The sequence below is a fragment of the Pelmatolapia mariae genome, linkage group LG15 (genome assembly GCF_036321145.2).
Source record: "Pelmatolapia mariae isolate MD_Pm_ZW linkage group LG15, Pm_UMD_F_2, whole genome shotgun sequence".
Lineage (NCBI taxonomy): Eukaryota > Metazoa > Chordata > Actinopteri > Cichliformes > Cichlidae > Pelmatolapia > Pelmatolapia mariae.
The window spans coordinates 41,140,834-41,393,721 of record NC_086240.1 but is presented as its reverse complement, the minus strand read 5'-3'; the positions used below and the strand labels follow the sequence as shown (position 1 = coordinate 41,393,721).

Sequence of the window (252,888 nt, the reverse complement as noted above, 5' to 3'; positions counted from 1 at the left end):
TATTGAGTTATGTTAAACTTACCTAATTAACTTATGGTTGGTGTCAATGTGGAGCAGTGACAGAGGACCAGGAACACTGTATGTCCTTCTAACAACACATCCAAGATTTGCCATCCTTTCAAGGATTCCAGCACTGTCAACACGACGCATGGAATCCCATACTCTGTTCCACTGCACCCTGTGGCCCAGTGCCCTGAGGCGTCCTTTAACCATTCTGTAGCCTAAAACGACATTCCATAGTGAAAGAATTACAACAGCACATTGGAAGGCACTTATAGTACAGTAAATCAAACTACTAACTAATCATGACATTCAGCTAGTGTTATTCATGTAAATATGAAATGTTGCTAGCAAGAAAAATAAAATAGAATCTTATTACAAGCATTATTTTTCACATGAATAACTAACCAAGATTTTTCGATTCCTGTTTTATGGCTGCAATTAAGTTGTCAAGTTCATCATCTGATAGTGAGCTGTAGGTTGCCGTTATTGAGAGGCCCCACTCTTCCATTCTTCGTCGGACTGTTTTCTGCGATATGCCCAAAAGCTTGGAGATACAAGGAACGGAGAGGTCCATCTTTATTAGATCTTTGAGGTGGTCTTTGGAAACATAGAGCTTTGCCCTCCCCCGTTCACCAGCTGAGCTGTCAACAACAATGGCAGACCTTCTTGTATCCATATCGGAATGGATGAGGCAGATGAGGTGGTGAAGAGCTTCAACTACCTAAAAGATGGTTGCATTAAAATATTTAGTTGGATGAAGTCCTAGAATTCAGTTTTACCATCTTAGTAACATTATTCTTATCCCCAATCTTTATATTGAAACACAGAACAAAATTTCATCTTGGATTTAACAAAGCAATGGATGACAGGTGTATTTGTATAGCATAATTACTACACTTTAAAATTAACATTATAAGATACATAAGAATGGCATATATTGAAACGATTTTTAAAGGTAACCAAAACTAAATCAAATAAACCTACCAGTGATGGAACATTAATATGAGCAGAAAGAGAACAGACTAGAGTTGATGCGTTCACGCAGAGGAACTCAATATGATCAAGATCCAAGGGCTGCTGTTGGTAGGACTGCACCAGCCTATTTTGAAGGTTTTGGAAAACATGTCTTCCTAAAGCCACCTGAAAGAAGAAAAAAATGGAATTACTGATATCATATGAAGTGCATTGAAGGAACAATGAAATGTTTTATTGCGTAAAACTCAATAAAACAAAATAATATTCTCATGAAAATCTTTTTATTTTTATTAACTTTGTAATACAGTAAAGAAACTGAATTGCATTAAAAATTATTTTTAAATATGTTCTATCCTGTGCCACCTTGCTGTATTCAAAAAATTCAAACAACATTACTTTAATAATGAAAAAAAAATGAACCCACCAAAGAGTCACAGGGACATCCCAGGTTCTCTGTTCTGGAGGGAGATAGACCAAGGTCCACTTGATTTACAGTCACCTGTTAAGTAAAACAATCAGACAATTTTCAAAGATTTACACGTTTCTCTATGGATGTATCATACACTCTCCTATTTAAGAAGGGTTCTCTCTGAAGTACCCCGTGGACGTTCCCATGATGACACAGATGACCCACAAATTTAGTATAGCACACTTCAAAACACAACCCGATGCAGAAAGACTTTAAAAGTCCCTAAACACATTTGACATCTGTTAGGGTTGAAAATTTATTTACAAGTTTACAAAATTATTAAGTAAGGCTGTTTCATTATTTTTTTAAGATTTACACAATGCAAATGTGCTCATAAGCATGTTGGCACTCCATGTTTGAAGGTTGAGAGCGTCATTCAGCGCTGTATTTGAAATGTTGCAGGTACACATAGAATGCAGAGGGGGTTTTTGCAGCATGCTTACAAACACACGATAATGGTTAGATTAGTCTCTGGGTTATGGAGTCTGAACAAGATGCCGTGAACTGGGCCTTAGAATCAGCATCTGTTTTTATTGTCACAGTATATAAGCTGTAAAGCGTTTCAGCATTATCCTTTTTGGGAAGCTGGTTCACACAAAAGGCTGGCACTATAAACTTGTAATTTCAACTGCTGAAGCAAATTCAATCTTTTTAAATCTTTTTCTCCTGAATTCCTTCTTAAATTTTTGAACACGACACATTCAGCAAAGCAAATATCAATAGACATAGCTTACTGACACCAGACAGACACTGCACTACAGTTACCACAGAAGCATTCTTGGTCAATCTGGTACTGTATGACAGAGTACTTCTTAATGTCACTGCCTATAAGCTGTCATAAATGAAACGCTCACTGAAGCTAGGTCCCCTAACTTTCAGTAGCTGTTGAAAGTTGTTGTATACTGTAATTACTGTAGTATTACTCTAACACAAACTCGGGGGTGACCTGGGACCAGTGCTAAGGTCAAGTCAGAGCATTTCAGTTCCAAATATTACCAAAACGACATCTCACCGGGATTAAACTTAAATCCAAACACATAATTCTCCACGATGCTGCTGATGTTTAAGCAGACAGACCGTGCCACACAGGAGACTATTTGAACACATGCAACACTAGGGCTAATGTTGAGAGCCCTTTTTAAGCTAGCTTTTGGCACCGTGAAAAATTACAGTGTAGTAACCGAACATGATATTCAAAAATATATGTCTGGACAATTAGCTTGTTCCAGTAAACCATAAATTAAAGCTTACCTGCGCTGCAGAAGCGCCACCGCTGTCCTCCATCTTCAAACTGTGTTACCCTTCCAGGACCTGAAGGTCCGTAAAGCATCCCCCCCGACAGCCAAGCCCATCTGTTCTCTGATTGGATTGTTTAATTTGTGATTGACATGACATTGACCAATCAGCTTAAAGGAAGAAAAATAGGGTCAAAATTCGTACTTGTAACTTGCAGGGGTTTTTTGGCTAAGTCCACACACAAATCTTTTTTACACACGCACAAATCTGTTTTACACACGCACAAATCTTTTTTACAGATACAAATCTTTTTTACGCACACACAAATCTTTTTTACGCACACACAAATCTTTTTTACAGATACAAATCTTTTTTACGCACACACAAATTTTTTTTACGCATACAAATCTTTTTTACAAGTACAAAACCGATTTACAAGTACAAAATATTTATGACCACATTTTGAGCCCATACCGGCTCGCGTCATTCACTTCAAAGAGTCGGCTCTAAGAGCCGTTTCGTTCGCCACCGACACATCACTAAAGCTCAATAGCTTGAGATAAATAGTGATATGATAATGAGCCCAACACTAATATGTTCTGTAATCACTGCACATCTTGCTTTATTTCACTCATGTCCGTCTGTGTGATGCCAAATCCTCCACCAAGACCCTCAGAGAAAACACATTAGCAGTGGAGCATCCTGGAGGTCAGGCCTGGATCAACAGATTCCAGAGGGTGCTGCTGTAAACCATGTAGTCAACAATCTGCTGCTGTGAACACTGGTTTTAACACAGTATATCATCCACATTATATGCACATTTTCCCACTGTAGTGTTTAACATTTTCCAACAATACAGTGTGATTCCATAACCAACAAGCAGCCAGTGAAACAACAGTTTCCTTCACACAAAAACCAGTAACACAGAAAAGTGGCAGCTAAAGGGTTAAATCTGCAGGGCCCACACACACTCATGTGAACCAAAAGTCTCCCCCCTTCTCTGGTCTCTCAACATCCTGCTCCTGCAAATGCACACACAGCCACTGTTTTTTTTTACTGCTACACAGGAAAATGGAGAGAGTAATTTTTTCCAGAGTTAACATTATTTTTATCTAAAAGGGTAAATTTTAGTCATTTTGGATTATAATCATCTTGATTGGCCGCTAGAGTTGGAGCAAAAAAACAGAGGAAATTCTATTGGAGTAATATGGCAAAATCAAAATCAAGCAATAGCATTGGCAAAGGAGAACGGGACCGGAGATCGCAGGCCACTGCGCACTGGAGAGAGTGAACAGGGATGAGCAGAGCGGTCTGTGTTGGTGCATCTCCCCGGGACGGCGAGACCATAGCTACGCGTGTGAAGCACAGCAAAGTGGCGGGCAGAGTTAGGAGCTCTGCCCATCCGGGGTAAGTCCCGATCAATCCCATGTAAGATGAATCTCCGGTGAAATCAAAGAATGGTGACTGCCGCTGCCCCTCTCTCCATTTAGTTGGCACTAGAACAAAGAGGCAGACAGGACGGCGATGATGCTGCCGGTTTCTGCGCCGTTTGGACTTTTATTGGACTTTATCTTCATGGCTGAGGGCATTGGATTTTAGTTGTATTGTTTTAATGTTTTTAACTGTATGTTCTGCCTAGGCAGAGTATTTTAGTGTTTTCTTTGTGAATAAATTATAGTTTTAACAATATGAGTTTATATTTTCTACTTCCTTGGCCCCTCCACTGCTCTTCCCGTTTCAACCTACCACCTAGTGTCCCCATACATCCAGCTTCAACAACTCAGGCAAGGACAAAAAAATCTTTCTAATATGACAGTCTTAAGTAAAATCGGAGCAGACAAATTGTACACAGGGAGCGAGATGTTTCTCCTTATATTGCTAACCTTTTCAACAAAAAAAGAAAGAAAGTTTTCACAGTCTTCATTCGAAGAGATTGGGACGGCAGCAGAAACCGGAGCAACAATATCCCTAATAATATCAAATAAAACCTTAGGGTTACCTCTGCTCTTAGAGACTAAGCAGTCCTTGGATCACAAATTGAAGCGTTAAAAGAAACTAAAAGGTCTTTTAAATGAAGAAGATGAACCTGTAAATGAGTCTTTCTCCAAAGACACGCTTTAAACAGCGAATGCTGTCGTTTATCCAGGGAGAGGGTTTTGAAACAGGGGCTAGTCTAGTTTTAATAGGGCAAATATTATCTAAAATAGAAAGACCATAATTATTAAAATGATTTGTTAATAAATCAACATCATTAGAAGCAGGCAGAACCAAATTAACACTAGAATTACTGAGCCTTTTTTCCCCTGGTGCAAGTCCCTACTACTAGATTTACTAGCCTGCGCAAATTTGCGTAAATTCCCCCCGACCTTAACACCTCTTGGCACCCCGCTGAGATTTTCACAGGTCTTCAGCTCCATTGTTCTCCTGCTTTTGTTGTGCAAACACACCCTCCCCTAACCCCTAACCATGAGAGATTCAGGTCTTTCCTTCCCTGCAAGGCTACTTTCCTTCCTTACCTCCAGCGTACTATACACCATGGTAGTTTCTATGTGCAATATTTCTCATATGCAATATTAGTTCTTGTCAATCCTTGTCACTACATTGGATGCCTGGCCATAAACATATATACACAGAGTTGTACATACATTTATATATTTATATAGCCACACCTTATATAATATGCATAAAGTCTAGTTATACACACAGACACATCTATATCATATATATATATATATATATATATATATATATATATATATATATATACACACACACAGATAGATAGATAGATAGATAGATAGATATGTATATGTGTGTGTGTGTGTATACATACACCAAAATTTTTGAATACTCGTGTCCATATATATCTTTCCAGATTGTTTGTATAGTGCACTTTCTATACCGTGCTCTGTCCACTTTTTTGCAATGACAATGCAGATTTTCCACTTGTGGGACAAATAAATGCAGATTTGCTGTGTGTGTGCGTGCGTGCGTGCATGTGTGTGTGTGTGTGTGTTTGTGCAACATTGGCATTTGTTTACTCAGATCCAAGGCAGGCCAAACCTCTGTGTTACAACCTACATACAAAAGACACACATTCACAATATATGGGTACACAAGTCTGTTTTATTTCAAAGTGTTTCAAACTTTACAGCGTTTGCAGACCCAGTGTCCATCATCCCTCTATTTGGCACAGGTAAATTTCTGACATGTTGCACAGGTAAACCTGCTGCGATTCCTGTTGCAGCTCTCTTGCACCTGGCACTGCGTTGTCTTTACAGTCCCTGGCACAGCAGCTGCAGCAGCCTGCCTCTGTGCTAATATTTCCTTGTGCTGCATGAATCGGCAACGAAGTTGCTGAGCTAGAAGACTCAGAAACAATCTTCTTTTGCCTGTCCACCCTGTACATGCCTTGTACAAAATGTAGGCATTCACTGCCGCCAGGTCCAGCATATTGTAGAAAACCGCTACTGGCCACCTGCGTGTTGCTGATCTTACGGAATACATCCATGTCATTTGGTCCAACACGTCTACACCACACTGTAAAAGCAGAGAGAGAGAGTGATGAGTATATGTTTTTTTCTATAGGCCTGTATAGCACACATCAGAAAACATTGTAGCACTGGTGTAAAATTGTACACACATTCACATACCTCCATGTGGTTATAGTCTGTTATCGTGTTGGGTTTCCTCTTTCTGCCGTCACTGATCGTCACATCTTGGTGCATGGAACTTAGAACACACACAGTCTTGTTTTTTTTAGGTGCATAAATTGTCAAGGAGACACTGCCACTTCTAAGCACTGAAGTGGAGAATACTTCTCGCTTTGCAGTATCTTTTGCAAGTTGAGGAAGTTCACGCCGGACTTTATTCACCGTGCCCAGTAATGTTGTTTTGCGCTGCAGCAGTCTGTGCGACAGTGACAGTGAAGTAAAGAAATTGTCTGTTGTGACGTTTCTCCCATCATCCAAAAACGGCTCCATCAGTTTCATGACCATGTTCTCTGCCAGCCTCTCTCCCTTCTGACGACTGGGGTCCTTTCTCAAGTAAGGAGATGCACTGCAGACATATTTGGTGTCCAAATCCGTGGCCATCCAGAACTTGATCCCAAATTTGTCTGGCTTGGTTGGAATATACTGTGTGAATGGACAACGAACCTTGGTAGGGAACAGCTGTTCATCTATGGTCATGTGTTCTCCTGGAGTGAAACTCTTAGCACAGTTCTCGTTGAAGCGTGTCCAGATGTCGGAGATCGCCGCAAATTTGTCTGTTTTCACCCGTTCTGCCTGCGTGTCCCTGTCATCAAATCGAAGGTGTTGCATAATTGAAATGAATCTATCTCGGGGCATTGTCTCTTTGATTACTGGCACCAGAAATCCTTCTGACCAGCAATCCACAATGGCACCAACAGGACACATGATTGCTCTTACAAACAGGATTGAAATGGATGCCATCAGTTCATGAACTGACAAATTCCAGTCCGGCTCTGTTCTGCGGGCTTGATGTACCGTGCACTCTCTGATGGTCTGTAGCATTCCCACGTCTAACAGGCAAAGGAAGCTTTGGAGCACACTTGTAATCTTACGCTGTCGGAAGATAAACAAATAGAGAATGGTAAATTCACATGAACCTCACTCTAAATGGGTTTATAGAAATATCATATCTACTATGGCAGTGACAAACCTTAGCAGACTCTGTGGGTCCAGCTTGCGCAGTGAAGCACGAACGATTTGCTACTGCACTGGGCATTCCAATGTCCTCCTCAACCCACACAATGCTGTCTTTTGCCGTGTGGCTCTGGCTGGGCTTCCCAGTACCACGGGGCCTCTTCTGTGGAGGCATGTTGGGTTCTTGTTCTGTCTCCTTTTCAGATTCTTCTGAGGAGGTATCAGTGGCCTGCTGGACAAATGAAACCTCTCCTCCATCAGAATCTGCTTCATCCATTTTCTGAAAGTTGTAACACAGAGGTTTGGCCTGACTTGGATCTGAGCAACTCTGAGTGAGCAAATGCAAATGTGCCAGGCCTCTAGGATAATGGGTGGTTTGCACAACAAAAGCTGGAGGAGAAACGAGCTGACGACCTGTGAAAATCTCAGCAGGGGTGATTAACACCTCGGGACTTGCACCAGAAAATAAAAAAGCCAGTAATTCTAGGGGGTGTTGGGTTTAGGGAGGTTACGCAAATTTGCGCAGGTTTAGTAAATCTAGTGTTAAAAACGTCAGAAAATTTTGCAGCAGTAGAGGAATTTAAGGCACGTGAACTAAAAACACGATGAACAGGAGGAGGCAGCAAATAAAAAGACAGGTTAAATATAATACAATGACAGTCTGAAATAAAAATATCCTCTGAACTAATACAGTCAGGGGTTAAGCCAATAGTAAAGACGAGGGCCAGAGTGTGTCTTTTGTTGTGAGCGGGGCCAGAAACATGCTGTGTGAAATGAAAATAGTCCATGATGCTAAGAAAACCTCTGGCAAAGAGGTCAGAGTCATCATCAATGTGTAAATTAAAAACCCCAATATTAACAATCTGGACAACTTCAAGATGGAAGATAAAAAGTCACTGAACTCCTTTAAAAATTGACTGTTAGGTCCAGGTGGACGATACACTACAGCACAGTAACACGGATCTTTAATTCCAATTTTAACCAGCTGTAGTTCAAACAATGAAAATTTTTCAACCATTAATGAGCAACAGTGAAATCAATTTCGATATACCACAGCCAGACGTCCTCCACGACCAAAAGTCCACGGCCGACTGATGGAGGAGTACCCACCCGGGCAAAGTTCGATAAGGGAAGAATAGTCACCATCATGCTGCCAGGTTTCAGTTAAAAATAAAAAATCCAGCTTTTTGGGAAGAATAAGATCGTTCAACAAGTATGTTTTATTTGTCATAGATTGGGCATTGAGAAGCGCCATGCTCAACGAGGAATAAGTCAAACCATTACTGACACTGACCCGTTTTAGGGGATGTAAAAACTGCGGGTTCGATACGTGACGGCCATAGATACCACTCGCTGCTGGGGCAGCGGGCCAAATAATCAGAGAGTCTGGATGAACACTCCTAAGGTAACGCGATCTCATAAGTCCAGGACTTTCAAAATCCAGCAGGGAGAGGGAAGAAAAATTCTCCTCCGAACAAGCAGCCTGAGCACAGGTGACCAGAAATGCTCGACGTCGCTTACCCGCTAATCCTCGTCCGAAGACCAGTCTAAATTTCACCTGGACACCTGCTCTTTTACCTCTCCTCCTCCCCGATTTGCGTGGACCCAAAAGGGTGCTGTTGGTGACATCTGTCAAAAATCCAGACACCGGCAGAGGAGGAAGGAAGAAGCCATTGTAGGAAGAAGAGATATCCAGGCCCACCATAGAGGACCAAATAGATGGTAGTGTAAGGGGATCATAGACTACGGCAACCAATACATCAGAGATGAAAAAGGAGAGCAGGACAGTCAGAAACAGGAGTATAGCAGAGCGAGGGAAACTGCAGCCAACAGTGGCAAGGCTGAACACAGGCGCCATCATACCAGAAGCAGCACAGAACAGAAAGAGATGTAAATTATAATAATTATTAAAGAAAACCGAGTAAATTATCATCATGTCGATTAAAATATTTGCACTAACTAGAGTAAATTTAACTCTGAAAGTTTAACTCTGCCGTAAGAGTAACTCCATTTAGACTGGGACCAAATACTGTCATTTTTAGAGTAAAATTTTATTCAATTTGAGTAAAATTTACTCAATGAATTTTACTGTGTAGAGACTAAAGTAGAAGATATAGTGGTGGTTGTAATGGTGGTTGTAATGGCGGTTGTAGTGGTTCTCCTGAGCCTTGAGAACACGAGGGAAATGGATGGATGTGCTTACCCGAGCTTCCAGCGGAGACAGGGACGGGTGCAGGCACCTGCCGGACACCAGCCGCTCCCACCCGACGAGTAGGTAGGTAGGGGTGAAGAGGTCAGCTGTGTTCTGGCGGGCCTCACCTCAGGGACCGGCATGTTTCCCGGGGCAGACCAGACACCAGCCATTCACACCCGAGGAGTAGGTAGGTAGGTAGGGTACGGGTGCAGGAGTGAACTAGTTCATGGCTGCCCTCACCCTGGGAACTGAGACAGGCACCAGCAACGGCTGGGCAGCTGCTGTCCCCACCCAAGGAGCTGGTACAGGTGCCACAACTAGCAGAACCTCAGCCGGCCTGGACCAACTGGGTCCCAGCCCCCCTCACCTGGGAAACTGATATGGGTGCAGGAGATAGCTGGACCGCAGCTGCCCTGGGAGTAGGAACACGGCGAGGCAGAGGAGCAAAAATAGGTTTTACATTTTTACCATTGCGACGAGCACTTTTTGAAAAACCAGTCTTAGCTGACTCTGAGTTTACCACTTCAGGCTCAGAAGGAATAGTGCAAAAACATCTTGATGCATGCTCAATCATCCAGGTAAGTAAATCTCCAAAAGTTGATTCAGTTCATCTGGACGTAGCATTTTGTGGGAGAAAAGTTTCGTCACTCATCCAAGTGACTTCTTCAGTCTCATCTGACTGTAGGTTTCCCCAATCTTATAAACAGTACATTTGCATAATGACTGAAACCATCCCACTGAAGGAACAATGGGCTGGGAGGTCAGTTCCTTATTCTTAATTATGCAAATTCTCATGACCATTGATCAGCAACCACTGACCAAAACCCACTGATCAAAGCCCACTGATCATTGGCCATGAGTACCATTCACAGAGAGTTGGGGAATGGCTGCAATCACAGCATTGTAAGATGGCTAAAGATGTACCCTTAAGCCCCCTCCTTGATTCAGAGATGGTCTTTACCTTTTCATGTAAATGGGCTCCTTGACTCCGCCCTCAAACCAGCGTTCCTCCCTGTCCAGGATGTGTACATCCTCACTCTTGAAAGAGTGTCCACTGGCCTGTAGGTGTAAATAATCAGTGGCCATTGATCAGTGGACTAGTGCAAAAACAGTCATCATGAAGATAAGCAGTCTCAAAAGTTTCTGACGTGGGATTATTGTTCAAAAATTGTATAGTCTTGGGGGGAGCATAGGAACAACAGTCATTCTGATGCACTGCTGCGAGTTGCTCAGCAGGGGAAGAATGATGGTGGCGTGAGGGCCACTTTCTCGAGGAGGAGTAAGGCTGCGCCTCCAGTGCGCAGCACCAAGGCTGAGGAGTTAGTGTCCGGAGTAAAACTGAGATATCCCACTTGCAGCTTAGGTAGTACAATTGCAGGTGGGGCAGTAGGTCGAGCAGCATGGCATCTCCAGGGACCTCCTAGAGCTAAATGAGTCCCCTGAAAAATGCACTCGTAGTCAGGGGTGAGCCATGGCTTCCACCGGAGCTCTTCCTCCAGTTGGAAGATCGCTGGGGTTGGCTCTGATATCTATTCTGTATGACTTAAAGTAGTTATGACATGGTATGATTTTTTTCACCCAATAAAGGAGTATTTAATATATCAGTCTACTCTTCATTTTATCAAAAAGAGTTATCACAGCCTTTAAATTTTCTTTTTACACATATATGTAAGCATTGAGCCAAATTTAGTAATACCAACATATTAAACGAACAATATTTGTCTCTTATATATAAAACATCTATATATACACTGTAAAAGATACTTGTCTTTGAGTGAAGATTTAAGGTGATAGGAAATATAAATAAATGCAGCTTGAGTCTTTACTGAAGCTCAGTATTTGACTACTGTAATAACTAATAATAATTAATATAATAATAACTTTGATATTAGCCATTTTATATTTACATTACCAAAGTGAGATGACTTTAGTCTCATGAACAACATTAGCTAATTGTTATTTACTAGCTGATTTTTCATTGACTGTTCAGTAGAGAAATGAAGCCCAACAATCATGTTTTTACAGTCCTGTGGTCTATACTTATCAAATCAAACAAAGCTCATATAAAAACAAACAAATGAACAAATAAATTTTCTCCTTCATGTCTGTCAAACAATGCTGTGTGAAACGTTTCCAGCGGTTAGTATCGTGGTTGTTAGGCAACCTGAGCAGCGCGACAGAGGCTAGCCCATCCCATTTCACAAGCCTCGCACTTCCAGCTTTCTCGGTCTTCAGAGGACGCGGCCCACGTAGACCACGCAAACTTCACAGTGGTTTTGTGAAGCCATATTAAGTCGCTTTGTATGCACTTATATCGCCAGTGGCGAGACCCGCGTTGTAGGTGGCGGTCCTGGCATTCACTGCAGCACGGATCAATCTGTGCACCCACGGTTTCTGATTTGGGAACATTATGACTCTCGCAGTGGGGATGATGTCCTCTGCTAGCATGCTAAAGAATCTTACTGCTACTTCTGTAAACTCGTTGATGTTGGCTGCACATGCTCTGAACATGTCCCAGTCTACGTCATTGAGCTCATCCTGTAGCATAGCTTCTGATTGGGCAGACCAGCGTTTCACCTTCCTCGTGGTTACTTCATCCCTCCCTATGTTTTTTTTATACTGAGGAATGAGGACAATGGCATTGTGGTCAGACTCCCCAAAAGCTGGGTGTGAAACAGCTTTGTAACCCTGCTTGCATGGTGTGTAGCAGTGGTCCAAGATTTGATCCCCCCTTTTCAGACACGTGACATGTTGGTAAAAGTTTGGCATGTCCGAGGTTTGCTTTGTTGAAGTCTCCTGCTACAATGAGGGCTGCACCCGGGTCCTTGTTTTGAAACAAACTTCATGTAATTCAGACAGAGTCATACCTGTGTCGGCTTGGGGTGGGATGTAGACCACTGAGGCTATGGTCTGCCGATGTGAACTCACGGGGCAGGTAAAAAGGGCGACACTTAATGCTTAGGTATTCCAGATGGGATGAGCAGCCACTGGAGAGAGTATAAATTCTCCTGGATTCACACCACTTTCTGTTTACCATGAGACACATTCCTCCAACTTTGGTTTTCTTCGACTCTGCCGTTCTGTCTGCGCACAGAGAATGAATCCGACGGAGTTACGGCCTGGTCCGGCATGGTGGGGGTCAGCCATGTCTCAGTGAAGCACAGAATGTTGCAGTCCCTCATGTCATCTTGGAAGGTGGCTCTTGCCCTCAGATTGTGTAGTTTGTTCTCCAATGATTGTACATTAGCTAGCATGATACTGAGCAGTGGTCCGCGGTGCACCTGTCTCAGTCTTTCCCTTCTGCTTCTTTGCTCTTCACCTCAGGTGAGCGTCCTGTCCATTGTTTTGGTCTGCAGGGCACAGTATCTCAGTTGGTCAGGACGGGTCGGTTTAAAAGTGTCCAATAATACATGTGCAGCCTTGTCATCTTTGTTGAGAAGTGATCTGCTGTCCAATATTCCCTCTAAGCTGCGCGCGTGAGCAATTGCGCACTGCTGGCACGGTCTCTGTGCACAGAAAATCTGCATTGCACACAAAAAAAAAAAAATCAAACCTGAATTGAAATTAAAATTAATACTTTAACAATTCTGTTTTGCAGTGTTAGTCAGTAAGTGACTGGCTGCTCCCGTATGGGATTAGAACGATGCCACCTTATCCCATAGTCCAGCCAATAATGCGATTCACAGTAGTATATATATGAAAATATTCGAAATTTTAGGAGATATTGTCTCAAATTAGAACGTTTATGGAAGGCTTCCAAGCTTGAGGTCCATAGGATACATCTCAAGGAATCAATTTTCTTACTTAATGACATGATAAAAAATGCCAGAACTGAATATTTTGCTAATCTAATAGCTTCAAAAAAGAAAAATCCCAGAGTATTGTTTGATACAATTAAGAACATTGTCTCTCCTGATGTTCCTCATGTACCAGTCTATACTAAATCTGATTGTAATGACTTTTTAAACTATTTTGTTAATAAGGTCGCTGCCATCAGGTCTAATATTTCTCCATCATCCTCTCAGTATCACACTGACACGTTGCTTACCTCTGACACCTGGTCCTCTTTTACTCCTGTCACCTTGCAGGACATCAGTGCTCTACTCGGTCGAATGAAACTGACTTCAAGCCACCTTGATGTACTTCCTCCATCATTTTTCATTAGTGTGTTTGACTCTATTGGCCCCTGTATTCTGGAAATAATTAATATTTCTCTTGATACTGGCTCAGTTCCCAGCTATTTTAAACAAGCTATTGTTGAACCAATATTAAAGAAACCAAATTTGGACCCATCTCTTCCAAGCAGTTACAGGCCAATATCAAAATTACCATTGGTGTCAAAGATCTTGGAAAAAATAGTTGCAGAACAACTTAACAACTTTTTGGAGAAGAACAATGTTCTGGACATTTTCCAGTCTGGTTTCCGCAAATTGCACTCCACTGAAACCGCTTTGCTTAAAGTATCTAGTGACATTTTGATGGCAGCAGACTCTGGAGAGTACACCGTTCTGGTTCTGTTGGATCTCAGCTCTGCTTTTGATACTGTTGATCACAGCATCATGATAAATAGGCTGAAGGACTTGTTTGGGATCACTGGTGTTGTTTTAAAATGGTTTATGTCGTATCTGTCTGAGAGATCCTTTACTGTCTGTATCAATCATGTGTTGTCTGAAACGTCAGTTCTGCCTTCTGGGGTACCTCAAGGATCTGTTTTAGGTCCGATTCTCTTTTTGCTGTATATACTCCCTCTAGGCCAAATTATCAAACGTTACAGTAATATTTCTTATCATCTCTATGCTGATGACATTCAGTTATACTGTTCTTTCAAAGCTTCTGAGTTTTACAAATTGTCTTGTTTAAATAATTGTCTGTCAGAAATCAAACAATGGTTAAATGACAATTTCCTTCAGTTAAATGCAGATAAAACAGAAACCTTGATTATTGCACCTGATCACATGCTCTCAGAAATTCAGCAGCATATCAGTTTTTTAGACCCTTCATTTCAGTCGAGTCTCAGAAACTTAGGTGTTATATTTGACAGTTCAATGTCTCTTGAGAAACACTCAAAACAACTTGTCCGGAACTGTTTTTATCATCTAAGAAACATTTCTAAACTCAGACTACTAGTGTCAAAGACAGAACTTGAGATGATTATTCATGCTTTTATTTCTTCTCGTTTGGATTATTATAACGGTCTTTTTACGTGTCTCAACAAATCTGCTCTGGATCGCCTTCATTCTGTACAGAATGCAGCGGCAAGACTTTTAACTGGTACAAACAAGAGGTCTCACATTACTCCAGTTTTGGCTTATCTTCATTGGTTGCCAGTAAATTTTAGGGTTCATTTTAAAATTTTAGTTGTAACTTTTAGAGCTCTGCACAGTGAAGCTCCCCAGTATATCTCTGACCTGTTGAAACCTCATGCTTCATCCCGAGCACTTAGGTCTTCAGGTCAGAGGCTACTGGTGGTCCCACGTACTAGGTTTAAAACACGTGGGGATCGGGCTTTTCAGGCACTGGCACCTAGGCTGTGGAACTCCCTGCCGTTGTCTTTACGCTGTCTAGACTCTACTGACTCCTTTAAAAAGCAGCTGAAGACATTTTTATACAAACGGGCTTTTAATTAATTTTAACTTGTGTGTCTGATCTTATTGTGAAGCACTTTGTGATTTTTATCTGTGAAATGTGCTATATAAATAAATTTTACTTACTTACTTACTTACTTACTTACTTATATACGCAGCTAATCAACGTCGTTGACAGGCTAAGACAGCATTCTTATGTACCAACACCGGTGTTTTAGCTAGCAAAGCGGCGTGGCTGATGTGGAGTGAAGCCACGTTAATGACAACATGTACAACCATTGGAGATGTGAGCAGGACAGACGGAACAACTGACGGGAAAAGTGTGGATTTTATACCAGTTTTTAAATTGTGTTAATAGGCCACATAAAACCAGAGTTATGATAAAAATATCTGCAATGTTTGGTTTTCTTCCTGAATATTATCGTTGTTTATATTTACTGCGGGAAGAAACAGTAAAAACGGCGTTTTATAAGAAAAACGCTCGAAAGCGCTCTCCACCTGTGAGCAAAAACGACACCAAAAAAACCCCAGCCTTTCCTATTGGTGGAAAAATGTACCATGTCGACCAATCAAAAAATGATATGGCAACATGGCATTTAGTTGTTTAGAAAGGGGGAAGTTTTAGGAGTGATGGCGGTGTTTTGAGATGTGAGAGATTTGCGACGTTTAGCGCAAATCTTGTGTAGTTAGTGTATAGTGTAGTCAATAGTTTTGCTGTGTGTGTCAGAACAATGAGGCGACTGCTGAATGTTACAGGTGTTACAGGAGTGATACATCTCCTGTTGTCAGGCCTGCAGGTTTCAGGCTGTTGTTCTCCTTTATCTCATAGTGGACAGAAATTATTTTTTTGAGTGGCACTGTAGTGGAGATATCAAAGATAGGCACGGCTGTGGCACTGATTCAGTCTTTGAGCACTACGGTCACCCCGGTGCGTCGGCCAGAACACCACTTAAGGCCAAATTGTCCCAGAGTATGACAGACGAAGGGAGCTTGAGGTTCCGTTTGAGGCACTTTATTGTCACCACTCAATTTCTGGGCTGTAACACAGCGGGTGTACATAGGTGTGTGTGTGTGTGGTTTCCTGCAAAGGAAATAAACAAGGGAAATAATGATGAATAAAGAGAATAGACAAGTCAAATACTCAAATATAAACATGATACAACATAGTTGACATAATCACATATATAGAAATGAGACAATACAGTACACTTCAAACTGCTCACACTATGCAACTAAACAGCATTAGTGCGAGGTTAAGTTACCATGGGGACATAGGAACTACTTCCGGTAGTTGTACAAAATAAAAGCTTCCCCATTATAATCAGCCGTAATGCTCTTATTGTGAAGGGCAAGCGGGAACGCGATCCTTCCGGTCAGTGCAACCCCTCCAGACCAACACTGCTCATCCGACATTAGACTGCCCACCTTACTAACCGGATGATGTCACTAGAAAGTGGGCTGGCCCAAACTGACAGGAGAGTGAATATTAAATTAACTTATATAAACTTATAAACACCAATAAAACTATTCTATGAACTTTGGGGCCTTTTATACAGCCGCCCCCAAATGTATGTAAGACATTTGCTCATCAATAAGGCAACAAAGTTCTAGGGTTGTGGTGAGTTTGACGCAGAGCTGTCCTCATCTTCTCCAGAGGGCAGCGCAGGGAGGGCAACCAGTCTGGCAACTGGCCGAGTGTAGACTCTCTCCTTCACCTTCACGTCACCTGACCTGATGCGTCCATCATGGCTAGGATGAGTTTTAATCACCCTCCCCACAGGCCAGAGAGCCCTGGGAAGCTGTGGATCAGCGATCATCACCACAGAGTCCTCAGCTAAATCAGCTGCCGTTGTTTGCCACTTCTGGCACGTCTGCAGACTGGGAATGTACTGACGGATGAAACGTGACCAGAAATGGTCAGCCAACACCTGGGAATGTTTCCAGTGACGGCGACTGAGGAGCTCATTCTCTGGGTATACTATCTGAGGTAGCGATCCATCCGGCCGCCCCATCAGAAGAACATTGGGAGTCACTGGATCTGCATCTCTGACATCGGAAGACACATACCCCAGGGGTTTACTATTGAGTATCCCTTCCACTTCGATGAGTACAGTGCGAAGCACTTCTTCTGGAACTGGCTGAGCACCAACTGTGGCATAGATGGCATACTTAACCGCCCAGATCTCCCTTTCCCATGCTCCCCCAAAGTGTGGGGCACCTGGAGGATTAAAGCGGAAGCTGATCTTCTGGGGTGCTAGAAGCTGTTGTAGTTCCGGGGCCATCTTCAGAAAGGTCTCGCGCAGTTCCCTCTCACCTCCCCTGAAGTTGGTCCCCTGGTCTGAAAACAGCTCGGCAGGTGTACCTCTACGGGCGACAAATCTCCTAAGAGCCATCAGGAATGCATCTGCATCAATGGCGTTAAGAACATCCAAGTGGACTGCCCTGGTGGTAAGGCACTTGAATATGATTCCCCATCTCTTCTCAATACGCCATCCAACCTTGACCTCAAACGGCCCAAAGCAGTCCATTCCCGTAGAGTAGAAAGCCGGTTTATATTAGGGCTGCTCAATTAATCGAATTTTAATCGTGATTACGATCTGGGCTTTCAACGATCATTAAAAATGACTTAGCCGATTATTAGCTCCTCCTCTCGCGCTGCTCCGTGTGGCAAATCGAGCGCACCTCTCTGCGTTTCGAACACGCGTCACAACAATTAAGAGGACCCGAGGGAAGCTCGGAAAGCTAGGAAAGCTAAGCAGAAGTTATTTGGTGAGGAGAGGTTAATGGCTGCTGAAGAAAGAATGCCGTTGGTTGAAAAAAAAGGTAAAACGACTTAAGTGGTGTGGAAACATTATGGGTTCGCGGAGTCAGACGTGGATCAAGTAGACATAGTGTGGAAACTTTGCTACGGTGTCGTAGCTGCACCACAGAGCAACACTACAAATTTATTCAATCATTTGAAGACCGCTCACAAAGTAACATACGATCAAACAATGAAGGAACATAGAGAAAAAACTCTTGACAACAGCTGCTTCATCCTCACAGACTTCCATTCACGCTACCCTGTACAACACGACTATATATCCCACCAGCTCCCAGAGACACAAGGAGATAACAAACGCGGTAACGTGAACAACCAGTATTATGCAGTATTTTGGAGTTCACTAAACATAGATGTTTACATTTTTCATTTATTTTTTATATTGCAAACATTTGCACTGTTATCGGTATTTGCACACTATTTTATATTATTTTTTGACATCTTTAAAGCCATTATTCAATACATTGTTATTGTTAAATAAATATCGTCAAATAATCAAGATCTCAATTTCAGTGAAAATAATCGTGATTATCATTTTTGCCATAATCGAGCAGCCCTAGTTTATATAGACGTAGCCGGGCTGCTGGCAGGTCTGCCATCTTCGGCACTGTAGGTCTAGCTCTCCACCTTTGACAGTCAGCACAGAGGTGTTGGTAGCGCCGGACAGCTTCACGCCCCCGCAGAATCCAGTAGGAGCGCCGAAGTTCTGCGAACACCCGCTCCGGGCCAGGATGATGGAGGCAGCTGTCAAAGTCTTGGATCAGGAGTTTGGTCACTGGGTGGCTTGGGTCTAGGATAATCGGATGGAGTGTCTCCAGTGCCAAATCTTCAGATCGACGAAGTCGTCCTCCAACACAAATGAGCTGTCTGGTCTCATCCACCTCGGGTGACAGAGAGAGAAGACGGCTGCTCCTGGGAACCGGCTTACCGACTTTCAACAGATTGTACTCCTCCGGAAAACTATCCATCTGGGCCCTCTGTAGGATCAGCCTCTCCGCCCTGCGATAGTCCTCAGCAGCGGGATGAACATCTGGTTGGGCCGCCCCATGTAGCTCCCGCCCTGCAACCTCTAACATCTCACTCCAGGTTCTGTAGCGGCTCAAATCTGAAGTTGGCTGACCTGACGGAGTAGCTGCAGTGGTCCCACAGAACAAAGCTTTGCGCAGCTCCGAGGCATCATCTGCTTGGTCAACCATGAAATCCTCTGGCCAGGAGTCTGGACTGTGCAGGAGAAAGGATGGTCCTTGGCTCCATCTATTTGGTACAGCGAGCTCCTTCAGCTTCTTCCCACGTGTCACATCGTCGGCTGGATTCCTTCCAGAGTCGACGTACCTCCAGGAGTGCCTGTCTGTCAGCTCTTGTATCTCGGCTACACGAGTGCCAACAAAGACCTTAAATCGGCAGGATTCAGACCTCAGCCAGGTCAGCACTGTTGTAGAATCAGACCACAGGACCGTCTGGTCGATTCTAAGGGTGAGCTCCCTTTCCAGCACTTGTGAGAGCTGTGCCCCAGTGAGTGCAGCACAGAGCTCCAATCGGGGCATGGAGTGAAACCGCTTGGGGGCAACCCTGGAACGGGCCACCAAGAATGACAGATGTACTTCACCGTTTCCGCCAGTGGTCCGGAGGTAAGCTACTGAGCCATAAGCTTCTTCAGAGGCATCACAAAATATGTGTACCTCTCTCTGACAGCCGAAGGTGTCCACTTTCTTAGGCACATATGGTCGGGGAAGAGTAACTTCAGGCAGAAATTGCAGCTCTTCCTCCCAGGCTGTCCACTGCTGCATAAGCTCCTGAGGTAGATGTGGGTCATCCCAACCCCTTTGCTTGTCCCAAAGATGGCGGATGATTACCTTCGCTCTGGTTGTGTAAGGTAAGATGAACCCTAGGGGGTCGTACTGGCTGGCCAGGACCTTGTAGATATTGCGCATCGTAGGGACTGCATATGGAACTTGACGATACTTGTAGCCTAGGACATCTGTGTGGAATAGCCAGCTCAATCCAAGGGTAGATTCTGGGGTATCTACCTTGTTCTGGGCCAGCCATAGCTCCACTATTTATTTATTTATTTAGGACAGTGCATGTTAATGAACATAAATGTAAAAAAAAAAATTACATGAATGTAAACATGCCAGATTATAGCCAAAGGCTAATTTCCATCTGTTGTCCTTAAACATAAAAAAATAGACATAATAATTCATAAAAATTCATCATTCATTCATAATAAAAACTCTATCACCAAACTTACACATACACACCATTCTGTTCCCAAATAAAACATTAAAACTATACAACTCATACATGATCACACACTTGATTTGTCCATAACAAGTTTTTAACCTTTGCCTTAAACAAATTGAATGTCGAGCATTCTCTGATGGATTGAGGAACACTGTTCCACAGATGGCCACCCTTAACAGAGAGGACGTTCTGCCCAAATGCTGTCCGTCTGTGGGGTATAAACAAGTCTCCTCGGGTTGTAGCTCGAGTGGTCCTGTCTTAGCTTTCTTTATGCCTAATGAACTGCTTTAGTGGTGGCGGAGCAAGGGAGTGTAAGACTTTATATATTAAACAGACTCTTTTAAGTTTCACTAAGTTATTGAAGTTCAGCAATTTATGTTTTTTTAACACATGACAGTGGTGGTGGGAAGTCGGTTTTTTGTCAAGTAGTTTTAAACTTCTTTTATAAATGTTTTCAATAGTTTTAAGTGTTGTTGGACAAGCAAGTGACCAGGACGTCAAACAATAGTCCATATGAGAGATGATCATTGAGTAAAAATAAGTTTTTGCAACATTCATATTTAAATTATTACGTACATGATTAAAATTTCGATTATTAAATTTAAGCACCTGGGACACTTTATTTATGTGACTCTTGAAGGATAATGTTGGGTCTAGAATGACCCCAAGATATTTAAATTCTGGAGCTAATTCAAGCTCTACTCCATCCAGGAATATGTTTGACTGCTTCAAGTTTAAGGGGCGTTTTGAAAAATACATACAGACAGTCTTTGAGGTGTTCAACATTAGGCATGAGTCCTCCAGCCAGCTATGCATTAATGCTAAAGCAGCTGTAAGATCTTTTGCCACCTGCTGGACACTATTTGCTTGCGTATATATAACTGCATCATCCGCATACATTTGAGCAAATATATTTGGACAGACTTCAGGTAAGTTATTGATAAAAAGAGAGAACAATAAGGGCCCAAGAACAGATCCTTGAGGAACCCCTGTATCACAATCTAAATAGGGAGATTTAACCCCGTCCAACACCACACACTGTTTCCTGTGTGAGAGATATGAGGCAAACCACTGAAGAGCCTGACTGGAGATATTAAACTGAGTCAATCTGGACAACAATATCTGATGGTTTACTGAGTCGAAAGCCTTCTTCAGATCTAAAAATACAGCTCCAACACAGGGACTCTTGTCCAGCAAGCTCTTCAAGTTCTCCACTAACATACACAGGGCAGTATCTGTGGAGTGATGTGCCCGAAAGCCAAACTGCAATGGATGTAATGAGGGTTGGGTGTTTTCTAGGTGAGCAGTGAGGAGTTTAACCACCCACTTCTCAGCTATTTCAAATCAAATCAAATCACTTTTATTGTCACGTCACATGTGCAGGTACACTGGTACAGTACATGAGAGTGAAATTCTTGTGTGCAAGCTTCACAAGCAACAGAGTTGTGCAAAAATACAATAACGTAAAAGAGAAGCAAAATATAAGAATGGCTAAATCTGAAAGTAATAAATATATGTGCAATATATAAGAGTATATGCATTACTGGATGTGTATACTAAATATGTTTCTCTACGTGTGTGTGTGTGTATGTGTGTGTGTGTATGTGAGTGTGTATATACATATTTTACAAATGAAATAGAGTAAACAATAAAATAAGATATATAAAATATACAGAGGTCGGTAGTTGACATGTGCAAAACAGTGGCATTAATGTACAGTATGGAGTGCATAATGTTGAAGTTCCAGTAGTGAGGGTGAGGTGTCTATGACGTGTTCAGCAGTCTGATGGCCTGATGGAAAAAGCTGTCTCTCAGTCTGCTGGTACGGGACCGGATGCTGCAGAACCTCCTTCCTGATGGAAGTAGTCTGAACAGTTTATGGCTAGGGTGACTGGAGTCCTTGATGATCCTCCCCGCTTTCCTCAGGCACCGCTTCCTGTAGATGTCTTGGAGGGAGGGAAGCTCACCTCCAATTATCCGTTCAGCACACCGCACTACTCTCTGGAGAGCTTTGCGGTTGTAAGCGGTGCTGTTGCCGTACCAGGTGGTGATGCATCCAGTGAGGATGCTCTCAATGGCACAGCGATAGAAGGTCCTGAGGATGCGGGGGCTCATGCCAAATCTTTTCAGTCTCCTGAGAAAGAAGAGGCGCTGCTGCGCCTTCTTCACTGTTTTTTTTATGTGTACTGACCACGTAAGATCCTCAGCCAGATGTACACCAAGGAAGCGGAAGCTGCTCACTCTCTCCACAGCAGCGCCGTTGATGGTGATGGGGGTGTGTACTTCTCTGCACCTCCGGAAGTCCACTATCAACTCCTTTGTCTTTGCGACGTTGAGGGTGAGATGGTTGTCTTGACACCAGTGGGTCAGGGCGCTGACCTCCTCCCTGTAGGCCGTCTCATCACCGTTGGTGATAAGACCCACCACTGTAGTGTCGTCCGCAAACTTCACAATGATGTTGGAGTTTCTAGTGGCCATGCAGTCGTAGGTGTAGAGTGAGTACAGGAGAGGGCTCAGTACACACCCCTGTGGAGCACCAGTGTTCAGTGTGATGGGGGATGAGGTGGTGCTGCCCAGCCTGACCACTTGGCGTCTGTCAGACAGGAAGTTAAGGATCCAGCTGCAGAGGGAGCTGCTCAGTCCTAGATCCTGCAGTTTCCTGTCCAGCTTCGAGGGAACGATGGTGTTGAATGCTGAGCTGTAATCTACAAACAGCATTCTCACATACGTGTCTCTCTTCTCCAGGTGTGACAGGGCAGCATGGAGTGTCAGGGCTATGGCATCATCAGTGGACCTGTTGTGGCGGTATGCGAACTGTAGAGGGTCCAGTGAGTCAGGTAGTGCAGAGCAGATGAAGTCCCTGACCAGCTTCTCGAAGCATTTGCTCACGATGGGGGTCAGGGCTACAGGTCGCCAGTCGTTCAATGAGGAGATGGTGGAGGATTTGGGTACAGGGACGATGGTGGCCATTTTGAAGCAGGCTGGGACTACAGACAGAGAGAGGGAAAGGTTGAAGATGTGTGTAAACACTCCAGCCAGCTGAGCCGCGCATGACTTGAGGACGCGGCCGGGAATCCCGTCCGGACCAGTAGCTTTGTGTGCGTTCACCCTCCTGAAGCACTTCCGCACATCCTCCTCAGACACAGTGTGTGCACTGACGTCATCCGCGGTGCGCGCACTGTCCGGTCTCATGGTGTTCGCTGTGTCGAATCTAGCGTAGAATACGTTCAGATCCTCACACAGAGAGGCCGTGGTCTGCGGTGTGCTGGTTTTCCCTCTAAAGTCTGTGATTGTGTTTAGTCCCTGCCACATACTCCGAGGGTTGTCAAACTGTTGCTCCACCCTGTCCCTGTACTCACGTTTGGCTGCTTTGATCGTCTTCCGGAGTTGGTAATGTGCGTGTTTGTAGTCCGATGTGTTCGCGGAGGCAAAAGCGGTGCTCCGTGCCACCAGCGCCGTGCGAACATCTCCGTTAATCCAGGGTTTTTGATTTGGGAAGGATTTAACTGTTCTGGATGGGACGACATCTTCCACGCATTTTCTGATAAATCCGCAGACTGAGTCTGTGTACTCATCAATGTCATTAGCAGCCACGTGAAACATTTCCCAGTCCGCGTGATCAAAACAGTCCCGCAGCATAGACTCCGATTGGTCCGACCAACGATGCACCGCCCTCAGAGTTGGAGCTTCCTGTTTCAGCTTCTGCCTGTAGGCGGGCAGGAGCAGGATGGAGCGGTGATCTGATTGGCCAAATGGTGCGCGGGGGAGGGCTTTGTACGCATCCCGGAAAGAGGTGTAGCAGTGGTCAAGAAGCCGGTCTCCACGAGTGTTGAAATGGATGTGTTGGTGGAGTTTTGGTGAAACTTTCTTCAGGTTACCCTTATTAAAGTCCCCGGTCGTGATAAACGCCGCCTCTGGGTGTGCGGTTTCCTCACTGCTGATCGCGCTGTACAGTTCCCTGAGTGCTCGGTCAGTGTCGGCTTGTGGGGGAATGTAAACAGCCGTAATAATCACTGCTGTGAATTCCCTCGGTAGCCAGAATGGCCGGCACTTAACCATCAGGTACTCCAGGTCCGGTGACCTTTAGATACGACCGGGAGTATGCTTATGGGGCGATAATTAGCCATGTCAGTCTTCACACCTGCTTTGAAAATTGGTGTAACTGCAGTAATTTTCCAATCTGTTGGAACAATGGAGTGTTCAAAAGACATATTCAAAACATGAGTGGTTGGACGTACAAGCAAATCCATATGTTCCTTTAGGAAATTTGTGTTAATACCATATACATCAAGTGCTTTTGATTGTTTTAAACCTGTAATTAGTTTAGCAACTTCAGTGTCTGAAATATGAGTGATGGTGAACAAATTTTGACCAACATCATTCACATTATCAGAGCATACGACTGAGTCAAAGCTCTGACTGATCTCCTTAACAGATGAAATAAAGAAAGTGTTTAAGTTACTGGCAGAGCAGCTCTCTTCTGGTAAATGACTGTTGACGTCACGTTCATTGCAGGCCCACTGTAGTAGGTCAAACCCTGCTGAAGCTAGGATGGCGCGTAACTTGTCAACAAGGTTCCTTGCCTCTTCCACGGTGGGGAAACTCTGAAGGCAGTTGTCCACATAAAAACACCTTTCGACTGAGAGTCTCACGTCATCATCTGGCTGGCTGTTATCCATGACGTGACACTGCAGGGTGAATGTGGCACAGCAGGGGCTACACGTGGTTCCAAACGGGAGCACCTGCCACTCGTAGACTGCCGCCGGGCTCTCGTCGCCGATGTCTCGCCAGACAAATCTGAGCAGGGCACGATCTTCTGGTAAGAGACGAATCTGGTGGAACATGCCTTTAATGTCCCCACTCACTGCAACTGCATGCTCTCGGAAGCGTAATAGAACTCCCAGGAGCGACGCACCTAAGGTGGGCCCAGGCAGCAGGTAGTCGTTCAAGTTCCATCCTCTGTACTGAAATGAGCAGTTGAAAACCAATCGGTTCTTGCCATTATGGCTCACCATGTGATGAGGGATGTACCACGCCTCCTGACCTTCTGTTACAGGTGTCTCAGAGCCACACTTAATGATGGAGCCAGCCTTGATAAGCTTCTCCATCTCCACCTTGTAGGCTTCAGCTCGGTCTGGGTCTTTGGCCAGCCTTCTCTCCATACCCCGTAGACTTGGCATGACGGCCTCTTTAGTAGCCTGCAGTAGGGGCATCCCCTTCCAGCGGAGCAGTGGGGTGGCATAGCGAAGTATGCCTTCAACCTCTATTCGGACAGTTCTGGTCTCCAGAATGCGTATGGCCTCTTGGTCTTGCCTTGAACGAGTAACAAGCTTCTCGTTTCGGAATGGAACGATGTCGACCTGCCATAGTTTCTCTACATGTTTCATTAACACACTGACCTGAGGTGCCATAGTTGTCAGTAAGCACTGCTGTGGTTGGGCAAGCTGGCTGACTATACTTGCTGGCCCTTGTAGCGCCCAACCTAGCCTGGTGCGAATAGCAGCAGGCCCCATCTCATCTACCAGTACTATTATTCAAAAATCTGACAAACTCAGTTTATTTGAGTTGTCTTAAATTGGAAAAACTAAGTAAGCTGGAAATTTTGCCTCTCATTGTGGAAGGATAAAACGGTGTGGTTTGAAAATGCTACGTCACTACCTTCTTCCTCCTTCGCACATATAAGTCTGCATGTTATTGGTGCCTGCAATTTTTTTCTGGAATATGTTGAGCAAACCTGGAGACGCTTCAGCTCAAGAGGTTATTGTTGCCATTGCTGTGATTCTTTACGTGATACAGTGATTTGGCGAATAAATGTTTACTCTTATTCAGACTGTTTTGGTGCCTTCTCTCAGTTTAGCACCAGGTTTATGAACTTGCTAGCTAGCTAGTGTTAACCTAGCACTGTTGCTGCCTTTCGGCTCATGTTACTTAAAAATTAACCCCACACCTTTAAACACGAAATTTTCTGTTCATTGTTTGAAACAGAAAAGTGAGCAGTTACTAGATAAGATCTCAGACCAAACATTTTCAGAAGGTGCAGCTGTTAGGGGCCGGGGCTTGTTTTCAATCCATATGAACTTTTATAATATATCAACTGTATATTCTTAACCCCTGTATTTATTTTAATGTTTTGTGGCAGCTTTGGAACATCTGTTCCATCTGTTAATGTCAAATCTAGTCTTACTTTAGCACAGTGGTTCCCAAACTTTTTTTGCAAGGCCCCCTTTGTTTTACGAGAAAAATGCTCCCGACACAGGGAAAACCAATTCTGTCAGGGACACCTACCTTGGCACTTGTGCAGGTGAAGCCAAAGGGAAGATATGCTTCACCATATTTTCTAGGCTTTGGCTTGGAAGGACGTTGGTTTGGAAAGATATCTGGAGATGCTTCATCTCAGGCTTTGCGTTTGTGTGGGAGTCCCGTCAAATACGTGTCCATTATGCTAGCAGTGTCCAAGCATTCTTTTTTTGGTCATACCGCGCCCCCCCTAGGGGGTGTGGAGATTCAGAAATTCTTTTATTGCTGCCATATAATCTGCATTATTATAATTGCATTAATAACATATTTTTACAGCATCATTTTATTAGTAATATTTCTTACAGGGTTTGTATTGCATTGAAGATGTTTGTCATCATATTGACCTTTTCTATTTACAGGTGTGGTTAGGATCAATTTATACACATTGCATATCTGTGCTTGTTTGGAGTTGATGTTCCATCCAAAAGGGTTGTAAGCTTCACTGGTGAGAGTGTCCAGGTGATACATGTTGAGTGAAGATGGGAACATAGAAGGTTGATTGCATGCATGCTTACAATACACATAAATCTAGTAACAGGCCTGAGCGAAGGCCCAAATGTATTTTGCTTCTTTCTGTGATCTGTTGCACTTTGGTCTACTTGGCAACTGATGACTAGAATTAATAACCAGCCCCAGAGACCCTGAGGGCTTGAAGTTTATTGCCTTATTTGGAAGGTGTTACAGAAAAGAGAAGTTTTATGTCTGTTTATAGCCATTAAAGATGTACAAGATGTACCATTAACTGTAAACAATGTATTTTTAACCTGTAATTGACGCACGTGGGGGCGTGACCCCTGATGCTATATAATCATCATCTAATGTATTTTTGTCAGAAGACATTTGCTGATATTTCTTCTCCTGTGCTAATAAACTCATCGTTTGATTGCACTTTTCTGGGGTCTCCGTGGTTTGTTTCTCTGGTCTGCATTTGATCGATCTCGTGTCAGGGGTGGGCCACACACTTTGGGAACCTCTGCTTTAGCAACATAGGCAAGCAACTTTTATATTTAACAAACATTTCAGTTTAATTACATTTTAAATAATAAAGACAACAATAGTACTTGTTTTGTTAAAAAATGTGTTTAGACACAATTTTTGTTGTGAAAGTCCAAAGCCATAAACCGGATTAGTGGCCTGTTAAATGGTTAAAGTATCGGTTGGCTTTAAGGTTGAAAATAACGTAATTTAGCTTATCCTTCTAAAGAATTAAGTTAAATCCCACAGTTGAATCATAAGAAACATGTATATATACATATAAAGACTGCTATATGTTTTATCTGGTCATTGTGCTTATTAGAAACTTTATATATTGGAACTTAGCTTTTAAAAAGCATCTAATGATTATATTTATACTAGCGGTTCCTTTTAAAAAAAAAAAAAAAAAACAACCCACATATCTCTTTAGGCCTAAACTGACAGTGCCAATACTACACATTCAGACACAGTAGTAGATTATGTTTTTAGTACTATGTGTGCTATTCTAATTTGGTTGTATGAGGTCTACATTGACCTTCTGTGTTGTAAGTTATAACAGCTGCACAGCCAATAAGGATCAAATCAGCTTCTAAATAATTGTCTGTTTTTTCTCCCTCTGCTTGCTTCTTACTGTCTTTGAAGCTCAGGACCAGGACTCCCCACATTACAAACTCTTACAAGTCTAGAAAAGGAGCTGTTGGACATAAAGACATTACCTGAGTGGTAAGTATTTTGGTATTCCAATATATTAGTAATTGTCAGTGACAATTACTAATATATTGGGACATCTCTAGGGACATCTCAGGCCCTTCAAGGTATGGAGGCCTATCTTCCCCCACCACTTCCCCTGCCAGTGGCAGACGCTCTCAGACATCGGTGCATTGGTGGTTCTTTGTGTCCGGGGATGGGCGTCCAGGTACCCATCGGCTCACTCCTTGGTGGCTGCTTGTCGGGGCCTGGAGCCTGGGGCTCGCTCGGGCCACTTCGGGGGTGGGGTGCCCTCGGCCTCTCGGCCTGGGGCTCAGTCACTCTGGCACAGCTGGCTGCCGGCGGAGCTCACGGGCACGTCACTGCAACCCCCCCTGGCTTCTGCTCTACAGCTGCTGAGTGACCCCTCATCTGGGGCTCTCCTCAGCTCTTTCTGGGACAGTGGCGCGGCTGCCCCTCTGTTGGTCTTCCTTGGTCTCTTGTGTTCTGGGGGCCTCTGGATGTCTGGAGTTTTGATCTCCTCCATACCTGCTTCATGCCCTGGAGGACTGGGCTGTGACCCCCCACACCCTCTAGCAGATCATTACATGAAGGAACCTTTTAAATACAAGTGCGCTCATGCTCACAGGTGTACGCACGGGTGCTCACTCACACAAACTACACCGTTTTTGGCTCCTACCTCAAAGCACACTGTGCGCTGTCGATCTTACGTGCTGCACAATAATGTTTAATATTTAGTATTTACTGTTATATTCTCATAGATCATCGTGATGTTGTTTATTATGTTGCTCTTTTTTTTTCTTCTGCTTGTTTTCTCTTCTTTCTTTCTCAACTGGTGATCCAGGTGATTGATATATGTATTTTTTGTCTGCTTATTTTGTTGGTTTTTGTTTTTTGCCCTTTATCCCCGTCCCTCTTCCCCGCTGTTTTTCTTTCCCTCTTTCTTTCTCCCCTTTCTTTTCCCCAGTCAAGTCTGTCCCGTATTTAACAAGTGAAAATAAAATAAAATAAACAATAAAAGGTGAATCAAATAGACCATTAGAGCAAGGCTGGGATGGTCCATCTGGTAAAGTAAATCCGTTGGGCATCTTTCTTCGCCTTTAGACAATAATTCTGATGGCAAAAGAGCCAAACGGGACAGGCAAAAAAAAAAAAAAAAAAAATTTCTAGTGACATTTATATTGATCAGGTTGAACCTTAATCATACTTTAGATCAGCCTGTTTTACTTGTTTCATTTGTGCTTTGGTTTGGGGAAGTTGTTTCTTCACTGATCTTTTCCTGTCTTCTAGTGATGTGTCGGTCGCGAACGAAATGGCTCTTAGTGCTGAGTCTTTGAAGTGAACGTCGCATGTTTTTTTTCTCCCACCCTCTCTCTTTTTTCTTTTATTCACGCTTCACTCCGCACCTGAGCCTTGTGCTTGCGCTGAGCAGAGGGGGGAGGGGCAGTAGTTACACTCGCAGTAGCACAGGAACAGAGCAGGAGGGAGAGAAAGAGAGCCAGGGACAACAACTAGAGACAACATTGCGACATTAGAAAGGTATAGTTATTATTATTATAGTAATCATCCACAACTATTTTTAGTTGTGGATGATAAAGTATTCAGAAAGTTTATGATGGGTCTGTTTAGCACAGACCCACCACTGGAACGAGACAATTCTACTACAACAGCAAAAAGCATTGGACACCAAGCAGAGCTCTTTGATCTCGTGCACAAGGGAGAGAACTGTGACAAGCGTGTTCCTGTCGCTCACCCCATTCGCTCTTGTCTGCTCCCTCGTAACATTGCTCTTTATTGTGGTTACATGAATATGCATAAGTTCATTAACATATGACGTCTTACATAGGCATACATGTAAACAAAGAGTACCTTGCCTGTGTGTATGTATAGGCATGCGTGTGTGTGTGTGTGAGAGAGAGGGGGGTCAACATGTGACCCTGTGAAGACTCCCCAAAGCTGGTGCCAGGAGTCCAGCGGTCCACCTAAACAACAGGCACTTATACTTAAACAGATACAGAGTAGGTGTCCTCCTATACCATAAATCAGTAGGAGAAGGTATGACCTCTCTCATGACCTTAAGATGTGTGTGTATGCCAGAGTGCTCTGGGAGGCACACAGAGTCTTTGCAGACTGCTAAGGATCAGACATCCTATCATTATGCAATCGATTATAAAACTAAGCATATATGAGTAAATATTTCTAAGCATAAATGACAATCCACAATATAAACCTGACAGTTTATTCATGCAGTGAATCCTATGTATGCAATTCCAAGCAGGAAAACACTCTCCCAAAAAATCATCCCAGGCCTATATGACAGAGAATGTGCATCTTCTTTTTGGTTTGCATATTTTAATTAATATTTTATTGTGTTGTGGTTTGCAGTGTTTTGTGTTGTTTCACTTTAAATTTGTTTAAAAGAAAAAAGCTGAAAATTTAAATAGTTAAAAGTTGAAATGTAAATAGATGGTTTTTGTATTTTATAATTTATTTATTACATTTTATGTGGAGTGAATAAATAAAAGTATATTTACGGCGGCCCCTAGAGACAAAGCACGTACAAACTCCAAAACACGTATGATAGGTCTATCTAAGCACAAACCTATTGCTGGAACAGCCGAGACGATTTTACTGCAACTAGCAAAGCATAAGACACCAGGCAGAACTCTGTGTGATCTCGTGCATCAGGGAGATGACAGAGACGAGCGCTGTTCCTGCACTCGGTCAGCCCCTCTGTAGCACTGCTTTTAATTGTGGTTACATGAATATGCATAGGTTCATTAACATGTGACATCTCAAACAGGCATGTATGTGAACAAAGAGTACCAGTCTGTGTGTACGTTTAGGTATGCGTGTGTGGGTGTATGTGGGTGTTTGTATGTATGTGTGTGTGTGTGTGTGTGTGTTTGTGTGTGTGTGGTGGTGGTGGTGGTGGGGGGGGGTGCCAAGGAGTCCAGCAGTTCACCTAAACAAAAGGCTCCTATACTCAAACAGATACAGAGTAGGTGTCCTCCCATACTATATATCAGAAAGAGAAGGTACGACCTCTCTCATGACCTTCGGATGTGTGTGGTATGCCCGAACACTCTGGAACACACACAGAGTCTTTGCAAACTGCTAAGGATCAGACCTCTATCAATATGCAATCGATTATATACCTCTAAGCATTATTGATTATATGTTTCTAAGTATAAATGACAATCATAAAATATCACTCAAACAACCTACAAGCTCCAAAAAACGTACAAACTCCAAAACACGTACAAACTCCAAATCACGTACAAACTCCAAAGCACGTGCAACCTCCAAAAAAACTCCAAAACACAACGGAAGTGCTCCAGGATGCTAGGGGCAGTGTTGAGCTTTTGTTACCTAGTGGTTACAAAAACCAGGAAGTACCAATAACTGGATTTGGTGTGTGGTAGTAACAGGTAAATGAACATTTTTTTTGACTATTTGAATATATATGAGTGTTTGTGTATACATACACAAACAACACACATATGCTTTCAATTGTGTAATTTAAGTGATCTGGGTAGCTCTGTTTTGGAAGTTCAGTTAACGCTAGCAATGTGTTTTGGAGTTTGTATGTGCTTCGGAGTCTGTACGTGTTTTGGAGTTTGTATGTGCTTTTTGGGGTTTGTACGTGCTTTGTGTCTAGGGGCCACCGTATATATTTATATATAAAGATATAAAAAATAAAACCACATATTTATTTACATTAGTAATTCCTTTGGTGCAAAATTTTGCATTGTTGTTGATAATAAATTAATTAAAGCAACAAAACAACCTGAAGAGCTGGTTGGGAGCCGAAAGAGCCGACTCTTTTAGTGAGATTGTCGAAATTGGGGTCTGTTCTATAGCAAATGCAGAAAAAAACTGTTTTAAGAAAGCAAATAAGTTGGTGTTCTAAAAAATATGATTGTTTGCTTGCAGGACACCAGGAGAGGTGAGTCCTCCGTCACAGATAGTGTGGTCAGTGAAGATGGTCACCTGCAAGTTCAAGCTCATTGCATGTCCAGCCCACATCCACTGCCACTGTACTTAAGGGAAGTTAAAGACTTTCTTCTGCACTTACATTTGGATCACTTAAATCCATGGCAGTCATTCAGGCAGTAATGCCTGGACTGGAAACAAGCCCTCCTTAAAATATTACAACATACCAGCTTCTGTGTTTGAATGCAAAACAAATGTGTTTCTTAAACTACACACTGCACTTGTGACTGAACAGTAAATACATTTTGATTATATCAGTAATGTAACTACAACACAAAGTTGTGGAAAGCCTAAACTTAGTTTCACATTAATTAAATCTGAGACTTTGTTTCATTGTAAGATTATAGCAATGATGGTAATATAATTGTTTGTTTTTTAGCAGAATAGTGTCCAGTATGTTGGCTCATATACTTTTTTACATTTCCAAATAAAAGTTGGGCTGATTTAAAACCATTACAAGAAGCGTTGTTAATTATTCTTTTTGAATCATTTCCACACAGTGTTATATTATTATAAGTGTTGAACTAGAAATGTCAAGGTTGAAAAAACATAATGTGATTTTTTTAAAAGAAAGTTACTGTTACTACAAATAGTTTTTTTTTTAACTTAGTAGACCTTGAAATGTTTGTCAGTGCGTAAAAAAATTAGTATTGCACTGTCAGAAACATCAATTTATTGTTAGCACTGTATACTTGCAATTAATAAGTTGTCCTAGCATAGTTTTCTTAAGTAAGCTACAGCCAGGTGTAACAAAGATATGAGGCTATGAGTTATGAGATTTTGACATATGGTTTAAGCTCTGCTAAGAATAAAGGGCATTGTGCAGCCATCATGTAGTGTGTGAGTAATAATTACAGTTCTACAAATCAATGTTACCAAAAGCCAAGGACCCTTTATTGTCTGAAGGAAGAGAACTTAACAGAAATCTAATGTTATAGTCTGTGTTACTTAACTTTCATTGAGTGTGAAGCAGTTTGAAGGAGCACCAATGAACACACATCATTTTATTTCTCACACTGTCTGAAAAATTAGGCTTTGTAGAATTGCAACTCAGTATGATGGTAGGCGAGATGGAGACCTTAACAATGTACCTTGGCTCATGTGATAAGGCACATGATCAATAATGGGTCTACAACCGTCTTAAGGGACAACTCCCAACGTGGGTTTAAATGCCTGGGACACTCCACCATTTGAAGAAGAAGCATCTTGGATGAGAGTTGAAATGTCTTGATGAAATTTGAAGAAGTCTAGCTGCTTTCTTTCCAAGCTCCTAGACTACAATAATCTAGTTGACGGACAACCTATACAGGCAACAAATACATGAGATAACAATGGGAGAGGAAACGAGTGGGACAAAAAGAAAGCGACAAGGAGTCAAACTAAACATAAACAACAATAAATTCTCTTTACCTTAAAAAATAAAGCTCTTTGAGGCAACTGTTGTTGTAATTTGGGGATACATAAATAAAACTGAATTGAACTGAATTGAACTGCATAAAGGGAAGTCATGACAAGGACACTCGTTAGATTCATTTTAGCACACAAACATCGAAGAACCAGGACTAACTATAAACCCAGGATAAAGCGTTTCAGTGAATGTGGTGTTGAAGGTGTGGAGGTGGATCAGATTGTCAGAGGAGACTCTGTAGAAGGATAGAGTGCCAGCAGGACAGTCCACATATACTGCTACTTTGTTAGAGACAGAGGAGGAGGAGATAATTGTTTCTCTGTTATAATGCCAGGCAGAACAAGGACCATCATCAGTGCAGCTCAGTCGCCAGGACAGATCATTACATCCAAACACACAGTTATCACTGCCTCCTTTTCTTTGGATTCTTCTGTAAGTCACTGATATGTCAACCTTTCCTCTCCACTCAGCCTCCCAGTAACAGCGACCAGTCAGACCCTTTCTACACAGAAGCTGAGGATGATAATCAAATCTGTCTGGATGATCAGGATATGGCTGAACCTCCTTCACATGTGTCACCTTCCTGTTGTTGTCAGACAGTTTGAGGTTTTTGTGTACTGTGTTTGTGTCGATTGTGAGTTGACAGGAATCTGATGGAGAAAACAAACACAATCCAGCTGCAGTTATTGATCCATCATCTGTTCATTGATTGACACTTTGACAATCAGAGATGTAAATGAGTGATGTGACAGTTTGAAGATGGTTGAATGTGTGCTGCTTTGTTTTCATGAATCACATTAAAAACACACTTACACTTCTTCAGACCTGGTCTCAACCATCGGACTCCAGCAGGCTCGACCCTGAAAGGAGGACAGGGGTCAGACAAGCACAATCTCTTTCGGCATGCACACATGGGCATTACATCGCTCTCATACACACACCAGTAGACTGTTCCTTAATCAGTATCTAACATTTTCAGTGCAGTGAAATGTCCATCCAGATGGTTCTAAAGTCAGTGAAAAATATGAACTGTTCCTCTGTTTTTAATGGTAGTTTTAAGTCAATTAAGTTTCTTGAATAATACAATAGCATACCCTTCTCTGGTACACTGCCAGGACCTCACTGTTAACCTATGGTTCAGAAGTAGCAGCAAAGCTTCCTTTTAACAGGACAAATCCTCTGGCAGAACCAAACTTAGGTTGGTTTAGCCAGAGCGGCATATACAGCCATCTGCTGCTACTGGCTGGGGTGATGTTACAATATTTGTCTGCGTCACATATATTTATTCATATATTGACCTGATAATTTCCAGTTTACAGTCTGGACTCTCCAAGGCAGCAAACAGAAGCTTCACTCCTGTGTCCAGCAGGTTGTTGTTACTCAGGTCCAGTTCTCTCAGACTAGAGGACTGGGCCCTGAGAACTGAGGACAGACCTTTACAGTTTTTGTTAGAGAGGTTACAGCCACACAGTCTGAAAAAAATAATGAACAACACAAATAATGCTGGTGTGGTATGGTGTTCATGGTGCAGTAACAAGTTACCAGATTTGACAATATGTAATCTTGTTTCAGGACTTGCTTATAACTCTATAGCCTTAAGTTGAGCACTTCAGAAATGTAAGCTCACTTTACTTTAACTGGGAATGAAATCCTAGAAATACCAAGACATCACATAGATAAAATAACCTAATTAGCTTCAGTTATTTAGTTACATGTGTAATTATGAAAAACAGATACCTAAGAATTTCCAGTTTACATTTTGGACTCCCCAATCCAGCAGATAGATGGTCGACTCCTGAGTCCTTCAGGTTGTTATTACTCAGGTCTAGTTCTCTCAGACTAGAGGACTGGGAGCTGAGAACTGAGGACAGAGTTTCACAGCTTTTCTCTGACAGATTGCAGTCACTCAGTCTGAATAAACAATGATAATTATGATTATATGAGTCGCCTTTGAAGATGGCAAGACAAAATAACTGATGTTTAAATAAATATCGTACAGGTTAACTCTGGAAAAAAATGAAACATTTGAATTTCCTCTGAGAAAAATATATCTCTATATGTAAATGGAAAATATAAGAAACTGATAAAGACATCTCTTAATTGGTATCTAATTTGTATTGTGAAACACCATCAATGACAGCCAAGTACAGACCAAGTTTAAGGTACCATCATGTTACGCATGCTCAAAATATACAGATGTGTGCTCACTCTGGTTACTCTGTTAGGGACACAGATACCGTCAGGGGTTGTGGTGTGGAGCGAAAGAAAAGAGGACCCAAACACAGGACTCGTTGATGAGTGACAAACTGAAGGCCGTGTTTATTATTAAGAATGGGTGAACAAAACATGAAATGGATGACTGGCTGACTGAATGAAACAGACAGACTTTTAATTTATTTGAAAGCCTGATGCTTAACCTTGTCCACCCCAGCTGTAAAACTCAGAAACCAGTCTTACTTGTTATCATATATCGTCCACCTGGGCCTTACACAGAGTTTCTCTCTGATTTCTCAGACTTTTTATCTGATTTAGTTCTCAGCTCAGATAAAATAATTATTGTGGGTGATTTTAACATCCATGTAGATGCTAAAAATGACAGCCTCAATATGGCATTTAATCTGTTATTAGACTCAATTGGCTTCTGTCAAAATGTAAAAGAACCCACCCACCACTTTAATCACACTCTAGATCTTGTGTTAACATATGGCATAGAAACTGAACATTTAACAGTGTTTCCTGAAAACCCTCTCCTGTCTCATAACATTTACATTTACAATAATTGATTACACAGCAGTGGAGAGTAGACTTTATCACAGTAGATGTCTTTCTGAAAGCGCTGTAACTAAGTTTAAGAATATAATCCACCCACTGTTCATCATCTTTGATGCTCATAGAGCAGAGCAGCTATCTGAACACTACCCCATCAGAGGTCGATTATCTTGTTAATAATTTTACCTCCTCACTACGTACGACTCTGGATACTGTAGCTCCTGTGAAAACTAAGGCCTCAAATCAGAAGTACCTGACTCCGTGGTATAATTCTCAAACACGTAGCCTAAAGCAGATAACTCGTAAGCTGGAGAGGAAATGGCTTGTCACAAATTTAGAGGATCATCATTTAGCCTGGAGAAATAGTTTGGTGCTTTATAAGAAAGCCCTCCGCAAAGTCAGAACATCTTACTGTTCATCACTGATTGAAGAAAAAACAGAACAACCCTAGGTTTCTCTTCAGCACTGTAGCCAGGCTGACAAAATCTCAGAGCTCTGTCGAGCCAACCATCCCTTTAACGTTAACTAGTAATGATTTCATGAACTTCTTCCCAAAAAATTTTTAATAATTTGAGAAAAAATTACCAATAATCATCCCACAGATGTAATATTATCTAAAGCTATCTTTAGTACTATTGAAGTTAAGTTAGACTCTTTTTCTCCAATTAATCTTTCTGAGTTAACTTCAATAATTACTTCCTCCAGACCATCTCCAACGTGTCTTTTAGACCCCATTCCTACAAAACTGCTCAAAGAAGTCCTGCGTTTAATTAATTCTTCAATCTTAAATCTGATCAACCTATCTCTAATAATCGGCTATGTACCACAGGCCTTCAAGCTGGCTGTAGTTAAACCTTTACTCAAAAAGGATCTCTAGACCAAGCAGTCTTAGCTAATTATAGGCCAATCTCCAACCTTCCTTTCATATCAAACATCCTTTAAAGAGTAGTTGTCAAACAGCTAACAGATCATCTGCAGAGGAATGGCTTATTTGAAAAGCTTCAGTCAGGTTTCAGAGCTCATCACAGCACAGAAACAGCTTTAGTGAAGGTTACAAATGATCTTCTTATGGCCTCTGACAGTGGACTCATCTCTGTGCTTGTCCTGCTAGACCTCAGTGCAGCGTTCGATACTGTTGACCATAATATCCTATTAGAGCGATTAGAACATGCTGTAGGTATTACAGGTACTGCACTGCAATGGTTTGTATCATATCTATCTAATAGACTCCAATTTGTACATGTAAATGGAGAGCCCTCTTCACCCACTAAGGTCAATTATGGTGTTCCACAGGGTTCAGTGCTAGGACCAATTCTGTTTACATTATACATGCTTCCCCTAGGCAGTATCATTAGAAGACATAGCATACATTTTCACTGCTATGCTGATGACACCCAGCTCTATCTATCCATGAAGCCAGATAACACACACCAATTAGTTAAACTGCAGGAATGTCTTAAAGACATAAAGATGTGGATGGCCGCTAACTTTCTGCTTCTTAATTCAGATAAAACTGAGGTTATTGTACTTGGCCCTGAAAATCTTAGAAATATGGTGTCTAACCAGATTCTTACTCTGGATGGCATTACCTTGGCCTCCAGTAACGCTGTGAGGAACCTTGGAGTCATTTTTGACCAGGATAGGTCCTTCAATGCATATATTAAACAAATATGTAAGACTGCTTTCTTCTATTTGCGCAACATCTCTAAAGTTAGAAATATCCTGTCTCAGAGTGACGCTGAAAAACTAGTTCATGCATTTATTACTTCCAGGCTGGACTACTGCAATTCTTTATTATCAGGATGTCCAAAAAAACACGCTGAAAGGCCTTCAGTTAATCCAAAATGCTGCAGCAAGAGTCCTGACAGGGACTAGAAAGAGAGAGCATATTTCTCCTGTATTGGCTTCCCTTCATTGGCTTCCTGTTAAATCCAGAATTGAATTCAAAATCCTGCTTAAATAATCAGGCCCCATCTTATCTTAATGACCTTGTAGTACCATAATCACCCTATTAGAGCACTTCGCTCTCGCACTGCAGGCCTACTTGTTGTTCCTAGGGTATTTAAAAGTAGAGGGAGAGCCTTCAGTTTTCAGGCCCCTCTTCTTTGGAACCAGCTTCCAGTTTGGATTCAGGAGACAGACACTATCTCTACTTTCAGGATTAGGCTTAAAACTTTCCTTTAGCATATAGTTAGGGCTGGACCAGGTGACCCTGAATCCTCCCTTAGTTATGCTGCAATAGGCATAGGCTACTGGGGGACTCCCATGATGCATTGATTTTTTCCTTTTCAGTCACCTTTCGCACTCAGTATGTGTTAATAGACCTCTCTGCATCGAATCATATCTGTTATTAATCTCTGTCTCTCTTCCACAGCATGTCTTTATCCTGTCTTCCTCCTCTCTGCCCAACTGGTCGCAGCAGATGGCCGCCCCTCCCTGCGACTGGTTCTGTCGGAGGTTTCTTCCTGTTAAAAGGGAATTTTTCCTTCCCACTGTCGCCAAAGTGCTTGCTCACAGGGGGTTATATGATTGTTGGGCTTTTCTCTGTATCTACTGTACAATATAAAGCGCCTTGAGACGACTTTTGTTGTGATTTGGCGCTATATAAATAAAATTGAATTGAATTGAATTGAATTGAATTGAATTGAATTGAATGACTAGCTGGCTGGCTGGCTGAACTGAAAACACTCACAGGAATGACGGCAAGACAACAACAATGACAAGACCATGAACTGATGAAACTGAGGGACACAGGCTCAATGATGAGTGATTAGTGGCAGGTGAGTAAACATCTGGACTTAATCTGTAAATGATCAATGGGAAGAGAACTAGAACACAATGCACACAGACTAAGGCTAACACAATAAAACAGGAAGTGGAACATACGGAAGATAAACAGTGAACATGAACTGAAAATACTGGGTCAACAACCCAGGAACCCTGACACATACATACTATTGTCTCCTTTATATGATTTACTTAAACTCTTCTGTTTTAGATTTGGTTAATATAATTATTGTTATAGGTAGGAAATACTGCTAGATTTTATTGTCATATTGTCTGATACTGTTTCTGTGCCACTAAGTAAGCATGAAGTTGTTTTGAAGTTGGAATGAATTGATGTAAACTTGATGTAAAAGTGCTCTGATTCCGCTGTCACCAAAGTGCTTGCTCATAGGGGTTATATGATTTGGAGGTTGGAGTTTTACCTGCTTTCTTTGTCTTGTTATAGTGTGTTTACCTTTCATTATAAAGCACCTGGAGTCAACTGCTATTGTAATTTGGCACTATACAAATAAAACTGAATTAAATTAAGAGATTAATGAAGTAGACAATCTCAGGGCTAAAAAAAAAATTATGACAAAAAAGAACAGGTTGTAAGGATTAATTGTAGAACTGTGATGAAAACTATTGCTGACGGAACTGTAATACAACTATAATAAAGAGATGAGCACATGTTTACTTACAGAGCTTTGTTGGAGGCTTTGACAACTGGCAGCAGCCTCATAAGAGCCTCCTCTGAAGCAGAGTATTTTTTCAGGTCAAACACATCCAGATCTTTTTCTGATGACAGTAAGATGAAGACCAGAGCTGACCACTGAGCAGGAGACAGTTTATCTGTGGAGAGGCTTCCTGATCTCAGGGACAGTTGGATCTCCTCCACTAGAGAATGATCATTCAGTTCATTCAGACAGTGGAATAGATTGATGCTTTTTTCTGCAGAAAGATTCTTATTGAGCTTCTTCTTGATATACTGGACTGTTTGTTGATTGGTCTGCAAGCTACTTCCTGTCTGTGTCAACAGACCTTGTAGGAGATTCTGATTGGTCTCCAGTAAAAGACCCAGGAGGAAGCGGAGGAACAAGTCAAGGTGTCCATTTGGGATGTGTAAGGCCTTGTCCACAGCACTCTGGTAGAGGTTAGAGGATATAGATTGTTTTCTTAATATCGTGGGATTTTTTAAGTTTGATTGCTGTTCTTCCAGCAGATTGACTCCAGAGTTGATGAAGGTCAGATGGACATGAAGAGCAGCCAGAAACTCCTGAACACTCAGATGGATGAACCAGAACACCTTGTCCTGGTACAGTCCTCTCTCCTCTTTAAAGATCTGTGTGAACACTTCTGAGTACACTGAGGCTGCTCTGATATCAATGCCACACTCTGTCAGGTCAGATTCATAGAAGATCAGGTTTGATTTCTGCAGCTGCTCAAAAGCCAGTTTTCCCAGAGACTCAATCATCTTCCTGCTCTCTGGACTCCAGTGTGGATCTGTCTCAGCTCCTCCATCATACTTGACCTTCTTCACTTTGGCCTGAACCACCAGGAAGTGGGTGTACATCTCAGTCAAGGTCTTGGGCATCTGTCCTCCCTCTCTGGTTTTCAGCACATCCTCCAGAACTGTAGCAGTGATCCAGCAGAAGACTGGGATGTGGCACATGATGTGGAGGCTTCGTGATGTCTTGATGTAGGAGATGATCCGGCTAGCCTGCTCCTCATCTTTGAATCTCTTCATGAAGTACTCCTCCTTCTGTGGGTCAGTGAACCCTCTGACCTCTGTCACCATGTCAACATAGTCAGGAGGGATCTGATTGGCTGCTGCAGGTCGTGTGGTTATCCAGAGGCGAGCAGAGGGAAGCAGTTTTCTTCTGATGAGGTTTGTCAGCAGCACATCCACTGAGGTGGACTTCCTAGGGTCAGTTAGGATTTTTGTTTTGTAGAAGTCCAGAGGAAGTCGACACTCATCCAGACCATCAAAGATGAACACAACCTGGAAGTCTTCAAAGCTGCAGATTCCTGCTTCTTTGGTTTCAGTAAAGAAGTGATGAACAAGTTCCACCAAGCTGAACTTTTCCTCTTTCAGCACATTCAGCTCTCTGAAAGTGAATGGAAATATGAACTGGATGTCCTGGTTGGCCTTGTCTTCAGCCCAGTTGAGGGTGTATTTCTGTGTTAAGACTGTTTTCCCAATGCCAGCCACTCCCTTTGTCAGCACTGTTCTGATTGGTTCATCTCTTCCAGGTGAGGCTTTAAAGATGTCTTCTTGTCTGATTGTTGTTTCTGGTCTGTATGGTTTCCTGAATGCTGTTTCAATCTGTCTGACCTCATGTTCATCATTGACCTCTGCAGTCCCCCCCTCTGTGACGTAGAGCTCTGTGTAGATCTGATTCAGAAGGGTTGGGTTTCCTGCTTTAGCGATCCCCTCAAACACACACTGGAACTTCTTCTTCAGATTAGATTTAAGTTCACACTGACAAACTGCAGCTGGAAGGTCTAAATAAAAAGAAAAACCACCCAAAATATACGGAACTGTTTTATAAGATGTACATGATAATATTTTTCTCATAAAACATAAATCTTTTAACCCCTTTTGGTCCATCTCTTGATACATTTATAAATCTTCTAGTTATCTAGTAGTGTATATCCTTAGAGTAATCCTCTTACTGCTCTGCAGCCGATCAGCCAGCTCTTCCTGCTTCATTCTCCTCAGGAAGTGCACTGCAATCTTTGCAAATGCCTCTCTGATGCTCCTCCTTTGTTCTTCTTCCTCATCCTCCCTCTGCCTTTCTGAACATTTTGTGTAATCTGGACTCAAAACCTTCTGAATCTTCCTCAGCTCATCCATTACAAAAGTGATGATTTTGTCCTCGAGCATCTGGAAGAGAATACTTCATGAATGTCTCATTTAGGCTTAAACAATGGAGCCAAACATCAGATCCATGTTAAATGGTTAAATGCATTTATTCTTATCATTCCCTTTTCTACTCCACACACAAGCATATGTATTCTATGTTTTATGTAAACAGGTGCTTTTCATTTAACATATAGCCTTCAATTTAATAGATGACTTGTTGTACGTCCTGGGCTACAGCCACCCCAAACCACTGCTGGACAGACTGACAACCCACTAGTCTACAAAGAGCAGCATGGAGATGACTGTGATCAGAAAAGATGTATAAGTAGTTGTTGTACATGTACAGACCATAAACATAAAGTCCAGGTATGTTTGATACTGCTGGGCAGAATGACCACTGGGAACCTCTGAGCTCATCTGGTCCACTCTGTGGAGGAATCATGGAGAATTAATTTAAGAACAGAGTAAAGATTTAGTAAGAGAAATTCTGACAAAGACAGTGACTTAGATGATTCCCTGTAGTTCTAAAAGTTCACTAGTCCAGTTAATTCCATTGAGAATCACCATCTTAGCACAGTGTTTTACTTTGAGTGAGTTTTTTCAATTTTCTGTTGAGTTTCAGGGCTCAGAGAACTTAATCTGAGTCAGTAGTTATGAAAGCTCTAAATTGTAACTTAGATTTTAAAAATGCCAGGCAAATCTCTTTAGTCTTTATTTATCTTTACTGATGTCCAACAAGTTCAGTGGTTTCTCTGGACTTAAGGTATGTTTCACTGTCTGCTCACCGTTTGTGGACACAAAGATGAGTTTAGTTTATCCAGCTCAGCCCTGCCCTAAACTGGGAGTGGGTGAATGATCTGAACCAGTTCTTCAACAAGGTTGACTAGACACTTACCCCTCCTCCAGCCCTATCACCTCTGCTACAAACCCCCTTATCTTCGAGCCATCAGCCATCTTCTGTCGTCTGGCTTTTCTGTTGGAAGAGTAGCTTATCTATAGCTGAGAGGAAGCGGTTGGAAAAGCTCATCAGGAAGGCCAGCTCTGTCGTAGGATGCCCCCTCGACAAATCTGACTTGATTAAATTTGTAAAACACACTCACTAGTGAATTAAGTACTTGACTCCCTGGATTAACTCTCAAACACTCACCATAAAGCAGATGAAATTATGTCTCAATAATTTCAATAACAGAAGATCATCATTTGTCCTGGAAAATTAGTTTGTTGCTTTATATTAAAAAAAAAAAGCCGTCCGGAAAAAGAACAAGCTAGGTTTCTCTTCAGCACTGTAGCCAGAGCTGTGTTTAGACAAACATTCCTTAAACATTAACTGGTAATGACTTCATGAACCTCTTTCATAAATACAATTTTATCCTTTAGAAAAAAAAAACCTACTCATAATCATCTCACAGATGTAACATTATCTTCAGCTAATTTCATTACCATTGATATTGATTGAGAGTCTTTACTTAGACTCCCTGCCCCCAAACAGTATGCTTTTTTTTAACTATGCAATCTATGAGATTATCAACAGCTAATAATGATTTTATACAATTTCTATTTCATTTCTTGGGACTATTTGCAATCAAATAATGATAATCGTCATATGACCCTTCCACCTCAATGTAGGAAATAATCCACATAAATTTATGGGAAAGTGCAGGACCCGGCAGGAACCTTCTCAATCCTGAGAATGAATAAATAATTAAAGACTTTAAAAATAGCATTTGTTAAGTATATTACATAGATGTCTTAATGGTACTTTTACTAATAATGTATGGATTTCATAATTTTAAAATGCAGTAAATTACCAGCTGTGAACCACCTGTATTTCTTTTTCTCCTTGCTCTGCAAATCTGTGATAAACCACTGCAGTAATTTTAAGGCCATAAATCACTTTTACAGACAGCTAAGACAGTGACAGTGACTATTATTAGCATCACAGGAATTCTTTTCATCTGATGTAAAATGTATAGAAATCCATTATTGTGTATAGCAGCTATTAAGTTTAATATATGCCCTAGTAAGCTATAGTACTTTTTCCTTTGGGAAGGTACCATCTGTGCAGTCTACAGTTCTGTTGAAGAAAGATGTTGAATCAATTTAATTATTGTAGAAAAACAATTGATTTCAGTGCATTTGTTTTACACATGCATTAAATTAAAGTTGATTACGTCGATTAAGCATCATGAGGTGGAGGGTGGTGCGTGGTTCCCTATTTTTTTTGCTGGGAGTTGGCATCCCTATTAGTTAGGTTGTTTAATATTTCCGCTAAGTACTCTTTAAAAAAACACAATAGGGAGGATGGTGTAGGTTTAAGTTTATTAGATTGGTCAGTATTGCTGATATATGAAATATTTTGGGTACAGTGTATTTTTTGCATACCTGTATAACAGAATACAGTGTTTTGCTTTTTTTAAAACTTGAGTATGAACAAAATGAAGCAAGATATTTAAAAGAAACAGTTTTATTGATTATAAATTACACTATATCGGTATCGGCAGGTATCCAAATTTATGATATCGGTATCGGACATAAAAAAGAGGTATCGTGCCATCTCTAGTCTCTATCTTACAATATAAGCCAACTGTTGTGATTTGGAGCTATATAAATAAAACTAAACTGAACCATTAGACCGGTCACTTTTTAAGGACTCACAGCTGGGTTCAGGTCAATATTGGCTCTGTGACATGGAGAAGAGTCATGGACAGTTAGAGATGGTCATCTCATCTCTGAGCTTTGGTCTGGCTCTCATGTTCCCCACACAGAGTGGTTTTAGAGGGAGGGACTCCCTCCTCTCCAGTGTTGGGAAGGTTACTTTTAAAATGTATTCCACTACAGATTACAGAATACACGCCCCAAAATGTATTTTGTAATGTATTCCATTACGTTACTCAATGAGAGTAACATATTCTGAATACTTTGGATTACTTAATATATTATCATGCTTTTTACAACTACATGAATGTACTATTACTGTGTGATGTATTACTTTTACTGAAGGTTATTCACCATACCAATACCAACTAGATTTTTAAATCTTAATATAAAATGCACAACAGTGGGGTGGACATAAGGTAAGGCTGCACTTTTTGCAGTGATCTTGTATAGAAAACTATTCCATGCGTATATAAAACAGGTCCGCGGCTCCGAACCATAAAGGCATAAAATCGTAAAGGGACCTCTAGCTAATATGTCGGGTTCCGTGTCGGGCTCGTAGCCGAAAACTAGCTTTACTTTGTTGTCTTGGTTAACTTTGCTAGTGAGAGACAGAAAGATGTGTTGAAAGGCTGCTCCAACAGAACTTATTGTTTCGCTAGAAAACACGAAAAAAGTGTACAGTTGAGTCTTAATAGCTTACTTACAACTGGGCTCGTCAGGCACCCTTTTTGGCTGCAGTGGTTATTATTATATTTACATGCTTCCAGCTCCCGTTTCTGGTTGGTGACAACCACCAGAAACAAAAATCAGATCTATAATAAATAGGTCATTTATTTTACTTGAATCTCACCCTTCCTAATTATGTCCCTCCATCTAATTTCTTACCACATTTATTACGCCTCGCTCTCTCCCTTCCTGTTGCCAGAACTGCTGTGCCCGCTCCTTCTGTTCATGGTTAGTACTGGCAACGCAAAGGACTTGTTACGAGTGTTTGCAGCACTCCTGACAACTTACACTGCTTAATTTGACCAATCATGGTGCGTTGTGTTTATTTTTTTCGCTCTTAGCTTTTCAGCTCAGACTTTTCGTTTTTGTTTGTCCCTCTTTGTTAACCAATTCTTCCATGTTAAAGTCTGTGCTACAAGGTGCATAAGTGCATACGGAAGGTATGGGAGTGCTTGCATTAACTTCTCTTCTTCTCACTTCTTCTCAGTGTGTGAATGTGTGTGTGAATGGGTGAATGACTGAATGTAGTGTAAAGCGCTTTGGGGTCCTTAGGGACTGAGTAAAGCGCTATACAAATGCAGGCCATTTACCATTTCCCATTCTCAGCAGTACACAGGTATCACCTTTTTTAAAATTTTCTATGAAAATTAAAACATTTTTTATTCACTGACTAAACTACTTAACATTCTTTGTAATCTATTTTTTACAGAAAACAGCAGCACACTGCTGTGTATGACTTTAATGGAGAGGCAATGGTTTTCTTCCACAAAATAAAAATGCAACAGCTTTGTGTTTTTTTCTGAAAATTCAAACAAACACAAGAATGATCCAAAGTTTGTCCTGAAAAAAGAGCTGAACATCTGGTCTAAACATTACAGAGCAGAAACAAACAATAAAACTGTTGAAGGAGAAAACCAAAGCAAACTTACAGTTTCTTCAAACGGACACACGAACAACAAGCTCCACTCCACACCTAGGCACTAAACAGAGACACACAGGTGAGCTGCTTCCTGGAAGGAGGTGGGACTCCACCATAAGGAGAACAGGTGGGAGGTGCTCAGCAGCAGCAGTCAAGTTCATTTAACAACATGTGAACAATGAATGTGATGAACAGAGATCATCTTTACTCCAGCTCATTATTCAGAAACAAAAATCATCCTTCAAACACTTTCAGAATAAAAGTGTCTGAAGCAGAAAAAATGTCCCTTTAATGACAAATCACATGAATGAAGATCTCTGCCACAGCATCTAAATGCAGCTTTTTACTGACTCAAACTGGAATGAAATGCATGTGTGCACTTCTGTGTGTGTTTGTGTGCATGTGTGTGTGTGTGTGTGTGTGTGTGTGTGTGTGTGTGTGCGTGCGTGTGTGTGTGTGTGTGTGTGTGTGTGTGCGTGCGTGTGTGTGCAGGCCATACCTTCAGGTGTTCACACCAAAAATATCCCAGATTGAGTCTAACTCTGAGTAAATTTCTCAGCTTTTTAGAGCTCCATCCAAAAAAATACACAACAAAGAGGCTCAAAAACATCTCCAGGATCTCCAATTCAGTTATGACAGCACTGTTTTTAGGTTTTTTATTTTTAATTTTTAAAGGGCAGCGCAATGGTTAGGACTGTTGCCTCACAGCACAAAGGTCTTGAGTTTGACTCCACCACCAGGCCACCAGGGGTCTTTCTATGTGGAGTTTGCATGTTCTCCTCATGTTCATGTGGGTTTTCTCTGGTTAATTCAGAGGTTCCCAAAGTGGGGGGCGCAGAGCCATTGCAGGGGGGCGGCGCGATATGAATAAAAATAAAACATTAAAAAAGAACGCTTGGACACTGCTAGTGTAATGGACAGGTTTTTGATGGGGCTCCCACACAAACACAAACCAGAGGTTGAAGCATCGCCAAATATGCGTCCAAACCAACGTCCTTCCAAACCAAAGACTAGAAAATATGGTGAAGCGTATCTTGCCTTTGGCCAAGGTAGGTATCCCTGACAGAATTTGTTTTTAGCCTTTGAAATAACTGCTTCAGGGACTCAGACCAGAATTGTGACCACTTGCAGTCAAAGTGACTTTTGTGAACCGAGATAGGAATCATTTAGTGACTGAATGAGAGCTGGCAGTTACATGCAATCTGTTTTTGGGAATACATCTTGCATTTGAAGTTGGTTGTCCATATAAAAAAAATGCATTACCGTATTTTCCGCACTATAAAGAGCACTTAAAATCCTTTAATTTTCTCAAAAATCCACAGTGCACCTTATAATCTGGTGCGCCTTATGTATGAATTCTGGTTGTGCTTACTGACCTCGAACCGATTTTATGTGGTACACGGCACTCAAAAATCTGTCAAAAAATGTTTTAGTACAACTTTGGTAAGCTACGATCCACACCGCCTGATGGATTGTCGGAGCATTACGGCTACCGTAGTCAGGAGCCTCGCGGAGTAATCTGGGTCCAAAACTGCATCCCATTCAGGTCCCAAAGTCAAACGAACACTGAGAGTTAAAAACTGTCTAAATTCTTTCATCTTTAATAAAATGATCAGCGTTGCTGCTTTACCAGGTGTAACAATTACGTTTAACATCCAGGCATCCATGAAAACAGAATTTATTAAATTTAACGGAATTAGAAGTTAGCAGGACGTTAGCTCACTAGTTTCCACCTAAACATGATATAGCATGTTCTGACTGAGTTTTCTGAAAGAATTAAAACGTACAGCTCTGCTATCACTTCCAACATAAATGAAGACAGAAAACTAAACAGCAGTGACGTTTGTAGGGTTACTGAAGTTGGACTAGCTGCTATATAATGATGTGCTACGTGATCGCAGAGACACAGCAGTGGTTAGCATAATATAAACACAGTGAATCTGGAGGATGAGTGCTAACTTTTTTCCACTCGATTAAAGTTAACGTGAGGGTTCCTGATGGTTAGGAATAAATGGAATCGCATGGCAGGATGCTGTAAACGGACCAAAATTCAGTCAGGAGAACAACTGAGATAATCCATCCACAATACCAAGTTAGTCATTAATATACTGCAACAACATGGGAATAGAGCAGCTGTAAGAGAATTCAATATGTCAGAGCTAATGTCAGAGCGAATCTGAGTAATTAATACTCAGATTCATCCCTTTACTGTTTCACAAAGAGTTAAAAAGGGAATGTCCACAATTTAGATTTTTTGAATTCAGGATATTTTACTGAAGCAATTTAGCGAGGGTAAAGCAAAAGCGGAATCAAACGTATCCCCATTTTACGTGCTGACTGGAAACCCAAAATGTCTCTGTCGCACAATGTAAATTGTAGAGACAGCAAAAAAGAGCAGATAACAAGCAAAACAATGTATTCAATTAGATTTTATTAATACAGTCTAACAAAAACATTAACTTTAACCTCCTAAGACCCGAACTCTTCCAGAGCATGCATTTTTAATTTCTCTTTGATATTTGGGCATATTGAGGCCCGATGAATGTAAAAACAAAGAATTACCAGATTTTTTTTTTTTTTTACCTTATTTTTGTTTTTAAGAAAAATAAGAGCCACATAGGAGGATAATTGTTTAACATTTTGATAGAACAGAGGCAGTATAATGTCCTTGTAAGTGGATATCTAGCCCTTGTAGAGCAAAATTGAGTATTTTGGCCTAAATAACCCAAAATGTGATGTCCACATATGTGGACGCCAGGTCCTAGGAGGTTAAATCTTTTTAAAACAGTTATCCGGAAATACTTTCATTTAGTTTTTCTCTTTTAATCTGTTTGTCAATGTCTGTCTTTTTAATAAATCATATATTTCAAAAGTCAGACTGTCTTCACACATCAGCATGTGAACTTTGCTCTCTTCTCTTTACTCTGAGTTTGACTGTCAGTTTCTGAATTTGGTTCTTAGCTTGAGTCTGAACACTGCGTCACAGTTTTCTCAATTATCCAACCTTTGCAGTGACCACGTAGGCCAAGCTGACTCCTTTCAGCTCAGATGATTCATGCTACCAGGCTGACAGCACACAGATCCACCACACAGTGAGTGTTACACATGATTATTACTATTATCTCTTGCTATTAATCTCTGCCAACCAGTCGTGGCAGATGCCGCCCCCGAGCCTGGTTCTGCTGGATGTTTCTTCCAGTTAAATGGGAGGTTTTCCTTCCCAGTGCTTGCTCATAGGGGGTCATATGATTGTTGGGTTTTTCTCTGTATCTATTATTGTAGGGTCTAGTGTACAATATAAAGCACCTTGAGGCGACTGTTGTTGTGATTTGACGCTGTATAAATAAGATTGAATTGAACATGATTGACTCGTTTGGGTTCAGACTCTGTGCTGATGTATGTACTACAAGACATTCCCATGACCCCTGAAAGCCTCCAGGCTTTTCTCTCTGTGTGTTTAACTGTTAAAACAGTTCACAGTGCAAGTCTCAGCCTGCACTAAATCTGTGCTTACATTCCTTTTACTGGGAAAAAACAGATAAAACCAGTTTTTCAAAGAAGTCAACATTCAGGTTTAGCCCACTTAGACCACAGCACATTCTGGTGTTTAGGTGAATTGTGACTCAGAACGGAGGAGGGGTGATGTTTCAGAGACTACAGGAGAGGGAGGAACTAAGCCTGATACTGTGGATTATTCCAGGGTTTCACTAACATCCAATCCTTTAACATCAACATGTTGGCCTGCTGTTACATGTTTAACTACAGATTTTAATAATACACCTTGAATATTATAAACATACTTTTAAGCCTACATGTGCTAATAATATGTGAATATGAGGGCTTTGACTTCAAGCATAATGTCTATAAATATATCATCTATAAATAAGCACAGAATCCACCAAAGCTCATATCTTGTCGAATAGTCGAAACTGAGTTCATTTTGGAGCATTAATGTCTGAAGTCTGTTTTTCAAATCAAAATAATCCAAAGACAGAAATCATAAAGTAAGAAAATGAAATCCTACTGATGATAAACAGAATGAGCAGTCTCAGTTTGTTTGGACCTGCCGTAGTTCAGCTGCTTAATGAACGTATTTGTTGACTCAGTGATGAGCTTTAAAAAGTCCTTTCTCTGCCTCAGACTGCTGTCTGACTGCATTCAGCTGACACTGAGATGAAGCAGGAAAGAAGCAGCTGATATTTGGACAGCTCACATGATTCAATTCAATTTTCAATTCAATGTTATTTATATAGTGCCAAATCACAACAACAGTCGCCTCAAGGCAATTTATATTGTACAGTCGATCCTGAAATAATAGATACAGAGAAAAAAAAACCAACAATCGTATGACCCCCTATGAGCAAGCACTTTGGTGACAGTAAGAAGGATACACTCCCTTTTAACAGGAAGAAACCTCCAGCAGAATCAGGCGGGTGGGCCATCTGCTGCGATCGGTTGGGGTGAGAGAAGGAAGACAGGATAAAGACATGCTGTGGATAAGAGCCAGAGATTAATAACAAGTATGATTCCGTGCAGAGAGGTCTAATAACACATGTTGAGTGAGAAAGGTGACTGAAAAGGAAAAACTCAATGCATCATGAGAATTCCCCGGCAGCCTACGCCTATTGCAGCATAACTAAGGGAGGATTCAGGGTCACCTGGTCCAGCCCTAACTATATGCTTTAGCAAAAAGGAAAGTTTGAAACCTAATCTTAAAAGTAGAGATAGTGTCTGTCTCCTGATTCCAAACTGGAAGCTGGTCCCATAGAAGAGGGGCCTGAAAACTGAAGGCTCTCCCTCCCATTCTACTTTTAAATACTCTAGGAACAACAAGTAAGCCTGCAGTGTGAGAGCGAAGTGCTCTAATAGGGTGATATGGTACTACAAGGTCATTAAGATAAGATGGGGCCTGTTTATTCAAGACTTTGTTGAGAGCAGTATTTTAAATTTGAGAATCAATGAAGGGAAGCCAATATAAGAGAAATCTGCTCTCTCTTTCTAGTCCCTGTTAGTCCTCTTGCTGCAGCATTTTGGATTAACTGAAAGCTTTTCAGGGAGTTTTTAGGACATCCTGATAATAATGAATTGCAGTAGTCCAACCTAGAAGTCATAAATGCATGAACTAGTTTTTCAGCATCACTCTGAGATATGATGTTTCTAATTTTAGAGAGATTGCACAAATAGAAGAAAGCAGTCTTAAATATTTGTTTAATATGTGCATTGAAGGAGATATCTTGGTCAAAAACTACTCCAAGCTTCCTCACAGTATTACTGAGGCCAAGGTAATGCCCTGGCATTTCTTTCCTGTTGTGATAACCCTATCACACAGTTCCAGCGAGCAGATTTTGCTGCATTGCAACAGCAGTTTGCAGATGTGCCTTCCTCCCTGCCCAACATGGTACTGATAGAGTACCATTTTGAAACACACCCTGGCATGACAGTTCATTCACGGCCCTCTGGGTGACCTGGTCATGAAGGACAAATTATTCAGAAGAAATTTACTGGTATGCTACAGATAGGAGTAATAGATGAGTCATGCAGCGCTTGGTGTAGCCCCATATTTCTGGTGGTGAAAAAAGATGCGTATATACGGCTCTGATGAATGAGGCATCAGAAATGGACAGAAGGACAGAAGAGGAGAAAGAAGGAGACGGTGAGGCCAAATGCTAACACAGAAGATGAATGAACTCGCTAACAGCGCTAGCACGGAAGCAGAAGGAATATCAGCAGTGTAGCTTGATGTGTTTCAGGGAATAATGGATGTGTAACCCAGAGTAAAATCTGTTTTTATTAGATTTTAGTAATTTCCTACACTTTTCCTTCCATTGAACACATCACAAATACATGCCTTAACTACATGACTATAATCACATGGCTATGCTCAGCCAATCAGATGACATGTGGATGTTAGCTAAGCCTGTCCTGGCTTTCTCCCATCAGATACGTGAAGGTAAGCCAGGTGACATAGCTGTTGCAGGTTTGTATTTTCAAACAATTGCTTTAAAAACAGGTCTTGATACATGCTTAATCATCCAGGTAAGTAAATCCCCAAAGGTTGATTCTGTTCATCTGGATGTAGCGTTTTCAGTGGGAGAAATGTTTTTTGTCACTCATCCAAGTGACTTCTTCCATCTCAGCTGACTGCAGATTTCCCCAATCTTATTAGTACATTTGCATAATGACATGGTCAGGTCCTTCATCATAATTATTCAAATTCTCATGATACTGATCAACAACCACTGATCAAGGCTCACTGATCAAAAACAATGGGTCAATGGCCATGAGTTACCATTCACAGAGAGTCGGGGAATGGCTGCAATTACAGCATTGTAAGATGGTGAAACTCCAAAAGTTGATTCTGTTCATCTGGACATAGCGTTTTCAGTGACTTCTTCAGTCTCAGCTGACTGCAGGTTTCCCCAATCTGATAAACAGCCCACATAGCAAAATTGGTATGACCCAGATCTGGCCCACACATGGCCCACATACCGCAAAGAATGATGGCCCTTTGGTGGCCCAGATCTGGTTTGCCAGAGGTGGCCCACACATGGACCAGCACAAGACCAGTTGCAGACACACTGGTGGTCCTGTGCTAGAACACAACAGTTTCAGCTCTGGCCCCAGATGTCAGCCTAATGTGTACCCTAATCAAGCCATGTAAAAACAACATGTGCTGGAACATAATAGCACAAAAATAACATGACAAAACTCTGTTCAGACAGTGAATGGACTGATTCTTAACTAGCGCTTTTCTACTCTCCCGGATTACTCAAAGTGCTCTATACGACATGCCACATTCACACACACTTTCTCTAAACTGAGTGCTTCCTAACTACATTCATTGTCATGGCCTGGGTCTGATGACCCAGAGCTCATGTATTTCTTGTATATGTTTTTCCGTATGTTATGTTTTTGGTGGTTTTCTCTCCCTTTTTTGTCCTCTTTCTCCCTGTGTGCTCCCGGATGTTTTGGAGTCGCTGAGGGGACTGCGACCCGGAAGTGTTCCCGCACTGGGACTGCCGCACCTGCCGCTCATTAGCCTTCACCAACTGCAGCTGATAGCCTCATGAAGACCGTCTTATTTAAGAAGGTGGCGGAGCTCCAGTCGGTGCGGGATTATACTAAGTCGAACCTGTAAAGTACCTTCGTTGATTAGTGTGTTTGTGAACGGCTTCGCTACTGAAGGCTGCTGAGCTATGTGTGTTTTTGTGTCACCAGGAGTCGGGAGTCAGGGACGTCGTCACGAGGGAAAATCACGGAGTGGAATCGGGTTTTTGGAGTTGTCACCTTTTCACTGTTATGGACACGTGCACTGTGTGGGATTCATAGAGGAATCGCCACAGGAGTCGCAGTGCTGGAATTGTATATAGTTGTTGTTTCTGTCCACTCACCATAAATAAATCCACTGTCCTTCACTGAGAGTCTCGCGTTTGGGCCCTACTTTCACTGCAACTCCACAGTCTGCCGTCGCAGCCCGTGACAGAATAATCCCGCCATTATAGGCCCAGCGGACTCAAGGATCGTCTCACAGGAGGAGTTGCTCGCCCAGCTCTGGAGTTACTGCCGGAGCATTATCCAGGCGGCAAATTCACATCAGAGACACATACAGGTTGTATTTTTTGATACTTTCCTATCATCAACCACCTTTTCTGTGAGCTTTTTGGACATTAAAAAAATTATTTCAATTATAACCATGCTGAGGGCAAGTTCCAGCTTTGAGCTTTTTGGTTTGGGCTGTCCGGGCGAGGAGGATGTGACGACCTCCCTGGGAGCCCTTGCTGCCTGGGTTTTTTTCATAGGCAGATAGTTTCCCCACCGTCACTTGCGGCTCACTTGTTGGACCCTCCATTGCAGGGGAGACAGATCCCACACCATCTGCATCTCCCCACATCTCCACTCACCCCCGAGGCGTCTGCTGAGTCAGCAGACAAAGGACCGGCAGCTCAGAACCACACAGCTGCTCTCCAGCCCGACCAGCTGGTGGATCCTCAGCCTGGCACGCTGGACTCGGCATCGTTAAAGAAGTGGCGCTCGCGCCGCCGACACTCCTCACCGCAGCCAGATTCCCTGACTTTTCATCAGCCGACTGTGGTGAGTCATATGGACAATTCATCTTCACTCACCTCATCTGTTTATTCACTGGACTGTGTGAACGCTAACCTCGTAGCACAGCTTTTAGCCGTAGCCCAGCACGCAGTCACTCAGCCTGCTGCCCAGCTAGTCACTCAGCTGTCATCTGTTCCACCATCCGCGTTCACTATTCTGCCATCGCATCCGCCACCTGCTGCCGTGTCGCTGTCATCACCGCCAGGTGAGGAGCTCGGCGAACGGGGGGAGCCCGCGCCGCCGCCGGAGGAGCTCAACAAGCCGGAGCTGGAGCTCAGCAAGCGACAGCAGGAGCCCTCACCACCGCTGGAGCCGGAGCTGGAGCTCAGCGAGCCGGAGCAGGAGCCCGTGTCGCCAACGGAGCCGGAGCTCAGCGAACTAGAGCAGCCAGCGCCGCCGCCGGAGGAGCTCAGCGAGCCAGAGCAGGAGCTCAGCGAACAGAAGCTCGGCGAGCGGGAGGAGCCCGCGCCGCCAGCTGAGGAGCTCAGCAAGCTTGAGCTCGGCGAGCGGGAGGAGCCCGCGCCGCCAGCTGAGGAGCTCAGCGAGCTTGAGCTCGGTGAGCGGGTGGAGCCTGCGCCGGAGCTCGACGAGCCGGAGGAGCCCAGCGAGCCTGTGGAGCCCGTGCAGCCACCGGAGGAGCTTAGAAAGCAGGAGCAGCCCGTGCTGCTCTTTAATTGTGCATACAACAATTAAAGTTTTTTCTGATGGCTTAAGCACATTTTTTGTAACTATTGGCTATTTTTGCAAAACTCTACACACAAATAAGAAAACCCTTCACCAAATCAACAAAACATTGTAGTTTTCTTGCAAAAGCTAATAAACCTTGCTTAACTCTCCAAACCTTTGTAAAAATTGTATTTTCGTATCAAACAGTTAACACAAGTCATCACATTAATAAGCACACAATGCACCAACTACACACTGATGGTATGAATAAAAACACATCTGGCTTTTGCTTTCTCTGTGCACAAGGTAGGCTATGTCAGTTTGAGGTCATACTTTTGTCATAGGTCCGTAAACATAGAGGGATCCAAACTTCAAGTACTGGTGTTTATTCACACACATCAAAACAAACACAAGTGTTTATTTCCAAGTCAAAACAAAATAGTAATTTCATTGAGGAAAAAAAAGAAATCAGTCTACATCATGTCATCTCTCTGGGTCACAAAATTTCGTCTACATCACATGCAATGTCCTCTAGTCCAAGGCACCGGGGAAAATATCTTCTGGAATGGCGTATCCAGGCCTGACATGATGCCTGGTCAATATCCCCACATGCCTCCTCCATTGCCTGTAAAAGGGCTATGCGTTGATGGAGATGACGGTCATAGACCTTCCAGCGCCAGACAGAGAAGAACTCTTCAATTGGATTCAAGAATGGAGAATATGGGGAGAGATTGAGTACAGTGAAGAGTGGGTGATCTGTAAACCAGTTGTGGACCAAAGCAACTCTATGGAAACTAACATTGTCCCATATGATGACGTATCTGGTCTGCTCTGGTCTCTGAACATTAGTGAGCATGTCATGTAAGGTGTCCAGGAATGTAATAATGTGTGCAGTGTTATATGGGCCCAGGGTTGCATGATGGTGAACAACGCCATTTTGACTTATAGCTGCACACGTAGTTATGTTACCACCACGTTGTCCTGGGACATTGATTATGGCACGGTGTCCAATAATGTTCCTGCCACGTCTCCTCATCTTAGTGAGGTGAAAACCAGCCTCATCCACAAAAAACTGCTCATGACCCATGGCATCTGCCTCTAGCTCCATCACTCTCTAGACAAGACAAAACAAATGCAGCACAGCAGGCACATGCACAGCACTACAGTATGCACTTCCAGATTCAGTACCAATGATACTACAGCTTACCTGCACATAGTCATATCACAGCTGTTTTACACATTCACTGTTTCTTTCAAAAGGTACTCTCTAGATTTGTTTCATTCGGATTCTGTTGCGGGCAAGTACGCGACCTAATACAGAAATGCTCACATTTTGTATGCTTTGGAAGGTGGTGTCATCCTCAATTATGGGTTGCTGAATTTCGCGTAGCCTTATGGAATTATTTGCAATCACCATATTGACTATATGGGTTTCTTGGTCTGCAGTGAACATTCTTCCTCTGCCCCCAGCATCTGGTCGTCTAGCAATTCTGTAAAGTAACAATTTCAGTATTTTTACAACTATGGTATTGTTCTGTTTCTCATTAGTATATGGCAGTGCTGCAAATCTTAGTGCAAAGTGACTGTACTAACCAATTCTCATTTCGAAATGTCCTTATGATGCTTACTACAGTGTAGCGGCTCAAGTTAGGCTGAACCCGTTGGCCAGCTTCCCTCAGGGTCATTCCATGGTTGATTACATGGTCCACTATTGTAGCTCTGATGTCATCAGTAATTCTATTTCTTACTCTTCTTACCCTTCGTCTTCCCCCTCCTCATCCTCCTCTTGCTCCTCCTTGTCCTCTTCCTCTAACTTCACCTCCTTGTCCTTGTCGTCCTCTTCGTCCTACTTCTTCACCTCCACGTCCTCTTCCTCGGCCTCCTCTAATTCTCACTCTTCTCACTCTTCCTGCTCCCTCCATTGTACTCCACACGGACAACCTACCTGTAGCTTATTTATAGTGCTTAGGCTGATTGCCAAGTGAACTAATTATCTAACACAGTTTTCACATGTGACAGTGTGCCAGACATTTGGCAAAATACTGTAAATAATAGCCATAAATGTGTATAGTTTTGCTAGGTGTGTTGATCATTTGGAAATTGTGTGTAAAGCAGTGAGTTCTGTTTACAATTCCGCAAAAAGAGGCAGGATAAATTATCTGAATATGTTGTAAATATACATAATCTTTAAATGTATATATAACTTTTTTTTTTTTACTGCAGTTCTTTTTTGTTAAAATGTGAGTACAAGAATAAATGAATGAATAGATAAATATTCTTTTCCAGCTATCTCACAGTATTTTGTATTTATTTTATTTTTTAGTGTTCGCTCTCTCTATGGTAGAGTATCACTTCCTGTTCCTGCTCAAACACAGTGGTGTTTCTGAGTAGCTTATCTGCTTAGCAATTTAATTAAAAACTTTTAGATACTTGTTTTTTCATAGTATACTCTTCATGTGCTTCGTCCGAAGCACACTTTCTGTGTACTCACTACCTAATTTATAGCCAAAGTATTCACTCACTGTGTCTTTACTGTTTCGCTAGCTTAGCTTAGCTCGTAGCCTAGCTCGTAGCCGACTCGCTAGCACCATGGCTACTTCACCTGTCCCTCCTGCACTTTCCTGCTCATTGTGTCAGATGTTTAGTTACTCCTCGGCCTCCTTTAGCAGTAATGATACTTGTAACAAATGTAGCATATTTGCAGCTCTGGAGGCCAGGATTACTGAATTGGAGACTCGGCTTCGCACCCTTCGTTCACCCGTAGCTAGCCGGGCCCCTGTAGCTGGTGCAGCCGAAGATAGCGTAGGCCCCGCTAGCTGTTCCCCGGCAGACCCCAAGCAGCTGGGGAAAGAGGTCGGCTGGGTGACGGTGAGGAGGAAGCATAGTCTTAAACAGAAGCCCCAGGTACACCACCAACCTGTTCGTGTATCTAACTGTTTTTCCCCACTCGGCGACACGCCCGCCAGGAGTCAGACTCTGGTAATTGGTGATTCTGTTCTGAGACATGTTAAGCTAGAGACACCGGCAACCATAGTCAATTGTCTTCCAGGGGCCAGAGCAGGCGACATTGAAGGAAATTTAAAACTGCTGGCTAAGGGTAAACGTAAATTCAGTAAAATCATAATTCATGTAGGCAGTAATGACACCTGGTTACGGCAATCGGAGGTCACTAAAATCAATATTGAATCGGTGTGTAACTTTGCCAAAACAATGTCGGACCCTGGAGTTTTCTCTGGTCCCCTCCCCAATCAGACCAGGAGTGACATGTTTAGCCGCATGTTGTCCTTAAATTGCTGGCTGTCTGAGTGGTGTCCAAAAAATGATGTGGGCTTCATAGATAATTGACAAACCTTCTGGAGGAAACCTGGTCTTGTTAGGAGAGACGGCATCCATCCCACTTTGGATGGAGCAGCTCTCATTTCTAGAAATATGGACAAATTTATTTAACCCCCCAAAATATGACTATCCAGAGTTGGGACCAGGAAGCAGAGTTGGATTAAATTCCGTTCTTTTGAATTCTTTTGGCGGCAGAGAAAGACTGAACTCAGAGTGGTCAAGTTCAAAAAATGATCTTTATTTTACATTTCCGGAAATGGAGACCCGCCACACGAACACACAAGCTCAGGTGTGAATTCTTTGCCAGCTAAATTTGTATATATATTTCTGCACTACGTCACACCGACACACAGTTTACTTAGTTCCGCTTTTCTGCCTGGTTTCCTGTGTTTTATTAATATGCCTATGCAGCTCTGCACTATACTTCCTGTGTTCTGCACAAGACGTGCAGTCTACTCTGTGACTTTTGGCATACATTCTAACTCACAAGGGCGTTTTCCTACACTGGGCTCTATAAAACAATATAAACAGAAAATAAGCATTAATAATATATATTTATCTCGTAACAGTTGCTGTCTTACAGACCTCTCTGCAGGTTCTCTCCTCCTGTTACCCCTCCAAAAACCCATCTCCATTGAGACGGTGTCAGCTCCCAAACAGACAAAAAACAAACTAAAAACCAGCAATAAATAACTTAAACATTAAAAATCACTAAGAAAGAACAATACAGTATCCACATCTGAACCAAAGAGTAAAACAGTGAAATGTGGATTATTAAATATTAGGTCTCTCTCCTCCAAGTCTCTGTTAGTACATGACTTAATAATTGATCAACAAATCGATTTACTCTGCCTTACAGAAACCTGGTTGCAGCATGATGATTATGTTAGTTTAAATGAATCAACACCCCCGAGTCATTCTAACTACCAGAAACCTCGAAGCACAGGCCGAGGGGGCGGTGTGGCAGCAATTTTTCACACCAGCCTATTAATCAACCAAAGACCCAGACAGACTTTTAATTCATTTGAAAGCCTGATGCTTAACCTTGTCCACCCCAGCTGTAAAACTCAGAAACCAGTCTTAGTTGTTATCATCTATCATCCACCTGGGCCTTACACAGAGTTTCTCTCTGATTTCTCAGACTTTTTATCTGATTTAGTGCTCAGCTCAGATAAAATAATTATTGTGGGTGATTTTAACATCCATGTAGATGCTAAAAATGACAGCCTCAACATGGCATTTAATCTGTTATTAGACTCAATTGACTTCTCTCAAAATGTAAAAGAACCCACCCACCACTTTAATCACACTCTAGATCTTGTTTTAACATATGGCATAGAAACTGAACATTTAACAGTGTTTCCTGAAAACCCTCTCCTGTCTGATCATTTCCTGATAACATTTACATTTACAATAATTGATTACACAGCAGTGGAGAGTAGACTTTATCAAAGTAGATGTCTTTCTGAAAGCGCTGTAACTAAGTTTAAGAATATAATCCACCCACTGTTATCATCTTCAATGCCCTGTACCAACACAGAGCAGAGCAGCTACTTGAACGCTACTCCAACAGAAGTCAATCATCTTGTTAATAATTTTACCTCCTCAATACGTACGACTTTGGATACTGCAGTTCCTGAGAAAAATAAGGCCTCAAATCAGAAGTACCTGACTCCGTGGTATAATTCTCAAACACGTAGCCTAAAGCAGATAACTCGTAAGCTGGAGAGGAAATGGCGTGTCACAAATTTTGAAAATCATTATTTAGCCTGGAGAAATAGTTTATTGCTTTATAAGAAAGCCCTCCACAAAGCTAGAACATCTTACTATTCGTCACTGATTGAAGAAAATAAGAACAACCCTAGGTTTCTCTTCAGCACTGTAGCCAGGCTGACAAAAAGTCAGAGCTCTATTGAGCCAACCATCCCTTTAACGTTAACTAGTAATGACTTCATGAACTTCTTCACAAATAAAATTTTTATCATTAGAGAAAAAATTACCAATAATCATCACACAGATGTAATATTATCTACAGCTACTTTTAGTACCATTGATATTCATTTAGACTCTTTTTCTCCAATTGATCTTTCTGAGTTAACTTCAATAATTACTACCTCCAAACCATCAACGTGTCTTTTAGACCCCATTCCTGCAAAACTGCTCATTAATTAATGCTTCAATCTTAAATCTGATCAACCTATCTCTAATAATCGGCTATGTACCACAGGCCTTCAAGCTGGCAGTAGTTAAACCTTTACTTAAAAAGCCATCCAACTGAAAAAAAAACAAACAAAAAAAACAACTGTCTTAGCTAATTATAGGCCAATCTCCAACCTTCCTTTCATATCAAACATCCTTGAAAGAGTAGTTGTCAAACAGCTAACAGATCATCTGCAGAGGAATGGCTTATTTGAAGAGTTTCAGTCAGGTTTCAGAGCTCATCACAGCACAGAAACAGCTTTAGTGAAGGTTATAAATGATCTTCTTATGGCCTCTGACAGTGGACTCATCTCTGTGCTTGTCCTGCTAGACCTTAGTGCAGCGTTCGATACTGTTGATCATAATATCCTATTAGAGCGATTAGAGCATGCTGTAGGTATTACAGGTACTGCACTGCAGTGGTTTGTATCATATCTATCTAATAGACTCCAATTTGTGCATGTAAATGGAGAGTCCTCTTTACACACTAAGGTCAATTATGGTGTTCCACAGGGTTCAGTGCTAGGACCAATTCTTTTTACATTATACATGTTTCCCCTTCTCAGTATCATTAGAAGACATGGCATACATTTTCACTGCTATGCAGATGACACCCAACTCTATCTGTCCATGAAGCCAGATAACACACACCAGTTAGTTAAACTGCAGGAATGTCTTAAAGACATAAAGACCTGGATGGCCGCTAACTTTCTGCTTCTTAATTCAGATAAAACTGAGGTTATTTTACTCGGCCCTGAAAATCTTAGAAATATGGTATCTAACCAGATTCTTACTCTGGATGGCATTACCTTGGCATCCAGTAACACTGTGAGGAACCTTGGAGTCAATTTTGACCAAGACATGTCCTTCAGAGCACATATTAAACAAATATGTAAGAGTGCTTTCTTCTATTTGCGCAACATCCCTAAAATTGGAAATATCCTGTCTCAGAGTGACACTGAAAAACTAGTTCATGCATTTATTACTTCTCGGCTGGACTACTGTAATTCAGTATTATCAGGATGTCCTAAAAATTCCCTGAAAAGCCTTCAGTTAATCCAAAATGCTGTAGCAGGAGCATTTGTAATGACAGGGACTAGAAAGAGAGAGCATATTTCTCCTGTTTTGGCTTCCCTTCATTGGCTAGCTGTTAAATCCAGAATTTAAAATCCTGCAGGCTGACTTGTTGTTTCTAGAGTATTTAAAAGTAGAATGGGAGGCAGAGCCTTCAGTTTTCAAGCCCCTCTTCTGTGGAACCAGCTTCCAGTTTGGATTCAGGAGACAGACACCATCTCTGCTTTTAAGATTAGGATTCAAACTTTCCTTTTTGCTTAAGCATATAGTAAGGGCTGGATCAGGTGACCCTGAATCCTCCCTTAGTTATACTGCAATAGGTGTAGGCTGCTGAGGGATTCCCATGATGCATTGAATATTTCCTTTTCAGTCACCTTTCTCAGTCAACAAGTGTTAATAGACCTCTCTGCATTCAATCATACTTGTCATTAATCTCTGGCTCTCTTCCACAGCATGTCTTTATCCTGTCTTCATTCTCTCACCCCAACCGGTCGCAGCAGATGGCCCCGCCCCTCCCTGAGCCTGGTTCTGCCGGAGGTTTCTTCCTGTTAAAAGGGAGTTTTTCCTTCCCACTGTCACCAAAGTGCTTGTTCATAGGGGGTCATATGATGTGCTATATAAATAAAATTGAACTGAAAAAAATTGAATAGATCGTACAATAATAGGTACAGAGAAAAACCCAACAATCATACAATCCCTGGCAGATATTGATCTGGCCCTGAGTGTGAATGTCCCTGTTCATTCAAATCTGAATCCAAATAATCCAAATAATCGAAAATGTACCGGTGAGTAGCGGCAGCCAGACGCGCCAGCTTTCACTCAAGCCGGAAGTGTGAAGCCATGTTGTCCATGTTTTCCACTTCTTCCATGTACAAATTGGCCACGATGGGTGAAACTGGGGAACCCATGGCACACCCATGTTTCTGCCTGTAATACTGACTCTTGTATGTGAAATAGGTGGAATGACGACACAGTTCCAAAAACACACTCCTTGGTCATTCTGAGAGTGGCCATCTTGCTGAGGTTGGGGTAATCTCAACAAAATCCAAGGTGTTCTGGATGTGGTGTTCAGAGATGCCTACCAATGGGTTGAAGATCGAAGCCAGAAACTTAGAGGTGACCGAGTTGATCATACAGACAATCAGCCTTAAAGGTGCCCCCTGTTTATGTATCTTCGGTAAACCATAAGGACTTGGTGTAGATTCCCCTGGGTATGGCCTGTGGTATGAGGTCCAGTCAGTAGCACTGTCTTGCTTAGACAGGCTAAAACTTTCGTCCGTAGTTGCTGGACTTCCACTTCTGCAATATTGTTGTTCCAAATGGCTGTTTCTGTGGCTGTGATCAGTTCCACTAGCGGGATTTGTCTTGGCGTGACAGCAAAATTCAACCCTTTAGCAAGGATGTTTTTCTCTGCTTGGGCGAGCTGTCTGTCAGACAAATTCCTTACCTACTTGTCCACATCCTTGGTGTGGCATCCTTCTCTCTTCTAGCCACTGAGGACACTCTCTGTATTTTGCTGTGGTTTCCAATGAACAACAGACAAGTCAAACTTAGACTTAGACCTCTTGTGCTGCACTAGACGAGCTGTCTCGGTTAATTCAAACACATTTTAATGAGTATTTTTCATCTAGAAGCATTGTAAGTCTGTGTTAGATCCGCTCCTCTTCAGATTTTAGCACATTGATGGTAAAATTTGTTTATCTCATTGTTCATTGAGCAGCTGGTGCTGTGCCTTCTGGAGGATTTTTGTTGCCCGGAAGCCCTTAACTGAAGAGCTCATTTGCAGACTTTTAGGAGTCATCCTGTTTTGATGGCATCTGTGGCCAAATCTCAGGTGGTTCCTGTTATCAGCCATCTAACATGCTGTTTGCTCATACTGACGTACAAGCTTTAGGCAGTCCTTGCCATGGTTCTCATGGCCATTGATCGGTGATCTTTGATCAGTGGGCCTTAATCAGGAGTTGCTGATCAATGGCCATGAGAATTCGCATAATTATGATGAAATAACTGACCTCCCAGCCCATTGTTCCTTCAGTGGTGCTAGTTCCAGTCTTTATGCAAATGTACTGTTTATAAGATTGGGGAAACCTGCAGTCAGCTGAGACTTATGAAGTCACTTGGATGAGTGATGAAACGTTTCTCCCACTGAAAACGCTACGTCCAGATGAACAGAATCAACTTTTGGGGATTTACTTACCTGGATGATTGAGCATGCATTAAGACCTTTTTTAATGCATTTTTTAACACCCTCTGTAACATTTTATGACTTAGACGCAGATTACTATGAGCCAGAGCCGTGTAGTGTTGTCGTACAGCAAAATGGAATTTGTGAGTTTGAATTATTAATTGATTGTTTGTGATGCTAGTGGCTGATGCTAATTGGCTGCTGCCGGGCCAACCAATTTGAAGGATTGTTTATACCACTGTATATAGCAGTTGAACTGTTTAGATAAATCTTTATTGATTAAGTATACTGTTTATTTATTTATGAATTATTGTGTACACAAGAAGAAGAATAACTAAAACTAAACTAAACTGGCTGACATTTTCATATTATTCTTGGGATTTCTTATTGGCCCTGTTTATTTAATGCAGGCCAGGTGACCCTTTTTGGGCTTAAAAAGGATTGCGAGCAAACGAACGGATGGGAGAAGGAATCTTTTTGCATTGAAGCTTCCACTTCCACTGGTCTGTTAGGAAGTTGTCAAAGACAACGGTCTGCCCCCCTCTCTGAACTCATTATTCAATTTCACTGGATTCCACAACTATACACATCATTTCTCCCGGTTATGGACAATAGCGCTTGGAAATTTCTCATGGACAGTGTAAATATCAACACTTCACCGAGTTCTTTTGATTCCTCAGAGGCATCCGATGGAAGACAAAACACTGCTCAGTAGACCATTTAACACTTTATTACTTCTAGAAGGGAGATGCGTCCTGCATGACACGCTGCCGCGGACCTCAAAACGGTGGTGTGCCCCTAACAGTTTTATTACAGAAGCTGTCTCATTCTAGTCTAAACAACAGTGTCTCAGTAACTTTCCACTACAGATGGTCCCCTCTTATCTACATTTTCCCAGGCAAGCGTAAGCAAGAGTCTGCAGCTTTCTACTCCCCAAGGACACATGGTCTCATGCCTTTATTTTCAGGACTGTGTCCACTTAATACTACACTATATAACTTTATAACACTTATTAATAAAAAAGCATAGCATTATTGAGGCACTGCAAATTACTTAATCCCAACAACAGTCAAAAAAAAATCATGGACTCTTCTCTTCTGTCCCCTCTTCTGTGTGGACCAGTGTTTTTGACATTGTATATTTTATTCCTAATGGGGAAAATTATTGGAACTTGAGAATCTGTATTGCCTGATATAAGCAACAGTACTATATAGTGGTCTTTTTGCACTTTAACTGGGTTTTTGATTGAACCGCTGCAGCAGGAATGACCATTTCAGTTTTTCCATTTCTTTTCTTGTTTTTTTTTCCTTGTTTTTGGTTAAATACATGGTACCTGCATACGCGTTTTGTGTTGTGTATATTATTGATTATTGACAATCAGCTCCAGTAGCCGTTCCTAAATCTTCTGATTGATAATAGCCAAATATCCAGCTTAATAATGTGTTACAGATGCAGTGTTACAGATGCACCAGGATTTTCCAGATAACAATGCATCAGTGGAAGGCTTCCACCTTGTTCGGGCCGACAGGGCCAGTTCTGCGAGCAGTAAGCAGAAAGGTGGCCATTCTTGTTAACCACTGGTGTTGTAACCCTGCTCACATAACAACCAGAGAGCAGATTTGTTGCCCAGACATTGGACTGTGTGCTGTTGGACTCATCCCATATTATTTGCCCAGGGAATTTACCTATATGACTTTCTTGGCTATTTCTTTGATCTGCTAACTGCATAGTAGCATAGACATTATCCTCTCTCTCATAGCCTGGTTACAGACTCAGTACCAGAGTGCCTTCATTGCTGTCTCAGGTGACTTCAACCACTTCACCTTGGACACCACACTGCCAACTTTCACACAGTATGTGGTCTTTCCTACTGGGAGTGGGGGGGATTTTAGATCTACTGTATGCTTCTTGTGTAGTCGAGAAATTTCTATCCATGTTTGGATGCAGAATTCCTTGTAAAACTACTGTGATGACCGCGACGCCACACTGCCCCTTTGTCTATAGCTAACAAGGACAGAGAAAGTTTTCCGAGAATGCAGTGTTATGTGTTTCACGGAGACATGGCTGCATCAAAACATCCCGTGCTGAGAGCAGACAGGGACCCAAGCAGCAGCGAGAAGAAGGGGGGGGGGGGACTCGCTTTTTATGTTAACAACCGCTGGTGGTCCCCCAGTCATGTTAAGGTGAGGATGGCTGTGTGTAATAAACACATTGAACTCTTAGCAGTCGTTCTTCGACCGTATTATTTACAGCGAAAGTTTTCCCACGCCATGATCATCATTGTTTACATCGCCCCTGATGCTAACGTGGCACAGGCTTATGACATCATCCGCTCTGCGACAGCAGACCTCCTGAAATGAAGCCCTCTGCATTTGTGGCTTTGTGGCTGTAACGGGCGATTTTAACCACACAAACCTCTCCACTATTCTACTTACATTCAAGCAGTATGTGGAATGCAAAACCAGAGACAATAAAACACTGGACCTGTTCTATGCCAATGCTACTGAGGCATACACCTCCATCCTTCTCCCTCCTCTGGGCAGAGCTGATCACAATCTTGTCTATCTCAAGCCCCTTTACAAACCTGCCGTTCAGAGACAACCTGCAGCCACAAAAACTGTTACAATAAGGAAAAGGGAGTAGGAAGGGACTCTGCAGGGATGCTTTGAATCAATAGACTGGGATGTTCTTTGTGATTCTCATCAGGACAATATAGATAATCTCACAGGCTGTGTTACAGATTACATCAATTTCTGTGTGGACACTGTGGTTCCCAAAAAAACAATCCTTTGCTTCCCCAACAATAAACCCTGGGTTACCAAAGAAATCAAAGCGACTCTTAACAAGAAAAAACGAGCTTTCAGAAACAGAGACAGAGATGAGTTGAAACTGGTGCAGAAGGTGCTGAAATCCAAGATTGCAGAGGGAAAAGAGTCCTACAGAAGGAGCCTGGAAAACAAACTGCAGGAACACAACACCAGGAAGGAATGGAATGCAGGCCTGAGACAAAAGAGAGGTGTTGGGATGGATGGGAAAGTGCAAACAAAACTAAATCTGCACTCCACTAGGTTTGACTGCCCTGCGTCTCCTGCCTCTACACCCAGCTCTTCCGATCTTCTCCATTCTCCTCTCCCCTCTCCTGCCCCCTCAGCCTGTCTCACTCTGTCCCTCTCAGAAGATGACATCAAAAGGGAATTGGGCAGACTCCATTCCAGTAAAGCTGCTGGCCTGGATGGTGTCAGTCCCAGGACCCTCAGGTGCTTTGCTTCCCAGCTGTCTGGAGTTCTACATCGGTTCATCAACATTAGTCTGCAACTGCAGAGGGTCCGATCATTCTGGAAGACATCCTGCCTGGTTCCTGTCCCCACAAAGATCAACACGTCGACCCCAATTGACTACAGGCCAGTGGGTCTGACTACATGAAGACGCTAGAGAGACTCATCCTGAGACACTTGGGTCTGCTGGTGGAGCTATGGCTGGACTCCCTATGAACCAGTGTGGGTGCAGGAGCTAGCTGGGCCTCTGCTGCTCCAACTAAGGAACTGAAATGGGTGCAGGAGTCGGCATGGTCACAGCTGCCCTCACTCGGGAAACCAGGACAGGCACAGACAATGGCTGGGCATTCACCGCCCCCATCCGAGGAGCAAGTATGGGAGGAGGAGAGAAAAGCTCCGGAGGAGTCACAGAAGCTGAAATGTTAACACTGGCTGTCAGGTTTATATGGTTGATTGTCATTTATGCTTAGAAATATTTACTCATATATGCTTAGAGTTTATAATCGAATAGGGGTCTGATCCTTAGTAGTCTGCAAAGACTTTGTGTGCATTCCAGAGTGTTCTGGCATACACACTCACATCCTAGGGTCATGACATGAGAGAGGTCGTATCTTTTCTTGCTGATATATGGTATGGCAACCACATCTATATCTGTTTTAGTCTAAGTGCCTTTTGTTTAGATGAACTGCTGGACTTCCAGACCAGCAGGTTTAGGGAAGTCGTTTATGGGGTCACATCTTGACCCCACACACACACACACGCACACACGCACACACATGCACACAAACACACACACACATATACCTACACACACACACACACACACACACACACACACACACATACTTACACACGCACACAGATGGTACTCTTTGTTCACATGTGTACCTATGTTAATGAGCCTATGCATATTCATGTAATCTCAATAAAAGAGCAGTGTTACGAGGGAGCGGACGAGAGCAACTCGTCCAGTCCTCTCCCTCATGCATGAGTTACACAAAGAACTTTGCCTACTCGTGTCTTGCTTTTGCTGTGTAGTAGAATTGTCTTGAACGTTCCAGCGAATAGGTTTATGCTATGAACCTATCATTAATTGGTCCTCCGAGCTGGATCTCTGGATCGACGTTCATCGAGGGGAAAAAAGAGACACGCTGAACGACAGACGTCAGTCAGGACTTATAGAAGTTCCTGCAGTAAAGTCCCGAGACGTGAGAATTCGTCATCGGGCCGGTGGATAAGCCGTCTGTTTTTTTCTCCTCCTCGATGAATGACGATCGACGGGATTCGAGGCTATACTACACGTTAAGCAACACCGAGTAATTTTGAAGAGTCCAACTCTATAACTGTATGTCTTCCTCGCTCAGTGGGGAGTTGTCCGTGGCCGCTCAGTGGGGCAAAAATTCACCGTCTTAGTGGGGCGATGTACAAAGCCGCTCAGTGGGGTTTTAGTACAGAAGCAGAGTTGCGCAGAGTTGCGCAGTTCGAACTTTTTTTGGTTCGCCGTCTTAGTGGGGCGAAATGCAGACCGCTTTGTGGGGTACTGTAGTAAATTCTCTTTTTTTTTTTTTTTTTTTTTTTTCTTCTTCTTTTTAAACCTGTCCCGTTTGGTTCTTTTGCCATCAGAATTATTGTCTAAAGGTGAAGAAAGATGCCCAATGGATTTACTTTACCAAATGGACCATCCCAGCCTTGCCGTAATGGTCCATTTGATTTACCTTTTATTGTTTATTTTATTTATTTTTTTTTTTTTTACTTGCTAGATACGGGACAGGGGAAAAGAAAAGGGAGAAAGAAAGAGGGGGGAAAAAACAAAACAAAACAAAAAAAAACAGCGGAGAAGAGGGACGGGGATAAAGGGCAAAAAACAAAAACCAACAAAATAAGCAGACAAAAAATACATATATCGATCACCTGGATCGCCTGTTCACCTGGATTCCCATATATCATCACAATGATATATGGGAATATAACACTAAATACTTAATATTAAACATTATTGTGCAGCACGTAAGATCGACAGCGCACAGTGTGCTTTGAGGTAGGAGCCAAAAAGGGTGTAGTTTGTGTGTGTGATCACCTGTGTGTACACCTGTGAGCATGAGCGCGCTTGTATTTAAAAGGTTCCTTAATGTAATGATCTGCTAGAGGGTGTGGGGGGCCACAGTCCCATCCTCCAGGGCATGAAGCAGGTATGGAGGAGATCAAAACTCCAGACATCCAGAGGCCCCCAGAACACAAGAGACCAAGGAAGACCAACAGAGGGGCAGCCGCGCCACTGTCCCAGAAAGAGCTGAGGAGAGTCCCAGATGAGGGATCACTCAGCAGCCGCGGAGCAGAAGCCAGGGGGGGTTGCAGTGACGTGCCCGTGAGCTCCGCCGGCAGCCAGCTGTGCCTGAGTGACTGAGCCCCAGGCCGAGAGGCCGAGGGCACCCCACCCCCGAAGTGGCCCGAGCGAGCCCCAGGTTCCAGGCCCGGATAAGCAGCCACCAAGGAGTGAGCCGGTGTGTACCCGGACGCCCACCCCCGGACACAAAGAACCACCAACGCATCGATGTCTGAGGGCGTCTGCCACCGGCAGGGGAAGTGGTGGGGGGAGATAGGCCTCCAAACCTTGGAGGCCCTGAGATGTCCCCAGAGAGGTGGCGTCTGATACCCAACCTGACATATAGACACAGACATACAGGCACACTCAAATACAAACATCCATTCCCACCCTCATGCTCTCATAGGCAATTACTCCACACTCAACCAACGTGGAGACAGACATAAAGAGACGCTGTACACACAATCACACTCCCCAAGCGTACTCTAAGAACCGGGTCTAGGTACCCTTGCCCCTGGAGGGGGAAACTGCACCCAGACCCAGGTGGTGTTACCCTTTTCCCTGCAGTGGGGAGAAGCAGACTGCCCCGACTCCGCAGCAGCAGGGAGGCCCCACACACCAGACCCCAGTCGGACGGCCAACTCCTCCTCCTAGCCCCCCCGCTCCAGCAGGCCGCAGAGACCGGGGGTGTGAGAAGACTCCAAACCTCCCTCTACCCGCTCATATGTAGTGTTGATGTATATGTGTTCTAAGGTGCAATTAAAACCCAGGAGGGCATGGAGCTACCTGCCAGGGAGCAGCAGGTAAGCGCATAGCCCCTCCTGATAGCCCTCAATGTCTACGTGTATTTAAAATTGAGAGGTGGGCAACGACGCCAGGGGTGCGGTGTACACCCTGATGGTAATTTGGAGTCCGTGTTGTGAGCCCACCCCCAAGATCCTATATGTATGTGTTATGAGAGTGTGAGTAATGTGAATGTCTAAGTTGTGAGATAAAATTGAGGCAGAGGCAGCCAGAAGGGGACAGACGGGGGGGATGCCTCCTCTGCACCCTGGTGACACACCCCTACCCCAAGGCCCTGCATGTGTGGGTGATTGTGGTGGAGCGGGAAGAGGGAGGCAGCTGGAGATGGGGAGGGAAGAAAGGGAGGGGCAAGTGACCCCTCCCTGGGGCCAGCTCCCCCGCTGACCCCAGTAGGAACCCCCATGCTCTGCAACCCGCCAGGGAAAGGGGGCCCAGGCCCATCCGGACCAGGGCCCAGTGCAGCAGCGCCGCCCGGCCCCACAGAGCCCGGGACAGCCCACCCGACCCCACTACAGAGAAAACTGCACCCACCCCATCATCCACTCATCTTCCAGACTACACAAGACAATAGACGCCCAGGCTGAGATCTTCCTCCACCTCTCCTATATCTCCCCCTCCTGCAGAGAGAATTCCTGAGGAGAGGAAAGCTCCTGCAAGATGTGACAACCTCCCCCACCAGTTGAAGAGTCCCCCAGGTGGCTCGATGCACCGGCGGCGCCCTGCGCCAGGACTGGGCCCCCATATACCCACCCGCCCACACCCCCAGCAACACACCAACCAGGACCCGAGCCCCCGAGGCCCGGCCAGGGCCCCAGCCCAGAGACGGAGCGCCCCCAGAACCTCACGCCTGTCCCGGACCCACCCAGGGGCAGCCAGGCTACCAGGTCAGTAACCCACGTCCGTCAGCACAGACCCTCCCCTAGCCCCGCTGCACGCAGCCACGAGGAAACCGTCACCTAAGAGCCAACAGAGCCCTTAATTGGCCATGACCGCTACCCCGGGTTGAGCCCCCCAAGGAAGATGCTCCTGGGGAACCCCCCGACGCCCTAAGCCTGTCCCTACCCCCACACCAATCACAACAGTGAAGGTGGGACCAAACTATGACCCCCCACCCCCGCTAGGTGATGGAGCTGATCAAAGGAGCCCAGAGCAATTGATCTGATGTGGTGGCAGAGGCTGTATCAAGACTAATGTAATCTAATAGATAATTTCTATACTGGTTAGAATTAAGATTATTTTTATTTTTCCAGTTCATGAGGACTGTTTTCTTGGCTATGCATAGGGCAGTGAAAACCATGTGGGCTATATTCTTTTCTGAAGTGACATTATCTAAGCTGCCCAACAAACACACTAAAGGGGAAATTGGAATGTTACATTTCAGACACTTCGATAAGTCTTCACATATCTCACGCCAAAACTTCTGAACTGGTGGACAGAACCAAAGAGCGTGGATATAATTGTCCAGTGAATTGGTTTGGCAGTGTGAGCAGTTGTTGGTAGACGTGAAGCCCATCTTGAACATCCGATGACCTGTATAGTGCACTCTATGTAGTATTTTGTATTGAATTAATTGAAGACTGGGATTTCTAATTAGATGAAAGGTTTTTAAGCAAATCTGAGACCAAAAGTTTTGGTCTAAGTTAACTGATAAATCCGCTTCCCATTTTGCAATAGGAAGTGATATTGATTCATCTATTTTAGAAAGCATTCTGTATATTTTGGATAGTAATTTGGGGGTTTTAAGAGTAAGAAATTGAACCACACTTGGTGGTGTTTGTAGTTCAACTTGACCCGGTTTAAATTTCTTTTTTACTATGGATTTAATTTGTTGATATTCTAAAAATCTTTTCTTGTTGATCCCATATTGTGTAACTAGTCTGTCAAATGAAATAAATTCTGTTCCTTCTAGTATATGTTCTAAATATTTGATTCCTTTACCACTCCAATCTGAAAAGTTTATCATATTATTGTTTGGTAATATGTCAGGGTTGTTCCAGATAGGTGTACGTTTGCATGGGATTAATGAAGACTCTGTCAACTTCAGAAACTCCCACCATGCTGTCAGAGAGGAGCTAATGTTGACGCTTTTGAAGCATTCATGTCGTTGAATGTTTGAGCTGATAAATGGTAGATCTGAAATCTCTAGATTATTGCAAAGTGCTTGTTCTACATCTAGCCAAGGTTCATCTAAGAGGGTATGTTTTAGCCATCCTGAGATAAATTGGAGCCTGTTGGCTAAGAAGTAGTGCTGAAAGTTAGGTAGTTCTAATCCTCCTTTATCCTTGGTCTTTTGTAGTGTTTTTAAGCTTATACGTGGGGGCTTATTTTTCCAAAGGAATTTGGACATATATGAATCTAGAGATCTGAACCAATCTTGTGGCGGTTTAGTTGGGATCATTGAGAATAAATAATTTATTTTTGGTAAGACCATCATTTTTATAGCGGCAACCCTTTCCATGAGTGATATGGGTAGACATTTCCACCTAGCCAGATCACCTTCTACTTTCTTTAAAAGTGGGATATAGTTTAATTTAGTTAGATCTGCAAGCTTGGGAGAAACATTAATACCTAAATATTTTATATTTCCCGATTGCAGTGGAGTAGAAGAGGAATTATGGAAGGAGCAATTAATCGGAAGGACTGTAGATTTTGACCAGTTAATTGAGTAATCTGATATTCTTGCAAAAGAGTTTATCAATTCAATCACCCCAGAGATATTGGTTTGTGAATTTTGGAGAAAGAGTAGCACATCATCCGCATAAAGGCTGATTTTATGTTCCACGTTCTTGCATTTTATGCCCTTAATTACTGAATTCTGTCTAATTGCTGCTGCTAGTGGTTCAATAAAAATTGCAAACAGTGAAGGGGAGAGTGGGCATCCCTGCCTGGTGCCCCTCAGGAGATAGAAGCTGGAGGATGTCTGGTCATTTGTTCTGACACAAGCTGTTGGGGAATTATATAATATTTTTAACCAGCTGATGAAAGAAGATCCAAAACCAAATTTGTGTAAAGTTGCAAATAGAAATTTCCAGTTAACTCTGTCAAACGCTTTCTCTGCATCTAAAGAAAATATTGTAGTTTCAAGGTTTTTACTGTATGAGTAGTCTATCAAATTAAGTAATCTACGTGTATTTGTTGATGAGTGCCTACCTTTTATGAAACCAGTTTGGTCAGGATGAATTAAGAGGGGGGTTATTTTCTATAGTCTCTTCGAGAGAGCTTTGCAGATTATTTTAAGGTCTACATTTATAAGGGATATTGGACGATAGCTTGAGGGATATACAGGGTCTTTGCCTGGTTTTAGCAGGAGATTAATGTTTGCAGAATTCATATTTGATGGGAGTCTGCCATTTTCTTTGATTTCCAACAGCGTTCTGTAAAAAATTGGGGAAAAAATCGTCCAGAATTCTTTGTAGAATTCTGCAGGAAAGCCGTCTGGACCTGGAGCCTTATTATTGGGCATACTTATCAGGGCTTCCTGGAGTTCACCTGGTGTCAGTGGCGAATCCAATGCCATTGCTTGAGAGTCTAATAATTTTGGGAGAGTTATGTTGTCTAAAAACTGATCAATTTCCTTTTTAGATGGGTTTATTTGTGGTGAATACAACGTTTTATAGAAATCCCTGAAGATGTTGTTTATTTGTTTCGGGTCATATACTGTATTCCCAGATGAGTCTTGAACAGCACATAGAGTTGTTTTTTCTTTATTTATTTTTAGCTGGTTTGCTAGAAATTGACCGGATTTATTACCATGTTCATAATTTTGTAAGCGTAGTCTTTGTACTAAGAATTTTGTTTTTTTATCAATTATCTCATTTAATTCTAGTTTTGTTTTGCGTATTTTGTTCAATGTTTCCTGATCTTGGTCGGACGCATAGGCTTCTTCTAGTGATTTGATGGTTTTTTCTAATTCCTGGATATTTTTGTTTTCTTTTTTCTTTTTATGTGATGAGAAAGAAATTATTTTACCTCTCATCACAGCTTTCCCTGCTTCCCATAGAACAGAAGCTGATGTTCCGGGAGTGTCATTAAAGTCTAAATATGAAGTCCACTCTTTTTTAAAATATTTAATAAAGTCTTCATCTTCAAGCAGTGATGTATTAAATCTCCAGTTTTTACTAGGCGTAGTATTATTCTTGTGCATTAGTGTTAAAGATACAGGAGCATGATCGCTGACAGCTATAGGGTGAATCTCAGTGTCTGAAATGTCACTCAGCAGTGAGCTGCTGACCAAAAAATAATCCAGACGAGAGTAGGAGTGATGGACATGTGAGAAAAAAGTATATTCCTTACTGGTGGGGTGAAGGGAGCGCCATGCATCGCAAAGACCAAAGTCGCTCATATACTGTTTGATTATATTTATGGACTGCCAATTACGCTGAGTTCCTGCTGTATTGAGCCTATCCATTTCTTCATTTAGTCCAAGGTTGAGGTCGCCTCCAAGAACAAGTGTGCCATCTAAGTGTTCAGAGAGTGCACTGAAAAAACCGTGAAAGAATGAGGGATCATCAACATTTGGACCATATACACTTACAATACATAGCTTTTTATCAAGTATAGATAGTTTAATGATTAAGAATCTGCCCTCTGGATCTATAACTGTATCGAGTACTGTGAAATTAATTTTTTTATGGATTAAAATTGCTACTCCCCTTTGTCTAGAATTATAACAAGCTGAGAACACATTAGGAAACTCAGGTGTTTTAAGTTCATTCGAACCTCTAAGAGGTCTGTGGGTCTCTTGTAAAAGGACAACATCTGCCTGTAGTTTTTTGAGTTGGTTAAATATTTTTAACCTCTTTTCTCTGGAGCCAGCTCCATTTACATTCCATGTAACGAATCTTAGTGCACCCCTAGATGTCTGTGTATAACTAGGGGTGTGCGCTGCGTGTGTCGCTTAGACAGGTGGAGAGAATACATCACTTGTTCGTAAATAAAAAGAGGGGGAGAGAGAAAAAATGTGTGGTGAGATGCTCCCTGAGTCTGACTATGTGTGTGCATATTTACTAATATGAGTACGCTTGGTTTAAGTGTGTGTATCCTATACGACTGTGTGCGCTGTCTGATGTAAATGTGCTGCCGTTGAGCACATGGCTGTGCATGATCGTGCTGTGCGTATGTGTCCAAATAAAGGATGTTGTTTGTGGATGAGTGTGGAAGCAGGTGATCGAAGCAGTGAAAGAAAGAAAAAAGAAAGAAAGAAACCAAGGACAAGGGTGAGCAGCATAAAAACAAGAGGGGGAAAAAAGAGAACAAAAAACGAGAAGAAAAAAAAAAAAATCCGGAAACATTCCGATCAAACCATTGACGGAGAGTGACGGTGTTAATTCTGCTATGAAATCACACCTAAGATGTGATTTGATACTAGTAAGTTAAACAGATGTTAATGCAAGTTAGTGTGAGTGGGTGGGGAAAGGGTGTAGCGGATTCTTATCTGGTGTGAAGTTAATACAGCCACGGAGTGATGTCGGGGTCGCGGTGGAGCTGTCCGTCCACGTACAGCCGGTCCACAGCGATGACAGCGCGGGAGCCCTTCTGGATAAAGCTGCGTCGGATTGGGAAGAGGACCCTGCGTCGTTCCAGGATCTCTTTGGGGAACTGGTCGTTCACGCTGAAGTCCGTTCCTTTCAATTCCCTGCCGCGGCTTTTCACCTGTTCCTTTTGTTTGTAGTGGCCGAATTTGGCCACGATAGGATGTGGTCTCCCGGCCGCAGCCCGAATGGGGCCGAGGCGATGCACCCTATCAAAGACGATGTTCTTCACCGTGTCCTCGGGCAGCTTCAGGTGGGTTTTGATGAAGCTTTTTACCGTGGTCTCCGCGTCCTCTCCAGCGGCTTCTGGAATACCAGAAAATACCAGATTATCACGCATGCTACGAGCTTGTAGATCTATAACTGTTTCTTTTATTTTTTTATTTTCTCTATTTAGCTGAGTAACATTGTCTGTGAGACATTTCACCGACTCCTTTAGCGTGGCATTTTCAGCAGCGAGCGTTTCCACCTGCTGCTGGCTGAACTCCAGGGACTCTCGCAAGGATTTAAATTCCCGGTGAAGAATCTCCACCAAGGACAGCCTTGCATCGAAACTGGACAGTCGTTGGTCGATTGACTCCAGTATGTCCACAATATCTTTGCCGGCTGGCTATGTTGTGCCGGGGGAATCTGCCGGGCGAAGTCTTTTTGACGACGGCGTCTCAGGTTTGGCCAGGGAAGCTGCACTCTGAGCCTTCTTCATCACGAGATCCTGGAAGTACTGATCAATGTAATCTTGGAGAGCCTCTAAACTCTCCCCGTTGTTCTCCAGGGTGTTGGAGATGATTTAGACAAATGTTGTTAGTTATAAGACAATTGATAAGTGTATTTGGTTATGCTGAAGCTTAAAGGAATTTATTCAAATCTAAACTACCATTCGCTTTAATTTTCCGCCAAAATCTCCGGCGTCTGACGTCAGTTACAACATGAGTCGTTTACCTTGTCCGTCACTTCCGTCACTTACCTCTCCCTCCCTCTTAGTAAATTCTCCGCCACTCAGTGGGGTGTTGAGAAGTTCCGCGGAGCCCAGTTATGGTGGACAATAGGCCTATTATTTTTTGTTGTTGTTGTTGTTGTTGTGTTTGTGTGAGTGGGTGCAGAGCGGAACACGTGGTCTGTGACGCCAGCTGTTGTTGTTATCATGGGTTCCCAAGCAACCAAGAATGCGTCAGAGGGTGACGAGAAGTTTATGATGAAATTCGCTCCCGGCAGCGCAAAGTATTTAGAACATTGGCGCAAAAAATATGATTTTGAGGGTAAACTGGTTGCTGGAAAATGTCGAATGTTAGAAGTTTTCAGAAAACACAGCAGCCTTGGAGAGCGTGCATAGAAGGCCAGCCCACATCAGTAGTAGTTAAGACATGCTCTGGTGAATGTCTTTCACCCACCCATTGCTGCTTTCATTATGAAACAACATGCATAGATTATTCTTTAGGTTGCCCTGATCAACAGCAGCCTGTGCTCCAGACCATAAATTTAACCAATTGTTAAAAGTAATCTGCATTAAGCTTAGGGTTGCTCAAATTCAGTGCAATGACATATGGGATGAAGAATACAGGGAAAATATTTAAACTAATGAAGTGCATAGAGGCACTTGATCTGTTTGAAAAACTGTCATCCTAATATGAGCCATTGTTATATATAGAGCACACCTATAAAAACAACTAATATGCTGAACCCTGTATAAAACAGCTAAAACTACATGATGGAGAAGTTGAATTGAATATGAAAGTCTTGATCATTGTGCAAATCTTTGCCACTGTGTGCGGCAAAGCAGGCAACCACTGTGTGAGGTTGCGTTGCGGTCTCTTCTGAGCTGATGAGCAAGCTACACATTATCAGAGCAGGAGCTGGCTGAGAACTCATCAGAGAAGAGGGAAACAGAACTATGATAAGTCGAGTATGCAGCGTATCCGTGAGTTCAGCTTCTTCCTCACAACTCAGATGTGCAGCAGTTTTCCTGCATCTTGACTCATGTGTGTAGAGTGTTCATAGCATCAGCATCATGTTTTTGCTTATTTGTTTTGTTGGGTTGAAAAATAACTATATAAACTTGTGATCATACTTATGGATCACCGTGGCACATACCATTTGCCATATAATTTATTTATGCAGATGAAAAAAGTGAGTGTGAATGTGCCTGATGTCGCAGAGTGTGTGTGCGCTGTGTAAAAGTAATTGTCTCCAACTGTGAGAGCGGTGATTCTGCAGGTCACCAGCTATCGCAGTGGAAAAAAGAACAAAAAAGAAACAAAACTTACATTGTAGATGAAAAATAATAATAGGAAAAAGGTTTTGTGTTTCTCAGCCAAGAACAACTACAATCTCATTTTCTGCTTTTAAGAAAGGAGAGTTCAAAAACCAGAGAGAGAGATGTGTGTTGTTTAAGCAGTAATGAGAATGATGAAAATGTCTTAGTTGTCACTTTTAGGTGAAAAGCAGACCTGGATCAATTTTCCACATGCAGCGGTCGGAAGAAAGTTATAGGTTAACATCATTGGAAACGTTCAGGCCAAGTTTCTGGCTGAATTATTTACAGCACCATGTGTCCCTCAACCTCACAAGTGAGCTCTCACTCCTCTCTGAAGACAAGGAATGCAGTTCCAAAGAGCAATAACATGGCAGTTAAAGAGACAGCAGCAGAGTCCTGAGCAGAGATACCCAGCAATCAGCAGCAGTGTGACAACCAGCATCAGAGAAGGAGAGAAAACCAAAAATCATCCTGACTGATTGGATGAATGGCATTGTGTTTCCAACAAGCTGCAACTTCACTGTGCCTGTGAAGAGGACTTTTGAGGAGACTGTTGGAGTTTGACATTTGCCATTTTTGGAGTAAAATGGCAAGAAAAGGCAGTGGAAAACACAGGACAAAGCTGAAAGAGAACTTCCTGCTATTGGACTGTTGAAGTGGGAGAGGACAACGGAGTGAGAGGAGCAGGTGAGAACACAGAGGAATGCTGTTATTTAACGTGGGAAATCAAATTTTGGGTTAGCAAACCTGGGAAACAGAAAACTGACCGCTTAAGTGGGAAAATTGTGAAGGAGTCTGAAACACTGCAAAAAGAAACATATACAAAATCACACACACAAACAGAAAATGTATTAACCATACTAACTTACAAATACAAGAGAGCTCATGAAGATTACACAGCATCTTAAGCATGTGAGTCTGTTTATCATCTTGTCCAAGTCACTCAGTGTGATGAAAAGTGATGCAAAGACTAGTGGACTAATAGCAAATTAGTTAAAAAATGATCAAATTATTTCAGAGAAATGTGTAGGAAAGGCAGCTTTAAGGACATGCCCTGCTGGAGATGCAGCTCCACAGACATCGATTAAACCTGCCTAATAACACAAACACACATGCAATGAAGATCAGCTTGTTATCTCTCATCAGTGTTAAAATAGTGTGAATTTAACAGACACTTGTTATCAAATGCTGAATTTTTCCAATGCTGACAATTAACTTTCTACGTTGCAGGACAACAGTTTAACTTTTGTGGGAAAAAAAGATTCTGGTTTGAACAACCAGTGATCAGACAATGAATTTAGTTGTTAATATAGTAAATTGGGAGATGCTTTCTGCTTGATTGATGCAGCACAAGTAATTTACTGTATGAAGGAAATTCTCTTTTGTGATAATATTTTGAAAATACATTTCTGTTGTCCTGTCAACTTGGTGGGTTAATAGCTGATATGCAAATTAGTGGATCATTATTAGATTAAGGAAAGGTGATTGAATGCTAACACAAGTGAATAGGATGTGTTGGAGTTTGTTAGAGTGGAGACTCTAAAAAAAACCCCTCTGTTTCCTGGTTTTGATGTACGGGTGAATCCTGCACCCAGATACACACCTCTGAATACGTCAGAACAAACTTGTTTTGTGAAATACATGACGAGACGTCACATGTTTTATGATGAAAAAAAAAAGGGAAAACTGAATAAAACGGGTCTGTGACTCAAATGAGTGAAGAGCACAGACCTGGGGATTAAACTCATATCTAATAAGACATTAGGGTTATGTTGTGTGTTGTGTGGCTGATGGATGGATGTTTTGAAATTAATTCAGCTGGTGGTTTTTTCTTTTGTTGCAAAGTTGAACCTGCCAATTAGGTTTGGTATGATTTACCCTCCTGAGATGAGGAGCATGTGTCATAACTTAACAAGGCCGTTTTATTTCGATACTTTCACAGTGCACTGAAAGTTTTGTTTGATAATCTCTGTCGCTGAGCAGATCTGCACAATTAGAACAAAAGCGCTACACGACACGACAGTGAGTTTCTCCAAAATTACAATGGGCTCTGGAGAAAGTCACTTATTTGGGACAATTTGAAAGCGAGTTCCTGTCCAAAAGGATTCAGCGAGAAATCCAGTCTAAATTATTCTTTTTCTTTTTGAAATGACGTCATTTTGCTGAGGGTGGAAGCGAAATGCGACGATAGGTTCCACTATCAGCAAAGAAAGAATGAATGGATGAATGAATGAAAAATGAGTGAAAATAAAAATGGGGAACTGACTGGACTGGTAAAAGCTGACACGACTTGACTGAGTTGACACCAGATTGCACCTCCACCTAGACATGACAAAGGGTGGATAAATCTACGTGTGTTTCTTTTTACAGGAGCAGAAAGATGACAGCAACATCCTAGGTTGCATGAGCTTTGGGCCGTGCCGATTTAACCTTTTAAATGCCACTTTCTGTGTCTGTGAATTTACCAGCGGTGTGTTATTCATGGGCTTGTGTTACTCACAGAGATCACTGTGAGAAAGTGTGTATACACCTGCACAGCGCTAACATTTGCATTCTCTTTTCTACAGCATTACGGTTCATCATGTGATTTGATCATGTGATTTATAGCAGGACACAACTGGTTAATGTTTTTTCTACCACAGGATTACTGGGTTTATGTGTGAAGGAAACTGTGCTTACAGGCTATATGTTGGTTATGCAATTACACTGTGTTGTTGGGAAAATGTTGAAGATTACTTTGACAATGAGAATAACACGTGAGACACATACTGTGTTGAAACCAGTGTCACTTCTTTTCACAGCTATGGATGGTTAACTTTATGGTCTTTTTATAGCACCTCTGGACCCTGTCAACTTGCGCCTGACCACCAGGATGGTCCACGTGTTTTTCTAATGTTTGTTTTTTCTATGAGTGCATGTGGAGGATTCAGCAGAGACAGACGAGTGACATGAGAAAACAAATGAGAAGTGCGGTATTTATGGAATAGTTTAATATGGGGCTCATTAGCTGGCCACTATTGAGCTCATAGTGATAAATGAGTGGAGTAACATTGCTTGAGGAAAGTCACCGACTACTGTAATGTTGACTAACCACATGGGATGATCCATGTATGGGGCGAATTATGGCTATAATTATGGTTTAATGATTTGAGAAAACCTGCACATGATACTTGTCTTTGATGCTGAATACTCTATTACTCTTATGATCTACAATTGTTTACAAGTGTGAAGTTTGATTTAACTTCCAGATCTTGTTTTCCAGGCACTGATGGTGTGTATGCAGGCTCCTGGTGGAGCCAGGTGTTAAGCAAACTTAATATGCGAAACACGCTGACATCTTTTATTGCAGGGTTACAGTGCCTGGGAAATGATCTAACTAACCCTTTTCTTTAAGAAAGGAATCTGGTTTTGATGAGTTGACTCATGGGAGTGTCCATGCGTCAAGAGGAGGGGTCCAGAATTAACATGAGACTATGTTTTCTATGTCTTATATGATTTTTGCAGTGATTTGTGGGATTAACAGTTCATTTACAGGTATTAAATCTATACAAGTGGTGCATCCATGTTCAGATGAGGCTTTGATGGCCTATAAGTGAAGTTCACTGAACTAAAGGGTGGTTTGATGATGATTGACATGCTTTCCAAATAGAAGTTTTTCCTCCTAGCAAGGAAATACAGGTGCAGCAGTCAGAGTATTGCTGAAAGGAATCTCCTGAGAAATCTTCAGAGGCCCAGTGAGAAATAAGAACCATTCCAGGCATAGCTGACAGCCCAGGCAGTGGTTGAGGTCAAAGGTCATTTGGGGCTCTACTGGTCATTGTGAGAAGATTCCGGAGCCACCGCAATAACCATGAAGCTGCGTGGGAATGAGAGCTGTGCCAACGGGGCTTTCCAGAAGCTATGGTGGTGACGGCAGCAAATTCCTATGAACATCACCTAGTGCTGTGTCACTGTACTATGCATACAATGACACTCTGAACAGGGTCTTCCTTTGTGTCATTGTTGTTGTCATTTGCACCATGACCACTTCTACAAGACTGCTGAGGTGACTCAATAGGTGGGATCATAACAGCAGTAACACAACTGGATCCAACACCCTTTCCACAAAGGGGTTTTTCTGCAGAGAGGAATGGACAATAGAGGAGTCATAAAATCCCCCTCGCAGGACGAAGGCCTGAAGTGAGGTGAGGGGGGGTTGATAGAGGCCATAAAACAGGAGTGCTGACGAGGCCTGCAGCTTTGAAGATAGCTGAGAGCCATGTTTACAAACAACAAAACCAACTGGTATGTTTGAATCCCTATTCTACATACATTTGGACTCTTGTCCTATGGACAGTGATGGAAACAACTGGAAGAGACATTTATGACGCCCTACCGAACTCAAACCACTCTGCAGAGAAGATGTGTGATCACCGCAAAGCTGGAACGATTTTGAAAATGTTAATTTCTTATTTTGACTATTAACAATTCATTTGTTTGCTCGTAGGATGCAGTTTACCATTGAATGAGATCAATGAGGAATACGATAACTGCTAATACACTTGTCAACTGTGTACTTCTACAGTAATTTAGGGTGATTAACAGATGTTGAGTATAAAAATCTTTGCAGTGAACCTGTCAGAAATAAGGTGTTCATAACTGGGAACTTTTCTAGCATAAATGTCAAACAGGGCGGAAATGTCAGGTTTATATAGTTGATTGTCATTTATGCTTAGAAATATTTACTCATATATGCTTAGAGTTTATAATCGAATAGGGGTCTGATCCTTAGTAGTCTGCAAAGACTTTGTGTGCATTCCAGAGTGTTCTGGCATACACACTCACATCCTAGGGTCATGACATGAGAGAGGTCGTATCTTCTCATGCTGATATATGGCATGGCAAACACATCTATATCTGTTTTACTCTTTTTTTTTCTTTCTTTTTTTTTTTTTTTCAGTTGTTACAGACGGGACAGACTGGGGGATAGGAAAGGGAGAAAGAAAGATGAAGGAAAAGAAAAACAGAGGGGAACAGGGACAGTAGAAAGGGCACTTAAAAAGACAAAGAGAAAAAAAAAATCTCCTGGATCACCTGTTGAGAGAAAAAGAAGCGAAAACAAGCAAAAAAAGCAAAGCAACATACTAAACACAACACCATCGCATTAATCTAGCTAAGTGTAAACAGCAGTAAATACTAAATATTGAATGTTGTTGTGTAGCACGCAGGACAGACAGCACACAATGTGCTTTGAAGTAGCAGCCAAGAAAGGTGTAGTCTATGTCTATGAACAGTGAACACCCGTGTGCACACCTGTGTGGATCAGCGCGCTTGTATTCAAAAGGTTTCCCCATGTAACGGTCTGCTAGAGGGTGTAGAGGGTCATAGCCCCGTCCCCCAGGGCATGAAGCAGGCATGGAGGAGATCCAGGCTCCAGACATCCAGAGGCCCCAGAGTGCGAGAACCCAAGGAGGACCACCGGAGGGGCATCCGTGCCACCCTCCTGGGAAGAGCTGAGGAGATCTCCAGACGAGGGGTCACCCAGTAGCGACAGAGCAGAAGCCAGAGGGGGCTGCACTGGCGTGCCCGCCGGCCCTGCCGGCAGCCAGCTCTGCCAGAGTGAACCGAGCCGCAGGCCCCCCGCGCCCTGGAAGAGGCCTGACCGAGCAACAGGCGCCAGGCCCCGCCAAGTAGCCACCGGGAGTGAGCTGGTACATACCTGAGCGCCCAGCCCCGGACACCAAGAACCACCAACGCACGGACCCCTGAGGGCATCTGTCACCGGCAGGGAGTGTGGTGAGGGGAGATAGGCCTCCATACTTTGGAGGGCCTGGGAGTTCCCAGAGAGGTGGAGTCTAAGACCCGACCTGACATATAGACACAGACAAACAGGCACACACAGACACAAACATGCATTCTCACCCTCATGCGCATATATACAAATACTCAGCACTCACCCAACATAAGGATAGACATAAATGGACATGTACACACAATCACACTCCCCAAACATACTCTATACCCCGAGTCCAGGTACCCTCGCCCCCAGAGGGTGAAAAAGGCACCTAGACCCAAGAGATGTTACCCTTTCCCCCGGGGTGGAGACAAGCAGACCGCTCCAGGCTCCGCAGCAGCAGGGAGGCCAATCGGACGGCCAACACCTCCTCCCAGCCCCCCCGGCCTGATGGCCAGCAGAGAACGGGGGTGTGTGAAGACCCCATACCTCCCTCCTCCCGCTCATGTGTAGTGTTGCTGCGTGTTGTTCTAAAGTGCATTTAAAACACGGGAGGGCATGGTGCTGCTGCCTGAGAGCAGCAGGTGTTAGCATGGCCCGTCCCGAGAACCCTCAATGTCTACATGGATTTAAAATTGAGAGGTGGGCACCATCGCCAGAGGTGGGGTTGAATACACAAACCGTCCTCTGGACGCCGTTGACGTGCCCACCCTCAAGGCCCTATATATATGTGTGTTATGAGAGTGTGAGTAATGTGGATGTCTAAGTTGTGGAATAAAACTGAGGCACAGGTGGCCAGAAGGGGACGGGGGGGGGGGGGGAATGCCTCCCCTGCACCCTGGTGACACACCCACACCCCAAGGCCCTACCTGTGTGGGTGGGTGTGGTGGAGCGGGAAGAGGGAGGCAGCCGGGGAGGTGCCCCTCCCTAGTGCCAGCTCCCCCGCTGACCCCAGTAGGCACCCTCATTCTTTGGCACCCACCAAGGCAAGGGAGCCCAGGCCCATCCAGACCGGGGTCTACGGCAGCAGCACCGCCAAGCCCCACAGGACCCGGGGCAGCCCACCCGACCCCACCGCAGAGGAAACTGTACCCACCCCAACATTCAATCATCTCCCAGACTACACAAGACAATAGACACCAAGGTTAAGTTTATTCTCCACCTCTTCTATGTCTCTCCCCCACCTGCAGAGTGGACTCCTGCAAGGATGGAACAACCTCCCTGCCAGTTGAAGAGCCCCCCAGTTAGGCCGATGCACCAGAGGCCCCCTGCGCCAGGGCTGAGCCCCCGTGCACCCACCTGCCCACAACCTCGGCGACACACCAACGAGGACGGAAGCTCCCAAGGCCCAGCCAGAGCCCCAGCACGGAGGCGAAGCACCCCCAAACCCCAAGCCCCCACGCCTGTCCCGGATCCACTCAGGGGCAGCCAGGCTACCAGGCCAGTAACCTACGTCCGCCAGCACAGACCATCCCCCAGCCCTGCTGCACGCAGCCACGAGGAGAACACCCTCTCAGAGCGACCAGAGTGTGGTGGATTTTTGTGTGATATGTATAACTATTTAACTATATACTCTATATATCTATGTGCACTGAACATATATATTTTAACTTTCATGTAGAGTCTTAAGCACAAGACATTTTGCTTCACCGAGGTTTATTAAGGTGGTAATAAACAGGGCAGTTAGTGTAAGGGGAGAGTTCTCCTGCATAACTCACTCTCCAGCTAACTAACCTTCACTAATACACACTCAACGTCTTTCATGCAGCACAACCAAAACAGTAACATTGTAACAGAGATCCTGAACACATCATATATATATATATATATATACGATATAATCACACACACACACACACACACACACACACACACACACACACACACACACACATACTTTGAACTACACTGAAGTGTTTTAAGAACCTATGTAGTGTTATGGCCCGTCTAGGCGCGGCCAGACCACAACATAAAGGGTGATCCATCCCCGTCCAACCCCAAGCAGCACGTCACACACTTAATACTTTGTGACAGTGATTTACATATGATAATTACGACAACAGTCGTAACAGTAGTTATAAGATTATATATTAATAATTAGGATTAATGTGTGACCTTTGACCATGTTGTGACCTATTGTCAGAAGGCAAAGCAAAGGGTTAACCTAAGGGTATCCCTTTGGGCAGGGCCCTCAGCCAGAGCCCTGCCCGTACCCTGGCCTGTACCTGACCCCTGCAGCTGTGTTTGGGCGCGTGTGAAAGTTACCCAGCAGCAAGGGGCGGGGATACTGGTCCCTATATATTAGGGGACCAGAGGACACCCCCAGCACTTTTTCCCCTCTGCTGTTACTCTCTGTCCATCTCTGTGTTGCTCTACTGTCTGTGCTTAAGGCTGTACACCCCGGGGTTTTGCTTTGCTTGCTTTCTGCTATGTAACTCTCTTGCTAAATGTCTGTATGTATTTTTCCTGCTGTTCATATGATTCAGTGTATTAAACTCTGTTCCAAGAATTCTACTCTTTTACAGAGCATTTTTTTGAGTGTCTTGATTTTAATTGGATCTAAAAGGGTTGGATGTCCACATCGTTGGTGGGAGAAGGTTATCAGGATGGCTTCAAAAATTTGCGACCACAAGAGCCACTAACCAGGTTATGACCAGAACCCCCGGGTTAAACCCTCCAGGGATAACGTCCCTAGGGATTCTCCAGACGCCCTAAGCCCGTCCCAACCTCCACATCAACCACAATAGCTAAGGCGGGACCAAACCACGACCCCCAACCCCCGCTAGGTGATGGAGCCAATCAAAGGAGCCCAGAGGGATTGATCTAATGTGGTGGCAGAGGCTGTATCGAGACTAATGTGATCTATTAGATGGTTTCTATATTGGCTAGAATTAAGATTATTTTTATTTTTCCAGTTCATGAGGACCATTTTCTTGGCGATGCATAGGGCAGTAAAAACCATGTGGACTGTATTAGTTTCTGTAGTGACATCGTCCAATTTTCCCAACAAACACACTAAAGGGGAGGACACTTTGATAAGTCTTCACATATCCCGCGCCAAAACTTCTGCACTGGTGGACAGAACCAAAGAGCGTGGATGTAATTGTCTGGTGTATTGCCTTGACAGTGTGAGCAGTTGTTGGTAGACGTAAAGCCCATCTGGAACATCCGATGACCTGTATAGTGCACTCTATGTAGTATTTTGTATTGTATTAATTGCAGACTGGGATTTCTAATCAATTTAAAGGTTAAGCATACCTGAGACCAGAAGTTTTGGTCTAAGCTTACTGATAAATCTGCTTCCCACTTTGCAATAGGAAGGGATATTGATTCATCTATTTTAGAAAGTGTTCTGTATATTTTAGATAATAATTTGGGGGATTTAAGAGTAAAAAAATGTACCGCACTTGGTGGTGTTTGTAATTCAACTTGACTTAGGTTAAATTTCTTTTTTACTATGGATTTAATTTGTTGATATTTGTTAAGGTTCAGAAATATAGGGAAGTAAATACAGGCGGAATGCAAGTAACCACAATGGTCCAAAAGATGAATTCAAGCGATGATTTTAATGAAATGACATGCGTGGGAGAATGAGCTGACTCTGTAAACAGACAGCATCAAAATCTCATCCTCCAAACATCAAAATACAGTTTTATATGCATCAGAGTATATTTAGTGACGCCCCCTCATTGCGTCAATCACAGACATCAGTTTCAAAACCACAAATGTTCTATTTGACAACTTGAGACACCATCAAAGTACACTGGCCTCCATCCTCTCCCCGGTGGTTTCCCGTAAGCCAGCTCAGCTCTCGCATCGTGCACCTGCTTCTTCATCAAACAGTCACAGGCAGCATGCTCAACTTTCACCTACACCCTAACAGTATGTGTATGTATGTGTGTGTATGTCTATCTGTGCGTGCACAGAGTGTGCATATGCTCTCTGCACCTTAGTTGACCTCGGCTTAGGCAACCAGGCTAAGGCCATCCTGTGTATAATAATCTTGACTTCTGTGTAAAATGTATAAAACAAATGTTTCAATCTAATACAACTACTTAAAACTTAATCAAAGCTTAATCAAAGATATAAATGCATAAAAGATGATAATAGCATCATCCAAAATGCTCCTCAGACTAACTTTCACTCAGACTCTGGTTTCGGTTTCACTTCTGCAGAAGCATGCAGTTTCCTGTCTCATTTTGGCACAGAGTATACTTCCTGTCCCTGCAGCTCAGCAATTTAAAGTGATTCTTACTAGACCTGTACTAAAGGCTAATATATTTAAACCTATGAATACAGTATCAATACTTCAATAAATGTGTCAATGCAAAAGCTTGCTATATGATTATGATGCAACAGTAATGACAGTAATAACAGTAATAACAAAATAATAAAAATAGAATTAATAAAAATAAAATAATAAATGGAAATAATAAAAATAACCAAAAAATAATACTTCCCTCCCAACATATTCTAAAAATCTTTTCTTGTTGATCCCATATTGTGTAACTAGTCTGTCAAATGGAATAAATTCTGTTCCCTCTAATATATGTTCTAAGTATTTAATTCCTTTACAACTCCATTCTGGAAAATTAATCATATTATTGTTTTGTAATATGTCAGGGTTATTCCAGATAGGTGTACGTTTGCATGGGATTAATGAAGACTCTGTTATTTTTAGAAACTCCCACCATGCTGTTAGAGAAGAGCTGATGTTGATGCTTTTAAAGCATTCATGTCTTTTGATGTTTGAGCTGATAAATGGTAGGTCTGAAATCTCTAGATCATTGCATAGTGCCTGTTCAACATCTAGCCAGGGCTCATCTAAGAAGGTATGTTTTAACCATCCTGAGATGAACTGAAGCCTGTTGGCTAAGAAGTATTGTTGAAAATTAGGCAGATCTAATCCTCCTTTATCCTTGGTTCTTTGTAGTGTTTTTAAGCTGATACGCAGGGGTTTATCTTTCCAAAGGAATTTAGAAATATACAAATCCAGAGATCTGAACCAATCTTGTGATGGTTTGTTCGGGATCATTGAAAATAAGTAATTTATTTTTGGCAAGATCATCATTTTTATAGTGGCAACCCTTCCCATGAGTGATATGGGTAGAGATTTCCATCTAGTCAGATCGCCTTCTACTTTCTTTAGAAGTGGGATGTGGTTTAATTTAGTTAAGTCTGAAAGCTTAGGAGAGACATTAATACCTAAATATTTAATATTTCCAGATTGTAGTGGGGCAGAAGAAGAATTATGGAAGGAGCAGGTTATTGGAAGAACTGTAGATTTTGACCAGTTAATTGAATAATCTGAAACTCTTGAAAACCAGTTTATTAGAGTAATTACCTCAGAAAGGTTGGTTTGTGAGTTTTGCAGAAAAAGCAACACATCATCCGCATAGAGACTGATTTTATGTTCCACGTTCTTACATTTTATGCTCTTAATTGTTGTAGCCTGTCTAAATGCTGCTGCTAGTGGTTCGATAAAAATTGCAAAAAGTGAAGGGGAGAGTGGGCATCCCTGTCTGGTGCCCCTCAGGAGACAGAAGCTGGAGGATGTCTGGTCATTTGTTCTAAATCAAATCAAATCAAATCACTTTTATTGTCACATCACATGTGCAGGTACACTGGTACAGTACATGTGAGTGAAATTCTTGTGTGCGAGCTTCACAAGCAACAGAGTTGTGCAAAATACAATAATGTAAAACAAGCAAAATATAAAAATGGCTAATCTAAAAAGTAATAAATATATGTACAATATGTAAAGGTATATACATTACTGAATGTGTATACTAAATATGTTTTTCTACGTGTGTGTGTTTGAGTGTGTATATAGTATGTATATACATGTTTTACAAATGAAATAAAGTAAACAATAAAATAAGATATATAAAATAAAATATACAGAGGTTGGTATGTGCAAAACAGTGGTATTTATATACAGTATGGAGTGCATAATGTTGAAGTTCCAGTAGTGAGGGTGAGGTGTCTATGAAGTGTTCAGCAGTCTGATGGCCTGATGGAAAAAGCTGTCTCTCAGTCTGCTGGTACGGGACCGGATGCTGCAGAACCTCCTTCCTGATGGAAGTAGTCTGAACAGTTTATGGCTGGGGTGACTGGAGTCCTTGATGATCCTCCCCGCTTTCCTCAGGCACCGCTTCCTGTAGATGTCTTGGAGGGAGGGAAGCTCACCTCCAATTATCCGTTCAGCACACCGCACTACTCTCTGGAGAGCTTTGCGGTTGTGAGCGGTGCTGTTGCCGTACCAGGTGGTGATGCATCCAGTGAGGATGCTCTCAATGGCACAGCGATAGAAGGTCCTGAGGATGCGGGGGCTCATGCCGAATCTTTTCAGTCTCCTGAGAAAGAAGAGGCGCTGCTGCGCCTTCTTCACTGTTTTTTTTATGTGTACTGACCACGTAAGATCCTCAGCCAGATGTACACCAAGGAAGCGGAAGCTGCTCACTCTCTCCACAGCGGCGCCGTTGATGGTGATGGGGGTGTGTACTCCTCTGCACCTCCGGAAGTCCACTATCAACTCCTTTGTCTTTGCGACGTTGAGGGTGAGATGGTTGTCTTGACACCAGTGGGTCAGGGCGCTGACCTCCTCCCTGTAGGCCGTCTCATCACCGTTGGTGATAAGACCCACCACTGTAGTGTCGTCCGCAAACTTCACAATGATGTTGGAGTTTCTAGTGGCCGTGCAGTCGTAGGTGTAGAGTGAGTACAGGAGAGGGCTCAGTACACACCCCTGTGGAGCACCAGTGTTCAGTGTGATGGGGGATGAGGTGGTGCTGCCCAGTCTGACCACTTGGCATCTGTCAGACAGGAAGTTAAGGATCCAGCTGCCGAGGGAGCTGCTCAGTCCTAGATCCTGCAGTTTCCTGTCCAGCTTCGAGGGAACGATGGTGTTGAATGCTGAGCTGTAATCTACAAACAGCATTCTCACATACGTGTCTCTCTTCTCCAGGTGTGACAGGGCAGCATGGAGTGTCAGGGCTATGGCATCATCAGTGGACCTGTTGTGGCGGTATGCGAACTGTAGAGGGTCCAGTGAGTCGGGTAGTGCAGAGCAGATGAAGTCCCTGACCAGCTTCTCGAAGCATTTGCTCACGATGGGGGTCAGGGCTACGGGTCGCCAGTCGTTCAATGAGGAGATGGTGGAGGATTTGGGTACAGGGACGATGGTGGCCATTTTGAAGCAGGCTGGGACTACAGACAGAGAGAGGGAAAGGTTGAAGATGTGTGTAAACACTCCAGCCAGCTGAGCCGCGCATGACTTGAGGACGCGGCCAGGAATCCCGTCCGGACCAGTAGCTTTGCGTGCGTTCACCCTCCTGAAGCACTTCCGCACATCCTCCTCAGACACAGTGTGCGCACTGACGTCATCCGCGGTGCGCACACTGTCCGGTCTCGTGGTGTTCGCTGTGTCGAATCTAGCGTAGAATACGTTTAGATCCTCACACAGAGAGGCCGTGGTCTGCGGTGTGCTGGTTTTCCCTCTAAAGTCTGTGATCGTGTTTAGTCCCTGCCACATACTCCGAGGGTTGTCAAAATGTTGCTCCACCTTGTCCCTGTACTCACGTTTGGCTGCTTTGATCGTCTTCCGGAGTTGGTAATGTGCGTGTTTGTAGTCCGATGTGTTCGCGGAGGCAAAAGCGGTGCTCCGTGCCGCCAGTGCTGTGCGAACATCTCCGTTAATCCAGGGTTTTTGATTTGGGAAGGATTTAACTGTTCTGGATGGGACGACATCTTCCACGCATTTTCTGATAAATCCGCAGACTGAGTCTGTGTACTCATCAATGTCTTTAGCAGCCACGTGAAACATTTCCCAGTCCGCGTGATCAAAACAGTCCCGCAGCGTAGACTCCGATTGGTCCGACCAACGGTGCACCGCCCTCAGGGTTGGAGCTTCCTGTTTCAGCTTCTGCCTGTAGGCGGGCAGGAGCAGGATGGAGCGGTGATCTGATTGGCCGAATGGGGCGCGGGGGAGGGCTTTGTATGCATCCCGGAAAGAGGTGTAGCAGTGGTCAAGAAGCCGGTCTCCACGAGTGCTGAAATGGATGTGTTGGTGTAGTTTTTGTGAGACTTTCTTCAGGTTACCCTTATTAAAGTCCCCGGTCGTGATAAACGCCGCCTCTGGGTGTGCGGTTTCCTCACTGCTGATCGCGCTGTACAGTTCCCTGAGTGCTCGGTCAGTGTCGGCTTGTGGGGGAATGTAAACCGCCGTAATAATCACTGCTGTGAATTCCCTCGGTAGCCAGAATGGCCGGCACTTAATCATCAGGTACTACAGGTCCGGTGAGCAGAAGGATTTGACCGGGTGCACGTTCGCATAATCACACCAGCTGTTGTTGATCATGAAACATACACCACCGCCTCTGCTTTTCCCAGTAAGCTCCTGTGACCTGTCCGCGCGGTGCACAGAGAACCCCGGTAGTTGTATTGCGGAGTCCGGTACCTTGTCCGATAGCCAGGTTTCTGTGAGGCAGATCACGCAGCAGTCCCGCATCTCTCGCTGGAATGAGATCCGTGCCCGAAGCTCGCACAGCTTGTTCTCCAGAGACTGCACATTAGCCAGTAATAAACTGGGTAACGGTGGTCTGTTAGTGCGCCGTCTCAGTCGAACCAGAACGCCAGATCTTCTCCCTCTGCGTCGGCGTTTGCGGCCTCCACGGGCCCAGAACAAAGGCGTCTCAGGTGAGATGAATGGGGGGTCTGCAAACGGAGGGTCCGTGTTGCAAAACTTGAACTCCGGAAAGTGATGAGAAAGTCCATCTTTTATGTCCAATAAGGTTTGTCGGTCGTATACAAGGAGACATGTGCTACTCGTGAAAAAATAAAGAAAAAGTAAAATTAAACACAAAAAACAGCTGTTGCTTGGGGGAGCTTGCGACGAGGCTGCCATACTCGGCGCCATCTTGAACAGGCCAATAATATGAGCTGTTGGGGAATTATATAATATTCTTATCCAGTTTATGAAAGAGTTTCCAAAACCAAATTTGTGTAAAGTTGCAAATAAAAATTTCCAGTTAACTCTGTCAAATGCTTTTTCTGCATCTAGATATAATATTGTAGTTTTAATGTTTTTACTGCATGAGTAGTCTATTAAATTAAGTAATCTACGAGTGTTTGTTGATGAGTGCCTACCTTTTATGAAACCTGTTTGGTCAGGATGAATTAAAAGGGGGGTTATTTTCTCTAGTCTCTTCGAGAGAGCTTTGCAGATTTTTTTAAGGTCTACATTTATAAAGGATATTGGACGATAGCTTGAGGGAAATAAAGGGTCTTTGCCTGGTTTTAGCAGGAGACTAATGTTGGCAGAATTCATATTTGGTGGTAGTCTGCCATTTTCCTGGATTTCCTGCAACATTCCGTGGAATACTGGTGCCAAAATTGTCCAGAATTCTTTGGAGAATTCTGCAGGGTAGCCGTCTGGACCTGGAGCCTTATTATTGGGCATACTTATCAGCGCTTCCTGGAGTTCACCTGGCGTCAGTGGCGAAACCAGTGCCATTGCTTGACTGTCTAGTAATTCTGGAAGAGTTACGTTGTCAAGAAACTGAACAATTTCATTTTTAGATGGGTTTATTTGTGGTGAATATATAGTTTCATAGAAATCCCTAAAAATGTTGTTTATTCTTCCAGGGTCATATATTGTGTTCCCAGATAAATCTTTAACAGCACATATGATTGGTTTTTCTTTATTTATTTTTAACTGGTTAGCTAGAAATCGACCGGATTTGTTACTGTGTTCATAATTCTGCAAGCGAAGTCTTTGTACTAGGAATTGTGTTTTTTTATTAATAATTTCATTTAATTCTAGTTTTGTTTTGCGTATTTTGTTCATTATTTCTTGATCTTGGTCGGATGCGTAGGCTTCTTCTAAGGATTTGATGTTTTTTTCTAATTCATGAATATTTTTTTTTCTTCTTTCTTTTTGTGTGATGAGAAAGAAATTATTTTACCTCTCATCACAGCTTTCCATGCTTCCCATAGAACAGAAGCTGATGTTCCGGGAGTGTCACTATAGTCTAAATATGAAGTTCACTCTTTTTTAAAATATTTAATAAAGTCTTCATCTTTGAGCAGCAATGTATTGAATCTCCAGTTTTTACTTGGCGTAGTGTTATTCTCGTGCATTAGTGTTAAAGAGACAGGAGCATGATCACTGACAGCTATAGGGTGAATCTCAGAGTCTGAAATGTCACTCAGCAGTGAGCTGCTGACCAAAAAATAATCCAGACGAGAGTAGGAGTGATGAACATGTGAGCAGAAAGAATATTCCTTACTGTTGGGGTGAAGGGAGCGCCATGCATTGCAAAGGCCATAGTCGCTCATGTGCTGTTTGATTATATTTGTGGACTGCAAATTACGCTGAGTTCCTGCTCTGTTGAGCCTATCCATTTCTTCATTTAGTCCCAGGTTAAGGTCGCCTCCAAGAATAAGTGTGCAATCAAGGTGTTCAGAGAGTGCACTAAAAAAACCGTGGAAGAATGAGGGATCATCAACATTTGGGCCGTATATACTTACAATACATAGCTTTTTGTTAAATATTGAAAATTTAATTATTAGGAATCTACCCTCTGGATCTATAACTGTATCGAGTACTGTAAAATTAACCTTTTTATGTATTAAAATTGCTACTCCCCTTTGTCTAGAATTATAACAGGCTGCAAACACAGTAGGAAACTCAGGTGTTTTAAGTTCATTTAAACCTGTGACAGGCCTGTGAGTCTCTTGTAATAAAACAACATCTGCCTGTAGTTTTTTAAGCTGGTTAAATATCTTTAACCTCTTTCCTCTGGTGCCAGCTCCATTTACATTCCATGTGACAAACCTTAGTGTGCCCATAATTGTGTGTGTATGTCTAATGATGTACGCTGGGTGTTTCGTTTAGACGGGTGAAGAAAATGTGGAAACATCACTTGTTTGTAAATAGAAAGAGAAAAAAAATGTGTGGTGAGAGGCTCTGTAAGTCTGACTATGTGTGTGTATATTCACTACTGTAAACAAGTGTGGCTTGCGTGTGTGTCCTATAAGTCTGTGCGCGCTATGAGGCTGTTGTAAATGTGCTGCCGTTGAGCGCATGTGTTTGCGTGATCGTGGTGTGTGAATATGCAGAAATAGAGTGTGTTGTTTGTAGGTGAGTGGGGAAGTAGGTGATCACCGTAGTGAAAGAAAAGAGAAAGAAAGAAACCACGAGAATGGTGAGCAACAACAAAAAAAAGAAAAGAAACGAGAACATTCCAATTAAAGCAATGACGGAGGGTGATGGTGTTATCTGCTATGACATCATACTGATATTACTAGATTAAACACATGTTAAAGGAGAGAGTGTGAGTGAATAAGAAAAGAGTGTAGCGGGTTCTTATCTGGAGTGCAGTCAATATAACCACGGAGTGGTGCCGGGGAGCTGTCCGTCCACGTAGAGCCGGTCCACGCCGATGACAGCACGGGAGCCTCTCTGGATGAAGCTACGTCGAACTGGGAACAGGACCTTGCATCGTTCCAGGATTTCTTTGGGGAACTGGTCGTTCACGCTGAAGTCCGTTCCTTTCAGCTCCCTGCCTCGACTCTTCACCTGTTCCTTCTGTTTGAATTGGCCGAATTTGGCCACAATTGGACGTGGTATCCCGGTCGGCGACCTCACGGCCCCCAAGCGATGCACTCTTTCGAAGGCGATGTTCTTTACGGTGTCCTCCGGCAGCTTCAGGTGGGTTTTAATGAAGCTTTTCACCGTTGCCTCCGCGTCCTCTCCGGCAGATTCTGGAATACCAGAAAACACAAGGTTGTCTCGCATGCTACGGGCTTGTAGATCGATAACGGACTTATTTTTTTTATTTTCTATGTTTAGCTGAGTCACGTTATCGGTGAGAGATTTGACCGAGTCCCGTAGCGTGGCATTTTCAGCGGCAAGCATTTCCACCTGCTGCTGGCTGAACTCCAGGGATTCTCTCAGAGATTTAAATTCCCGGTGTAAAATCTCCACCAGGGAAAGCCTCGCATCGAAACTGGACAATCGCTTGTCGATTGACTCCAGGATATCTGCAATGTCTTTGCCGGCAGGCGATGTTGTGCCGGGGGAGTCTGCCGGGCGACATCTCTTCGATGACGGTGTCTCAATTTTGGCCAGGGAAGATGCACTCTGGACCTTCTTCATTACTAAATCTTGGAAACACCGGTCGATGTAATCTTAAACTCTCCCCGTCGTCCTCCAGGGTGTTAGAGATGATAGGACAGATGTTGTTAGTTATATGACAATTGATTAGTATATTTGTTAATACTGAAGCTTAAAGAAACATTATTAAATTCTACGCTACCATTCGCTTTTTTTCCGCCAAATCTCCGGCGTCTGACATCACCTACAACATGGGTCACTTACCTTTCCCGTCACTTCCGTCACTTACCTCTCAGCTCCTCACACCCACCACCTCTCAGCCATGAGAGGTGGTATCTGTTTTACTCTAAGTGCCTTTTGTTTAGATGAACTGCTGGACTTCCGGACCAGCAGGTTTAGGGAAGTCGTTTATGGGGTCACATCTTGACCCCCCCCACACACATGCACACACGCACACACACAAACACACACACACACACACACACACACATATACCTACACACACACACACACACATACCTACACATGCACACAGACGGTACTCTTTCTTCACATGTGTACCTATGTTAATGAGCCTATGCATATTCATGTAACCTCAATAAAAGAGCAGTGTTACGAGGGAGCGGACGAGAGCAACTGGGGTCAAGCAAAGGAACGGCGCTCATCCAGTCCTCTCCCTCATGCATGAGTTACACAAAGAACTTTGGTGACTTGCGTCTTGATTTGCTGTGTAGTAGAATTGTCTTGAACGTTCCAGCGAATAGGTTTATGCTACGAACCTATCACTGGCCATGACTGAACAAACTGGCTGTGGAGCAACACAGTCTGGGGGTGAAGATGAAGCAGCACACACAGACTTTTGGAATGCTGGCTTAAAAGCATGGCAATCCGAGGCAAACATACATGGCCGTGGAATAGAGAGCTGGACTTGTTCAGACAATTCGTGTTGCAGCTGAGTCTTGGCTGGAGTAACAGTGTTAATTATCATCTGCCCAGAGCAGCAGCTGCAGCTCTGGGCAGATGTGTGTAACCACTGACTCATTTTAAATAGTTTAGGACAGTTGCTAGGTTCGGCAGGGCTACAATAGAAAGCGAGGCGAATACGGAATGAAATGGCTGGAGACAGGAATTTGAGCAGCAACGGTTATTAATTTGCACAAAAATGAAATAAACAAGACACAGATTCTACATTGCCAGTAGTAATGGTAATAATAACAATAATAAGAATAAGAATAAGCCGGCAAAACAAAAATAACCCCAAAAATAGTCCCTTTGAGCTCAATGTTCAATTGTCTTTTTGTCTTTGGTCATTCGCCATGTCAAAAATTCTTAGTCTAGTTCTTTTTCTCTTTCGTTTGTGGTTTGTGTGTTACCACTTCGAAGTCTCCGTCGAGGAAGAAGAGTAAGTTCCTCTGCAAAGTTCAATCCGGGCTCAGGCTCGCCATCTCCACCCGGAGAGAATCCATCGTAACCCAAAATCTTAATTCCTTCCACACGAACAAGGAAAAAAACCTAGCCTGCACAACAACATTAACATTATTGCACACAGCCAGCTCCGTTTCTTCTCTTGTATCACATTTATAGCTTTAGTTCTTTATCTCTTTTCCACATTACCAAAGTAATACATTACATGCATGCTTTGAATATATCTCTCGTTGTACATGAAATTATTTTAACCACATGTAAAACAACAAATGAATTTCTCGTTCTCTTTTCAACCATGAAATTAACAAATTCTACCACAAACAGCATTTCCATCGTTTTTAAACAGCAAATTACCACTCGCGAATCGGTATGAACAGAAGAAACAACTTTTAGCAACAGACTAACACATTATTATTTTTCAAACACATGGGCTCAACTCACCAAAATGTTAGAAAATTCCGCACGAGCTATCCGTGGACTGTCTTATCTACTTCCACGTGCGAAAAGACCTAGCTCATGTGAAAATGGTGGTCTGGTGTTTTGGAAGACGGGGCTAAAACCACTTTCAACCAATGAAAAAGGCATTTACCCCTTGTGATCCAGCAACAGAAAAATAAAGTTTGCTGGAGGATCACACTTTCTTTTTTCAAAATAAATGTTTCTTTTCAAAATAAAAGAATGAAAATACATTTATACAAATAAAGCGAAAACAAGAAAAAAATAACAAAGGCAGTTTTCTCTACCGGATTACGTGTGCATGGTGGAGACGAAGAAGTCCTGAATAAGAGGATGTAGCGAGCTGAATAACCAAGAAAGTTCTGAAATCGTCCTCTGTAAACGAAGAGCTATCTCACCCTGCTATTCCTCAATGGAGAGTGCTGGCACAGAAATTCCAACGAGTAAACAATGTCCTCATGGAGCTTAGCAGAGGGATTGGAGGGATTGAGAGCTGGTCATTTGACCTGGTAATAGGTAATTTGCAGGGTCCTCTGGGTTACTTTATGGTAAATAACACACTATTGGCAAAAACAGTGTGAAAAAATTCCAGATCAGAAGTTTTAGTTCAACATACAAGTGATGACCTTTGAGCTTCATCAGGTTTTATTTATTTGTGTCAGAGAAAATCTCATGTCTCTTCATGCAACTGAGTACATTCAGTGTTTAAAACATTAGCTGTGCAGGTCTGAGATCAGCAGCTTTCTGAAACACCAGTTTTTTCATCAGTTAATTTTGGAGTTACTACAAAGAGTGAAGATATAGGATGATCTGTCTGTTGTCACTGGGTGGTGCTGAGGTCTGAATCTGAGGGCAGCTCCTGTAATCACAAATAGAACAGAATAATCACAAACTGAAACGTAAAGTTGGTCCCTCAAATCCGAAATAAAGCTGATCCTTCTCTGTCTTTTAGATCTCTGTCTCAGCTAAATGTCAAGATGGCACCTGTGTTTGGCTTCGCTGCTTGTGCAGCATCCTGGTATAGTTTTACACTGGCGGCTATTGTCGCTTGCAATATTAGTTTTTTGTGTCAAGAGTTTGTTTTTGCTGCTAGAATGTACGATCAGGGCACGCTGTTGCACATTAAAGATTCAATGGAAAGATACTTTGACAGTTACAGGACAACTTTTCCTCCTCCTTTTGTGTATTCCTCAACTGAGTGTTTGCCACTGTACGTACCTGTGGGATTCAATCAGAAGAAAAGGAAAAGGGGAACCAGGGCTGGTGTCCAGGTGAGACTGAGAAGGTACCAAAGGTTAGCTTCTTGGTTGTGGGGAGATTCCCCGGTGCCTGTGACCAGTTCACTTATTGACATCTGGTGGGGATGCTACCCTTCAGTCTACAGCCCGGGATCCATGGCTTAATGCCAGCATGCTTACTGTACGTCCATCATCTGTCCGCCGTTTTGCCAACAGTAGCGATGTACCAGTGCACAGGTGCTTAATTCAAGTGCCATTGCAGTCAGCTGTTGAGTGCGCCAACCAATCGTCATTGATCCGGTTTGCTCTGCTTAATATTCGCTCAATTACTAACAATTTTTTTTTAAAGATCTCTTCATGAAGGAATCCCTAAACTTCATGTATTTAACTTAGATGTGACAGCAAAGCGTGGATAATATTCACTTGAAGGAAATCTGCCCAGCTGGCTGCTTCGTCATTGGAACTTGAAGTCTTTCGGGACGTGGCGGAGGACTTGCTGTTGTGTACCAGGACAGATTCACATACAGGCTTATGTACTCGAACTCCTTTTCTTCATTTGAGTTGCAGTTTGTTAAGGTCGATTATTTGCAATCCTTTTATTGTATTTTAATTTATCGACCTTCTGGACCTGATGGAGTCTTTTTAACTGAATTTAACGACCTTCTTACATCGATTATTAAATTGGAGGAGGTTGTAATGCTGGGAGATCTCTGCCCTGTTTGATGCTGACGTGACTTGCAGTGATGTGGACTTACTTGTTTCATCCTTTAACAGTCAGTGTAACTCTATTTAAGACATATTGGCACCTCTGAAAAAAAGTACTATCCTATGTTTGAAATCTTGTCCTTGGATAAATGAAAATATTTGTAATTTTAGGAGATACTGTCACAAGCTAGAACATTTGTGGAAGGCTTCTAAGCTTGAGGTACATAGGTTACATCTTAAAGAATCTATTTTCATACTAAATGACTTGTGGAAAATTGCCAGAACAGAGTATTTTGCACACCTTATAGCTTCAAAAAAGAAAGATCCTAAATTCTTGTTTAAAACAATTAAGACTATTGTTTCTCCTGATGCTCCTCATGCACCAGTTTATTCAAGTTCTGGTTGTAATGAGTTTTTGAATTATTTCACAAATAAGGTCACTGCCATCACGTCAAATATCTCTCCATCATCTTCTGTGTATCAAGCTTACAATTTGCTCACCTTTGACACTTGGGCCTTCTTTAGTCCTGTTACATTACAGGACATCAAGGCTTTGCTTGGTCATATGAAACCGACTTCAAGCCCCCTTGATGTCCTTCCTGCCTCATTTTTCATTTGTGTGTTTGACTCTATTGGCCCCTTTACTGTGGAAATGATAAATATTTCTCTTCATACTGGCTCAGTTCCCAGCTTCTTAAAACAAGCTGTCGTTGAGCCAAGAGTTCACAGTTCTGCTTCTGTTGGACCTCACCTCTGCCTTTGGTACTATAGATCATGATAAACAGATCTTTCCTGGGTCCAATTCTCTTTTTACTCTATATATTCCCCCTAGGCCAAATTATTAGAGGCTACAATAATATCTCATATTATCTCTGTGCTAATGACATTCAGTTATATTGTTCTTTTAAAGTCTCTGGGTTCTATAAATTGTCTAGTTTATTTAATTGCCCTGTCAAGCAAACAATGGTTAAACGACAACTTCCTCCAGCTAAACTCTGATAAAACAGAAACTTTAGTTATTGCTCCCGACCATATGATTCCACAAATTAAATGACAAATGGCCTGTATTTGTATAGCGCTTTTCTAGTCCCTAAGGACCCCAAAGCACTTTACACATCCACACACTGGTGATGGCAAGCTACATTGTAGCCACAGCCATCCTGGGGCGCACTGACAGAGGCAAGGCTGCCGGACACTGGCGCCACCGGGCCCTCTGACCACCACCAGTAGGCAACGGGTGAAGTGTCTTGCCCAAGGGCACAACAACCGAGACTGTCCAAGCCGGGGCTCGAACTGGCAACCTTCCGATTACAAGGCGAACTCCCAACTCTTGAGCCACGATCGCCCCACATAAGCAGCATATCAGCTTCTTAGACCCTTCTGTTAAATCGAACCTTAGAAACCTCAGTGTCATATGACATTGGAATGTTGCTCAAGCGACTTTGAGCCTTAGAAACCTCAAACGGCTGCCCCAGTACCTTTTATCATCTAAGGAATATCTCAAAACTAAGACTAATGGTGTCAAAGGCTGAATTTGAGGTGATTATCCATGCTTTTATTTCTTCCCGTTTGGATTATTGCAATGGTCTTTTTACTTGTTTTAACAAATCAGCTTTAAATCGTCTTCAGACTGTGCAGAATGCTGCAGCAAGACTCTTAACAGGCACCAACAGAAGATCTCAAGCGCTCCAGTTTTGGCCTCCCTTCACTGGTTGCCTGTAAGTTTTAGGTTTCATTTTAAAATTTTAGTTTTAACCTTTAGGTACATGGTCAAGCTCCCCAGTATATATCTGACCTGCTGAAACCTCATTCATCTTCCCAAGCTCTAAGGTCATCAGGTCAGAGACTGCTGTTGGCCCCACGTACTCGATTTAAAACTCATGGTGAACGGGCCTTTCAGGCAGTGGCACCAAGGTTGTGGAATTCTCTTCCACTGTTTTTACACTGTACTGACTCCATTGATTCTTTTAAAAAAGCAGCTGAGGGACAAAAAAGACCTTATAATACTAACAGATTTTCTAATATAATAGTTACCTTTGAATTGTTGGTGCTTCTTAAATGAAGATTTGCAGAGATGAGATGATGGAGTAGGTTTCCAATCCTGGTTCTGTCTGCTGCAATGTGGTCACCAACATAGGGACGTACTATCAATCATGTCAAAATCATCCAGACTATTTTTAAAACCTAAATATTTGAAACAAGCTAAAAAAAAAATAAATAAATTACAGAGTCAGTTCGGTTCAAATTTTATTTGCAACATACACAATCATACAAGTACAATATGCAGTGAAATGGTTGTGTTGGGACGGGGGGGCAGAGTTAAAAATTTAGTCAGAGGAAAAATTAAAATACATTTTAACTTAAGCTGCCAAGCAGAAGTAGTCGGTTTCAGTACATACATATTGGGCTTTGCTATTTAATCCATAGTTAATTATTAATGAGGGGTTCCTTAAGTGCAAGCTTGTTTTTTTTTTTTTAATTTGGTGTTACTGTTCTTACAGATGTGGCAAGAGACAAAACATGCTGCTGTTTGCACATATTTAATAATCAGCTCTGCACAGAAGTCCAGCCTGTTGCTCTTACAGTATAATACTCGTAATAAAAGTCCAGCAACAGTAGTTAGTGTCATGGTCCTGAGTCTCTGGACTCAGTGGTTTTGGTTTTGATTATTATCTTATGTTTTAGGTTAATTTTTGTTGGGAATTTCTTGTTCTCGGGTTTTGTTTCTGTTTTGGATTTCAAGCTCATTTTGTTCTGTGTCCCTGTGCCTGCCCTGGTCCCATGTTTTTGTGTTTTCTCCCTGTTGCCATGCCTTGTGTTAAGCTCGTGTCTGTGCATACCTGTTGTACTCACTGTTTTTATTCTGAAGGTCTCTGTCTCATGTGAGTGTTCTCAGCTTTACGTCTGTGTCTCGTCAGCCCTGATTTCTCCCTGGTGTGTTCCCCTCCTGTCTCCCATCCCATGATTACTCCTGTGTTATTTAAGCCCTGTGTGTTCTCCTGCCTGTTGCTGGTTTGTCTGTGATGTCTTCCCCGAGTCTCCCTATGTTCCTTTGCATGTCACTCTGTGAGTTTTGGTTTCAATTTTATGTATTAAGTTTTCCCAGTTTAGTTATTTCTTAGTTCCTGTCCTCGCCATCTCCACCTTAAAAAAAACTCACTCCTCATACCAACCTCTGCCTGCACTTGGGTCCTCATTTTACCTCCACATGGCTTGCCTCGCCAGCCGTGACAGTTAGTGACTGAGCAGCCCGGTGCCTTTCTCTTGATTTCTTTAGTCAGGGTAAATCCATTTAACTGCACAGATTAGCTAAACGAACTTAACTAAATGAGTTCCCCGACAGCCGAGTTCTCATCTTAGCTAGCAAGGGTAAGGATGTTAGTTACAGATTAGCTTACAAACACATTTAACTTACCAAAAATATTGCAGTGGGGCCTCTGGTCAGTCTGTCGGATAGTCCAGTTTACTAAAGAACACCTCAGGTTGTCAGTTTTAAATGCTGGACCTCCTCTCCACATCTCTGCTCTATCTGCCATTCCCAAACAGAGGCTGTGTCCCAATTAAGAGACTGCATGCTTGAAGTACGCATTTTGAGCGCGATTACGTCACCGCCACGCGACGACGGTCAAATGCATTCTCCAAATGCGCCGTCGATTTCCCCAAATATCAAGCGTGGTCCGGTGCACGCTTCGTGGTCCCATATATCCCACAGTTCATAGCGCGGCGGTGGGTGTGGATAATTTTGCCGCAAAATACGGCAGACGGCAGAAGGGAGCGGCCGAAGAGTGAACTGTCAAAAGTAAGTACTGAATATGATGTCACTTATTTATGTGTGAATGTTTAATAATGAAGAACATTAAAACATTACTGTTGGCCACATGTCGGCAAAGTTATGTGACATTAGTGATGTTTGTACTTTCAGCGTCAACTTGGTTTTAAAGCCTCTACTTCTAAATATATATATAGTCGACCTTAATCTTACAGAGAATGTGATGATTTTATGGATAATTAAAGTCAGTCATATATCCACAAACACAACAAGCTGAAAGTCAGTGATGCTGCTCGGTTTGCAGTCCTGAATATCACGGCACAAGCAGGATTCACTGCACTGTTAATGTTAGCTATGTGATATTGCTGCCTCTGTTCGGTGGTGTCGAGCCAAACGGACTTTAACGTGTGTTTGAACGAGCTGACGGTTCACTCGTTAAGCTGAAAGAAAGATGCTTTAATCACAGGAGTCACACATGTGTCCACTGTACCATCTGGGAACTCTTCTTGTTTAGCACTAGTAATAACACAAACACTAAATCCTCCTTCTCTTGTGCTGTTTTGTAGCAGTGTGTACACCTGAGACTGTCACCTGTCTGTCTGTCCTGCACTCTCTCTCTGTTTCTTTCTCTCTGATTGTGTAATAAAAGTATGAACATGTATTTATAAGTTACACTTGTGTTTGAATCCTGCAGCTTATCACACATTTGATTTCCATGTGTGTTCCATGGACTGCAAGTGTCCAGAGTGAGGACAGACTGAAGGACCCACTGCTGCACATCATCTGTGAAGCTTTGCGCCCCTGATGATCCACCAGGACAAACTCAGCAGTGTGTGAGGAAGAGGAGGAAGAGCCAGCAGCAGCTGACAGATGGAGAGAATAGACAGACTGTTCCCTGTTTGTGAAGGACTGCTAGGAAAGTTTAACATAACTAATTGTCTGTCCTGAATCAGTCTTATTAGGTAATGTTCAAATAATGTTATCATTCCAGTGTTTTCAGTGTGGGAGAAAGTACTCAAGGCCTTCAAGTTACACACTATGAAAGGCAGCAACAAGTTTAATATTCAGAAACCTAAAGTATGTATCAGCAGCAGAATGGAGCTAAAAATAAATGTTTGTTTCAGTTCTATGAAGCTTTGAGTATTTTGGATTAGTAGCACTGCTGTGTTTGTTGCATCATATTGCTGTAATTGTTTATATGCTTTATATATTCTGAGCTAAGTTGATCTATAGTGTTACATCATATTCTATAAGGATGTTATGTGTATGTTTACTTTCTGCCCAGTTTGACCCATTTAGCAGAAGTCAGCCTGTTTAAGGCTCTGATATCTATTCTGTATGACTTAAAGCAGTTATGACATGGTCTGATTTTCTCACCCAATAAAGGAATATTTAATATATCAGTCTACTCTTCATTCTATCAGAAACAGTTATCACAGCTCGTACATTTTCCTTTTTACACATATATGTAAGCATTGAGCCAAATGTAATAATGCCAACATATTAAACGAACAATATTTGTCTCTTATGTATAATACATCTGTATATACACTGTCAAAGATACTTGTCTTTGAGTGAAGATTTAAGGTGATAGGAAATGTAAATAACTGCAACTTGAATCGTTGACCCAGAGTTCAAGCTCACTGCTGTAATATATATATACATATATATATATATATATACTTCGATACCCAACATCCACAATGACGGCGAAACAACTAGTAGCTCAGTGTTCCAACATTCGAAAGAAAGGACTGCTCTCACAGCTAGAGATTGACGAGGTACAACATAAATGCTAGGGCAAGGAGGAGTCAGGACGCCAGGTCAGGGGGGAGATATCATCACCCCCACCCGAGATTGGGTACATAGCCCCAAGTGCAATAGGAGAAGGATCGTTGAGTGCGAGAGGAACTGACCTGAAAGATAGGATCATGGCCAAGCTTGAACCCTGGATCCCCCGTAGCCGGTTACCAAGATTACGTGAAGTACCCTCAGAAGGTCTGCTAGATGATGTCAATGCAGCACTACGGATGATACCTACAACCACGATTACCGACACTAACAAGCTGATCTACACTACGGCAGCAGTGATCAGTGAGATGCTTGGCTACAAGTTGAACAGCCACAAGGGGCAGTACCCTCCATGGAGAAGGAGGCTAGAGGGCAGGATCAAAGTAGCACGAAGGGAGGTTAGCCAACTAACGGAGTTGCAGAAAGGCGCGACAAAGAAGGTGCATAAGAAATACAGCAAGCTGTCCATACCTGAGGCCTTGGAAACTGCCAAGCAAAGACTCAGCCTTGGCCAGCCGCTTGAGAAGGTACACCAGAGAGATAGAAGGCAGGAGAATAAACCAGCTGTTCTCCACAGAACCAGCAAAGGTGTACGCTCAGTGGCAAGGGAACAATAAGAGAACAGCACCACCAAAGCTGGAGACGGAGCATATGGGAGAAGGACGCAACCCATAACGGCAATGCTCAGTGGCTAGTGGATCTGAGGGCAGACCATAGCGACCTCCCTGAACAGGGTCCAGTAACCATCACAGTGGCAGATATCCAAGAAAGGGTCTCCAGTATGAAGAGTTGGACAGCACCAGGGCCCGACATGGTTCACGCCTACTGGCGGAAGAAGCTGACTGCACTCCATGAGCGTCTGGCAGCACAAATGAACCAGCTGCTAATTAACGAGAGACACCCGGAATGGTTAACCGAAGGTTGGACTGTCCTGATCCTCAAGGACCCCAAGAAGGGACCGGTCCCATCCAACTACCGACCAATAACCTGCCTCAGTACTACATGGAAGCTCCTGTCAGGCATCATATCGGCTAAGATGAACAGGCACATGGGTCAATACATGAGCGGGGCACAGAAAGGGATCGGCAAGAATACCAGAGGCGCAAAACACCAGCTACTGGTAGACAGAACAGTCAGCCGAAACTGCAAGACCAGACTGACCAACCTGTGAACAGCCTGGATTGATTACAAGAAGGCCTATGACTCACTGCCCCACAGCTGGATACTGGAATGCCTAGAATTGTACAAGATCAACAGGACCCTAAGAGCCTTCATCAGGAACTCAATGGGGATGTGGCGTACAACACTAGAGGCCAACTCCAAGCCCATAGCACAAGTCACCATCAAGTGCGGGATCTACCAAGGAGATGCTCTGTCCCCACTGCTGTTCTGCATAGGCCTGAACCCCCTCAGTGAGATCATTAACAAGACTGGCTACGGATCATCAAGCTGTATGCCAAGAGTGAACGAGACATCGATTCACTGATACACACTACCAGGCTATACAGCAATGACATTGGAATGTCGTTCGGACTGGAGAAGTGTAGTCGGATGGTAACAAAGAGAGGGAAGGTAGTCAGAACTGAGGGGATTGAACTACCAGAAGGCAACATTGCAGACATAGAGGACAGTTACAAGTACCTGGGGATCCCGCAGGCAAATGGGAACCATGAAGAGGCCACTAGGAAAGCTGCAACCACCAAGTACCTGCAGAGGGTCAGGCAAGTCCTGAGGAGTCAGCTGAATGGTAAGAACAAGATCCGGGCCATCAACACCTACGCCCTGCCCGTGATCAGGTACCCTGCTGGGGTAATCGGCTGGCCAAAGGAGGAGATAGGAGCCACTGACATAAAGACAAGAAAGCTCCTGACCATGCATGGAGGGTTTCACCCTAAGTCCAGCACCCTGAGGCTGTACGCTAAGCGGAAGGAAGGGGGCTGGGGACTGGTGAGTGTCAGCACCACAATCCAGGATGAGACAAGAAACATCCATGAATACATCACGAAGACGGCCCCAACTGACAGCGTGCGTAGTGAATACCTCAGGCAGCAGAAACCCAAGAAAGAGGAGGAAGGCGAGGAACCATCATGGAAGGACAGGCCCCTGCACGGTATGTACCACCGGCAGATAGAGGAGGTGGCTGATATCCAGAAATCCTACCAGTGGCTGGACAAAGCTGGACTGAAAGACAGCACAGAGGCACTAATCATGGCAGCACAAGAACAAGCTCTGAGTACAAGATCCATAGAGGCTGGGGTCTATCACACCAGGCAAGACCCCAGGTGCAGGCTGTGTAAAGATGCCCCTGAGACAATCCAGCACATAACAGCAGGGTGCAAGATGCTAGCAGGCAGGGCATACATGGAACGCCATAACCAAGTGGCCGGCATAGTGTACAGGAACATCTGTGCCGAATATAACCTGGAAGTCCCGAGGTCAAAATGGGAGAGGCCCCCAAGGGTGATGGAGAATGACCGAGCTAAGATCCTGTGGGACTTCCAGATACAGACGGACAAAATGGTGGTGGCTAACCAACCGGACATAGTGGTGGTAGACAAACAGAAGAAGACGGCTGTAGTGATCGATGTAGCGGTTCTGAATGACAGCAATATCAGGAAGAAGGAACACGAGAAGCTGGAGGAATACCAAGGGCTCAGAGAGGAGCTCAGAGAGGATGTGGAGGGTGAAGGTAACGGTGGTCCTCGTGGTAATCGGAGCACTAGGTGCGGTGACTCCCAAGCTAGGCGAGTGGCTCCAGCAGATCCCGGGAACAACATCGGAGATCTCTGTCCAGAAGAGCGCAGTCCTGGGAACAGCTAAGATACTGCGCAGGACCCTCAAGCTCCCAGGCCTCTGGTAGAGGACCCGAGCTTGAAGGATAAACCGCCCGCAGGGGCGAGATGGGTGTTTATATATATATATATATATATATATATATATATATATATATATATATCATAATAATCTGACAATACATATAATATTGGCCATATTATATTTACATTACCACAGTGAGATGACTAACTAATCTTGAAATGACTGTTCAGTACAGAAATGAAGCCCAACAATCATGTTTTACAGTCCCGTGGTCTCAGCCTCAACTAATCAAAGTGATGTCATGACAAAAATGAATGACCAACAAAACATTTTTTCTCCTTCATTTATGTGCACCTAGTTTTGACTGAAACGTTTCTCGCGGTTAGTATCATGGTTGCTAGGCGACCTGAACAGCGCGACGAAGGCCAGATCGTCCCATTTCACAAGCCTCTCACTTCCGCACTTCTCGTACTTATAGTACGCACCGTATGTAGTACGCGTAGTGCGCGTACTTCAAGCGTGCAGACCCTGAATTGGGACACAGCCAGAGATATGCAAGCTTCTCCGTGACTGCAGCTGCTACAGCTATAAGGTTGTCCATTTTTTCTAAAGCGTGCCCCTGGATGATAACACAGTGCCAGTAAATTGAAACTGAAAAAACAATTGTGATAAAAAAAAGGAAAGTGTGAGAACTTGGTTGTAAGTAAGTTGTTTGTTTTAATGTCTATATTTACAGTTTCAATAAAGTTTTTTTTTTACTATGACTTTTTTTCACTTTCAATACAAAATTTGTCAGTACATTTATTTCAGTTTCAATATTTTTCTTTTTTCAGTTTCATTTTAAGGTGGCATCATTTTAACCCCATAACACACCACAATGGTCTCTAAAGAAAGGTGCTGTCCATTCATATGTTATGTATTACCTGACCAAACTCAGAGACACAAACCACATCACGTAGCTCTATACCTCCCAGTTCAGCTTATCCTCAAACCCTTCCCCCCCAAAGGAGAATTGTGACCACCATCACAGCAGTGAGTTCGGGATCATTGTTGTGCTGAGGAATAAAGCTGCCAATAAGCTTTTCATGAGGTATTGCGCATTCAGACTTCTTCACCCTCACACTCAAAATGAAAGTCTTGAAAAACCAAAGCAGACTATACATTTCATTTCTGTTCAATTATCCGACTTGAGATAATAAAGGATAATAATAAGTGACATTTGACAGTCCGTCCAGTAAGGGCTCAGTCCAGTAAGCCTGAATTTGTTATTCACGTGGCTGCGTTCAGTTTAATTGTGCATTTATCTACTGACAGCTGCTGATTCAGGTGAGGCAGACACTGATAGAACTCATAGTAGAAAATGGGAAAGAGATGCTTTTTTCACTTTTTAGTCAGTAAGATTTTAATCAGCTTTGGAAGTTAAAATCCTGATGTGTATTAGTCTTTTTCACAGACCTGCTAAATAACACATTGTTGTAACCTTTGGTCGTTCAGAAATGTCAGGAGTGCTGCCAACTGAAACTGTGCTGCAGGCAGTTTCTAATATTTCTTGTTTGTCTAGTAAAATAAAGTTTGTTGGAAGACTGAAAACAGGAAACTTCACCACATAAATCATCATAAAACAAAGCAGCTTTGTTTCAGCTGTGATGAGATGAAGGAGGGAGATAACGCCGACTTTAATGAGCAGATCAGGACTAGCCTGTTCAGACTTGACTACTGTCATGTTTTGTACCTTTAACAATCTTTTCTGTCTCTCGCCCTGATTTAAATTTTCTCTCTTTGGTGTTTTGCACTGATGATGTGATTCTTTTACTTTGAACATATGATGCTGTCCTTGGAGTGCCACAAAAACTGTGAATTAAGTGTCTGAATAATAGTGACTTATTAATGGGATAATGATGTGGTTTAAATATTAGAGAGCATGCTCACAAAACAGTAACTGATAAATAAGCGATGTGAAATTAATTATTAGGTTATGATTAAAAATAGCTCCTAGTACAGTTTGCATTCAAACTCTCACATGTTGTAGACTGACACCAGTAAAGTGAGCTGAGAGAGACTGGAGCTCTACTGTCCAACTGAACAGCCAACAAAGACGGAGATTGGAAGAATAGCATGTTTCAGAGTTCAATCAGCACACAGACCCACCCACAGTGAAATGCACACTTTGGAGACCCTCTGCTACAGAACAGAACTTTTTTCCTTTGGATGGCCTCTATCTATCTGCCAGTGTTTGTTCAGAAGTATTTTACAACACTAATACTAATCTAGTGTGTGACTGACAGTATATCCGTTCTGATCTTTGCTTTAACTGCAAAGTCGTGGAACAAGCAGATAAAACCAGTTTGCTCTACGAACTCAAGATTCAGGTTTGACTGAAGTGAAGAGGAGGAAACAATCACAAAACAAATCAGCTCCAGCTCAGGATCTCAGAACTCAGTATGTCAGTGTTTGCAGGTGAGGTGATCCAGCTCCGGTGAAGTCTTCAGCTCCACTCTGTGAACTCTTGGATCTGTGAGGAGAACCAGTACTCAGCGTCACTGCTGTAAGTCTCTGATCATTCAGCTTTCATTTGTCTTGGAAAGAGTTTCTGTTCAACAGGCAGCAAACATTTTCTCCTGGTTACTGCTCACTGACATCTCAGACTGCTCACTCTTTATCACCACTGATAAATTCTAAAAGATTCTAGAAAAGGACCTTTGTACTTTTTCCTCTCATGTTCTGATTTCTGTTGAAAATGTAAGCTAGGGTAAATCTATAGCTGCCCATTTAAACATATATATCAGTGTATGTTTTATGCATATATCAAAGTCACAGTACAGAAATGTAATTAATATAAGCTTCATAAATCAAGAAAAGAACTTAAGGTTAATGTGAATAAATAACCAAATGACATCGATTAGCTGAAATATTGACCCTGTTCAGTGATTTCCTGTTAATCATCAGCCCTCCTCCTTTGTTAGTCATGTCTCACATAACCTGCAGTAAGTGCACCTAGTTTTGACTGAAAGATAATAAAACAACAGAAATGTGAATGACATGTGAGTTTAGTTTGATCATTTTTATCAGAATCAAAACAAATAATGTTCCCCTAACATGAGTGAAAACTGCATGATGTCACAATGAAATAATGAGAGTGAAGCAGTTATGTGGATAGTACCTGGGATGAAGTATTTTTACTGTGCACAATATGCAAATTATCTAATATATTATTAAATATAGTGGAATTTTTCTATAATAGTTGTTTTTTTGGTTATTATTTTCAGAGGGAGTCGAGTCTACAATGCTTCAAAACAAAGTATTAAAGCATAAACACCATTACCTTAGGGATTAACAAAGTATTCTGATTCTGACTGATAAGTAAAAGACATAACACGTATTGTGGAAAAACTGTTAATGAGTCACATGGGGCACACTGTTCCTTCTTTGCATTGAAAATGTTCTCTCATGTTTTTGTAGAGCAAAGATGGAGAAGCATGTAGAAGAACAGCTGCTGGATATTTTGGAAGAGTTGGGTGATGAGAAGCTTAAAACCTTCCACAGCTACCTTCAAGATCCTCATGTACCAGGTGGTTTTCCAGGATTCCCAGAGTCTCATCTGGAGACAGCAGATGTCCTGGAGACAGTGGATTTGATGGTGGAGAAGTATGCTGATGATGTGATGAAGGTCACCAACTTGATTTTAAAGAAGATCAATGAAGGTCAGTGAGAGGAACAGATGCCAGAAAACCTGCTGCAGTATTCAAATACAGTATTGCCAGTCTAAAACGTGACAGGGTGAGCATCCTTCCACATGCCTGATACCTTCAATGGATTTGCATTTTCTTGTTTTGAAAGAGGGCTGTGTTTTTAGTTGCACCAAATGGTGCAACTAAAAAAAATCTTAGGTCGCACCGGTGCCACCAACTGTTCGAGTAAAAAAAAAAAGAAAGAAAAAAAAAAGACTCTGCAACTCTGAAAGTCTCCGTGTAATCAATAACAGACAAACATTATGCCCCTATCGTGGTCTAAACCAATCAGAGATAGTCAGGGGTGGGACCTCTCTGATTGGCCGTGGTCCAGTTGAAAGTGCAGTTGGAAGAGGGAGGTGAGTAGCTTGAATAAAGCGATATCGATTCATTAAATCCTGAATCGACTTTTAAATATAAATGTGTTTTGCCAGAAACGCCAGAATCTCAGGTTAAAGCTCACAAAAATATTTTAACAACCACCAAACAGCAAATGAGAGCAGGTACACGGACTCCACACAAAGACGTAAACACAGAGCGCGGACCCGACGCATCCAAATCAGCTTTGTCTTCCTCGGCTTTCTCACCCGACGGCGTGTCCGTGTACATGCCGTCAGGGCTGAAGGATGACAGCTCACTGATTCTGATGCGTCGGGTCTGCGCTGTCTTTACGTCTTTTTTGCGCTCAATTCTGAGCTGCAGGTTTTGTCTCTCTCCAACCAAAATTCATCAAACCAGCAGCAAAAGAAGCAGCAAACTATACTTCACATTTGATAAACATCGTCATTAATTCCCTCTGACTTTTGCTGTTTTGCTTCCACCACGATAAAAATCACACTTCATGCACAGCTCTCTCTCTCTCTCTCTCTCTCTCTGTACTTCAAGAACAGTTTTCCATCTCAAATCTCTGTTTTCGGCATTATTCATTCGCTTATTACCCACCAGTCTACCGTTGTTTACAGCGCTGTCGGCCGCTGTCTTTTTTTTTTTTTTTTTACTTAAATGACCTCGGACAAGAAAGCTTAATTTCTGCTGTTCAATACTGAGGAAATTTAAACTTTTTAAAATTATGGACAATTGCAGAATATTTTTAAGGTTATCTGCTATAAAAAAGTGTTTTATCCTCAGTTACTTTGACGCAAAGGCATCTGCTGTGATGTTCACATCTCTGATAAAGTCTCACAAGTGTCAGCACTGATAAATGATCAGAATTATAATATTTCTGACTGTCTGAGGCAAATTGAATCAAATCGAATTGGGACCTTGTGAATCGGAATCGAGTGGATTATAGAAATCAGTGATGATACCCAGCCCTAGTGAGTAGCCTAGGCCCGACAGAAGTGGATGTAGCTGTGGGTAATGAGAAAAGATGAAAAAACAATTGATAACTTTTTTGTTAAGGCCTGATCCATCTGAAATTCATAGCCAGTGCTCTGACACGGAGCCATCAATCTTTGAACGCTGAAAAATCACAGTGTATCCAGAAAACACATTATAAGTTGTGATAAATGCACTGCCCAAGTGTCCCCTCTCCCCACTGCCTTTCAGCAGCAGGCAGCAGCAAACAGGTCGTCAGAGGAGGCCGATGTGATGATTAAGTTTAATATTGTCTACAATATTGCCAAAGAGTGCCAAAGCACTTTAAGCACAAGTACAAGATTGTTAGTTAATCATTTACAAATGAATATTGTCTGTATTTACAGCAATCCCCCCCCCCCCCCCCCCCCCCCCCAAAAAAAAGTGCACATGTAAAACTGCGGTCTTAAGTGATGCAGTTGAAAAATTTGGGTGCGCCTAACTTTTGTGCTGGTGCGCCTAAGAAAAAAAGTTAGGCACACCAGTGAAACCATGGCAAAAAGTTAGTCTAGAGCCCTGTGAAACTTTATTAAAAACATGAAAATGAGTTTTTCCAATGTTCACAAGTATTTATAATGTAAGATTTGCCCCAACAGGAATCCCCCCAGGTTAGTTTCAAAGAAAGCCTTCAGTGTTTTATTTTCATCACCATTCTGAAGGATTTTCCTGAAATTTCAATCATGTGAAAACTTGTTTTGCTGAGTTTGTTTGAGTCCTGACTTCCTGCCCACAAATTATTTTCATTTATAAATGCTTTGTAAGGTGCAGATGATCCTCACACAAAGTACTGTACAACTAACATGTCTTGATGCACGCTCAATCATCCAGGTAAATAAATCCCAAAAGTTGATTCTGTTCATGTGGACGTAGCGTTTTCAGTGAGAGAAATGCTTTGCCACTCGTCCAAGTGACTTCTTTAGTCTCAGCTGACTGCAGGTTTCCAACCTTATAAAGAGTACATTTGTACAATGACTGAAACTAGCCCACTGGAGGAACAATGGGCTTTGAGATTGTGTACACATCCTGGACAGGGAGGAACGTTGGTTTGAGTGGGAAGTCAAGGAGGCCATTTACGTGAAAAGGGAAAGACCATAGGTGAATGGAGGAGGGGGCCTAAGGGTACATCTGACACCATCTTACAATGCTGTGATTGCAGCCATTCCCCAACTCTCTGTGAATATTACTCATGGCCACTGATCAATGATCAATGGGCTTTGATCAATCGTCATGACAATTTTGTATATTAATAATCAAGGAACTGACCCCCCAGCCCATTGTTCCTTCAGTGGGCTGGTTTCAGTCATTATGCAAATGTACTGTTTATGAGATTGGGGAAACCTGCAGTCAGCTGAGACTCAAGAAGTCACCTGGATCATGATGAAACGTTTCTCCCACTGAAAACGCTACGACCAGATGAACAGAATCAACTTTTGGGACACTGAACTAACAACTACTAAGTGCTTGAATTAGCCATCAGTTATAATATGAAACAAAGAAAACCTCAATCAGATAGAAACAATCAACTAAAAACGAAATAATGAAGTAAAAGTCATGATGTGGTTTTACATGCAGATGTTAATTCTACGCTGTAAAATCTAATTATTTCCCAGAACTAAAAAAAACCCAAAGTTTTTTTTTGTAACTTGTAAAAAATTGTGTAACTTGCTATTTTTAAATCACAATATGTTATATGTTATATATATATATATATATATATATATATATATATATGTATGTATGTATGTATGTATGTATGTTGCGCAAACCTGGAGAAGCTTCAGCTCAAGAGGTTATTGTTGTCATTGCTGTCATTGAATTGCTGTGATTCTTTACGTGATACACTGATTTGGTGAATAAATGGTTACTCTTATTCAAACTGTTTTTGTGCCTTCTCTCAGTTCAGCACCAGGTTTATGAACTTGCTAGTGTAACGGGTGTTTTAAAAAATTATTTATATTTCACCAAATATCCATCCTCTAGTGTTATTTTGGGTTGTCAGTATTGTTTATGTACATGTGTATGTATTTATTTTCTGTATTTGTGTTTTGGGAGCTTTTATTTTGTTTGTGTGACCGTTGACTTCTCATGAGGTCACTTCCTGTAGTTGTGATGTCCTCCTCAGTCGCCTAGAGGCCCCGCTGAGGAGAGGTGAGTCTACACTAGTGTTCCTAGTTACAGAGTGATTAAACACAGTTAACAAAAGTGATTCAAACACTACTCGTTCCCTTTATGCATTTTGTCTCACAGTTTTGTTAGACGTTTTATATATGTGTGTGTGTGTGTGTATATATATATATATATATATATATATATATATATATATATATATATATATATATATATCGTAGTGGTTAGACTACACGCCTTTGGAGCAGAGGATCGCAAGTTCGATTCCTGCCTGGGGCGTCTGTATCCAGTAAGGGTCCTAAGGCTAGACCCCCTATGCTAAGCGAGCCTACCACAGACATGAGCGAGACAGATAAATATGAAGGCATGCCGGCTCGGACGTCGCCCGGATCAACAAGGTCCGCGTCAGGTGTTGAGGAACCAGGGCACCCTGACGACAAGTGGGCTACTGGAACAAGAAGGCATCGGTGGGCAAGAGATGAAAACAGGGCGTTGTTGGAATGCTACTACACAAGTAACCCTGGCGGAAGGGGTTACATGAATAGGATGAGGGACCTATGGATTCTTCGATACCCAACATCCACAATGACAGGACGCCAGGACAGGGGGGAGATATCATCACCCCCACCCGAGATTGGGTACATAGCCCCAAGTGCGATAGGAGAAGGATCGTTGAGTGCGAGAGGAACTGACCTGAAAGATAGCTTGAAACCTGGATCCCCCGTAGCCGGTTACCAAGATTACGTGAAGTACCCTCAGAAGGTCTGCTAGATGATGTTAATGCAGCACTACGGATGATACCTACAACCACGATTACCGACACTAACAAGCTGATCTACACTACGGCAGCAGTGATCAGTGAGATGCTTGGCTACAAGTTGAACAGCCACAAGGGGCAATACCCTCCATGGAGAAGGAGGCTAGAGGGCAAGATCAAAGTAGCACGAAGGGAGGTTAGCCAACTAACGGAGTTGCAGAAAGGCGCGGCAAAGAAGGTGCATAAGAAATACAGCAAGCTGTCCATACCTGAGGCCTTGGAAACTGCCAAGCAAAGACTCACAGCCTTGGCCAGCCACTTGAGGAGGTACACCAGAGAGATAGAAGGCAAGAGAATAAACCAGCTGTTCTCCACAGAACCAGCAAAGGTGTACTCTCAGTGGCAAGGGAACAATAAGAGAACAGCACCACCAAGGCTGGAGACGGAGCAATACTGGAAGAGCATATGGGAGAAGGACGCAACCCATAACGGCAATGCTCAGTGGCTTGTGGATCTGAGGGCAGACCATAGCGACCTCCCTGAACAGGGTCCAGTAACCATCACAGTGGCAGATATCCAAGAAAGGGTCTCCAGTATGAAGAGTTGGACAGCACGTCCAGCACCAGGGCCCGACCATGTCGGGCCCTGGTGCTGTCCAGCACGTCCAGCTGGACAGCACCAGCTGGACGTGCTGTCCTGGTGCTGTCCAGCACGTCCAGCTGGACAGCACCAGCTGGACGTGCTGTCCTGGTGCTGGACAGCACGTCCAGCACCAGGGCCCGACCATGTCGGGTTAGTTACACCAGGGCCCGACCATGTCGGGCCCTGGTGCTGTCCAACTCTTCATACTGGAGACCCTTTCTTGGATATCTGCCACTGTGATGGTTACTGGACCCTGTTCAGGGAGGTCGCTATGGTCTGCCCTCAGATCCACAAGCCACTGAGCATTGCCGTTATGGGTTGCGTCCTTCTCCCATATGCTCTTCCAGTATTGCTCCGTCTCCAGCCTTGGTGGTGCTGTTCTCTTATTGTTCCCTTGCCACTGAGAGTACACCTTTGCTGGTTCTGTGGAGAACAGCTGGTTTATTCTCTTGCCTTCTATCTCTCTGGTGTACCTCCTCAAGTGGCTGGCCAAGGCTGTGAGTCTTTGCTTGGCAGTTTCCAAGGCCTCAGGTATGGACAGCTTGCTGTATTTCTTATGCACCTTCTTTGCCGCGCCTTTCTGCAACTCCGTTAGTTGGCTAACCTCCCTTCGTGCTACTTTGATCTTGCCCTCTAGCCTCCTTCTCCATGGAGGGTATTGCCCCTTGTGGCTGTTCAACTTGTAGCCAAGCATCTCACTGATCACTGCTGCCGTAGTGTAGATCAGCTTGTTAGTGTCGGTAATCGTGGTTGTAGGTATCATCCGTAGTGCTGGATTAACATCATCTAGCAGACCTTCTGAGGGTACTTCACGTAATCTTGGTAACCGGCTACGGGGGATCCAGGTTTCAAGCTATCTTTCAGGTCAGTTCCTCTCGCACTCAACGATCCTTCTCCTATCGCACTTGGGGCTATGTACCCAATCTCGGGTGGGGGTGATGATATCTCCCCCCTGTCCTGGCGTCCTGTCATTGTGGATGTTGGGTATCGAAGAATCCATAGGTCCCTCATCCTATTCATGTAACCCCTTCCGCCAGGGTTACTTGTGTAGTAGCATTCCAACAACGCCCTGTTTTCATCTCTTGCCCACCGATGCCTTCTTGTTCCAGTAGCCCACTTGTCGTCAGGGTGCCCTGGTTCCTCAACACCTGACGCGGACCTTGTTGATCCGGGCGACGTCCGAGCCGGCATGCCTTCATATTTATCTGTCTCGCTCATGTCTGTGGTAGGCTCGCTTAGCATAGGGGGTCTAGCCTTAGGACCCTTACTGGATACAGACGCCCCAGGCAGGAATCGAACTTGCGATCCTCTGCTCCAAAGGCGTGTAGTCTAACCACTACGATATATATATATATATATATATATATATATATATATATATATATATATATATATATATATATATATATATATATATATATATATATATATATATATATATATATATATATATATATATATACACACACACACACACACATATATAAAACGTCTAACAAAACTGTGAGACAAAATGCATAAAGGGAACGAGTAGTGTTTGAATCACTTTTGTTAACTGTGTTTAATCACTCTGTAACTAGGAACACTAGTGTAGACTCACCTCTCCTCAGCGGGGCCTCTAGGCGACTGAGGAGGACATCACAACTACAGGAAGTGACCTCATGAGAAGTCAACGGTCACACAAACAAAATAAAAGCTCCCAAAACACAAATACAGAAAATAAATACATACACATGTACATAAACAATACTGACAACCCAAAATAACACTAGAGGATGGATATTTGGTGAAATATAAATAATTTTTTAAAACACCCGTTACACTAGCAAGTTCATAAACCTGGTGCTGAACTGAGAGAAGGCACAAAAACAGTTTGAATAAGAGTAACCATTTATTCACCAAATCAGTGTATCACGTAAAGAATCACAGCAATGACAACAATAACCTCTTGAGCTGAAGCTTCTCCAGGTTTGCTCAACATATTTCAGAAAAAAATGTGGGGACCATGAACATGCAGACTAATCTGTGCGAGGGAGGAGGAAGGTAGTGACGTGGAATTTTCAAACCATATCGTTGTATCCTTCCGCACTGAGAAGTAAAGTTTCCCCTTACTTAGTTTTTTTCAAGTTAAGACAACTCAAATAAACTGAGTTGATCAGTTTTTTGTTGAGTAAAAACTACTGGTATCTTACTTAAACTGAGTTCTAATAACAAATTGATAAAAACTGAGTTCAGTCTAATTAATACATTTAATTAAACACAATATTAGATGTTAAAGTGTAAACCTGTGCAAAAACATAACCCTCTCCTAAAGTTCAAACATTGCCTCGTTTTTGTGGAAAAATGTTGGGAAGGTGGGGTTATTAGAATGGGCCATCCATAAGAAAAAAATACTAGAATGTAGTATTATATTTATATAAACTGTATAAACTTTCATAGCAATCATTATATAAGCCCCAAATTCAGATCATTTAGGACACTCACTGAAAAAAAAACCACATATTTATTCACATACAGTGGAACCCCGACTTACGAAATTAATTCGTTCCCGAGGGTCTTTCGCAAGTCGAAGATTTTCGTAAGTCTAAGCACCCATCGTGCCTTTTGAGTGAACGATAGGCTAGGCTAATTGCTAACTGCAACAACAATACGTCGTTTAAGTGGAACAGCGAAGCGCAAGTACGAAAGCCAAGGGGGTTGTCACGTGATTCGGAAGGCATTGTGGGGATTGTAGGCATTCTGTGCTCAGCCAATCAGAGCCAGCGGATTTCGTTACACAGGTATTTTGCCGTAACACGGGCAGAAATATTGCCGTTAAGTGCCTTCGTAAGTTGAATTTTTCGTTAAATGGGGTATTCGTAAGTCGGGGTTCCACTGTATATAAATTCCTCACTCGCCCTGCGGGGTGGACTTTATCCTTCAAGCTCAAGTTCTCTACCACAGGCCTGAGAACTTGAAGGTCCTGCTCAGTTTTCTGTTCCTAGTACTGTGCTCGCCTGGACAGAGATCTTGGATGGTATTGCTGGATCTGCTGGAGCCAGATGTTTTAGCAATTTGAAGATCTTTATTAGTGTATGCTCAAATATGGGACTACTTTTTATACTCTTACCAATTATTGGCAGTTTTTTAATGTATCTGTTGCAAATTCATTTTGATGCGAAGAAAGACCAGTGAATCTTTAATAGTTTTTAGGTAGTCTGGTCCAAACATTGTCTCACTTTTCAATATGACCAACATGCCCCCCCCCCCAACAACTCACACACACAAACAGCCTGAAAGTGGGTACATGAGCCATTTTTCAAAATTGGTCAAAATTTAAACCATACACTTTCTATTCAAATCAGAGATGGCCAAATAAAAAAATGTCCTAAAAACTGATTAATTTGAAAAGGGATGACTGCAGGCGTTTTCACTGACATTTTTAAAATCTCTTGTTTATTCCTTCAGAGGCCCTCCAGAAGTGTCAAACTAAATTCAAGTCAAAACTTAAAATGAAGCTCCAGTGTGTGTTTGAGGGGATTGCTATAGCAGGAAACAAAGCTCTTCTGAATGACATCTACACAGAGCTCTACATCACAGAGGGAGTGACAGCAGAGGTCAATGATGAACATGAGGTCAGACAGATTGAAACAGCATCCAGGAAACCAGACAAACCAGAAAAGACAATCAGACTAAAAGACATCTTTAAAGACTTATCTGGACGAGATGAACAGATCAAAAGAGTGCTGACAATGGGAGTGGCTGGCATTGGGAAAACAGTCTTAACACAGAAATATACCCTCGACTGGGCTGAAGACCAAACCAACCAGGACATCCAACTCATATTTCTATTCACTTTCAGAGAGCTGAATGTGCTGAAAGAAAGAAAGTTCAGCTTGGTGGAACTTATTCATCACTTCTTTACTGAAACCAAAGAAGCAGGAATCTGCAGCTTTGAATACTTCCAGGTTGTGTTCATCTTTGATGGTCTGGATGAATATCGATTTCCTCTGGACTTCAACAACACTGAGAGTGTGACTGATGTTACAAAGCCCACCTCAGTGGATGTGATACTGACAAATCTTATCCGGGGGAACCTGCTTCCCTCTGCTCAGCTCTGGATAACCACACGACCTGCAGCAGCCAATCAGATCCCACCTGAATGTACCGGGATGGTGACAGAGATCAGAGGGTTTACTGACCCACAGAAGGAGGAGTACTTTAGAAAGAGATTCAGAGATGAGGAGAAGGTCAGCAGGATCATCTTTCACATCAAGACATCACGAAGCCTCCACATCATGTGTCACATCCCAATCTTCTGCTGGATCACTGCTACAGTTCTGGAGGATGTGCTGAAAACCAGAAAGATAGGAGGGCTTCCCAAGACCCTGACTGAGATGTACATCCACTTTCTGGTGGTTCAGGCCAAACGAAAGAACATAAAGTATGATGGAGGAGTTGAGACAGATGCACACTGGAGTCCAGAGAGCAGGAAGATGATTGAGTCTCTGGGAAAACTGGCTTTTGAACAGCTGGAGAAAGACCACCTGATCTTCTATGAGTCAGACCTGATAGAGTGTGACATCGATATCAGAGCAGCCTCAGTCTACTCAGGAGTGTTCACACAGATCTTTAAAGAAAAGAGTGGGCTGAACCAGGACAAGGTGTTCTGCTTTGTCCATTTAAGCGTTCAGGAGTTTCTGGCTGCTTATCATGTGCATCGCACCTTCATCAATTCTGGACTTAATCTTCTTGAAGAACAGCAAACAACTTACCAGCAGTCTAAACCAACAGAGTCCAGAGATGAAACCTTTTACCAGAGAGCTGTGGACAAAGCCTTACAGAGTCCAAATGGACGCCTGGACTTGTTCCTCCGCTTCCTCCTGGGTCTTTCACTGGAGACCAATCAAAATACCCTACGAGGCCTGCTGACCAAGACAGGAAGTAGCCCACAGAGCAATAAGGAAACACTCCAGTATATCAAGGAGAAGCTCAGTAAGAATCTGTCTGCAGAGAAAAGCATCAATCTGTTCCACTGTCTGAATGAACTGAATGATCGTTCTCTAGTGGAGGAGATCCAACTGTCCCTGAGATCAGAGCGTCTGTCCACAGACAAACTGTCTCCTGCTCAGTGGTCAGCTCTGGCCTTCATCTTACTGTCATCAGAAGAAGATCTGGAGGTGTTTGACCTGAAGAAATATTCTGCTTCAGAGGAGGCTCTTATGAGGCTGCTGCCAGTGGTCAAAGCCTCCAACAAAGCTCTGTAAGTAAACACAATTGATAGCTACATTTATTGTTACCTGTGGGGAAATTTAAGTGGAAGCCACCTGACATTCATACACACCACATAAAACGCACAACATGGCTTGAGGAAAAAAATAAAATTTTGGCCTGTTTGTTGTGAAAAAAAGGGGGCAATAGCACAATTCAAATTGTAATATTTAAAAGGAGGCAAGTGGATCCTTCATACCACTCACAATAGTATTTGCACTGACAGTTATGTTATTGATTTTACCTGGAATAGTTATATGGTTTCTGTGTTAGTGTTATTTTTATATTATATTTGCACTATCCTACTGTATAATACAGTATCCTACAATTCTTATTGTATGTTATTGCAAATCTTTATTTCTCTGTTCATCTGTTTCTCTTGCTGCATTGAGCATGTTTATGATAAAAGAATTTTCCTCGCAATAAATAAAGTTCTTATCTTATCTTATCTTATTCTTTATCCTTGCTTTACTCCTTTATAAAGACCTACTCCTATGGTCCTTATAAATATAATATATAAATGCTTTCTAAATTTGGCAGTGCAGTTCCTAGCAGCTCACTAGCTATTGTTACTGTATTTCTTTTTGCCTTTGTCTGAGTCTCAGAGACATTTCAAAATCAAGAAATGATACAAAAAAAAACTAAGACTCTTTCAATAAAAGTCACAATAAAACACAAAATAATTTTAAATCCACCTTGAAGGACAAAAGTTTCTTTAAAAAATACATTTTTTGTTGTTTTGCCTTGTTGCACCAGCATTATTTCAGTTCAATTTTCAATTCAGTTTTATCTGTAAAGCACCAAATCACAACAGCAGATTGCCTCAAGGCACTTCATATTGTAAGGCAAAGCCCCTGCAGTAATATAGTCTCCACGCAACATTCTAGAGGCATGTCAACCACGACTGCCCTAGACATCCAGCCAGGAACACAGGGCAAACCTCATCCACCCCAGGTGCCCTGCCACCAATTACTTTTTTTTTTTTTAACTGCCAGCAGTGCTCCACCTGCAAGGTACACAGGTGCAGGTAGAGTCTCCCTTTAAGTCGTCTGATGGTTTGCCAGAATCTCTTCGAGGCAGTCCGAAAGTCTTTCAATGGCCCCTCTGAACTCCTCCCACAAAGGAATGTTTGCTTCATCCACTGCCTGAGTCACATTACATTTGTCCTGTCTGTACCTATCGAGTGCCTCCGAAGTCCCACAACCTAACCAAGCCCAATAGGAGAGCTACTTAAGCATGATGGTTCCCTTCACCTGTGGAATCCACCATGTTGTTAGGGGGTTACCACCATGATACGCACCAACCAACTTGCAGCCACAGCTCAGTGCAGCAGCTTCAGCAATGGAGGTGCTGAACATGGTCCATTTGGACTCAATGTCCCCAATCTCCCTAAGAATGCTGTTGAAGCTCAGCCAGAGTTGGGAGTTGAAGATCTCATGGCCGGGGTGTCTGCTGGACATTTCCAGCGCACCTTTACTTTACTATACACTTAGGTGGCCCAGGTCTGCTCTGAATCCTGTCCCACCACCTGATCTAACTCACCAGGTGATGGTCAGTTGACAGCTCAGCATCTCTTTTCACCTAAGTTTCCAGAACACATGGCCGCAGATCTGATGATATGATTACAAAATCAATCCTCGACATGCAGCATAGGGTGTCCTGGTGCCACGTGCACTTATGGACACCCTTATCTCCAAACATTGTGTGTGTTATGGTCCAGTAACAGAATACGGCTCTGGTTCAGATTTGGAAGGCCATTCTTCCCAATCACACAGCTTCAGGTCTCACTGCCATTGCCCACATAAGCAATGAAGTCTCCCAGTAGGACAAAAGAGTCCTCAGGTGGAGCATCTCCCAGCAAAGTGTTGGGGATGAGTTGTTGAAAACATGGGGCAAACAGTCCATTTAATTTTATGTGACTTGTATTCAGTCACACGCTGAATTAGCTCTTCATTCATAAAGGTGACCTGGGGTGATGCCTTCCTTCTAATGGTTCTACTACTGACTTTTCCATGGTCTTTTTATTGTTGAGAGCAAGATTTCTCTCACACCACTTAATAAAATATTCAAGAACTGCTCCTCTTCCTCTTCATATAAGACCTTCACTAAAGCTATATCATCTGCATACTTAACCTGTTAAAGTGTTTTATCTTTGTTCTAGAGTTAACTTTCATGGTATTTATTTAACCATGAGTTGTTTTATTAGTCTAATCTATATTTAACATTAAATGTGATTTATGTGATTACAAATATCTTTCAATTTTTTCTCAGACTGAGTGGCTGTAACCTCTCAGAGAAAAGCTGTGAAGATTTGTGCCCAATTCTCAGCTACCAGTCCTCTAGTCTGAGAGAGCTGGATCTGAGTAACAATGATCTGGGGAATTCAGGAGTGAAACTTCTGTCTGCTCAATTGGCAAGTCCACACTGTAAACTGGAAATTCTCAGGTAAAGATTCACTTTCCCACTAATAAAGATTTAAGTTCAAGTTCAAATTTATTTATATAGCATTTTTTTAAAAACAACAAGTGTTGACCAAAGTATTGTACAATAAAATGGACAAAACAGAAGACATAAAAGAAAAATAGAATAATGTTTTAGAATTTAAAATCAGAATCATGTCACTGGATAAACAGCTGTCTTGTGTAGAATTAAGTTACCTTTCATAAATATACAGTCCTCTATTCTACCACCTTAAAGCATGTTAATGTTAGTCTTGCATGTACTAGAAAGTATATTTCAACATTCAACCCAAAATAGCTACTTTTAGTACCATTGATGTTAAGTTAGACTCTTTTTCTCCAATTGATCTTTCTGAGTTAACTTCAATAATTACTTCCTCCAAACCATCAACGTGTCTTTTAGACCCCATTCCTACAAAACTGCTCAAAGAAGTCCTGCCATTAATTAATGCTTCAATCTTAAATATGATCAACCTATCTCTAATAATCAGCTATGTACCACAGGCCTTCAAGCTGGCTGTAGTTAAACCTTTACTTAAAAAGCATCTCTAGACCCAGCTGTCTTAGCTAATTATAGGCCAATCTCCAACCTTCCTTTCATATCAAACATCCTTGAAAGAGTAGTTGTCAAACAGCTAACAGATCATCTGCAGAGGAATGGCTTATTTGAAGAGTTTCAGTCAGGTTTCAGAGCTCATCACAGCACAGAAACAGCTTTAGTGAAGGTTACAAATGATCTAGCAACTAGCAACTGCCACAACTAGCTAAACGTAAGCTAAAGTGGCAGTTTTTCGTTGTCGACGCTGTCACCGGTACGAGATTTCGGAATGGCACCACTTACCTCAACATCCAGTTGTGAAAGCTGCGTCAACCTGAGCCAAAAAGTGATCGAGCTGGAACAAAGGATATCCACGCTATACCAAATCCAGGGGGCTGAACGCGATCTTGACACGATCCTCCTTGGCAAAGCTCAAACCACCGCTACTAGCGCTGAGCTAGCCGACACAGTGCACCACCCAGCTGTTGTGTCCCAAGATCCCGCCAACAGTCAACCCAGGCTCCAAACTTGTGTCGCTGGTGTTTCTGCCACGGACGAGAACTGCTGGTTTCAACTAGGGGCCAGACCCAAGGCTCTGGTCAGCTCCACTCCACTCCAACCAGCGCCATGGGCCATGGTTGGGACGCGCGGTGGCTGCAGAGGGGCCAGGAGGATCCGTCTCTCGCACCCTCACCCCTCCGGTGCGGTAGTGCTGGAGAATAAATTCAGTATCCTGGATCCTGTGGACTTTCCTCCTCTGGCCGCTAGCCCTCGCCATCCCGCTGTGTCGCTGAGGTCTGCACCATCTCCACCACTACGTCCCCGGAGCTGTGGCGGGCAGCCCGGCGCTGTGGCGCAAACTCGCCGCGGAGAACTGTTCTTCACCCCGGCTCCTCGGAGAAGAGGACCCACGGCGCGGCTACCTGGGAGTCACTCACGCGGTCCGGCTGGTGCATCTCCATTTGAACACCCCCGGTGCCGCGGCGTGGGCGTCTCAGATGGCCAGCAGTCCCCGGTGGCATCTCCTCTCTCCACGCTGGTCCTCGGGGATTCCATCGTCAGGAACGTGCGGATGAGGGGCGCTCACGCTGTCGTTCCCGGGAGCCACCGTTGTCGACATAGTGGACAGAATTCCCAACATCCTGGCGTCCCACCCACAGGCCAACCGGCTCATCATCCACATCGGCACCAATGACATCCCCAAACAGCAATCTGAGCTGCTGAAGCTGGACTTCCTCCAACTCTTCAGCCTCCTTGGTCAGTTGCAGGTGAGTGCTTTTATCTCCGGGCCCACCCCCACCTGCGGCAGAGGGATAGGCCGTTTCAGCCGGCTGCTCAGCCTTAACACCTGGCTTTCCTTCGCCTGTGTCTCCCACGGTGTAGGTTTTATTAACAATTTTGATGCCTTCTGGGAGAGGAGACATCTTTTTGGGGCAGACGGACTCCACCTCAATGCCTGGGGACGCCGTTTGCTGTCCGCCAATTTGGTATTTGGCATACAGCACTCCCGCACACGGCCCTGTCATTACCCCAAACCGACACTACCCGCTGATCTGTCCTCCACTGACTGATGTCCCCCTGGTCCCAGCTCCTACATTTGTTCCACTTTTAACAGTAATACACAAAACTCTGGACTCGGACCTCTCTCTCCCACAGTCAACACAATACCCGTCATAATCACAAACAGAGAGCAACAGAATTATCATAAATCCAGCAACTCCAAAAACATTAATAACCTCCGGCCTCTTCAAAAATGTCAACATCCATTGAACTCTACTGTCAAAAATCCACCAGTCTCAATCAGTATGGCACTTTTAAATGTCCGCTCTCTGTTGAATAAGTCTTTTATTATTAATGATTTAATTTTAGATAATAAACTTGATTGTTTATTTTTAACTGAAACATGGCTGGGTTCGGATGCACCAGTTGTTCTCACTGAGGCCTCGCCACCAAATTTTAATTTCTCTTTTTCTATTAGAAGTGGTAAGAGAGGTGGTGGGACTGCATCTTTAACCAATAACACACTCACCACCAAACAAATTTTATTTGATCATTTTACCACTTTCGAATTCCACGCTATTGTTTTTAGCAGCCCTCCAGTTTTATCTGTCACAGTTTATAGACCACCTAAAGACAGTGCTGCTTTTATCAAGGAATTCTCAGAATTTTTAACAAACATACACTCAAAATATAACATGATAATTCTAACCGGTGATTTTAACCTGCACATAGATAATCCTTCTGACCCTGCATCAAAAGAATTCTTAAACATTCTTCATTGTATGGATTTTACCCAGCACGTCACGCAGCCGACTCACAACAGAGGACACACTCTGGACCTGGTCATCACCCATGGGCTGTCCACCAGTGTGTCCTCTGTTGTTGACTTGGCTGTCTCTGACCACTACTGTGTGTTTTTTAACATCACCGGTTTTATTCAGCGGGAGACCTCGGTGCGAACTGTGAGGAGGCGCTATCTAACCTCTGAAGTGGCTGCAAATTTTACCAGGGTTTTAGACGAATGCCCCCCTGTGATTTTACCTGCACCCTGTGATTTTATTTTTAATCATTTTAACCTCAAACTGAAGAAAAGCCTTGACTCCGTTGCTCCACTCACCACCAAAAAGATTAACGTAAAACGTGTATCACCCTGGAGAAACGAAGAAGTCAAAACACTCAAAAGAAATTGCAGGGCAGCAGAAAGGAGATGGAGGAAAAATAAAAATGAAATCAACTATCAAATACTTTGCGAGCAACTTAAAATGTACAATAATACACTAAGGAATTCAAGAAATTCATACTTCACCAAAATAATCAGTAATAACAAAAATAATCCCAAGGTCCTCTTCTCCACCATAGATCATTTATTTAACCCTGATTTTAACAGCTCCCAAAGACTCCCACAGACTCACTCTGTGAGCAGTTTGCAGACCACTTCAGGGGAAAAATCAACACCACCAGATGTGATATTTTATCTTCTCATGATATGGTTTTAAACACATCTGAGGGCTCGACTGTACCTGAGGAGACACTGGACAGCTTTGTCCTGGTTAATGCTGAGAACCTTAAGAAAGTTTTCTCCACAGTGAGACCCACCACATGTCTTTTAGATCCAATCCCCTCTTCACTTTTTAAAACACTTTATGGATTTTTTGAAGCTGAGCTTTTATACATGATGAATTGCTCTCTTCAGTTGAGTGTCTTCCCTGCTGCCTTTAAAACGGCGGTGGTGAGGCCCCTTCTGAAGAAGAGCAATTTGGATTGTAATGATTTTAATAACTACAGACCTGTATCCAACTTACCATTTTTAAGTAAAATTTTAGAAAAACTTGTTTTTACTCAGATTAATGATTTTCTGAATGATAGACAGATCCTAGAGATATTTCAGTCTGGATTTCGGGTGAACCACAGCACAGAGACCGCTCTCCTAAAGGTTTTAAATGATCTTAGATGTAACTGGGATGCCCAGAAGCTCTCAGTCCTGGTGCTACTGGATCTAAGCGCAGCCTTTGATACAGTAGACCACGCTATACTTTTAAACAGACTGAAACACATGGTGGGCCTCTCTGGTGCTGTACACAACTGGTTCACTTCCTATCTCTCAGACAGAACTTTTATGGTGAGTATGGATACATGCTCCTCTAAGATCCATAAAATGACATGTGGTGTGCCCCAAGGGTCGGTTTTAGGCCCTGTACTTTTTAATTTGTATATGCTCCCTCTTGGCGGCGTCATCAGGAGGCATGGAGTGAACTTCCACAGTTACGCTGATGATACTCAGCTGTATATCTCCGTGTCTCCTGATGACACCAGACCAATGGATGCCCTTTTTAACTGTATTCTAGATATAAAATCTTGGATGGCAGAAAACGTTTTACAGCTTAACCAGGACAAAACTGAAGTTTTAATCATCGGTCCTGAGGCTCAGAGAGAGAAACTCTTGTCTAAATTACAGGCATTTTCACTATGCCCTTCACTGCAAGTGAAAAACCTGGGTGTTATTTTTGACTCTGAGCTTGGTTTTATCCCACATATTAAACATGTAACCAAAATTGGATTTTATCATCTAAAAAATATAGCCAGAGTCCGCCCTATTCTCTCTCGGGCCAACACGGAGATGCTGATGCATGCTTTTATTACCAGTCGCATTGATTATTGTAATGCCCTGCTCTCTGGTCTCCCCAAAAAGAATATTTCACCTTTGCAACTTTTGCAAAACTCTGCAGCTCGTGTGCTGACGAAGACCAGAGGGCGGGCCCACATTACACCGGTTTTACAATCGCTGTATTGGCTCCCCGTGTGTTTCAGGATCGATTTTAAAGTTCTTTTATTGGTTTTTAAATGTCTTAATGATCTTGGGCCTTCTTATCTTTCAGATCTGCTTTTACCATATGAACCCTCGCGGACCCTGAGGTCCTCTGGTACTGGCCTTTTGATTGTCCCTAAAGTCAGGACACATACTCACGGAGAGGCAGCTTTTCAGTGGTATGGTCCTCGACTGTGGAACAGCCTGCCGGAGGAGCTCAGGGCCGCAGAGAACGTTCATGTTTTTAAAAACAGGCTCAAGACCCACCTTTTTAATTTAGCTTTTAACTAACGTTTATTTATTTTATGCTTATTTATTCTATCCTGTTATTCTATTTATATTATTAATTTAGTTTTACCTAATATTTATTGATTGTATTCTTATTCATTTTTTATCTTCTTACTCTGTTTATACTTATATTTATACTGTATCCCACTCTTATTTATTTTATCTTTTTATCCTGTTTATATTCTTATTAGGTCATATCTCCAGTGTTTCCTCAGAGGGGGCTCTCTGCACCGGGGCTGTGATCGACCGTGGCTGCTGGGGCTCTGTGGACCCTCTCAGCCTGGCTGGGGGGCTTCTTTGCCTTCCTCCTGCTGTGTGCCCAGCCTGGAGGCTGCGGTCTGTGACTGGCTCCCGGTGCAGACGGCTCCCTGTGATAGTGTTTCCTCACTTGGCTAATGCGTACCCAGCCCAATTTTACTCTTTAAGTGTGTGTGTGTGTGTGTGTGGGGGGGGGGTGTGTGTGTATCCATGACCGTTTCTGTTAATGAGAGTCTGGGGAATGAGTGGGAGGGTGGGGTGGGGTGGGATGGGCTGCTTTTAACCATGTAAAGCACTTTGTGCTACAGTTTTTTTTTGTATGAAAAGTGCTTTATAAATAAAGATTGATTGATTGATTGATCTTCTTATGGTGTCTGACAGTGGACTCATCTCTGTGCTTGTCCTGCTAGACCTCAGTGCAGCGTTTGATACTGTCAACCATAATATCCTATTAGAGCGATTAGAGCACGCTGTAGGTATTACAGGTACTGCACTGCAGTGGTTTGTATCATATCTATCTAATAGAGTCCAATTTGTACATGTAAATGGAGAGTCCTCTTCACCCACTAAGGTCAATTATGGAGTTCCACAGGGTTCAGTGCTAGGACCAATTCTGTTTACATTATACATGCTTCCCTTAGGCAGCATCATTAGAAGACATAGCATAAATTTTCACTGCTATGCAGATGACACGCAGCTCTATCTATCCATGAAGCCAGGTAACACACACCAATTAGTTAAACTGCAGGAATGTCTTAAAGACATAAAGACCTGGATGGCCACTAACTTTCTGCTTCTTAATTCAGATAAAACTGAGATTATTGTACTCGGCCCTGAAAATCTTAGAAATATGGTATCTAACCAGATTCTTACTCTGGATGGCATTACCTTGGCCTCCAGTAATGCTGTGAGGAACCTTGGAGTCATTTTGGACCAGGACATGTCCTTCAATGCACATATTAAACTAATATGTAAGACTGCTTTCTTCAATTTGCGCAACATCTCTAAAATTAGAAATATCCTGTCTCAGAGTGATGCTGAAAAACTAGTTCATGCCTTCATTACTTCCAGGCTGGACTACTGTAGTTCTTTATTATCAGGATGTCCTAAAAAGTCCTGACAGGGACTAGAAAGAGAGAGCATATTTCTCCTGTATTGGCTTCCCTTCATTGGCTTCCTGTTAAATCCAGATTTCAAAATCCTGCTCCTCACTTACAAGGTCTTAAATAATCAGGCCCCATCTTATCTTAATGACCTTGTAGTACCATATCACCCTATTAGAGCACTTCGCTCTCACACTGCAGGCTTACTTGTTGTTCCTAGAGTATTTAAAAGTAGAATGGGAGGCAGAGCCTTCAGTTTTCAGGCCCCTCTTCTGTGGAACCAGCTTCCAGTTTGGATTCAGGAGACAGACACTATCTCTACTTTCAAGATTAGGTTTCAAACTTTCCTTTTTGCTAAAGCATATAGTTAGGGCTGGACCAGGTGACCCTGAATCCTCCCTTAGTTATGCTGCAATAGGCGTAGGCTGCCAGGGATTCCCATGATGCATTGAGTTTTTCCTTTCCAGTCACCTTTCTCACTCACTATGTGTTAATAGACCTCTCTGCATCAAATCATATCTGTCTCTCTCTGTCTCTCTTCCACAGCATGTCTTTATCCTGTTTTCCTTCTCTCACCCCAACCAATCACAGCAGATGGCCCCGCCCCTCCCTGAGCCTGGTTCTGCCGGAGGTTTCTTCCTGTTAAAAGGGAGTTTTTCCTTCCCACTGTCGCCAAAGTGCTTGCTCATAGGGGGTCATATGATTGTTGGGTTTTTCTCTGTATGTATTATTGTGCGATCTACTGTACAATATAAAGTACCTTGAGGCGACTTCTGTTGTGATTTGGCGCTATATAAATAAAATTGAATTGAATTGAATTGAATTGAATAACACACAGATGTTTTTTAAACATAGCTGTATCCCTGCAACTCTGGTTTGGCTCTTCACTTTTAATGGTCTGTTTCGCTAATTTACCAAAATATTGATGTGTGTGTGGACAAGGCCTTATTCATAGCTGCTGATACAGTCCTGAAGGACACATTTCATGGCTTCTAACTTTACCTCTGAGAATTTCACCTGGAAGTCAAGCCAGATTCTCTCTATAATCATTGTTTTAAAGATACAGTTACTTTCACAAGTTCTTGAACTATTGCACACATTTTTTCTTCTTAGATTTTGGTTCTGTACAGCACAAGATACTGAACACAAGTTGCTCTCTGATGTGTTGGAGTTTGAGTTTGTGCACTTATTTTTTCCTAAGCACTTAACTGTAGGAAAAAGTCATTGTAGGAATAGGTGTGAATGGGCGAATGAGACAAGCTGTACAAAGTACTTTGAGTGGTCCAGAAGAGTACTAAATGCTATATAAGAACCAGTCCATTTACCAGTGTGCACTCCCTGGTAAAATGGATCTTATGCGTCTCTTAAGGTCCACCCAACATAATGTGACATACTGCTGTGTTTTTTTATTCACTGAAACATACCTTACTGAGAACTGTCTCCCAGGCCCAACAATATGTTTTAAAAGCCAGCAATTTATAAAAAACAGTATTAAAAATACACAGAAATCATCACAGCCTACAACACTAATTACCAATTATGTAACACCATCTGCCTCAACTAGTCCTATAGAACCAGAGGCAGTGGTCAGTCAAATCCTGCCAGAGGCCATCAGTCCCAGCACGAGCTAAGACCAGGACCCAGGCACATGAGAACCACCTGAAATCTATTAGGGCCCCAGCAACCCACACTCCGCCAACATGGCTAAGTAAGTAAGTAAGTAAGCAAACTTTATTTATTAAGCGCTTTTCACAGACAAACAGTCACACAGCGCTGTACACAAATATTAAAATAGACAATAAAATCAATAGACATTATACACAACGTAAAAGATCAAATGTAAATAGTGTAAAAAATATAAAATATGTAGATCAACAAAAGGCTTGTTTGAACAGAAAAGTTTTTAACTGTTTTTTAAAAGAATCCACAGAGTCAAGCAAACGTAATTGTAGTGGTAAACTGTTCCACAGCCTTGGTGCAACAGACTGAAAGGCTCTGTCCCCTTTTGTCTTCAGTCGTGTACGGGGAACAACTAAGAGACTCTGAGTGTGTGAGCGGAGATGACGAGCAGCAGAGTATTTTATAAGAAGCTTGGATAAATAATCTGGGGCCATTTAGTTCTCTGTATGTTAAAACAAGAATTTTAAAGCAAATTCTAAACTCTATTGGGAGCCAATGTAAAGAATATAAGATGGGAGTGATGTGAACACGTTTGGTAGAACGAGTTAGTAGTCTGGCTGCTGCGTTTTGTATCGCCTGGAGGCGGGAGAGAGATGATTTATCCAAGCTAGTAAACAGGGCATTACAGTAATCTAAGCGTGATGACACAAATGCATGAATGAGTTTTTCCAGTTCAGCTGAAGAGACCATATGTCGCAGTTTAGATATGTTTCTTAAATGATAGAAACAGGAATGAGACAAAGATTTTACATGAGAGTCAAGGCCCAGAGAAGAGTCAAATATTACTCCAAGATTCCGAATATTTGACTTGACAGATGGACAGAAAGAGGCAAGAACCTGACTAATTTTAGAGTGTAGCTCAGGAGGAGCTATGATCATGGTCTCGGTCTTGTTAGTGTTTAGAACGAGGTAGTTGCTTGAAAGCCAATCAGAAACCTGGGTTAAGCACTGGACTAGGGTGGACAGCCTATCCAGCTGATGAGGCTTAAAGGACATATGGAGCTGAATGTCATCAGCATAAAAATGATAAGACAGGTCGCTAAAAGATTGAATGATACCAGCTAAAGGAAGCATATAAAAAGAAAATAGTAATGGACCTAAAACTGAGCCCTGTGGGACCCCACAGGTCAGGGCAGCAATGTCAGAGGTGAACCTGTCAGTCCTAACAGAAAAGGTCCTGTCTGATAAATATGAAGAAAACCAGTCTAGGGCAGAGCCAGATACACCAGCTAAAACCTTGAGCCTGTTAAGTAGGATTTTGTGGTCGATGGTGTCAAAGGCTGCACTAAGATCAAGCAAAATGATCACAGAACAGTTCCCTGCGTCAGATGCCATTAACAGATCATTATAGACTTTTAAGAGAGCAGTCTCTGTAGAGTGCTGCTTTTGAAAGCCAGACTGAAAAGGGTCAAGAATGTGTAATTTACATAACAGAGACCTGAACTGATTTTCAACAATTTTTTCAAGTAATTTACTTAAAAATGGCAATTTTGAAATAGGTCGGTAATTACTAGCAGAGCTAGGATCAAGATTCTGTTTTTTTAACAGAGGAGTTACCTCAGCATGTTACCTTCTCTCACAATAACTGCAGGTACCTGGCTAACTACAGGATCATCAAGGGTGTGGATCCTGTGGGTCTCCAATTCACTGAGCCTGGCCTCCAGAGATATACATAATTACTTACAGATGAATAAAGTATCATGATTCTGTTTCTGAGCTATAAACGCTAGCTAAATGTTTAAAACACTGGAGAGGGCTCTAGAGTGCGACCAATTTGGTCGTAAATGCGATCAAATTTTTCAATGGTGCGACTAAAAAAAATCCTAGGTCGCACCGGTGCGACAAACTGTTCAAGTAAAGAATAAAAAAGTCTCCACAACTCTGAAAGTCTCCGTGTGGTTAATGAGAAACATCAGAATCAGAATACTTTATTAATCCCGAAGGAAATTATGGGTTACAGCAGGCAGCACGCTAATGGCGCATGCGCACTTACAAAGGAACCTTCTGACCAAACTTTACACAAACAACACATTGGGAAGACATGTCAGAGAGGTAGGCTGATAGGAAAAGACAACGAAAATACATAACATGAGGTGAGAGGAGGAAAAAAAACCTCCACTCAGACTGAGCTGCTAATGGGAGAACAGTTTGATAACAGAAAAAAACACCTCAGCACAAAAAGCACATGACTATCAATACACCATAGAAACACAAGGCAAGCAACAGGGGCGGGTAAAGGGTGAGAGAGAGCCGGTGTAGACAGCGCATCTGGTCCTGCAGCATGTCTGCGCTGGCCATCTTCCCCGGGAGGGGACAAGCATCGAAGGTGTTTGGAAAGGGAGGGGGGATGAGTGTGTATCAGTGTATGTGTGTGTGTGTGTCCAGAGTTCAGCTGAGACAGTGTCCTTCGCCCTGCCAGGCTAAGTAAACAGTCTTCCAGCCAACCCAGGTGGCCTTGCATAGGGGAGGAACAGTCTAAGCACAGTCTGTTATCAGGGTGTTTTTGTTCAGCTCCAGCCTTGAGATCACAGCTGGCGCCGAAGTGGTAGCCGCATGAAATGATGGTGGTTTTTACTTTAGTGCGAGCAACTCATGTGAATTTCAAAGCTGTTCTAACAGTCCGACACTGGTCTCTCAATCTCCCGTTGGAGAGCCGTGAGCTTCTCCATGATCTTATCCATCTTGCGCTCAAAGAGCAGATTCTGAGAACTCACGACCCCCGTGATCTTCTCCAAGATGTTATCCATTTTTCGCTCAGCGGTCTTATTCTGAGTGTTCACGGCAGCCTCAAGCTTCTCCAAGATCTTATCCGTGCTGCGTTCAATGAGTGCATTTTGAGAACTCACGACTCGTCCCATTGTTTCAATCACAGCGGGCAGCCTTGTGGGGTTTTGAACAGCCGATTCCGCTTTCTTTAATTTTTGATAAGCCAGGGCCAAGCCAGCTCCGATCAGCAAGAACCCTGTTATCATGGTTCCGAATAGGTAGATATCTTCAATGTCCTCAATCAACAGTCCCGCCAGGCACACGACCCTCAAGTTATGCCACCCGTCCATCGTGTATCCAGCAGGGAAAGTACCTCCAGGACACTCAGGCTCACCCGAGCCCAGGCTTCTCGTTGAGAAGAGGGTGTCAATTGCATTCAGGGACCAGTTGATCAAATCCATAATTCCTCTTTTAGGTTTTAGAGAACAGACTGTGAGAGAGTGTTCCAGGGAAAGAATAAAAAAAATAGACGAGACTAGACAAGGACACAAGAAGATAAGCAGGGAAGATAAGGGAAGGGAGAGGAGAAAAGCATGTAATAATTACACTATGAAATAAGATGTTATCTAAACATTTATAATTAAATGGGCTACATGGTTTAACTTGCCAAAAAAACCCACCATTGTGTGTTGTTATAGGAACAGCAAGTGATACAATACTGCAATGACAACTAAGGCCAAGTTGGCCAAAAAGAAAATAAAAAACAACTCAAGGAGCCAAACAAAACAATAAGCTCCATAACCATTAAACAAAGACTCTGATATAATAAGAACAACAACAGCAACCAAAGATGGAGGTCAAAATGCAGGTTACTTAAATGAATAATGTAAGAACACAGACACATAATGAAACCAAGAATAAAAAACACAAACAACAGAATAAACATATAGTTATCATGGTCTGCATGGCAGACCGTGGGGAAGTGGGGATGGAGGACCCAAACACAGGACGATGAACAGTGCGCTTTATTTACAGTGGAGTAAATAACAACAACACAATTAATCCCTGTGAGCTCCGTCGACTCCCGTGTCGTGTCTTCACCCAAAATGTCATGCTCTCCACTCCCGTGTCTCCGCACTCCCCATGCTCGCTGTCCTCCTGTGCTCCACTCTCCTCCTGGAGAAAAGACAACAGAGGCAGCCGTAAGAACACTTACTCCAGCAGGCATACACTATCTGCACGTCACTATACTACACACACTAACTTGGAGTCTAAACTTAACAATCCCGTGTCGAGGAGCGCTCAGCCACACTGTTAAGTAGCTCCCCGACGAGCCTTGATCAGCTCCAGGTGTGGGACGAGCTTCAGGTGTGGCCAGCCACCCAGCAGGTCTGAAGGTGGCTGCCTCAGCTGCACCCACACCCACGCACACACACACGCACACACACACCTGCTAATAAACACAAGCATAGACACAGGAACAGCAGCACAGTGCAGAAACAAACAAATATCATATAAAAAGAGGCATACCCACATAGCAAAATTGGTATGGCCCGGATCTGGCCCACACAATGTGCTTAAACATGACCAGATGTCAGCCTTATGTGTACCTCCATCAAGCCATGTAATAACAACATGTGCCGGAACATAATAGCACAAAAGTAACATGACAAAACTCTGTTCAGACAGCGAATGGACTGATTCTTTTATAGCGCTTTTCTACTCTCCCAAATTACTCAAAGTCCTCTATACAACATGCCATGTTCACCCAATCAAACCCTTTTTCTTAAATGAGTGACTCCTAACCACATTCACACTCTTGACATGCAAACTGGCCGAGCCAGGGATTGAACCACTAACCTTCCAATCAGTAGGTGACCTAGCTACCTCCTGAGCTACAGCCACCCTTTGGGAAACATGAGTAAACCCTCACTAGGTTTTGGATAAAGTGTACACTCACAAACCTGTCAAATCTGCATTTGAAACGTTGGCTACTGTAGCAGTATAGTATTGCAACCAATGTTCCCTCTAAGCTGCGCACGTGCGCAATTGCGCACTGCTGGCACGGTCTCTGCGCACAGAAAATCTGCGTTGCGCACAAAAAAATCTAACCTGAACTGAAATTAAAATTAATACTTTAACAATTCTGTTTTGCAGTGTTAGTCAGTAAGTGACTGGCTGCTCCCGTATGGGATTAGAACGATGCCACCTTATCCCAGAGTCCAGCCAATGATGCGATTCACACTCGTATATACGCAGCTAATCAACGTGGTTGACAGGCTATGACAGCGCCCTTATGTGCCGACACCGGTGTTTTAGCTAGCAAAGCGGTGTGGCTGATGTGGAGTGAAGCCACGTTAATGACAACGTGTACAACCATTGGAGATGTGAGCAGGACAGACGGAACAACTGACGGAAAAAGTGTGGACTTTATACCAGTTTTTAAATTGAGTTGATAGGCCACGTAAAACCAGAGTTATGATAAAAATATCTGCAATGTTTGGTTTTCTTCCTGAATACTATCGTTGTTTATATTTACTGCGGGAAGAAACGGTAAAAACAGCGTTTTATAAGAAAAAAGGCTCGAAATCACTCTCTGCCTGTGAGCAAAAACAAACCCTATCCCCCTCTCCCTTTCCTATTCGTCCAAAAAAGTACCATTTCCACCAATCAAAAAAATGATATGGCAACATGGCATTTAGTTGTTTAGGAAGGGGGAAGTTTTAGGAGTGACGGCGTGTTTTGAGATGTGAGAGATTTTCGACGTTTAGTGCAAATCTTGTGTAGTTAGTGTGTAGTTAGTGTGTAGTGTAGTCAATAGTTTTGTTGTGTGTGTCAGAACAATGAGGCGACTGCTGAATGTTACAGGTGTTACAGGAGTGATACATCTCCTGTTGTCAGGCCTGCAGGAATCAGGCTGTTGTTCTCCTTTATCTCATAGTGGACAGAAATTATTTTTTGGAGTGGCACAAATAATTTGTGTGGCATCAAATTTGATGCAGAACAGCTGATTGTTCTGTAAATAGTTTGAAATGTTTATTTAAAAATGCCTCGGCTGCATTTAAAAAAAATAGCTGCAAAAAACGTTGTTGTTTGCCAAACTGAGTTACTTTTTTGAAGAAGTAACTATATAATTAATTGTCCAACATTGGTCATTATATACTATATTTTGCAGACAGAGAGTTACAGGACTCTCTCCTAGACCACAGACTCACACTCATAATAAGTCAGAGCTTTATATAAAAAAAAAAAAGTTGTGTTTTCGAAATTGGAGTTCAAGTTATTTTTACTTCCAATAGTGTTAACGTACTACACAGGTCAACGACTAGATTTTTTTTTTTTCATTTTCATTGTAAGTGGGCTAAAGCAGTTAATTAAAAGTAGTCTAACATAAATGTAAATGCTGTAATTTGATTATTTTAATAAACCATGTAACTTGGATGGATTAGATGCCGGCGTGACCACAGTGCACACGTCTGCTGTTGCTCACAGCGGTCCAAGGGACCGCTCAGGGAGTTTGTGTGTTCGCTCAGACACGTGAAAAATTAGAGGGAACATTGATTGCAACATAGCATTTGGGTCTTCTAACTAAAATAGGAAAATAGGAACATAAACAGTGCCATCATTGCCAGACCAGGCGCACATCTGGTTGACATACACTTTGCCATGACACCAGTCAGTCAGAAGTGCCAGCTTGATGCCAGATCCAGGCCAGACCTGTTTTCTATGGGCCTGGGCCACATACACCAAACCACAATCTAGCCCGATATGACATGCCATCACATAGACAGTGCCATCTATGCCAGGCCTGGCCCATATCTGGATGACATACGTCCTATCATGCCAGAAGTCAACCAGCAGTGCTGGCTTGATACCAGATCCGGGCCAGACGTGCTTGCTATGTGGGTAACTGCTCATGGACCCTGGGTCGCTCAGACCCAAGTTACTGACAATAGTGTAGTCTGTTCAAAGCACACCGAGGAAATTCAAACATCCGGTTTCTGGGCCAACTCCTACAGTTTATCCAGTGGAACACCAAGGCATTCCCTGCCCAACTGACCGATGTAATCTCTCCAGCGTGCCCTGGGTCAGCCCTGTGGCTTCCTTCTGCTACATTTCACTGTGTGTTATACTTGTATAACTATGCATGTGACAAATAAAGAACCTTGAACCTTGCTAGGACATGCTTGGAACACCTCACCCAAGAGGGATCCTTGTCAATTGCCCAAACCACCTCAATTGTCTTCTTTCAATGTGAAGGAATAGTGGCTTAACTCAGATTCTCTCTAAAATGACTGAACTCCTAAGGGAGAGGCCAGCCACCCTCCAGAGAAAGCTCATACTGCTGCTTGTACCTGCAATCTCCGTTTCTTTAGCTCTTGCCCATTTTTGCACTCTGGTTACAAAACATATTGTCTAACCAGATACAAGCACTGCATGGCATTACCTTGGCCTGTGGTAGTACTGTGAGGAATCTTTGTCATTTTTGACCAACATATGTCCTTCAATGTGCATATTAAACAAATATGTGGGACTGCTTTCTGGCATTTGAACAATATCTCTAAAATTACAAACATTCCGTCATGTCTGAGCTTTTTTGCGTAGACTCAATATGCAGACAAAGTCCAAGTTCAGTGTGTTTATTTACGGTAAATTTGTCAACAATGAACAACAATTGGGATTTCTGATTCGTTGTTGAAATGGAAAGTTGAAGCCATCTGATCCTCAACATCCCAGTACAAAAGACACCAGTCAAAAATTTATTATGTTTTTGGTCTTTTTTTTTTTTTTTTGTCTGCAGTCTGTCAGGCTGTCTGATCGAAGAGGAAGGCTGTACTCCTCTGGTAACAGCTCTCACCTTCAACCCCTCCCATCTTAGAGAGCTGGACCTGAGCTACAATCATCCAGGAAAGTCAGAAATAAAGCTGTTAATGGCTGGACGGAAATATCCAACCTGGAGACTGAACACTCTCAGGTAGGGAGAAAATGTACAACAGAGGCAGAAGAGAAATGTCTAATATTCTCCAATAAAAGCCAAATAAAGGAGAAAAAATAAGCTTTTCCCTACTTCTATGAAATAGTTGCTACTGTTACAGCTGATGGGCAACAGGAGCCGTGCAATGTAAGCTAGACCATGGAGTTTAACAGCTGCTGACGTTTGGACTTTTCAGCCTCCTTTTTCAGCCTACAGGGTCTATGTAGGCCAGGTCTTTTGAATGATGCAACCTCTGAATTTAGACACACCTTATGTGTGCATGTTGAAAGAGACTGTGCTAGTCTGACTACCTCCTCCTTTCAGGGTGGAGCCTGCTGGAGTCCAGTGGTTGAGACCAGGTCTGAAGAAGTGTAAGTGTGTTTTTAATGAGATTCATGAAAACAAAGCGGCACACATTCAACCATCTTCAAACTGTCCCATCACTCATTCACATCTCTGATGTCAGGAGTCATCATCAAAGTGTCAATCAATGAACAGATGATGGATCAATAACTGCAGTTGGATTGTGTTTGTTCTCTCCATCAGATTCCTGTCAACTCAAAATCGACACAAACACAGTGAACACAAACCTCAAACTGTCCAACAAAAACAGAAAGGTGACATGTGTGGAGGAGGTTCAGTCATATCCTGATCATCCAGACAGGTTTGATCGATATCCTCAACTGCTGTGTAGTAATGGTCTGACTGGTCGCTGTTACTGGGAGGTTGAGTGGAGTGGAGACTTTCATATGTCACTGAGTTACAGAAGCATTAGCAGAAAAGGAGGGAGTAAGGACTGTGAGTTTGGATGCAATGATTGGTCCTGGAGCCTAAACTGCTCTGATGGTGGTCCTTTTTCTGTCTGGCACAATAACCGAGAAACATCCATCTTCTCCTCCTCCTCCTCCTCCTCCTCTGTCTCTAACAGAGTAGCAGTGTATGTGGACTGTCCTGCAGGCACTCTGTCCTTCTACAGAGTCTCCTCTGACACTCTGTACCACCTCCACACCTTCAACACCACATTCACTGAAACTCTTTATCCTGGGTTTACAGTCTGTCGAGGTTCCTCAGTGTCCCTGTGCTGAGTTGAGTGTAAAGTGTCCTCCTGTTAGAGAAACACTCTGACTGTTGAACAGATAGTTCAGTCTGTACTAGAGATGGACCGATCCGATATTAGGTATTGGTATCGGTCCGATACTGACCTAAATTACTGGATCGGATATCGGCCAGAAATAAAAAATGTAATCCGATCCATTAAATATCAAAAAAGCACCTTACAAAACTTGCGACACGGAGTAACTTGCCTCATAACCGTAGCGCGTCGGAGCAGTGTGGTCACGTGATAGAGCGGCTGTGTGTATTTGTAGCCTCGCTAGCAAACCAGCATTTCATCTCCGAGGAAGTGATCCCAGAGAGAAGTAAAGCAAGTGTGTAAGTTCATCTCTGAATGTTTGTAAAGCGTTCCCATGTTAAGCTTAACAACCGATATATGGAGTGACTGCCTCTCTCTCTCTCTCCCTCTCCTGCCGCTACTTCATGAAACTGCTTAATGATCAGCTGATCAGCTTTTCTGTCGGGAGTCCGTCTCTCTTCTTTGTTTTTGGCCCACTTTGCACCAGAAAGAGGAAACCAGCGGCTGAACAACAGCAGCACGTTTAACCTTGATAAGCTGTTGTTAGAATTTATTTAATATTACTTTCTACACAAGGATCCTTTTCTACTTCGCTGACGGCTGGTAACTGTGCAGGGGCGGATCTAGCAAAGTTTAGCCAGGGGGGCCGATAGGGCATAAACAGGGAAAAGGGGGCACAAAGACATACTTTTCTTTCTTATTCTCATTTAAAATGTCTAGCTTTTAATAAATAATTATCTGAATCTTACACCCAAAGTTTTAATCTGATGTAAAATGTATAGAAGTCCATTACTGTATATAGTAACTGTTAAGTCTAATATACCCTAGTAAGCTATACTACTTTTTTCTTTGGGAAAGAACCATCTGTGAATTCTGAAATTCTGTTGAAGAAAGATGTTGAATCTATTTAATTATTCTTGAAAAATAATTTATTTCTGTGCATTTTTTTTCACACTGCATCAAATTAAAGTTGATTACGTCGATTAAGCATCATGAGGTGGAGAGTGGGGGGTGGTTCCCTATTTCTTTTTTTGCTGGGAGTTTGCAACCCTATTAGTTAGGTTGCTTAATATTTCTGTTAAGTACTCTTTAAAATACCACAATAGGAAGGATGGAGTAGGTTTAAGTTTATTAGATTGATCAGTATTGCTGAACTATGAAATATTTTGGGCGCAGTGTATTTTTTACATACAGGTATAACAGAATAGCTTTAGTGTTGTTTATTTAAACTTGAGTATGAACTTATACAAAATGCAGCAAGATATTAAAAAACAGTTTTATTGATTAAAAAACACACTATATCGGATTCATATCGGTATCGGCAGATATCCAAATTTATGATATCGGTATCGGTATCGGACATAAAAAAGTGGTATCGTGCCATCTCTAGTCTGTACATGTCTGTCTCTTTCACTCAGAAAACACATTTTCAGATTCATGGATTCAATCAGTTGATGTTTTAAACTGTTCTAAATTATTCAGAAGTACCAAGGGCTCGAGAAGATGTGGACGGTGAAGGTTCAAGGGGTAATCGAAGCACTCAGTGCAGTGATTCTCACAGTCTAAGCTTGCAAGATGCCCTGAGCAGTAGGAGCCATTGTAGCTTAACTTAAACATACTGAAGCGTCTTCATTAAACAAAAAAAAGAAATAAGGTGAAATTATGTGGTGAATATCTCAGAGTTCCTCAAACAAGTGTAAACACCATAAAACAAAGTGACCATCATATTAAACTAACAATGAAGGAAAATGTTTCTGAGTTTAGAATTTCTTTAGTTCATTCCTGAGGTTGAACTTTCTCTGGTTTGTAGTCTGTTAGCGAGAAATTTTTCATAAAGGGTAAATTAAGCACATACTAAGTCCTTAGTAGTGCTTGCTAAAGTGTGTCATTATTATAAAGTGACTTTAACAGTCAGGTTGAAACAATAAAAAGCCTGATAGAAAACCATTTCTAATATGAAACTTGATGTCTTCACGTTCAACTGTTGATCCAACAATATAACTGTATTTCATTAAATATATTGTAGTGTGTGAACCTTTTCAGATTTAAATTTCACTGCTATGAGTCCATAATATTTTGTTTCTCTGCGAGCTTTCTTTATGTACTCGATTCTCTCTAAAGTAAAGGCGAGAAGCTGCGGAGGGTGAAGGTTCAAGTGGAATTCACTGTGTTTTAAAACAGTATTCCCTTTCTATTGCTTGGTTGCTCTTCAGTGCCACTCTTCAGCCTTGTGAAATTGATCTGTTTTACTGCTTTTGTAGAACTTTTGCTCCTTTGAATAAAACTGAAGTAGGTGCATTTGGACCTACTGAAAAGACAGAAAACTGGTTCATCATTTGCAAAAGTTAAGAAAACAATATACAAAGACGAAAAGAAAAAAAAGCACAGCAACCTCCCTGAACAGGGTCCAGTAACCATCACAGTGGCAGACATCCAAGAAAGGGTCTCAAGTATGAAGAGCTGGACAGCACCAGGCCCCGACATGGTTCACGCCTACTGGCTGAAGAAGCTGACTGCACTCCACGAGCGTCTGGCAGCAAAAATGAACCAGCTGCTAGTTGACGAGAGACACCCAGAATGGCTAACTGAAGGCCAGACAGTCCTGATCCTCAAGGACCCCTAAAAGAGACCAGTCCCATCAGACTACCAACCAATAACCTGTCTCAGTACCTCGTGGAAGCTCCTGTCAGGCATCATAGTGGCTAAGATGAATAGGCACATGGGTCAATACATGAGTGGGGCAAAGAAAGGAATTGGCAAGACTACCAGAGGCACAAAACACCAGCTACTGGTAGACCGAGCAGTCAGCCAAGACTGCATGAACAGGCTGACCAACCTGTGCAGTGCCTGGATTGATTACAAGGCCTATGACTCGATGCCCCACACCTGGATCCTGGAATGCCTAGACAAGATCAACAGGAACCTAAGAGCCTTCATTAGCAATCCCAGAACTGGGGATGGGGCGTATAAAACTAGAGGCCAACTTCAAGGCCTGGTGGATGCTGACCCACATACACCCATCTACATTAAGGGGACGGCTGTGGTGCGTGTGAGCAGCTTCAAGTTCCTGGGAGTCCACATCTCCGAGGATCTCATCTGGACGACCAACTGCTCCAAGCTGGTCAAGAAGGCTCACCAGCGCCTCTTCTTCTTGAGGACTCTGAGGAAGAACCACCTGTCCTCAGACATCCTGGTGAACCTCTATCGCTGCACCATTGAGAGCATCCTGGCCAACCGTATAACAGTTTGGTACGGGAACTGCTCTGCCTCGGACCGGAAGACGTTGCAGAGGGTCGTGAAAACTGCCCAGCGCATCGCCGGAGCACCACTTCCTGCCATAAAGGACATCTACAGGAAGCGGTGTCTGAAAAGGGCTGGGAAAATCATCAAAGACCCCAGTCACCTATCACATGGACTCTTCACCCTCCTGCCCTCTGGGAGGTGCTACAGGAGCCTCCGGACTAAGACCACCAGGTACCGGAACAGCTTCTTCCCCAGACTCCTGAACTCTGCCTCCTGACATCTGACTCACATTAAACACATGGACTGGACATACAAACACCCACAACCACCTACACACACACAATGGACAACTGTACCCTCATACACACAATAATAACATGGACTGAACCACCACTCACAACCACTAGCACTTTATATAGCCTCTGTAGAAATTATCCACATATCTCACTTATCTTAACTGCACTACTGTATAATTCTGTGTAAATAATCATTCTGTACAATACGATAATTTTTAATTCTACAACTGTTTATAACTTGCATAGTTCCCATTTCTGTATAGCTGTATATCTCATATTCTGTATAGTTTTTTAATTTCATATTTCTGTATAGTTTTTCATATTTATATCCTGTTCATAGCCTGTACATACATATTCATAACATACCTTCATACCGTGTACATTATAACATACCATAACAGACCCATTTCTGTAATATACTTACATATCTATATTATTGCTAATATATATTTGTAATATATCTATATCATGGCTAAAGCACTTCTGGATGGATGCAAACTGCATTTCGTTTCCTTGTACCTGTGACATGTGCAATGACAATAAAGTTGAATTCTAATTCTAATTCAAGCCCGTAGCACAAGTGACCATCGAGTGCAGGATCTAACAAGGAGATTCTCTGTCCCCACTGCTGTTCTGCATAGGCCTGAACCCCCTCAGTGAGATCACTGACAAGACTAGCTATGGATACCGACTACGGAATGGAGCAGTTATCAGCCACCTCCTGTACATGGATGACATCAAGCTGTATGCCAAGAGTGAATGAGACATCGATTCACTGATCCACACCACCAGGATATACAGCAATGACATCGGAATATCGTTTGGATTGGGAAAAATGTAGCTGGATGGTAACAAAGAGAGGGAAGGTAGTAAGAACTGAGGGGCTCAAACTACCAGAAGGCAACATTGCAGACATACATGACAGCTACAAGTACCTGGGGATCCCACAGGCTGCCAGGAAAGCTACAACCACCAAGTACCTGCAGAGAGTCAGGCAACTCCTTAGGAGTCACCTGAACGGTAAGAACAAGATCTAGGCTATCAACACCTACGCCCTGCCCGTGATCAGGTACCCTGCTGGGATACTAAGCTGGCCAAAGGAGGATATAGAAGTCATTGACATCAAGATGAGGAAGCTCCTGACCATGCATGGAGGGTTTCACCCCAAGCCCAGCACCCTGAGACTGTACACTAAGCGGAATCCTACCAGTGGCTGGACAAAGCTGGACTGAAAGACAGCACAGAGGCACTAATCATGGCAGCACAGCAACAAACTCTGAGCACAAGATCCATAGAGGCTGGGGTCTATCACACCAGGCAAGACCCCAGCCAGATGTAGTCATGGTAGACAAACAGAAGGAGGCCGTAGTGGTAGATGTAGCAGTTCTGAATGACAGCAACACTAGGAACGAGCACGTGAAGGTCGAGAAATACCAAGGGCTCAGAGAAGAGCTCGAGAAAATGTGGAGGGTGAAGGTAACAGTGGTCCCAGTGGTAATTGGAGCACTAGGTGCGGTGACTCCCAAACTAGGCAAGTGGCTCCAGCAGATCCCAGGAACAACATCGGAGATTTCTGTCCAGCAGAGCGCAGTCCTAGGAACAGCTAAGATACTGCGCAGGACCCTCAAGCTCCCAGGCCTCTGGTAGAGGACCTGAGCTTGAAGGATAGACCGCCCACAGGGGCAAGGGGGGAGTTTTTTTCTTTTTTTTGAGTAAACTATATACACGGTGTATGAATCACAGAAACATTGTTGGGGTGTATACAAGGGCAGTAATATAATGTAATAAATAAATAAGGGATATTGCTCATGGGATGGCAGCAACATAGTCAATAACAGCAACAGAGTGTTTGTATGGGAGAAGTCTGTTCACACTCTTAGTTTGAATTAAAAGCTCTGACAGACCACATGAAGAAACCTTTTTTTAGTGTACTGGTTTTGCACCTGATGGATCTGAACTAGGGGTGGGTTTCAATAATCGATTTTCAATTAAAATCGATTTTAGCTTTAATAAAGCGATAGCGATTCATTAAAATCCTGAATGGATTTTTAAATATAAATGTATTTTCCCAAAAACACCAGAATCTCAGGTTAAAACTCACAAAACTATTTCAGCAACCACCAAACAGGTAAAACAGTAAATGAGAGCATGTACACGGATTCCAAAAAAGACGTAAACACAAAGTACGCAAATCATCGTTTGTATTGCTATGGTGTCAAAGGTATTACACTTTTATTTAATAGGTCATTCAGAGTTCAGCAGCCCCCCAAAGCAACACGAAAATGGCCCAAAATAGGTCAAAACATGCCACAAAATGCTCGGGTGCGAGCAAGCGTTTCCTACGACGTCTACATCACCCGGACGCTCACTCGCACCCGTGAGCACGGGGAGCGTGCTTGACGCCCGTGACGTCATCACGAAAAAATAAAACAATAACTGGAAAACCGTAGCAGCACAAGTGGTCTTGGCTGGGTGAGGCGGAAGAAGGCTGTGACGGGTAAGGTAAGCGACCGACGGGTAAGGTAAGCGACCCATGTAGTAGGTGACGTCAGACGCCGGAGATTTGGCGGAAAAAGAACGAATGGTAGTGTAGAATTTAACAAAGTTTCTTTAGCTTCACTATTACCAAATATACTAATCAAATTGTCATATAACTAACCACTTCTGTCCTATCATCTCTAACACCCTGGAGGACAACGGGGAGAGTTTAGACGCTCTCCAAGATTACATCGACTGCTGTTTCCAAGATATAGTAATGAAGAAGGCCCAGAGTGCATCTTCCCCGGCCAAAAGTGAGACGCCGTCATCGAAGAGATGTCACCCGGCAGACTCCCCCGGAACAACATCGCCTGCCGGCAAAGACATTGCAGACATCCTGGAGTCAATCGACAGGCGATTGTCCAGTTTCGATGCGAGGCTGTCCCTGGTGGAGATTTTACACCGGGAATTTAAATCTCTGAGAGAATCCCTGGAATTCAGCCAGCAGCAGGTGGAAACGCTTGCCGCTGAAAATGCCACGCTACGGGAGTCGGTCAAATCTCTCACTGATAACGTGACCCAGCTAAACATAGAAAACAAAAAAATAAAAGAATCCGTTATCGATCTACAAGCCCGTAGCATGAGAGATAATCTTGTGTTTTCTGGTATTCCAGAATCTCCCGGAGAGGACGCGGAGGCAACGGTGAAAAGCTTCATTAAAATCCACCTGAAGCTACCGGAGGACACCGTAAAAAACATCGACTTCGATAGAGTGCATCGCTTGGGGGGCGTGAGGTCGCGGACCGGGAGACCACGTCCCATTGTGGCCAAATTCGGCCAATTCAAACAGAAGGAGCAGGTGAAGAGTCGCGGCAGGGAGCTGAAAGGAACGGACTTCAGCGTGAACGACCAGTTCCCCAAAGAGATCCTGGAACGACGCAGGGTCCTGTTCCCAGTCCGACGTAGTTTTATTCAGAAAGGCTCCCGGGCTGTCATCGCCGTGGACCGGCTCTACGTGGACGGACAGCTCTACCGCGACCCCGGCACCACTCCGTGGTTATATTGACTGCACTCCAGATAAGAACCCGCTACACTCTTTTCTTATTCACTCACACGCTCTCCTTTGACATGTGTTTGACCTAGTAATATCAATATGATGTCATAGCAGATATAACACCGTCACCCTCCGTTATTGTGTTAATTAGAATGTTTCCGTTTCTTTTCTTTTTTTTGTTGTCACTCACAGTTAATGTGGTTTCTTTCTTTCTCTTTTCTTCCACTGCTGTGATCACCTACCTCCCCACTCACCTACAAACAACACCCTCTATTTCTGCATATTCACACACCACGATCACGCAAACACATGCGCTCAATGGCAGCACATCTACAACAACCTCACACAGCGCACAGACTTACAGGACACATAAGCAAGCCACGGGTCTTCATATTAGTGAATATTCACACACATAGTCAGACTTATGGATTCTCTCACCACAATTTTTTCCTCTCTTTCTATTCACAAACAAGTGATGTTTCCACATTCTCTTCACCTGTCTAAAGGAAACACCCAGCATATATCGTTAGACATACACACACAATTATGGGCACACTGAGGTTTGTCACATGGAATATAAATGGAGCCGGCACCAGAGGAAAGAGGTTAAAGATATTTAACCAGCTTAAAAAACTACAGGCAGATGTTGTTTTATTACAAGAAACTCACAGACCTGTCACAGGTTTAAATGAACTTAAAACACCTGAGTTTCCTACTGTGTTAGCAGCCTGTTATAACTCTAGACAAAGGGGAGTAGCAATTTTAATACATAAAAATGTTAATTTTACAGTACTCGATACAGTTATAGATCCAGAGGGTAGATTTCTAATTATTAAACTATCAATATTGAACAAAAAGCTATGCATTGTAAGTATATACGGTCCAAATGTTGATGATCCCTCATTCTTCCACGGTTTTTTTAGTGCACTCTCTGAATACCTTGATTGCACACTCATTCTTGGGGGAGACCTCAACCTGGGACTAAATGAAGAAATGGATAGGCTCAACACAACAGGAACTCAGCGTAATTGGCAGTCCACAAATATAATCAAACAGTATATGAGCGACTATGGCCTTTGCGATGCATGGCGCTCCCTCCACCCCAACAGTAAGGAATATTCTTTCTTCTCACATGTTCATCACTCCTATTCTCGTCTGGATTATTTTTTGGTCAGCGGCTCACTGCTGAGTGACATTTCAGACACTGAGATTCACCCTATAGCTGTCAGCGATCATGCTCCTGTATCTTTAACATTGATGCACAAGAATAATACTACACCAAGTAAAAACTGGAGATTTAACACATCACTGCTCAAAGATGAAGACTTTATTAAATATTTTAAAAAAGAATGGACTTCATATTTAGACTTTAACGACACTCCCGGAACATCTGCTTCTGTTCTATGGGAAGCAGGGAAAGCTGTGATGAGAGGTAAAATAATTTCTTTCTCATCACATAAAAAGAAAGAAGAAAACAAAAATATTCAGGAATTAGAAAAAAACATCAAATCCTTAGAAGAAGCCTACGCGTCCCACCAAGATCAAGAAATAATGAACAAAATATGCAAAACAAAACTAGAATTAAATGAAATTATTAATAAAAAAACAGAATTCCTAGTACAAAGACTTCGCTTGCAGAATTTTGAACACAGTAACAAATCCGGTCGATTTCTAGCTAACCAGTTAAAAATAAATAAAGAAAAAACAACTATATGTGCTGTTAAAGATCTATCGGGGAACACAATATATGACCCTGGAAGAATAAACAACATTTTTAGGGATTTCTATGAAACTTTATATTCACCACAAATAAACCCATCTAATAATGAAATTGATCAGTTTCTTGACAACGTAAATCTTCCGAAATTACTAGACAGTCAAGCAATGGCACTGGATTCGCCACTGACGCCAGGTGAACTCCAGGAAGCCCTGATAAGTATGCCCAATAATAAGGCTCCAGGTCCCGACGGCTTTCCTGCAGAATTCTACAAAGAATTCTGGACAATTTTGGCACCAGTATTCCGCGGAATGTTGCAGGAAATCAAGGAAAATGGCAGACTTCCATCAAATATGAATTCTGCCAACATTAGTCTCCTACTAAAACCAGGCAAGGACCCTTTATTTCCCTCAAGCTATCGTCCAATATCTCTTATAAATGTAGACCTCAAATAATCTGCAAAGCTCTCTCAAAGAGACTAGAGAAAATAACCCCCCTTTTAATTCATCCTGACCAAACTGGTTTCATAAAAGGTAGACACTCATCAACAAACACTCGTAGATTACTTAATTTAATAGACTACTCATGCAGTAAAAACATTGAAACCATAATATTATCTCTAGATGCAGAAAAAGCATTTGACAGAGTAAACTGGAAATTTCTATTTGCAACTTTACACAAATTTGGTTTTGGAACCTCTTTCATAAACTGGATAAGAATATTATACAATTCTCCAACAGCTTGTATCAGGACAAATGACCAGACATCCTCCAGCTTCTGTCTCCTGAGGGGCACCAGGCAGGGATGCCCACTCTCCCCTTCACTTTTTGCAATTTTTATCGAACCACTAGCGGCAGCATTTAGACAGGCCACAACAATTAAGGGCATAAAATGTAAGAACGTAGAACATAAAATCAGTCTCTATGCAGATGATGTGTTGCTTTTTCTGCAAAACTCACAAACCAACCTTTCTGAGGTAATTACTCTAATAAACTGGTTTTCAAGAGTTTCAGATTATTCAATTAACTGGTCAAAATCTACAGTTCTTCCCATTAACTGCTCCTTCCATAACTCTTCTTCTGCCCCACTACAATCTGGAAACATTAAATATTTGGGTATTAATGTTTCTCCTAAGCTTTCAGACTTAACTAAATTAAACCACATCCCACTTCTTAAGAAAGTAGAAGGTGATCTGACTAGATGGAAATCTTTACCCATATCACTCATGGGAAGGGTCGCCACTATAAAAATGATGATCTTGCCAAAAATAAATTACTTATTTTTAATGATCCCTAACAAACCATCACAAGATTGGTTCAGATCTCTGGATTCATATATTTCTAAATTCCTTTGGAAAGATAAACCCCCGCGTATCAGCTTAAAAACGCTACAAAGAACTAAGGATAAAGGAGGATTAGATCTGCCTAATTTTCAACAGTACTTTTTAGCCAACAGGCTTCAGTTCATTTCAGAATGGTTAAAACATACCCTCTTAGATGAGCCCTGGCTAGACGTTGAACAGGCACTATGCAATGATCTAGAGATTTCAGACCTACCATTTATCAGCTCAAACATCAAAAGATATGAATGCTTCAAAAGTGTTAACATCAGCTCTTCTCTGACAGCATGGTGGGAGTTTCTAAAAATAACGGAGTCTTCATTAATCCCATGCAAACGTACACCTATCTGGAATAACCCTGACATATTACAAAACAATAATATGATTAATTTTCCAGAATGGAGTGGTAAAGGAATTAAATACTTAGAACATATATTAGAGGGAACAGAATTTATTTCATTTGACAGACTAGTTGCACAATATGGGATCAACAAGAAAAGGTTTTTAGAATATCAACAAATTAAATCCATAGTAAAAAAGAAATTTTACCCCAGTCAAGCTGAATTACAAACACCACCAAGTGTGGTACATTTTCTTACTCTTAAATCCCCCAAATTATTATCTAAAATATACAGAACACTTTCTAAAATAGATGAATTAGTATCCCTTCCTATTGCAAAGTGGGAAGCAGATTTATCAGTAAGCTTAGACCAAAACTTCTGGTCTCAGGTATGCTTAAAAACCTTTAAATTGATTAAAAATCCCAGTCTGCAATTAATACAATACAAAATACTACATAGAGTGCACTATACTGGTCATCGGATGTTCAAGATGGGCTTTACATCTTCCAACAACTGCTCACACTGTCAAGGCAATACACCAGACAATTACATCCACGCTCTTTGGTTCTGTTCACCAGTTCAGAAGTTTTGGCGTGAGATATGTGAAGACTTATCAAAGTGTCTGAAATGTAAAATTCCAGCCTCCCCTTTAGTGTGCTTGTTGGGAAAATTGGATGATGTCACTACAGAAACTAATACAGTCCACATGGTTTTTACTGCCCTATGCATCGCCAAGAAAACGATCCTCATGAACTGGAAAAATAAAAATAATCTTAATTCTAGCCAATATAGAAACCATCTAATAGATCACATTAGTCTTGATACAGCCTCTGCCACCACATTAGATCAATCCCTCTGGGCTCCTTTGATCGGCTCCGTCACCTAGAGGGGGTGGGGGGTCGTGGTTTGGTCCCGTCTTAGCTATTGTGGTTGATGTGGAGGTTGGGACGGGCTTAGGGCGCCTGGAGGACCCCTGGAGACGTTATCCCGGGAGGGCTAAACCCAGGGGGCTGTGGTCATAACCTGGTCAGTGGCTCTGGTCGCTCTTAGAGGGTGTTCTCCTCGTGGCTGCGTGCAGCGGGGGTTGGGGGATGGTCTGTGCTGGCGGACGTAGGTTACTGGCCTGGTGGCCTGGCTGCCCCTGAGTGGATCCGGGGCAGGCGGGGGGGCTTGGGGTTCGGGGGTGCTTCGTCTCCGTAATGGGGCTCTGGCTGGGCCTTGGGGCTTCGGTCCTAGTCGGTGTGTCGCCGAGGTTGTGGCCGGGTGGGTGCACGGGGGCTCAGCCCTGGCGCAGGGGGCCTCTGGTGCATCGGCCTAACTGGGGGGCTCTTTAACTGGCGGGGAGGTTGTTCCATCCTTGCAGAGGTCCACTCTGCAGGTGGGAGAGAGACATAGGAGAGGTGGAGAACAAACCTAACCTGGGTGTCTGTTGTCTTGTGTAGTCTGGGAGATGATTGAATGTTAGGGTGGGTACAGTTTCCTCTGCGGTGGGGTAGGGTGGGCTTCCCTGGGTCCTGTGGGGCTTGGCGGTGCTGCTGCCGTAGGCCCCGGTCTGGATGGGCCTGGACTCCCTTGCCTTGGTGGGTGCCAGAGGACGGGGGTGCCTACTGGGGTCAGCGGGGGAGCTGGCCCTAGGGAGGAGCATCTTGCCCCTCCTTTCTTTTCCTCCCCATCCCCGGCTGCCTCCCTCTTCCCGCTCCACCACACCCACCCACACAGGTAGGGCCTTGGGGTGTGGGTGTGTCACCAGGGTGCAGGGGAGACATCCCCCCCCTCTGTCCCCTTCTGGCCACCTGTGCCTCAATTTTATTCCACAACTTAGACATCCACATTATTCACACTGTCATAACACACACATATATATATAGGGCCTTGAGGGTGACCACGCCAACAGCGTCCAGTGAATGGTCTGAGTATTCAACCCTACCTCTGGCGCCGGTGCCCACCTCTCAATTTTAAATCCATGTAGACATTGAGGGTTCTCGGGAGGGGCCGTGCTAACACCTGCTGCTCTCCGGCAGCAGCACCATGCCCTCCCCTGTTTTAAATGCACTTTAGAACAACACGCAGCAACACTACACATGAGCGGGAGGAGGGAGGTATGGGGTCTTCACACACCCCCGTTCTCTGCCAGCCATCGGGGCGGGGGGCTGGGAGGAGGTGTTGGCTGACAGATTGGCCTCCCTGCTTCTGCGAGGCCTGGGGCGGTCTGCTTGCCTCCACCCCGGGGGGAAAGGGCCACATCTCTTGGGTCTGGGTGCCGTTTCCCCCTCTGGGGGCGAGGGTACCTGGACCCGGGGTATAGAGTATGTTTGGGGAGTGCGATTGTGTGTACATGTGCATATATGTCTATTCCTACGTTGGATGAGTGCTGAGTGTTTGTATATGTGTGCATGAGGGTGGGAATGCATGTTTGTGTCTGTGTGTGCCTGTTTGTCTGTGTTTATATGTCAGGTCAGGTCTTAGACTCCACCTTCCTGGGAACACCCAGGCCCTCCAAAGTGTGGAGGCCTATCTCCCCTCACCACACTCCCTGCCGGTAACTGATGCACTCAGGGGTCGGTGCATTGGTGGTTCTTGGTGTCCGGGGCTGGGCGCTCAGGTATACACCAGCTCACTCCCGGTGGCTACTTGGCGGGGCCTGGTGCCTGTCGCTCGGTCAGGCCTCTTCCGGGGCCCTCGAACCTCCGGCCTCGGGGCCTGCAGCTCGGTTCACTCTGGCACAGCTGGCTGCCGGCAGAGCCGGCGGGCGCGCCAGTGCAGCCCCCTCTGGCTTCTGCTCCGTGGCTACTGGGTGACCCCTCATCTGGGGATCTCCTCAGCCCTTCCCAGGAGGGTGGCACGGATGCCCCTCCGGTGGTACTCCTTGGGCTCTCGCACTCTGGGGTCCCTGGATGTCTGGAGCCTGGATCTCCTCCATGCCTGCTTCATGCCCTGGGGGACGGGGCTATGGCCCTCCACACCCTCTAGCAGACCGTTACATGGGAAAACCTTCTGTATACAAGCGCGCTGATCCACACGGGTGTGCACATGGGTGTTCACTGTTCGTAGACATAAACTACACCTTTCTTAGCTGCTACTTCAAAGCACATTGTGCGCTGTCTGTGCTGCACAACAACATTCAATATTTAGTATTTATTGCTGTTTACACTTAGCTAGATTAACATGATGGTGTTGTGTTTAGTATGTTGCTTTGTTTTTTTTTTGCTTGTTTTCTATTCTTTTTCTCTCAACAGGTGATCCAGGAGATTTTTTTTTTCTCTTTGTCTTTGTAAGTGCCCTTTCTCACTGTCCCTCTTCCCTTCTGTTTTTCTTTTCCTTCCTCTCTTTCTTTCTCCCTTTCCTATCCCCCAATCATGTCTGTCACATCTGTAACTACTGAAAATAAAATAAATAATAACAACAAAAGTTGATCAAATGGACCAATACGGCAATGCCATGATGATCCATTTGGCAAAATAAATCCATTTGGTATCCTTGTTGGTCTTCAGACAACAATTCTGACGGCTAAAGAACCAAATGGGACAGACAAAAAAAAAAAAAAAACAAACAAAAAAAAAAAAAAAACAAATGTTAATTTTACCGGCACAAACAAGCACTAACCAAACAGAGCATTTTGTGCTAAAATATAAAGCCTATATTTTCATCGGAAAAATATACACCATATATTATCACAAAGTACTAGTTAAATTATATTCTATTAAAAATATGAAGAAATTACCTTAACTCCAACAGATTAATCCCTCTTCCCAGACACGTGGCCAAAGCACACTGTGGCGTGGATGAAGAAGGTGAATGCGTATGCGCAAAGACTTTTTTCATTCTCTGCGCATGCTCAGAAAGGATGTGGAAAGGGCTCTTTGGATTTAATTAAATGTGTTCAAAAAATTGGAAATATCACTATTATTTAACATTAAAATGGTTTACAATTGATTAAATCAAATTTAAAAATATTAATTACACCCATAAGATTAACAATTTTAAGTATATTGAACATAAAACTATGAATTAATTTTGAAAAAGCCCATGTTTTATTTCTTAGAGTGTACAGTTCTTCCGATTAATTGCTCCTTCCATAATTCTTCATCTACCCCACTGCAATCTGGAAATATTAAATATTTAGGTATCAATATCTCTCCTAAGCTTGCAGAATTAACGTAATTAAACCACATCCCGCTTTTAAAGACAGTAGAAAGCGATCTGGCTAGATGGAAATTTCTACCCATATCACTCATGGGAAGGGTTGCCGCTATAAAAATGATGGTCTTGCCAAAAATAAACTATTTATTTTCAATGATCCCAAGTAAGCCATCACAAGACTGGTTCAGATCTCTAGACTCATATATTTCTAAATTCCTTTGGAAAGATAAACCCCCACATATCAGCTTAAAAACATTACAGAGGACCAAGGATAAAGGAGGACTAGATCTGCCTAACTTTAATCACTATTTTTTAGCCAACAGGCTTCAGTTCATCTCTAGATGGTTAAAACACAACTTCTTAGATGAACCCTGGATAGATGTAGAACAGGCACTATGTAATAATCTAGAAATTTCAGACCTACCATTTATCAGCTCAAACATCAAATGACATGAATGCTTTAAAAGCATCAACATCAGCTCTTCTCTGACCGCATGGTGGGAGTTTCTAAAAATAACAAAGCCTTCATTAATCCCGGACGTTGGTTACTGGCTGGTAGCCTGGCTGCCCCTGGGTGGGTCCGGGACGGGCGTGAAGGCTTGGGGGTCTGGGGGTGCTCCACCCCTGGGCTGGGGCGAGTGGGTGCATGGGGGCTCAGCCCCGGTGCGGGGGGACCTCTGGTGCATCGGCCCAACTGGAGGGCTCTCTAACTGGTGGGGAGGCTGTTACATCTTTGCAGGAGGTCTGCTCTCTACAGGAGCTCACTCTGCAGGTGGGGGAGAGATATAATAGAGGTGGAGAATGAACTCAACCTGGGTGTCTATTGTCTTTTTTTTTTTTTTTTGTGCCTGTCCCATTTGGTTCTTTTGCCATCAGAATTATTGTCTAAAGGTGAAGAAAGATGCCCAACGGATTTACTTTACCAAATGGACCATCCCAGCCTTGCCGTATTGGTCTATTTGATTCACCTTTTATTGTTTATTTTATTTTATTTTCACTTGCTACACACGGGGCAGACTTGACTGGGGGAAAGAAAAGGGAAAAGAAAGAGAGGTAGGGAAAGAAAAACAGCGGGGAAGAGGAACGGTGATAAAAGGCAAAAAACAAAAACCAACAAAACAAACAGACAAAAAATACATATATCAATCACCTGGATCACCTATTGAAAAAGAAAAAAGAGAAAACAAGCAAAAAAAGAGAGCAATATAATAAACAACATCATCGCGATGATCTATGTGAATATAACAGTAAATACTAAATATTGAATATTATTGTGCAGCACGTAAGATCGACAGCGCACAGTGTGCTTTGAGGTAGGAGCCAAAAAGGTGTAGTTTGTGTGTGTGAGCACCCGTGTGTACACCTGTGAGCGTGAGCGCGCTTGTATTTAAAAGGTTCCTTCATGTAATGATCTGCTAGAGGGTGTGGGGGGGGCACAGCCCCGTCCTCCTGGGCATGAAGCAGGTATGGAGGAGATCCAGGCTCCAGACATCCAGAGGCCCTCAGAGCACAAGAGACCAAGGAAGACCAACAGAGGGGCAGCCGCGCCACTATCCCAGAAAGAGCTGACGAGAGTCCCAGATGAGGGGTCACTCAGCAGCTGCGGAGCAGAAGCCAGGGGGGGTTGCAGTGACGTGCCCGTGAGCTCCGTCGGCAGCCAGCTGTGCCAGAGTGACCGAGCCCCAGGCCGAGAGGCCGAGGGCACCCCACCCCCCAAAGGGGCCCGAGCGAGCCCCAGGCTCCAGGCCCTGACAAGCAGCCACCAGTGAGCCGGTGGGTACCTGGATGCCCATCCCCGGACACCAAGAACCACCAATGCACCGATGTCTGAGGGCGTCTGCCACTGGCAGGGGAAGTGGTGGGGGGAGATAGGCCTCCATACCTTGGAGTATGAGATGTCCCTAAAGAGGTGGCGTCTGATACCCAACCTGACATATAGACACAGACAAACAGGCACACACAGATACAAACATCCATTCCCACCCTCATGCTCTCATATGCAATTACTCAGCACTCACCCAACGTGGAGACAGACATAAAGAGACACTGTACACACAATCACACTCCCCAAGCGTACTCTAAGCCCCAGGTTTAGGTACCCTTGCCCCTGGAGGGAGAAACTGCACCCAGACCCAGTTAGTGTTACCCTTTTCCCTGGGGTGGAGAGAAGCAGACTGCCCCGACTCCACAGCAGCAGGGAGGCCCCACATTCCAGGGTGTCTATTGTCTTGTGTAGTCTGGGAGATGGTTGGATGATGGGGTGGGTGCAGTTTTCTCTGCGGTGGGGTTGGGTGGGCTGCCCCGGACCCTGTGGGGCGGGGCGGTGCTGCTGCTGTGGGCCCCGGTCCGGATGGGCCTGGGCCCCCTTGCCCATCTCTTCTCCCCTCTATTTTTCTTTCTCTCCATCTCTTTCTTTCATTCTTTCTCCCTGTCCTATCCCCCAGTCATGTCGGTCCCATCTGTAACAACCAAAACTGAAATAAAATAAATACATAATTATAATAAAGGTCAATCAAATGGACCAATATGGCAAGGCCATGATGATCCACTTGCTGAAGTAAATCCGCTTAGCATCTTTCTTCGCCTTCAGACAACATTTCTGATGGCTAAAGATCCAAACGGGACAGGCAAAAAAAAAAAAAAAAAATGAATCCAAATGTTTGATTTCTCTTCTTAATGGGATTTTTCCAAACTCTCCATGTGCTCTTACTGTTTCACTCATTGTTGTGTAAGCTCATCATTTGAAAATGTTTCAGCCATATAAGCTGATATAAAAATATTGGTGCAATAGTTTCGAATGCAGTTCTAACCAGAATATGATTATATTGAGGGATCATAATGCATGTGACTTATCTAATAAACAGCAAAGGCTTCAATCCTCATTTGAAACTAGTCTTGTGTTTTTCCCATGTTGAACAAGAACATGGTGCAGGATGTTGGTAACGGCTTGGTTATCAAACTCTTAGAAACATGTAAATATGTGTGTATAGCACTGCATATGTTGTGTATCACTTTAGTTTGTACGAAACATGAAAACTATCACAAAGGGTCCTGGTGAAGAATCTGCTGGAATTTGGTGACAGGCTTCAAAGGTCAAGAAGACCATGAAGGTATAACACACTGCTGCTGTCACCGAGCATGTGACAGCAGCAGCTACAGATGTGTTGGACAGCGTGTTTATTTTATTTATATTTGTGTGAAACACCATGCCCCAGAAAACACTATGTCCAGATGAGCATTTTTGGCATTTGTTTACTTGGATGATTGAGCATCAGGACACATCAAACACCAGGAGTTTCACATTCATGATTTGATGCTGATACTTGCAAACTTCAGGTTCGTGAACATATTGTAGCTACATTTTTTTATTTAGAAGAGCTGTAAACCTTTCCCACTGAAAGCAGCACAATCCCACTTTGAAAACAATATTTTCATTAAATGCATTCTGGATAAATCAAAGTATTATCGAAGCTGTCTGTCCATCTTTTCCTCCTTAACAGATCCATCCTGTCCTGGCAGTCTGCAGACACAGAAACATGGACAAGGAGGTGTTTGTCCAGCAGCAGCAGCAGGGACTCACTGCTCTGCTACATTGATAAAACTTTTCATTTTACAAAAACAGTCTTATTTTCCAGTTGATCTGGATTCTCTTTGTCACCACATATTTGCCACTGTATAGGTAGCTGTTATATTTTGTGTTGGAAATATCTAGAATGTGTTTTAATTGTTTTTAACAAGTACAGAGAACGGCTGTCTGTTCTCCCCCTGTTCTCCTCTCCATTTCTCAGCTGCTGCTGGCTCCTTTTTCTCCTTCTCTTCCTCACACACTGCTGGATCTGTCCTGGTGTATCATCAGGGATGCAGTGTCACAGCAACCACAGGCCGATAGGAAAAACTGGACTCAAACGCAGAGACCCACAACAGAGACAGCACATACATTTTACAGTGTTTTATTAAGAAAACAGATTTATTCGTAGTAAAGTGTTTTTAGAGTTGGGCGTGGATGGCGTAGTGACGTGGCCGTGGGTCAGTGAGGGTAAACTGATAATTGACAGGTGTGACTGGAATGGAGCGGGTACATTGATAGCTGAGGTGAGCATGACTTTGAGGAAGAGGTGAGTAATGGCAAAGGATGGAGAGCCAGTGTCCCATCTCCTCTCACCTTCTCAGTCTCTTCTGACTCTGGACACTTGCAGAAAGAAAACAAACCATGGCAGTTAACAACAAAAGAAACAGGAGGAGGACTTCTCCATCTACTGTCTGTCTCATTATTAGTGGTGTATACTGGATAAGAACTCTTTAAGGACAAACTTCAGCACAGCATGGTTGAGTCTGTGTCCTCACCACAGTCCACGGGCAGCTGTTTGGCTCCCATAAATACACTTAGCTTAAAGAGTGAACTGTCTGCTCGGTTTATCCTAAAACGTTTAAGTACGTTTGGCTTCACACCGATAAACAGACCCGGCTAACAAAACTTACTAACAGAGGCATGTGGGGCATGAGCCACTGATTTAGCTCAGTCAAAATGTAGCTGAATTTAATGTTTTAAGATTATTCATTAACATTTGTTCTGTTGGACATCTGAGTGAGATAAAGTGAAAATTTGGTGGTTTTGTTAACAAGAATCGAATGTGTAATTTAAACAAAACAATTATAAATTTTCAAAATGAAAGTAGTTAAATCATGTACAGTTTACCTAACATTTGTTAGATTCAGTCATGTTGATATAACTTACAACATACAATCTAGCCAGGCTGTGGTCATGTGCCTCATAGGCAGAAGCTCCTGTGATATCATGAAATCACATGAGATCTCATATCTGTGCAAAGTCTGTGCAGTTGTCTCAGAGAGATGGCAGAAAAGTACGGTACAGACTGAACAGGTAAGATAACACCTGTTGTCTTCATCATGTGTACAAAGTCATCATCAGTTTGTCTGTTTTTAGCTTCATTTGTTGCTTTGCAGTCAGACTGTTTATGCAACGTTAGCTAAGTAACAAATGTAAATAGACTAATATATCTAATGTCATTAACTACAGTAAGCATGATGGACTAAATTATTAAGGACAAGTAGAAACACATATCTTCTTCAGATTTAGGTCTAATACAGTCAAACACATGCACATGGACACATTTTATACTCGACACACAGAATAAAGTTTATAAACCTTAAATATATAAACCTGTCTGCTGCCTGAATTTAGGAGAAACATTTCTCTTTTTTTGTTTTTTTTAACCAAATTTCTCTTCGGTTTTAATAAATACACGTTTTTATCTTGTTTTAAATTGTAAGTGTACATTTGCATTATTCCCTCTTTGTTCTGCAACTGTTGCACAACAATTTGCTTTGCGTGTTTTTTTTTAAGTTCATTTATAATTGTATTTATTTATTTATTTTTATTTTACAGCAGTCACTGAGAAGACGAGCTCAGAATCACCTTTTAACCCTGCTCAGGTACACCAATGATGTTCCTGGGTCTGTTTGACCCGGGGCCTGTTTAGTTATCCAGAAACCAAAAAGTTCCAATAAACATGTATTATTTCATTAGTAACTCCATTCCTAACCATTTCAATCAATATTTAGTGTGCTCTAAATATTGGTGTGTTCTGTTCTGTCATATAAAATAATATAATGTTCATTACATTGATTTTCTTTTCATTTTATTTCTCTTTTTTATGGAGTAATAAAAGCTGCCAACTTATCTCTCAATAATCAAATCAGATTAAACTGTATGAATGTATGAAGTCTCCAGAGACACCAAACATATTCCTAGACTTGTAGTCAAGATCGCTTAAACCAAGACCAAGACAATGCCAAGACCAGAGGGTATCGAGACCAAGACAGACCGATTCAAGACCAAGACAAAGTCGAGATGAGATCAAGACCGAAACCGAGACAAAAAAGTCTTTAAACTGCAGCCAGATGCTGCTTCCTTTACAGGTGTCAGGCATATTTATGTGTTTTTGCACTCGCACAGCCCTCCTCACTGCTGTCTACTGTCTCACTCACTCACTGAGAGGACAGACGCACGCTCCACTTGACTGTCGCGTCTCTCACCCTCTCTGTTTTTCACATAATGATATTATCCTATATCCTCGCATGTGATTGGCCACAATATGGAGGGATTGGAGCATAGCTGAGCCACTGTGTGAGAGCTGAGCAGCCAAAGGAAATTAAGTGAGGAGCCGGCTCTCGCTCAATGGGAGTCGACTCTTCTGATTTACTACAAAGCACTCTCTAAGCACGGCTCTTAGAGCTGATGCTTTTGCGCATGACACATTATTAAATGTTATGTTCATGGATACTGTTGACTCCAAATCTCCCGACCACTATGTCAATCTGAGACAGCAAGACCGGTCTTGAGACCAAGACCGGTCTCAAGATATCCAACTCTACATATTCCTCTGTGTCTCACAGACTGGCTGTTGGTTCATCCTTTGAGTTACAGTGGTGTGAAAAAGTGTTTGCCCCCTTCCTGAGGTCCTCTTTTTGTGTTTGCCACACTTAAAGGTTTTAGATCGTCAGACAAATTTAATCATTAGAAAAGATAACACAAGTAAACACAAAATGAAGGTGTTTAATATTAAGAGGGGAAAAAAATGCAAATCCTCAAAAGTCCTCCTTTGGGGAGGTCAAAGGTTGATCCATATAACATGGTGGAAAGTCCGTCACACAGCACTTACCTCCACTGTTCTCATCATCAGAGAAACAGTTTGCTTCAGTCTTCCTCTGATTTAATTGGTTCAGACTTCAGAGTCAGCTGACCACAGAAGGCTGCTGCTGCAGACTGTGACCACCAGAGGGTGCCAACACAATTTATCAGGATTAATGATTTGGAGCAGGGTGAGAGATGAAGTGAGCAGTAAATACAGAATAAACAGAGGATAAATACAGAGGTGATGAAATCGATATATAAAAGAGTAGAATCAGAGATACAGTGCGGACGGTTACATCAGAGGTAGAGGAAGATGATGATGAAGAGCAAACTTAGACTGACGGGTTAACTAAAGAGGAAATGTGAAAAGATGACAATGTTTTCAGTGTTGGCTATACAGAACAAAAACAACAACCCTAAAAACGTGGAAATCAATTACTCTGCATTTTTATGGTGTTTTCCTTGTTTTTGATCGTGTGTTACTAAAGCTCTGCACCTGGTCTAAAACCCAAAGCATCATGGGACATATCTGGCTGTATCAGTGTTGAGCACATGTGTCTGTTGAACGTATATGAGGGACTGACATACTGGGGGCTTGGTGCATTTCTCCATTGTGTTCTTGAACCTCGTTGGACCTGTCCAGCAGCGTGTTTGCTCTGCGGGTGGAGCAGCTGATTGACATGAATGCTCAGTGAGGGGCTGATGGCCTGATGCTGGAGAACAAAGCAGCCGCTGTGGCCGGGCCATGAACTGGCTGTTGTTCTCTGTCTCTGCTGACCTCCTCTCCTCTTTGTTTCTCTTTCAATGAAGCTTGTTGTTTGTTTCTGGAGTGTTCGAGTACCAACACCAGAGCTTTTCTTCTTCTGCCACTCTGAGTTAAACGACTGTCATCGAACGCCACCATCACATCAGCCCCGAGGGCCGTGCAGCAACACTCTTATTTAACTCCTACTGAGAGTCTAGAGCAGGGGTCCCCAATCCCAGTCCACGAGGGCCGGCGTCCCTGCAGGTTTTAGATCTCACCCTGGGTCAACACACCTGAATCACATGATTAGTTCATTACCAGGCCTCTGGAGAACTTCAAGACATGTTGAGAAGGTAATTTATCCATTTAAATCAGCTGTGATGGATCAAGGACACATCTAAAACCTGCAGGAACACCGGCCCTCTTGGACTGGGATTGGAGACCCCTGGTCTAGAGTGTGCAGTTGAGGCTGAGGAGGAGACAAAGGCATCACCAGAGTTGATCCTGAACATCTGTGAAGCTGCTTTCTTTCATAATGTTTTCAATTTACTAGAGTTGATGAGCTGATGAAGGAAAAGGAACTATTTAAAAAAACAACGTTTCTGCGGCATTCAAACACTGATGATGGGTTGGCCTCTCTGTGCTCTCTCTGTGGGGATGGGGGGCCCATCATTCCAACCGGGGGCGCGGGGGGGGGAATAAAACATGAAAGTTACTCTTACCTGGTATGTGATCCATAACATGTAGTCTCAGACTGTGGTTTTGATTGGTCAAAGAAACATGAGAACATGAGCTTTAAGGCCATTTTGAGATGCTGTTACTCTGTAGAGACTCCACATCCAGCTCTGAGCTCTCAGACAGGCTGTAAAATACTCATGAGATCTAGTCCCCTGATTTATGACCTGAGGTTTGTCCAGGTGGTCATTCCTCCTGAAATCAGTACATTTCTAAAACATTTCAGGCTTGACGTAGTTCCATAAGATTTTCACAGAACTAATTTGTGCTGTGTAATTTTAGCTTCATACATCAAATACTTCTAGATATGTGTTCTTGAAAAACAGTCCATCGACCTACTTTCAGGGCATTAGTTTGAAAATGTCTGCACAAGAATTTCTAAAACATCTTAGAAATAACAGCCTGGAGTTTTCATCAGAATCAGTCAAAATCTGAATTGTCAACAACCACTGATCAAAGCCCTTTGCTCAGAGACGTCCCAAATCACAGATCCTGAATTATTCTGATGAGGGGAAAGAGCAGTGAAGTTTCAGGCTTTTATCTTTGATAGTTTTTCAGATATTGAGTTTCAAACATTCCCTCAGATTTCAACGGATCGTTTTTCAGAAACATCTTGAAAAGTTTTTGATTTTAAAGTTTCACAGCAATCATTATATATGTTAAAGGTTTGAACCATGAAAGCTTCGTGAAGACGGTCGAGCAGTTTGAGTTGATTCGAGGTTAAATGTGAAAGGTCGAGCAGAAAGTTGGAGTAAGTCATGTCTCCTCGCCCACCTCTGACCACAGCCCCCACAGAGAGACAGTAATCCTTTGGTGCTTTCATTCTTTGGTTTGTACAAACACCACAGAAACTGCAAACTGTAAACTTCCTGCTGAACGTGTCAGTTTGAACATTGCAGTGGAACAAACTCACCAAAGAAACGGACCGAACGTTTGACACTAGAGGTTCTGTGACTGCTGGTACTGAGGACACACCTGGTGTTCATGATGACTGCAGACCGCATGTTTCCATGGAAATAATGCATGTGATTGTTTATAAGATGATGGCACAGGCTCCATCCAGTGGGTGTGGCCTCTGAGCTACACTCAGCCTTGATGAGAGTCAGTCATCACTCCTCCTCCTGATCATCATCATCAGTGCTGCTGCTGGATGAGCCGTGGACCTGCTCTGTTATTCTGACAGATCAGTTTGTGAGCTGTGCAGAGATGAAAATGAAGAGCACCCTGGGGATCTGTCTGGTGATCTGCTGCACTCTGATCGGACTGGGTATGTTTGATTCACTCACATGTCTGACTCTGTAGACTTTATATACATATACTTATACATATACATATATACTTATAAACATAGGGTCTTTACTGTAAAACAGAGAGAGCCTTGAAGAGACTGCTGTTGTGATTTGCTGCTGTGTAAATGAAACTGAATACAAAAGCTCAACAGTCCCTGTGTATCTGAACAATACTGAAAATGCTGAATAGGAAGCATTCACAGAGAGTGGGACGGGTGATGGGTGCGGCTGCTAACTGTTGGTTTAAATCATAACTAATGAAAATGGTTATACAGAAATAAGGTTTTGCACATTTATGTGAATACTGTGGGCTGAAAAGAAGAGCTTCAGATGAAATGTGGCTTTTTGTTCATGAAGCTTTAGAAGAGATGAAGTGCAGTTTTTTTTCTTTTTCCAAACTGTAGTTCGAGTCCCACGTGGAAACAATTATTCGTACACTCTTGTTGGTTTTAAACTAGGGCACTGCTCTCTGACTGTGGATAACAGAAAGTTAGGGAATGGAAGTCGTGATGTATGCATATCCAGGGTCTGATTGTTCTGAGTAAACTGGGGTCTGACGTGAAGCCCGAGTTCCGATACAGTCAGAGTCATTTGGTAGATGGTGAATCGGTCTGAGTCTGGTTAACGGGTTCAGGTGATCGATAGGATAAAACTGCAGATGTGACCACAGATGTTGCGGTCAGGTGTGTGGAGGCTGTAGGTCCATGTAGAGTCTACAGTTAACGTTTCATTAACAGGAAGTCTGTACTGTGACAGGAACTGGCTCTATGGGAATAATTAGCCTCTGTCAGTGATGACCTGTTATTATCTGACTCAATATGTTTGGAGTGTCTGCAGAGCTGAAAGTCCGACTGTGTTTAAGATTCTTGCTTATTTAACAGTTTCCATGCTCAGTGATTTATATCAGACTTCAGTGGAACACACATGTTCCACCTCCCAAACAATTGAAACTGTTCGGTCTGTAATTATTTGACGACCCTAATGACCTGGACCCTCAGTACTGGCTGAAGCTGGTTTCACGTTGATCAGATGAAGAACTAGTGTGGACTGAAAGTCTTGGTTCTGATTCATTTTTAGAAGGCAGGGAACACTTTTTTCATGATCATTGTTCCCACTCAGATGGCCTTCAGAGCCCTGAGCGGACATGTTGTAATCCAGATGTGTGGTGTGTTTCAGGATCAGCCATCCGCTGTTACAGCTGTAAGGACTACACAGCCAGCTGCACCAAAGAGCGAGAGTGTAGCTATGACGACGCCTGCCTCACGCTCAGGGAGAGAGGTACAGTCACACCTGTTTTTACCTGTTCACCTGTAGAACTGTTCCTGACCTCTGTAAGTCCGGACGCTCCACGTCTGATCCTCCAGCTGGATCCAAACCAGCCCAGCAGCTCTTACCTCCAAGGTTCTACTCATGTTTCTAATGTTTCTGTCCTGCAGGTGGGATGACGTACCGTCAGTGTATGAAGTACTCGGACTGTGAGTACGGCCGGCTGACACAGATGTTCCCCCAGGTACCTCTGACCTTTAACCCCTGAGCCTCAGTGGAACTATGTTAGGGTTAGAGTGGAAGTGGTAGTTGTTGTGGTTATTGTTTTGTTCACTCTTATTGTTGCCTTGCTGCTAAACAAATTTCCACTTGTGGGACAATAAAGTATTTGAATTGAATAGAATAACCCGTTGGTTTTGAACTCCAGTCATTATTCTGATGGTAACAGCTATCACCAGTGCTGAGGCCCCCGCAGACTGAGCCGCTCTGTTCTGCTGCTGCTGATGTTGATGTGATGAAGCTCCTCTTTGTGCCATCAGAGCATCCACTGACACCAGTACAGAATCAGAATCAGAAAGCCTTTATTTATCCCCAAGGGGCAATTAAGATACAACAGATCAGCATGACATTGAGGATAAGGACAGGGCACAAACAGGCAATAAGAATGAGATAATAAATACACAGAATATACAATACATACACAGTTTTAAAATTAAAGTGACTGAAAGGTGAATAAATAACTGTAAGTGACTAAAAGTGAGTAAAGTGTCGGCAGTATAAAAAGAGTGTAGAGTAGTTTATGTTTCTGTTGTGGGAAATGGTCTTATCGGCTGGAGTTAAAAAGCAGAGTGGCTTTGGCGTCAAAGGTGGCTCTCCTCCTCTCAGTCCTGCAGGAAATGCAGCGGAGGCGTCGCCCAGAGGGGAGCCATTGAAATGCGGGGTGAAGAATGTGAGAGGGGTCGTTGGTGATTTTGACTGCCTTTCTGAGGGTCTGTTGGCTGAAAACCTGTGCCAGAGTTCTGACAGGCAGGCCAATGATTTTAGAGCACACTGATGCAGTGTGCTGCAGTCTGTTCCTGTATGAAGGCTGAGGGAGTGGAACCAGCAGGTGATGGAGAAGGTCATGATGCTTTCCAGGAAGGCGTAGTAAAAAGTCATCATGATGGGTGTGCTGACTCCAAAGGAGTTGAGTTTCCTAAGGAGGTATAGCTGTTGGTGGCACCTCCTGAGAATCTCCTCAGTGTTGGCAGAGAATTTCAGGAGGTTGTCAAAGATGGTTCCCAGGTGTTTGTACTCCTCAACTACCTCCACTGGCTTCCCGTGGATGGTGGTGGTGACTGAAGCAGCCAGATCCCTCTGCCTACTGGAGAAGGTCACCACCATCTCTTTGGTTTTGCTCACGTTCAATTCAAGTTTGGAGCTGTCACACCACTCTACAAACTCCTGCAGAGCGGGCCCGTGGTGTTGTGAGGGGCCTGACGGCAGTGACAGGAGAACTGTGTCGTCAGCATATTTCACCAGGTGACAGTTGGGCTGTGTGGATCTGCAGTCATCGGTGTAGAGGATGAAGAGCAGGGGGGAGAGCACACAGCCCTGGGGGGAGCCAGTGCAGGTGGAACGGAGACCAGAAAGAGAGTTGTCGACCTGAACTTTCTGAGTCCTGTTGGTCAAAAAGTCCAATATCCACAGGATTAGCTGATCATCCAGGTGAAATCGGGAGGAAAGTTTAGTGGCCAGGATACGAGGATGCAGAGTGTTGAACGCTGATGAGAAATCAGCAAACAGAAGTCTGGCGGAGGAGTCAGGGAGCTCCAGATGTTTGTGGATGGAGTCCAAGATGCATCATCGACGCCTCTGCGTGCTCTTAAGCAAACTGGAGTGGGTCCATCAGGGGGTCAGTTGCTCTTACGATGTGCTGTTTTATGATCTTCTCCATGGCCTTCATCACCAGGGAGGTGAGGGCCGCAGGACGAAGATCATTCAGAGACTTTGGGTTGTTTCTTTTGGGGATGGGGATGACTGTGGAGTGTTTCCACAGCTGGGGGATGGTGTGACTGTCAACTGAGTGTTGAAATAGAGTCCGATCACACTTCCTAGTTGCCCTGCACAGTGCCTCAGAACTCGACTTCTGATGTTGTCAGGGCCGGGTGAGCTCCTCTCCCTGGTCCTCCTGAGGGCTCTCACCACGTTCTCAGTCATGAAGGTGAGTGCAGAGCTGCCAGGTTTGAGTGAGGATCTGGACTCTTCAAGCTGGGTGATGTTGTCCGTCTCAAACCTGGTGTAGAAAGCGTTGAGGTCGTCAGGGAGGGAGGAGGGGTTGCTGCCCTCCACCTGGATGGTTCTGGGGGTGGTGACCACAGTATTCACAGAGGCCATGGTTTTGAGGCCCTGCCAGGGTGAGCGGAGGTCCGCTGTGGTGAATTTTCTTTCAACAGTGTTTTTATACTCCAGTTTAGCAGTTTTTATGGCCCTCTTGACCTCCCTGTTGACCTCCTTTTTATCCAGAGCAGAGCCGGTGAAGAAAATCCTCTTTTTTTTATTAAGGATTTCCTTGAGCTCCTTTGTGATCCAGGGTTTGTTGTTGGGGTAGATGGAGACTGTTTTTGAGGGGATAGTGTTGTCAACACAGAAGGAGATGTATGATGTCACCGTGTCAACTCATTTGTCGATGTCATCAGATGGAGAAAGAAGGCTGTTCCAGGCAGTGGCTTCGAAACATCCTTGTAGGGTGAGGATACTTTCCGCTGTCCACTGCTTGATGTTTTTGGTGACCTTTTTAATCCTCTTGGTGACTGCGGTGTAAGCAGGGGCCAGCAAGATGGTGTGGTGGTCTGCTGAGCCGAGAGGGGGGAGGGGTAATAATAATAATAATAATAATATTTTTATTTAAAAATAGCGCCTTTCAAAGCACCCAAGGACACTGTACAACAAATAAAAACACAAAAACTGGAAATATACACAATAATAAGAATAACAGATAAAAGTTAAGAGCATACAGAGGTTTAAACATAAGCAATTTTAAACAGATGAGTTTTGAGGGTGGACTTAAAAAGAGGGAATGAACTAATATTTCTGAGGTCAGGGGGTAAGGAATTCCAAAGTCGAGGGGCAGAGCAACTAAAAGCCCCGCCCCCCATTGTAATCAGACGAGCGGAAGGAACAGAGAGAGAAAGAGAAGATGAAGATCGGAGGCACCGGGATGGGAAGTTCATCTGTACTAAATCAGAGAGGTATGGTGGAGAGAGAGAATGAATAGCCTTAAATGTATAAAGGATTATTTTAAAATGGATGCGAAATTTAACTGGGAGCCAGTGTAGCTGCTTCAGGATTGGGGAGATGTGGTGGGTAGAAGAAGTCCTAGTAATAATACGGGCAGCAGAGTTCTGGACACGTTGGAGCTTGTTAATGGGTTTTTGTGTAAGGCCAAATAATAATGAATTACAGTAATCAATCCGAGAGATAACAAGATTATGGACGAGAATGGCAGTGGCATGAGGAGTGAGGAAAGGGCGGAGGCGATTGATGTTATGGAGTTGAAAATATGCTGCACGTGTGACATTATTGATATGTGAATTAAAGGATAATGTGCTATCGAGAATGACACCCAAGCTTTTCACAGAGGGAGAGATAGGGACCAACGAATTATTGATAGTGAGAGAGAAATCGTTAATTCTGGATAGCAATCGTTTAGTGCCGACCAGGAGAAGTTCTAATTTATTGCTGTTGAGTTTAGGGAAGTTGGAGGAGAACCAGGAATTGAGTTCAGCTAAGCAGAGGGTGAGGGAGGGTGGAGGAGGAGTAGAATCGGGTTTGGTAGAGAGGTAAAGCTGGGTGTCATCGGCATAGCAGTGGAACTGAATGTCATATTTACGAAAAATGTGTCCGAGTGGAAGAAGGTAAATGATGAAAAGGAGGGGCCCGAGGACAGATCCCTGGGGCACCCCAGTAGATAGAGGAGAAGGCTGAGAAGTGAAGGATTTTAACTGAATGAACTGAGTGCAGTTAGACAGGTATGATTTAAACCAGGCTAATGGAGTATGAGAGAGACCAATTGAAGCTAATCTGCTAAGAAGAATGGGATGAGAGATGGTGTCAAAGGCTGCACTCAGATCAAGGAGAATAAGGATGGAGAGGAGACCAGAATCAGCTGCCATAAGAAGATCGTTTGTTATTTTTATAAGAGCAGTTTCGGTGCTATGCAGAGGACGGAAACCAGACTGGAACTGTTCGTAAAGGTTATTATCAGTTAGGTGTAGATGGACATGTGAAGCAACTATTTTTTCAAGAATTTTTGAGAGGAATGGCAGGTTGGAGATAGGATGAAAATTGTTAAAGTTGTTGGGATCTAGACCTGTTTTTTTCAGGATTGGGGTGATGGCGGCAACTTTGAAAGAAGCAGGAACAGTTCCAGTGGTGAGTGAAGAATGAATAATAGCAGATACGAGGGGAAGGAGAGGGTGTAGACAGGTTTTGACAAGGACAGTGGGGATAGGATCAAGCTGGCAGGTAGAAGGCTTTGATTTGTGGATGAGATCAGCAATATCAGTTAAAGACGAAAGTTGAAAAACAGAGAGGAAGTGAGAAGGGGGTGGAATTAAGACAGAGGAGCTACATTGAGCATTAGGCTACATTGAGCATTAGGGTAGGGCTTTAAATGCATCTGGTACAGAGTCATAGCATTTATCCAGAGTCTTCCCCTGACGTGTGCTGCATGTAACATACTGTTGGTATCCTTTAAGCGACTTGTCAGGGGAACAGTGGTTGAAATTACCCAGGATGAATTTAGGAGAGTCCGGTGATAGTTGTTCCAGTTTGTACAGAGTGTTAGCCATCAATGACTAGCCATCAAGAGGCCAGCAGGATGGTGTGGTGGTCAGATGTGTTACAGTGGCACAGTGACATCTTTCACAGTAAAATGGCTGATTTTTCGCAACCCGCCAGAACAAATGTTATGACCTCATGTGGCTCATTAAAAGCCTGAAGTGAACCTTTCCCAAAAAAATGTTTCCATTAGCACGCCCACTGACAGATCCCAGGGATACCGATGCAAATATTTCCTTTAAGGACATGTCAGAGTTTTAACATTTCTTTACTTGTGGGACATTTTAGCTCCAAGGATTTTTTCTGCTAAGGAAGTGTTCAGTTCAGAGTCTAGACCAGGGGTATCAAACATAAGGCCTGGGGGCCAAAATCAGGCACAGCAAAGACGCCCACAGGAGGCCTTTGCAAAATGTACAGAAGGGCATGAATTTTTTATTTTAAACTGTATTTTCATAAGTTTTTTAGGTTTATTGTTACTCATAGAAACTTCCCCCATGACGGTTCATGAAAGTCATGAAATAATAGAAAAATTCCATGTTTTCCTTATTAACTATAAAAATGTTTGTTTTTTTCACATAGTTGCACAATTAAAAAATATTTTCTGTGAATTAACAGAAACAGTCTGTTTGATAATTGGAGGAATGTCGTTTCTGTAATTTTACACATTCATTCTTTACAGAGTAAGCTCAAACAGTCATACGGACACTTTTTTAACTCGAGCAGCAATTTTTTTTCTTCATCATGCAAACATGCTGTTGAAATTTAACTATTTATATATGTCAGGCATTAAATGTGTAAATAAAGAGGATCTGGCCCACCTAAGGTCGACTTCCGGCCCACAGTGTAAAATGAGGTTGACATCCCGTGTCTGGACCAACACATGAGAGGGTTTAGCTAACTCTGTGCATCCATGGGCCTCACTGAGACACACCATCTGTATTTTACACTAAAGTGAGGCTGCTGATAGTTTAAAGAAAGCTTTGCTTCAAATGCAGATGATTTACTTCACTGCAAAAAAACCTTGAATAATCAAAAAGTCACAGCTCAACAGATGTTTCATGAAGCTATTTCACCTCTTATCAAAGAGGCATCTTCAGTTTTTTTTCACTTCCATTGATTAAGACCACCACAGAGAACGCGCACAGACATTTTCAATAATCAGTCTATGCTTCATGAGTCCTCCTCACAAACCTGTAAAATTCAGAGAGCTGTGGCTGAACAAACGATCCAAAATCCAAAATGTAAAAAAAAATCTGAACTCAGTTCTTCGAGATTTCTCTGAAGAAATAACATCACATAACCAATGTTCCCTCTAATGTTTCATGTGTCTGAGTGAACACACAAACTCCCTGAGCGGTCCCTTGGACCACTGTGAGCAACAGCAGATGTGTGCACTGTGGTCACGCCGGCATCTAATCCATCCAAGTTACATGGTTTATTAAAATAATCAAATTACAGCATTTATGTTAGACTACTTTTAATTAACAGCTTTAGCCCACTTACAATGAAAATTTAAAAAAACTCTTGTTCATGTCCTGTGTAGTATGTTAACACTATTGGAAGTAAAAATAACTTGAACTCCAATTTTGAAAGACAACTTTCTTTTTTTTTTTTTTTGTATAAAGCTCTGACTTGTATTATGAGTCTGAGTCTGTGGTCTGGGAGAGAGTCCTGTAACTCTGTCTGCAAAATACAGTATATAATGACCAATGTTGGGCAATTAATTATATAGTTACTTCTTCAAAAAAGTAACTGAGTTATGCAAACAACAAAGTTTTTTGCAGCTGTTTACCTAAAGATGCAGCAAAGGCGTTTTTTTTAATAAACATTTCAAACTATTTACAGAACAATCAGCTGTTCTGCATCAAATTTGATGCCACACAAATTATTTGTGCCACTCCAAAAAATATTTTCTGTCCACTATGAGATAAAGGAGAACAACAGCCTGATACCTGCAGGCCTGACAACAGGAGACGTATCACTCCTGTAACACCTGTAACATTCAGCAGTCGCCTCATTGTTCTGACACACACAACTACACGCACTACTACACTACACACTAACTACACACTAACTACACAAGATTTGCGCTAAACGTCGCAAATCTCTCACATCTCAAAACACGCCGTCACTCCTAAAACTACCCCCTTCCTAACAACACAATTTAAAAACTGGTATAAAGTCCACACTGTTTCCCTCAATTGTTCCGTCTGTCCTGCTCACATCTCCAATGGTTGTACACGTTGTCATTAACGTGGCTTCACTCCACATCAGCCACGCCGCTTTGCTAGCTAAAACACCGGTGTCGGCACATAAGGACACTGTCATAGCCTGTCAACCACGCTGATTAGCTGCGTATATACGACTGTGAATCGCATCATTGGCTGGACTATGGGATAAGGTGGCATCGTTCTAATCCCATATGGGAGCAGCCAGTCACTCACTGACTAACACTGCAAAACAGAATTGTTAAAGTATTAATTTTAATCTCAATTCAGGTTAGATTTTTTTTGTGCGCAATGCAGACTTTCTGTGCGCAGAGACCGTGCAAGCAGTGCGCAATTGCGCAGCTTAGAGGGAACATTGCACATAACTGCAGTGCTGTTGTAAGCTCTTCTCCTCTGGCACGTTCAAAACCCTCCTTCAGAACCGCCTTAAAGGTTCCTGAAGGTTCCTGCAGTTCTTGAAGTTCCTGGAGTCCAGACTCCAGTGTGATCGATACCCTAACAAAGAGGAATCAGTGTACTGATTATGAATGTGCTCCTACTGCTGTGCGTACTTTGTCTGATCACTGATTTGTGACATCATCAATTACTTCCAGGTTTCCAGTTTTACCTTCAAGTGCTGCAACTCTGACCTGTGTAACTCCGCCCCCTCCTCTGCAACAAGCTCTGTGATTGGTGTGCTGGCCTCGCTGGCGGTCATGTGGTGGTGCATCCACTGAAGGGCGACCTGAGCAGCTCTGCGGTGCCCCCCTGAGTCCTCTTTAACCACAGCAGCTTCTCATCAATCGCAGTACTGATGCTCACTGATCAATCAGCCAGTCCTCCTCACTCTGTTACATTATTGATAATTAATCGATCAGTTTCAGCTTTAAAGATCCAACATCCCGACCTTTGATCGATCACGAAGCTCCCATAAATGTTTAAAAATGAATCCTGCAGCGTCCCAGCTGCTGATCAAACATAAATATTCAGCCGGATCGATCGCTGAAAGGTTCCTGATCAGTCACATCTCAGCAAAGACGTATCACAAACACCTGAAGACTGACCGAGACCTGCACTGAGGGAGTGATTGATGTTTCAGGCCAGTGTCTGTGAGAAAACATGAAGATTTTATTCATTTTAACCCACTTGTGTACTTCACACTTACACACTACAGCTTCAACATAGCTCTTTCTGCGGTTCTCAGTCAGATTTTCAAAATAAAAGAAGTTGTGAGCAGCTCCCTGTGGCTGTCTCTGCATCACAGACAGGAACTTAAATCAGACAGATTCTCAGGCAGGTTCTGACTGGGTTTCTCTCTGCTTGGTTTCTCTCTGTCGGGTTTCTGGAGGTTCAGTTATGGATAAGAAGTGGAAGCCTCTCTGATTCTGAACGTTGTGTCTGAGCTGATATGTGACTGAGGTTTAACTCTCTGTAGAAGCCTGAAGGCCTTCCTCGAAGCAGCTGCTTAAATAAAACTAAAACCCTTAAATGATGATTTGTGTGTCGTTTGTTCTGCTGCTGTTTGCAGAAGCACAAAGCATAAGAGGAAACCTTCAGTAAAGTCAAAGCTAACGCCGAGCCCTGAAAGCTGCTCTCACTCATCTCTGTGTGCATGAATAAAGGTTTCTGCTCCTGTCTTTCACAGCCTTTCAAAATAAAGTCAAAATAATGTTATCTCTGATGGTGTGACTACATTTGAATGATTAAAGGCCTTCTGCTGCTTTCAGAGCAGTCTGCAGTCTCTGATGTTTGTGTTTCTGTAAAAGCTGATGATGATGCTGAAGAGTTGGACAGCATTGCCCCCTGCTGGCTGACTCAGGTTTGACATCTATATCTATCTATCTATCGATCAATTCCTTCTACTGCAGGAATCATGTGATATCACCATTAGTCCACGATCGGCAACACAACTGACTGATCCCGGTGGCTGAGCTTTCATAGTCATTTTTTAACCCAGAGGAAACAAGACTGTTACAACCACAAAAGTTCTTTCAATTTGAAATATTTAAAGACTTTCAGTCACTATAATTCACTACAGAACAGAAATAACAAATGTTTAAACTGAGACATATTAAATTTGATGCTTGCTGCAGGTCCCAATAAAGTTGGCACAAGGCAAAAATGTCTGAAAAAGCAAGACGGTTTAAAAAGGTTCAGCTGGTAATAAGTTAACTAATATCAGGTCTGTAATATGATTGGATATCAGAGGGACGTCTTAGAGAGGCAAAGTCTCTCAGAGGTAAAGATGGCAGAGGTTTTAAAAGACTGTGGAGTACTTCATAAACAACACAAAGACTTCCCCATAGTCTGCAGTGCGTCACACCAGAGTGTGTGTGTGGGACGAGGCTGCACTCCTTTATTGGACACCTGTGGACCACACTGCATTCCTCATCAGCATGATTGTGCTGCTTACCAAATGTGCCCGGGAACACTGTCTGAAACCAGCATTGTTAACACAGCCCACCTGACTGAGGTCAGCTGGCGTCCTTTACCCTGATGGGACCGTCAGCGCCGGATGTCAGAGAGCTCCTCCATCCTATCCTCCACCCGTTCAGTCCTTCAGGAAGGAGCTGTATTCCAGGAAACATCTGAAGTAATCACTGACATGACTCAGTATGAGTTTCAGCTGTAACAGCTCGTTTCATTTTTGAGACATGTTGTTGATTTTCATGACATCTGACTTGTTTTTGCTACCTCTCTGTTTTATCGTATTTGAACTTGTCTTAAACCTTCAGATGGAGCTCAGTGCAGAGTTATCTGATTTATCTTGTGCCTGTAAGACTTAAACTACATGGACTTAGAGACAGTCTGATTGTAATCTGGTTACATTTCACGCTGAAACATGACTGAGATTCTGTCATTAAATGATGTCCAACAGCATTTTAAAGGTTTGATAGTCTAGAAACATGAAGTTTGACCCTGTACATGACTGACATCATTGCAGTCATTCTGAGTTCCAGCTGTGAGGTTTAAAAATGTGCAGGACCCTGGATTCATCAACATGACGCTGACTCACTTTCATCTTCCTGCTGCGCTGCTCTTTGTTTACCTGTTTCTAATGTGACTCATTTGTTTCAAGGACATTCTTAGAGCGCTGCTTCCTGTTTGCAGGTTACTTCTCCTGTCTCTGTTCACTCTCCTCCCTGGGTCAGTGTTGGTGTCTCTGTGTGTTTAGTCTTTTGGTTACTTCCTGTTGTAGTGTGAAGGTTGGTTTTCTGGAGTTCCTGATTGTAGTTCTACTTCCTCCTAAGTGAGCATCCCCACCTGTGTGCAACAACATGCTTTAACATTTGGCGAGAGAGGACGAACGTTTATCGACCAGAGCAAAGAAACTGTTTCCGAATCAACAACACATGTCTTTGTTTTCCAGAAAACACACAAACTTTAAGATTTCAGGAGCGTTTACTCCAACCTGTGGGTGTAGCTGTAGTTTGGCTGGGGAGGGGCAAGCCCACCCAGCCCCCAGCTGAGCCCCCCACCCCAGCTGAGCTCCACTCATACGCCTCAGTATAACTCAGGCAGAACTTTGATCAGGCAGAACCTGAACACCACACGAGTTCCTGCAGTGCCACAGTCAGTGTGTGGTGAGTTTACTGACCTGCTCAGAGAAATGGCACACCTGCTGTGATCTAAGACACACACAGAGGTGTTTCTGTGTAGTGGCAGTTATGCACACTGGTTCATACCTGTGGTTTAAAGTATTTATCCTTCAATCATATGTGTACGTGTAATACATGTGTAGTACCCGTGCAGTACTTTCTAAAATGTGAGTTTCACAGGTGTTTCTGTGGATTTGAGTTCAGGGCCTCTGGACACAGGTATTGTTTTTTTCTGTGGTGTAATAAAATAGCAGATGCACTGCATCATGGGAGCAGTAGTATGAGTGGTGTGGCTGCCACACATCTCATTAATAACACATGACACAGAGTCAGAGCAGAAGCATGAACACAAACAAAAACAGATTATCCCAGAACAGGTGAGCACAGGCTAGGGCAGGGCAAACAGCCTGCAGACACATGAAAGGCAGGAAGTGGAGGGCTGACAGCCAAAATAAAACAGGAAACACCTGTTGGGTATCGCAGAGATGCCATTCCTCAGGCTTGAGTCCAGGCAGTAGCGACGGTGTGACCTACGACCGCCTTGACTCGGCCACAGGTCACCTGACACGGGCTTCAGGTATGACCTTTGGCCCAGAGAGCAGCAGAGACCACAAACAGCAGACAGAGTGAAGCCCGAGTCCCCACATGTGTGTTTCACTGTAACAACAATCATGGTAAATGGTAAATGGCCTGTATTTATATAGCGCTTTAATAGTCCCTAAGGACCCCAAAGCGCTTTACATATCCATCCATCCACCCATTCACACACACACACACACACATTCACACACTGGTGATGGCAAGCCACATTGTGGCCACAGCCACCCTGGGGCGCACTGACAGAGGCGAGGCTGCCGGACACTGGCGCCACCGGGCCCTCTGACCACCACCAGTAGGCAACGGGTGAAGTGTCTTGCCCAAGGACACAACGACCAAGACTGAACCAGCAACCTTCCGATTACAAGGCGAACTCCCAACTCTTGAGCCACGATCGCCCATACATACAGTTTTATGTTGCACTGTTTATTTTTGTGTGTTTCTACAGTTTTTATCTGTACTTTTATTTTTTATAAAAAACTATTGTTTACTGTAAATTTACAGTTAAAGTTCATATTTTACACTCTGCACACTGATCCTAATGATCTTACTGTGACATTTTTCTGTAATCATAGAGTGCAGTTTGTCTGCAGTCGTGTTTTTACACTGCACCTCATTTAGTCATCGCAGGTTTCATTACAGCGTTTGTTTTGCAGTGATCTCATCAGATATTTTTAACAATATAGTGCAGTAGTACTTTTTGGTACTTGTATTCTATTTTTATCTTATTGCATATTTTATTCTATTTTATTCTACTGTATATAGTATTTTATTTTATTCTATTCTGTACAGTTGTATACTGTATTTATTCTTATTTTATTTTATTCTAATTTTTGCTTCATAACTTTTGCACTGTCCACTTCCTGCTGTGACAAAACAAATTTCCCACGTGTGGGACTAATAAAGGTTATCTTATCTTATCTTATCTTAGATGCATTTTACAGCAGTATTTTATGAATTCTTTTATATTCTGTAGTATTTTAGAGTGTATTTTGTAGTGTTTTAATGCATTTAATAGCAGTATTTTAACATGTATTTTGTAATATTTTAGCATGTATTTTGTAGTGTTCGTCTGTGTATTTTGTAGTATTTTAATGTGCTTCAGTAGTATTTTCAACTGCAGTATTTTTACAGAGTGTAACTGGAGAGTTTTCAGGAGACGCCCAGTGGAATAGCCCTTCCGTGTATGACGTCATATGTGGTCAAGGTTTCAGAGCACAAAAATCAACTAACGGAAGCGGACTTTCAAAATACAAATTAATAAAACTAAGCGAATCTGTGTGATTTATTTAACGCATTCCTGTATTTTATTATATGAATTCAACTTGCCTGTGTTCACAGCTTCTTTAGACGTCACTAAAGTGTCGTCACTTAAGGTGTCGTTTTATAGGTTTGTTTCCCCCAGAGCTACTGCGGTGCTTTAATTGTGAAACGCCACAGCGGAAGTGCCGAACTCGCGCTCCCTACCTTGACGCAGCGGGGCTCAGGTCGGTCCGCGAGCTGACGGCAAGAACCGGGATCGAACTTACTTCTGTGACGTCACCATGGCTGCTCAGGTAAGACCATCGCCTGCACGCGTACTTATCTGCGGTGACCTCTGACCCCGCGGCTGGCTCCAATCAGCGCGCTGAACCGAACCGGATTCGGGGAGCAGCAGAACGGCGGGGACACACCTGAGACACGGCAGGTGTCAGCAGACAGGTGCCGCGAGCGGCACGAGGAGAGCAGGGGGACACAGGGGAGACACGGGGGAGACAAGGGGGGAGGGAAGAGCGGCAGACACGGCGCGAACAGCCGCGGGGAGAACTGCCAACATCCAGTTGGGAAAATAGGAACGCACAGGCTGCTGCTGCGCATGTGCGGGAACACCAGCCCACGTTTAAAAGTTGTCAGAGAAGCTCAGAGGAGGGTCAAAAGTCACAGACCTGCTGCTGATCGATGAGTGTTATTGATCCCTGTGATGATCAGTGAGGCCTGCAGGCGATATATCAGAAACTTTAGATTCTGAGGATGAACTCAGAGATTGTCAGTGTGAGGAGGTCTCCGTGTTTCTCACAGCACAATCCTCTGACACTCAGAGAACTCATCACTTATTGATTTATTTAAAATAACGCTGTCATGCCTGGGTCTGAGATATCAGCTGTGCTGCAGACGGAGAACGAATGTACCTCCCCAGCACCCAAACACCTGGATGTTGTCCATGCTTCAGGTTTATTACTGGCTGTGGAAATCGCGTGGCTCACTGTTCTCTGCGTGCTGCTGCGGATGTTCCCATTGGCTGGTACTTGTCTATGAAGCCCTGCTTGGCCTGCTTCCCTCTTACCTTCATGTTTATATGTGTAACAACCAACACGGCCTTCGTTTTCACAGCATCATCCAAATGATCGCCCCGGGAATCAGACAAGATCAGGATTTCAAATGTGCTGCTGGTGTTTCCAGGAATAATCAAATTGACACATCTGTACCTGTTTGTACTTGATGTCTTGTTACCTGTTGTGTCTGTTGCACCTTTGCTGGTGTGGTGAGAATGAGAGCCTGGATGAATAAATCAATCAGACATCTCATGTTTACTCTGATGGTTTCACTGAAGGACGGCGTCCTGATGGGGGATCAGTGATGCGAGCGATGAAACCATGGTAACAGTTTAACAATGAGGGAGACGTGGTGACAGGTCAGCAGCCTCCACCATCACGCTTGGGGCAGAAACTGAGCTGTGGGCGTGGGTGGTGCTGCAGGAAGTGATGGTGTGTTGGAGTGAAACAGACCTGGGGGTGATGGGGACCGTCGTTGTCCTCAGGTGGGGGTGTGGCAATGGAAAACTCACATGATCATTTCTACTGTAAGTAGAAAGAAGTTGTAATATAACAATCACACTCTACAATCACAATTACTCTAATCAGAGAGAGAGTTTGTGACGGTCTCCACAGAGTAAACTTTTATATGACTTTTGCAACGACGTAGCGCTCCTGCATCAGCGTTAGTCCTGGACTCAAATATAACTTCAAATTATTTTGTGACTGTTTGGCTCTGCAGACGTGTTTGTCAATGCCATCCATCCATCCATCCATCCATCTTCATCCGCTTTATCCGGGGCCGGGTCGCGGGGGCAGCAGCCTAAGCAGAGAAGCCCAGACCTCCCTCTCCCCAGGCACCTCCTCCAGCTTATCCGGGGGAACACCAAGGCGTTCCCAGGTCAGCCGAGAGATATAATCTCTCCAGCGTGTCCTGGGTCTGCCCCGGGGCCTCCTCCCGGTTGGACATGCCCGGAACACCTCACCCAGGAGGCGCCAGGAGGCATCCTTGTCAGATGCCCGAACCATCTCAACTGACTCCTTTCGATGTGGAGGAGCAGCGGCTCTACTCTGAGCCCCTCCCGGATGGCCGAACTTCTCACCCTATCTCTAAGGGAGAGGCCAGCCACCCTTCGGAGGAAGCTCATTTCTGCCGCTTGTATCCGCGATCTCGTTCTTTCGGTCACTACCCACAGCTCGTGGCCATAGGTGAGGGTAGGGACGTAGATCGACCGGTAAATTGAGAGCTTCGCTTTTACACTCAGCTCCCTCTTCACCACGACGGACCGGTGCAGCGTCCGCATCACTGCAGCCGCAGCACCAATCCGTCTGTCGATTTCCGGCTCCCTTCTCCCATCACTCGCGAACAAGACCCCGAGATACTTGAACTCTTCCACTTGGGGCAAGAACTCATCCCCGACCCGGAGTGGGCACTCCACCCTTTTCCGGCTGAGAACCATGGCCTCAGATTTGGAGGTGCTGATCCTCATTCCTGCTGCTTCACACTCGGCTGCGAACCGTTCCAGTGCGAGCTGGAGGCCTTCACCCGATGAAGCCAACAGAACCACATCATCCGCAAAAAGCAGAGATGAGATTCTGAGGCCACCGAAGTGAAAGCCCTCCGCCACTTGGCTGCGCCTAGAAATCCTGTCCATAAAAATTATGAACAGAACCGGTGACAAAGGGCAGCCCTGGCGGAGCCCATCACCCACCGGGAACGAGTCCGACTTATTACCGGTTTGTCAATGCGACAAGCAGAAATCATATTTGTGTTCATGAATAAACGTGTGGAGGCAGGAGACGACGTTTCATCGCTGCACATGGAAATGTCTCTGTGTGAGCTTCTCTGGAAAGAAAAACCCAGAAACCCTCGAAGCTCCTGATATGTGGATGTCAGGAAGTGCTGTGGTCCAACAGGAAGTCAGGTTCAAGAGTTTGTAGTTTCACTGACATCCAGACGTTTCGTCTGAGTCCAATCCAGAGCTGGTTCCTCTGACTGTCCCTAAACTTTAGTTTGTACCAGTCTGAGCTCTGTGTGTGCGTGTGTGTGTTTGTGTGTCTGTGCATGTGTGTGTGCATGTGTGTGTGCATGTGTGTGTGTGTGTGTGTCTGTGCATGTGTGTGCGCTCTCCAGGCTCTGGTTCTGTACGACTTCACAGCGGAGCCAGGAAACAACGAGCTGTCGGTGAGAGAGGGGGAGACCATCACTGTGACAGACCAGGTAAACACAGGTGTTTACACTGCACACACTGCACAGGAAACACGGCTCCGCCACCTCACCTGTCCCTGTTCTTCAGACTGTGGGTGGAGGCTGGATCCAGGCCCAGAACTCCAGCGGACAAACCGGCCTTGTACCTGAGGGATATTTACAGGTGAGCGCTGTGACATTATTTCATGTCGTGTCAACACAAAGAGGCACAGATCAGCGAATTTCACCTTCATCAGTGTCACACTGCTCCTCTGTCAGCAGACTAAGAAGTCCAACACTTACCTTTGAGTTTAGTTTTTATTATTATTTGACTGTTTGTTTGAATTCAGCTCAGTTTCAGTGAGTTTCCAGAACAGAGGCCAGAAAATCAGTATTTCAGTGAAAACAAGCAGCTGACTCACAGGCTGATAGACGTCCAAACATCAATAAATACGTCTGTCAGGGCCTCACCGGGCAAACTGCAATCATTTATTTTACCAAACCAACAGAGACTAAAACTGAGGATATTTCATCTTTATTTGATTTCAAGTTCACAAAGGCACAAACACTTCACAGAGATACTGAAAATCACAGCACAGAGTGATAAACCCACCATGGAGACCATTGGACCACACAGTGTAACCTCTGCAGGGCTCTAGACTAACTTTCTGTCATGGTTGCACTGGTGCGCCTAACGTTTTTTCTTAGGCGCACTCAAATTTTTCAACCGCATCACTTAAAACCGCAGTTTTACATGTGCACTTTTTTTTTGGGGGGGGGGGGGGGGGGGGGGGGGGGGGAATTGCTGTCCATACAGACAATATTGATTTGTAAATGATTAACTAACAATCTTGTCAACACAAAGTTCTTTATTTGGAGCACAGTTCTACCAGAAAGATAAGTTACTGAAAAAGTGCTTGTGCTTGAAGTGCTTCGGCACTCTTTGGTAATATTATAGGCAATGTTAAACTTAATCATCACATCGGCCTCCTCTGACGACCTGTTTGCTGCTGCCTGCTGCTGAAAGGCAGTGGGGAGAGGGGACACTTGGGCAGTGCATTTATCGCAGCATATAATGTGTTTCCTGGACACACTGCTGCTTTTTCAGCGTTCGAAGATTGATGGCACCATTTCAGAGCACTGGCTATGAATTTCAGACGGATCAGGCCTTAACAAAAAATGTATCAATAGTTCTTTTCATCTTTTCTTATTCAATTCAATTCAGTTTTATTTATATAGCACCAAATCACAACAACAGTCGCTTCAAGGCACTTTATATTGTACAGTAGATCGTACAATAATAGATACAGAGAAAAACCCAACAATCATATGACCCCCTATGAGCAAGCACTTTGGCGACAGTGGGAAGGAAAAACTGTCTTTTAACAGGAAGAAACCTCAGGGAGGGGCGGGGCCATCTGCTGCGACGAGTTGGGGTGGGAGAAGAAAAACAGGATAAAGACATGCGGTGGAAGAAAGACAGAGATTAATAACAGACAGAGGTTAATAAAGGGAGGATTCAGGGTCACCTGGTCCAGCCCTAACTATATGCTTTAGCAAAAAGGAAAGTTTGAAGCCTAATCTTAAAAGTAGAGATAGTGTCTGTCTCCTGAATCCAAACTGGAAGCTGGTTCCACAGAAGAGGGGCCTGAAAACTGAAGGCTCTGCCTCCCATTCTACTTTTAAATACTCTAGGAACAACAAGTAAGCCTGCAGTGCGAGAGCGAAGTGCTCTAATAGGGTGATATGGTACTACAAGGTCATTAAGATAAGATGGGGCCTGATTATTTAAGACCTTGTATGTGAGGAGCAGGATTTTGAATTCTGGATTTAACAGGAAGCCAATGAAGGGAAGCCAAAACAGGAGAAATCTGCTCTCTCTTTCTAGTCCCTGTCAGGACTCTTGCTGCAGCATTTTGGATTAACTGAAGGCTTTTCAGGGAGTTTTTAGGACTTCCTGATAATAATGAATTACAGTAGTCCAGCCTGGAAGTAATAAATGCATGAACTAGTTTTTCAGCGTCACTCTGAGACAGGATATTTCTAATTTTAGAGATGTTGCACAAATGGAAGAAAGCAGTCTTACATATTTGTTTAATATGTGCGTTGAAGGACATGTCCTGGTCAAAAATGACTCCAAGGTTCCTCACAGCGTTACTGGAGGCCAAGGTAATGCCATCCAGAGTAAGAATCTGGTTAGATACCATATTTCTAAGATCAGTATTGAACAGCAGAAATTAGGCTTTCTTGTCCAAGGTCATTTAAGTTAAAAAAAAAAAGAGCGTCCGACAGCGCTGTAAACAACAGTAGACTGGTGGGCAATAAGCGAATGAATAATGCAGAAAGTAGAGAGTTTTAGATGGGAAACTGTTCTTAAAGTACAGACAGAGAGAGAGCTGTGCATGAAGTGTGATTTTATCGTGGTGGAAGCAAAACAGCAAAAGTCAGAGGGAATTAATGACGACATTTATCAAATGTGAAGCGTAGTTTGGATCTTCTTTTGCTGCTGGTTCAGTGAATTTTGGTTGGAGAGAGACAAAACCTGCACCTCAGAATCTAGCTCAAAAAAGACGTAAACACAAAGCACGGACCCGCCGACGCATCAGAGTCAGCGAGCTGTCGGCTTTCAGCCCTAAAATACATTTATATTTAAAAGTCAATCAGGATTTAATTAATCGATATCGCTTTATTCAAGCTACTCACCTCTCTCTATCCGCCTGCAAACCCCGGACTATCTCTGATTGGTTTAGACCACGATAGGGGCATAATGTGTGTCTGTTGTTGACCACACGGAGACCTTCAGAGTTGCCGAGGCTTTTTTTTTGTCCTTACTCGAACAGTTGGTCACACTGGTGTGACCCAAGATTTTTTTTTAGTCGCACAATTGAAAAATTTGGTTGCATTTGCGACCAAATTGGTAGCACCCTGCTCTGTGATGGCTGCAGTAAAGTCTGTATCGTCTGCAGGAACATCTGTTTGTTAAAGATGTTGTCATGTTTCAGGTCAGAAACACTGGTGGTGTTGGAGGAGGCGGGGACCTGGGCTCGGGGGGCGGGGCTTTTGTCAGTCACACACAGGGATGGGACAGTCGAGGATACAATCCCACACAGCACGGTAACATACGCTTGTTTTCAGCTCATTTTTAAGTATAGTGTCTTACTGTGAGGAAAAAGGTTTTACATCAGGAATGTTGAGCAGTGTCCCTATCAGCTGTTCAGGATGATGACGGCGAGTGGGACGACGAATGGGATGACCAGTCGGTGAGCAGTTACCATGACAACAATCAACCGGAAGGGGAGGCCGGAGCCTCAGGACGAAGCGCCCATGGGCCCAGTGTTAAGATCTCCCTCAATAAGTACATGTGTTTCTGAAATATGCAAATATAACAGACGACTCACAGTAGAGCTAAAAGTAGAGTCCAGTAGATGTCGGTCCATAGAGCAAAGTAAACACTGGTAGGAGTCAGTGGAAGTCAGGGAGTGTCAGTCACAGTGGTTAGCAGTTGGTAGATTCCTGTAGAAGACAGTAGAGCTTACTAAACATCAGTTGAGTTCAGTAGATGTCAGTAGATGTCAGTAGATGTCAGTAGCCATAGTAAATCCTAATAGATTTCAGTGGAAGGGAGTGAATGTTGGTAGTTGTTAGATATTATTAAAAATTAATGGAAGCAGATGTCAGTGGAAGTTGGCAGAATTTGGTAGATGTCAGTAGAAATGAGTAGAAACGAGTAGATGTCAGTATAATTTGGTAGATGTCAGTAGAAATCAGTAGAAACGAGTAGATGTCAGTATAATTCGGTAGATGTCAGTAGAAATCAGTAGAAACGAGTAGATGTCAGTATAATTCGGTAGATGTCAGTAGAAATCAGTAGAAACAAGTAGATGACAGTGATGCCTTCTCGTCTTCAGGTTCTCGTTCTCCAAAGGTCCGAGTCCAGAAGTCTTCATGTTAGCCCGACCTCCGGCTGACAGCAGAGAGAGACTTCCTGTCTACGTGAGTCCAACATTTTTCTCTTGGTTAATGATGTGTGGTGTTGATTGCTGCACTCTGATTGGCTCTTGGTCCTCGTCCAATCAGATTGGAGAAGTAGGCCCCGTCTGGCTGTACCCGACGTCTCCTCTGGACTGTGTGATTGCTGATCCAAAGAAAGAGTCCAAAATGTACGGACTGAAGAGCTTCATCGAGTACCAGATAACACCCAATGTGAGCTTAGTAGTACTCTGTAGTACTTAGTAGTACTTGCAGTATCACTGGGTATCAATCTCTGACTCCTCCCTCTTCCTCCAGACGACCAACAGACCTGTCAATCATCGCTACAAGCACTTTGATTGGCTGTACGAGCGTCTGCTGGAGAAGTTTGGGTCCATACTGCCCATCCCCTCACTGCCTGACAAACAGGTGACAGGTGAGCCAGCGCCATAGCTACCCTGTATGACCCAGCAAACACCTTTGACCTTACCAGTCTCACCCGTGCTTGTAGGCAGGTTTGATGATGACTTCATTAGGATGAGGATGGAGGGTCTGCAGGCCTGGATGACTCGGATGTGTCGGCACCCAATCGTCTCTCAGAGTGAAGTCTTTCAGCTCTTCCTCACCCACAGAGATGAGAAGGTAGGTGAAGCTCCGCCTCCTGCTTTACATCTTTCAGGTAACCTGAGAACCTGCTGTCTAAGCCTCTGGGACTTCCTTTTTGTTTACTCACAAACAAATGAAAGACTACAAACACAAACCAGAAGGCTTCAGGTACAGAACAGACCCCACCCACAGGTTATAAATGTTTGTATGGTCTTTTATGGAGATTATGTTTGAGCCAGTCAGGTGCAGTGTTGGGTAAGTTACTTTAAATTAGTAACTTAGTTACATTACTAGTTACTTCTCTAAAAAAGTAACTCAGTTAATTCAAGTTACTCGTTACTTTCAAAGTAACTAGTTACTAGGGAAAGTAACTTTGGTTTTACTCAGAATTCTCTTGTTAATGTGTTGCTTCCGTAACTGGATACCCAGCAGGATTGCCAGTCTTCTAGCTTGCTTACTTGCCACAAGTGCACTGTGCCACCTACCAATAGAAAGGAAAAAATAATGTGCACATTTCCACGAGAGAAATCCCATGCCTGGACCGTCATTGACCGCCGCCATGATTCTAGCCTACGTCACAGTGTCATGTGCGCTTTTTACATCCAACACAAAAACTGCAGTCGTGGTGCTTTTGATTGTACTCAGAACTTGGAAATTCTGCCTTCTGAATAGGAAGATGTAGGTAACACCAGACTGCAGATGAGCTGCATACAGGGCTGGACTGGGACAAAAAAATCGTCCCGGGCATTTTGACTAGAGACCGGCCCACCATTATAGGAAAAATCATAAAGCCTTTGAATGAAAACAAACACTGTTGTGACAGTGATGTACACTGTTCTGATGGTATATATGTATCAATCTATCAATTGTTTGTTGTAAGACTCAGATAATTATTTTTTTAAAAGCGAGACATTTTAAATGAGAATAATAAAGAAAAGTATTTCCTTGTCCCCCCCTTTCCCTGTTAATGCCCTACCTGGCCCCCTGGCAACACTTTGCTAGACCCGCCCCTGCACAGTTACCAGCTGTCAGCTACTTAGAAAAGGATCCTGGTGTTATTTGTCTCTCAGAAACAGTTCATAACTTCAACTCATTCATGTCACCTAAAAGGTAAACCTGTTTCTCCATCACCTGTTCAGCTCTGATGATTCAGTAAGGACATCTCCTGGTTTCATCTGCATGTTTCCCTCTCACCAGATAACCAAACTGATATCATGACCAGCAGCTTTACAGCTGTGGCTCCAGCAAACATCAGCTGATACTAGAAATTAATATTAAATAAATTCTAACAACAGCTGATCAAGCTTAAACGTGCTGCTGTTGTTTAGCACAAAATCCGCTGGTTTCCTCTTTCTGGCGCAAAGTGGGCGATAAATAAACAAGAGAGAAAAGCGGATCAGCTGATCATTGATCAGTTTCATGATTGAAGTAGAAACGGAAGAGAATGAGAGAAGAAGAGGCAGCTGTGCAGCTCCAGCTTAGTGTCTTTTTCATTCTAGCTGAAGTCCGGGACAAACTGTGTTTCTTTTCACCTCAATACGAAACGCGTAATATTTTCTCTGAATACCAGACGATTCTGTTTTTTAGGGGACGGTTGGCAACTCTAATAATTAACCGTATGAATAAAATAAAGTTCACTATCAGTAACATCATAGCACCCACCCAGCTGTATAGAAACTCCGTCATGCTAGCTAGCACGCAGTACGAAAATGTCAGCATACCGAAAATAAACTCCACCTAAACTTGGTTTATATCTGACCCAGATAGACTGCAGGTCATAACTTCTTACCTGAAGTTCAGTTCACCTGACACGCGGACCGGCGGCCGCTTCGGGTCTCTCCTCTTGCCTCCCTTTTCCTTCATCCACCTGCTGCTTCCACCACATGCTAATGTTACTGAATCTGTGGAAGCTCCGCGATATCCACCACACGAAGTAACGAATAACGAGCCTATCTAAATCCCAGTAACGAGTAACGCGTTCCTGGTTTTGGCATAATAACTAGTTACCGTGCTCGTTACCACAATAATAACGTAGTTACTGTAACGCGTTACTTAATAACGCGTTAGTCCCAACACTGGTCAGGTGTGATGATATCTGATGCTGCTTGCTGATCAGCTAAGGCTGTTTGTTGTTGTTTCAGGAGTGGAAGGCGGGGAAGAGGAAGGCAGAGAAAGACGAGACGGTGGGTCCAATGATGTTCAGTTTGGTTGAACCTGAAGCTGCAGAGCTCGATGTCGTCCAGGTGTAAGTCACTCAGTCTGCGTGTAAAGGTCTATACCCTGGGTTTGGTCTGTCAGGCTACCTCTGATTGGTTCGCTCATTAGGGTCGTCTAACTCGTGTCTGTCAAATGTCACATGACCAGTCATCAGGCGTCAATCCCTTTTTTAGCTGTAGCTCACTGGGAGTGCCACAGGGCGGTGTACTGGGCCCATTACTGTTCCTTATTATAAATGTACTTTCACTGTTCTTCCATCAAACAGCAGCTCAGTTTCACATGTTTTTACCTGTGGCTTTTTACCTTTGTGTGACCTCTGAGTGTGTGTGCAGTGAACAGAGGTGTGAACACTACAGCCGCTTTACAAAGTCCATGGATGACGGCGTCAGAGAGCTGCTGAACGTCGGGCACGCGCACTGGAAACGCTGCACCGGACGTCAGTGCATACATTTCAAGTTATTCCGTGTAAATGTACACAGAATACTTACAGCTGTGATTGGGTGGTAATGTCTTCATCTGTTTTTAACCAGCGCTTCCTAAAGAGTATGAGCGCATCGGCCAAGCCTTCAGAAACCTGTCAACTGTATTCATCACCAGCAAATATCCAGGTGAGCGAGGGAGGAGTGTGGGGGTGGAGGCTGGAGGAGGGAGGATGGAAGATAGAAGGATGGAAGGAGGGAGGAGGATAGAATAGGAGGGAGGATGGAAGGATAGAAGGATGGAAGGAGGGAGGAGGATAGAATAGGAGGGAGGATGGAAGGATAGAAGGATGGAAGGAGGCAGGAGGGTAGGATAGAAGGAGGGAGGATGGAAGGAGGGAGGAGGGTAGGATAGAAGGAGGATGAAAGGAGGGAGAAAGGAAGGAAGGAGGGAGGATAGAGGGATAGGAGGAAGAGTGGAAGGATGGAGGAAGCATGGAAGGAAGGAGGAAGGAACGAGTGAGGAAGGATGAAAGGAGGGAGGACGGAAGGATAGAAGTAGGTAGGAAAGAAGGAGGGAGGGTGGAAGCATGGAAGGACGGAGGGTGGAAGGACTGAGGAAGGATGGAAAGATAGAAAGAGGGAGGATGGAAGTATAGAAGAAAGGAGGGAGGAAGAGAGGGAGGATGGAAGGATGGAAGGAGGCAGGAGGGTAGGATAGAAGGAGGGAGGATGGAAGGAGGGAGGAGGGTAGGATAGAAGGAGGATGAAAGGAGGGAGAAAGGAAGGAAGGAGGGAGGATAGAGGGATAGGAGGAAGAGTGGAAGGATGGAGGAAGCATGGAAGGAAGGAGGAAGGAACGAGTGAGGAAGGATGAAAGGAGGGAGGACGGAAGGATAGAAGTAGGTAGGAAAGAAGGAGGGAGGGTGGAAGCATGGAAGGACGGAGGGTGGAAGGACTGAGGAAGGATGGAAAGATAGAAAGAGGGAGGATGGAAGTATAGAAGAAAGGAGGGAGGAAGAGAGGGAGGATGGAAGGATGGAAGGAGGCAGGAGGGTAGGATAGAAGGAGGGAGGATGGAAGGAGGGAGGAGGGTAGGATAGAAGGAGGATGAAAGGAGGGAGAAAGGAAGGAAGGAGGGAGGATAGAGGGATAGGAGGAAGAGTGGAAGGATGGAGGAAGCATGGAAGGAAGGAGGAAGGAACGAGTGAGGAAGGATGAAAGGAGGGAGGATGGAAGGATAGAAGTAGGTAGGAAAGAAGGAGGGAGGGTGGAAGGACTGAGGAAGGATGGAAAGATAGAAAGAGGGAGGATGGAAGTATAGAAGAAAGAAGGGAGGAAGAGAGGGAGGATGGAAGGATAGAAGGATGGAAGGAGGGAGGATGGAAGGAGGAAGGGTGGAAGCATGGAAGGAGTGAGGAAGGATGGAAAGATAATCACAATGCAGGGACTCCAGCAACACTTAAACAGAAGAGGAACAACTTTATTGACTGACCAACGGTTTTGTTTACATTCTCAGAGAACTTGAAGCTCTCCCGCGGTGCATTCAGGGACTCTGAGCTCAGTGTGTTCTTTCTGAACCATTTTCCTTAAAGCTGGTTTCCATTATGAAATACGTAATTATCCAGTAAACATCTATTATGTGGTATAAGTACAGACTTTTAAGTGTCTGCGATGCAGGTGAGGCGACGTTGACCGACGCTCTGACGGCTGCTGGAAAAACCTACGAGGAGATCGCTGAGATCGTCGCCCAGCAGGTAAAAACACACACACCTATGTATAAATACACAGTATACTGTGTTTTCTCAGTCTTCCAATAATATTTGCTTATTCTCTTACTGCATTCTTTGTTGTGTTGATGTTTCCAGCCTCAGAAGGACCTCCACTTCCTGTTGGAGACTAACAGCGAGTACAAAGGGCTGCTGGCGTGTTTCCCAGACATCATTTCTGTACACAAGGTACAGCAGAACTACACAGTGACTATACTACACACAGTACTGCTATTTATAACTGCAGGTACACACAGAGAATGTCTGAAAACATGAGACAATAAAACAGACTGAAGCTGGAAACTGAGGCTTTTATTTTGGAGGTTTTTATTCAGTCGCTGTCAGAGCAACATTAATTGGGGAATGGGAGGGGCTCCAGGTGTGCTGACGAGGGCGTGGTCTCACCTGTGTGTGTGTGTGTTTCAGGCTGCTGTAGATAAAGTGAAGGAAGGCGATCGTTTGGTTTCTGCAGGAAAAATGAACAACAGCGACAGGAAGTGCATGAACCAGCGGCTCAGCTGCATGAGCTACGCCCTGCAGGGTAACAGCACACACAGACACACACACACACCCACCCACCCAAAAATCCCAGCAAACCCAAAGGTCAAAGTAATCTCTTTGATAAAGTTATCAGCCCCTGGTGAAATTTAAAGCTGTCATGCTTTTAGCAGAGCGATGGATTTTCTGCGCAGTGTTTCTGAACATGCTTGTTTTATTTACTTTACTTAGCACTTAGTTCCTCCTACGCCGGGCGGCTCATCGCGCAGCTAGTGATCTCCATCGATGTCGGTCAGCAGTGACTGCTTCAGCTTCGTCCCAGCCAATGTCGGCAGTTCTTAGATCGTGCATGAATGTTCGACGCCATGTGGTCTTTGGTCGGCCTTGCTTTCGCTTGCCAGTGCATGGACGCCATGTAATGGCAATCTTAGCTGGGCGATGAGGGGGTAGGCGTAAAATATGGCCCGCAAAGCGGAAACGCCTTTCTGCAACAACATCGGCTAACGGGCGGTTGCCTGCTCTTCGTAGGACCTCCTCATTTGTTATTCGGTCCCGGTAGGAAATTCTCAGGATTCGCCGCAGGCCACGTTGTTGAAGCACGTTCAGGTGTTGAGTAATTGCACTTGTTGAGCACCAGGTTTCACTAGCGTATAGTGCAGTGAAACTTGTTTTATTTAAAAAGCATAAATTAATTCTGTTTACAAGCAATGACAGAATAATTTCAGAGAGACAAACATGACCACAGTCAGTTTATCTTCCTGAAGAACTGAGCTTGTCATTGACCCACAGCATGGACCTGCTGTGCAATGACCTGTGTTCACTCTGTAACACTCAAAGATGTTAAATTAAGACCAAACCAACAAATTTCTCCAGTTTACAGTTGGTATAAACACATCTGTGAGGGTTTGATCTGAGAAAGCATCGTCCCAAATCCAAAAACACTTCATAAATCACTTCAGACCTGAGGAGAAGAGTGAAAGTTATCACAGTGTCTCCAAGTGTGGACAACAGGAGTGAGGAGAAACTCAGAGAGAGCCACGACGATCCTGCTGAGGAACATGCTGCAGGAGACCAAAATGGGCGTTACCGACCACCCACTCAGAGCCCCAACTTTAATCTTTGGCCTGAGCCGAAGACCAAGATCCCCATCAGGACACATCACATCTGGAGGAGCTTCAGAAGAAGGAGAACGGGCCGCGATCACTCAGGAGACGAGAGAAGAAAGGACACACAGCTGACCTTTAGCATCACAGGATCATTCAGTGACTTCATGTAACCCTTCAAAATAAAACTGTCTTGCTCTGTCTGACAGCAGAGTAGACGGTCACATATACAAACCCTGTGAGGGTGTGTTTCCGGCTCAGCTCGTCTCGTCAGACACTCAGCTTTAGTCACCTGCTGCCTTTTCATGATGTCATCGCGTTACCTCATCACCGGCCATAGTTTACACCGCTCCAGCTGTTTCTATGTTTCACATGTGTATGAACAGATGATAATGTTGGGTTCATGTCATCTCCACCAAAATAAAAATCCAAGAACGACTGATCTAAGAACGAAATAATAAAGTAAATAAAATGATACCACAATAGTATAAAGTTAATGTTTGTATGTGTAATAAATAAAAAAATGTCCGAGGGTAACTCGCCGCTGTCTGCTCTCCTCCAGCTGAGATGAACCATTTCCATAGCAACCGTATCTACGACTACAACCGAGTGATGCAGCTTTACCTGGAGCAGCAGGTCACCTTCTACCAGCAGGTGAGCGCCAAGTGGGAGGCGGGGTGGGCGGAGTCTGGTTGCGGGTTCAGGTCTGTGATGTCATCTCCCCTCTGCTCTCTGATTGGTCAGATCGCAGATAAGCTGAGAGAAGCTCTGAGTCAGTTCACCACGCTGTGAGGACGCCGCCGCCACCGTGTGATGTCACATGTGACATCACAGCCTGATTCACTGTTAACAAAATAAAAGCCTCATAATCTTTATAGTGTAAATGTTGATATGATAATGATTAATGATGAGTTTCCTTCTTTTTCTGCTTTATTTAAAAACTTTTTAACAGCTGATTTTACACGTTTAATAAAACTTTCTACGCCTCTACCTGGCTCTGCCTTGTCTTTATTGATATTATCAGTAGAAATTATTTTACTGTGACAGTGCAGAAAACTTGTTTAAATGTGTGCGGGATAAGCTGCTCAGTTTCCATCGAAACTGTAAAACAGGGAAGGTTTTTTTCAGCTGCAGATCTTTTCAGGCTGAACATCACGATTTCCTGCTGACTTGGCATCTCTCTGTGACCCTTGACCCTGACTCAGGAAGCTGCAGGAACACTGGCTATATCTCAGTTCAGGGTCTGCAGCCTTAGAGTACGCAGCCTTAACGGTCCACAAGGGCCGCATACTCAAAGACCGCTAAGGCCAGAAGTGCGAGGCTTGTGAAAGTGGAAGTTATTTATATTTCCTATCACCTTATACCTTCACTCAAAGACAAGTATCTTTGACAGTGTATATATAGATGTATTATATATGAGAGACAAATATTGTTCGTTTAATATGTGGGCATTACTAAATTTGGCTCAATGCTTACATATATGTGTAAAAAGAAAATGTACGAGCTGTGATAACTGTTTCTGATAGAATGAAGAGTAGACTGATATATTAAATATTCCTTTATTGGGTGAGAAAATCAGACCATGTCATAACTGCTTTAAGTCATACAGAATAGATATCAGAGCCTTAAACAGGCTGACCTCTGCTAAAAGTTCCCGGAGGTACTTGATTCAGTCCACAGGATCGGACAACGACGTGAGTCCTCTTCTGCGCCATTGCCCAGTGCCATAATCTTGCAATTTACCATGAGACACTTTCGAGTCATCACCTGAAAGGCGGCGAAGCGATCTGACTACCTGAAGACAAGGAAGCTCCATTTCAAAGAAGATCTCTCTCCTGAGGACCGAGAGAGATGCAACCACTTATGGCCACAGGTGGAGAAAGCACATAAGGAGGGGAAAATTGTCTACTTCGTCGGAGCCCGTGATTTCGTGAACAGAAAAGAAATTCACTGAAATCCCTTTCAGTCCTGTTTGCGGATGTGCCTCAAGGTCTCTTTTCCTTATTGTTCTAAAGACTTATAGTATGCTGTTGCTGCTGCTAAAACGTTTTTGAAGCACTTTTTTAGACAGAGTAGTTCTGCTCTCTCTGAAGCTTACACACTCTTCTCAGGGTAAAAAGTTAATTTACTTTTCAAAATTTCATCTCTATCCTTTAATTCTTTTAATGCTCGAGGACTAAGGGACAATACCAAAAGAAAGGCTCTGTTTTTATATGCTAAATGTTTGAATACTGACTTTTGTCTCATACAAGAATCCCATTCGGAACCTAAGGACGCTAACTTCTGGAAATCCCAATGGGGTGAAGATTTATGGATGTCTCATGGCACAAACCATCCAGCGGGAACTGATTCTGAAACATAAGTTTAAGGGAAAAATATATCTTCAGAAACTCATCCGAAAGGACATTTTATTTTGCTGATGATCAGACCCTCTTACTGGGAAACATTTACGGCTACAATAACAAACAGGAGAATACTGACCTAGTACTTATAGTAAATGAAAAAACGAGTGTTTAATGAGTAAATTTGCTAATCTAAAGATTATATTAGGAGGAGACTGGAATCATTCACTCAATAACATAATAGGTAGAAGGCCGAGTAAAAGTCAGGAAAGTAGCAATTATATGATGGATTTTATAAATGAAAGAGAACTAATTGATATCTGGAGACTTAAAAATCCAACAATTAAGGAATTTTCATGAAAAAATAGATCAGGTTTCTTACAGTCTCGTATTGATTATTGGTTAATTTCTGATCCTTTATCCAAATATGTTTCTATATCAAAAATGTTGCCAACACCCTTGACAGATCAATAAAACTACTTTTTTGGAGATATATTTGTGTGCCAGTAATCCGTCTAAAAGAGTGAATTCATATTGAGAGTTAAATAATTCTCTTCTACTGAAGGATTCTTTGGTAAAGGAAATTAAAACAAAAATAGATGAGTTTTGGAAAAGGCATGTGTTGAAAATGCTTTTAGTAAAAATTGGGAGTTCATGAAATTTGAATTGAGGTCTCTTTTAATGAGAAGAGGAGCTGAAATAGTTAAAAAGAAAAAAAGAAGAGTTGGAAATAATTTCTGAAATTATCGCTTTGTCAAGATCACCTGATAATTTATCTGAAGATAACAGGAACAGACTTCAAATTTTACATTAAAATTAGAAAATATATATATTTAAAATGCAAAAGGTACCTTTGAGCGGTCAAGAAGGAAATGGCTCTAAGAGGGAGAACAAAACTCGAGCTATTTTTTCAAATTAGAAAAACATCACAATACACTTGGCAGCATGACTAAACTTTGGGGTCATCACACAAGACCCTCAAGTGATTTTCAAGACTTGTGAACTTTTTTATAAAACTTTATATAAATCTATTTTTTCTACAGAAGTCATGAAATTTTTTATAATTCCTTAGGTAATATTAAAACAATTAGTGACAATAATAAAACTATGTGTGATGCCCTCATCACAGCACTAGATATTGAAGGTGCTATTAATAAAATGAAACTTAATAAGAGTCCAGGGAATGACGGGTTGACTTATGAATTTTACAAATTATTTTTAAAGGACTTCTCACGCTTTTACATAAAGTATATATTGAAAGCATTGCTAATGAAAAGCTCCCTCCTTCCTTGATTCAGGGACTAATTACTTTGATTCCTAAGCCTCAAACAGACGTCTTTTTGATAGAAAATTGGAGACCTATTTCACTGCTCAATAATGATCATAAAATAATTGCTATGTGTTTGGCTAAAAAATTAAAATGTGCACTTAATGATATTATTGATGAAACACAGTCTGGTTTTATGACTGGCAGATACATAACAAACAACATAAGACTGGTAATTGATATTTTGGGTCATTCAGATTTAATCACAGATTATAGTTTCATTCTTTTTGGGGATTTTTATAAAGCTTTCAACTCCATTGAACATGTATTCATGTTCAGAGAACTCGATATTTTTGGTTTTGGAAATATGTTTAAAAAATCAATTCAAACTTTATATGCAGATGCAAATAGCTCAATCAAACTCCCGTGTGGTACAAGGAAAAGATTTGATATCAACCGTGGGATCCGTCAAGGTTGTCTGATTTCGGCATATCTTTTCCTTCTTCCTATGCAGTTACTTTCTATTCATTTTAAAAACAGCAGTGTAATGTTGCTGGCAGAACTTTATCTATTACTCAACTAGCGGATGACACAACACTTTTTTAAAAGGATAAATCTCAAATTGGTGAAGCTCTCAAAGTCATCAATAATTTCTCAATAGCCTCTGGTCTCAAACTCAACATTCCAAAATGTGATCTTTTCACTGTTAAATTCTGCACAGATACTATTATATCAGGTGTTACTGTTAACGATAAGGTTAAATATCTTGGTATTATCATTCAAAAAGACCAAGATGCTAGATTATCTGAAAATTTAGACCCTCATAACTTCAATACAACAAAGATTTAATCTTTGGCTTCAAAGGGATTTATCCATCACTGGAAGATCCTTGGTAGCCAAAGTTGAAGGCCTTTCCAGACTTTCCCTTTCCCTGATGTTAAATATGGACTTTTTTTTTAATGGTACCTGGTTTGATTTCTCCCTGTAAACACACAGGACTGATCACACCTGTGGTTCAGGTAAATACCTGAATGATGACATGTTTCTGAGTCTCAGGTGAGTGTGAGGGAGCTCTGCTGCCCTCTAGTGACTGTTCACCGAGAACACATGGGCGGTGATTCTCGTTTGGCTCTCAGCGAAGGCGGTCGCACTTTTCTCCTCTCCTCCTTCCCCTATCTTCCCTGCTTAGCCGCTTATGTCCTTGTCTTGTCTCGTGCTTTTTTTTTCTTCTTACTACCCTGGAACACTCTCTCACAGCCGGTGTCTAAAACCTAAAGAGAACTATGGATTTGATCAACTGGTCTCTGAATGCTATTGACACCCTCTTCTCAACGAGAAGTTTGGGCTCGGGAGAGCCTGAGTGCCCTGGAGGGACTTTCCCTGCTGGATACACGATGGACGGGTGGCAGACATGGAGGATCGTGTGCCTGGCGGGACTGTCGATCGAGGACGCTGAAGATATCTACCTATTCGGAACCATGATAGCAGGGTTCTTGCTGATCGGAGCTGGCTTGGCCCTGGCTTATCGGAGAATCAAGACAGCGGGACTGGCTGCTCAAACCCCCACCAAGCTGCCTGCTGAGATTGGATTGACTGGACGAGGCGCGGCTTCTCAGAAAGGGCTCACAGACGGGGACATGGTCAAGAGCTTGGAGGTTATTGCGGCTGCAGTGAATACTCAGAATAACATCTCTGAGCGGATACTGGGACACATCAGGGAAGAATCAGCTCTAATCAACAACTATGGGCGAAAGCTGGAAAACATCACGGATCAGTTGGCTGCAGTCGCGAGGTCTCAGAATCTGCTCTGTGAGCAAAAGATTGACAAGACCACGGAATTGAAGGTTAACAACATCATGGAGAAACTGACGGCTATCCAACGGGAGATGGAGAGATCAGTGTCGGAGTGCTAAAACAATACAGCTCGAAATTCTCATGAGCTGTTGGAAAGAAATCACCATCTTAATACGGCTACCCCTCCGGCGCCAGCTGCGGGCTCAAGGCTGGAGCCGATCAAAACAATCCGAGATAACGCCTGTGTTGACATTGTTCCTCCCCATTCTAAGGCCACCTGGGTTGGCTGGCAGACTGTTTACTTAGCCTGGCAGGGCGAAGGACACTGTCTCCGCTGAACTATGGACACGCACACACATACACTTACACTGAAAACCACACACTTATCCCCCTCCCTTTCCAAACGCCTTCGATGCTTGTTTCCTGTGGGGGAACACGGCGGGTCTACGTGCCGCGCTGGATAAGATAGCGCTGTGCGAGGCGGCTGCTGGGTTTGCTTCACATTGCTCCTTACCCATCACCCTACCGTGTGGCTTGTTATGTCTTCCCAATGTTGTGTCACATTTATGTGCTTTTTTGTGCAGAGGAGTTTTTTTTGTTTCCTGTTCTCGTGCTGTCCTACCATGGAAGCATAGCATGAGAAGGGGTCTCTTTTTTTCCTCTTGTACTTTCCCATTGTAATGTACATTTCAATGTTTTTCTCTCCAATGCTACCAATCTCCGACTGTATCCCCATGTGATGTCTGTGTGTCTATGTAAGGTCGGGGGGGGGTCCCATTTCACTGCAGGACCCCCCTGCATGTGACGAATAAAGCCTTGATTGATTGATTGATTGATTGATTTAAACTTTATTTAAAAAGTGAGTGACAGCAGACACTGATAAACATCGTTGTTAACATGATGTCTCATCAATATCAACATGAATCGTCATTGTTGTGTCCTTGAAGATAAAACAGGAAACCCACAGTTGGATCTCTGTGACCCAGACTTATGAATGTTGATCTTTCTGGTTGTCGTGACTGTGTTTCTTCTACGTTTAGTGTTTGTATTTTCTGCTTTTAGGTTTGTTATGTAATCTTTAGGTTTATGTCATCATGTCTGCCATCTTTACTGTCTCCTGTGTTTCTCTTGTTTGATGTTCCCTCTCTGTCTCTCCTGACCAGACTTCATGAGGGTGGTCTGAGGGCCCGACATCCTCTAGTGCAGTGGTGTCAAACTCCAGTCCTCGAGGGCCTATGTCCTGAAACTGTTAGTATCCCTGCTACAGCACAACTAAATAAAATTAGTAGGTCATTGACAAGAATTTGACTGAGGTGGCAACCCCCAACCCTACTCAAGTACATTTGAATAAATGTAAGTGTTTGGAAAAATGCACATCTAAAAGTAGTCCTTTTGCACCATGACAAGCTGTGACATGAATCAAATGACTGAACTGCCACTTCAGCATGCAGGCAAGTTCTATAGCAGGGATGTCCAACTCCAGGCCTCAAGGGTCGGTATCCTGCAGGTTTTAGATGTGTCCTGTTCTTCCAACACAGCTGATTTAAAAGGCTAAATGACCACTTCAACATGTCTTGAAGTTCTCCAGAGGTAATGAACTAATCGTTCAGGTGGTCTATCTAAAACCTGCAGGACACCAGTCCTCGGGGCCTGGAGTTCCCACCCCTGTTCTACAGAGTCTTGCAAATGACCTACTAATTTTATTCAGGTGTGTTGCAGCAGGAACAGGTAAAAGTTTCGAGGGCTGGAGTTTGACCCCTGTGCTCACTGCCCGGCACCATGGAGCCTGACTGGCATTTGCCATAGAATACCAGAATTATTATAATTTTACTTTACTACAGTCTATTTTAACCTGGTGCTGTGATGCACTGAGGAATGTGAATCTTATGTGTGTGTGAACATAACCAGGTTATTAAAGCTTTAGTGTTGTCTGTGCCTTCTGTTTTTCAATCCATTCTTCATGAATTAATCCGATCCTTGTAAAAAGAAAACATGAATATTCTGCTTTCTGCTCTGTAGGTCCTCACCTCTGCTGACCAGGAACACCACAAGGTCTAAGATGTGATCTTCTGGACATGATCAAGTGATCATGTTAATGTGGTTCAGGTCTTCACACACTGAGAACATCCTCTGTCTGATATACATGCTGGTATCACATGATTCATACCTGTGGACCGTAACATCGATGTTGTCTTTTACTACAATATACCAGACGTACCGGTCGATGGAAGCTCTGCTCTTATTTACTTGTTGCCATGGTGAATCCACGTACCAGAGCTCCATTGAGGTGTAAATTCGAGTTTTCTTTATTCAGGTGGGTTGTTGAGATGTCTGCTAGCAGATGGAGGGGGAAAGTCTAGAACAGAGGAAGTTGCTCATTTTATTTCTACAGGATTGTTTAACTGCTGTGCAAAGCCTTGTGGACTGAACACAGTCATCTGGTTTGTTTTGTGTGCAGTGTGAACTTATGTTTGTATAGTCATCATTCACTGCTGAACTGAAGTCTAGTTTCCTTTTTTTCTCTTGGACTTTAAAGGAAGGACGGGGTTGGATGAGCAGCATGAAGATCAGAGTTTTGACCTGCTGTGAGACGATCACTGAGGTTTTACTGCATCGTTGTTCACCTGGATCAGGTCAGAAAATGATGTGAGACCTGATTAAATTTAAAGCAGTGACAGTTTCTCCCGCTCATCAATATCCACTCATTTTTTCCTACGGGACATTAAATATGGACTTTTTAAAATGGACTCTGGTTTGTGTTTCAGCCTGTAAACACACAGGACTGATCACACCTGTGGTTCAGTTAAATATCTGAGTAATAATGTGTTTCTGTGGCTGTGTCCCAATCCAGCGACCGCACGCTTTGGAGTACGCATTTTGAGACCTATTATGTCACAGCGTCGCGACGACGGCTGTCCCAATCCGAAGTGTACTCCAAATGTGCCGTTGATTTCCCCAAATATCAAGTGTGGTCCGGTGTACGCTTCGTGGTCCCATATATCCCACAATTCATAGCGCGGTGGTGGGTGTGGATAATTTTGCCGAAAAATATGGCAGACGGCTGAAGCGGAGCGGCTGAAGAGTGAACTGTCAAAAGTAAGTACTGAATATTATGTCACTTATTTATGTGTGAATGTTTAATAATGAAGAACATTAAAACATGACTGTTGGCCACATGTCGGCAAAGTTATGTGACATTAGTGATGTTTGTACTAACTTGGTTTTAAAGCCTTTACTTTGAAATATACGCCGTTCAATAGTCGACCTTAATCTTACAGAGAATGTGATGATTTTATGGATAATTAAAGTCAGTCATATAGCCACAAACACAACAAGCTGAAAGTCAGTGATGCTGCTCGGTTTGCAGTCCTGAATATCACGGCATAAGCAGGATTCACTGCACTGTTAGTGTTAGCTATGTTATATTGCTGCCTCTGTTCGGTGGTGTCGAGCCAAACGGACTTTAACGTGTGTTTGAACGAGCTGACGGTTCACTCGTTAAGCTGAAAGAAAGATGCTTTAATCACAGGAGTCACACATGTGTCCACTGTACCATCTGGGAACTTTTCTTGTTTAGCACTCATAATAACACAAACACTAAATCCTCCTTCTCTTGTGCTGTTTTGTAAACGGTAAACGGACTGGTTTTTATATAGCGCTTTTCTACTCATCTGAGCACTCAAAGCGCTTTACACAACTTGTGCATTCACCCATTCACACCCATTCGCACAAGCACATCTTTTTAAGTGCTTCATAGCTAACATTCACACACATTCATACTCCGATGGATGCATCCGAGAGCAATTTGGGGTTAGTATCTTGCCCAAGGATATTTGGCATGTAGACTAGGGGAAGCCAGGAATCGAACCACCAACCTTCCAATCAGTGGATGACCTGCTCTACCACCTGAGCTACAGCCACTCCCGAAGCAGTGTATACACCTGAGACTGTCACCTGTCTGTCTGTCCTGCACTCTCTCTCTGTTTCTTTCTCTCTGATTGTGGAATAAAAGCATGAACATGTATTTATAAGTTACACTTGTGTTTGAATCCTGCAGCTTATCACACATTTGATTTCCATGTGTGACAACTGCAAGTGTCCAGAGTGAGGACAGACTGAGGGACCCACTGCTGCACATCATCTGTGAGGCTTTGCACCCCTCATGATCCACCAGGACAAACTCAGCAGTGTGTGAGGAAGAGGAGGAGGAAGAGCCAGCAGCAGCTGACAGATGGAGAGAATAGACAGACTGTTCCCTGTTTGTGAAGGACTGCTAGGAAAGTTTAACATAACTAATTGTCTGTCCTGAATCAGTCTTATTAGGTAATGTTCAAATAATGTTATCATTCCAGTGTTTTCAGTGTGGGAGAAAGTACTCAGGGCCTTCAAGTTACACACTATGAAAGGCAGCAACAAGTTTAATGTTCAGAAACCTAAAGTATGTATCAGCAGCAGAATGGAGCTAAAAATAAATGTTTGTTTCAGTTCTATGAAGCTTTGAGTATTTTGGATTAGTAGTACTGCTGTGTTTGTTGCATCACATTGCTGTAATTGTTTATATGATTTATATATTCTGAGGTAAGTTGATCTATAGTGTTACATCATATTCTATAAGGATGTTATGTGTTTGTATACTTTCTGCCCAGTTTGACCCATTTAGCAGAAGTCAGCCTGTTTAAGGCTCTGATATCTATTCTGTATGACTTAAAGCAGTTATGACATGGTCTGATTTTCTCACCCAATAAAGGAATATTTAATATATCAGTCTACTCTTCATTCTATCAGGAACAGTTTTCACAGCTCATACAGTTTCTTTTTACACATATATGTGAGCATTGAGCCAAATGTAATAATGCCAACATATTAAACGAACAATATTTGTCTCTTATATATAATACATCTATATATACACTGTCAAAGATATTTGTCTTTGAGTGAAGATTTAAGGTGATAGGACATATAAATAACTGCAACTTTAATCTTTGACACAGAGTTCAAGCTCACTGCTGTAATATATCATAATAATCTGACAATAAATATAATATTGGCCATATTATATTTACATTACCACAGTGAGATGACTTTAGTCTCATGAACAACATTAGCTAATTGTTATTTACTAACTAATCTTGAAATGACTGTTCAGTACAGAAATGAAGCCCAACTATCATGTTTTACAGTCCCGTGGTCTCAGCCTCAGATACTCAACTAATCAAAGTGATGTCATAAAAAAAAGAACGAACAAAAAACATTTTTTCTCCTTCATTTCTGTCAAACAATGCTGTATGAAACGTTTCTCGTGGTTAGTATCATGGTTGCTAGGCAACCTGAACAGCGCAACAATGGCCAGACCGTCCCATTTCACCAGCCTCTCACTTCCGCACTTCTCGTACTTCCTAGTACGCGCCGTACGTAGTACGCGAACTGCGCGTACTCCGAAGCGTGCGGTCGCTGGATTGGGACACAGTCCCTGTCTCAGGTGGGTGTGAGGGAGCTCTGCCGTCCTCTAGTGGCTGTTCACAGGTAACACACAGGCTGTGATCGATTTAAACAAACCAATTTAAACAGTGAGCAACAGGAGAAGTAAAGACACTGATAACCATCGTTGTAAACATGATGAACCTGCTTAAGTTTTATTCAAAGCAGACAAAGAGCTCAAATGTAGGGTGAAGAGCAGAACTAATGAGAAACCAAACAATCACTTAATAACGAGCTCTATCTCTAACATTGCTTTCTGTGTGTTATACACCATACTGTACATAGAGTAATATAATACAGTAAATACACATCTAAACACCATGATAGTAAAATAAGTGTAGGTATCTTACATAGACCTGTTTTTTTAATTAAGTTTCACCACAAAAATCAAGTCAGCAAACCTCTGAAATATTGATCTGGTCAGTTTAGTAGCAGAGTAGGTTGTTAATGAGTTTTCATTAAGGTAACAGCAGGTGCACTAGAGGGGCAAGAATGAAACAAGATCAAATAAGCAATGGTGTTAGGGTGGAGAACACTGGTAGTTTTTGCCTCTTGATCTTTTCTGACTCTTTTTTTCACAAGCTTTTAATTTGGCTAAGGTCAGTGTCGCTGCTGGTAGCATAATGCGATACTTGGACCCTACAGATGCTGCACAGTAGTCCAACTCCTCCAGGATGACTTATCAGTACGTACCAGAAGGTTTGATGTATGTCTCAGAGATGGCCTGGAGGAGATTCCATGAGACAATCAGTTACTCTTGAAGAGCTGGACAGGAGTGGATGAAAAGGCCAACACTGCTTGTATTATTTGGAGCAATTTACAAAAGGACAGCCAAGAGAGCTAGTATGCAGGACAAGGCTATATACAAGCAAAGCAACTGCTCAAAGAACACTTTGGAGATGCATATAAAGTCACAACTGCTCACCTTGAAAAGTCATTAGCATGGCCTGCCATTAAAAATGAAGATGTGAAAGCGTTTCAAGCATATTCTCTTTTCTTACGTGATAGTTGTAATGTCATTAAATGCAGGAATATATTCAAGAACTGGACATGCCAACGAACATGAAAATCATTTTGTGCAAATTGCCATACAAAATGAGAGAGAAATGGAGAGCCTTTGCATATGATATATTGGAAACTTCTAAAAGTAGGGCTTGGTTTCAAGATTTGGTTGCATTTATTGAAAAACAAGTAAAAATTCTTTCACAACATTCAGAATGTAACATCAACGATCCCTGTCTCAAAGGTCGACAACAGACTGAAGTCACAGCCAACCAAACTAGTTAAAGGGAACAGCTTTGATGCTACAGTCACACCCACGAACATGGATAAAACCTGTTGTTGATTACCACAACAAACCATGACTCTACAGTAAAGCCATCATGTGTCTGCTGTACTCAACGACACACACTGGAGTAGTGTCAACAGTTTCAGCGGAAGAAGCACAGAGACAAAATGCTTCTTCTAAAGGACAAAGGGCTGTTTTGGCTGCTTATGTGTTGGGCACATAAGTAAAGACTGTGCTAAGCGTTTGACATGTAGGAGATGTGGTAAAGGTCATCCCACTGTCCTCCATATTGAGAGCAGAGACACAAATGGTTTATGTCCAGAATCCTCTAGAGAGCCTTCCTCTCTGTAAAACATAATTCCTATAAAGACTTGTGGTCATACAGGGGCCAGGAAGAGACAGCGGCCTGCTTTCCATTCTGCCAGTTCAAATATAGTCCATTAAAGGTAGTTAATGACATATGGACATATGCATTTTTAGATCCTGGCAGTTCAGCTAGCTTCTGTTAGGGGAACCTCATGCAAAGGCTCAATCTTGTTGGCAAAAGAACTCACTTTCTGTTGCAAACTGAAGTTCACATCGTGTGGCTCCTGTTCTCTAAAGAAGTTTTTGCTGTTTATTTTTCACTCTGAGGACATGCATCCTAATTAAAGGTTAGTTTTCAGTTTAACATGCAGGTTTCTCAGTACTCCATTTGTATTCCTTCCTTCCAACACTGAGAGTAGCCGTAGCTCAGGAGGTAGAACACATCATCTACTAATTGGAAAGCTGGATACTCTAGTCTGCATGTCAAAGTATCTTTTGGTACGATACTGAACCCCATTCTGCTCTCCAGTGCATTTATCGGCATGTTACTGTTAGATAGAAAGCACAGAGGTGTAGAAAAAACTGCCTGTGTGAATGAGGCATGTTATATAAAGCACTCTAAGTGCTCAGTAGAAAAGTGCCGTATAAGAACCAGTCCATTCACCACACTCGGCAGACTGCAAATACAGTTTTTTCTTTGGAGTTTAACTGAACAGATGGCTTTTTAAGATAAATCCAAAGATGAAAAACAAAAATAACACTTGCAGCACGTGGTTGTCTGTCCCTGATAAAAGAAGCTGTTAGAAACTGCTGTCAGCTGTAAAGAGAATGGATGCCAGTGACAGACGAGCCTGTCCTGGTAATCTCTGGGCAATGCCAATCAATCTGAATGGTGCTGGACTCTGAGCTCAAGCCCCACAAAGGTCTTGTCACTGTTTCTTCTGTACTTTCTTGCACAAAGAAGTAACTGAGCCACTGGTCTTGAGGCTCAGTGATGCTCTTCTACAATCCTATCCTGCTCTCCTCCTGGTGTTTCTAACACTCTGTACTGTGCCGAGCATTCTCACGCACAGCAAAGACACAGCAACTTCTTACAACTGCACCCAGACTCACCATCCTGGTTGGACTACCAGTGCAACATGAATGGACTGCTTGTACCTTCTCATGCTACCAGTGGTGACAAGTAAAGTAGCAGAAAACAAAACCAGAGACAGTCAGTCAGGATGAATTAGGAGAGAGCAACGGTCTTTGGCCACCTTTCCTCGGAGGTGGGCAGTTGTTTCATTGTGTTTCATGGTCAACCAGAACTGTACCTGTTATCAACTGTGTCTGGGTTGGAACACAACACTGATGTTTAAAGTGTCCAAACACCCTCAGGTGTCTGCAGCAGGGGAAACTTGACATATTCAGTGTGCGTCTAGATTTATTTTACCCCTGGTTTAATTGTTAGATTTTATTAATTTTAGTTCTGTTTTGTTTTTACCATCCATCAAAGGCCATTTGGATCGGAACAACAGACCAAAAACAAAAAACCATTAGAAGCTTTCTCTAATGGTCTTCTTAAGAATTAAATGTTGAGACACAAGAAATACGTGTCCTAATTGTTTAAAAGTTGACATTGTTAAACTAAATTAAATCATTATATAAGTCAAATGTAGTAATGCAGTATTACAGCAGTATTATGACATTAAGTAAGCAGTATGTATATGATAAGATCTGTAGTTCAGGGTATATCATGAATAAAATATCATTTTCTGGATATTTTAAACAAAGTACATTCATTAACTTTATTTCAAAAAGGCTTTATTGCTAAGAAGATTTGGAATCAGCAACCCCATCTGTACCTGGATCATGGACTTTCTGACCAACAGACCCCAGTATGTTAGGTAAGTGCTCTACCACCATCACACTCAACACTGGCACTCCACAGGGCTGTGTGCTGAGCCCATTCCTCTATGACTGCAGACCTAGGTACGGATCCAACTCCATCACCATAAAAACCAAACAGCAAAACCAAAGAGCTCATTGTGGACTTCACGAGGGAGAAGACAGACACCCATGTCCCCATCTACATAAATGGCACAGCTGTTGAACAGGTCTCCAGCTTCAAGTTCTTGGGGACCCACATCTCTGAGAATCTGTCCAGGTCAACTAACACCTCTAGTCTGGTCAAGAAGGCCCATCAGCGCCTCTTCTTCTTGAGGACACTGAAGAAGAACCACCTGTCTACTGACAATACTCTGTAACTTCTACCGCTATGTGATAGAGAGCATCCTGACCAACTGTGTCACAGTCTGGTATGAGAACTGCTCTGTTGCTGACCGCAAGGCACTGCAGCGGGTGGTGAAAATCGCCCAACGCATCACAGGGACTCCACTTCCTGCAATTGAGGATGTCCACAAGAAGAGATGTCTATGCCAAGCACGCATCATTCTCAGAGACTCCTCTCATCCTGCCAATAAACTCTTCCAGCTCCTCCCCTCCAAAAGGCACTACAGGACCCTTCACGCTAAAACCAGCAGGTTTAGGAACAGCTTCTTCCCCACAGCTGTCACCCTACTGAAGTCAGTCCCCCGCTGAACCTTTCCACCCACACCCCCCTATCCCTCCCAATGACCATGATCATGATCATGATCAAGATAATATAGTCTCTGTTACAGTGCATACATGGTTCAGTATTATAGTCTGTTCAGAGTACTATATTCATAGCACTCTGTAGATCTGTTTACCACACACCGGTACATCTGTATATATGTAGCACATCTGTATATTTGCTCTCTGTATAGCAATATAAACATCTGTAGACTTAACTTATTTGTACATAATCTGTTCAGAACTATTCCGACCTTTTATACACTTACCTGTATATAATCTACTCTTACTGCACTTCTAATCACTTCTGATTAGATGCAAACTTTATTTCGTTACCCTGTATTTATACATGTGTAATGACAATAAAGTTGAATCTGAATCCTAATCTGTTCAACCTGTTTCTCTAACAGGAGGACGCTCTTTAGACTAAATGATTAAACTCAGCACAGACTCACGGTGGAACCAGAATAAACTCTGAATCCAGGATAAAGAGGTTCAGTGAATGTGGTGTTGAAGGTGTGGAGGTGGATCAGAGTGTCAGAGGAGACTCTGTAGAAGGACAGAGTTCCAGCAGGACAGTCCACATACACTGCTACTCTGTTAGAGACAGAGGAGGAGGAGGAGGATGTGGAGGAGGAGATGGATGTTTTTATGTTATTGTGACAGACACAATAAGGACCATCATGAGAGCAGAATAAACTCCAGGAGTGGTCATTCTTTCCAAACACACAGTTATTATTGACTCCTTTCCTTCTGATTCTTCTGTAACTCACTGTTATACGAACCTCTCCTCTCCACTCAACCTCCCAGTAACAGCGACCAGTCAGACCATCACTACACAGCAGCTGTAGACGATAACCAAATCTGTCTGGATGATCAGGATATGGCTGAACCTCCTTCACACGTGTCACCTTCCTGTTGTTGTCAGACAGTTGGAGGTTTTTGTGTACTGTGTTTGTGTCAATTGTGAGTTGACAGGAATCTGATGGAGAGAACAAACACAATCCAGCTGCAGTTACTGATCCATCATCTGTTCATTGATTGACACTTTGATGATGACTCCTGACATCAGAGATGTGAATGAGTGATGTGACAGTTTGAAGATGGTTGAATGTGTGCTGCTTTGTTTTCATGAATCACATCAAAAACACACTTACACTTCCTCAGACCTGGTCTCAACCATCGGACTCCAGCAGGCTCCACCCTGAAAGGAGGAGGGGGGTCAGACCAGCACAGTCTCTTTCAGCATGCACACATGGACATTACAGAGTGGCTCCACCATTCTGTAAGTATGATCTTAAGAAGAACATTTTAAGTGGAGAGAATATTTTATGATCACCAGGATCCTTCCTTCTGAGTCATTACTTTTATTCTCTGTTCTTCCTGTTTCCATTCAAAGGACATTAACCAATCACTATGTAACCTGTTTGTTAAAGGTTCAGCAAAAATCCCACACATCTGTTAGAAACATCTATCCATCCAACCCTTTTCTGATGTATATCTGGATTGGGGTTGTGAGGGAGGCAGTCAAAATAGAGATAGAGATCTCTCTCTCCCCAGCCACCTCCTCCAGTTCTTATGGGGGACACTAAGGTGTTCCCAAGCCAGCCAGAGAAATGTAAACTTTTCAGCCTGTGCCTGATCTGCCCTGGGGCCCCCTCCCAGTGGGAGATGCCTAGAACACCTCACCTTGGATAAATATATAGCTAATGTTTGCTTATATGCACCAAGTACAGCAGTGCTTTCAATTTTGTTTTATGCTGGAGCTTACAAAAACAATAAAGGTCATGTTATTTTATCCCACCTGTCTGAACAATGTCTGTGCAGAATATGGTCCATTCAGATTTGATGTCTGCCTCATTGTGAATGTGACAAACTAGACAATACAAGTATACACACCCAATACCCTTTGACTCTCAACAAGGACTCTCACCTATCTCCTCTTCAGGAGACTGGTTCCAGAACCCAAGTTTTGCACTCGAAGCACAGGCCGAGGGGGCGGTGTGGCAGCAATTTTTCACACCAGCCTATTAATCAACCAAAGACCAAGACAGACTTTTAATTCATTTGAAAGCCTGATGCTTAGCTGCATCATCAAGCCTGCCCAATTCTGGAGCGTATCTCCACTGATGATGCCATCATCAGTGGAGATACACTCCAGAATTGGGCAGGCGGCGGCAGCATTCGCTTCCCTGCGCTGGTGCGTCTGGAAGAAGAACAACATCTCATTGGCGACAAAGATCCGCCTTTACCGAACCCTGATCCTGCCCATTCTACTTTATGGCGCGGAGACGTGGACAATGCTCAAACACGACCTGAGCAAGCTCGAAGTTTTCCAAATGTGTTGCCTTAGATGCATTCTCGGCGTTTCCCTTCGCGACCGTCATTCGAATGACACCATCCTCACCAGCTGCGGCAGCCAACTGACGATCGGCGACCTAATCCAGCGCCGCCGACTCCGTTGGTTTGGCCACATTTGTCGAATGGACCCGAGCCGCTACCCCCATGGCCTACTCTGGTTGATCCGCCCCACCGATTGGAGGGTGCATCGAAATGCACCAAAGAAGACATGGATGAAACAAATCCAGGATGATTTGAAGGCTCTTTGACTTGACCTCGAGCAGGCAAGAACCATCGCCTTAGATCGAAAAGCGTGGAAGATAATCGTGGGTCAAGCAAGAGAACCTGCGGCACCTACAGCAGCGTACTGGTTGCGTGGCAGACCACCACCGCTTGTCGCCCGCTAAGGACAAGAAGAAGAAGATGCTTAGCCTTGTCCACCCCAGCTGTAAAACTCAAAAACCAGTCTTATTTGTTATCATCTATCGTCCACCTGGGCCTTACACAGAGTTTCTGTCTGATTTCTCAGACTTTTTATCTCATTTAGTGCTCAGCTCAGATAAAATCATTATTGTGGGTGATTTTAACATCCATGTAGATGCTAAAAATTACAGCCTCTACATGGCATTTAATCTGTTATTAGACTCAATTGGCTTCTCTCAAAAGAACCCACCCACCACTTTAATCACACTCTAGATCTTGTTTTAACATATGGCATAGAAAGTGAGCATTTAACAATATTGCCTGAAAACCCTCTTTTGTCTGATCATTTCCTGATAACATGTACATTTGCAATATTACAATATTGCAGTATTTGCATCTTACTATTCGTCACTGATTGAAGAAAGTAAGAACAACCCCAGGTTTCTCTTCAGCACTGTAGCCAGGCTGACAAAAAGTCAGAGCTCTGTTGAGCCAACCATCCCTTTAGCGTTAACTAGTAATGATTTCTTGAACTTCTTCACAAATAAAATTTTAATCATTGGAGAAAAAATTACCCATAACCATCTCACAGATGTAACATTATCTACAGCTACTTTTAGTACCATTGATGTTCATTTAGACGCTTTTTCTCCAATTAATCTTTCTGAGTTAACTTCAATAATTACTTCCTCCAAACCATCAACATGTCTTTTAGACCCCATTCCCACAAGACTGCTCAAAGAAGTCCTGCCATTAACTAATGCTTCAATCTTAAATCTGATCAACCTATCTCTAATAATCAGCTATGTACCACAGGCCTTCAAGCTGGCTGTAGTTAAACCTTTACTTAAAAAGCATCTCTAGACCCAGCAGTCTTAGCTAATTATAGGCCAATCTCCAACCTTCCTTTCATATCAAACATCCTTGAAAGAGTAGTGTCAAACAGCTAACAGATCATCTGCAGAGGAATGGCTTATTTCAGTCAGGTTTCAGAGCTCATCTCAGCACAGAAACAGCTTTAGTGAAGGTTACCAATGATCTTCGTATGGTCTCTGTCAGTGGACTCATCTCTGTGCTTGTCCTGCTAGACCTCAGTGCAGCGTTCGATACTGTCGACCATAATATCCTATTAGCGTGATTAGAGCACGCTGTAGGTATTACAGGTACTGCACTGCAGTGGTTTGTATCATATCTATCTAATAGACTCCAATTTGTTCATGTAAATTGAGTGTCCTCTTTACACACTAATGTCAATTATGGTGTTCCACAGGGTTCAGTGCTAGGACCAATTCTGTTTACATTATACATGCTTCCCTTAGGCAGTATCATTAGAAGACATAGTATACATTTTCACTGCTATGCAGATGACACCCAGCTCTCTGTCCATGAAGCCAGATAACACACACCAATTAGTTAAACTGCAGGAATGTCTTAAAGACATAAAGACCTGGATGGCCGCTAACTTTCTGCTTCTGAATTCAGATAAAACTGAGGTCATTGTACTCGGCCCTGAAATTCTTAGAAATATGGTATCTAACCAGATTCTTACTCTGGATGGCATTACTTTGGCCTCCAGTAACACTGTGAGGAACCTTGGAGTCATTTTTGACCAAGACATGTCCTTCAATGCACATATTAAACAAATATGTAAGACTGCTTTCTTCCATTTGTGCAACATCTCTAAAATTACACTGCAATAGACTCTTATGCATTTTACCCTTTGTCACACTTTCTTGTGATTATTTAAGACTACCCATTCATGTTAACTGCTTTTTATAAAAGACATTTGGCTCCGCTGATCCCTCCCCTTCAACTGGTTGTCTTTCCTGAACCTGGTTCTGCCAAAGGTTCCATCCTGTTGAAAGGGAGTTATTCCTTCCCACTGTCACCAAGTGCTTGCTCATCAGGGGTCGTCCCATTCTTGGGGTTTTCTCTGTATCGTTGTATGGTCTGTACCCCCCAATACAAATATCCATACCTGAGAGTGTCCAGTCTCCATCGTGAATCCTTCAGACCAGCCGACAGCAGCTGTATTCCAGAATTGCCTGGATGATTGTAGCTCAGGTCTAACACTCTCAAATGGGAGGGGTTGGAGTTGAGAGCTGAGACCAGAGAGGTACAGCCTTCTTCTGTTATCATACAACCAGGGACACTGCAGGAAGTAAATAAATAAATAAATTCCAATGTGTTTTATTTTATTTTATTTTTAATTAGAGTTTTCCAGGTACTCCAGGTATAAAATATATTTCACGTATTTGTTTATAAAGCACATTTAATAACAACAGATAGTTGACCAAAGTGCTGTACAACATAATAATTAAACAATAACATTAACTCTTTTTTTTTTTTTTTTAAAAGTAACTCTCATGCAGTATAAAAAGCCAAAGAGAAGAAATATGTTTTAAGATTGGATTCAAAAAGAGTGACAGTTGGGGCCTTTCTAATGTGCAGAGGCAAGCACCAGGGTAATATTTCTGTGTCTCTTTACATGGGTCAGCGTTTTGTACGAGTTGAAGCCGTGCCAGGCTGGACTGACTGACACCAATGTATAGCGAATTACAGTAGTCCAGTTGAGAAAGGACAAACAACTGAATTAATTTGTTTCTCAAATGGAAGTTTGTTATTCAAGAAAACCCCCAGGTATATATATATATATATATATATATATATATATATATATATATATATATATATATGTATATATAAATATATATATACGCACACACACACACACACACATACATATATACATATATATGTGTATGTATCACCTGGATCACCTGTTGAGAAAAAAAGGAGAAAACAAAGACAAAAGAGACCAATATAATAAACAACATCATCGCAATAATCTATGTGTATATAACAGTAAATGCTAAATTTTGAATATTATTGTGCAGCACATAAGATTGACAGCGCACAGTGTGTTCTGAGATAGCAGCCAAGAAAGGTGTAGTTTGTGTCTGTGAGCACCCGTGTGTACCCCTGTGAGCATGAGCGGGCTTGTATTCAAAAGGTTCCTTCATGTAACAATCTGCTAGAGGGTGTGGGGAGCCATAGCCCTGTCCTCCAGGGCATGAAGCAGGTGTGGAGGAGATCAAGGCTCCAGACATCCAGAGATCCCAGAGCGCAAGAGTCCAAGGAAGACCAACGGAGAGGCAACCGTGCCACCCTCCCGGAAAAAGCTGAGAAGAGCCCCAAACGAGGGGTCACCCAGCAGCCACGGAGCAGAAGCCAGAGGGGGTTGCAGTGACGTGCCCGTGAGCTCCACTGGCAGCCAGCTGTGCCAGAGTGGACCCCACCCCCTGAGGGGGCCCGACCGAGCCACAGGTGCCAGGCCCCGACAAGCAGCCACCGGGAGTGAGCCGGTGCAGCCTCAGACACCAAAAACCACCAATTCACCGATGTCTGAGGCTCCCCTGCACCCTGGTGACACACCTGCACCCCAAGGCCCTGCATGTGTGGGTGATTGTGGTGGAGCAGGAAGAGGGAGGCAGCTGGGGATGGGGAGGAAAGGAAGGGAAGGGCAAGTGGCCCCTCCCTGGGGCCAGCTCCCCCGCTGACCCCAGTAGGCACCCCCACACTCTGGAACCCACCAAGGCAAGGGGGCCCAGGCCCATCTGGACCGGGGCCCACAGCAGCAGCACTGCCCAGCCCCACAGAATCCGGGGCAGCCCACCTGACCCAACCACAGAGAAAACTGCACCCACCCCATCACCCACTTATCTCCCAGACTACACAAGACAGTAGACAACCAGGTTAAGTTCATAATCCTCCTCTCCTATATCTCTCCCCCACCTGCAGAGTGAACTCCTGGAGACCAGAGAACTTCTGCAAGGATGTAACAGCCTCCCCACCAGTTGAAGAGCCCCCTAGTTGGCTCGATTCACCAGAGGCCTGCCGCACCAGGGCTGAGCCCCCCTGCACCCACCCGTCCACAACAGGAGACGGAGTACCCCCAGAACCCCACGCCTGCCCCAGACCCACCCAGGGGCAGCCAGGCTACTAGGGAAGTTGGAATGTTACATTTCAGACACTTTGATAAGTCTCCACATATCTCGCGCCAAAACTTCTGAACTGGTGGACAGAACCAAAGAGCGTGGATATAATTGTCCGGTGTATTGGCTTGACAGTGTGAGCAGTTGTTGGAGGACATAAAGCCCATCTTGAACATCCGATGACCTGTATAGTGTACTCTGTGTAGTATTTTGTATTGAATTAATTGAAGACTGGGATTTCTAATTAAATGAAAGGTTTATGCATACCTGAGACCAGAAGTTTTGGTCTAAGCTGACTGATAAATCTGCTTCCCACTTTGCAATAGGAAGGGATTTTGATTCATCTATTTTAGAAAGTGTTCTGTATATTTTGGATAGTAATTTGGGGGTTTTAAGAGTAAGAAATTGAACCACACTTGATGGTGTTTGTAGTTCAACTTGACCGGGTTTAAATTTCTTTTTTACTATGGATTTAATTTGTTGATATTCTAAAAATCTTTTCTTGTTGATCCCATATTGTGTAACTAGTCTGTCAAATGGAATAAATTCTGTTCCTTCTAAAATATGTTCTAAGTATTTGATTCCTTTACAACTCCATTCTGGAAAATTAATCATATTATTGTTTTGTAATATGTCAGGGTTGTTCCAGATAGGTGTACGTTTGCATGGGATTAATGAAGACTCTGTTATTTTTAGAAACTCCCACCATGCTGTCAGAGAAGAGCTGATGTTGATGCTTTTAAAGCATTCATGTCGTTTGATGTTTGAGCTGATAAATGGTAGGTCTGAAATTTCTAGATTATTGCAAAGTGCTTGTTCTACATCTAGCCAAGAGTCACCTAAGAAGGTATGTTTTAGCCATCCTGAGATAAATTGAAGGGTTGTGTAAGTAGTGATGCATAAGTAGTGTTGAAAGTTAGGTAGATCTAATCCTTTTATCCTTGGTCTTTTGTAGTGTTTTTAAGCTGTATTTTTTGCCCCCCCCCTTTTTTGTGCCCTTTATCACCGTTCCTCTTTCCAGTTGTTTTTCTTTCCCGCCCACTCTTGTTTCTCCCTTTCCTTTCCCCCAGTCATGTCTGTCCCGTATGTAACAACTGAAAATAAAATTAAATACATAAACAATAAAAACAAAGGTCAATCAAATGGACTCTGCCCATCTCTTCCAACTCAGTAATAATAATGATTATTAATAATATAATTATCTTGATTCATCAAGTTTTGTTAACCTTTTGTATCAGCAAAAAAAGTCTTCTTATATATCATTTTTTTCTTGCATCATCATATATGTCCTCACTCAGATCTTTATTGTGAGAATTGATTATTTATATCAAATCAAAGTCCATTTGTCACATTTTAAAGGTACATGTAAAAGCTGTCAGCTTATATAATTCAGATATAGTCATCAGTCAAAAAATCCTAACCTGAGAATTTCCAGCATACAGTGCAGAGTCTGTAGTCCAGCAGAAAGAAGCTTCATGCCTGAATCCTGCAGGTCATTGTTGCTCAGGTCCAGCTCTCTCAGACTACAGGAGTGGGAGCTGAGAACCATGGACAGAGCTTCACAGCTTCTCTCAGAGAGGTTACACCTGTTCAGGCTAAAGAAACAATGACATTTTTCATCAAACAAAAATAATTTTAATGTTGAATCTAGATTTCAAGATGAATATCTCAGTTTGCACCACAGTTCAGATTTTAATTAATTAATTTAAATAAAATAATTAACTGAGATTTTGCCCAGGGACAAATAAAACACTTTAAGCTAAATTTCCTAACAGAAAACTAAATTAGACCTCTATTAAGTGAATAGCTACTAGATTTACTTATACTAGTACAGAGTGGCACCAATGACTGTAGAAAACATGGACGACGCGACAGCACCTCCTCAACATTGTGCAAAAATTAAGCCGAAATATCCCGCTTGCCGGGGCTGCCACCTTGCATTTTTGGAGCCAGAGTCTGTGCAGTAGTGACTTGAGGTGGAGCGACTGTGTAACGCTCCCGCCCACACACCTGCTGGATGTGACCGCAAACACGCCCAGTTTATTAGCTGATGGGTTTACCGCGACTGACAACTCGTTCAACTGAGGTAAATACAACCATGTCACTGCTATGAAAAAGACACACAGCTTATCATCTTATAGTTCTAAAATATCTAAAATCACTCTGTTGTTAATTTGTTTGCTAGATTAGCCGCTAGCATACGCACTGTGTTGGAGGCTTGTTGCTAGTGATGCTACACACCTATTACTCTAATAGTCTGTATTATTGAATGATTCAGCACCAGAGATGGGCAGTAACGCGTTACTTTGATTACTTTTTTTGAGTAACGAGTAAAGTAAGGGATTACTATTGCAAAAAAGGTAATTAGATTACTGTTACTTTCCCGTAAGCACGCTGCATTACTAAAACGGTGATTTTTTTGCGAGAGTGTCTCATGACAATGACGTAAGCGAATGCGACGTTCGTGGCAACAGCTGTGTGCAGATCAAAAATGGATAATATAATGAGTGCGGAAGAGAGTATGACCGTGCAGCGTTTAAAGCGTGGAAGTACTGACCTTACTTTGAGTTTGATTCTGTAAAAAGTGACAAAAACATTAGCGTTCACTGCTCACTGCGTGGGAAGAAAACATCTTTTTACAGCGAAAAAACCCCTAAACTTCAGAGCAAGCACCAAATACGCTGCCGCTGGAATGTGAAATTCACAGACAAACTGCCGTATCCTTCCACTGACCGCTGCAGCACACCTGCACCAGGGCAAACCTCCGCCTGCCCCACTCCTGCTATACAGGTGAAAATAGAGCAACAGGACTGCTGAGTCTTTGATTTTATTTATTTTCTGCTGTGTTTTACGTGCATCTATTTGAAAGAGTGAGTGTAAATACAAAAAACTATTTTATTTTATATGCTGGAATATGCAGAAAATAGGTCTAAATGTTAAACACATTTCTTCCAGTCAGAGAATGTTGCATATAATTTAATGTTTGCTTGATGCATAAAGTTAAAAAATTAAAACTAATAAAACAAGTTTTAAAAAGAGACTTTTTCATTTGATTACATTTTATATGATGGATTATGCAGAAAAAGTAGAATTGGGCTGAAAGATCTATCGCTTTATCACCTATTTAGGGGATAAATCGTGTTTTAAAAGGTAACTAAGTAACTAAGTAACTAATTAAGTTTGAAAATAAGTAATCACTAAAGTAGCGGGATTACTTTTTTGGGGAAGTAATCAGTAATTAGTTACTGATTACCTTTTTCAAGTAACTTGACCAACACTGTTCAGCACTCCTTAGGTTTTGTTATCCATTTTTAGACAGCGTTGAGATCATCTGCACACTCCACAGAAGCCCAGAGTTACTGTTAATATCAAAAATATAATGCTGTCCTTTGAGATTTTAACATAAGACTGTGAGTGTAATGGATCTAAAACTGTTTAAATGTTCAGAGCCCTCTACAGCCTGGTAACATGGAAACTTTAAAAACAGCAGCAGGTTTCAGTAGTTTAGTCTAATTTGTTCTTTTCATTTAATAATAGAGTCCATATTATATCAACAGTTACATTCACCCTGGGGAGAAACTCGTGAGGGAGATCATGAGGACTAAGCGGGGTTTCCTGGGTCCAGAGGTTTGGAGAAACTTCTTCCCTTTCTTTCATCACAGCTGTCCTGTGCCAGAAGTTCTGTTGACCCACTGAGAGAGGCTTCATTTAAGAAACACCAGGAAGACTGAAGCTCATCGCATTGATCAAGCAGGACTCATGATCTTCACCAGCAGCTCCCTCACAGGGAAATCTTCGGCACTCCTCCCAGGAGATGGATACACCCAGCATTTCATGAACACTGTGATGGAGACCTTTGGTTTGTGTAATGTTATAAATACTCGGATACTCCCCAGAGGCTCCAGACTTTTACATAAAGATATTATATTCAGTCCTATAGAAAGTTATATATTTAAAAATATATTATCCTCTCTGGTTACTCTGGTATGAATAACTCTGAATCACTTTATGGTAAATAACACACTATCTGCAAAAAACTGTGAAAGAACTCCAGATCACAAGTTTGTAGTTCGAATACAAGTGACAACCTTTGACCTTTATCAGGTTTTATTTAACTGTGTCAGAAAAATGTGCTCTTCATACAGCTGAGTACATCAAGTGTTTAAAATGGAAGCTGTGCAGGTCTGAGATCAGCAGCTCTCTGAAACACCAAACTGAGGTCCTGTTAATGCTGATATATAGTGACAGTTACATGAGTGATTAATCCTTTTGACTTTTTGTCTTTAACTTTATCAATAAAGCAGCAGCTTTCACTACAGCACATGTGGTGTACACTTTAACCTTTGCACTGTTTTCATCAGTTCATTTTGCAGTTAACATGTGAACATGTTGGATGATCTGTCTGCTGTCACTGGGTGGTGCTGAGGTCCAAATCTGAGGGCAGCTCCTGTAATCACAAAGGGAACAGAACCATCACAAACTAAAGTTTCTCTCAAGTCTGAAATAAAGCTGATCCTTCTCTGTCCTCACACACTCAGGATCTGAAGTTCTTCTCTTACATTTTCAGTTCTACAGTTTAATCCTTAGATACTGATTAATGAGGAGTGACTGAAGTACAAGCTTTTTTTTTTTTTTAAAAAATTTGGTTACTGTTACTGTCTTTACAGATGTGGCAAGGGACTGAAAACTGTTGTTTGCACATATTTAATAATCAGCTCTGCACAGGAGCTGAAGCAGAGTGCAGCCTGTAACTTTTACAGTATAATACTTGTAATAAAAGTACAGTAACGGTAATTAATGACTGAGCAGCCCAGGGCGTTTCTCTTGATTTCTTTAGTCAGGATAAATTCATTCACCTGCAAGGATTAGATAAACGAACTTTACAAAATAAGTTTCCCCGACAGCCGAGTGCTCATCTTAGCTAGCTAGGTCTCAGGACCTAGCTAAGGACGGTAGTTACGGATTAGCTTATAAACACATTTAACTTACCAAAAAGGTGCAGTGGGGCCTCGAGTCCTTCTGTCGGGTAGTCCAGTTTACTGAAGAACACCTTAGGCTGTCAGGTTAAAACAGTCGTTCGTGTTTTCGTAGCGTAAACGCTGGCCCTCCTCTCAGAGAAGAGAAGCGCTCTATCTGCTATTCCCGAACAGAGATACGCCAGTTTCTCCGTGACTGCAGCTGCCAGTCAAAACTGTTATGATGAAGTTACACCCCAATTTAACATCACCGCAGTAGAATCAAACTTATGGGAAAGGAGACCCCTTGGACATAAATCAGAGTGATAAGAACTATTGATAACAAAAGAAAGAATCTTTGGAAAAAAATTATCTGAGGAGAATTAATTTATTTTTGTCTGTCCCCAGTCCCATCCGCTAACATGGAGGAGACGGGGTTTATGACCTATACTGCAGCCAGACACCAGGGGGCAATAGAGACGTTTTAGCTTCATTTTGGGGGAGCTGTCGCATCATCCATGTTTTCTACAGTCATTGAGTGGCACAGGCATTCAGTACTGCTGGTCTCTATCATAATTCTAATATCTATAGAGTTATTTATAGTACAGGGGCAACTGAGTCCAGCCCCTCTCCAGGAGACTGTTTTGTTGATGAGCCCAACTATATCTAGCCGGTACCTCTCAACCCCATGCCTAACTCAGGCTCCTTCCCCACCAGAGAGGTGACATTCAATGTTCCAATTGCCAGTTTTGGTAGCCAATGATTGTTCCACCAGGGCCTCTGCTCCAGGCCGCCACCCGGCACACAATGCACATGCGGGTGGTGGGCAGCAGGTTCCCTGCACAGCCCAAAAAAGGGACATGGGCCCTTTTTTGGGCTGTGCAGGGCCAGGCCCCATGGACGAAGGCCCGTCCACCTGACGCTTGACCTCCGGCACTCTCTCCAGGCCTGGCTCCAGGGCGGGGCCTTGGTAACCCTATCCTTGGCAGGGTGAACTGTTCTCTTGGTGTTCTACTCATAGGGGTCTTCTGAATCGCTCTTTGTTCGGTCCCTCACCTACAACCAATTTGCCATGGGAGACCCTACCAGGGGGCAGAAGCCCCCAGACAAAATAGCCCCTGGGATCCCTGGGACACACAGACCCCTCCACCACAAAAAGGTAGTGATTCACAGAGGGGATCTACGTCCCTACCCTCACCTGTGGTCACGAGCTGTGGGTAGTGACTGAAAGAACGAGAGTGCGGATAGAAGCGGCAGAAATGAACTTCCTCTGAAGGGTGGCTGGCCTTACCCTTAGAGATAGGGGTGAGAGGTTCAGCCAACCGGGAGGGGCTCAGAGTAGAGCCACTGCTCCTCCACATGGAAAGGAGCCAGTTGAGGTGGTTCGGGTATCTGACAAGGATATCTCCCGATAAGTTGTTGGGCAGCCCACGACACACTGGAGAATGCGTTGGTGTTCCCCCGGACAAGCTGGAAGAGGTGGCTGGGGAGAGGGAGGACTGGGCTTCTTTGCTTAGGGTGCTGCCCCTGCGATCTATTAAAGAGATGAGCTTGATGCAAACTCAGGAAATATTTAGGTTAATTTGATGGGTTATACTATAGGATTTGTAGTTATAGCAGTTGGCCAGTAGGAATGTTTGGCCCTGCTCTGCATCAGCTTCTGACTAAAGCTGCTTACACACTCCGCGGGTGGAAGCGGCTGGTGCCCGGCAGATGCCTACACAAGTGCCTGTTCCCCGGAAGAGGGCAGCTGAGGTCGGAGCACGTGAGGGACCTGCTCAGCAGGTTCCAAAGGTCAGAGCACACAAGAGACCTTCCCAGCTGGGGCTAGATGTCGGGGTGCGCGAGGACCCTGCCAAGCCTGAGGTTGGCGTGCTGTCTAGACCAGCCTTGCTTCCACCTAGGGCTCTGTGTGGTCTTGCGTAACGGCTGCCTGCCAAGCCGCCTGGGAGCCTCGGATCATGCTGTGACTGCTGCGCTGCCTCCACTTGCCACACAGGCATCCTCCAGTCCACACGGTGGCCAACAGATCAGCTTCATCGTCGCTGTGGGACAAACGGCAGACCCCCGGAACCAACACATCCCCCCGCTGGGCCATGAGGTGCAGATGCCAGCGGTTCAGCTCAGTCGGGCGATGGGGGTATGTGGTGGGGTGTGGTCCGTGGCACAGCTGTGGGGGAGGTGGACACGCCAGAGCGGCATCCGCAATCACGCCTTGCCGGCTTGAAAAAGATTGAACTGGGTCCATACTGTTGTTATTGGTGTGTGTTTGGCTGGGGGCTGGAAAGCTGCAGCCGTGAAAGTATAAGATACAACAACTGGTAATAAAGGTGTGAAGAATGTGATCAAACTCATCATTCGCATGCCACAATACCTCAAATAAATTATAAGCTAAAACATGTTATCAGCAGCAGCTATGGACCAGCGATTTAAACAAAACTCAATGACTGTATTTTAAAAATAAAATGAGAAGTATGTCCTTGCTTACAGAGCTTTGTTGGAGGCTTTGACCACTGGCAGCAGCCTCACAAGAGCCTCCTCTGAAGCAGAATATTTCTTCAGGTCAAACACATCCAGATCTTTTTCTGATGACAGTAAGATGAAGACCAGAGCTGACCACTGAGCAGGAGACAGTTTATCTGTGGAGAGACTTCCTGATCTCAGGGACTGTTGGATCTCCTCCACTAGAGAACGATCATTCAGTTCATTCAGACAGTGGAGCAGATTGATGCTTTTCTCTGCAGACAGATTCTCACTGAGCTTCTCCTTGATGTACTGGACTGTTTCCTGATTGGTCCCTGAGATACTTCCTGTCTGCGTCAACAGGCCTCGTAAGACAGTCTGACTGGTTTGCAGTGAAAGACCCAGGAGGAAGCGGAGGAACAAGTCCAGGTGTCCATTTGGACTCTGTAAGGCCTTGTTCGCAGCAGTCTGGTGGAGAGACTGAAGTTTTGGTGTGTTAAATAATTTAAACCACCAGGAGGTTGTTTCTTCCAGCAGATTGACTCCAGAGTTAATGAAGGTCAGATGGACATGAAGAGCAGCCAGAAACTCCTGAACACTCAGATGGATGAAGCAAAACAACTTGTCCTGGTACAGTCCTCTCTCCTCTTTAAAGACCTGTGTGAACACTCCTGAGTACACTGAGGCTGCTCTGATATCGATGCCACACTCTGTCAGGTCTGATTCATAGAAGATCAGGTTTCCTTTCTGCAGCTGATCAAAAGCCAGTTTTCCCAGAGACTCAATCATCTTCTTGTTCTCTGGACTCCAGTGTTGATCTGTCTCAGCTCCTCCATCATACTTGACCTTCTTCACTTTGGTCTGAACCACCAGGAAGTGAATGTACATCTCAGTCAGGGTCTTAGGCAGCTGTCCTCCCTCTCTGGTTTTCAGCACATCCTCCAGAACTGTAGCAGTGACCCAGCAGAAGACTGGGATGTGGCACATGATGTGGAGGCTTTGTGATGTCTTGATGTGGGAGATGATCCTGCTGGCCTGCTCCTCATCCCTGAATCTCTTCCTGAAGTACTCCTCCTTCTGTGGGTCAGTGAACCCTCTGACCTCTGTCACCATGCCAACACAGTCAGGAGGGATCTGATTGGCTGCTGCAGGTCGTGTGGTTATCCAGAGGTGAGCAGAGGGAAGCAGTTTCCCCCTGATGAGGTTTATCAGCAGCACATCCACTGAGGTGGACTTTCTAGGGTCAGTTAGGATTGTAGTTTTGTGGAAGTCCAGAGGAAGTCGACACTCATCCAGACCATCAAAGATAAACACAACCTGGAAGTCTTCAAAGCTGCAGATTCCTGCTTCTGTGGTTTCAGTAAAGAAGAGATGAACAAGTTCCACCAAGCTGAACTTTTCCTCTTTCAGCACATTCAGCTCTCTGAAAGTGAATGGAAATATGAACTGGATGTCCTGGTTGGCTTTGTCTTCAGCCCAGTCGAGGGTGTATTTCTGTGATAAGACTGTTTTCCCAATGCCAGCCACTCCCTTTGTCAGCACTGTTCTGATTGGTTCATCTCTTCCAGGTGAGGCTTTAAAGATGTCTTCTTGTCTGATTGTTGTTTCTGGTCTGTATGGTTTCCTGGATGCTGTTTCAATCTGTCTGACCTCATGTTCATCATTGACCTCTGCAGTCCCTCTCTCTGTGATGTAGAGCTCTGTGTAGATCTCATTCAGAAGGGTTGGGTTTCCTGCTTTAGCGATCCCCTCAAACACACACTGGAACTTTTTCTTTAGTTTTGATTTTAAGTTAATCTGACACTTCTGAAGAGCCTCTAAATGAATAAAAGAAGAGAGGTTAAGATGTCAATGGGCAGAAACATTAAAAGCATTACTACCTGGCCCGAAAGTCCCGAAGCTTCAGTAGTTGCAAATACATTACAAATTTGTTTAATATGTGCATTGAAGGACATATCTTGGTCAAAAATGACTCCAAGGTTCCTCACAGCATTACTGGAGGCCAAGGTAATGCCATCTAGAGTAAGAATCTGGTTAGATACCATATTTCTAAGATTTTCAAGGCCGAGTACAATGACCTCAGTTTTATCTGAATTAAGAAGCAGAAAGTTAGCGGCCATCCAGGTCTTTATGTCTTTAAGACATTCCTGCAGTTTAACTAACTGGTGTGTGTTACCTGGCTTCATGGATAGATAGAGCTGGGTGTCATCTGCATAGCAGTGAAAATTTATGCTATGCCTTCTAATGATGCTGCCTAAGGGAAGCATGTATAATGTAAACAGAATTGGTCCTAGCACTGAACCCTGTGGAACACCATAATTAACCTCAGCGTGTGAAGAGGACTCTCCATTTACATGCACAAATTGGAGTCTATTAGATAGATATGATTCAAGCCACTGCTGCATGCTCTTATCCCTCTAATAGAAGATTGTTGATTGATTATTGAGAAGATACCATCAAGCTCACCGTGCTTAGCTGATGGACCGGAGCATAAACCCAGCTGAGAGGAGAGAGTTGGATCTCTGGTTTGAAGATGTCTGATCATTATGCCGCTGGCTTTGTCTCCTTTCTTCTTCACTGCATCAATGATACAGCGTGCCTTATCTGCTGTAACCCGGTTCTCCTCCATAATGCTCTCTTTCTCCAAATCATTAAACACACCTTCTGCAACCAGGGCCTCGAGGAGCTGTATGAGGATTTCCTTTGACACCCTCGACACAAACTCTGTCCGCATTTTCCCAAGCTTCTCCTCTACAGGAAGGAGACAGAGACATAAACATGCATCACACTCAGAAATCTGCAAACATTAAATATGAGCCACTGATCACTCACTCTTCAATAAGAGTGAAGTCTGGTAACATTTCTTAACTCCCCACATGTCCTAAATTTGACTGATGTGTTTCCCTGTGATTTATTTACTGCTTCCTGACAAGTTGCTCAAAACCTCGTCTCAACTTTAGAGTCAAGCATTTTGTGGTTAAAGTGAACAACTGTGAGGGGCCGAATAAGAAAAGACTGATTATTTTTAGACCTTAGACCTTTTATCATCATTGTGCGGTTTATTGCACAGGGAAATTAGGTAGCTGGAACACAAAGGTGCAAAAGTAAAGAAAACAATATACAATGAAGGAAAAAAGCAATATGTATCTATACCAGAGGTGGGACCAAGTCATTGTTTTGCAAGTCTCAAGTAAGTCTCAAGTCTTTATCCTCAAGTCACAAGTCAAGTCTCAAGTAATGTCAGGCAAGTCAGAGTCGAGTCTCAAGTCACTGGTGTAAAAGTCCGAGTAAAGTCACAAGTCTGAAACTTTGAATTTCAAGTCCTTTCAAGTCTTTAAAAAAAAAAAAAAAAAAAGAATGTTGCAGTTATATGCTAAATGTAAATATTAGACCATGTGATTTTTAAATCTCTGTTTTCTCAACACATGACGAAATAGTGAACTTAGAAAATATACACAAATGCAGCTCAATTAAACTTAGCTCCAAGAATAATTTTCACCGACAGTTCTGAGATAAGCTGCATGTTATTCTTGGATGCGCTTGTAGGACCGGCTTTAAAATAGCATGACAAAAATATCATACACATTAAAAAAAAAACTGTATCACCAACGTAGCCTGGACAACATTTGCTAGTTAGATGAAGTCAGCAATCTCATCGTAGCAAAAGAGAAGCACCACCTACCGTTCTTTATGCAACTTCAACTGTCGGACAAAGTTGGAAGTTGTTCCATCTCTGTCTGTGATTCTCTCCTTGCATGTTTTGCATATTGCATTTCGGTTTTTTGTTGACTACTTCATAGTTTATGTACCTGAAAAAAATAACTCCTTGCAGCATTTTTGAGCGTTTTTTTTTTCTTTTTTTAAAAATATCTGGTTAATTTGATTGGCTGTGCTACAGCTCACGCACACATACGTACGGAGTGTGGTTTGAATAAATCAGGGGTAGGCAACCTTTTTGATGACGAGTGCCATCTAAAATTTCCTCAGAAGTCAATGTGCCATATAATTGCATTAGCAATAAATTTAATAACACTCTACATTAACAGTTGCTGCGCTGAGCGGACAGCTCCTGAAGCATTTGAAGTGTCGGAATGTGGAAATTTCAACATCGCCTGAAAAAACTGACAGCTAACAACGTCCCTCTCACCAGTAGGCTAAGTGATTTTTAGCCAATTACAAGTTGAATCTGGTAGTTGGGGTTGTTAGCTAAGATACCATCATTAAGAAGCGGTACAACTAATGTGTCTATGCGAGCTAATTTGTGATGTGCACCGCTGGCTCGGCCATTTATTTTTTAATGCACCTTCTCAGATTAATTTTCTGCGTGTCGTGCCCAGGGCTGGACTGGGACAAAAAAATCGGCCCGGGCATTTTGACTAGAGACCGGCCCACCAGGTATTAAAGCCATAAAGCCTTTGAATGAAAACAAATGCTGTTGTGACAGTGATGTACACTGTCTTGTTGGTATATGTATGATTTCTATACGTTGTACATCAGATAAAAACTTTGGTTGTAAGATTCAGATAATTATTTAATAAAAGCGAGACATTTTAAATGAGAATAAGAAAGAAAAGTATTTCTTTGTGCCCCCCTCTCCCTGTTAATGCCCTACCTGGCCCCCTGGCAACACTTTGCTAGACCCGCCCCTGCACAGTTACCAGCTGTCAGCTACGTAGAAAAGGATCCTGGTGTTATTTGTCTCTCAGAAACAGTTCATAACTTCCCTTCAACTCATTCATGTCACCTAAAAGGTAAACCTGTTTCTCCATCACCTGTTCAACTCTGATGATTCAGTAAGGACATCTCCTGGTTTCATCTTCATGTTTCCCTCTCACCACATATCCAAACCGACATCATGACCAGCAGCTTTTACAGCTGTGGCTCCAGCAAACATCAGCTGATACTAGAAATTAATATTAAATAAATTCTAACAACAGCTGATCAAGCTTAAACGTGCTGCTGTTGTTTAGCGTGACATCCGCTGGCGCAAAGTGGGCGATAAATAAACGAGACGGGACTTGCGTCAGAAATACCGATCAGCTGATCATTGATCAGTTTCATGATTGAATGAGAGAAGAAGAGGCAGCTGACAGCGTAACGACAGAATAAATCCAGCTTTGTGTCTTTTTTCCATTCTAGCTGAAGTTCGGGACAAACTGTGTTCCTTTTCAGCTCAATACGAAACGTGTAATATTTTCTCTGAATGCGGGACGATTCCGTTTTTTACGGGATGGTTGGCAACTCTACTAACTAACCTTATGAATAAAATAAAGTTCACTATCAGTAACATCATAGCACCCACCCAGCTGTATAGAAACTCCGTCATGTTAGCTAGTACGCAGTACAAGTTTTTGTAACTGACGGTAAAAAGTCAGCACAACGAAAATAAACTCCACCTAAACTTGGTTTATATCTGACCCAGATAGACTGCAGGTCATAACTTCTTACCTGAAGTTCAGTTCACCTGATACTCGGACCGGCGGCCGCTTCGGGTCTCTCCTCCTCCTGCCTCACCTTTCCCTCATTCACCTGCTGGCCTCTGTGGAAGCACGGCCATAGCCACCACCAAACAACTGAGTTATTTTTACACATCTGCCAGCATCTGGCCAACCCACCATCTTTCATTGTTTATACCGTTACTAAAAAAAAATAAAATAAAATAAAATCATTGGCCCATATAAACGAAAAACCACCATCGATGGCCAGTCCAGCTATGGTTGTGCCATCAGTTAACCCTTCGCGTGCCAACTGTGGCACGCGTGCCCAGGGTTGCCGACCCCTGGAATAAATGAATGAATGAATTGAATTAATGGTGCACACTTTCTATATAATATGCGTGTTAAATTTTATATTTGGGGTGAAATATCAAGTCTTTTCAAGTAAACCGGTTCAAGTCCAATTCAAGTCCCAGGTCATTGGTGTAAAAGTCCAAGTCAAGTCACAAGTCTTAGAACATTTTTTCAAGTCAAGTCTAAAGTCATAAAATTAATGACTCGAGTCTGACTCTAGTCCAAGTCATGTGACTCGAGTCCACACCTCTGATCTATACATATATGTGAGTAAACTATATACATGGTGTATGTGTAGAAACATTGAAACAGAAACATTGTGTGGTTGTATACAAGGGCAGTTATATAATATAATAAATAAATAAGGGTGGAGGGGCTATGGTCATTTATGGTGAGGATGGTAATTCCACTGAGACCAAAATATTGCACATGGGATGGCAGCAAAATAGTTGATCAATAGCAAAATATAAAAGAAAAACACACGGCTTAAATTCTGACAACGTCTCAAGAGTAAAGAGCTTTCTGTGAAAGGCTGGATTTTAGGTTTTAGTTATATTAAGGGTCTGAGTGATGAAGAGCATCAGGTTCTCCATGGAAACAACAACAGCTATGACTGGGTAGCTTGGACTGCATGTGTTTCTGCCTCATTAACATGTACTGAGACAAACTACTGATCTCCTACCTGCTGATCCCATCTTCTTCTCCTCTACAGGTCCATCCATCCTTACAACATAAACCTAAGGATGATCCAGTGTGAACTCTAATGCAGAGGTGGATGTCTGTAGAACTGCTGAACACTCTGATGAGGATGAAGATGAAGTGCTGATCTCAGCTGAACACCTGTGGGAGATTTTGGAGTGACATGTTAGACAGCATGCTCCACCAGCACCATTATCCAAACACAAAGTAAGCCCACAGGGGGTTTTATTTTAATGGCATTCACACACCAACAGAGTTCAGATACTTTTAAGTGAACACCATTGAGGCCTGAAACTGGTCTATACATCCCTCCATCCATAATAATGGATTGCATTTATATAGCACTTTTCTAGACACTCAAAGCGCTTTACAATACCACTATTCATTCACTCTCACATTCACACACTGGTGGAGGCAAATCACAGTTGTAGCCACAGCTGCCCTGGGGCAGACTGACAGAAGCGAGGCTGCCATATCGCACCATCGGCCCCTCTGGCCAACACCAGTAGGTAGTTGGGTGAAGTGTCTTGCCCAAGAACACAATGACCAGGACAGACAGAGCTGGGGATCGAACCAGCAACCTTCCGCTTACAAGATGAGCTTCCCAACCCCCTAAAGTCGCTCCATCCATCCATATAATCCAGGGTCCCTTCAGTTATTGTCACTAAGACCATATCTTTTTCTTTTTTATGTTTTTAGTTCTTGTCTACCCCGGGCTGTGGAACATCAGTGCCTGAAGACATTAAAATGACTTTAGATAATAACATGGTCCCCCAGCCTCCTCCTGCTCCCAAATCAGCAAATGAAAATTCCATCTATCCATCCATCTTCTTCCACTTTATTCGGGGCCGGGTCGCGGGGGCAGCAGCCTAAGCAGAGAAGCCCAGACCTCCCTCTCCCCAGCCACCTCCTCTAGCTTATCCGGGGGAACACCAAGGCGTTCCCAGGCCAGCGGAGAGATATAATCTCTCCAGCGTGTCCTGGGTCTGCCCCGGGGCCTCCTCCCGGTGGGACATGCCTGGAACACCTCACCCAGGAGGCGCCCAGTAGGCATCCTTGTCAGATGCCCGATGTCGAGGAGGAGCGGCTCTACTCTGAGCCCCTCCCGGATGGCTGAACTTCTCACCCTATCTCTAAGGGAGAAGCCAGCCACACTTCGGGGGAAGCTCATTTCCGCCACTTGTATCTGCGATCTTGTTCTTTCGGTCACTACCCACAGCTCGTGGCCATAGGTGAGGGTAGGGACGTAGATCGACCAGTAAATTGAGAGCTTTGCTTTTACGCTCAGCTCTCTCTTCACCTCGTTGGACCGGTGCAGCGTCCGCATCACTGTGGCTGCAGCACCAATCCATCTGTCAATCTCCGGCTCCCTTCTCCCATCACTCGCAAACAAGACCCAGAGATACTTGAACCCAACTCTCCTTTCCAGCACCCTGACATAGACTTTCCCAGGGAGGCTGAGGAGTGTGATCCCCCTGTAGTTGGAACACACCCTCCAGTCCCCCTTCTTAAAGATAGGGACCACCACCCCGGTCTGCCAGTCCAGGGGTACTGCCCCTGATCTCCACGCAACATTGTAGAGGCGTGTCAGCCAGGACAGCCCTACAACGTCCAGAGCCTTTAGGAACTCTGGGCGGACCTCATCCACACCAGGGGCTCTGCCGCCAAGGAGATGTTTAACTGCCTCAATGACCTCGCCTCCAGAAATTGGCGGGTCATCCCCCTCATCCCCAGACTCTGCTTCCTCCTCGGAAGACGTGTCAGTGGGATTAAGGAGGTCCTCGAAGTATTCCTTCCACCGCCCGACAATTATCTCTGTCAAAGTCAGCAGCGCTCCGCCAGCACTATACACAGTGCAGGCAGAGCACCGCTTTCCCCTCCTGATGGTTTGCCAGAATCTCTTCGAGGCAGTCTGAAAGTCTTTTTCCATGGCCTCTCCGAACTCCTCCCACACCCGAGTTTTTGCTTCAGCCACTGCCCGAGCCGCATTCTGCTTGGCCTGTCGATACCTGTCAGCTGCCTCCAAAGTCCCATAGGCTAGCCAAGCCCAATAGGACTCCTTCTTCAGCCTGGTGGCTCTGTTCACCTCTGGTGTCCACCATTTGGTTCGGGGGTTACCACCACGACAGGCACCAACCACCTTGCGGCTGCAGCTCAGTGCAGCAGCTTCGGCAACGGAGATGCTGAACATGGTCCATTCGGACTCAATGTCCCCAATCTCTGTTGAAGCTCTGCCGGAGGTGTGCGTTGAAGATCTCGCGGACTTGGGCCTATGCCAGGGGTTCCCAGTAAATGAAAATTCAAAGATTTAAATAATCTGACACGAGGCGGAAAAACAATCTAGAAACAACAGGAATCTGCAAACCTCTCAAATTTGAAGTACCTGAGAAGCTTTGGTAGTATGTTAACTGGAACCATAGTCTGGAAGGAGAGATCCTGGTCTCCATAATAATTAGGTTATCACAGAAGAAACCCTCAGATATGTCAGGAGAAGAGTGGTTTAACCTGCTTTCAGTTTAAGATCAATGAAAAGTGTTCAAGTAAAGCAAACGGTATACCTATTTTTGCTGCGCCTGTTCTGGATCTGTCCTGTGATGTTTGGAAAGCCTGATCTGGATTCATTATGATGAATATTGACTGTGTGCTGGGATAATGTGACTGTTCACTTCAACAATAACAGAAAGGGCTTCATCAGGAAGGTAACATATCCACAAAGCCAAAGGTCGCCACTCCAACCCTTCATTTATAACGTTTAAATTAAACAGCTTGACCACTCATCCTCCTCACTCCTGTGGGTAACTCAGTCTGCCACTAGAGGGCAGTGTGAGCTAAGAGTTATTCAGAAGAGGGCAGTGCTGCTGCTGTCTGTTCCTGTCTGCAGGTGAACATCTGTCTATGATGTTTCAGGGACTCTTTGATCAAACATGTCCGTGCTGATTGTCCTCAGCATTGCTGTTTTACTGCTGCTTCTTTTCTGGAAGTGAAACTTCAGATCTGAGTGGTTTTCTGATAAAGTTCACTTTAGTCTCTCATGTTTGACAGCTGGAGTGTTGTTTATGGTAAAGTGTCAACAGTCTGTGGTCTCAGTGAGCACTGAGCTTGGTTTGCTGCTGTTCAAAATGAGAGCTGAATGATCAGAGACTCCCAGCAGTGATCCTGAGTCCTGACATGAAAGAAAGGTGGGCAGGAGCGGCAGTAAGGAGCTAGGAAAAGAAAAGAGTGGTGACAGAAGCACGCCACAGTGAAGATCACATCGTCATATCAGAGTGCTGTGATTGGAGGATCACAGCCTGAGCCTGAAATATGACAGGAATGAACATCTGTGATCCAATCAGAGGAACAGATCAAACCACGATGGTGGCATCTTTGTCCCACACACACACGTTGACAGACTGAAGATAGGAGCGTCACAGATGAAGATGGTCTGCTGCAGAGTGAAGCGCTCTCATGTCATCATCAGCTGTGTGAACCAGGAAGCAACAGACGAGGGGCGGAGTCAGAGGGGCGGAGTCAGTCTGTGTTTATATTTTGAAATGTTGGAGCATAAATATATCTGATAAGGAACAAAGATAAAGGTCTGACATTTTCTCTGCTCTCAGCATCAAAGTGAATGCGGAGCTGTAATGTGAGAGACATTAAAACATATCAGAGGCATATTCATAAAAAATCCACATTCGTGATAATTCAATGAGCTACAATTCATTAATATTCCAAAATAAAACATGAAGGATATGCACAAATATGTACACACATGCACATATTTAACAATATTATTTTCAGAGTCAGAGTGTCATCTGGGATCAGACTATGTGCTGATGATTTCTGTGGTACAGATGGTCATATTTGCTCCATCCAGCAAAGTAACAAACAAAGTACCCGAGTAAACAAAGTATTCTTTATTTTTGCACCACTGAGAAATATAAATATTTCAAAATGATTTCACGAGGTATCTTTTACAGTATGAAGTTTTTTATTAGTGTGTTCGCTCACACCTGGGACTTTGCAAGAGTGCTGGACGTTTTCAGTACTCCAACATTTTTCATGCATCTGTCCCAAAGGATACATTTAATAATTGAAAATTTCAGGCTTTCATGGTTAATGTTTCTGTCCTGGTTCACAGTCTGATGCTAATGGACCGATAGAGAATCATCAGAGACTTACCGCAGTGACACCGAGACCTGGTTTCCTGAAGACTGCTGAGGTTGACCGCAGTCTTTCGAGTCCTCCGAGTCCTCCGAGTCCTCTGATCCACAGCTGCTTGTAATCTTGTTGTCTTAAACGGGGGCGGGGGGGCCTCATGTCTCCGTGTGCTTCACTAAACTATGGAACTGCTGTGACATGAACTCTGACTGTGATGTCTGAGATAAACTCACATGAGCATTCCTCAGCGGAGACCAGCATGAAGAACGACTGATTCACAGTCTGGTGGAGAAAAATCAGCAGAGTGAAGAAAACAAAGTGTCTAACAGGACCGAGACACCCAGTCAGCATGAGAGGAGGGAGTCAGTGGAATCACTGAAACATGTATAAGAAAATGAAACAGTCCTTCTACCACACAGAGATCTCCACAGGAGAGAGTCAACAATCAACATCAACCAGAGTTCGTTGATGTTGATTGTTGACTGTTGACTGTTGACTCTGAGTTTGTGGAAGCTGTTTACTGGAGCAGGGCTCTGATCTCCTTATCTGTTCTCCTCATCTGACTCTCTGATTAAATCAAACTCCTTCAGGATGTGTCTGGACCTGAAACACGACTGTTCTCCGTCCCACAGATCCTGAGCTGACACAGTGAGGAGCCCTGAGAGGATGAATGTATCCCACTTGGGTGGCCTCCACACCACCCACAGAGCTCCGTGAGTCCGATCCACTGAGACGCCTCTCTGACACAGTAATGGCGGTCTGCCTCTCTCACAGCGTACAGTCAGGGACGCTCTGTGACTGATGAGTTTTAACTGTAGTTCCTCTCAATGAAATGGTAAATGGACTGATTCTTATATAGAGCTTTTCTACTGTCACGGGCAGTGTTGGTCAAGTTACTTTAAAAAAAGTAATCAGTAACTAATTACTGATTACTGCCCCAAAAGTAATCCCATTACTTTACTGATTACTTGTTTTTAAAAGTTACTTAGTTACTTTTTAAAAACTTAATTTACAACCTGAATAGGTAATAAAGCAATAGATCTTTCAGCCCAATTCTACTTTTTCTGCATAATCCATCATATAAAATGTAATCAGTCGCTTACGTCATTGCCATGAGACACTCTCGCAAATGAAATCACTGTTTAGTAACGCAGTAATGCAGCGTGCTTATGGGAAAGTAACAGTAATCTAATTATCTTTTTGCAATAGTAATCCCTTTACTTTAAAAAAGAAATCGGAATACAGTAACGTGTTACTTGTGACGCATTACTGCCCATCTCTGGTACGGAGCACTCAAAGATATACAACATGCCACATTCATCCAGTCACTTACTTCTAAGCTAAACTCCGATGGATACATCGGGGTTAGTATCTTGCCCAAGGATACTTGGCATGCAAACTGGAGGAGCCAGGGATTGAACTACCAACCTTCAGTTCAGTAAATGACCTGCTAATTTATGATATATGGAGGAAGTCACAGTGTGTGTGTATTTGAACATGTGTACGTACTGTAACTATAGCTATAAACAAATAATCTTATTATTGTTGTTGTTGTATGTGAGGTGGAGCAGCCAGCAGGGCCAGCACACACTGAGTTCTCCACACTGAGCAGCGGCAGTAGTACCTGTGGTGCTGTTAGTACTGTGTGAAGTACTGGTACTGAGTACTAGTAGTGGTATAATAAGTATTTGTTAGCATCTTGGTGGGTCAGAGGCAAACAGGTGAGGTCAGGTGAGTCTGTGGCAGCTCTGTGTGCACACGCTGACTTCTGTTCCACTTCCTGTCTCACACACACACTCAGAGGACCAGGTGTGTGTGTGTGTGTGTGTGTGTGTGTGTGTGTGTGTGTGTGTGTGTGTGAAGCTTCATTTTCTCAGGACGAGGCAGGAAGTGCTCCAGGTGCAGCTGAATGAGCACTTCCTGTTGGGAAACGTCAACTTCCTGCAAAGGACGGCGGGCAGCTGGACAATAAAATCACAATAATAAACAAAAAACATCCGAGACAGCCTGAGGCAACCTCGCACAGCATCATCATCATCATCATCATCATCATCATCACTACAATTATTATTGTTATTGTTGTTCTTATTAATCATAGTAGTACTGTATTTTTATTATCATCTTATTTTAATTGTCATTTTATTTATTATTATTTATTTCTGTTTTCTGTGTTTGTTTTATTTATTTTTAAACTTTCTGAATATTTATATTTATTTTGTGTTTTTCTCATGATTTTATTGATTTTTTATCAGTTATTTTTTATTTATTTGTTTTACTTTACGTTATTTGATTCATTATACATTTATAAATATTTATTTTTCTATTATTTCTTTATTTTTATCTGTTTTATGTTTTTAAATGTTTTACTTCTTCTTCTTTTTTTTTTAAATATTTTTCTTTCTGTAAATATTTGCATTTATTTTCATGATGACTGATGATTACTGATCATTGGGGGCATGACCTTCCTGCTGCCGTCTATAGCTGCAGTTAATTGGCTGTGTTTGGTCAAACTGCTGCTGCTGACATGAGCTGTGTGCTGCAGGTCAAAGGTCAGACAGGGCTCGCTGAGCTCCTGTGGTCAAACTGAGCCCTGGAATCTGGATACCTGAAGACCTCGGCCTGTTGCCACAGTGACCAGCAGGCCCGGGAGCCCCCCCCCCCCCCCCCATCCTCCTCCTCGTCTGTGGGAATCCTCTGTGTTTGTTCCTCTGAGGGAGCGGAGGAAGACGAGGAGGAGGAAGCTCACTATTTTTAGGAATAAAGTTTGTGGATTCAAATACTCAGCTGTGTTCATTGTTTGGCTTCCTGTTTGTAGTGTTTACACTCAAACCTGCCTCAGACGCCTTTAACACCACAGCACACCAGGGCCTGAGGTTTTATTTTAAAATCCTTCACTTTTAAAGCTGCAACAGTGTTAGCTCCTTCACAATAACAGCCTGAATGTCTGAAGCTCCGTTTTGGTGAAGTTCTTGGATTTTATTTGGATGTTTCTGAGACCAGCTCAGAGTCTATGAGTGACAGCCATCTTTAAAATACAGTCTGGACTTTACTTTGAAATTCTGACCCAAATCACTCTATTCATATGGTCCACACAGAACCTGGTTTAATTTGATGTTTTTCAACTCAGTCCTGAAAAAGTTGTGGAACGTTTCAAACATGAATAACAGAGAACATTTTATTCACATTAGAACAAAGAAAACTGAGCTTATTTTAAACTTGGTGGCAGAAAAATGTCTCAGAAAGTTGTAACCAGGCAACATAAACTTGTAAAAGTAGGCGGGACTAAGGAGAAACCTTTAGCAGCTGAAAAGTTTATTTGGCAGCAGGTCCATAATGTGATTGGGTATAAGAAGAGCATCTTAGATGGAACAGTTTCAGTTTTAAAGTCTCATCATCTGTAGAATGTCATTTCATCCACAAACAGAAACTCTGGAGGAATCTCTGTGTGCAGGGATCAGTGTTAGATGCTGCTGATGGTGCTGACAGCTGGCACATCTGGAAAGGCTCCATTAGTGCTGACAGGAGTGAACAGGTTTTAGAGAAACACCTGCTGCGTGCAGACGTGTTTATCAGGGAAGGCCTTCAGGTTTGAGCCAACACAGCAGAGGGGGGACTGCTGAGAGGTTAGAAGCCCACAGGCCTCTGTGAAAGTCCAGTGACCATAGGTCACAGACCGTCACAGACTGATGCTCCAAGCTACAGACGCCATCAGAGCTTTATTAATGTGGTTCATTTAACATGTGAAAATAAAAGATGAATAAATATGCAGTAAATTATTGATGATACTGATAGAATACAATCATATCTATTTTATTTTTTAATATTACCATTTAGTTCTTAGATAGTATTCAATTTTAAATATTTTTTATGAAATTTAACTTCACTTTTAATAAAAACAAGATTGTTATGCAGTTATTTGTAATGAATTTATTTATTTTGTTATATTTTATTTGACCTGTTTTAATAGTGGATGTTTTATTTCTTCCTGATGCTTATTTCTGCAGCGGCTGTCACGTTTAGCCAGACTCGGTTTAAAAAATGTACTATTTAAGTTTAGTGGTGTTCCTTCTTCCTTTCCTCCGTTCCTCTTTGTTTTTGGCGCTTTCTCTCACGCCTCCGCAGTTTCATTGTTCCGCAACTGAAGCTGTAATAAATCACGCAGAGTGGGGCTGCCTCTGTGGGCGTTTCTTCTTCTTCTCTCATTTAAACCGCAGAGTGTGGGGGGACCCGGGGAGACCGCCTGCGACCCTCTGCCGGACTCTGTGCCCTCTGACCCGCCGTGGATCCGGACTGATCCGGACCGAGCCGCCCTTCTTGTGCTGTAAGTTGTGCAGCGTTCAGGTTGATGTCCGCTCCAGGGAAAAGAGCCGTTTTTACAGGTTAGGGATGCAGGTAAAGGCTGTTTATAGCATCAGGTGTGACTCAGAGATGAACGGGCAATGAAGCAGAGCGGACTCTGCGCCGACAGGAAGCCTGTCATCAGTCTTCTTAAATATTTCTACTTTACTTTTCACCATCGAGCAAACAATTCTTAAATCAGGCGTTTTTTAAATGGAGTTCGTTATTGCTCTAGTTTGTGCTCCACTAAAGCTGATCGGAAAAGCTTATTTCTGCAGCGGCTTAGCCAGACTCGGTTTAAAAAATGTACTATTTAAGTTTAGTGGTGCGGGCACGTGCACGGTCTCATGCATGCGGACGGCTAAAAGTTCCCACGAGCCGCTGGAGTCGCCCCGTGCCTTCGGCATGCAGCTTGTCCGTCTGCGAAGACCCGGTGTTTGTTTTAGGCACTTTGTGTTTACCAGCAAACTTTACTTAGCGGACGTTTTAACGCATTTTTAACCCGCAGTCCTCAGTCAGCTCAGCACACAGGTAGATAACGTGTGCACGCGCCAACATGAGCTGTTTTTGTAGCGTGCACGTGCCTGCAGGTGAGATGATTTCAGCGCGCAGGCACGTGAACTGCCGTGGATCTTAATGAGATCTGCGCCTGCAGCGAGAAGATTCGGGGATTAAAGGGTTAAAGAGTGGGTCAACGGCGCGTGAGCCGAGTTACAAAGGGGGCTGTGCGCGCGCTCACGCCTCACACTTCATGCTGAAATGCCTCAAACTCCAAATAAACCTTAGGGGATTTTTGAACGGACTCTGGCTCTGACGGCGCTGAGGCTGATTTATGGCCCTCTGATTGGTGGCTCACCCTGCGTTCAGGGACCTGGATTTCCTTTGAATGGAGCTCCGTGCTGACTGTATGTATGAGGACTCATTAGCACGAGCCCCGGCAGGTAAACACAGGTGTGACCCACGTTGCTTTATTACACAGACACGCTGTCACTTATTACAGATGTAACAGTGTGTCTGTGGCCGGAGGTTCATCCAGATGTTTCAAACAGCTGCGCTGAGCCTTGTTGGCTTCCACTCTTTTAAAGCATCAAAGCTGGTGCTTACTGTATGCACACCTGTGTGTAAGTCACATGATAAAGAGCTCATATTTACTGTAATGCATTAAAGCCTACCGAGGCCCGCTGTCTTCATTATATTTAGCAGCTGTGTGTGTGCGTGTGTGTGTGTGTGTGTGTGTGTCTGTGTGTGTGTGTGTGGACTGGTGCTGAACTCAGCTCTTAGATGCCTTCTTTTTTTTGGGCAAAATCTGAGACTTTCTGTCTAAAAGACACTGGTTAGAGTTTTATCGGAGAACTAATTGACTCTTTGTCACAGCGCTGCAGTAAAATTTGATTTTGAAGGTCGTGACCTTTCAGTCTAAAGCACCCTGCAGAGTTTTTATGTGCAGCAGCAGTAAAACACTCCTCCTCCTTTTTATCCTCCATCTGCTGTCTGAGGGCTCAGTTTTCTTCTTCTTCTCTGGTTTTAATGCTCTCAGAACAAACGTGGACTCATAAAGATCAGTTTTAATCTTAAAATATGCTCTGAGTCCACAGGAAGAATTATTCATAGTAATGTTGATGTCTTAAAAAGAACTTAAATAAGAAAGTAAAGCTTTCGATGTTATGATGTAGAAGTTTTAGAGGCAGAAGAATGAGACGTTTAAGACCATTTATTCATAATGCCTTTTTAACTAATAAAATGTGACAGGTTTTAGATTTTCACTAACATTTTGTCAGGAATAAGCTGATATCTTATAGATTTTATTCCCTCCCAAACATCCAAAAGTCAAAGAATCCTTAAATCTGAGAATTTTTGAATGGAGTTTGGTGAGAGTTTCACTCGCAGCAGAAGAACAGATTATTGATTCAAACAATCAGCATGTGTCTTGTTTCCAATATTAGTCTTTTGTTATTTCCTGTGTTAAATCTGTGTTCACTGCCAAATCAAACTTCGATCTTCAGTTCGTGATTTTGCACCTGATGAATTTCCCGAGGGTTAAAACAGGAAGATGTGGTCATCTTTTTTCTGCTCAGGCGGGAGCAGGAAAAAAACCGCAGCAGTAAAACCTTCAGACCTCTCAGCACTGATCATTCACATGTTATTGATCACTGGTGATCACACACTGACGTTATTGTTGGTTCAGTCACTTCAATTTGTTAATGAAGTCTGGATGCTTGACCTGCTCTGACTTCCGTCCGTCTGTCCAGCTGCTGGTGTTCTCAGTGTGTGTGGTCGAGTTGGCGGAGGGCCGCAGTTTGTCAGCAGGAGTCCTGAACCCGCTTGTAATCAATAATCAATACACCTGATACAACCTCCCGTTCATCTTTGTCTGCTTTAATCTTTATTTGAGAGCGCAAAGAAAATTCTTAAATTAAAGAATCTTTGAATGGAGTTTGGTGGGAAACACTGTTCTTATAAACAAGCCTGAGGTCTGTGGGCCGAATGGACATCAAGATTTTAATTTGAAATTTGAATACTTTCAGAAAACTTTACTTTGTACATTTTTATGAATTATGTTGTTTGGGGGTTTATTTATTCATTATGACATTTTCATATTATTTATTATTATTTTTATTATGTGAAATTTATTCAGTGCATTAATTTAAATGTATTTTTATCAAAAATACATCTTTGTTTTTTATTTATTTAATATTTCTGACTTTCCCTGTTTTCCAGGTGTAACCTCGTCGCCATGAGTCTGAGTGCTAACGACCTCTCTGAGCTCATTGAGCTGTGGGAGGAGCTGAACCTGACCTCCGCTGACCATAACCTGTCCCACGTGGAGGCGCTGAGGTGTTCGGGCACCGTCAACCAACCCGCCTTCCTTCACACCCTCTCCGTCCTCTACATCTTCATCTTCCTGGTGGGCCTCGCCGCCAATGCCCTAGTGGTCTATGTCAACCTGCGATCCGACAGGAACCGCTACGAGACACACCTGTACATCCTGAACCTGGCCATAGCCGACCTGTGCGTCGTGGCCACGCTGCCGATCTGGGTGACCTCACTGCTGAAGGGCGGTCAGTGGCCATTTGGAGAATCCGTCTGTAAACTTACTCACCTGGTCTTCAGCGTTAACCTCTTCAGCAGCATCTTCTTCCTCGCCTGCATGAGTGTCGACCGCTACTTGTCCGTCACGCTGTTTGCCGACACCCACGACAGCCGCAGGAAGAAGGTGGTGCGCCGGCTGATCTGTGTTCTGGTTTGGATGATGGCGTTGGTGGCCTCCATCCCAGACACCTACTTCCTGCAGGCGGTGAAGTCAGCGCACTATGATGGCGCCGTCTGCCGTCCAGTGTACCCGCCCAGCAACCCGAAGGAGTGGATGGTGGGCATCCAGCTGAGCTTCTTTGCGCTCGGCTTCGCCATCCCCTTCCCCGTCATCACCATCTTCTACCTACTCCTGGCAACGGCCATCCCTCCCACCTCAGACCAGGAGCGGCGCGTCAGCCGGCGGATCATCCTCACGTACATTGTAGTCTTCCTGGTGTGCTGGCTGCCGTTCCACGCTGTCCTCCTGCTGGACACCCTGTCCCTGCTGAATCTCCTGCCCTTCAGCTGCCGGCTGGAGAACTTCCTGGACGTGTCGCTGCACCTAACGCAGTGCTTCTCGCTGGTCCACTGCTGCGTCAACCCCATCCTTTACAACTCCCTGAACAGGAACTACCGCTATGACCTCATGAAGGCCTTCATCTTCAAGTACTCCACCAAGACCGGGCTCACCAGGCTCATCGATGCCTCGCATGTCTCAGAAACCGAGTATTCTGCAATGACCACGGACAGCCCGATGTGAACTTCAGAGCCCTCCAGGACTCTTTCAAAGACTTGTAAACAACTTCCACCTACTCCTGTTGGTGGCACACCTAACTTCATCCAGAGGAACTACTACAGCAACGACGAGTAGGCCTTCAGACCTGCACCAGGTCAGGGTGTGCGTGCTGTAGCAGTTCTAATGGACTGGGCTGGCTCAACTCGTTCAGGACCTGCAGTCGGTTCCTCTATCTGCTGGTGCTAGCTGCAGTCTTTTCCAGCTTGAGCCAGGTGAACCGCACCAGCTGTGATTCCTGGATGGTTTATTGACCTGATGGCCAATGTCCTGATGTCTCTTGGGAATGCTTTTTGAGTCATTAGAAGCTTTTTAGGACTCGGGAATGCATCCTAACACCTATCTGACACGTCGTATGTTATTGAATCGACTGGTGACAGAAAGACATTCTGGCCATCAGATAATCATTTGTATCTATAAAAAAGACTTTTCTTCATGCTCTGCTGTTTGTATCTGAGTAATCAAAACAAAGACAACACAAAGGTTTGTGGACAGCATGACTAAACGTGTCAGCGGTGCTCTGATCAGCTGCTTTAACTCACTGAGGTTTTACCTGTTTCTGACACACGCTGTGTATTAAATACTCCAACATAATGTACTGAATGTGAAAGCCATATCCTCCTAGATGTATTATAACTCTCTTACGTAGAAAATGAATGAAGGCTCAAACATCAGCAGGTCAGTGTTCAGTGTCAGGAACAGCTACTCGCTGAGCCTGGCTCAGATCCTTCACCACCTAACCGAAGCTCACAGGTCAGAGGAACACTGGAATATGTAGAGTGAGCATCCACAAACCTTCAGTCATGTAGTTGTTTGCCCTGACAGTCAGAGCTGAGGGTTGAAACTCGCCTGAGAGATGACCTGAGGAACCTGAAACTCACAGGATCACCTGAAGGCAGTAAAAAAAGTTGTTTTTTCCACTTTAGATGAATCAGAGGTGGAAACATGATGGAGAAAAACATTTTTCACCTTCAGAGACGACCCTGAAATCTGTGGACGTGTTTCTGTCCAACAAGCTGGAAACTATTAACGGGAAATTCTGGGTTCAAACTGGCGAATGACGCACAAACATCACATCAACAACAAAATATTAGGAAGAACTTTCTGTCTCTGGCAGAAATTCTTGTTTTCTGTAATGTTTTTGCCAAATATCCACATGCTTTTTCCAGGAAACTGTATTTTGAAACTCAGAAAGAAACAGAAAGGGTTTTTTTTGTTAATTATCAGCATATTTAATCTGTCTGCTGTCAGATTATCAAACTGTGATGATGTGCTTCATTTCTGTATCACAGCTCCTGCACTAGAATCAATGATTCTGACCAAACTCTGTGTAAAAAAACAGGGAGTTTTAACTCCTGTTTCCTGTATGATCTCCTGCTTGTTCCTGCTTGTTTCTGCTTCAGGTTCACTCTGTAATAAAGATGGAGACGAAGATGAGTGTGTGTGTGGTTCATGTTTGTGTGTTTGTTGTTGTGGTCAGGTCGTCTGTCTTTCTTCGTCATGTTTTCATGTCTCCATGTTGCCAGGATTTTCCACGTTTAAGGTTTTGCTCTTTGTATTTTGTGTTCAGCATTCAGTTTTCCCAGTTTAGTTCTAGTTAGTTTTCCCCCAGTGTCCGTGTGCCTTTTGTTTTGTAATATTTTTTTTTTATCAGCCTATTAAACATTCAAGTTTTGTTGCACGTTCCTTGGTGTCTGCATTTTGGGTCCTCTTCACAAATTCATACAGTGCTGCATACTGTGACAGTCCGAGGGAGACTTGGCGGGCAAATTCTCAGTCTTATTCACTTCATGAACATGAACAGTCTCTTCATAGCTCATGCTGGTGTAAGCTGCGGTGACGACGCGAGCATCGCCTCCTCCTGGAAGCCGTGGTTGTGGAGCCTGGCGCCGCTATGGCTGAGGTGAATGTGGTGCTGGAAGCAGCCACCGGTTGCGGTGAGGAAAATGCAGCACTTGTCTGCTGCGGGATGGACACGGAGACAGGCGGGAGACTGAACACGCCAACTTTTACTCCCGTAGCTGGCGAAGGGAAAGCAGCATCACAGAGGGGCTGGAGTGATTCAGTCTGCATGGTGGGGGGCTGCTGCTTTGGCGGTGAATGTGAAACTCCTCCTATTGTAGCCAAAACAAAGTTCTTGTGATGCTCCAATAAACGCTCCACAAAAAACGGGGTGGCTGTAGCTCAGGTGGTGCTCTACCACCTGAGCTACAGCTACTAACTGGAATGTTGGCCGTTCGATCCCAGGCTCCACCAGTCTGCATGCCAAATATCCTTGGGCAAGATACTAACCCCGTGTTGCTCTCCAATGCATTCATCAGAGTATGAATGTTAGACAGTAAGCACTAAACAGTTTAGAAAAATGTGCTTGTGTGATTGGGTGAATGAATTAGTTGTATAAAGTGCTTTGAGTGCTCAGATAGAGTAGAAAAGAACTCTGAGTACTAAGAACCAGCCCATTTACCATGAAACCCGACTGTGTTCCAGTCCTGAGTCACCGTGGTTACTGGAAACCTCCACCACACATACACACACACTCCAGCCTGCAATGATAAACAGCTGCTACCAGAAATATTACAAATACAGAAGAAGCGTGTCAAGGTATGAGGAAAACACGCTGCACTCACATGGAAACATGCACACAGACATGTGACCTGCGTGTATGTGTACAGGCACGTGCACTGAAACCTGTTTTTAATAACAAACCTTTTATATTGTAAACGAGCTCATTTCTAAGAGGAGTGAGGATGACTCTTTCATGGCATACATTTTTAATTTCTCTTTGCTATTTGGGCTAATTGGGACCTGGTGAATGTAAAAACAAAGAATGATCTTGGTCTACAAGGGCCTGATATCCACATATTAGGACATTCTCTTTAAATTTCGTTAGAACAGTGGGAGTGTAACGTCCTCGTAAGTGGAAATCAGGCTGTTACGGCCCGTGGCCATAAGACGTCTGTGTAGCTGCTGTTTTGTGTTTTTACTATGTTTAAGAATCTCTGCAGGTTATTCCTCTCAGGAAGAGCACCGGGCTGCTGATTGGATAACCATGACAATGTGACCAGGGTTTAAAGCCGCTCCGACAGCTTCCGGGAGAGAGAAGCGAGTGAGTGCGACAGTGAACCGATTTGACAGCAGACTCATACCTGGCCCTGGCTTCCAAATTCTTTGTGTAATTCTGTATATGTGTAAGCGTGCTCTTTGAGGGCCACCAAAGGCGTGTTTAAGTTCAGTGCTTATTCGTGCATAAGCTGAAGCTGAAGGGGTGAGCCGCCTTTTCTTTTTGAACTGTTTTCTCCTGTTTCTGGGCTAGGAAGCGAGGGGGATATTGTCATTTGTTTGTTTTGTTTTTTCTTAAGGTTTAATTAGTTTTCACTGACGGGACTTAGTTGGTTTTGTCTATTATTTTGGCCTGGGTTCACCCTGGAGTTGTGTTTCTTGTCACTCAATAAAAACAAACCACGAACCACCGGGTTCGTGGCTTGTTTTGGGAACCAGGGCGGGTACTTGATTCTCTCTCCTCAGAATCTTATGTGCATCTCAACACGCCTAGACTTGGGGCGTAACACAGGCCCTTGTAGAGCAGAATTTAGTATTGTGGTCTAGACAACCCAAAATGTGGGGTCCACATATGTGGACGTCAGGTCCTAGGAGGTTAATAATAAATATATAATTATAATGTTTCACCACTACACCAGTGAAATATAACTGTTCAGTTATTATTTCATTTAAAATTAAAGTTGCAGATTGATGAACTCAGGTTCATCAGGTCCAATGAATCCTGCAGGCCGCTGAACGCCAAAGACAGGAAGCATATGAAATTTGACAGTAACATGAAAATACAAGGTATCCGTGAGGCTTTGTGAAACCTGCAGCTATTTTGATGTGCATAAAAAGTCTTTATTAAAATAGTTTTAGAATACATAAAGTCAGTGTGTTTGATCTGATATGATTTGTCAGCATGTGTTGACCTTGTGACCTCTTCCTGTCAGCAGGAAGTGGGTATTGAACAGAAGGTCTAGAAAGCCTTGAGTGAAAGGTCTGGTTAGGTTTTGTGTGCAACACTCTTAGACTCACCTTTTTTCCATCCAGGTGAGTCTGAGAGTGCTGCGGCTGCTGCTGGTGTCAGTCACGTCTTCCGCCAGCATCAGGATCAAAAGAAAGAAAGGAGAGGAACAGATGAGCAGAGCTCAGGTAGGAGGTTAGCCGTGGCTCATCCATCAGCAGCTGCAGTCAGGCGTGTTTCAGGTGTCATGTGTCAGGTTACTTTTAAAAAGGATCCATCCATCCATCCATCTTCTTCCGCTTTATCCAGGGCCGGGTCACGGGGGCAGCAGCCTAAGCAGAGAAGCCCAGACCTCCCTCTCCCCAGCCACCTCCTCTAGCTTATCCGGGGTAACACCAAGGCGTTCCCAGGCCAGCGGAGAGATATAATCTCTCCAGCGTGTCCCGGGGCCTCCTCCCGGTGGGACATGCCCGGAACACCTCACCCAGGAGGCGCCCAGGAGGCATCCTTGTCAGATGCCCAAACCACCTCAGCTAGCTCCATTCAATGTGGAATGCAGCACCTCCCACAGGACACCCCGAGGGACACAGTCAAATGCCTTCTCCAAGTCCACAAAACACATGTAGACTGGTTGGGCAAACTCCCATGCACCTTCAGGTATCCTTGAGAGGATAAAGAGCTGGTCCAGTGTTCCGCGACCAGGATGAAAACCGCATTGTTCCTCCTGTATCTGAGGTTCGACTAGTGGACGAACTCTCCTTTCCAGCACCCTGGCATAGACTTTCCCAGGGAGGCTGATGAGTGTGATCCCCCTGTAGTTGGAACACACCCTCCGGTCCCCCTTCTTAAAGATGGGGACCACCACCCCGGTCTGCCAGTCCAGGGGTACTGCCCCTGATCTCCACGCAACATTGTAGAGGCGTGTCAACCAGGACAGCCCTACAACGTCCAGAGCCTTCAGGAACTCGGGGCGGACCTCATCCACACCAGGGGCTCTGCCACCAAGGTTGTTTAACTGCCAAGACCAGAAGAAAGTAAAAAAAAAAACCTCAAAGACACTGAGGCAACAGGAAATTATGTAACTGTAACCACCAAGACGCGTTGGCCAATCAGAGGCCCACAACCTGCGTGAGGTCAAAGCCTGACTCTGAGGGCAGGTACATCCACACCTGTTTGAGAAAAAGTGGGAGGAGCTTCTGACCCAACTGTGGACCTAAAACACTTTAAAACGTCCTTCCAGGAGCTTCCAGGACCTCTCAGCGTGCGTCAGGAAACCTTTTTCTGAAATCCGGATCATTTTTACCTCTCAGGAAACATCCTCGTGAGGTGAGGAGGAGCTGTTCATGCGCAGCGGGCTCTGGCTTAAATCGAGCGTTTTGTGAATGGACTTCTGTGAGCGGCTGATCTGCAGATTATCTGAGGATTTGAGTGAAGTAATGAGAGCAGGTCTCACCTCCAAAGAAAGAGAGCGCTGAGGTCACAGAGACTGAGTGCGCTCAGCGGGTGAGAGGAGGTGAACTCTTTAATAATCACAGAAAGCTTAAAATGCTGCCGGGCCTCTCTGCGGATACCGGGCCGGACGCCATGGCAACCACAGAAAGAAGGGGAGGAGGGGCAGGAGGAGTTTCAACAAGCCTGAGAGGGACTTACAGAGGCAGCTCAGGCCTGGAGGATCCTCCAGGACCTCCTAGACCCCCTCAGAGCCCCCCCAGACCTCCTCATACCTCCTCAGACCCCCTCAGAGCCCCTCGGAGTCCCCCAGATCTCCTCCTGTCTGCACTCACTCTGATGGAGATTATTTGTCTCTCAGTCTGAGGTTTTTCAGGTCAGCCTGTGGAATCTGTGACGTCAGTAAGCAACCTCACAGTGTGTGAGTGTGTTAATAGTAGCTGGACTGTGTTTGCTGTCTTCTGGTCTTAAGCATTTTTTGAATGGACTTCTGTGAGCAGGGACGGTCATCAGCAACTCCTCATGTTAAAGGAACCAATCAGAGCAGGTACAGAGGCTCACACTGAGCATGCTCAGTGGGATTTGCTTTATTGATCACTGATTACCGGAGAGCATAACGACATGAGTATTAAAAGCAGCAGCTTCGAGAAAGAAGCTCAAATATGACTGTGTCAGACTGTGTGTGTGTGTGTGTGTGTGTTTGTGTGAGACGCGCTAACATTTGCTGCATTTTGCCACCACAGAAGAAAAAGACAGAAGTGACTACAGTTGACCTTTGACCTTGTGTGTTTACCTTCAGCAGATCAGCACATTCCACACACACACACACACACACACACACACACACACACACACACACACACACACATCACACACACACACACACATATTACTTTTGATCACAGATTTAAAACATAATTTTCTTATTTTCGTAACAGAGATAAACAACAGCAGACACGCGAATAAAAATATGAATTATAAACTCTGCAGGTCATTTTTTAAATAACAGAAAATACAAGAAATCAAAAATATTTCAAGAAGAAACAAAATTTCTAAGACAAATTTCAGAATAAAAACATTTTATTTTTATATAAGACAGTAAAAATATTACAATAAAAATTTGAAAGACTTAAAACATGTTTGTGATGAAAACAAGAATATTTATTCTCACGCTGAAGTTTAACAGAGGAGGAGGTACTCTCTGATGAAGAGTCTGAACTGCAGCTGCTTCCTCAGGTATGTAAACACAGGCTTTTATTGTGGAGGAATGCAGGCCCCATCAGATAAGCTTGGGCTTTAATTTTGTAAACACAGAAACATCACTTTAGTGAGTTCTTTCATCATAAAAGCCCTTCAGCTGCTGGCATTATGGAGGTCAAAGGTCAGCCTGGACAGAGCTTCTGTGGATCCTACCTCTGTGTGTGTGTGTGTGCGTGTGTGTGTGTGTTTTAAACACAGGCAGTCAGAGTAAACACCTCCCCCTGCTGGCCACACTCAGCGTTACACTCAGTGAGCCAGATGTTTCAGATGTCTCCAGATGGCACGCGGTGACCACAGGACAGGACAGGAAGTCCTGGTGCAGCAGATGCAGTCTGTCTGAGCGCAGTCAGTGGCAGTGTGAATCTGTGTTGTGGACGGCAGGTCTGAGTTGAGCTGATTGGCTCACAGCGACACAGATGTTTACAGACAACTAAGATGGCAGCCAGGGTGAAGCCACAGTGTCAGGCAGGTCCTGTGTGTTTGCCAAAAAAATATATCAAAAAACCTTGGATTTTGCCATGTTTGTTTGGTCTCTTTTTGTCTTTTTACCTCCTCTTGAGCTTAATGTATCCACGGAAAATGGTTAATTTAACTCTCCATCCAGCCAAGAGGAGCCAACATCTTTTGTATTCAAGAATCCTGGATTGTGGACATGCTAGGCCGCCCCCAGGTAAATGTGTTAAAACAGTATCTAGATCATTCCTGGGGGTTGTGAATCTCTTGATGATAATACTTCTGGCTGGCGATGTTGAGCGTAACCCCGGACCTGTTTCAAGTCCTGTGCTACAGTTGCAGCAGCTCCCTGGGCTAACACCATCACTGCTACCTGGGCTACAGCAGCTCCCTGGGCTAACACCATCACTGCTACCTGGGCTACAGCAGCTCCCTGGGCTAACACCATCACTGCTACCTGGGCTACAGCAGCTCCCTGGGCTAACACCATTACTGCTACCTCGGCTAGAGCAGCTCCCTGGTCTAACACCATCACTGCTACCTGGGCTACAGAAGCTCCCTAGGCTACATCAGCTTCCTAGGCTAACACCATCACTGCTACCTGGGCTACAGCAGCACTGTGGGCTAACACCGTCACTGCTACCTGGGCTACAGCAGCTTCCTGGGCCAACACCATCACTGCTACCAGGGCTACAACAGTATCCTGGTCTTACACCTTCACTGCCACCTGGGCTACAGCAGCCTCCAGGACTAACATCGTCAATGCCACCTGGGCTACAGCAGCCTCCTGGACTAACATCACCACTGCTACTAGGATTACAGCAGCCTCCTGGACTAACACCATCACTACCAATAGGGCTACAGCAGCTTCCTGGGCTACCATCACTGCTACCGGGGCTACAGCAGCCTCCTGGACCAACACCATCACTGCCACCTGGGCTACAGCAGCCTTCTGGACTAACACCATCATTGCCACCTGAGTTACAGCAGCCTCCTGGACTAACACCATCACTGCCACCTGGGCTACAGCAGCCTTCTGGACTAACACCATCACTGCTACCAGGTTTACAGCAGCCTCCTGGCCTAACACCATCACTGCTACCTGGGCTACAGCTGCTTCCTGGGCTAACACCATCATTGCAGGTCCCGATTACAACTAAACTTAGTAAGTCAACACAACCTATCATACCCATGGGTATACAGAGGAACCCTGTGTTTAAAAAGCATCGATTGTTTAAGTTATTTCGGACTCTTAATCAAGCTAGGACTATATGGGATCCACAATGTAAAGACAAAGGGCTCCTAGGTGGCCATCTGAACATACGCAGCATGGCCCCTAAGAGGGAACAACTGGAACATCTTCTCATTAATTCAAATGTTGATTTCATGGGACTTTCGGAAACTTGGCTCAAACCCTCTTCTCCACAAGCACTGGTAACTCTACAAGGCTACCATGTCTTTAGAAAAGATAGGCATCAAGGAAAGGGGGGAGGGGTGTTATTGTATATGAAGGACTCTCTAAAATGTACACAAATAATCTGGCCCAATGAAATCTCTGTTGAATGTGTTGGAGTTAAAGTGTCACTCTCAGCAGAAATGTCATTTACTGTTTTATGTCTTTATCGCCCACCTTTAGCAAAAGTAGATTTTTATGACCAATTCAAGGCACTTCTGAATTCTTGCGACTTCAATAATGAACTTATCCTAATGGGAGACTTAAATGTAAATTGGGATAACAAAAGCGACAGAAAGAAACTAAAAGAAATCACAGATAATTTTGGTTTAAAACAAATGATCAATGATTCCACTAGAATAACAAATCGCTCTAGAACTCTAATAGACCTGGTGTTTTCTAACAAACCGGATAGAATGATAAAAACATATAACTTTTTGACTGGCTTGTCTGACCACAATGCAATATTCTTCTCTAGAAAGCTGACTAAAAAGCGACTGAGATGTGTCAGTAAAAGCATGAATATAAAAAAAACATTTATTCCAAATAATCAAGAGCAACATTTAATGGCAGCTCTAAATAATTTTGATTGGACTAGCATACTATCCTATGATGACACTAATAAATGTTGTGATTTATTATACTCTGCTATTAAAGGGGTCTTGTCACAGTTTCAGAAAGAGAGCCATTTAAAGAAACGAGTTTATTCCTTGCCTTGGATTAATACTGAGTGTAAACAGCTTATGAGACTCAGGGACCAGTTACTTAAAAAATCGTTACAATCTGGATTAAATACTGATCGATTACATTTTATATCTGCAAGGAATAAAGTCACACAAACTTTGAGAATGGCAAAAGCAAATTTTTTCATGACTGTAATTAATAGTGCCAAAGGAAACTGTAAGCTAATTTGGGAAAATATTAACAAACTCCTTGGTAACAGTAAGCATAATGCTGATACAGACCTTGAACTTAAATTTGCCAATGAACTGGTATCAGAGCCTCTTAGCCTAGCTACTAAATTAAATGATTTTTTCCAAAGTACCATTAATGAAATTGCACAATTATTTTCTAATTCTTATGACCCTCAACAAAATATTGGGAATACCGACACCAAAGAGGATGTTTCTTCTCCAGATTCAAAGTTCAATATTCAGAAAATTACAGAAAATGAAGTAGAAAATATAATCTCTAAATTAAGAAGTTCTAAAGCAAGGGATGAGTTTGGATTTGATACCAATTTCTTGAAGCATTATAAATCTTGTCTTTTGGTGCCTGTGACCCATCTTATTAATTTATAAATGACACAGGCAGTCGTTCCTCTGAGTTGGAAGGTGGCAAAAGTTACACCAATTTATAAATCGGGTGATAAAACAGACCCTGCTAATTATCGACCTATTAGCATACTCCCTATCTTCTCAAAGATAGCAGAAAAGTGGGTTGCTAATTCTATCATCAAACATCTTAATGACTCCAATCCGGGTTTGCACCCTATGCAATTCGGATTTCGCACTCTTCATTCAACTGAAACGGCTGTCTGTGTTTTTGTTGAGAGAGTGAAATCTTACTTAGACAAGAGCAGTTCTGTTGCGGCTGTTTTTCTTGATTTCAAGCGTGCGTTCGACACTGTGAATCATCTTAAGCTCTTGTCTAGACTGTCGACATTTAACTTTAGTAATCACACTCTTAAATGGATACAGTCTTATCTATCAGATAGAAAACAATGTGTGCAAATAAAGAATAGCAAGTCACCCTATCTTTACTGTACGCAAGGTGTCCCCCAGGGTTCAATTCTAGGCCCCCTGTTATTTTCACTTTATGTAAATGACTTGCCTAATGTGTGCAAAAATGTGGACACGATTATGTATGCTGATGATACGGTAATTTTTACGCAAGCCAAAACTGCTGATGATGCAGCCCATCAGCTTTCACTGGCATTACATGATTTACAAAAATGGCTGAATGACTCATGCCTGTGCCTTAATTTTAAAAAGACCGTATCAATGTTTTTTAGTAAACCTAAAACAACCGTGGCTGCAGTAAAAGTTTGCTTGGGTGCACAAGAATTAATTAATGTTGAGGAATTTAAGTATTTGGGAGTGCTACTAGACTCTAAATTATCCTTTAAAAAACACATTAGAAAAGTAGTGAAAACTGTAAATGTTAATATACAGAACTTTAGACATATCCGCACATCATTAACAGACACAGCAGCGATTACATTCCTGCATTCTATGATACTGGCTCATATTGAATATTGTATCACAAGTTGGTCCTATACGAGCTCTGCTGCTATTGGGCCAATCGAAGTATGCTACAAAAGAGCATTGAAAATATTAGATAAAAACCTTTTTCATATCACCATTGTCAAATTTTAGATAAATACAAGTTTTTAAATTTTACTAATTTCAAATTATTTAAATCTGCCTGTCTAATATACAAAGTTATACATGGTCTGGCGCCTCCACCAATGAGTGATTTTATTAAACAAAAGTCTAGCAGTGTTGCCGGGTCTCGACTGACTCGAGCCACTGTTAGAGGTGATTGTGAACTGACATTCAGGCGGACCACCTTTTCACAGAATGCTCTGTCATACCAGGGAGTGAGCTTCTGGAATAGTCTTCCACTGTCAGTGAGGGAAAGTACAAGTCTACCCATCTTTAAGAGTCACTTAAAAGGGCGGCTGAGGGACACACAAACATGTGATCATGTTTAATAATCATGCTTTATATTGGACGGGAAAAAAGAGTTAGTGTATTACAAAAAGGGAAACAACTGTTAGTGCAATGGGTGAGCGCAATGTCACGACAGTCAGGGCATATGCAATACTGGGGTTTGTGCAATATAATTGATGTTTTTCCGTTATTGTTATCTGTACTGTCCTCTGTGTCCACTCTTCTTGTCATTTGTTTGTTCTAGTATAATGTGATGACTGTTTTTGTCCTTTTCACATGACCTGTAAATAGTGTCTCTGTATGTTTTTACTAACTTGTGTTTAACATCAACCTGCCAGAGGGTCTGCAGATGGAAATTAGCCCAAGGCTATAATCTGGCATATTTAGATTTATTAAAATGTTCATTAATATGTATTGTCCCTCTTTCTAAAAATAAAATAAATAAATAAATAAATGTTTCTTCTGGCTGTGGGTGAGCTTACAGTTGGGATTGCTGTGGTTGAGAAGAGGCTGAGAGCATGGCCTCAACAGCTGTGTTACCTTTGACCTCTGAGTGGGGGGTGATGTGCA

At 43.2% G+C, this 252,888-nt stretch overlaps 5 protein-coding genes across 5 annotated transcripts; 4 read left to right on the top strand and 1 right to left on the bottom strand.

The window, feature by feature from the left end:
- Positions 1 to 33,701: 33,701 nt before the first annotated feature.
- Positions 33,702 to 232,907, bottom strand: LOC134642666 (NLR family CARD domain-containing protein 3-like). Its single transcript, XM_063494573.1, has 8 exons — positions 232,841 to 232,907; positions 228,663 to 228,820; positions 224,658 to 224,942; positions 222,217 to 224,008; positions 216,195 to 216,368; positions 35,313 to 35,486; positions 34,389 to 34,435; positions 33,702 to 34,225 (listed from the first exon to the last, which is right to left on the bottom strand). Exons 2-8 carry the CDS (start codon positions 228,700 to 228,702, stop codon positions 33,702 to 33,704), a joined length of 3,036 nt encoding a protein of 1,011 aa, XP_063350643.1. The 5' UTR covers positions 228,703 to 228,820; positions 232,841 to 232,907.
- On the top strand, positions 116,665 to 141,319 carry LOC135933813 (NLR family CARD domain-containing protein 3-like). Its single transcript, XM_065472008.1, has 6 exons — positions 116,665 to 116,821; positions 120,119 to 121,913; positions 124,193 to 124,366; positions 140,061 to 140,234; positions 140,559 to 140,605; positions 140,781 to 141,319. The coding sequence occupies exons 1-6, from the start codon at positions 116,665 to 116,667 to the stop codon at positions 141,317 to 141,319; spliced, it is 2,886 nt and encodes a 961-aa protein (XP_065328080.1).
- cd59a (CD59 molecule (CD59 blood group) a) lies at positions 165,210 to 175,418 on the top strand. The gene is made up of 4 exons (XM_063494578.1): positions 165,210 to 165,376; positions 166,575 to 166,676; positions 166,835 to 166,908; positions 174,307 to 175,418. The coding sequence occupies exons 1-4, from the start codon at positions 165,316 to 165,318 to the stop codon at positions 174,427 to 174,429; spliced, it is 360 nt and encodes a 119-aa protein (XP_063350648.1). The 5' UTR covers positions 165,210 to 165,315; the 3' UTR covers positions 174,430 to 175,418.
- LOC134642668 (sorting nexin-9-like) lies at positions 179,347 to 193,928 on the top strand. Its single transcript, XM_063494577.1, has 17 exons — positions 179,347 to 179,444; positions 182,314 to 182,400; positions 182,477 to 182,551; positions 185,370 to 185,481; positions 185,578 to 185,722; positions 186,276 to 186,360; positions 186,445 to 186,570; positions 186,655 to 186,772; positions 186,848 to 186,978; positions 189,084 to 189,187; positions 189,492 to 189,595; positions 189,690 to 189,767; positions 191,259 to 191,335; positions 191,447 to 191,536; positions 191,774 to 191,888; positions 193,511 to 193,602; positions 193,693 to 193,928. The coding sequence occupies exons 1-17, from the start codon at positions 179,433 to 179,435 to the stop codon at positions 193,738 to 193,740; spliced, it is 1,599 nt and encodes a 532-aa protein (XP_063350647.1). The 5' UTR covers positions 179,347 to 179,432; the 3' UTR covers positions 193,741 to 193,928.
- Positions 232,908 to 237,036: 4,129 nt separating the features above from the next.
- ackr3b (atypical chemokine receptor 3b) lies at positions 237,037 to 242,659 on the top strand. The gene is made up of 2 exons (XM_063495386.1): positions 237,037 to 237,140; positions 239,876 to 242,659. Exon 2 carries the CDS (start codon positions 239,892 to 239,894, stop codon positions 240,987 to 240,989), a length of 1,098 nt encoding a protein of 365 aa, XP_063351456.1. The 5' UTR covers positions 237,037 to 237,140; positions 239,876 to 239,891; the 3' UTR covers positions 240,990 to 242,659.
- Positions 242,660 to 252,888: the final 10,229 nt, after the last annotated feature.

Excerpts from the sequence above, each read along its gene's own strand:
- ackr3b (XM_063495386.1), top strand. The coding sequence starts at position 239,892 with ATGAGTCTGAGTGCTAACGACCTCTCTGAGCTCATTGAGCTGTGGGAG.
- cd59a (XM_063494578.1), top strand. The coding sequence starts at position 165,316 with ATGAAAATGAAGAGCACCCTGGGGATCTGTCTGGTGATCTGCTGCACT. Across the intron at positions 165,377-166,574 it reads CTGCACTCTGATCGGACTGG|GATCAGCCATCCGCTGTTAC; the intron begins GTATGTTTGATT and ends GGTGTGTTTCAG. Across the intron at positions 166,677-166,834 it reads CCTCACGCTCAGGGAGAGAG|GTGGGATGACGTACCGTCAG; the intron begins GTACAGTCACAC and ends TCTGTCCTGCAG.
- LOC134642668 (XM_063494577.1), top strand. Across the intron at positions 186,773-186,847 it reads GCCTGACAAACAGGTGACAG|GCAGGTTTGATGATGACTTC; the intron begins GTGAGCCAGCGC and ends CCGTGCTTGTAG. Across the intron at positions 186,979-189,083 it reads TCACCCACAGAGATGAGAAG|GAGTGGAAGGCGGGGAAGAG; the intron begins GTAGGTGAAGCT and ends TTGTTGTTTCAG.
- LOC134642666 (XM_063494573.1), bottom strand. The coding sequence starts at position 228,702 with ATGGATGGACCTGTAGAGGAGAAGAAGATGGGATCAGCAG. Across the intron at positions 216,369-222,216 it reads AAAGCCTCCAACAAAGCTCT|CCTGAACAGGTGTAACCTCT; the intron begins GTAAGCAAGGAC and ends TTGTTTCTTTAG. Across the intron at positions 35,487-216,194 it reads TGTATGCTGGAAATTCTCAG|ACTGAGTGACTGCAATCTGT; the intron begins GTTAGGATTTTT and ends TTGTTTATTCAG.
- LOC135933813 (XM_065472008.1), top strand. The coding sequence starts at position 116,665 with ATGTCGGGCCCTGGTGCTGTCCAGCACGTCCAGCTGGACAGCACCAGC. Across the intron at positions 121,914-124,192 it reads AAAGCCTCCAACAAAGCTCT|ACTGAGTGGCTGTAACCTCT; the intron begins GTAAGTAAACAC and ends ATTTTTTCTCAG. Across the intron at positions 140,606-140,780 it reads GAGACCAGGTCTGAAGAAGT|ATTCCTGTCAACTCAAAATC; the intron begins GTAAGTGTGTTT and ends TCTCTCCATCAG.